The sequence below is a fragment of the Thunnus albacares genome, chromosome 3 (genome assembly GCF_914725855.1).
Source record: "Thunnus albacares chromosome 3, fThuAlb1.1, whole genome shotgun sequence".
In the NCBI taxonomy this organism is placed as follows: domain Eukaryota; kingdom Metazoa; phylum Chordata; class Actinopteri; order Scombriformes; family Scombridae; genus Thunnus; species Thunnus albacares.
This window is the reverse complement of record NC_058108.1, coordinates 36909044-37168117: the sequence shown is the minus strand read 5'-3', so window position 1 is coordinate 37168117 and position 259074 is coordinate 36909044. Positions and strand designations below refer to the sequence as shown.

At 39.4% G+C, this 259074-nt stretch overlaps 12 protein-coding genes and 2 long non-coding RNA genes across 22 annotated transcripts; 8 read left to right on the top strand and 6 right to left on the bottom strand.

The window, feature by feature from the left end:
* The first annotated feature begins 1801 nt into the window (after positions 1-1801).
* Positions 1802-4790, top strand: LOC122975403 (SH3 and multiple ankyrin repeat domains protein 2-like). Its single transcript, XM_044343833.1, has 3 exons — positions 1802-1908; positions 2769-3030; positions 4576-4790. The coding sequence occupies exon 2, from the start codon at positions 2786-2788 to the stop codon at positions 3008-3010; it is 225 nt and encodes a 74-aa protein (XP_044199768.1). The 5' UTR covers positions 1802-1908; positions 2769-2785; the 3' UTR covers positions 3011-3030; positions 4576-4790.
* A 5813-nt stretch (positions 4791-10603) lies between these two features.
* Positions 10604-33710, top strand: LOC122975439. Of its 3 annotated transcripts, XR_006400667.1 has the most exons (5): positions 10615-10900; positions 15351-15464; positions 25325-25444; positions 25530-25658; positions 33623-33710. It is a non-coding gene; the product is annotated as an uncharacterized LOC122975439 (long non-coding RNA). The 3 variants fall into 3 exon arrangements; XR_006400671.1 differs by having other exon boundaries at positions 10604-10900; positions 15311-15464; positions 25325-25658; XR_006400660.1 differs by having other exon boundaries at positions 10609-10900; positions 25325-25658.
* LOC122975129 (protein jagged-1a-like) lies at positions 29255-62903 on the bottom strand. 2 transcript variants are annotated; one of them, XM_044343367.1, is made up of 26 exons: positions 62124-62903; positions 60370-60672; positions 50947-51004; positions 47493-47750; positions 47044-47104; positions 46684-46814; positions 46107-46226; positions 45897-46010; positions 45689-45802; positions 44441-44554; positions 44000-44046; positions 41974-42147; positions 39878-40028; positions 38705-38869; positions 38460-38573; positions 38218-38331; positions 37978-38091; positions 37779-37895; positions 36744-36771; positions 36077-36162; positions 34387-34500; positions 33613-33722; positions 32403-32633; positions 32142-32273; positions 31380-31530; positions 29255-31191 (listed from the first exon to the last, which is right to left on the bottom strand). In XM_044343367.1, exons 1-26 carry the CDS (start codon positions 62208-62210, stop codon positions 30662-30664), a joined length of 3738 nt encoding a protein of 1245 aa, XP_044199302.1. In that variant the 5' UTR covers positions 62211-62903; the 3' UTR covers positions 29255-30661. The 2 variants fall into 2 exon arrangements, with proteins under 2 accessions (XP_044199302.1, XP_044199313.1); XM_044343378.1 differs by having other exon boundaries at positions 29255-31188.
* Positions 62904-73602: 10699 nt separating this feature from the next.
* On the bottom strand, positions 73603-81845 carry LOC122975457. The gene is made up of 3 exons (XR_006400676.1): positions 79984-81845; positions 74566-74692; positions 73603-74244 (listed from the first exon to the last, which is right to left on the bottom strand). It is a non-coding gene; the product is annotated as an uncharacterized LOC122975457 (long non-coding RNA).
* Positions 81846-105060: 23215 nt separating this feature from the next.
* LOC122975306 (E3 ubiquitin-protein ligase TRIM21-like) lies at positions 105061-121487 on the top strand. 5 transcript variants are annotated; one of them, XM_044343710.1, is made up of 2 exons: positions 105061-105094; positions 111229-113061. In XM_044343710.1, exon 2 carries the CDS (start codon positions 111231-111233, stop codon positions 112872-112874), a length of 1644 nt encoding a protein of 547 aa, XP_044199645.1. In that variant the 5' UTR covers positions 105061-105094; positions 111229-111230; the 3' UTR covers positions 112875-113061. The 5 variants fall into 5 exon arrangements, 4 of the variants coding, with proteins under 4 accessions (XP_044199645.1, XP_044199626.1, XP_044199616.1 ...); XM_044343691.1 differs by having other exon boundaries at positions 111222-113061; XM_044343681.1 differs by lacking the exon at positions 105061-105094 and adding an exon at positions 110320-110348 and having other exon boundaries at positions 111222-113061.
* LOC122976707 (zinc finger protein RFP-like) lies at positions 105959-107858 on the top strand. Its single transcript, XM_044345350.1, has one exon. It carries the CDS (start codon positions 105959-105961, stop codon positions 107750-107752), a length of 1794 nt encoding a protein of 597 aa, XP_044201285.1. The 3' UTR covers positions 107753-107858.
* LOC122976702 (zinc-binding protein A33-like) lies at positions 117577-118522 on the top strand. Its single transcript, XM_044345337.1, has one exon. It carries the CDS (start codon positions 117577-117579, stop codon positions 118408-118410), a length of 834 nt encoding a protein of 277 aa, XP_044201272.1. The 3' UTR covers positions 118411-118522.
* Positions 121488-127072: 5585 nt separating the features above from the next.
* On the top strand, positions 127073-129040 carry LOC122975327 (E3 ubiquitin-protein ligase TRIM21-like). Its single transcript, XM_044343719.1, has one exon. It carries the CDS (start codon positions 127373-127375, stop codon positions 129014-129016), a length of 1644 nt encoding a protein of 547 aa, XP_044199654.1. The 5' UTR covers positions 127073-127372; the 3' UTR covers positions 129017-129040.
* Positions 129041-132571: 3531 nt separating this feature from the next.
* On the top strand, positions 132572-134239 carry LOC122978724 (E3 ubiquitin-protein ligase TRIM21-like). Its single transcript, XM_044345653.1, has one exon. The coding sequence runs from the start codon at positions 132572-132574 to the stop codon at positions 134213-134215; it is 1644 nt and encodes a 547-aa protein (XP_044201588.1). The 3' UTR covers positions 134216-134239.
* A 2810-nt stretch (positions 134240-137049) lies between these two features.
* On the bottom strand, positions 137050-143070 carry rrp36 (ribosomal RNA processing 36). 2 transcript variants are annotated; one of them, XM_044343249.1, is made up of 9 exons: positions 142939-143069; positions 141532-141794; positions 141369-141474; positions 139499-139634; positions 139347-139413; positions 139148-139252; positions 138989-139066; positions 138770-138887; positions 137050-137951 (listed from the first exon to the last, which is right to left on the bottom strand). In XM_044343249.1, exons 2-9 carry the CDS (start codon positions 141787-141789, stop codon positions 137800-137802), a joined length of 1020 nt encoding a protein of 339 aa, XP_044199184.1. In that variant the 5' UTR covers positions 141790-141794; positions 142939-143069; the 3' UTR covers positions 137050-137799. The 2 variants fall into 2 exon arrangements, with proteins under 2 accessions (XP_044199184.1, XP_044199175.1); XM_044343240.1 differs by having other exon boundaries at positions 141369-141794; positions 142939-143070.
* Positions 143071-147342: 4272 nt separating this feature from the next.
* On the top strand, positions 147343-181199 carry LOC122975052 (apoptosis-stimulating of p53 protein 2-like). Its single transcript, XM_044343229.1, has 18 exons — positions 147343-147809; positions 162353-162500; positions 162623-162736; positions 164602-164678; positions 164973-165074; positions 166188-166368; positions 167633-167835; positions 169457-169621; positions 169711-169930; positions 170497-170619; positions 171076-171182; positions 172158-172560; positions 173649-174418; positions 175274-175411; positions 175766-175899; positions 177085-177251; positions 178456-178655; positions 179965-181199. Exons 1-18 carry the CDS (start codon positions 147801-147803, stop codon positions 180004-180006), a joined length of 3303 nt encoding a protein of 1100 aa, XP_044199164.1. The 5' UTR covers positions 147343-147800; the 3' UTR covers positions 180007-181199.
* Positions 181200-182400: 1201 nt separating this feature from the next.
* Positions 182401-196707, bottom strand: gtpbp2b (GTP binding protein 2b). Its single transcript, XM_044343217.1, has 12 exons — positions 196346-196707; positions 194251-194277; positions 193713-193897; positions 193151-193262; positions 192250-192447; positions 191992-192166; positions 189704-189923; positions 189029-189164; positions 187808-187866; positions 186382-186553; positions 186125-186289; positions 182401-185158 (listed from the first exon to the last, which is right to left on the bottom strand). Exons 1-12 carry the CDS (start codon positions 196532-196534, stop codon positions 184958-184960), a joined length of 1839 nt encoding a protein of 612 aa, XP_044199152.1. The 5' UTR covers positions 196535-196707; the 3' UTR covers positions 182401-184957.
* Positions 196708-199029: 2322 nt separating this feature from the next.
* LOC122977806 (E3 ubiquitin-protein ligase TRIM39-like) lies at positions 199030-221349 on the bottom strand. The gene is made up of 4 exons (XM_044345567.1): positions 221265-221349; positions 215099-215381; positions 214445-214497; positions 199030-200155 (listed from the first exon to the last, which is right to left on the bottom strand). The coding sequence occupies exons 2-4, from the start codon at positions 215373-215375 to the stop codon at positions 199103-199105; spliced, it is 1383 nt and encodes a 460-aa protein (XP_044201502.1). The 5' UTR covers positions 215376-215381; positions 221265-221349; the 3' UTR covers positions 199030-199102.
* A 23862-nt stretch (positions 221350-245211) lies between these two features.
* On the bottom strand, positions 245212-258632 carry LOC122975026 (E3 ubiquitin-protein ligase TRIM21-like). Its single transcript, XM_044343184.1, has 2 exons — positions 257553-258632; positions 245212-246219 (listed from the first exon to the last, which is right to left on the bottom strand). Exons 1-2 carry the CDS (start codon positions 258630-258632, stop codon positions 245647-245649), a joined length of 1653 nt encoding a protein of 550 aa, XP_044199119.1. The 3' UTR covers positions 245212-245646.
* Between the last annotated feature and the right edge of the window lie 442 nt (positions 258633-259074).

The following is a 259074-nucleotide window of genomic DNA, read 5'->3' as shown; positions in this document are numbered from 1 at the left end:
TGTGACCCCGACTACACACTGCTTTTTGTAAGACGTCAAAAGACAAAAAGGTTGGAAACCACTGGTTTCATCTTTAACAATGTGTTGTATTTTAAAAGCTTGTTATATTATCCATTGTGTCAAATCTTCATCTGAAAAGTAACTAAAGCTGTCAAATAAATGTAGTGGAGTGGAAGTATAAAGTAGTATCACATGGAAATACTCAAGTCAAGTACAAGTACCTCAAAATAGTACTAGCGGAGAATGAGTTAACATGAGCCACTTTTTACATTTGATGATTTTACTGCAAAATGAAAGTGTATTTGTTTCAAATAATAGTTACTATATATATTTCAGGTTGTTGTGTACCCATGGAAATTAAAACAAGTTGTCTAACTATTATGGTTTTAGAACAATGATCCATCAAATGAATGTTAGTCCTATGGAACAATTTGCCCCAAGGTAGGGGTAAAATGAGCATGGGGATGGGGTAAATAGTGCTACCGTTAAATACTGATATAAAAATTACACAAAATCAAACAAATTAATTATAAAATTAAAAATAATTTTGAACTTTATTAATACCATCAATTTATCAAAGGCAACACTTAACATCAACAAAACACCAAATGAGGGAATATCTTTTTGAAGAACGGTGTTCATCCCTTCAGAAGAGTTCTGAGACTGTAGAATCAATAACAAAGAGCACTGAAGCTGTTCTGGTGGTCCAACACCTTATGTTGACATGTTTTTTCCTTTAATTTGTCACCCGTCTGTATGTACAGCATATTTGTTTGTGGCTTAAACTTAACATTAGTCAACAATTAGGTATTTATTCATCACCTCTGTAACACTTGTAACAGGGATCAAACATGAACAGGGTCTCTAGTCTCTAGAATATCAGAAAATTGAACCTTTGACTCAACTTGCTCCAACATCACTGGCACGTTTTACCCCACAACGTCCATTTTGACAAAACTGTTTCGCACAGTGATCAGCTCAGATCCACAGTTATGCTGAGTTTATGACCTTGTTTTGTGGCTCAAACTGACATGAATTAACATGTAATAATCTCCAAAATGTATCTTTTTTAATTAAGATACAAGACTGATAACTTTAGTAACATGATGAATTCACTTGGCATGACAAAAATCTTTTTTTTGCTCTGGTTTGCTGACTTCTTTCTCCATATGCTTGAGTCCAAGATGGATTTAGTAATATGAACAATACTTTCTTAATTTGTGGTCACATGATAACTTTTGTTTATGGTTACCTTGATAAAAGGGGTAGCTCATTTTACCCACTGGCTATGTTTACCCCGTTCTCCCCTACAGTATAAATGTAATGAGTGACTTTCCACCATTGCCCAACTGTATGGAAGTGCAACACTAAATAACATCAAAACATAACATTAAAACAATCAAGTCGCAGCCTAGAAGCATGGATGTATTATACAATTTATTATAAAAAAACATATAAGTTATTACTACCATATTATAATAATTATAATTATACTTATATAACATTATAATTGTAATAATAATAATAATTATTATTATTATAAATCAATGCCTAGAAGGCAAAATTTTGGGCTATCCCCTAATGGTCTTTAGTCATGTGACCGATGTAGGCTCCGACATTGTTGCCTGGCTACAAAACATTTTATAAAACCACCGACGCCTTTTTAGGATTTGTTTTAATCGATCTTTTTGTAAAATAGATCTTTTATAGCAATTATTCTCGTGTTTCATATTTTATGACATACTATTAGAGCTGCTGTTTTGAGCCTGAACGCTGCTGATAATTGTGATCAGGCTCCTGTTCGGACAGCTGGATCCCGGCTCCGGACCTCGGACATCACGGTCGGCGCATGCGCATAAAGAACAGCTGGTTGGTGAAGGTGAGAGCGGTGCAGTTATATCACCACAGGTTAGTTTAACAGTTTAACTTTTGTTTGATTTGATTTGTCCTTCATGTCACTGTTAGCTTTGTTAGCAGGTTAGCTAACTGTCTGCTGTATGTGTTGTTAAACGTGATCGTTTATTCAGCTTTTCTTTGTGTTGCAGCTTTATTAAATGACACGATATAGCCAGCTGATTAATGCTGCTTTCATTAAGTTACTTTCTCCTTTCTGTCTTACAGGCTGTAAGGAGAAAGTGTTTTTTTTATTTGGATATTATGTAACGCATCTCTAGTCAAGTGTAGTCTTAAAGCTGCGTGGAAGAAAGAAAAGTATTAAAAAACTTAAAGGACAGGTTCACAATTTTATATGTGTGTCTATAAACCAGCAGTCAGGTGTCCATAGTAACAGTGAAAGAGGTTTTCCTCGCTGTAATCATTCCTCCTGTTCATACTGGATATTAAAAGATCCTTCAAATGTGCTTTCAATGGAAGTGATGGAGGCCAAAATCCACAGTGTGTCCACACAGTCATTTAAAAGTCTCTGTGAAGCTTATATGAGGCTGTAAAGTTGAAAGATATCTACTTGATTTGACTCATTTGGATGATGAAGCTTCATATTTTCTCATTGTCATAAGTGTGTTTCTGATCTGTGTGTTTACAAACAAAATGTCCTTTGGAATAATAATAAATTAGTATTAATCTGAGGGACCAAATGACACAGTAGAATCAAGAAAACTGTCTTTGTGTGTGAAGAACTGAACATCACTCGTCCCAGGATATCCCCTCTTTTAGTATCTTAAATAGCGTTTATTCTCTAACTAATAAATCAAACTAAATCAGATTTTTGTGTCTATTCAACCATCCGTCCTCCTTCTGTTATTTCCCAGCTCTGTGCCTGTCAGTCATGGGCCTGCGTGAGGTCTGGAGGAACTACAAAGTCCTGATTGTGATGGGCACGAGTCTGGGACTGATCCACTGGGGCTGGTACAATCTGAAGTCAAACCCGCTGCTGCATAAATCCAGAGACGACTACATTCCTGAGCCGGGCATCGTCGCTTACGTTTCTCCTCCTGCAGCTCCTCCTCCTCCTCCTCCTCCTGCTGCTGCTGCTGCCGCCAAGAGCAAGTAACCCAGAACCCAGTAACCCAGGTATGAAACCCACGTCTCCTGGAGCGCCTGCTGCTGGTCCACTAAGAGCTCGGTCGTAATCTGTCTGCGACTGTATGATATCATTTTGCCAGATTGTGTGATGAATGTGTGGTGAAGCAGAGACGCGTCATCAGCTCGTCACCAGATGTTTCTAAAATGCAGCTTCTCAAGGTTTTCACATTTTTTGGGGGTTTTTTTGGCTACAGCTCCAGAACCAGTGCAATAATTTACCAACTACTGGTACAGAACTGGATCTGTACCAGTAGTCCACAGGCTGTTGGTCTGGACTGGTTTTCCTTGCTGATAGTAGCTTGTTTTATTGGTATTAAATGGGTTTCCAGAATGTATTGCTGGACCTCTTGTAGTCCACTAACCGGACATTTTTTACTGTCACGTCGAGCATTTTAGTGCCGTTAAACTGGACATTTTTACCACATTTTAACCCAAACTATGGAAAGGATTGGTGCTTCACCTTCAAGCGAAAATGTTCATCCATTTTAAAACTATTTGAATGTGATTATGTGATCTTGTTCAATCAATACCAATGTGCATGCTTATTAATTCCATATCAATAATAAAGTGACTGTTGATGTGGAAGAATCTGTACCAACAGCTACTTCTTGGTGTTTGTGAAATATCAGAACAGCCGGTGAATTCTGTTATTTCATGTTGTATTCTAAACTGGTTGGTTGTAGCAGCGGTCATGTTGTGAGAATTTCGTCTTATATCAAAGCTAAAAAAAAAAAAAAAGCTCCAAATTGACCGTCAGTGGATGTTTTTCACCCAGTAAAAGTATATATAGGTATAAAGACTGGGAGTAAAACTAAAACGGAAATAATTCAACTTAACGTTAAAGTAACTTTACAAGTACCTCAAATCTGCAGTGAAGTACTGTACTTGAGTAGCTTTATGTAGTTACTTTACGCCACTTGTATAAGAAGGTTAACAGTTATTTCTTTGAGAACCAAAGATTTCAACACAATTGTTAATCTCAAACAGTCCGAACTGACAGCCTGAAGAGACGACAGCTGTGATGTTGAGCTGCAGTTCCTCTAATGGCCACTAGATGCTGCTCAAAGACAGTTTTCACTGTATTAAAGTTGGAGGGAAAACTTTCTCTTCTTCTCTCTACAAATATTAAGTCTCTGCAGGTTTCTTGTTAAACTTTGAATGTGTCTTTAGATGATGATTATTAAAGGATTTGCTCCCAAATGACAAAGACACATATTTTCTCCAGTGGTTTCCTACAGAAGCACGTTAATAAAAGACAAAATAAAACTGGAGACATTTTGTTGTTGCAACTTCTGTATCCTGTAATTTTGACTTTACTTCATCATTATAAAATTCTATCTCTTAAATCTGTGATCTCTATGTTGTAATTATCTCATAATTATGTCTCCAGGCTGGTGAATGCAGTGAGAGCACTTCTTTTATCTGCAGATAGTTCTGGTTTCATTTGCTGTAGTTTTATTTACATCCGTCTCTGAGGAAGTAAAAGTTAAAGTGTGTATAAATCCGGTTTTCGTCTCTTCTTCCCGCCTGCAGACGTGTCAGGATGAAGCATCAGAGTTGGCTCAGGAGGAACTGGATGTGGGCGGCCGGCGGGGCCTTCGTCACCGTCCACGTGGCCACGTGGCTGATGCAGAGAGCCATGAGGAGCGCCGTTCGCTCCGAGACGGCGCTCAAACAGAAACCAGCCGAGGACTGACCTTCATTATTCATCACGTGGGTTTTTCTTTACTGTTGGAAGGACAGAAAAACAGTGACGGACTGTGAACGACACAGCGACTCGTTAACATTCACAGATACAGGATCCACCGACCGCTGCGTCCTCGTGATGCTGACAGAGAAAATTAAAATGTGAACGACATAACTGCAGTAAAAAAAAAGCTGCTTTGTTGGACGGTTGTTGTGTTTTCACCTTTTTAATTTACTGGACGTTTTAGTCAACACACTGAGTTGAGATGTGCCGACATCATATTTTCACGCTGCGATTATGGCTGGTAAAAATATCACAGTAAGCAGTAACATCACAATAATAATCAGTGTTTCCTGAAACTGTACTATTAGTGCTAAAATATATTTAAAGTTACTTCACACCGTCTGTATGTTGCAGCTTCGTTGGACAGTTTAAATGCAGTTCAGTGTCTCATAGATTCCTCACATCCACTTTCCTGATGAAATTGATTTCTGGAATTGATTACTTTGGATTAATCTGCTGAGTGTCAACAGTTAAAGTCATATTTTAAAAGGCAGCGACATTAATAAACACACACAGACGCTCGGCTCTTACAGGCCAGTTGTGACGAAACAACATCAACCTGCTGATGAAGGAATGTGTTGGTGATATTGATCCCGTCAGAATGTTGTTTAGTAGAAACAGTAAACTGGCATCTCTATTATCAGAATATCAATTAATAAACCAAAAGTCAAAGGTATCAATCAGTGAAACCAGAACATGTTCAGTTTGAAACTCTTGATGAGAAATTATTTTGATCAATAAAACAAAAATTCTTTGATGTAGCTGTGAAGTTTTTTTGCCAAAATGTCGCTCATGTGTGTCTCAGTAGAAACAGTTTTAACAGTTTAACAGATAAATATTTAGATATTCTATATTTTTCTTCTCATCATAAAACCAGATGTGCCGACTGTGTTTGTTCATCTCTCAATACTTCAGACTTCTATCTGTTAAATATGTGTTAACATGTTAGTCTTTAACACCTCAGAACATATTTATAAAAGTAAACTGTTTATAGGAAGATGTTGTGTTTTTGTTTTCAATAGTAAGTTAAAAGATATTCAAGGAAATTTTAATAGATGCAACATAAAAATTCGTACAAAATTGTAAAGTAAAAGATACATTATTGAGCAAATTTCAGATTCCTAAAAACGTTTTAGGACGATATTATATTTAGTTTATTATGTGTATTTTTCAGGGAAACAGATGTAACTACTAACTGATTTCCATCTGCAGTTCTGACACAAAACACTAATACAAATAACAATCAATACAAAACAAGTTGAAAGATTCCACACAGACCCGAACAAACCCTCCTCTGCCCAACACTTCATCACATAAACAATCAATGACGCAGGACAAAATATAAAAGTATATAAACTACTAGTCCTCTAGTAGACTGATTACATCATCAAACAGTTAATGAAGCTCTTCTGTTTGCTTTTAAACCAGTGCAGTGACGTAAAGGAAGGAAAAAGTCAGTAGAGGTCAATGTGTGGAAAAACTCTTCAGCGACCTTTTGAACTGTTGAACAGTCTCCTGGTTTAAAGGAGCTCTTACATCAGCGAGACCCTCTTTAAATACACTTCCTGTTTCTGCACTGTGAGGTCAGGGTGAGAAGATGAAGATGTTCAGGTTTGTTATCAGAAGTAGCAAAATCGATATTAATCTTCTGGAAGTTGGTGATGGAGCTGAAAAAAGCTCAAACGACTGGGCTGAAACTCGTGTGAGATCTGTGGAGGTTGAGAGAGGAACGAAAAACATGTTTCCATCTCTGAACACTCAGAAATCCACCATGAAATCCAGCGTGTAACTTTGTTTTCTACAGATCAGATTACAGGAAGATTTTCTGTTGAAGGTCCAGCAGAACTTTCTTATTGGCATCAGGAAGTGACAACAGTGGAAGAAGCGTTCAGACCCTTTACTGCAGTAAAAGTACCGATACAGCAATATAGAAATACTCCATTACAAGTAAATGTACTACAATAAAAGTACATAAGTACTATGAGCTTGATGTAGTTAAAGTATTGCAGTAAAAGTACATAAGTATTATGAGCTTGATGTAGTTAAAGTATTGCAGTAAAAGTACATAAGTATTATGAGCTTGATGTAGTTAAAGTATTGCAGTAAAAGTACATAAGTATTATGAGTTTGATGTAGTTAAAGTATTGCAGTAAAAGTACATAAGTATTATGAGCTTGATGTAGTTAAAGTATTGCAGTAAAAGTACATAAGTATTATGAACTTGATGTAGGTAAAGTATTGCAGTAAAAGTAGTGGTTTGGTCCCTCTGACTGATATATTATTATATATGACATCATTAGATTATTAATAGTGAAGCATCAGTGTTAGAGCAGCATGTTACTGTTGTAGCTGCTGGAGGTGGAGCTAGTTTACACTACTTTATATACAGTTAGCTAGTTTAGTCCAGTGGTTCCCAACCTAGGGGTCGGGCCCCTCCAAAGTGTCAGCAGATAAATCTGAGGGGTGGTGAGATGATTAATGGGAGAGGAAAGAAGAAAAAACAAAGTTGTGATACACAAATCTGTTTTCAGTTTTTGGACTTTTTCTCTAATCTTTGATTTTTGCTGAAATATTGGATCATTTGAACATTTATTGAAATGAAAGCATGTGAGAAGTTTAGAGGGAAAAATCACTATTTGGTGGAGCTGTTAACAACTCATAGACATGTGAAATGTGACCCCGACTACACACTGCTTTTTGTAAGACGTCAAAAGACAAAAAGGTTGGAAACCACTGGTTTCATCTTTAACAATGTGTTGTATTTTAAAAGCTTGTTATATTATCCATTGTGTCAAATCTTCATCTGAAAAGTAACTAAAGCTGTCAAATAAATGTAGTGGAGTAGAAAGTACAATATTTCCCTCTGAAATGTAGAAAGTAGCATCACATGGAAATACTCAAGTAAAGTACAAGTACCTCAAAACTGGACTTAAGAACAATACTTGTACTTGTAAATGTACTTAGTCACTTTCCACCACTAGAAACTGAAAACTGAGTTTGTCTCATGACTTCAAGAAAAAAATCACACATTAATGAAGATATAAAACTGTTCTGAGCTGCTGATCCTGCTCTATGACGAGGTGTCTTTGAGTCAGATGCTCCCAGTTCAGCTGCTGAGTCCAGACTGACCCTGAACATCCTCAGATGAGACCAAACTAACAGTATGTTCATGTACAAGTTCATCCTTCTGTTGGCTTCTCTGAGTGGCCGACTGAAGTGATTTAACCACTGAAGCTCTCTGTTTGGAGAGTCCCTGCAGTGTTTTGGCTGCAGTTGATGTAGTTGCAGTGATCTGATCTTCCTGTAGAGGGAGCAGTCTGCTTTGTTTCACTCATCACTGAGAAACCAAAGATCTCAAACATTTCTGCTGTCCTGTGAACAGTTACATTCATGTGGTGCCTTCAAAAAGAAAACTCATATCTTTACCAAATAAATAAGTCTTGTTTTCAGACCAACAGACTTTATTTATTTGTGTTACCAGATGAATTTTGGAACATCAAGAGAAGTTTAGAGAAAGAGAATGACACTGTGTGTTGTCGCTATGCTGCCTGCATATAACTGGTGTCTTTCTATCTTTGTGAGCACATTTCTGCTGGTCCTCACAGCTTCAAAGGGCTGGTTCAGTGTTTCTAGTGTGTCTTGAACCAGCAGTCAGGTGTCCATATGAACAGTGAAAGAGGTTTTCCTCGCTGTAATCATTCCTCCTGTTCATACTGGATATTAAAAGATCCTTCAAATGTGCTTTCAATGGAAGTGATGGAGGCCAAAATCAACAGGCCCTGCTACAGTGGTCAGTGGGTGTCTGCTCCAAGAATCAGCATGCCACGTTTGACTGATCTGGATAGGGCCCGTGCGATAGGGCAACTTCAAGCTGGTGTTCCGCAAAACCAAGTTGCGGCATTATTTGGAGTGAGCCCTAGTACCATCTCCAAAGTAAAGGCCAAGTTCCATATAACGGGGGATGTCAGAGACAAGCCGTGAAGTGGGCGTCCCAAGAAGACGACACCCCAAGAGGACCATTTCCTCACCCTGTCAGTACTTAGGTACCGTAGGCTGTCTTCTACAGATTTGCAGTCAAGGTTTGCAGGACGATATGGCCGACAGCTCTCTGCCCAGACAATCTGGAACAGACTGGTTTCATAGAGCTGCCAGGAGGCCTGCCATGACTGCCCTAAACCATCAGGTCTGTTGCGTTGGTGTCGGCAACACGTGTACTGGAACCTGAACATGTGGAGGAACATTATGTTCAGCGATGAGTCCAGATTCTGCTTACGGCAGTTGGATTGTAGGGTCAAAGTGTGGAGAAGACGCGGAGAACGCTATGCTGATTGCTGCACCGATAGAGTAACATCTTTTGGTGGAGGCAGTGTGATGGTGTGGGGCGTCATCTCCCTCACTGGAAAAACGAGGCTTGTCATCATTGGAGGCAATCTCAATGCAGAGAGATATTGAGATGAGATTCTGCAACCAGTGGCAATCCCATATCTCCAGTCTGGGACCAAACTCTATCCTCCAAGATGACAACGCTCGCCCCCACAGAGCGGGGTTTATCAGAGACCACCTCCAGAATTTGGGAGTGGAGAGGATGGAACGGCCTGCCAGCAGTCCTGACCTCAACCCCATTGAACACTTGTGGGATCAGCTTGGGCGTGCTGTTCGTGCCAGAGTGACCAACACAACCATGTTGGCTGACTTGCGACAAATGCTGGTTGAAGAATGGGATGGGGATCCCACAGCAGTGTGTGACCAGGCTGGTGACCAGCATGAGGAGGAGGTGCCAGGCTGTTGTGGCTGTGTATGGTTCTTCCACACACTACTGAGGCTCCTGTTTGTTCAATTAATAACTTATTAAATTGCCAACATGTCTTGTTTCCTCAATCTTCAATCATCCAATCCACCAAACACCAAACAAGAGTCAATGGCAGAATAAGCTGTTTGGCATTGGCAGAGAAGATTTGGCAAATTTTTCATGGGCGCAACCCACATACTCAGCTCTGCTGCTCATCCCACAAATGCATGTTCCTTACAAATGTGGCACCATTTAAAAGGGAAATAAACAGGCTTTCCAACGGTATAATATTTATTGCCAAGAAGCATCGTTACAACAAAGAAATAATCTACCAAACACAAATTTCCTTACTTTTTGTGCTACGTTTACATGACACAACAACACAATAATCAAAAAACAAACAAAAGAAACAAAAAAGAATGGACAGCCAGACACGATCAACAGAAAAATGATTGTCTGTGAAGTAACAGTCAGTGATCGCATAACTGAAAATATGTAATTTATTAAACAAAACATTTTCAAATAAGTCAAATGAAGATAATATGATGAGAATAAATATTTACAAGTAAATTATTCCAATCAGGAGTTTCAGCTTTTTTAGCAACTTCCTTAGAAAGAAAGAGAATCTGATCAAAGCATCTTAGTGAGTAACATGAAGTATAAAGAACAAAAAATTAAACGTCTGAATGAATGTCTTCATCAAATTGCACCATAATCCATCTGAAAGTTGTGCAGACTTTTAACTTTGAACCACACATGTCAACCTCATGGTGGCGCTGGAGGAAAAGTCAAACATTACCGGAGTCTGTAGGATTCATCCAGCGGGGAACATGAATGTCTGATGCACATTTTTGGCCAAACCATCAAGTAGATGTTGATATTTCACACGATAACTGATAACTTTGACCTGCTGGTGGCGCTACATGAAAATTCATCAGGAGACCAACGTGATCACAGTTCACCCTGTTGCACCAAATTTCATGGCAATCCATCTGATAGTTGAAATATTTCAGTCTGAACGAAAATGGTCGACTGACAAACATCCATTGAGCCGCACTGCTAGCGTGACTAAAATAAGTTGACATCACAATAAAAACACTTAAAAGTTGCTCAAACTTTTCTTTATCTGACTTATTCTCCAAATCAATTAATTAACAAGGCTCAATAATCACTCTGCAGATTGTGTCGGCTGGTTTTCGCTGAATCCGAATTTAATTACTTATTCTCATTTACAGGTGTCCAGAGAGATAATTAAAGCCATTGATCATCCTCACGCCTGCAGACGTGTGCTAACCACCAGCTAATGCTAATCTCCTTGTGTGAGTAACAGCCACATATGTGATTTATTTCATGTTTCCTGTTTTGCTCATGTTGCTCTGGACCAACGAATGAATGTAATGTGATCTAACACAAGAACCCTGCAGCATGTTTACCTCTGAACCTTTGAGAAGGTTAAAGTCAGAGAAAAGCTGATTCAGCTCTGTGATAATATTTAAACATGCAGTTTGTGGCGTTTTATTGGATTTCTTTAGGCTGCAAGTGTTCCTGTTATTTCGTCTATTTGCATACAGTATAATAAACCAAAATGTTTGATGACTTTGCACAAATATTAACCAAGAACCATTCCTGGACATTTATAGGATTTAAGAGTAAAACCACATGAAGGCCTCAAAGCATTATGAGCAGTTACAGAACCAGTCAAAAGTTTGGACGCGCTTTCTCATTCGGGGAAAACGTGTCCAAACTTTTGACTGTTACTGTTTGTGATCACATACAGATGTGGCTTTAAAAGGTGACGCAATGGGTTCACTTAAAAAATGAACGAATAACAATATTTGAACTGAAACATAATTTGAGTCAGTAAAGTGATTTTCTAATTTTCAGCTCCAACAGCTGGAAAAATGGATGTAACAAACATTTATTTTGTCTCCATTTGATTAGTAGATTAATTAGATGACAGAGAAAATCAATTGCAAACTATTTTGACAAATGCTTAATATCAAAAAGCCTCTCAAATGAATATAATATAAATGAATTGAATGTCTTTGTGTGGACAAAACAAGACATTTGACTAATCGATAATGAAAATAATCGTTAGTTGTAGCCTGAATCTCCATGACAACATGTTTCCAAACCAGCCTGCGGATTCAAACTACCAACTCTTTGCTCACAAACTCTTCTTTGAGATACTTCACAAACATTACAGTGATATATTGACCCTTTCCCTGAAGGGTCAGTTCACCCAAATTACAAAAAAAAACAAGACATTAAACAAAGAAACAAACACATTTGTTCCATATTTTTCTTTTTCTGGGTTGTCAGATTTTTGCCTCCAGCCTGTTACCATGGAGGTGAATGAAATGTGTGTTTTCAGCACCATTAATTCTGGATAATCCACAGAAACTGTCTCTTCTATTGATGAATCAGGAGCTGATTTGAAGTGAAGACTTTTCCTCTGCAGTGACAGCAGAGATGTTTGTGTTGATCACAGTGAACAGATGAAGTTCGTCTGTGTGAAATGTTGAAATCCTTCAGTATTAATATATCAGTGAAATTGTGAAAAAAAAATAAGATGAACATGGCTTCTGTCTGACCTCCACAGTCTGGATGTGAAAGTGTTTTTGTGGAGTCGCTCATGAAACAGCAGGAATTACTTTCAGTCATCAAACTCCTGATTTCTGTCTGCAATCAGAAGAAATGAGTCACTTCATGCAAAAATCTCAAACATGTGCTCCGTCTTTAGCGGCTCCTGGTCTGGTCCTTTTGTCTGCGCGACGCTCAGAATGAAACATGAAGATTTAATGTAGATTTCATGGAGCAGAGACTCGTGGTGTCAGTTTGTTGTTGGAGCAGCTGAAGTTTAAACATTTAGTTTGTAGATTAGAGCCTTTATTTTATTGATATTTGATGACTACATATAACTGCCTCTACAGGATCTCCTGGACAGTTTTCCAAGTAAAAAGGCTTAAAAATTGATCACTTTGAATTGAACACTGGTTGTCTACTTCCACCTACAACCTGGATTCATCTAGTAGTTCCAGTGAAAACTGTTAACAGTGTGTTTTATGTTTGATACAGAGACACTGACAGCTGTTCTCACCTTGTATTTGAGTCGAGGCAGAAATCTCCAAACATGCACAAATAAAACCAAAACGACCTGCCTGGATAGAAACCACCGGAGGCAAGAGAGGAAACATGTCTTTGTAGTTTGTGTGAACTGACCCTTTAACTTGCAGATCTCAGCATCCTCTCTGGGTGTTTTCAGGCTACATGAGAAACATCCAGCTCAGATTTCACAGAAACTCCCCAAACTGTCCGACTGTTCCTGGCCGTTCTCCGCCTGCTCGCTCTCTGGTGGTGTTGAATTTAGATAAAGAACATGTGCTAGTTTCCGCCGACATCAATCATCCCCACAGCGCTGATAATCTCTCTGCTGCAGGCCTGCAAGAGGTCAGAGGTCAAGGACATTAAGATACTGCTAATCACTTCAATCTGGGACCAGATTCTTTTGGATAGTTTGACCTTTTATGGATTTCTTTGCTGACTGAGTGTTTAGACAGATTGTTCAGGCCTGCTGAAGTGCCTTTAAGCAAATGGCTCTCCCATTCAGAATCACAAACCACAGGAAATAAAAACTAGCGAGAGATGCCTCATGTTTTCTCTTTTTCTCTCTCAAACTTTTTGAGTGCTGTTAAAGTGTCAGTTCACCCAGAATACAAAAAGTATATTCATTTATATGTTCTCCCCTTCTTGTAGCTGGGGAATCTCCTCATGCAGATAGTTTTAGTTTTGTCTGTTTATCTTTCTCCAAACTTCTGACTTCAACAACAAAACATAATAAGTGAACCGAATTTCATTTGTGTTGCTGAAAAATTTGAAGAACAAAAACATAAAACACAACAAAATTGATCAAAATGATTCAAAATGTTGCACTTATAAGTTGTGAATGTTGTCCGTGCTAGCTTCAGGGATGGCAACGTCAGTTAGTCATCTTTGGCGCCTCGCTGAGGAGGCTTCGACCTGTTTAAAGGACCAGTGTGTAAGATTTAGTGGCATCTAGTGGTGAGGCTGCAGATTGCAACCAACTGAATACCACCTCCTCCTCCCCTTCCAAGTGTGAAGGAGAACCTACAGTGATAGTGAAATGTGAAAGCTCCTCTCTAGAGTCAGTGTTTGGTTTGTCTGTTCTGGGCTACTGTAGAAACATGACGGTGCAACATGGCGGGCTCCATGGAAGAGGACTTGCTCCCTATGTAGATATAAAGGCTCATACTAAGGTAACAAAAAACACAACAGCTCTTATTTTCATGGGATTATACACTAATTACATATACTATAAACATACTCATGAATATTATATTCCATTTCTGCCAAGTCCGCTCTGTTAGATGCCACTAAATTCTACACACTGCACCTTTAATGTCCATGTCTATTACAGACCAGATCCTTTAATTTCCTCATGGTTAAAATGCCGTCAAGAATCATGAGTTTAATTACTGAAGAGGAGCACAGAGACTATTTCATTCCCCACCTCCCCCTGAGACGCCCATCCTGTTTAGATTAGATTCACTAATCCAATCGACTGATCAAAACAAACACTTTACAATGAGCAAGATGTAGTTTGGATTTAAAGGATCATTCTGGTGATTTTCTATGTTCTTCTTGGCAACAAATCTCATGTTTGGGTCCAAACCAACAATGAACTGATCTACTGACAAGTATTGTGTGTGTATCAAAGCTGATATATCTGATTAAAAACACATCGGTGAGTCACACCGCTGCACTGGGTCACATGTTCCTTCATCATGAAGAGTTTGGTCACGTTAGTTTGTTTAGAAACGGCTCCAAAGACTAATAACAGCATCACGTTTTCAGTCTCCGGAGAGTAGTTCTGTGTAAGGCAGACGCTACTGAGCATGTGCAGGAAAGCAGTTCTGTTTACAGCTTCACTAGCTTGTTGCACTGCAGATCACAACCTCTGGACTTTGTACTACATTGTAAATTTATCAAAGAACTTCAGTACAAAGTTGTTGGTTTGAGTCTGATCATGAGATTTGTCCTTCATAATGATGATAATAATACATTTTATTTATAGAGTGCTTTTCAAGACACTCAAAGATGTTTTACTCAACAAGTGAAAAAAGGTCATAAACTAAAAACAACAAACTAAAACCACTCAATGCTTTGATGCTCAGTTACTGGAGCCAAAAACGTGCTAATTTGGGCGAAGCACCTCAGCTGACTATGATAGGCTGAGACACCTGTCAATCAAGTAAACAAGCTTCTTTCAGCCTCATCATTGGCTACTGAGAACAAAATGTGAAGTGAAAGACTTTAAGTGTTTCAGTCAGCAGTGCAGATGTTTTTGAGAGCAGCATCTAGTGGCCGCTAGAGGAACTGCAGCTTTCATGTTGGTTTCATTACTCAGCTAAACCTGGTTCCACTGTCCTGAGGGGGGAGGAAGACGAAGATGAAGGCTTTCTCTGTCCTCTACATCAGCTGGTGGATTTTCCTCTTTAACAGAAAATCATTTTTATAATCCCGCTTCTCTCTCTTGTTGTGGTTTTTTATTGGATCTGCTTTTTCTCGGCTTTGTTTGAATTCTTTTCCCTTTCATTGGGTTTGTTTGAGCTGTTTAGATTTTTATCGGCTCTGGTTGGATGGTTTCTCTGCCCTTTTTTTAAAATTCCTTTCCTGCTCTTTCCTCTGATTGTTTTACCTCCCCGCAGAATAACTGAGCCTCAGCTGGATCAGTGTTTTGTTTTTTAGGTTTTGGGTGGAGGATGATGGGAAGTGGACAGCCACAGCTCCCGGGCCTTTTCCCAGGACGAAGAATCACCGGGTTGTTCTTTCTCTGAGAAGCCAGCAGCAGTCTGCTCGGGGGTAACAGCCTCTATATTTGATTTAATGTCTAAACATTAAGAATTAGGTCAACAGTAAAACCAGCTTTGACCAATGAGCGTCTGTTTTGGTTACAAGTTAGAATAAGATTTACTTTTATGATGCTAAAAATGACCTTCCATCAGTTTCCCTGCAGAATTATCTTATTCTTATCAGAGTAGAAAAGGCTTTTAAGCTTGAAGATCAAGGTTAACAAAAAATAAATAAAGCACAAACTGATAAATTATCTTCACAAAGATAGAGGACACTTTATCTAGTCTAGATATTTTAGAGTAGAGGAGAGAAACTAGAGCAGACTTCTAAGAATTAGACTAAAGTTAGATTTAAAGGACGAGTTCACAATTTTTAAGTCTGTCTTAAACCATTAGTCAGGAGCCCAAATGAACATTAAAGCTGTTTTTCTTGCTGTAATCATTCCTCCTGTTCATACTGACCATTAGAAGATCCCTTCATAATGACCTTACAATGGCAGTGATGGGGGACAAAATCCACAGTCCTCCTTCTGTGCAAAAATGGATTTAAAAGTTGATCTGAAGCTAATATGAAGCTTCAGCGTCCAGAGTCCTTCTTTTATGTTACTATACTTCCACCTGCAGCTCAACAGGGAAACACTGTCCGAGGAAACACAAAGAGGGAATTTGATGCTAGAAAGTCTGTAAATGTGTCAGATATCCACTTGATATGACTAACTCAGACTGCTGAAGCTGAATAGAAGCTTCACATCAACTTATTCGCCTTTTAAGGACGACTTCTCAGATGGTTTTGTGTAACAAACTATTTGGTGCGTCAGATAACGAAAAATTCAGACCTGAGTCACTCGGAGGCAAAAAAAGATGATTTTTTTTATTTTTGTGATTTGGGTCACTGCATCATGTAATGTGAACTTAGCATTTGGCTCATTTATCAAGTGACTTACTGCTACTTAAGAGCATCTCTCAAGTGATCACATGAAGGAAAAGGAAGGATATAGACTGAAAAAATAAATCCTTACAGTTTATTCAGAGGTTTGTTTTTCTGCAACTTTATAATTTTTTTAAGCTTAATTTTATTTCTGTGAAACATTTAAATCTCTGGAAATAATTAATATGTAAAATGAACAACAATCTACTAAATTTAAAATGTAAATAGGGAGCTGCAATAATTAATGGATTAGTCAAGAAAATTAATTTTGATGTTTGACTATTTTGATAATTAATTCATTGTTTATGTAATTTTTTAAGCAAAAATGCCAAAATCATTCTGGTTTCAGCTTCTCAAATGCTTTTCTTTATCACGTATGATAATAAACTGAATATATTTGGGTTTAAGCTGCTGGTCGGATAAAACACAACTTTTGAAGGTGTCACCTTAGATTTTGGAAATTATAATGTTAATTTTTTCAAAGTTTTTGATTGATAATGACAATAATTGTTAGCCTTATATAAATAGAGATGAAATAACAGGAAATGGGTTCAAATGGAGGCTAAACTGCACTGCGAGACGTTCTGCTGTTGGTAGATGAGGAACGTTTAAGGAGAATTTAGTTCCACGCTGAGTAGTGATTGATAATCAGATCAATTGTTGTTTGTTTGATAAACATAATTGAAAAAAGAAAAAGTGGTGCAACATCCTATCAAATAACAATAATATGACTAAAACGACTATTGTTAATGATGCTGCTTCAGTAATGTATTATTGATCCTGATCAATGATATTTAGTCCAATCATCACTGATCTACTCTGAACCAGCTGAACAAACCTCTCTGACATTTAACAGCATTTAAACTAAAAAACTAGCTTGAAAATTTGTTTTTATTCTTAAATTTGTGAGTAAAAGTGAAGATTTTTACTTTTATCTTTCACTTAAGTCCAAAATTTTACTTTTAGCAGTTTTAATAAATTAAATTATAAATATGAGTTCTGGTCAGTGGTTCTTAAATTGTTTCTGTCATGTTTCCCATAAAGGGTTTTCATATCAAATTCCAAAGTGCTGCATTATTTTCATTCATATTCATTTACATGTGCAGTAGAGAGTGAGTATCTCCTAAAAATTACATTTATATCCCAATTATACTAATATGCAGCTGGAAATCCATCTGGATTATGTGGCTTAAATAAAATACATAAATAAACATATAAAATATACAGTCAAAAATGAAAAGTTTCCTGAATTAAGATTCAAAGATCTGATCAACAAACAAGTAAACAAGTCTATGAATCTTAACAAGCATTCGATGACAGCTTTCAACACTTTTTGACACTCGATGCTACATTTACTTTTTAGTCAGAATTTTAAGAAGTGTTACGTTTCAATATCCAGCTCTACTGAGCACAGACCAAAAGATTGTTAAATATTTCTTATTATTTTCTTAGCAGTGGTCCTCTAAGTCTACTGTAAATGTATCTGAATTTGTTCCAAAAACAACAACAAAAAAACCCTCTGAATTTGAAATCTGATAGAGAGGTCATCACTTTTATATTGTCAATAACTCAAACTTGTCATCTCATAATATTGAATGTTTGATATGAATTTAAAAAATATATTTCTCAGCGCAGCTTTATCCATAAGATCCGGGAAGAAAATGTGAACAAATGAGAGATTTAAAAGACACGGCTGGTTATTGTGATGCCGACCAAACTGAGTTTATTACCGACCCTTCAGCCCTGAGAAAAGTCCTGATCCACTTCAGATCAGCGGCAGTAATTGGTCCCACATTGCTGAGAGAGTAAACATGCCGTATAGATCAGAGCATGCTTGCCAGTTTGTCTAATTCAATATCGATCGGCTGGTTTAGTCTCTCAGAGAGGAGGAGGAGGAGGAGGAGGAGGAGGAGGATGAGGAGGAGGAGGGTGCGGTTGTTTTAGTCAGGAGGAGACACAGCAGTTATTATCCTGCTGTTTAAAACCAGCTTTTCAACCATTTCAGTTCTTCACTCTGTTCCTGGAAAAGTTCTTTTCTTTACCTTTTCCTGCAGCTGACTCTTTGATTGGTGACTAGCTTGCTAGCTAACAAGTTAGCTTGCTAGGTTAGCAGTTACCCCCCTGCTTCCTGTCTTTGCACTAAGCCAGGCTAAACATTGTATCAGACCACTCACTGTACTGGACGCATAGTGTAAATCCATCTTCCATATCTGACAAACAATTGTGTTTTCCATAATTTTATACAATAATAAGTAGGCAAGTAGTAATTCAATGTCTTTTGATTGTGGCAGATGATGGACCATTTAGTTTCACTGGGATTCGACCATGTGGCCTGTTGGTCATGAGGCAGTTTGCAGAATATATCTCTTGGTGTTTGGAGTGGAAAAGTTGGAGTAGTTCATCCATATTTGAAGCATTGTGTTGCTCTGGTTCTTCAGCAGGACATGTAGATGATGGAAAGATTGTGCAGAACTGACCTGCTGACCTTTTGGTTTCGAGGCATCTTGCAAACCACCAGACCACCCTGCTAACTGCCTGACCCCGTGTTTAGCTTGTAATGCTAATTTCCATATTCTGACTTTGATCCCGACTTCACCGTAACCATTTCACTTCCCTTTTTTAGCCACAACTAATTCATAAAACCCCAGTTCGTTCCGCCAAAACGCTGCTAATGCTCTTGGTGTCAAACTCATTTACGTTTCTGCTGGGAGGACGGTGGTATATTGTGCATACTGTGGTTTGGCGGCCCGCTGCGTGTTCTCCCACATGGCTTTCTTCCAGGTTTAGGATCCCTGAGGCTGGTGAGCAACACCGCAGATGTTTACCCCAAAACCAAAGCAGAGAAACTGCATCCTAAGCAGTACTTTTCCTGTCAACGCTACCTACTGCTCCGTTTAGGAACAGCGAGCCAGGCCGAGCTCAGAGCGGCAGATTCGCATCTTTGTTAGAAGAAGAAACAGACCACCCAAACTGGGCCGAGCCGATTCAAGTCATAGTCGGTTCAGAAATGCCACCAAATCACTGGCAGCAGACAGTTTAACAATGAGTCACTTTAGCTGGCAAAGTTTTAATTGTTTTGTTCTTCATCATGTGGCTTTGGAGATGCACAGGCTTGAAAATCCAGCCATTATGTTATGAGTCAGAGTGGAAACAAACACTCAGGTCGACATACAGCAGCATGTGGTAGTCATTACGCACTCCGAACACTATTGCAAAACACACATACACTTATACACACACTGTGGGATTTATGGAGAATTTAAGGTATGTACGACAGTCTCTGCTGTGGGTTCAGATTTAGAGTTTGGACAAGATGATTTGGCTTCACGTCTGCTGGAATTAAACTGTTGGCCTGTGCTGATACATGATTTTAGATTATTAGGAATTTAATTAATCCTCAAAGGAGAAACTCAATCTTTGCTGCAACAAAAACCTGAATGTAGATATCAATAGAGACAGTGGAAATATTGCTTTGATTAGTACTGAAGATTAAACAGATAATAATGAGACCAGAAACAGTTGGACAGGACAAATAGGCTAAAGGAAAGGTCAGAGGTCATTCAGACATCAATGACTTTTATTTAACGTTAATGTTTCTTATGGCTTCATTCAGACATGACAGGACATTTACGGAAAGAGACGATGCTCGTGTGATATTTGGCACCTGGTACACAAGGTGGATTTTAAAACTTATTTTGCTGTTGAAGTTTTAATTAATGAGCACTGTGAGCATGTTTATAGCATTCAGTTCAGATTTGTTCAGAGTGATACAGAAACGTTTCTGGTCTGACCTCATAAGATTGCAGTCATGACATAAAAGTGATCTGGGTGCTTATTTAGACATGAGACCAACATGTTATATAGACATGAGATTAGTGCAAAGGGGTTCAGGTCTGTAAGGGGCTTTATACAGATGTTACTGTCCTGATGGATCCTGTTGACTTGAATAGATTCTACTGATGTTCACAAAGATTCTGTATTCTCAAAAACAGGCAGAATGTAAGAGGGTGTATTATCTGGAAAAAATAGGCACTATATGTAGAGTTATCCAACCAACGACTGAATCACCCAATCAGCTCAACCAACTAACTCAACCAACCAACCTAACCAACATACTCAACCAACCAATCCAGCTTAACCAACCAACTCATCAACTAACTCAACCCACAAACTCAACCAACCAACCAACCAACCAACCCAACTCAACCAACCGACCCACCAACCAATCCAACTCAACCAACCGACCCACCAACTAACTCAACCCACAAACTCAACCAACCAACCAACCAACCAACCCAACTCAACCAACCGACCCACCAACCAACCCAACTCAACCAACCGACCCACCAACTAACTCAACCCACAAACTCAACCAACCAACCAACCAACCAACCAACCAACCAACCAACCCAACTCAACCAACCGACCCACCAACCAACCCAACTCAACCAACCGACCCACCAACTAACTCAACGCACAAACTCAACCAACCAACCAACCAACCAACCCAACTCAACCAACCAATCCAGCTTAACCAACCAACTCATCAACTAACTCAACCCACAAACTCAACCAACCAACCAACCAACCAACCAACTCAACCAACCGACCCACCAACTAACTCAACGCACAAACTCAATCAACCAACCAACCAACCCAACCAAAATTTCCCAAAATGTCAAACTGTTCCTTCAAGCTTCTGTTCCACTTCAGTGAAGTTTCTGTGAAGAGCATAACTGGGGCATGAGGTTTCTGTTTTCTTTCTGCCTGATGTGTTGCAGTCAGTGTGCGATAAGTGTGTTTGATGCAGTGATACAAAGTCTGCGTCCCACCCAGAAACCTGCAGCAGCAGGTAGGAACATCAGCACACCTGCAGCTGGGAAACAACTCTGGAAAAATATCAACACAACACTTTTCCCAGCAACTGTGTGTGGTGAAAACAGTGCCTAGAGGAAGTTTGTATGTGTGTGGAGGAAGGTGTAAATTAATGTTGACATCAAACGATATCCAAGCATCCCTTTGTCTCTGCAGATGGGCAGAGTTCCTGACAAACACTGAGTCACAATTCATTCAGCCAGGTGTGTGTGTGTGTGTGTGTGTGTGTGTGTGTGTGTGTGTGTGTGTGTGTGTGTGTGTTTACAAAAACTACACACCAGGGCGGTGTGTGGTGAAACACAAAAAAGTGAAATACTTCAGAGTTGTTTATTTAGAGGAAGTTCTAAAGGACTAAAGTTAAAAAATGAAATTGTAACCACATTATAACTGCTAGCTGACAACCTTCCGTTTGCGGCGGCCTCTCCTAGTTCCGACTATGCAGGGAAATATGTCTATGATCGTCAGTTTGCTGCAAGAAATACTGGCTGGGAGCTAAATCAGCTGAGCGATCCTGGTCTGCTGCACCCAGTGGACTCAAAGGAGACAACGGCCTCGCCTGGAGCTGCAGTGTGACAGGACGTGGAAGCTGGGCAAGTACAGAGGAGTGCAAGCTAGGCTAACTGCTAACCCATACAAACGGGCTGTTCCAACATTCATGCTGCATAATGTTTTCTGGACAGCAAAATGGATTATTATTTATTATTTCACTCCCCCATCAGTGCTGGACACTCGTTGACATGCAAGAGCTGTTTACATCGAACTGAGACATGAACTTTCTTTATCCTTTCTGTTGTTGTTGCACCGCTGTGGGCTGGAGGAACAGCCATTGTTAGCTTCAATCACTTGTGCAACTTCGTGCAACTTTGTGAATTGTTAAATCGGTGAGGCACTCGTTTACTGGCTCTGGGACTGGGCAGGGGATTTTTAAATTTTTTTCTCCTTTATAGCTACTTATTGTTCTTCCAGTCCTGTCTAGTACATTAGGCATAGCGGGGCTTGTCTATCCTGTACTTTTGTCTTATTTGTTTCTGTTTTTTGGCTCCACCTGCAGCCCTTTTCCTTTGCTGCTCACCTCAGTTATTTGTCCATTTTGTGAGTTTTGTTGTCTGTTTGGTAGTTAAGTTTGTAATCTGTAGTTGTTAGTTTATGTCTTATGATTGTTAAGATTTGATCTATTTGTTTACAATGTGATCCATGTTTCACTTATGTTACCTTGAGTTATGTGCACTATCTTGTCCCTTCTAGTTGAATGTAACCAGCTGGTGTCGGAGTGCTGCTGCATTGTTTAGTCGGTTTTGAATTACATTGATCATGTTGGTCATGTATCGCTTACTGTTTGATTGCAGCTCTGTGCAGCACTTTCTGCACTAGTGCACTACTGCTTTGTCTAGAGAACCAAGCATTTAGTGATTTCTTTTAATGCATTGTGTGATTGCAGTGGTATGCAGCACTTTTTTGCACTAGTGCACTACTGCATTGTCTCGTCAGTGAGGTATGTTTTTGTCCATTTATTGTATTGTGGTGTATTGCTTGATTGCAGCTCCGTGTAGCACTTTTGCCCAAGACAAAATTCCTTTGGGACATTAAAGTTGATCTCACCTCAACTCCACCTCCAACTCCAAATGCTTGCCTCACTACACTGGCGTTATGTTGCTTCCCTTAGCCTTAGACCTTTTCTGGCTCGTAACACAGCTACTCTGGAGTGCGACATGTTTCAAGCTTGGCGCTCTTCCTCCAGCCAAGAGTCACAGTAACATGGAGCCAGCGTCTCCTGTGGACATGATGGGATATGTGACAGAACATCTAATCCGATACACTTTTTGTCAGAAAACTTTCTTAACTGTAACATTGCAGTCACCTAAAAACTTGTTCAGCGTTTAGTTGTAATAAAACACCCATCAATGAGTCGGATTATCAGTTTTACTGGTGAGTACATTTTGTTTTAATGGTTTTAGGCCTGTTTTTTGCTAGCAAAAATTAGCATTAGCATTATCACCGTTAACCATAGATTGTAAATGCACTGTGCTAACCAAGCTAGCAGCTAGGCTATGGTCAGCTCAACCCTCTCGTCCAAATATGGTCATTTCTGGCTCCAAAAATCAAACATGGCGACGGCCAAATCCAAGATGGTGATGGTCAAATTGCTACACTCGAGGCTTCAAAACGGCAGTTCACAAACCAATGGGTGACGTCACGGTGACTACGTCCGTATTTTTTACAGTCTATGGTACTGCATTTAAAGGATGAGGAGTAATTTCACTCAAACATTTAAGCACCGTTTTACCGCCACTCCATTTCCAATGACAGTGTGTGGAGAAAAATGCTTTTTGGCCAGTGTGTATCATGTGACAAATCCAGAAGTTGTAATTACACAGTTTGGCTACTATGTCAGTTTGATGACATCGTGTGTATTATTTGAAGTTTTTCAATAGCAATGACTGTATAACACCATATACAATAGTCTTGGTACTGTTACAAAACTAGTTTTTTTTTAAACCTCCCAGTGAGAAATATAAACATGTTCATCTGCAAAAGTCTGCAGAAGAAGCTGAAAAGTTGTCAAATGTTAAATGTTCTCTAAACACAAGCAGCTGTACCAGATTAGTACCCAAAAATGATCTAAAATTGATATAATAAGACGTCCCAGTCTGAGCAGGAAGAGGAAACTAAAACCAAACTGCTGCACTGAGCAGAAATAAGTGTTTAGGAAGAAGTTTTGCCATTAACTTCTAACTTCATCCACTCTGGAACTTTTTTGCTCAGAGAACAAACTTCTTTGTGCAAACTTTTGTTTTCTTTTTCTTTTCTCAGTTTGCAGATTTGATTGTGAGAAATTGAGTCAAGATGTCGGGACGTTTTAGAGAAAGACAGCGGACAGACGGAGCTGAGAGAACAAGAGAAGGACAATAAAACATGTCAGGAATCATGACGCGAATGAATCACTGTTGTTTCATTTACTCCTCTCGGTTCAGCCTGAGGGAGCTGACGTCAGTCCCCTTTCTCCTCGCTGTCTCCAGACTCCTGCAGTTCCCACAATTGTCTGTGCACGAGCTGAGTCATACTGCACACACACACACACACACACACACTCTCCAACCACACCCCTTACAGAGCAATTTGTGAAAACACTCAGTTCTTAAATTACAAAAGCCATAACAACCAGAAAGCAGTTGAACTTTGAATCGATTCTCTCGGGGTTGAAACCTTAACAGCTCCACATCTGTTCACATTATTAGTGTAGTCGGTCACAGCGGGCATTGAACCCCAAACCCGCTGGAAGTGTTAGCAGTGCCTTGCTCCACAGAGGGTCTGCAGCATTAAATCCAACTTTCAAACTCGAATATCTCAGTTGACATGAAGCTGGTGCCAATGTCTTTATAAAGGCAGACTCGAGTTTCTCAGAGGGATCAGTGGAAGGTTCTGGAGGCGGCGAGCGGCGTTGGTGATCCTAACGATCACGTTAGCTCCGCTTTGCCAACAAGCTTTTGAAGCAGCCACAGTACAGAGGTTCACATTTCATTACTCGGACCATTTAAAACACCAAAAAGACTAAGGGACACTGGGTTGTCTTTGGTGACTGTGTGTGTGTGTGTGGTACAGACACCACAGTAAAGACAGTTAGGTTTAACCATTATGGTTTTGGAGTGCCAAAAGCTACTGATAGTGGGTGTTTTGTGCCAGATTCTAACATTGAACCAGAGTCTTTTTTTTATGATTTAGCTCATTAACTACAAATCACATGTATTTTACATTATTTATGATTTTCAGATGTGTTTTTCTGAGCTTCCAGGGAGCTATTGGTTTACTTTAAGATCCCCTCCACACACGTTTTAAGATATATAAAAAAAGACGGCTTTGAATAATGATGTGTGCCTAACATGTTTTTTTTTTCCCATAAAAAAAAAAGTTTCTAAAGTTTTCCAGCAGGACACAAGATGTTTCCTCCTTCACTGTAAAGTCTCAGTGTTTGAGCTCTGGAGGCTTCAAGTTTCTGCATCACACTTGTGTCAGTTGCGTACTGGACCACGACTGGCTCCAAACTAGTTGTGATGTCATAAATCCTGCAGGTACGTCCAGATGTTAACGTGAGATTTAAACTTTCGTCCCTCAGCAGATGAATGTGAAAACAAACTCTGCACAGAGAAGAAGAACAACGTCGAACTGAAAGGAACAAGAAGAAGAACCAGGTTTTTGATTGGAGGGGAACTTTTAACTTCACCTTGAAAATCAGCTTGCAGAGACTTTGAACTAATCGTATTTTTTTCCATCCAGCTAGCAGTCAGGCTTGAGGACGGTGATGTCAGCAGAGCGAGACATGTCGACGGCTACTGTCCAGATTTCTATGAAATTCTCTGAGGATGCTAATGAATCTGATGACCCCCGACATTTCCTCTACTACTGGTAAGTCTCTTAAGAACAGCTAAACTACCAGTATGTTGCTTTCATGCTGTGATGGTGGAAGAACTATTAAGACCTTTTACTTAAGTAACAGTATCAATACCACAGTATGAGAATACTCCTTTACAAGTGATGCATTCAAAATCTTACTTAAGTAAAAGTACAGAAATGCAAAATGGCTCCACTTAGTGTTATATTTATTATATAGACATAGATACACAGCGTCTGTAGAAAGTATTAACTTTATTGTTTTATAACATTGAATCAAAGTAGATTTGAATTTTCTGACACTGATCAACAGAAAGATACTTTATACATCAAAGTGAAAGCAGATCTCTACAGAGTTTTATTTGTAAAATCCACATCTGAAAAGTAGAAGTGGAAATACTAATAAAGTACAAGTACCTCCAAAGTGTACTTAAGTACAGTAATTGAGTAAATGTCATATTATCGGATGTAATAAATGAGAATTTGGTTTCAAATGTCAAGTTGTTTTTGGATCTGGATGCTGCTTGACTAATGACTGTCATTGAACCTTTTATCTCAGTGTGTCACTTGTTTTTATAAGCAAAGATTAATGTACAACATACTCAGGGAGCAGCCTTCTCATTGGTTAGTTTGATAAACATCACCAGTTGCAGATTATATAAACTGTAATTAATAAACATTACAGTTGTAAGTAACTTGCGGGGGAGAGGAGGCCAGAATTAAACTTCTCTGTTGTTTAGTACAGAAGCCAGTCGGTGTCTCTACTTGTTTGTTATACAAAAAGGTCAAAGAGGTCAGACATCATGGGAGTAACTCGGAGCATGAAAACACTCACAGGCCACAAAGAGATTCAGATTCAACTGATTGGCTCCGTCTGTCTCATAAAACTCTGCTCGTATCCACACAGAGAGACTCTGTGCTTATCAGCCTTTTGATTTGGATTCCCATCAGCCTCTGTTTGAAAATCAGCAAGTTTGAATAACTACAGAAAAATGCACATAAACACCACCTTCCCCTCTGACTCGACCACACTGCAGCAGCCTGTTTGGCTCCTTCTCGTTTTGTTTGTTATGTTCATGTTCGGGTATCGGGGCTGGGATTCCTGCAGGAAAAGCATTTATGCAAAATGCCCATGTTGTTTATTTGTAAGGGGTTGGTCGGTTTTTGCTGTGTACAGGCCTTTTTATAAACGCTCTCACATGTCTGAGGAGGATAGAGGAGAGAGGGCAGAGGATGGCTGGGAAAACAGAAACAAAGTGACTTCTGTTTGCTGCCCACGATAAAATGCCCTCATTAGTCGAAATGTCTGGGTCAAAAGAGCAACAAACCCGAGCCTTTTGCCCACATTGACCAAACGTATGTCCGAGCCAAATTAAAGAAAAGACTCTTTTCTTTTCTGTAGGGGGGCCATTTGAGTGGGAGGACGTTTAATGACCCCGTCCAAGTACTGTCTCTAGCCGACAGACACCAGCTGTGTTATTACAGTAACACTGAGAGGGTGGATAACGTTTTATGCATTATCAAACACTCTTTTTCAATTAATTGAATCAGAATCCTAGTATTTCGTGTTAGCCTGACACCATCCTAGGATATCTACAGTATATACTATCTTATATATCAAGGTATTATTATATATCTTGATTAGTAAGAGATTGTAAGCAAAACCTCAAAGTGGAAAGCATGAAATTAAATAAAAAAATATAGCCGCAACTGGCAATTTGTGGGTTCCAACAGAAGAAAGCAGCTTAATCATCAAAACTTTTTAAAAAACGATCGAGTTTCAGGCTTCACAAAGGTGAGCAAAGTCACTTCAGCTGGTTTAATTCTGTTAAAGGAAGGAGTGAGACCAATCACACTCTTGTTTCATCATCAGAAAGCCTGCAGCGTTTCAATAATTGCGCACTCAAAGATCCGCCATTCGTCCCCCCTTCATCAGACAGGCCTCGCCAACTTACACAGATCAATATGACACCTCAGGTTTTGGTTAATACTCCAGAGCATGCACACCGGTTTTGGTGAAATTCTGTCCACTGGGTTTTCAGATACACATTTGTGGCTGGACTCAACATGCTTTGGTAGACCTGTTCCCAATCACAGACAAAAGTTACGTACCAAGATTTATGATGATTGAACAAATGGTTAATGAGTTATGGCCAATTATCTCTAAGCCCTGCCTTTTGTGAAGATATTTTGGTTGATGGCGGCCATGTTTTTCCACCGATCTTGCTCATTTAGGAGCAAAATTGGTTGAATGTTTATCTCAGACCCACAAGGCTTTATAGCAAATTTGGTGTCGATTGAGTCAAAATCCAAAAAGTAGACGTCACATTACTGTTTTTCACATTAGACAAATTAGCAAAAAAAATCCGTCACAGCAGATTTTTATGGTCCGAGAGGTTTTTTAGTAAAACACACTGAGCTGGACCTACAGTGTGAGGGGCGGGGCCTCCTCAAAATTACATTTTTGGGGCCTTAATTACAGCGTCACCATCTGGCTAATTGGGCTCATATTTCTTGGGAAGCACACGCGTAGCTCATTCTAAAACTAATAATAACAATAATAATAATAATGAACCAGCACAAACACAGATATCTCCTAATAATTATATTTAAAAAAATATATATAAAAAAGAATCCTGTGAAAATGAATACGAAAAGTAAATGAAATCTATTAATGCTTTGCTTTCAACAGTCATATGTAACAAAAAAAATAACTTGACTAAAAACTCTGATGTTAGAAACAGTTTTGAGCTGCAGCCTCGTTAACGTTAACGACCTGAAACTGAGACGAATGACATAAAACAGTTGATTAAATACGCATCTCACACATGGATCTTATTTCATCTATATCTTATTGCTCCAAATACTCAAGATTCTGATTTAAAAAGTGAAACTGATCAAGTTCAATTACTGAGTTAATGTGAATGAAAGTTTGACATGACAGGATGTGATCAGCTGATTAGCCAATGATAAGATCAGCAAATCCAGTTATTTAATAAACCTGGAACAGATCCAAAACTAAACCAAACACCACGTAAGTTAAATATCAGCCGGTGGAGCTGTAGAATCAGTTCTCTTTGCAAACTAAGATAATTTATGTTGGTGCTAGCTGAAACCAAGTCACAATTAACGTCTAGCTAACGTTTTGGTAGTTTAGTCTTTATCCATGTAGCCTTAAAAATGCCAGTTTATTTCAACTTGATTTTCCATAAATGTGGCTGTTGCAGCCGTATGGATCATGCTAACTGTGGTGCTAACCTCTGCATCCAGGAGAATTCAACCTTTTCTTCCCTCATGGTCCCAGAGTCACTGAGCACCATTATGGGAAATACGTCAGGTTGAATTAAACTGGAATTTTCCTTTAAATTAACCATTTTTATTTCTGAACATTTCAAAGAAAGCACAAATCTTTAGTGATGATGTAGAATCAGATTTTGTGTTTATTATTGTGATTATTATTGATTATTATTATTGACTGTCTTACCTGATAGTTTAGAAAAAAGCAGAAACAAAACAAATTTCCTGTTGAGTCTGAGAAACATAAATGATCTTGTGCTTTTTCTGGAGGCAACATATTATCTGTTAGACTGTTCTTTATTGTCTCATAAAACTCTGCTCTCAATTGTGTTACAATTTAAATTTTGCAAAATTTAGTTTAGCAAACAGCTAGAGAATCAGCTGACCTTTCTATGATCACTGACTTCACATTTCAGCCACACTAACGTGCAGATAATGTGTCTGGATAAGCTAGTTAGTCACAACCATTTATTATTTATTATTCTGGGTTGCCATGTCGATTCATCGCGGCTGCTACGTTCCTTTGCAGTTCGTTTTAAATCAAAACAGTTGATGTTAAAAAAACGGAACAATGATTTAGATTCTGAAGTTGAACCTCCTGCACAATAACATGTTTTTAGGAAGTATAATTTAAATAATAATACAGTATTGACAGGAACAAACACAAAGACTTTTATTTCTCAAGGTCCAAAAAAACACTAAAGTGAAAATGTACGAAGGGAAGGGGGGGGGGGGGGGGGGGGGCAGTCTGAGGCAGTGACCTCGTCTAGGATCCCAGTGGCCTGAGGGTAGAAGCTCTTCCTGAGCCTCTCAGTGCTGGCCTGGTGTATCTGGTACCTTCTTCCCGACCGCAGCAGGAAGAAAAAAAAGGCTGTTGGTTTGTATAAAGACCCTGCAGCAGCACAATGAGCCTCTAACCCGCCATCACTCACCCCCCCCCCCCCCCCGCTCCCTTTCCATTTCCATGTGAAGTACTTTTACATCCTGGCAAACATACCGACAAAACTGCATCAAACGACAGACGATTGAACAAAACATTTAGTTGAGGCAAAAAAAATGCCCAGATCCAAAAACGGCTAAAAATAAAAACTATTCTTTCAAGAACACTTTTGGCATTTGACGAAAAATATATCAGAAAAACAATATTTCCATCAAGAAGTCGTGAGCTTACAAAGCTGCTGAACATTCAACTCTAAACAATACTCATAAATAAAAAAAGAAATATCTTAAGGCTCTTGATGATTAAGTTAATAAATCAAATATACACAATGATTAATTAAAAAATTATGTACACATCTGAACATTCGACGTGGACGATTCTTCATATCGGCAGCGACTGCTGACTCACTTAATTTTCTCCTTCCGAAAAAAAAACCCCCCAACAAAATAAATAATTTTTTTTTTTCCAAATTCGTCATTCAAATACAAAACTCATTGTTGAATGTGAGATAGTGATCGTGAGGCGTTTTAGGATGCAACGTAGCAACGCTCCTGTCCAGATTCTGTTGTTTTTTTTTTACGGTGTCCACAAAAATCGGAGATCCAGCCAACCGCAGTGGACCGTTCAGGCCAGTGTCAGTCAAAACATAAATTAAACAGCAAAAATCCATCTGGAAATTTCAGTTCTGTACAAAAAAGTAACATAAAAAAAAGACTAAAAAAAAATGACCAAAAACACCCCCAGCAGGTCACAAAAGTCCAGCCATCGTGAGCCCCGTTGGCTATACAATGTACTCCATCCTGTTTACGCTCTGCGAATGCAGTTGCCTGTTGTCCTGTTTACTAGTCCAGTGTGGGGGTCTGCCTGTCGTGTGGTGGTGGTGGGGGGGTCGGTCCTCCCGATCCACCAGCGAGTACGCCGGTGGTGCTCGGGGGAACCTGGCCTTCTGCAGCCTTTTGTCCACCTCCTCCTCCTCCGACAGGCTCCCCGTGTCTGACTTCCTGATCTTGGCGTTGACGGAGTTCTTGTCTTCGTAGAGGTGGTGATGGATGAGGAGGTGGTGCTGTGGGTTTTTCTCGATGGGGTTCTTGATGTGGTTGAGCTGCTCGCGGGCGGCGCTGACGACACTGTTGTGGAGGGCGTTGTTGTCCTCGGCCGTTGGGGCTGCCGCCGCCGCCGACGCCTGGGTGCTAACCCCTGTGTGGGCGCTCTGCTTTCGCCGCCGCCTGACGCACCACAGCAACATCGAAGCAACTGCCAAAGCCCAGATGATGATCACCGCGGAAACCAGCAGCGGCACGAGGTGGTCTGCTGAACAGAGCAGGAGAAGACGTCAGCGAATCACTCAAGACACATGATGAAACAACCATTTCTAAGCTCATGAACTAAAAGCCCGGCCTCTGAAAAGGCTAGTAAGTGGACCTTTGAGTTTAAAGAATAAACCTTCTCGCTGTGTGCTGCCCAGTGTTGATGTTCTCTCCGTATGCAGACACACTCACCATTGGGATTGAGGTTTTGTCGTCTCTGGATGCGAACCTCCGCGATGGCGCTGATGATGGAACTGTTGGCGCTCCTCTTACTGACCAGATCCATGATCCTGTCTGTGATTTCCTTGACGAAGGTCATGCCTCTCGGCTGGTCCTCCGTCGACTGGAATATTCAGCAGAAAAACAGCATTATGGTCCGTCTATCTGTGACATTTCAGTCTAAATAAATTCTCATTTCGGTACCCTCTAATCACTGATTCACAATGATTTTCCGTTTGCTCTGAACACTTTGGGGTCTGGTTGGTCTTTCCCAAGAATCTGGCAAACAGGATGTGTTTCATTTCTCTGGCTGCAGCCGCAGTGGTTTGAAACCATTCGTTAACTTCTCAAAACTTGAGGCTTTCTAGTTGTGGCAGCATTGTACCCCGCTGGTGCTCTTATCTCTTTACTTTTTAAAAAAAAACGTTTCCATTTTATAAATGAAATAAACTTTTTCCAGATCATAATGTCTTGACTTGATGGGAGTCAACTGAATGTGAACTTATTCTATCAGCTCCGTAATGATGACGGTCCTACATGTTCCTGTAGAGCAGCGGCTCCAAACCTTTCTGAGACCGCTTGTTAAAAGGTTTAATACAATCTGTTCTAACCTATATGTCATTTTACCTTCTGTCTGTTGTTTAGTTTAAAAAGTTTTTTGAAACCTAAAGGGTTAAAAACATTTGCTGGACTTGTTCTTGACTCTTGAAAATATTAAACTGTCACGTGACTTACGATGGATACGTGGATCTCGTTGTTGGCACTGAGCGACGGCTCACAGGTCATGGAGACGGAGGAGTCGGACGACAGGTTCTTGACGGCGTAGAGGCTCCTGAGTTCACGACACACCTGCTCCACCGTCACGCCCTGTAACACCAGCGGAGGAACAACATCAGCGACCACAACAGCGTGAGTAAAGGTAACCGCTACAGCTGCAAACAACACCTGGTGGGGAAGCAGAAGAAGAAGAAGAAGACCGAGCTCACTGAGACCAACCTTCGCCATGACGTCCTTGTTGAAGGTGAAGGTGACGTTGGCGCAGCTGCTCTCCGGATGACACCTGGCTGTGGGCGGGGCCCGGTGGGCGGGGCTCCAGCATTCGCCCTGGCTGGGACACGGCTTGACGAAGCAGCTCTCGTCCCGGACGGCGACGCAGGTCTGACCGGCCGGACACTCTGAGCTGCGAGTCTTACCGTGGAGGTTACAAGGTCTCGGTCCGCACCACAGCTGCCCGAGACGAGAGTCAGTGAAGGAGGTTAGATTGTTGAGATCATAAAACTTTTAAGTTTTCTACACTTTAAAACATTACAGCTGAGTATTATCCTGAAGATACTTTGTTCTGAGGCTAATATTGATGCAGAGTTTAAATATCTGATAATGATATATTTGCTGATAGTCATAATTTTACAAAAACACAAACATTTTTGATGAAGATCCTTTAAATGTGGTTATTTAAGAGTCGGGACTAAGATACGTAAAAATGTCAAGTCTGGACAAACTATGTAATCAAAGCTTTATTTCTGTGCTGTGATTTCTAATTAATTAATGATTAATAATTAATGTGATTATACAGTTTTTCTAGAAAAGGTGGAACATTGGCTTTAGATTACGTCCTGCAACGTTCACCTTAAATATTCCCATTTTACACTTTTGTTGTTGTTTTTTAAGTAACAGTGTGCACTGATACATACATGTAGGTACGAGGGAACAAGATGTGACGTTATGGAATAAGGTGATAATAATCTGGGACCTTAAAAATAACTAGAAAAAACCAAATGTTTACCTATTCTAATATTAATATAATATCTATTCAGCATGACCCACTGAGCAACAAAGCTGGATATTTTAGGGATGATGGGTAATGAGTTCTCGGTGATTCACTTCAAAATGACCATTTACTGCTTATTAACACCGGAGGGTACAGATGTAGATAGATATTGCCAAACTAGTTCCTTTTTCTTGGGGTACATTTGTGTTTTTACGTTAGTGTTGTCAGGAACATACTGTAGGTATGTAGCCTATATGTTATGTGTATGATGTAAAGTCGGCCTACGTCCCGACTCATGTACTTATTCCAAGACTTAACATCTTGTTCCTACATGTACGTACTGTAATGATACATCTTTATTAGTACAAAAAGTGACACTGCTGTGAATTGTGGGTAAATGTTATCTGCACACATGAATCCAGACTGAGTCTCTTCTACCTTTGTGCAGGAGATTCTCCCGTTCAGACAGCGGCAGCTGTTGCAGTCTTCGTCCCATCTGCTTCCATCCAGAGCGACGAGCCCGCCGACCACACAGGACCTCCCCGACACTGCAACGACATCAACACTCTGACTAACAGACGCCAGCTGACATCCTGACCTCATCTCCTGACCACTGATACAAATTAGAAGCTGAATTTTACAGAAATAAACATGAACTAATGTGACTGAGACTCTTCTTATAAGAAAGAAACTGCAACTAACTTTTCATTATCAATTAAAATCAAGAAAATAATGGATAGATTCATCGATAACTTGATGGTACAAAATGTTGATCAGTGTTTCTGCAAGTTCAAGACGACGTCCTCAAATATCTTGTTTTGTCCACAACTGACAGATCTTCAGTTTACTGTCACAGAGACTAAAGAAACCAGAAAATATTCACATTTCTGCTGTAAATGGTGAATTTTAGCAGTTTTTATAAAATATGACTCAAAATGAAGAATCAGTTATTAAAATAGTAGGCAATTAATTTCCTGTTGATCAACTAATTGATTATTAGTTGCAGCTCTATGAACATTTCATTCAAATATTTTGATTTTCTTCTTCTTTTGTTGAAATAAATAAAAATCTCAATTTTTGCTGCAGCCAAAGCAAATCAATGGCCCAATAACGTTCAGACCTGTGTTTGTTAAATGAACAGTGTCTCTCTGGGTGAAGTGAAGACTTGTTACAGTATATATACACCAGTATATAGACTGGTGCAGGTTTTACCTTCTTGGCAGCGAGCGCCGGTTCTTCCTGGCGGACAGACGCAGCGGTAACCGTTGATTTCATCCACGCAGGTGGAACCGAAGGCGCAGGGAGACGACTGGCACTCATTGATGTCTGCAGGAGAAGAGTGACAGTTGGGTGTTTGTCATTATTTTCCTTTCATAGAAACAGAACCATCCTCTGTAAATTAATTTGTCTTTAGTAACAAAGAGAAACCAGCTCGGCTTGTTATTCTGGTTTTCACACTGAAACTCAACATAGATAATTATACATGAAGAACAGCCAGAGACAAAAGTCAAAGTTCAAGTAGAAGTTGCAGCTAAAAATGGAGCCATCATATCAGAAATATATTTGGTGTTTTTCAAATTACTTCATATGGTCCAACTAATCAACTGGCAGATGTGTTACTGACGACTTGATGAGAGAAAATGTGACGTATGTGTCTGTTTTAAAATCTGTTGGAGTCAAACTTTTAACATAATTTTCACTTTTGAAATCCAACAAAAGTAATAATAAGGGCAGCAGCTAAAGATTATTTTCATTATCAATCAATGGTTGATAATAAAAGTCACAGTTTCTTAAAGCCTAATTTGATGTCTTCAAATAGCTTGTTCTGTCTAATCAGTGATGTAAAACCTAAACAATATTCAATTTATTATCTCATAAGACGAGAAGAATCTTCACATGTGAGAAGCTGAAGCTGGAAAATGTGACGCTTCTTTAAAGATTGAAAGTTGTTCTTCTTAAAGAAAGACGAAGAAAACTGTAGAACCAGGTACAGTTCTGTAACCTGTACTAATTATCATATCTGCACTCGTACCATCTCACTGTTGGAGCACGGCTAACGGTTTCCCCTTGCTTCCAGTCTTTGTGCTAAACTAGGCTAACGGTTTCCCTTTGCTTCCAGTCTCTGTGCTAAGCTAGGTTAACAGTTTCCCCTTGCTTCCAGTCTTTGTGCTAAGCTAGGCTAACAGTTTCCCCTTGCTTCCAGTCTTTGTGCTAAGCTAGGCTAACAGTTTCCCCTTGCTTCCAGTCTTTGTGCTATGCTAGGCTAACAGTTTCCTCTTGCTTCCAGTCTTTATGCTAAACTAGGCTAACAGTTTCCCCTTGCTTCAAGTCGGTTTCCCCTTGCTTCCAGTCTTTGTGCTAAGCTAGGCTAACAGTTTCCCCTTGCTTCCAGTCTTTATGCTAAGCTAGGCTAACAGTTTCCTCTTGCTTCCAGTCTTTGTGCTAAGCTAGGCTAACAGTTTCCCCTTCCTTCCAGTCTTTGTGCTAAGCTAGGCTAACAGTTTCCCCTTGCTTCCAGTCTTTGTGCTAAGCTAGGCTAAACACGTCCTGGACTTGTCTCTGTTCTGGACACACAGATATGAAATTAATCTGAAACATCTGACTCTGGAGAAAACAAAAGATTGTGCAATATCTGAGGTGTGATCGGCCGTGATCTCAGCTGCTGTGTTTTGTAAGAGATTTTTTAAGAAAACATCCATAAAGTCCTGCTTTCCTCTGAGTGCTGCGACACACGCTGACCTGTAGTAACATAAACCGAAGCCTGGCTGAAAGGCACTGAGGCAGAAGGACAGACTGAAGAGTAAAGTAGAGAAAAAGAAAAAGGCAGAAAATGAGAGCGAGGGGGAGATAAATAGAGAAACAGATGGAGAATAAGGTTGAGGGGTCAAAGGTTGACACTCACTGATCCTGCAGTCTGGACCGGCGAACCCCGGAGCACATTCACACCGATACCAGTTGTCTCCATCGACGCAGGTCCCGCTGTTATAACTGCAAGAAAAACACAACAGAGAGTGATTCTTTCTGTCTGAGTCAGCTGGAAAAAAAAGCTGTAAATCAGAATTCATCACAATTTCCCACAAGAAAAAGCGTCACTATAAATCAATAACCCCCGACCTTAACTGAGCTGGAACCCTCAGGCCTAACCCGAATCTTAATTATAGACAGAAAAACATCTACTTTTTCACATTTTTGTTTTTCAAAGATATGAATAATTTCTGACTCTGTGGGTTGGAGAGTAAAGACGGAGCCAAGCAGATAAAAACTGAAACTGGCAGCTGCTGTGTTGTTTTGTTCCCGTTTTGTTCCAGATTTGATTCGGTGAAAGAACAACCGATGAAGAGGAGGCCAAAGAGGAGAATATGGTGCAGAATATGACAGTTTATCACTTAAAACATCACAACTCCAAATGTTATGACATGCTGACACCTTGTGCTTCTAAAACCCTTTTGGATAATGTCAAAAATACTTTATTTTACTAAAGATAAAAAGACGTTTTTTGCTCATTTCTTGTGTCTCCCTGAACATCCAAAGCTCAGATACGTTTATGGGGATAAATCAGTTTGACTCACCAGGGTTGAGGACTGCAGTCGTTGGCATCTGAAAATAAAGGAAACAAAGCGTCAGTGTGTTCATGACTCCAACTAAAGTGTCCAATAGTTACAAAGTCCTCTTATGTCACAGAATACCTTTAAACTAATATGTATTTTCAGCTGAAATTGCCTCCTAATATGCTAACGTTAGTAAAAAGCTAAATGTTAACTTGTTATTCTAAAATACAAAATGTTATATATAATATGTCAGCATTACAGTTGCAATGATTAACTGATTAATCGCCAACTATATTGATAATTAATCGTTTTGAGTCATTTTCTAAGAAAAAAAAAACGTCCAAATTCTCTGATTTCAGCTTCTCAGATGTGAATATTTTCTGGTTTCTTAAATCTCTGTGACAGTAAACTGAATATTTTTGGGTTGTGGACAAAAACAAGACATTTGAAGACGTCATGTTGGGATTTGGGAAAGAGTGATTGGCAAGTTATAGAACCAATCAAACCTTTAATCTATTAACTGAGAAAATAATCAACAGATTAAAGCATATTTCCAAGTCTGTCAAAATGATGTTTGGTGAATTAAGGGTGGTGTGTGATGTAAATATCTGCACATTAACATACAGGAAACAGTTTTTAATCAAAAGTAAGAGTTTTCTGTTTGCCTTTTATTAAATTCTAGGCTTTTTACTCATATCTCACACTGTTTTATGTCTTATTTTAGCTTCTATTTAAATGTGTCTTTTCATAATGTTTCCTAAACCTGCAGTGCAGAACTCTAACATATAAATGAACGTCTGTTACATTCAATCCAAACAATCACTGCCAGATATCTGTTAGCGTATAATGACAAAGACAGTGGAAGGAGACGGAAACAAAAAGTAACAACGTGGAAAAAAACTTTTTACATTTCATGAGGCCATTAAGTTTGTAATAAATCCAACTATATAAATCTAAGAAATGATTTACTAGATGAAAACCAACTGTTAATAATCCAGAACGGACTCTGAGTGTCTGTTTAACGAGATCTACAGTAAATGTGCTGCAGTGACTCACTGTGGCTGCAGGTGGCGCCCTCCCAGCCATCCTTACAGACGCAGCTGAAGGAGTCTCCGTTCACCACGCAGGTTCCTCCGTTCTCGCAGGGACTCGGCAGACAGCTGCTGTTCTTTGCTGAAGACACAAACACGACTGTTAGAAGAAGAAACAGAAACGTCTTCGTATGACCGACGTGTTTTGTGTTTTTATCACTGACCGATGTTACAGGTGGTTCCCTCCCAGCCTGCAGGGCACAGACACTTGAAGGTGTCTCCTTCGTCGTAGCAGGTTCCTCCGTTGTTACAGGTCTCCTCGTCGCACTGACTCTCTCCTGGAAGTAAAAAAATAAAACTTCAGTGAGTTGAAACTACGGCAGAGAGTCACAGAACTCATCTGAGACACACAGACGACCAAAACACTGAGCAGACAATCACACACATGTATGGGCGGGGCTTACTTGAGTGACAGGTCTTTCCCTTCCAGTCGTTGTTACATTCGCAGTAAAAGTCGTTGACCAGATCTCGACAGACGCCTCGATTCTGACAGGGAGCAGAGCTGCAGTCGTCGATGTCTGAACGACAACAAGACAACAAAAAACCATTAAAACACCTCAAACATGGCCGCCGTGCACCGTTCAAACTGCTGAGGAAGAAGAGTGAAGGAGGAAGAAGAGGAGGAGGAGGAGGAGGAGGAGCTCACTGTTCTGGCAGGTGGGGCCGTTCCAGCCTTCAGCACAGATACACTGATACTGACTGACTTTATCAATACAGGTTCCTCCGTTCAGACAGGGGGCGCTCTCACAGTCATTGATATCTGGAAAGCGGAAAGAGACAAAGACAAATCGTCAATTATGATGCAAACACACATAAAAAACAAGTTTATATTACTTACATTTTATTATAAATGTGTTTTTATATTTAAAATAAAACACTGTTCAAACTCACTCTCGTGACAGTAGGTGCCGGTGAATCCTTCCTCACACTCGCAGCTGAACTGTCCGCCGGCGTGGCTCCGGCACCGCCCGTGGGGGCCGCACACGTTGGACGAAATCAAACGCACCCCACCAGGAGTGCTATTAGACGCCACCGCCACCGTGCAGCTGTCAATCACTGGAGGGAGAATCGGTTTTAAGAAAGAACAGAGTGAGTCTTTGTACAACTTTGACTTCTGTGATCATTAATTTGATTTGATTTATTGAACAGGACAGTGTGCGGTATTAAGCATAAACGATGCACTGCACTGGAGTTAGCTTGAAGCTAATTTGCATCCGTTAGCCGTTAAACTTAGAATAAGAAAGGAAGCTTTAGAATGGCAGCAATAATCGAAAAATCACTATTTACAGATATTTCTACAGACTTCAGATTTCTAGACTTAAATTAATTTTCCAGACCAGCGTGAAATAGCTTTGTTAGCATTAGCCTCGGCTATTACATCCCGCAAATATTTCAGGATTCTTGACACTTTATTTTACGGGTCTATTTTGCTGAATATTTCCTGGAAAGAGCTTTATAATGTGCTATTAATTATGGGGAAATAAAGTCAATTAGACAGAGACGATCCATTTAAACCCAAGAAAATATTAATTCACTATTTGTTTATTATTGCAAACTTTACCCTCCATACACAGCACCAGTCAAAAGTTTGGACACGACGACTCATTCAAGGGTTTTTCTTTATTTTTACTAGTTTCTACATAGTAGAACAATACTGAAAACTATAAAATAACATATTGAATCATGTAGTAAAAAAAAACAAACCAAAATATGTTTCATATTTTAGATTCTTCCAAACTTTCGACTGGTTGAACTGGATACTTGCCGGTAGACATATTGCACATTTTTGCAGCTGGTTGAGTGCAGTAAAAAAGACTCTAGAAGCAAATAAATTATTAATGCTTGTATAAATATATAATTGTAGTGGAGCAATTGAACACTGTAGTTAGTACCAAATTACAAAGACCTTTCCAAGAATCTTCCCAATAATTTACAGTCACATTTCAGATCCTTTCTAGGAAATTATGGAAACTATGACCATAAAATATCAGTGTTGCAAATTTTTCTGTCAATAAACCATTTGAGCGGTTAGACATGACGTTAAAACATGAGATGGATGTGAACCTTTGCAGGGCGTGGTGCGGCAGTGGTCCTTCAGGCGCGAGCAGTTCCTGCCCTCGTAGTCTTCGGGACATTTACAGACGTAGTCAGCCGCCAGGTTGAAACACTGGCCGCCGTTTTGACACGGGCCGTGGAGGCAGTAATCGATATCCAGCTGTAATGTGGTGGACGGAGGGAGAGAAAACAATTTCACAACAGTGAAAAATGATACACATGTACAACCAAGCGGCAACCTCTGGGGCTGAAAAATGAAGCCAAAAACTGCAGTTCCTTGAATGGACACTTGAGGCTCCAAAAGCGAGTCAATCCTCATAGACCTCCATGTTAAAATGTCCAACTTTACAGCAGAAATAAACATGTTTACAGCCTGGTACAAACAACGGTTTTGGTCTCTGTAGCTAATTTCCTCTTTCATGACAACTGTACGGGGGGTGAATTTTTTTCATCCGTTTAAATTTTATTAAGCCATAAAGTTCTGCATAATGAAGGACATGGCTGCTTTGAGTGACAGGTCCACCAGCCGCTAGGTGGCTTGTTTCAGCCATTAGGGCCGCCTCTTTGCCCATTTTTGATTGGCTGGGAGTTACGCAGCGCAACGCACTGCCAAGATGGCGACGGCCGGAGCGGCTCACTTTGAGCTTCAAAACCGCTCTTCAGAAACCAACGAGTGACGTCACGGTAACGACGTCCATATTTTCATACAGTCTATGGTTCAGACTCATTATCCTTGTTAGCTTAGCACAGTAAAACCTGCTTCATCTATTCTTCTGTGTTGAGATGTTAGCAGGAATGTAACACCTGCACAGGCTGTTTGGCACAATAGTGATTGTTGCTCCATTTTTATATGAAACTGTCTCCATGGTAACCAGTTACAGATCAGCAACCGACCTTTCAGAGGATAAAAGTTAACAGAAACCGAATCCAGTGTTGATCCAGATAGAAACGGTGAAAAGCTTATAAATGAATATGTATCTTTAACACGCTCAGTATATAATATCTCTTATTTAAAAGGCAAATCTATCTCAGAACATGAAGTGAGGATGATGAACCAGCTGAACTAAATAAAAGAGGAAAACTGTGAAGAAGAAGAAGAAGAAAAAAAAGGAGCTAAACTGTGAAACATGGAGAGTTTAATCAGGCCGCTGCGTCTAGCAACACATCTCACATCAACACATTAAATTATAAGTGACTGATTTTTAGACGTGGTAAATGTTTCCAGTTCAAGTCATTATTTCTGTCATGTTCAGATGTTTGTCGACAGCTTCTGGACGACAACTTTAAGTGAAAAGTGCTTGTTAGAGTTTTGACATATTTTCCACACCACCTATTTAACTTTTCAAATCTGGAAGTTCACTATTCCCCCCCCCTCTCCTTTTTCCCAGTTTATGGATGCAGGTCAAATCTGCGAAACAAAAGTTACCAAAACCAGATGGAAAAGTGTCGCCAGCTGCCAGATGTTTGTGTGTATGTGGTCAGTTAATACTGTTAATACTACGTCCTATTCAAAGTTTTACATTCCTAGCTGGTAGCTCGTAAATGAAAGGGGGGGGATTTTCTTCAGACTTCATGAAATAGCCTTTATTTCTGCTTTCAAATGTAAAAATGATTGTGAAATGTAAAAATATTCATTTCTACTTGAATTAGCACAGTTCAGGACATGTTGCACTACCCTGCTGTGCTTCAAGTATATTCAGAATAACTTTGACTGAACCACTGTTACATTATTATTAGACTGTTATGTATATAAGACTTTTATTGTGGCAAATCTGCACACTTCACTCTGTTTTTGTTTGCACATATGAACCTGTACATTCAGTATGCACCTTTATTATTCAATATTTACTCTATTTTTGTATGTAACTGCTTTTAAACCTCTTAATCTGTGCTGTTCCATCTCCTTTTTTACTGCAAAGTAAGAATTTCCTGACATAGTTTGACCTGCTGCTCTTTGACCTGAACTGAACGTAAATATTAACGATCACTGGTCTTTAAACTGGTGGTTTTGAGGTGAAGCTGGAGGTCAGATTGTGGAAAAACCACAGTTCCCGTTTCTGTTTACCAGATTGGGAAAAAGTGGCCGTTGCTTAGCGACTGCTCACCTGACAGCGTCGTCCAGAGAAACCAGGTGGACACAAGCAGTGGAAGCCGTTGACCTCGTCATGGCAACGGCCGCCGTTGAGGCACGGCCCGCTGGTGCACTCGTCCACGTCTTTCTCACAGTGTTCGCCGCCGAAACCCGGAGCGCACACACATTTATAACTGTTGACCAGGTCCTGAGTGGAGGGAGAAGATGACGTCTTTACTATTTATTAAAAGGATCATAATATTACTTCTGTATGTTAATTTTCAAAGAGAAATGATCTGAAATCAAGTCTGGAGGGCAGAACCGACAGCTAGCAAGAGCAGAAAATATCCAGTAGTGCTAATTTAGCACAACAACAGAAAACAAAAGTCTATAATTTCATCTACACGCTCATTTTTAAGACTGACAGTGTTTTCTCTTCACACAGGATGTTTTAAATGTTTAACAAGTAAAATGTGCGAAGCTCTGAGCTGTTAATTGTAGAAAAATATTAAAAAACAATGTTAGCATCAAGCTAATGAGAAAAATTTTGTTGTTAGCAACCACGCTAACAGCTAGTATCATTTCCTCTTTATTGTGTGTTTGCAAGTTCTGCAATCATGACAGAAGTAAAAGAACTAATACAGCAATGTAAAAATACTCCAATACAAGTAAAAATCCTGCATGAAGAATCCTACTACAGTAAAAGTACATAAGTATTATGAGCTTGATGTAGTTAAAGTATTGCAGTAAAAGTACATAAGTATTATGAGCTTGATGTAGTTAAAGTATTGCAGTAAAAGTACATAAGTATTATGAGCTTGATGTAGTTAAAGTATTGCAGTAAAAGTACATAAGTATTATGAGCTTGATGTAGTTAAAGTATTGCAGTAAAAGTAGTGGTTTGGTTCCTCTGACTGATATATTATTATATATGACATCATTAGATTATTAATAGTGAAGCATCAGTGTTAGAGCAGCATGTTACTGTTGTAGCTGCTGGAGGTGGAGCTAGTTTACACTACTTTATATACAGTTAGCTAGTTTAGTCCAGTGGTTCCCAACCTAGGGGTCGGGGCCCTCCAAAGGGTCAGCAGATAAATCTGAGGGGTGGTGAGATGATTAATGGGAGAGGAAAGAAGAAAAAACAAAGTTCTGATACACAAATCTGTTTTCAGTTTTCCGACTTTTTCTCTAATCTTTGATTTTTGCTGAAATATTGGATCATTTGAACATTTATTGAAATGAAAGCATGTGAGAAGTTTAGAGGGAAAAATCACTATTTGGTGGAGCTGTTAACAACTCATAGACATGTGAAATGTGACCCCGACTACACACTGCTTTTTGTAAGACGTCAAAAGCCAAAAAGGTTGGAAACCACTGGTTTCATCTTTAACAATGTGTTGTATTTTAAAAACTTGTTATATTATCCATTGTGTCAAATCTTCATCTGAAGCATCAAATATGAAGACGTCAGCTTTTCTCTGTTATTACGACTGTTAGTTTTTTTGCAGAACTCAGCAGCATCATTCATGGAGGTCAGAATACTTCAACTTTTCAGGCTTTTTCGGGGATGAAATCATCCCACAACCAGCGTTAAATGATCCATATAGAAGCAAAGTTACAGCGTCTATGGTTTGTTGTTTTCAGCTACTTTCACTGTGATTTATGTAAATGTTTTGTGATGACATTGAACCATAAATCCTGCAAAATCAAACAGTACAGTCTGCTCCGTCTCTCTACAATACACTGATACTGCTGCTGCTGCTGCTAATGAAATATAATCTGCTTCGTATCAGTAAACAAAAAAGGCCATTGTGAGAAGAAGAATGGCAGAAAAAAAAAAATGCAATCAGCATTTGAAAAGAATCAGGACAGACTGTTTATTTTCTGTAGAGCAATGAGAACGTTTTGAGTAATCTGATCTGCTGTTGTCATGGAGACCACACACACACACACACACACTGCTCAGCATTTTCTGTTTATAGCTCATTGGGGGTAAAAAGTGAGAGTGTGTTGCAGAAAGAAAATGTGTAAATCAACCAAAACTCAAACTGACTCACCTTGCATGTGGCTCCGTTCTGACACTGACCTCGACAGTCGTTAATATCTGCAGGAATAATTTTACAAGTTTAAAAAAATGAGCTTGTTTGAAAAGATTTCAGTCACAGCAGAAACACAGAAAAAAAAGACTAGTTTTCCTTCAGATAAGCTGTTGGACGTCAGCAGAAACCTTCACATGATCGTGGGGGTTTGGAGATAAAACTACCCGCTGGTTTCTTCATCTCTCTACTTCTTTTCCAAATGTTAGAGGTCATTTTCATACTGCCCTGCTTCCCTGTTGAGCTGCAGTAGAAGTATATTTCACTTTACATCTTCTCTGTTTTGGAGCAAAAACCTCCAAACTAAGTGTTTCATATACAAATAAAGATAATTGTTATTGCTGCTGGTCTCCTCCTGTTTACACAGATTATTATTGTTCTGTTGGGAGCGTCGGTACTCACTGCTGTCGCAGTTCTGGCCCGTCCAACCCGGGAGGCACTCGCAGAAGTATCCTCCAATCAGATTGCGGCAGGAGTTGGCGTTGACGCAGGGGTTTTCTGCACACTCGTTGGCGTCTGAGATGAAACAATAAACAAACAGAATAAAAACAGATTAGAGGGAGGGAACACGGCGGGCGTCCTGCAGACAGCAGGGGTTTCTGCTGTCTGCTGGTCCTGATTCACAGCTGCGACTTTTAAACTCTTTTATTGATTCGACTTCGTTCCGTTCATCAATTACAGAAGTCTATAAAACGTAGGAAAACAATGAAAATGGTTGTAACTTGTCTGAAACCCACAGATGTGTAGTTTATTATAAAAGGCCACTTATTTAATGAGTAATGAATAATATTTAAAAGTAATAATAATAATAATAATATGTAATATTTAAATGTTTTCTTTTAGTCCAAAACCCAAAGATATTCAGTTTACTGTCATGTGTGACAAAGAAATGCATTAATAATCACATTCAAGGAGCTGAAAACAGAAAATTTGGAGCATATTTATTTAAAAAAGGATAAAATAAGGATATATAATAAATAATAAACAAGGATTTTTATCAAAATAGTTGCAGATTTTCTGTCGATCGATTATTCAATTAATTAACTAATCACCACCACCAGTTTTCTATGTCCTGAAGTTGACAAACCAGTTTTACCACAACAGGACGCTTCATTAGCTTCCATTGTTTAACCCGTCAATGAACAACCAACACAAGTGCACAGAGGTCAAAGGTCAGCAGGCTGACAACAGACGGAACAAATATCATTCCTGAGTCACTGTGGACGATCCAACATAAACAGTGTAGTCGGGTTAAACTCGAAAGTCCTCGGCAGCTCGGTGGCGGAGGCGTCTCAGATTATTCATCAGTGGAAAACGGGCTCCTGGCAGACCGAACCCAACCAGCCACAGTCGAAGGTTGAGGAGCATGTGGCCGGTGGTCGGCGGTGGATTAGCGCTGCGGCGAGACGTTCCGGGGCGCTAAGCCTCCAAACCACAACCATTCCCTCCTGGGATGATCCTGGAGATTAGGAAAAAACCTCAGCAGTCCCAGCGAGAAGCAGGCGGACGACCAAGTTTTATATAAAACTTGAGATCCATTGATGGCAAATCCCCACGAAGGAATACATGAATCATAGGTTCCCTAAACAGCCTCCCAACCCTCTCCGATGTTACATTCCCCAACAACAAACAATGGAGAGAAACACTGACCGATGAGGCAGGTCTTTCCGGTCCACTGAGGAGGACAGGTGCACTTGAATCCGTTGATCAGGTCCTGGCAGGTTCCTCCGTGACTGCAGGGGTTCACCAGACACTCGTCCACATCTAGAGACAAACAGAAGATTCATTAGAAACATGAAGCTCCGCAGAGGCTCAGATAATAAAAAAAAAAGATGGAAGGGTGTAAAAGACGTCTCACTGATGGAGCAGGACGGTCCGGTCCATCCGGCGGCGCAGCGACACTCAAACCCCTGACTGGTTTCCACACAGCTGCCTCCGTTCAAGCAGGGGTCGGACAGACAGGCGTGGTCAGCTGACACACAGAGAACAATAACGGTGGAAAACTTACAGTGAAGATTCAGATTGATTTGGTTTATTAAATGAGGGTTTTATTAAGTGACGTTCTCACCTCTCTGACAGTTGACGCCGGAGAAGCCGTCGGGACAGGAGCAGTGGTATTTATCGGGTCCCGTGTTGCTGCAGGTTCCTCCGTTCAAACATGGCTGACGCGTCCTGCACGTGTTCAAATCTGCAGGAACAACAAAAAAAAAAGCTTAATAATCAGGCAGCTAATAAAACAATAATAACATCAATAATCAGTCATCAAGGCTTTTCATGTATAAATAATAATAATAAATAAACACATTTCCCGCCAGAACTTCAACCTTCATTCTTCAACCGCGAACGTCTTCCTACCAAAATAAGAGTTTCTATCTTAAAACTCTCCAATTAAAAACTTACAAAGGTGAAAAGCAAACATTCATAGAAAAGTTCCCCATCATCATCATCATCATCATCATCATCATCTTCTACTTTTATCTTAGCCATCTTAATGACATTTTGTCTGATCTTCACAGCTTCAACAGGCTGTTTAAAGGTTAAGACTTGGTTTAAGGTAGAATCAGGTTTAGGTTTGGATATAGTTGGAGTGTCAGGGTTAGTGTGTGTGTGTGTGTGTGTGTGTGTGTGTGTGTGTGTGTGTGTACCTTTGTCACACAGCTGTCCTCCATAGTTGGTGTCGCAGAGACACTGCCAGGGCTCCACACAGCTGCCGTGAACACAGCCGGGATGAGGGATGCACTGATCACAGTACTCACCCTGCCAGCCATACAGACACCTGACACACACACACACACACACACACACACACACACACATTTATTTTAGTATACTAATCATAAAAATACTGTCAACATGAGTAGATTCTGACTTGTGGGGAGTGAAATGAATCTGGTTAAATAAAAAGTCTCCTTATCTCTACTGTTACTGTCAAATAAAGGCAAAAAGCTAAACATGTGTGTTGCTTGTGTGTGTGTGTGTGTGTGTGTGTGTGTGTTGGTTCTTACTTGCACTCTCCAGGAACTTTACAGGATCCATGTTCAGTGCTGCAGCCCTGCCTGCAGATCGCTGCAGACACACACAGATTTATGATAGAAATGAAGAAGAAATCTATTAAAAACATGAAGAGGATGCTCTCACAGCTGTGAAACCAGCAGTCAGGTGTCCATATGAACAGTGAAGAGGTTTAATTATTCCTCCTGTTCATACTGGATATGACAAGATATGAAGTATAGTAACAAAAAGAGGAACTTTGCCACTAAAAAGACTGTAAGGTTGAAAGATATCTACTTGATTTGACTCATTTGGATGCTTGAAGCTTCATATTAGCTTCAGATAAACTTTGAAATACATTTTTGCACAGAAGGAGGACAGCAGCCTGTCCTTTCATATGATTTAATGACTATAAAAACAGTTTTAGTTGCCATTAGTCCCAGTATGTCAGTAAATCTCTCACCAGTGTTGCAGTCTGGACCGGACCAGCCCTCCAGGCACGTTTTGTTGCCGTTGTGGTCGCACTCGTAGTGTCCGAAGAAGTCGTCTCGCGGGCGGCAGAACTTGTTGCAGCCGAAGCCGTAGTAGTGCTCGTCACAGCTGAGACGGACCTGGAAGTGGAACTGAGCCACGGGGCCGTTGTGCTTCAGGCTCTGCCACTGCCGGCTCGGGTTGATCATCCCCGAGTGGACGGCTTTCTCGATCACCGCCCCGCCGACGCCTGCGGACACACCGGGTCAGGTCAGTTCAGTCAGCTGATCTGATCTGATTGTTGGAGGTTTATGTGTCTGCAGACACGATTCAGCCCTAAAACAACTATTATAACATCATCTACATGACTTCAGGGAAACATTTTAATCATATTTTGTCTCACAGTTGACAGTCTGTAATTATAATATTGTAAAAAGACGCTACCATATTAACCAAAACAGTAATCTATCAGTAAATAAATGACTGTAGAGTTTGTTCTGTTGTTATGGAAACAACAATAATCCGTTTCCTCATAATGTGTTTAATTTGTTAGATTGATTTACCTTCATATTTTATATTTATCTGTTTTATTCTCTGGTTGAAGAAGCCATCGTGTGTCTCGCTCTTCAGATTTATATATGTAACATAACATACTCAGTTAGCATGTCATGTTTAAGTGTGTGATGTTAATTTAGCATGTTAGCATGTCAGCATTTCACATTTACATTTTGTCATTTGGCTTTTATTTTCTCAATGAACCAGTTGGTCTTTAAAACGTCAGAAAGTAGTAAAAAAAAAAAACTAAACACAGACGTCTTCAAACTGCTTGTTTTGTTCAACTGAGAGTCCAAAACCACCAAATGATTCAGTTTATTATCATGAAGAAAACATTGACATATGAGGAGCTGGAATCAGTTCATCTTTGGAACTTTTGAATAAAACATGACAAACAATCAATCAAGAAATAATTACAGCTGCTGTAAGATCAGAGCTGTCAGACGGAGGCTGTCTGCTGTAATATTCCAGAGCAGTTTGAAAATGCTGAGCCGCTCTGTGGTATTTCACCAGCGGGGTGGAAAGTGTGGTCGGGCTGAGGTGACGGCGTCTGTTTAACCGACACTCAGCTGGACTGAAATCGCTGAAAAAAAGAAACTCAGCGTGAATTTAAAAAAAAAAACCCTCAGAGCAGGTAGCACCATCGGCCTGGGAGCAAACTGTGATGCTTCACATCATGACGGGAAGTTTAAAAAAAGGTGCTAAAAATGGCACCGAGGCAGCAGATTTGAAAAATAGTTAACCTCAAAAGAAGCTGGATCTGTTCCTTCAAGGATATTTGAGCAAATATTCAAAGCTGGCACTTCATCGATGAATACCGTCGGAGCCGTCGAGTCAACGTCTGCAAACTGAACTCTCTCCCCAAACTCACCTGTGACCTTCCTGCCATCAAAACTCACCTTTTAAAACTGGTTTTAATATCTGAGTTGATGTTTTTAACACTTGTGTTGAGTTTTTCTGGATCCTTTTTACTTATTTAATGTGTACAGAGTTTATTGAAAAGCGCTTTATAAATAAAATGTATTATTATTGCTATTATTGTTATCATCATTATCACCGTCGTCATTGTTGTTATTATTATTATTATCATTAGACTGAAGGAAAAGCTGTCAGTGTTTGGACTTTTGTTACTGCAGTAAGAATATATTCATGAGAGCAAAGAGTCAAAGGTCAAGACGCTGTGAGAGGCTGAGACACCTGCCAATCAAACAATACGGCATCGACAGCTGCAACTAACGATTATTTTCATTAGATTAATCTGTAGATTATTTTCTCGATTAATCGATTAGTTGTTTGGTCCATAAACTGTCAGAAAATTGTGAAAAATGTGGATCAGTGTTTCAACAATAATCCGCAAAACTGAGATTTGTTCATGTTTTTCTAACATTCACTTCAATACAGTCACAGTTGTCTTGACACCATCTAGTGGCCGTTAGAGGAACTGCAGCAGAGAAACATCAGCACTGGATTTAACATCTATAATTAACTGTACAGTCAGTAATGATGATGATGATGATGATGATGATGATGATGATGATGATGATCGCAGATTTGGCTTCATCAAATAGTTGAACTCCTGCAACACTGACACAGTTTGTGTAGAGCAGCTGCTGTGTACCCTGAACACATCATCACACAGCAGTTTCTAATGCAAAAATACACTTTTTATATATTTAAAAAAAAATTTACAAAACAAAATTCATTGTAATTTTGTCTCTTTTCTGCGTGTTCAGGTCCAAAGCAGCTATTTAACAAAACATAAAAATCTCAGTTTATAACATCCAACAGAGCTCATCTGCGCCTTTTTCATACATGGATACAAAAATGTATTATGATTTCATGTGTGATGACGCAGATTTCATATGAAGAAGACTTTTATTTAAAGAATTACAATATAATTAAATGAAGCTTTAACTGTGTGTTTACTGAGGTCAGTCTCAAAGGTGGTGTAAAATAATAATAATAATAATAATAATAATAATAATAATAATAATAATAATATTCTCTCTGAGCAGTAACAGATTAAAGCAGGTGTTCCTCAACAGGCCACGTGTTCGGGGCCACTTGGCCTGTTGACGCTAAACTGAGAGGGTCAATATTTGTTCTGTCCTCATTTGGCTCGACGGCAGTTTCAGCTTCGACCTTTTAGCTGTTTGAACTGTCTGAACAAACCCTCAAAATCTCACATGTACGAAAGCTTAACGTAGCTTTTAACCGGCAGGAGGAGGCGCATTTCTGGTTTCATGTTTGGACTCAAACTGGAACCCAACAGCCTGAACTGTAGTCCACTTCACACCGGGCCTATAATGGTTCCCTGTGGGACGCCAAATACAGCACCGAGCCAACACTCTCTCTCTCGCTCCGACCGCCTCGTTGACCGCCGGGTGATAAACAGAAGCCTCTCTCTCTCTCTCTCTCTCTCTCTCTCTGTCTCTCTGTCTGCACACAACGTCTTTACAACCAGTTTTCTGAATGAGACTCATCCAGAGCGTGTAAACAGCCTGCTGTCAGAGGAGGAACTGATTTTATCACTGCAATAAACAAAAGTCCAGCAGTTTAAAAGTCTTTACATGTCTTTATTAATAATTGTTTAGTCTCTAAAAGGTTCAATATGTCTTTGAACTGGACGGCAGGAACGGACAGTTTCATAATATGTTAACTTTTCATGCTGAACATCAAATAAAAAAACCTCCCAGATTTGACCTTCATCATACAGATAACAGAAAGATTCAGCCTTCGAACCAACAAACTGGAGCAGATCAGTCGTTTTCACACAGAGCTCTCAGGTCAAAGGTCATGTTAGTTAGTCAGCAGGAGAGGAAACTAAACAGAGCAGGATGAATGATGATGATGATGATGATGATGATGATGATGATGATGATGGTACTCACCGCCGGAGGACGAGTCGTTGTTAAAGTCCAAAGCTTCCACGATCAACGTGTACGACCTCTGCACAGAGAAGGAGGATGAGGGAATTAATCAATAACAGTTATATAATAATAATAATAATAATAATAATAATAACAGTTATATACTACTACTACTACTACTACTACTACTAATAATAATAATAATATAAAAGATGAATCATTTCATAAAGTGAAAATATTAAAACTGCTTTCATTTGTTTGAGGTTTTATTAAACTGACGTCATATTAATCAATCAAACTGAAGACGTCACTTTAAAAAACAAAAGCATGATTAACTTAAGGATGCAAATACATCTAATAAATACCAATAATCAATAAATATGAAAACATTTCTTTAATTTGTTGGTAGAAAGTTAAAATTCTTTCTTATTCCGCAACAAATGAAAACGTTCAATATAAAAAATTACAAATGTGAGGTTAAACATCATGACATCACATTCAGCTCAAATATTCAACTAATCACAGATTTATTCACTCAGTCCTTTGATAAATGTGTCATTTATAATAAAAACTATTTCAGCATAAAAAAAAAGTTTGAAGTATTTATGATTTTATCTTATATGAGTTCAAACAGATCAAAGGAACTTTTAGACGCATCGCTGGAAACAAACTCGGTTTCTGTCTCTTTTTCCATTTCATCTGGTTTTAGTGTTTGTACAAGAGTGTGTGTGTGTGTGTGTGTATGTGTGTGTGTTAGAGTCCCATTATTGTGTCTCTCTTTGTCTCTCTTAAAGCCACTGTCGCTCTCACCGCTATCGAATAACACACAGACCAGAGCCAGAGTGTGTGTGTGTGTGTGTGTGTGTGTGTGTGTGTGTGTGTGTGTGTGTGGTTTGTGGTCTCTCTCTCTCTCTCTCTCTCTCTCTCTCTCTCTCTCTCTCTCTCTGTCTCTGTAGTGACACTCGCTTTCCAACATTCATACCATTCAAACTCTGAGCTCAACGTCAACAAAACTCCAAAAATCAGAGCAAGGAAACACACACAGGCTGCAGAGTGTGTGTTTGTGTGTTTGTGTGTGTGTGTGTGTGTGTGTGTGTGTGTGTGTGTGTGTGTGTGTGTGTGTGTGTGTACAGTGAGGGCTGTCTGAGGTTACAGACTTGATTTTACGGTGAAGGTTTGAGGCTACAGAATGTATTATGTCAGTGTGTTTCCATCCACCTGGTTTTATGAGCATTTTCAATTTGTCCTGAGTTTAAACTCCACAGTCTGATCTTAACAGTGACACTAAGTGCATTTCCTGGCAGAACTGAAGACAAAACCAAATAATGAAAATGTTTGTTTTTGGAGTCAGATCAGTATTTTCTGACAGAATTATCACTCATAACCTGTAACCACAACATTATTGGTAGGATGATGTTTGCAATATATGATGTGTTTTGACAGCAGCTATAATCAACTCCACAGTCTGATCTGTACAGTAACAGTGTTGGTTGTGGTTCGTAGTGATGAACCTACAGAGAATCATCAGAGACTCTGCAGCTCCTCTCGGCTTTACGGAGCTTTATAGTGAGTTTCAGCTCATTGTTTATCTGTCCGGCTGCAACTTTACTGTTCTGGTTCACTCTCAGTGTCTCATAGCGTCGTTTTAGGCCAAACAAGCAAACAGACACAGTTAGCTGTAGACTAGCTGGTGAACATAGTGGAGCATTTAGCAGCTAAAGAGCCAGATATTTCCCTCAGGAGTTGGTAGAGAGTAAAAACAGAGCTAAAAGAGAGTGAATATTGGACTCACATTCATCAAATGAATGATAATGTTGCTCCGTAACTGCTGGATGTGGAAATAAAAGCAATTGTTTGCTAACAAGTTCAACATATCAGCTTAAAGCTGATGATGTGTTGTGTTCTACTATTCTGTTTTTACAACCGAAGCACATCTGCAATCAGTTATGACACGTGAGTGAAGGTCTATGAAGATCATATCCAGGTCGTATCAGATTCTTCAAAACAAAACTTGAATGTGAAAAATTCAGTTTTCTAATGTTTTGAATGCAAGTTGGCGTTTTTGCGCGGCCTGAACCTGTGTGGTCTTACATCATCGCGTCCACATCTATCAGACCCTGCTGACGTTTCTGGCGTAGATCCGCAGCAGCTAGATCAACTCTCAACGCTACCGACGCTGTGGATGTGAAACCACAGTGGGTCCATGTAGTGAACAGATTAGTGGTTAACTCGGGCTTACAGAGCAGCTGACAGGAGTACTGGACCAAAATGAGCCATAACAAACATCACACAGGGGAGTAATCCATGTTTTCTATGTTTCCTGAGTCCTCTGAAGATGGAAATATCCAGTATGGAGGGTTTATACACCGACAGATGAGAGGCGGCTCTATAACCTGCCTCATATCTTCAGTGTTTAAATCAGAGCTGAAGTCAGAATATAGTTTAGTTTGGAACAAGCTGCTGGTCTTAAAAACATGGCAAGACAGGAAGTTACCATATCTGAGACGAACCTGCTCTCAACTAGAGCTGCAACAATTAGTTGATTAGAGTCATTTTTAAGCAAAAATGCTCAAATATTTGTTGTTTTCAGCTTCTCAAACTTACTAACAAGCATTCTTTACTATTTTCTAACATTTTACAGAGAAAGTGATTAAATCCAGAAAATAATTAGCAGATTAATTGAAAATAGTGATGTGCAGAGAGTCCAGTATTTGTATTTGTATTTGTATCTGTATTTGTTGAGGCAGCAAAATTATTTGTATTTGTCTAAAAGTGGAAAGAGGCTTAAAAATCCTGTTTTTGTTTTTATGACACTTTTAATTTTAGAAAATTAAAGTGTTACAGTAAGTGTTCATGAATAAACTACCTTATGAAGGAGGTCCCCACATCTGGTCTCGACCTGGAGTCTCCCAGATCATAGAGGACTGCGCTAACTACTGAGATAAAACTTTACTCATCACCTCATTGCAGACAGACCTCTACCTATTTATACACCCATAACACACAGACAGCACAGCCTGTAACATGTAGAAGAACTTCAAAGGTGATTCTTGCTTTGCACTTTTCATTTATTGCCTATTTTTTACAACCTAACTCTGTGGAAAGGAGAAGAGGAACAACAGGTTATGGAGAGTCCCTTGGGACTGAGATAATGATGTAACCAACCTCCAAACTGGTATTTAACATGTTATTTGTGCTTTGCTGAATAATGTACTTGTATTCGGGCACACCCCTAACTGAAAATAATGGTTTGTCGCAGCTACTCGTTCAGTCTCTAAACAGATTTAAATTTCTTTTGTCACATAAACAGAACATAAACTGCTGTGTTTGTGTTTCTGTGCATTAGGTTCAGCATCATTTAGACTAATCCTGACTGACTGATAATAAACCTCCAAGAGTTCAGAAGAGACCAGAATCAGGACTGGAATCAGAAGTCTTGTTTACTAAAAGAGAGACGCTTTTAAACTGGTCGTGTATCCTGAATTGGCTCTGAAGTGGATTCAGGTCCAAAAAGCGGCTACGAACCTCTACAGAAAGATGCTTCTGGATGCTGCTTACTGAATTCTGGACCTGCTGAGCCTCCGTCTACAGCAGCAAGGATCACAGCTGATCACACCTGCAGCATGTATGATGTCACAGTCACACCTGTTGCTGTTAATGCAGGTGCAAACTAAGACGGAGTCAGGTGTCATTATTCAGGAGGAAACGGGGTCATAATGTCCGACAATCAGCTGATGTTCAGACATCTGAACATCTGGGTTTTTTTTGCTTTTAACATATTTTTATTTGTTCTACAGACATAAATCAGAGCAAGGATTCGATAAGAACCAGAACCAGAATCAAAGTCAACACCAAACTCTTCCCAAGACCAGCGCGTCATGTCTCCAGTGTTCCACTGAGCAGTTTACCTCAACGCCACATAACTGTCACTAACGCAGAACGAGCTAACGTGCCGAATCCGCTGACTGTAAAAAAAAAAAAAAAAAAAACCCTCTGAACGATTCTTGCAACACGCTTGCGTCACCGTCTCTGGCTGAAACACGATCTGGGTGTCGCACCGATGCGTCCTGAGCTGCGAGGAAAAATAAACGTGTTGTCACAGTGGGTGGCACCGACAAAAACGTTTCAGCAGCTAATTAGATTTTCAGACGAGAGCAGGAATGAAAAAACCTGTCGGCTGCCAACAAGCCTCTGACTGCCTCTTGCCAAAACATCTACAAGCAGGCCGCTGGTGATTTCCCATCACTCCCAGTCCCTTTGATTGTTTGATTGAGGAGGTGGAACTGCTTTCTCTGGCTGCAGCCTCGCTGTGGGAAAATAGTTTGTGAGCAGGCAGAAACCAGGCGACATGTGGAGGCAGGTCCGGGCAGGCAGGCAGGCGGGAGGAGGAGGAGGAGGAGGAGGAGGAGGAGGAACTCACTCACACTGTTTCTCTTCTGTTTACTGGTTTATCAGCTGCTGACAACATCATGAGGAAAAGATGCAAAGTTCATTTATTTGTTTGGTACAAGATGATCCAAACAATTACTGTCAAAATAGTTGAATAATCCACAAACTCTGATGTACGGGACTATAATTCTAGCACCATATCATCACAGTTACCCTGGTTACCCTGGTTACCCTGGTTACCAATGCTCATGTGGTGTCACTGCCGTCATTATTAATAAAATATGAACCATTATTTAAACGATATCGTGCCTCCTCTCATCTCTGTGTCGGTCGGCTTTGAGTGAAGCTGTTCACAACGACTATAAACATATTTGATTTGTGACGTATTCGGGCTGCATGTTGTAAGAACCGGTTCTGATCAACTATAAATCATCATTAACAGACGTCAGCAGGCGTCCTGACTCCCTGCAGGGAACAGAGGGTTTGTTCACTATGTTATGTAATATAGTTACAATGAACTGTTGTTGGATATTAACATTTTTTAAAATAAAAAGGATCCAAATATTCTTTTCTTTCCTTTTTTTTTCTGCTGTACTGAAATCGTACGAACTGTGAACCCAAACCCAGTGTACGGTTACACTTCATCACTGGTTCTCAAAGTGACTGACGATCATCTTCAGCGTCAATTAATCTGCTTATTATTCTCTCATCTATAAAGACAGAACTCAAGAGCTGCAGGAAGCATCTTCATGTCTTGTTTTGTCTGATCAACATGTCATTTATGACAAAGAAAAGCTTCAAATCCTCAAATATTTGACATTTGAAATGATCAATCGATTATCAAAATAGTTGCAGGTTAATTTTCTGATCAATTAGGAAACCTGTAAGATCCATTCATCATAAGTTGACAGTATGGCGGGAAGGAAAGCAGCGGGTCGACCGGTGGATCCACATCTGGACATCTGGAGTTCTGACGTCCCAGCAGGCCGTTCTGTTCCCTCTCATCCCATAATTCACTGGGGCAGTTATCAGCTGGAAAAATGCCGACATGCTTCGCTCCACCTCGTCTCCCTCCTCGCTCTTTAAAATCTTAAAGATGGCCCCCAGACGTGTTTTTAAGACATAAAAATACTCTACTTTGAATCATGATTTGTGTCTGTTGTGGATTTTCACAACAAAACGTTCCATCGACTAGTTCAAAGTTATTCAAACGTCGTCTCCTCCTTCATTAAAAATCTCTGTGAATCTGTAAATATTGTTAATTCCTAAAGTTTTCCTGCTGGACACCAGATGTCTCCTGCTTCACTGGAAAGTCAGTGTTTGAGCTCTGGAGGCTTCAAGCTTCCACAGTTACATACTGGACCCTGATTGGCTCTGAACTAGCTGTGATGTCATAAATCCTGCAGGTACGTCCAGGTGTTGAAACTTTTCCTCCTTCAGCAGATGAATGAAAACAAACTCTGAACAGAGAAGAAGAACAAACATCATGGAGTCAAACCTGTGATGAACAGAAGACGACAGAGGAGGCGGTTGGACGGACCAATCTGTGGCCTCCATCATCCTTTGGTTTGACGTTCAAGATCTCGCTAATTAAATTAAGGCTGCAACTAATCATTACTTTCATTCATCCATTAATAGTTTGGTCTATAAAACATCAGAAAACAGTGAAAAATGTCTTTAACAATAACAGAGCACAAGATGAGTCCTTCAAATGTCTTCTTTCCTCCAGTGTACACCCCAAAATAACTATAACTTAAGACCAATAAGAGCATTTAAGAAGCTGGAACCATCATATGTTTGCAGCTCTACTCTAAATGTTAATGATTATTCAGTATTTGCTGGTTTTGTGTTCATTTTGGCAGCTTCTGGCCTCCGTACACAGAAGCTAAGGGGTTAATTAACGAGCAGATAAAGTTGTAAGTTTGCCTGAAAACTACTTCTAGAGACACTAGCAGCAGCAGGACTGTAAGGACCACGTCAGCTGACTGAAATCTCTCAACAGCTATTGGACGGTCGGTTCATGTGTTCATCTTCCTCTCAGGATGAATCGTTTCTTCTTGATACTTGAACCTTCCATAGATGAGACGAAAATGTCTATAGAGATCTTTTAACTTTTCACACAAGAACTGATCCGGACTGAAAACAGGAAGTGTGACAAACTCTCAGAAAACACACACAATTCTGTTTATATTAATTATTTAAAGTTGAATAATGTATTCCTGGTGGCTCATTTGTTTTTATTTACCAAAAAACTTCATTTCAGACTCTAAGCAGTCATCCATCCAGCAGCCTTTCAGTGTGTGTGTGTGTGTGTGTGTGTGTGTGTTTTCGGGGTGGTCTGAATAAGACAACATCATCTGTTCCAACACAAACCGCAGCAGAGCAGAAAACCACCGACACACATCAAAACCTTACAAATATCTTCCAACTGCAACCCCGCTGGTGACGGAGCCAGAGAACGCTCGTCACCTTTTTACTGCCGAAGGCTGAACCACCTTCGCTCCAGGTGTGGACACGGTGACCTCATCGCTGACCCCGCCCACCCCCCAGCAGCGTCCCATGAGCCCCCCCCCCCCCCCGGCTTCCTGTAGAAAACCTGCTAATATAAACCACCAGACGGAGACGGAGGGAGGAAAAGATGGAACAAATACGACGACAGTGACCTGAAAAAAGACTTTAAAGCTCTGTGAGTGAGTCACATGTAAAAACTACTGAAAAACACTAAAGAGGAGGAGGAGGAGGAGGAGGAGGAGGAGGAGGAGGGTGGAGGTGAACGGCGGAGTCTCGGCTGAGCTCCTGCCGGTTTGGCAGGACTTTACACACCCAGTGAACGACCGTCTCAGTTCTAATAAACACGACTGACGCACACATAGAGGCTGTTTTGGTTGCTGCTGCCAGTTTAGACAAAAAAAAAAAAAAAAAAAAAAGAAGGGAACAACAACAACAACAGAAACCTCATCCTGCCCCGACGACCATGACGGCTTCATTTAACACGCCAGTTACCAGGGTCAACAACAGTAGGGAATGTCCTGCAGCCGGCGGAGCAGCGACGCCAACAACAGCCCTTTATCCTCCCGCCACGCTGGAGAGACAACTATGACAACAACAACAACCGAAGAAGAAGGAAGAAGACGACAACAATCATCTGCCCGCCGGCGTTTGTCCTCCTCCTCCGAGGAAAAACCACAAACCTCAGCTGTGTCTGCCGGGACCCACAGAGAGTCAACACTGACACCAGATATAGTCATGAAGAGACGCTCCACTCGGACCCAGAATATCGATACACAAAGAATCATTAAAGTCCAAGAACACACATCGACTGCACGACACACACACACCAAAGAAACCAATAAAACCAATAAATAGTTAATAAATCCAAATATGTAAAGGTTTAAAGTGTGTGAATTAAATCTTATAGAATATGATACTAGAGGGGTTTTTTTGAGGAACATTAGTGATGTCTTAAAAATATTTGTCACTCCACTTATTATTCTTTGTCGCTTGTCTCACTTGGATTTGGGAGATAATCATACTCACAGTTTTGGACCTACAGCTCCCATAATGCTTTGGGGGATGTATTTTGGGGGGATGTAAGCAGGAAGTATAACGTTGAGGATGATTCTCTGGATGTTCTGCAGTTATAAGAAGCGTCTTTTGTCTGTGATTTTCGAGCAGATTTATGGAGGTTCATTCAGGAAGCAGATTAAGAGATGATGATGATGATGATTATCTTCAGGAAGTCTGAGTCACACTGAGTCTATAAAACGTGTATCGTGTGTGTGTGTGTGTGTGTGTGTGTGTGTGTGTGTGTTCTCCTGGAGAGGAAGCTCACAGTTTGAAAACCTCTTTGAACCTCCATATACAACCACCTGATGACATATAGCTCATGTGATGACATCAAAATCATCTCCATGGCAACTGAGTCAAACCACCAGCCGTGTTTTGCTGCCTCTTTGCAAGTCAAAGGTTTAGTTTTCATTTAAAAGGACCAGTTCCCAGTGTTCCCAGTGTTCCCAGTGTGTTAAACCAGCAGTCAGGTATCTGTAATTATCCCTCCTGTTCATACTGGATATTAAAAGATCCTTCAAATGTGCTTTCAATGCATTTAAAAGTCTGTGTGAAGCTTCTATTCAGCTTCAGTCTGAGTTAGTCATATCAAGTGGATATCTGACACATTTACAGTCTGTGTGTTTCCTCGGACAGTGTTTCCCTGTTGAGCTGCAACCCAGTCGCCAGAAGAAAACGTCGGAATGTTTCTGCAAACCACAGAAACGTTGAATATATACGTTTCAACACGTGAAATACGCAGCATATCAACATTTCTACCCGTTGAATAATGATGTTTTATGGTGTGACAACGCTGTGGTTAAGGTCTGGTTAGGTTTAGGCACAAAGACCATGTGGTTAGGGTTAGAGAAAGATCATGGTTTGGGTTAAAAAAATGTCTCGCTAAAAACATCCACTTTTGTCGGTTGAAACAGGAAGCGGACATTGGTTTCGGTGTCAGTTTCAAAGTGGTCTTGAACCGTGCTCTCTGCTGCCCCTCCTCCTATATAGATCACATGTGAACTACGTCACTTTAGAAATGTTGAGATGCTGTATTTCATGTGTTGAAACGTACAGCGCCGACGTTTTATTCTGGCGACCAGGCTGTTGAGCTGCAGTGGAAGTAAAGTAACAAAAAGAGGAACTTTGGCACTAAAAAGACTGTAACGTTGAAAGATATCTACTTGATTTGACTCATTTGGACGCTGAAGCTTCATATTAGCTTCAGACTGTGGATTTTGTCCTCCATCACTTCCATTGTAAGGTCATTATGAAGGGATCTTCTAATGGTCAGTATGAACAGGAGGAATGATTACAGCTTTAATGTTCATTTGAGCTCCTGAATGTTGGTTTAAGACACAGTTGAACAGTTGTGAAGTCGTCCTTTAAGCTAATTGTGGATTTACTTGAACTCTGTTGGATCTAAATCTTTCATCCAGGATTTGAACATGTGGTTTGTGACACAACAAGCACCAAAAAAACTTCCATCGTCTAAACTTCTGGACTCACCGGCCACGCGAAGCTGAACGGCAGCACGATCCTGGCTTTGTCGCTCTTGGCGTTGCGTAAAGAAAAGGTATTCCCACCGAGCACGGGCGTGGAGGCGGTGCCGAAGCTGCAGGGCCCGGCCGAGGACACCTTCAGCTGGTACTCCTTCAGACAGACGCGGAAGTAGGTGTCGCATTCGTCCGTCGTGCAGCGCCGATCCGTCGCGTCCCGGGATCCGTCGCAGCAGGCGCCGCTCTGCAGCTGCCCGTTAACGTTCTGCATCGACAAAATCTGAAACTCAAAGTGTCCTGAAGCTGAAGAAACCTGCAGAGAAGAACAACAGTTCAACAGTTACTGGAGGACGTTGAAGCCAAACTTCCTCTTGAAGAAGCTTTAGAGTTCCACATGTTGGTTGTTGCAGCTCCTCGTTGAAGCTTTTAGCATCATTTAGAATGAAGTAACAAAGCAACTAACGATTATTCTCATTATCATTCAACCTGCAGATTGTTTTCTGGTCTTTAAAACACCAGAGAACTCGTCACAATCTGCTAGATCTCAAGGTGACATCATTAAATGTCTTTTATTCTGAAAGTCTGCTATAATGTATAACAAGGACAGGGAATCCTCACATTGGAGAACTTAAAACGATCAATAGTTTGTCTTTAATTGCTTGAAAAGTAACTTGATAATTGTTCACATCATGTATCAAACATCATCTGGTTGCAGCATCTCATGTGAGGATTTGCTGAAGATCTTTGGACACTTGAGAATCTACGTTGGACAAACAACAACAAACAAGTACGTCATTGAAAAAAAAGGATCAACAGATGAATCGTTGCAGCAACGGATGAAAAAGGTCAACATCTTCACCTGGAAGTGAAAGTTCAATGTTATCAGGTGAAAAACTGCTGCAGATTTTGACGAATATGTTTGGTGTCACAGAGTTCAGCTGCTGCAGAGTCAGTGTTCACACACACACACACACACAGCAGGAAACAGCCTGAATCCATCATGTTCGGGACACTTTTACTTTACGACTTCATCGCTCCCTGAAGCAACATCAGACTCACAGAAAAAAAAAACTGCCAGAAAAACTCTTTAAATTCAACAAAACTGGAATAATTCTGACACATGCATCAACAATTAAAGTCCCGACCACAGTTTGCTCTCATGTGATCCAAAACCTGACCAACATTACGGAACCAGAATCTCATTAAAATGTTTTAATAATGTACACAGGTCTTAAAAATAAACTCATTTTTTAACATGAGAGCAGACTGAGGAGTTTTAGTAACATTTGGTTTGAAAAGTAGAAAATTCAGTAAGTTTAAAGCCCTTAAAGTCGTTTATTCACGTAAAAGTTCAAATGTAAAGGATTGTGTTGGTTTAGAGCAAAACTTTCTCAAACTTAGTAGAAATCCAAAGCAAGTTCATCACTTTACATGAATTTAGGACATTAAAAGAACTTCATTCAACCGTTTTATCTCTTGAAAGTTGTTTTTTTTTCAAGGCATATTTCACCATAATATGAATAATTCAATATTTTAAACTTTAAAATGACAAGTTTCAGTTCACTTCTGCAACTTGACACAACTTTACTTCAACTTTAAAGCAGGTAAATGCAGATTAATGAGCTGTCAGCGGGAGGAAGCTGCATATTCTTTATCCAGAACATGAAAGAAAGATTTATTACATGTTTCTGTCTCTTCCTCCACAACTCAAACTAATCCAGCCAAAACCTGAATGACACAAACATCGGCGGGAGTCTGGTGTACCTTGATGCGGGCGGAGAGCAGCAGGAGCTGCAGGCTGAAGGCAGCGGGGAGGAGGAGGAGGAGGACGGGGCTCCGGGTGAGGGTCATACCGGCGGCGGGCTGCTGCCTGGCGGCTCTCGGGGGTTCACTGGAAGTCGGTGCGACCCTCCGCTCCGGGTTTATACTCCTCCGGATGGGACATGCACAAGCTTTTCTTTCCAAAAAAAAAAAAAAAAAGATCCCCACAAAGTCCTGACAGTAAAGACGACGTCCTGCCTCCTTCCTGCACGGAAACCTTTTGTCTGCTATTGTCCTGATTCTCTTTATTATCGTCTCCGCTGAACACGGTCTGGAGCCCGACTGGCTGCAGCTGGAGCCCGGACAGCACTTCAGCGGCCCCGCAGGAGGCTGGGTAATATCCACCGACAGACCCCGCCCACTGATTAATATTCATGAGGTCGGTTTGTTTACAGTGAGTTCACAGGGAGGTGGAGAAGTGCCTTCACACATGGAGGCTAAAAACCCCCAAAACTGACATGAGAGGACTTTAACGTCTGAATGATAATTATACAAACAGACGAAGAAGAAGAAGAAGAAGAAGAAGAAGAAGAAGAAGAAGAAGTCTTACAGGAGTTTACCGTTCAAATAAATATTCAAATGTTTTGCTTCTTTCCCCAATTTTTCTGTAATTTTTCAGTTATGTTGCGGCTTCTTCTTGTATGGTGGCTCTGAAATGTCAAACAACATTCCCCTGAAATGAAAAGAAAAGAAAAAATCCACAAAATCCATAATGTATGGAGTCCCGGAGGTCCCAAATGATTATATATATATATATATATATATATATATATATATATATATATATATTTTTTTTTTTTTTTTTTTTTTTTAAATATTTTAAATTCATTTTTTTTTATAAAATTGGATTATGTTATGCAGAAGCAGATAATTACAAGATCTTTTCTTGTAATTATGAGATAAGGACTCCATTTTGCACTTTGTTTTTTGTGCGTTTGAGATTTTAAAACAATCGTCTTTCAGGACTTCAGGAGCTCTGTAATAACAACTTAACCAACAATATATAACACAAGTTATTGAGATAAAAAAAAGCAAAAAAACAACATCTCATTTTTGAGATGTTTTTGGGCCTCTTAAAAAAAAACACACACACGCAATTAAAATACAATAAAATCGTTGTTTAGTTAATCATTTTCAGATGGTTTATTTTCTGTTTAGTTAATTAATTATGTGAAGAGTTCTGTTTACACTATATGATCAAAAGTATTTATTTTTCTGAGATAAGGAAATAATTGCAACGTTCTGTTTTCTTTCATCAACAACAACAACAAAAAATCAAAAATAAAATAAAGCACTCTTGTGTAACAAGTCATCCACAGATTCCTGCAGCTGCTGTCAAAATAACCACCTGATGATGATGATGATGATGATTCTTTATCTTCTTCCTCTTCCTTTGCCATTTCATGAAATCTTTCACATCACTTTTATAAATACATTTTATTCAGATTTTTCTTTATTCATATTTATGTTTTAGTTTGATGTTTTTTTTCTTGTTATGTTTCTCATTCTGGACTCTGTTGGACTTTATTTCTGCCTCTTATAACGTTTAACCTGAGAGATAGCTGAGCTACATAGAATATTTATATTTTTAAATATTTTATTTCACATCATTTTCTTTTCATGTATTATTTGAGAGGACATAAAGAGAGCACTGTGGAGAGAATGAGACCAAAAATATAGAAAATATTGAACAAAGTTGAAGTGGGAACATACATACAAAATATATTTTAAAACCTACCAGCATCAACAAAAACACATCAAACTGTATAATGTGTGATATGAAATTATAAGAGCTTCTGTAAATTTAAAGCAAAATATGTGGATGTGTGAAACGTGGGTGAGTGGAGGAATGAAAGGAGGCGGTGTGGGAGGGGGGGGCGGGGGGGGGGGGGGGGGGGGGGGGGGGGGGGGGTGCTGGGAGGAGGGGGAGGTGGCTGATGTTTCTTCATGAAATAGAGCCTGAGCGACAGAACAAAGGTGGCCTCCTCTTTATTCTCAAATTAGAGCAGCTGGGCCCTTTTTCCCCTCAAGGAGCCCCATGAATAGATTATTGGACTGCTGTCACTGAAAAAGATACAAAACACCACCCAAACCCCGCCTCCCTCACCCCCACCCCCCACCCTAAACACCAGCCCCAACCCCCCCCCCCCCCCCCCCCACCACCCCCCAACCCCTCCACCCCCCCGCTGCTGTGATCAGACCAGCATGAGACTGACCCCCCCGAAAACACAAGGACCAGACCTGAACCAGGTTTGAGGTTCACAATTGGTTCTATGAACATCAATATTCCCAACAAGTCCTATAAATTAAACAAGCAGATACGGGGTTTGATCATGTGACTCCAGAACGACACATAGGAGCGTTTTCTAACCTGGAGCCTCTATCAGCAGTAATCAGCGGGACCACGGGCGATTCTAGGATCAGACCTTTAGGGGGGCTCAACCCCTAATGAGAATGTGACATACATACATACAGCACTTTGCAACAGTGTTCAACGGCCCTGATAACAATTCATATATTATTATTTTTACATATATGATATTTCAATTTACAACAATAATCCCTTTAATGAATTACTAGTAACATGAGTTTTACACCACAAAATATCCAACCCCTTTCACTCTGGTAAACCTCAATTCAATTACGTACACAATGTTACCTTTAGACGCAACCTAATTAGTTGGGTCGTTTATTGTAGCGTCTGATAATAATGGTTCAGAATGCACAGTCACAGATTTCAATATAATGCACCTGTTTTAGAGACGACTCTCGGTCAGTTAATGAAACCTGAGGCAAAGACTCAGTCATGATGACCAGAACTTTCCAAAGTAAATGTTCAAGTTATAGCAAAGCAGATATGAGGAGAAATGTACAAAACATTGTTTCAGTCTCTGAACTACATGAGGACAGTTCATCATATCTATCAAGCAATGAAAGAAGAATCATACAATACAGATATTGTTAAATCAGGCCATCCCTCCAATCTGTGCACCTGGGCAAGAAGCAAACAGGTAAGAGATAACAATCTGAGACCAAAAACAACTTTGAAGAAGTTCAGTGGCTGCAGTAAGAGAAACAGTGCATAAGTCACATTTTCTGTTCCAATGCTTCAACTGTCCATAAATGTTCTGTAAATATACAATAAAGCTCAATTCTATCAGAATAACAAACATTCTGACTACTTTAACTAAATAATAAAGTGCATCTGTTGGCTCGTTAGCTGACAAGTGTGCAAGCAGACTAACTCAGAGAGCTAACATTAACCAATAATCTCTGAGCTAGCTAGCTTGCTAGCAAACATCGTCATGCTCACACCATGGAACTATAACCAGAGACGCTCTAAGTCTTAAAGCGACTTTCCTATAACTATGAGTCACATAAACAACATTAACTAACTTTAAAAGCACCAGAAAAATGACATTCATGCAAGCAAGCTAGCTCAGAGATGATTTCTAACATTATCCGTTAGCTAGCTAGCTTGTGAGCACACTAATAAAGTTAACGTCTGAAACTACCGCCAGTTAACATTATGGCTCATTCTGAATCGTCAGTGTCAACTGCACAGTAATAACAACCAATTTGACTCAATGTTCTCCGTCTGAACATTCAGCAATCAATATACTTAAAATATGTATGTAAAATATAATAAATAGGTAGAATTAAACATTTTTGTGAGTCCCAGTTGACACACAATCACACACAAAAGCAGAGCCAGAAACACCCATATGTGTCATGTGAAAACCATCTGAATGTGGTGCAACACGTAGAGGAGCTGTTCGTTTTCTATGGGATGTAAATGAAGAATCTCTCAAAGCATTGTGGGATAGATAACAGCAATGAAGGTGAGGGGTCGAAAGCAAGTCCTCAGGAACAGCGCCGGGCTTTGAAGCCAATTTGACATAGCAACCAAACCGTGTAATTATGACGTCACGTGATGCTATTGGGGCCCAAAAAGACTTTTTCCCATAGACTTACACTGTGAAAGAGACATCTGTAAATCAACAGATACATTTTTTTGAGAGTCACAACCCCTGTGAAATGATTAATTTCACTATCAGAATTTGATCCATTCGCTCGGATCACATTTCGAAAGTCTAGAGGAGCCACATGGTTGAATCATTTCATCCCCTTTCAAGTTAGCCGGAGGGCTAACCCGGAAGTTAGCCGTCTCGGCCAGCAGAAGTCTCTAGTGAGCATGCTTCATGGGCGCATGCAGCCCATAGAGTGTACCTGTATGTTTTCACACAGGTAATTTCTTTACAGCAGGAACGGTTTTTTTTTGGCTTCATGTGCCACTGAGCAACTTTCATAGGAATGAATGGGGCACCACCTCCAACGCTGTATCAAGTTCTCTTTAAACATCCATGTTACAACCCTACACGTGCTATTTCTTCTACGTCCTACCTTTGGCTACAACATTCGAGTAAATTTTATTAGGCTGATTTTGGTCTGACTGCAGCTTACTGGTTTGAAGCATGATGAACACCATCAATATACCTAAAATATGTATGTAAAATATCATAAATAGGTAGAATTTGTTGTGAGTCCCAGTGAAAGTGCCCATATGTGAAGATCCACTGAATGTGGTGCAGCGCATAGAGGAGCTGTTCATTTATTATGGGACATAAATGAAGAATCTCTGAAAACATTGTGGGATAGATAGCAGCAATAAAAGTGAGGGGTCAAAAGTTGAAAACTGTAACTTTATGCAAATGAAAGTGAAGTTTGCCTGGAAGCTCCGTACAAGTTTGCCAAAAACTGACTTGCTGTGCTTCGTACAAAATCATGTTAATTGTTGGTGAAAGTCGTAGCTCATTAGCACAAACTTTGCTAATGAGCTATTAGCTAGCTTGCACACTGACACACCCACAGCGATAGTAGTACAGTAGTAGAAGTAAAGTCACCACCACTGAAGCTAAAGACTTCAAGAGAATATGAAGACAACAAGAAGAACCTGTATCTTTGTGTTACTCAGTGACACCAGCCAGGTTTCCATCCAAATGTAGTACAAATTTTGACCAGATATCAAGTAAATCTACAAAAGAAAATGTAGTGAATGTTTGTTTCCATCCACTCCTGTTTTGTGAATATTAGGAGTTTTTGTTGTTTCCAGTCCATTTTAATGTCCATAATTAAAATACAGATAAAAAAAAAAACAAGTAGATGGAAACACCCCTAATATTTGCTTTGAACGACATTCAACCTGCAGGTGTGAGGCCAAGTTGTGCCAATTGTGGCTGAATGCTGACACACTCACTTATCTTCCAGCACTAGTTGAACAAATACGTGCTGCTGCTGGCCCATATTTACCAGATTTGGCAGCCATGAATTGGGATTTTGTGGGTTTGTACCTGGCTGAGAAACAGCTTGTTAGCAGCCACCTTTAGACCAGAGTTGCACCCAGAATCTAACCAGTTAGACGCTTTCAGGAGGGAAAGTGATTGATACTCAGATTTTGGGTGGAGGTTGAATCTTCCAGTAATGACTGACTAAGAATTCCTGTAGGCTCTTAAGTGTAAAACCACCTGTTAGCCTCCCAGTTATCTGTCACTGTTACACTCCTTTCCCACTGTACACCGCTCATATAACCCAGATCTGATAACATTATGAATACACACTGTTCAATGTTGTGAATCATAAAATTTGACTCAGAGCACTGCTGTCTAACTCATTCACACGGGAACTTTTTACTTGATATGTTCATCAGCAACTGTTTTCATATCAGGGTACTTTACAACTCTGGTCGCATTTTGCCCATAATTTATATCAGTAATAATATCATTGGACATTGGATCTGTGAACACCATTGTTTTAATGAGGCTGCGTTAACTGTGGATAACGAAAGCTAACTGCTAAGCTAGGCTAAGCTAGAAGCTAAATAAACAGGACAGCAACAGAGGCTACCAACTAATGCCAATGTTGGGCTAAGCACAGAATAACAACATGAATGAATAAAGAGGTTTATAAACTGAAAATGGCCATTGGCGTCATAGAAAGTGGACCTTTCATTATTCTGTTCCCAGGGACAAGTTATAACTTTAGTGTTTTCTTCTGTCATAATACAGACTCACTGGAGTTAATACTGTTGTAACCTTTGACCCTGAACCTATTGATACTTGTTGGTAATGCAGTTAATGAAGTAAATATCACCCTGCTGTCTCCTTCTCCATGTGTTTCTGTGTAACAGAGTAATTGTAGTGTAAAAATGAGAACCAGCGTCCTGTGAATGAATAACCAGCTCTGCTCTGTGTGAAAACTTCCCACGCTTTCTGCTTTCCTCTGTCTCTGACCTCGAGGTCAACGGAGTGGGGAGAGAGCGAGCGTTTCGAAACAAACGCCTGCCGCTGAAACCTCAAAACAACCACAAAGGTTCATCAGCGGCCAGCAGCTCGGCCCTGCTGCTTCCCCAGAGTGACTCATCTGTTTTATCCGCAGCAAGCTGCAGGCAGGAAACAAGCTACTACAAAATATCTGACTGTATATTTCACTTTTTGTCAACAAATCACATGTGCAGACTCAAACCAACAACGAATTGATCGACTACCCAGTATTGTCTGTAATATATCTTCTTCCTCTGTGCCATGGAGCTCCATTGTTGTCCAAAAACTACTGACAATCCCACACAAAGTCCTGCTGCCAGAATACTCACTAGAGATTCATCCGCTATTGAAAATAGTCCCCAACAAATGCATTATTCCCTCCTGTTTGTTAAAAACTACAATGGCCAGCTGTTTTAAGGAAAAAACTGGTTACAGAAATTAATTTGAACCAACAACTTAAAAATGAAGACTAAAAAACAGGAAAACATTAAATATAAACAATATAATACAATACAACAGATTGCTTTGTGTGTGATGTTAATCAGAAAGAAGTAAATATTTACTTATTTAACTGGGATAATGCATATTACATTTATTGTAGCAGATATAGTTAAAGGCTCATTTCACAGTGAAACATCAGTATTAGAGTCTAATTTAGCACACTAGCTCATAAACAGGTAATAACTCAATCCAATTCAATTTTATTTATATAGCGCCAAATCATAACAGAAGTCATCTCAGGGCTCTTTTCACATAGAGCAGGTCTAGACAGAACTCTTTAACAGTTTTACAAAGACCCAACATTCCTCCATGAGCAGCAGCAAGGAAAAACTCCCCTTTAACAGGAAGACACCTCAAGCAGAACCGGACTCTCGGTGGACGCCATCTGCCTTGACTGGTAGGGTTGAGAGAAAAAGAAGGAGGGAGAGAGACACAGAGAAGCATAATAACAACAATAATAGAGATATGACTAATAATAATAATAACAACAACAGCAACAGAGGTGAAGGTGGGTCCTGTGGGTGTCCTGCCTGGACACCCACAGGACCATCCCCTCAGACTCTGGATTTGGAAGGAGACAGGAGCTCAGTGCATCATGGGAAATCCCCCAGCAGTCTCGGCCTATAGCAGCATAACTAAGGGCTGATCCAAGTTTTAAGCCTACTCTTAAACATAGAGAGGGTGTCTGCCCCCCGGACTGAATCTGGAAGATGGTTCCACAGGAGAGGAGCCTGATAGCTGAAGGCTCTGCCTCCCATTCTACTTTTAAAGACTGTAGGGACCACCAGTAAGCTGCATTCTGGGAGCGCAGTGTTCTAGTGGGATAATACGGTACTATGAGATCTTCAAGATATGATGGTGCCTGACCATTAAGGGCTTTGTAAGTTAGGAGAAGGATTTTAAATTCTATTCTAGATTTTACAGGAAGCCAATGTAGCGAAGCTAAAATGGGAGAAATGTGGTCTCTTTTTCTAGTTTTAGTCAGAACACGTGCAGCTGCATTCTGGACCAGCTGGAGAGTCTTTAGAGACTTGTTAGGGCAGCCTGATAATAAGGAATTGCAATAATCCAGCCTAGAAGTAACAAATGTGTGGACTAGTTTTTCTGCATCTTTTTGGGACAGGATGTGCCTGATTTTTGTGATATTACGTAAGTGAAAAAAGGCAGTCCTTGAGATTTGATTTATGTGGGAGTTAAAGAACATATCCTAATCAAAGATAACTCCCAGATTCCTTACGGTGGTGCTGGAGGCCAGGGTAATGCCATCCAGAGTAGCTATATCATTAGATAATGTGTTTCTAAGGTGTTTAGGGCCAAACACAATAACTTCAGTTTTATCTGAGTTTAGTAGCAGGAAATTGCAGGTCATCCAGGTCTTTATGTCGTTAAGGCATGCTTGGAGTTTAGTTAACTGATTGGTTTCATCTGGCTTCATTGATAAATATAATTGGGTGTCATCTGCATAACAATAAAAATGTGTGTTTCCAAATAATATTACCTAAAGGAAGCATATACAAGGTGAATAGAATTGGTCCAAGTACAGAACCTTGTGGAACTCCATGTCTAACTTTTGCCTTCATGGAGGATTCATCATTAACATGTACAAACTGAAATCGGTCTGATAAATAGGATTTAAACCAGCTTAATGCAGTTCCTTTAATGCCAATTAAATGTTCCAGTCTCTGTAATAGGATGTGATGGTCAATTGTGTCGAATTCGACACTGAGATCTAACAAGACAAGCACAAAGAGAAGTCCTTTGTCTGATGCAGTTAGGAGGTCATTAGTAACTTTCACCAGTGCTGTCTCTGACACAGACTGAATCTATGAGACGGTCCTCCTGTTAAAAACAACCACATGTTTCTCAAACCTTAACAAAGTGATAATTTTAACCCAAACCATGAGCTTTCCCTAAACTTAACCAGACCTTAACCACAGTGTTGTCACATCATAAAACATCATTATTGTTTAACAGTGATGTGTGACGGTTTTGGAAAGCACAGACAGAATGATGTCGTCCTGCAGACTACTGCCGATAGCGGCTGCAGATTAGGAAACACTCCTATGTATCATTCTGGAGTCATATGGTCAAACCACGTATCTGCTTGTTTCATTTGTAGGACTTGTTGGCATCTATCTGCATGGAAAGATTCAACTAGGAGGTATAAATTTTAGTCCATTAACTTCCAGGCATTTCATGGCTTTATGATGTAAACAATTTTTGCTCCACAGCTGTTGCTTAATATTTTTCCTGAATTGTGAAACATGTAATATAACAGCTTCATTTACTGCAGGACATTTCAACATCATTACACTCAGCAGCTCACAAATCTGCATCATGTTCACCGTATGCAGAAACAAACATGTTTTTTAATTCCTGGGTACTGAACCTTTTCAAAAGGATTTCAAAAAGCACAAAAAACAAACTCCCTCTCCCCCAACATAACGTCCAGCAACAACAGAAATGCGACTGCAGAAAGTTTCAGGTGTTGAAAGTTGGAATCAAATACCATCCTTCTTGTTATCCGATCAGATAAGCAGCGATATAAATCAGGAAATCAGGAATCTAATCTAATCTAATCAGGAATTTAAAAGACATTTTGTCTCAGAAATGTTCTTGTATGGCTGCTTTGTTTAATGGAAAAAAAGTCTCTTAGACAAATATGTTTTTATTCCTCCAACAAAAGGTCTTGAAGGTCTTGTGCTGGTGTATAAACTCGTCTCATATTGGGACCATTATCTAAAAATATCAAACCAAAGCTGTAATCCTGATGTGACTTGACAACAACAACAGTGGAAACTTCTTCTCCTGCAGACTGAAGCATCTCTTCCTCTCTGCCCTCTGTTTACTGACAGATGCCTTACTGTCCAGAGTTTGTTTGAGGGAAATGTAATTAGATGAAGCTACTCTTTGCTTTGTGAAATGAAGCAGCTCTGTAAATAGCAGCAGCCTTCACTTGATTTACTGATGTTAATGTGACATGAGTTCAAACCCAGTCTGAGCTTTAAAATAAAAAAGACTTTGTCACCTGCTTCAGGGCGACACAGTGAAGATTCCTGTGAATAAAGGCTGCTCTATTCACATTAAATCCACATTAAAGTCTCAACATTGGAGAGATAGAGAATGTTTTTGCTGGAAACGATCAATTAATTATCAAAATAGTTGCCAATTATATTTCTGTCAATCAACTCAACATTTCAGTTCTACACGATATTGTAAAAGTGGAATTTCAGCCAGGAAACATAACGCTAGCACCAAGCTAACAGACCAGCGGGGTGGCTGCTCATGATTGGCCTCGTGTAGGCAGATCATGTGATCTATAGCGGCCCCCCGGTCGGCGCTTAGAATGACACATGAGGATTTAATGGAGAATTCTGGATTCATCTGTATTCACCATCAACACACAACACGCTAACACCCAGAACTAGCTAATGCACAATAGCATGTGTCACAGGTGTGTGAACGAGGCGATATGAGGAGGAAACAGGTATCAGGTCACAAATACAGCTAGAAGATAATCAGCAGTGAAAGTAACTAAGTACATTTACTCAAGTACTGTATTTAAGTACAGTTTTGAGGTACTTGTACTTTACTTGAGTATTTCCATGTGATGCTACTTTCTACATTTCAGAGGGAAATATTGTACTTTCTACTCCACTACATTTATTTGACAGCTTTAGTTACTTTTCAGATGAAGATTTGACACAATGGATAATATAACAAGCTTTTAAAATACAACACATTGTTAAAGATGAAACCAGTGGTTTCCAACCTTTTTGTCTTTTGACGTCTTACAAAAAGCAGTGTGTAGTCGGGGTCACATTTCACATGTCTATGAGTTGTTAACAGCTCCACCAAATAGTGATTTTTCCCTCTAAACTTCTCACATGCTTTCATTTCAATAAATGTTCAAATGATCCAATATTTCAGCAAAAATCAAAGATTAGAGAAAAAGTCCAAAAACTGAAAACAGATTTGTGTATCAGAACTTTGGTTTTTCTTCTTTCCTCTCCCATTAATCATCTCACCACCCCTCAGATTTATCTGCTGACCCTTTGGAGGGGCCCGACCCCTAGGTTGGGAACCACTGGACTAAACTAGCTAACTGTATATAAAGTAGTGTAAACTAGCTCCACCTCCAGCAGCTACAACAGTAACATGCTGCTCTAACACTGATGCTTCACTATTAATAATCTAATGATGTCATATATAATAATATATCAGTCAGAGGGACCAAACCACTACTTTTACTGCAATACTTTAACTACATCAAGCTCATAATACTTATGTACTTTTACTGCAATACTTTAACTACATCAAGCTCATAATACTTATGTACTTTTACTGCAATACTTTAACTACATCAAGCTCATAATACTTATGTACTTTTACTGCAATACTTTAACTACATCAAGCTCATAATACTTATGTACTTTTACTGCAATACTTTAACTACATCAAGCTCATAATACTTATGTACTTTTACTGCAATACTTTAACTACATCAAGCTCATAATACTTATGTACTTTTACTGTAGTAGGGTTTTTCATGTAGGACTTTTACTTGTAATGAAGTATTTTTATGTTGCTGTATTGGTACTTTTACTTCAGTAAAGCATCTGAGTACTTCTTCCACCACTATAATCAGGAAGAGGTAACCGGATGTCTAGACTGCAAAGGCATGCTGCACCATTGACAATCTGACAAGGACCAGTATGTCAACTACTGGGACTGATGAGGTAATGGGGAGTGGTAACAGGTGAGCAGGTGGGTGTGGAAACCAGGTAAAAACAGTCTGGGAGCATCTAGTGCTCAGGTGGAGAAAGACGAAACCATGGGCAGAGTGTTGGGACTGAAAGCAGAGACGGAGGCAGAACGGACAAAGGAAAGTGAAGAATCAGGAATCGTGACGAGCTGTGAGAGGTTTAAATTGTCATAGAAAGTTTGTGTCAGATTGATGTTCATACATGTAGGCGGTCTGACAATGGATTTATTTTTTTTATGATGTTTTGAATTATACCTCAGAAAGCCTGAAAATAACCATGACTGGAGTTTTTGGAGGTCACAAGTTTCTTTGTTCAGTGGAAACTGGCTGCAGGCCTGCAGAAAGATGACAGATCTTCATCTTCCTCTGGTTCAGTTTATAACAATGTTGTTGTTTTGGGTTTTTATTTTCCTGCTGTGGTTTGTGTTGGTTGCCGTTTTCTTTTCTCATCGGCTTCCATGAATCATTCTACGGTGGCCTGCAGGGGACAGTGGGCACATTCAGTTTTTTTGACAACTCAGCACAAGCAGTCTTCATTAGCTGTGGTCTTTTAAAACTTTAAATCATTTTTAAGCCATTTTTTAATGGTGCAGTTTAAATTTTTCATCTTTTACTGGAGATTTCTTTATTTCTACTTGACATAAAGATTTATGTATGAGGCGAGTGGTAAACAAATATATATCTTGATATGGTGAACCTGGAAAGATGTCTTGTGTAAACTGCCATTAGCAGTACACAAAGAGTGTGTGTGTGTGTAAAAAACTGCCCCCCCCCCCCCCCCCCCCCCCCCCCGCCTCACCAGCACTTTCAGATCAGCTGATGTTGACTCTCGCGGTTTGATGCAGTCGCATCAGGAATTTTCTCAGCGTGCGGTGTGGAAAACTTGGCGAAGCTCCATCATCAGTTCTTGTTCATTTTCACGCCTTCTGCAAAAGAAACTCACACAGGTTGAGAGCTGTGCTCGGACATATTTAGGCCAAGAGTATCTGTGTCAGCACGCAGCAGGAGGCCTCAACTCAGAGAAACTCTTTTCTTCTTGTCCTTCTTTTCAAAACTCCATGTTGACTCTGATCATTTTAACTTCTGGGTCACTCTAATTCAGTGACTATGGTGGCTCTTTTTGTTTACAAATTCAAAAGCTAATTACTGCTCTGATTCACACCTCTGACTGGCTTCTTCTTCATACTATTGGTATTTGTAGTATTCTCAGCTGTCACATCATGCCAAAACATGATTTCTCAGAAACAAAGATGATATGATATGATGGCCACAACTTAAACCTGTAGGATTGTCAGATTATCCAGGAGAGTCTTTGTGTCTTTGCTCAGTAACATTAAGGAGATTGTTTAAAGAAAAAAATGAAATTGGACTTAAAAAAATAGGGAAAAACACTTCACAACACTATGGCTGTTTTAAAACTTTTATGTTCCTAAAGTTAACAGCCAACATCTTTATCCAGACATATTTAAACCGATCTATCAAAGAAGACATATGCTGCACATTTCCAGCTCTATATTTATATTCTGGGGCTCTACTGGAATATCTTTGCATGATTTCCAATAAAAAACTCCTTATTTATCTTATACTGGTCCTTTATGCAGCCCCTCAGTTCAGCCTCTGTCTGAAACAGGCCGTTTTAGCTCCTGTCTCTTTAAGGCCCGCCTCCTGATGAGCCCACTCTGTTCTGATTGGTCAGCTTCAGGAAGCTTCCTCCGGCTCCGGAGGCTACGTAAACAAACTATAGTAGCAGGATTTCACTTCTTCTTCTCCTTCTTTACTCCAAATGTCAACTTCTCAAATCCATCCGTACATGTTGGAGCTGAACAACACATGGAAACACCTTAGCAACCACCTTAGCAACAAAGCTGTTTGTTGGCATTTGCGAACAATCTGACATCGTCATGAGGAGAAAGCAAACAAAAAGCCAGAGCAGCTGAAGCTGAAGTTCACCTCAAGTTTTGTGACATTGATCATGTTTAACATTCAACATCATAACAGGATATAAATAATAGAAAATCACAAAAAAGATGTCCCCTTGCTCGGTTCGGGACGTCTCTACCAGAAACCTGAGTTCAGCGTCCAGCAGCTGCACTTCCAGCTTTATATTCAACTGTCTGTGTTATTGGGTGGGAAGCCAGTGAGGGATCATGTCCTTGTATTTTAATGTCTGTCCTCTTAGACTCTTTCACTGCTTTGATTCATTTGGGGGGGAAACAGAGTTTCCACCACTAAGTTATCCGCCTGTAGCAATAACTGGTCCTAAACCCTTTGACCTGACTCTGACTGAATCTTACATCTAAAAAATAACAGCACACAATGAACACAAATAATTGCCCAATCTGTACATTATGCACTCAGAATACCACAGGTTCTTTCTTTGCTTTGTTCTGGAGTCCCTCTGTGCTTTGCTTTGGCTGCAAGTAAACTTATTATTATGCAATCTGACTGGGAAGACAAACCCCACGTTCCCCAGAGGTGCCGTGGTTAAATTAAAGTGCTGAACTGAATGTAACAGCGGGAAGAAGACCAGTTTGGTCGGCTAAACTCACAGCTGCCGAGAGCTCAAACCAAACATAGAAAGCTTTGAATTAAAGCTATAATATGTATCAATTCCACATTAAAATGTCTAAACGGCCAGACCACCAGTGTTATATATTTTGTTGAGTGGTGTACTTACGTTATCCCAAATGTTTCCAGCAATTTTCAAACCCAGAGAAATCTGTAATTTTAATCCGTAATGGTCCGTTTCATTTGGTCGCCTGTCAGTGGTGTCATACGCCCTCTACCAAAGAGTAAACACACACAAGATGCATACGTTGGCGTTGTGTTTGTCTGCCACAATAGTGTCTACCAAAGAGTATACGCATACAAGATAATACGTGTTATGGTTGTCTGCCAGAAAATGTCATAAATCAACTTTTATGCAGTTTTAAGTCGCATTTTTACATAAACTTTTTTAGATTTTGGTCATTTTTAACCATTTTGAATTATTATTATATTATTTTTAGAGCTGCAACGATTATTAGTTGATCGTCGATCAATCGTTTAATCAGTGAATGCCAATTTTTTTTTACAATTTTTTAAAAACATTTTATTAACTAAATGATTAGCCAATTAAAACACACTTCTACTGTGTGTGTCCAGTGCAGAGATAGAGCCAGGTTAGCTTTAGCTTAGCATAAAGACTGCAAGCAGGGGGAAACTGCTAGCTTAGTTTCATCAAAAAAGAAAAAAAAATCACCTTCCAAGAATCCCAGTTCTGTTTGTTATACATGTTCTATCTTGTTTATTGAACAGATGTATAAACAGAAATGTTAAGATAGGAGACACTGTGGTTTTAGCAGTAGTTAGCGTTGGACGTATTTGTGGACCAACAACTGCAGCATCTCTAAAGTCCTGACCTCATAGTGGAGTGACTGGTTTGATCTCTGTCAGCTAAACCAGCAGACTACAGGATGCAGCTAGCTTGTTAGCTAATAAGATGCCATGTTTTTTCTATTTTGATGGAGCTAGGCTAGAAGTTTCCTTCTTACAGTCTTTGTGCTAAGCTAGGCTAAAAATGTCCTGGACTTATCTTATTATTTTTTCTATAGATAATGTAAGTGATTACAGTTTGGATCAACATGTGAAACTCTCCTGGTTAAATCATCAAAACAAAAGATGAACAGCTGTTAGAAAATATCTGGTTCTTTAGTAAAAAGTCAAAGCTACAAGACTGAGGACATAAAGAGTTCAAGGTAGAAGTTAACTACAACTCCCAAGGTGCAATTCAGCAAGAAACACCCAATCATTGAGGTTAAAATTTGGTCATGTGCATCGCTAACGCAGAAGCTAAGGATAACAATGTTGAGAAAACTGATTTTACAACTTCAGCAATGAAGCGTTTTGAATTCATTGCGCTCTGATTCACACCTCTGACTGGCTTCGTCTCCATAGCAACGGCGGATGAGGCTCATGGGTATTGTAGTATTCTGAACTGTCTGCCAAAATCACAGACAAAACATGAAAGTGTTGTAAACTGGTGTCAGAATATAAACCTTTAGGATCGTTACATTATCCAGGAGAGTCGTGAGTTCTTATGTTCAGTAACATCAATGAGATCATTTAAATAAATATTTGAAATGTGAATATAGAAGTCATGCTTCACAACTGTACTGACTCTAAATAAGACAACAAACAATTTCAAAAAACTGTTGGGAGTGACAGTTCGCATTTCAAAGACGTTTAAAATTAATCTGAATATAAACGCTTCTCAGGAATTCGGCGATTTGGACGTGATTCTCTAATAACGTCTGACAGGCGTAAATGGAATGAACAATAATGTCCTGAAGGAGTTTCAGGTGCGGACGTGACTGACAGGAGACGTGACCTGAGATTACCTCTGTCATCACAGAGGAAACGACAAACTGAAGGAAATGGAAGAATTTATTCTTCAAACACATGCTGGAGATAAATTCATCAAACTGTCTGTAAGGTTCCTACAGGCAACACACAACCACACACACACACACACCTTCCTGACTCCTCCAGTACGCTGAAGACGACTGGAGGGGTAAAAATGTTAACTTAATAAGAGAGGAGAATCAACCTTCTGTCCTCACTAAGGATGCGTATCCTTCCCAGAATTCACCGCTGCTGCAGACACAAGCCCTCTCTCTATGTCGCTGTTCCCACCGTCAGGAATCACATGATGGATGACTGCGTGGGAACTGCAGAGCTGCAGACACACTAACACAGGAACAACCTTATCACTACAGAGTCAGGCTCAGTGTTTGTAGCTGCTGCTGTGGTGCCCTTCAGCAAGGCAGCTCACCATTACAACCTCACAGGGAAACGTCTACTCTCTATGATAAAATTTGTGTCTTTTTAGAGGTGGGGAGACTTTTATTTTCTGTTTAAAGCACCTTGTTTAATCTCATCTTGTGTATTTCTACTGCAGTTAGTGGTTTCCTACGTTTCCCAGGATGCCTTGTGGAAACCCTCAGAGAAGAGATGTGAACTCATCACATGTGGAGTTCTGAAAAGCTTCAGGCGACCGCAGGCTGAATCTCTATGGATCATCAGGACATTTTTCATCCTCACCAGCTGAAGAAAACAGACCGTGACTCCCAACATTTTACCTTTGGCACCGGATTATGATTTAACTTTAGTCTTTTTATGAGAATGTGCATTTGTTTCAATAAAAATGTAGTCATTAAAATTTGATTTTAGTTACTTTTAAACAAAAACTCAAGACATTTTAGTGACATTTTAAATTTTTATGTAATTTAAAGAGGACATATTCTGCACATCTCCAGCTCTATATTTATATTCTGGGGCTCTACTGGAATATCTTTGCATGATTTATAGTAAAAACTCCTTATTTATCTTCTACTGGTCCTTTATGCAGCCCCTCAGTTCAGCCTCTGTCTGAAACAGGACGTTTTAGCTCCTGTCTCTTTAAGGCCCGCCTCCTGATGAGCCCACTCTGTTCTGATTGGTCAGCTTTCAGGAAGCTTCCTCCTCCGGCTCCGGAGGCTACGTAAACAAACTATAGTAGCAGGATTTCACTTCTTTTTCTCCTTCTTTACTCCAAATGTCAACTTCTCAAATCCATCCGTACATGTTGGAGCTGAACAACACATGGAAACACCTTAGCAACCACCTTAGTGACCACCTTAGCAACCACCTTAGCAACCAAGGCCACAGAATGAACGGCTGTTTATGGGCATGTGCGATGAGCCGACGTCAGCTCGTAAGCAAGGTAGGAAAAAAACATCACAAATGAAGTGTTCAGAGCACGTCGAAGCCCTGACTTTTGACTTGCAGGCAGCATTTCTACATATGGTGACCTAAAGTTTTGGAACTTTGACCATGTTTAACATCCAACATCAAAACAAGATATAAATACCAGAAAAAGCATTGTGACGCTACAGCTGTTGCCATCTTTGTTGAGTACAGTTACCATTACTGAAAGAGACAGAACATTACTGGATGAAGATGCTTCTTATGAACCGCAGAGCAACAGGTCAAACAGCACAAGCATTATTTACACTCTGTTGTCTCATCTGGGTGTTTTATTTTTTAGACTATCTATGTAGACTATGGTCATGGTAATGGACTACATTTATATAGAATCTTTCTAATCTTCCAATCACTCAAAGTGCTTTACATTACATGCCACATTCACCCATTTATTCATATACTGATGGCAGAGGCTGCCATGAAAGGTACCAACCTGCTCATCAGCAATTTGGGGTCCATTTTGGGGTTCTGGCAAGTTGCCCATCAACCAGCGGACTGGAGGAGCCGGGGATCGAACCGCCTGTCTTCCAGTTAGTGGACAACCCGCTCTACCTCAGAGCTTCAGTCGCCTCTGTCTATCTTGAAACTTTGGCTGAGTTCATGCCAGCTTCTAAACCAACTACTCGCCTACTTGACCCTTTACCAGTAGTACTTTTCTGGGACCTACAATGCTAGATATTGTTAATTTATGACTTACGACTGGTATTGTCCCCAGAAGCATTAGGATGGTTGTGGTTAAACCTCTATTTAAGAAACTGCACCTCAATCCAGGGTCTCTTAATAACTATCGACTGGTCTCTAATCTTCCATTCTTTTCTAAAGTACTAGAGAAAGTTGTGTCTCAACAACTTTCGACTCATATAAAAGAAAATCATCTATAAGAACCTGAATTTAAAAAAAAAAAAAACAATATCTTGACAATTTCTTTAAGATTATATCACCACTCTAACTGTTGTATGATGTTATGTTGGTGTGTTGTTATTTAGCTAATGTTTCATGTGTATTCAAGGTACATTTCGCTTGATTTGTATGTTAATCCAATATGCAAGTTACAACAATGTTATGTTAGATTTATAACAGACTGGAGCTTCTTCTTGCATATGTGATTGATGTTAGTAACAGACTTATGTTAGTAAGTTAGCAAAACTGTGGTAATACCCTAACTAAATTAACTCTGAGCCTGTTAGCTAACGTTATGTAACGTTATCCACAGTTGATCTGGCGGACAGCAGGGCACCAGACAAATGGGATTACAGCCCAGGCGTTGATTGTACATGATATTCCCGTAACACTAGCTATTATTAGCCCTGTCAATCGTCCTAAAGCAGCCGAAATAAAAGGAAGAGAGACGGATTGAAGACTATTATTTTGTTAGCAGTATTTATTTATCCTAAACTCAATATTTTCAAGGGCCACTTGCAACTTTTTAAAAGAATTTGCCATGGAGAGCATTTTAATTGGACTCACCATGAGCTGTAAAGTATGCTCTTTGGAGATCAACAGCAAATAGACGAATGCGCACATTTAGAAAAATCAGTCAGTATTCTGTGAAGAGTGTTCTTACATTTGGTAGAAGCATTTCTCCATCAAAGGTCATATGATGTAGATATGTTGGGTTTTAGTGTGCTTCTCCATAGACTTCAATAGAACCAGCACCAAGCAGAGCATTAGAACGTTGGTATTATGATGTAATGGTCCTTCAGTCTTTTATAGTTTCCTTGAGAGCAAAGAGGATGTGGGTAACATGATCTGTCATAGATGTGATTGATTGCCTGAAGAGGAGTGACAATGACGACAGCAGAGCCTTTCTGAAAGTTCAGAGGCACACAAAAAAGGCGGAGCGCTCTCTCCTCATTGGGAACCATCGAAAAAAGACGCCGGCGCTCAGAAAGAAACGCGATGTAGACACAAACTCTAAGCTGGCTAAATACATAAACACATCTTTCTATCTCCGTTTTAACCCTCCATCCAGGCTAAAACAGTGTATTTTCTTCCATGAGAAAGCTTTTCCTTAACATCCTTCAGAGTGTGTAAATGTGAAAACGTCGGCTTGGCGTTGTCGTGTGTTCAGGGAAAACAGAGCTTTGTAGAAACGCTGTCATATCGCTGACTAAACAGATAGTGGCAGTAGTGTGACGTTTCATTGGAAGAGGAAGAAGAAGAAACAACAGGTTCATCTCAATTCCCTTAAATTACATCCATGTTTCCCTCACTTGCATCCTTGTGTCTTAGTCGCTCCTACTGAGGATGCATGAAGAGACGCAAGGAAACCAAGCGAGGAAACGAGGAAGTATGTTATCATGTGACGTGACGTCTGTTTCTGATCACAGCTGATCAGCTGTCAGTCGGCTTGAACAGCTGTAGAGACTTTTGAGTTTGTAGTTTGTGTCTCCACACACATGCTGACACTAATAAAGCTGCACAGCTGTTACCTGTTCAACAAACACCTGCACATGAATAAAAACCTGCATTCTGTATTTATACTGCGTCCTGCTCAGAGGCTCATCAACTTCTACTGGTCAAATGTGTTTATATTATTTATGAATTGTCTGTATTTATTGATATTCTGATTTTGAATTAATTATTGAATAAGCCAGAATATGATCAGGGTGTCTTTTGAACACTGGAAATGATTTATTAGGCTAAACGTTTCAGAGAAAAATAAACTGATGTAACTCATATCAAACCCGACACTCAGGAAGATGTAAAATATAAATGTGTTTAAAATGTTTCTTGCTGACAGACAGACTAATTTGATCCATCCAACAGTTAATGGGGGAAATAACAGATCATGAAAAGACAAAACTTTATGATTCTGTTATTGATCAGACCTTCTATTAACAGATGTTTAACTAGATGGTGAAACAGATCCGTCCAATCATCTGCAGCGTCCAATCAATAACTGATATCCAATAAGGAGCGTCGAGTGTCGGCTGGTAAAAGACTTCCATGAAGGCTGCGCTCATGTATCACTCACATAAGCGCTTTGGGACAGCCTTCAAGATGGCGGACAGAGCGACTTCCGGGTCAAGGAGCGAGGAAAGATCAAATAACTACTGACGATGACAACAACGGCGGACGGCTACTTGATTAGCTTGTTCAGATTTAACGTAGCTATTTACCACCTTTCTCCGCTCAAACTTGTAATCTGCTGCAGTAAACAGAAACAGTACACCGTTTCTTCTTCACTGGTTTTCTGTGGCTGACTTGCCTAACTGTCCTCTGCACATGCCCAGTAGGAGGATCAGCTGTTTTAATGTGGACGAAGGTCGTTTTTGCATGAAAACATTTTAGAATTTGGTGGTTTCATGTAGACGTAGTCTGAGCGTGAGCAGACACTCAGCATGCTGTAGGATTATAACTTGAAACCAAATCTCCCATCTGATCCACCTGCACCTCCTCTGAGGTACAACTGCTTGTTCACAACTTAATGCGTCTGAGCTAAAACAGCTTCAAAGCATCAAAGTCACTCTGTGAACCATCAGCTCTGGTGGTATTAGAAACATTTCACAGAAATACAAACATCAACGGGTTTCCTGTTTTCCACAGACAGCAGCATGAACAAGCTGCTGGATCGTCTGCAGCGACTTCTGCTAATTACCAGCAGATGTTTGGCTCCTGAAATCTGCATACACACACACACACACACACACACACACACACACACACAGACTTACTAATGTGTGTCACAGACAATCACTTAACATGCAACTGTGTTCACATCCAGGAAAAAAAAAACCCCAGAGGGAAACATCCGTTTTGTAAATGTCAGAGAGAAGCAGAGCTGCTTACTTGTGAAACAGAATAAAAATGTTTTTTTTTTTATACCTGCTAGTGCAACGTTAGCTTAGATGCCTTTTCACCTACAAAGTCTTCACATGGTTGCATAGTTTGTATAAATACTAAAATGCTAAATATGTTAAAGATGGAAATAAACACTTGTGAGGAAAAACAAATGACCTTTGTCCCGTGCTGCATAAAATTTAACTGTAAATTTACAGATTCACAAAGTCTCAGTGGACCAAACTCGTGATGAATTCAACGTCTAAATCATCCAATTTACGCTGTTCAGTTTCCAGGCGCCGACACTGGGCCCAAAGCTGGGCCGAGTGGTGGTTAATTAGAGCTGACTCTAAGATTTAATTAGCATTTCCAGGTCGTTTTAGTAGAGAACCCTGTCCACAGAGAAACACATGAACAACATAAAAGGACTCAATCTCTTCTTCTTCATCTTATCAGCTGGCAAACCATCAAATTTCATCACAGCTAACATGTCTCAACGAGTAGGAGAGACGACCGGCTGACCGAGTAATTATCTTATAGTCGCAACACCATCTGACAAAATCAACATAAATGCAGGTTAACTTCATTAACTGTGCTAGGACACCAATGTTTTTCTCGTGGTTTTGTCGTGATCAGGAAGACCTCATGTTAACAGAAATATGGAGTCTCAAATGTCCTTTTTTAGAGATCCGCTTGAACCTTTTCATGAAAGAAACACCATAGAGTCGTCAGACTGGATGCTATCGTCTTACTGCCGTTTAGCTTTACACATTAAGCCACAAGACAGTTATTTAGACTGAAAACATTTTTTTTATTTTAGGCAGACAAAAGTTTTTAATTTTAATGATTTTCAAAGACCTTCTGCTGTGTTTCTGACACATCGGTTATGTCATTTTAGTTTGTTGTTTCAAAATAAGAGTGGAGTGGAGGATGTGCTGTATGATCGGCCATATTGTTGTTAGTTAGATGACAGAAACTTGTCTAACTGACAGCTACAGACAGCTGAGTTTCAGTCTGTAATTCAAAAATGTCATTGGTCTCATTTATATTTTTCTGTTTCCGTTGTCAGACAACGGAACAAGTATAAAATAGTGATTTAATATTAACCAGCAGTCAAATCAATATTATATAATCACAACGTCATCTGACAAAGAGGAAGTTTGAAGCTTGTTTTGTTCACATTGAGGCCACACAGCCGCGACCCTCGCTGATCCTCATGTCATCGTTTAGTGAGAGTTTTGTTTCCCCGCATAAACACAGCGTTTAAAGATTTACACACTCTGGAAACCGTTTCAGAAAAGCTCAATTCTGGCAACAAAAAAAAAAAAAAATGCAGATTTAGTCCAGATAGAAGGCTGAAACGGAGAGAAAAAGATGTCATTACAAAAGTTAGAATATAAACTCACATCAAACATTCAACCAAATTCATCTCAGCTCATATTTGGTCCTCGGGAGCACAGATCCAGATCAGCTGCTGGTTACATGAAGTCTCCATTAATCTGTAAATATAACTTAAAGTCACAGTTAAATTGATTAAAAGCAAAAATAATCACAAGATGTTTCCGTAATGTAAATAATCATTAAAGCCCTAATCTGTTGTTTTAGTTTATGGGAACATAATGTATAAATATATAAATATGTTGGTGTGTCACAGAGTGAAAAGACGATGTTTTAAAGAAACTGCAGGATTTGAGTCAAAAATCACAATTTAGCTGTTAAGCCAACACCCTAAAAACACACACACACATACAGACACACACACACACACACAAATACACACACACACACACACACACACACACACACACAGCTGTTTCCTGGTTGGCCTGGTTTAGGGAGTCAATGAGTCAAATTTCTAACACATTACACGACGCTGTGAGTACATTTACATGTACGACTCTCAGCTCAGACCGAGAGAGAGAAAAAGACAAAAGACCGCCGGCTTCTTGTCCTGAAAAATCCTCAGTCAGGAGGCCGCGTTAGGATGCAAAATATTTTGTGGGTATCATTTTTCCGTTTTGGACAAATTCTCTTGAGAAAAAATGTATGTGCGATGATTCACTCGGTGCATGAAAATAGTCTTTTTTTTGGCAGATGATTTTAAAAGCTCCTTCATGCTTCCCGATCAATAAAGAATTGTCTACGGAACAATAAGACACGCACAGTGGACTCTGGTTTCTGAAATATGCAAGGAAAGAAAAACAACAATCTGTGAATCGATAGCACGGCCACAATCTTCAAAACATTCCCAAAACTCGTAAAGCATTTTCCTGCAGTGGGCTGTATTTCATAGCTTACAAATCCACAACATAAATCTCATCTAAGCATACAGATTTTTTTTTTTTTTTTTTTTTTTTTTAAGTGAGCTGGCAGCCAAACAAAACTGTTAAAGGACAACTCTATCTCACACGACAGAAAGTTATTTTGCTGATTCCTGTGTTCATGAAGTTGATCACATTTTTTCCTTTTTTTTTTTGTTGCCCCACTAAAACAGAGAAGGGAAAAACGGGGGCATCCCTGGCTTGTAACGCAGCCAATCTCCAACTGTAATTGCAGGAGATCGCTGGGGGACTTTGTAGCAGCAGCAGCATTCCTGCATGATAGAAATGTATTACAGGGCTGAGACAAGGCCTGGGAGTAGAGCCAAAGGTTTTGGGTGGAGTGGTGGCGGCGGTGGTGAGGGAGGAGGAGGAGGAGGAGGGAGGAGGAGGGGGGGGAGGCTGGCAGTGATCCCAACAAAACCATTTAACATGTTCAGTCTCCTCAAACAGAGCCCAGAGCAATTCCCTCACATAACTTTATACAGCTGCATTACAGGCACAATGACAAAGCACTGCTGCAACACCACATATACAGCACGTTAACAGTATGTTTGCAAAGAATGAAGCATATATTATTTTCTCATCAGAGTTTAATGCATTTTTTCCCCAAAAATCATCATGCAATGTGATTTTAAAGCATTCCAAAGGCCCCCCCCCCCCAAAAAAAAAAGTCATGCAGCTCAGGCAACACATTTGATGATCATGTCAGCTTTTATTTCTGAGGAAGGAAAAAAATTGCAACCGCAATATTGCAGCTCGTGGGTTTTTTTTTTTTTTTTTTTTTCCACGACAACAGCAAACAGAGTAATGACGGCGAGCTGGCATCTTAACGCTGATCCACGGAGAGGAGAATAGAGCCGTTATTGTCTGAAGAGACTTTAAATTATTCATCAGGCTGATCCTGGAGTCTGCAGAGACCCCCGCCCCATTCCTCAGCAGCTCGTAGCAGTTTAAGGCGAGTTGATTTTATATTGGTTATTTTATTGTATTGTATTATTGTAAAATTCGCCTTGCTTGTGATGGAAGCAAATGATGATGGTTGTTTGGTCAGTTTGGTCCAGAACAAGATGCTCTATTTTTGGACTGGATATTTTTGGATTTCTGTGAATTTTGCAGTGAATATTGATGGTTCCCAAAGGATGAAACAAGACCATCAAAACAAAATATAAATATCTAATGCTCAGATTATCCTGAAATTTACTGAGCACACACATTGATTGTAGCAGTGTCACTCAGAGTAAAAACAGTGATAAGACAGTAACCTGCAGCTGTGCACAAATGCAGTTTAAAGCTTGTGGGGGAAATTATTGTATGAATATGTATAAATGCTTGTGTGAACTTCTGAAAGGTTAAAAAATGCTTGGTGACAGTCATAGAAACCATGTTGTTCGTCTGAACAGTATGTTCCTGTGTGAAAGGGAAACAAAGAACATCTGTTCATGCTGAAGTTTATCCTTCCATGTCTGTATGGGTATAATCATGCATACAGTAGTCACAACAACTCCTAGAGGTCGGTGTTAAAGAGATAAAGGAGTGTTCACTTGTTCAGGGCTCACTCCTCTGCATCGAGTGTGAGTGAGCCGTGACAAATCTGTATTGAGAAATTGTTTCTTTCTTCATTGAAGTCAAGTGAAAGAGGTGAATCGCCACGGCGATATCGGAGCTCGTCCAGGATGCAAATCTCATTCCTTCATCTGTTTTCAAACAGGTCAAATCTGCACAGCTGGTGAAAGGACTGCAAGTCACCTAAGACCTAGAAAGTCTACCTCCCAGGGTGAGAAGAGACTGCTATAAGACATATAAGGATTATAGATAACGGTTTGAATGAAACAGCATCTGAAAATGAGGATACAGTACTGAAGACTATGAGAGACGTCTGAAAGGTAAAAGACATTACATCAGGGGTGACGAACGTTAACAAAGGAATGACTGAATAATGTCTGATTGAGTGATTAAGAGCTCAGACTGAAATCAAAGGGTGAGTTCGCTTGGGTCGTGCCTGATAAAATAAGTAAAGGTCAAAGTAAAGAGTTTCCTAAGTTCTCAGGATGTGTGAAAATAATGAGTCATAAACATGGAGCAGAGACTTGTAGGCTGTTACAGTTGTGGATTAAATACTGGTGGTTCCTTGAAAACAGCAGTTTCAGTTTGGGTCAAATTGAGAAATTACAAAAAAGACTTGAAGAATGTGACTGTAAAAAAGGGAAAAAGAAAGTGTGGGTGGATTGGAAAGCAGTTTTCTGTGGAAAAATGAGGCCGAATATAGAGACAGACAGCGAAAACAAGAAAGACAGCCTAAAACACAAAAATAAGGGGGGAAAAGGTTGGGGAGGGGGACTGATCAATGTCCCCAGTTTTCTCTCCAGAAAGACTTGGACCTCCTCTCGATACCCAGCCGTCCATCAAGGGCCAGAATCCAGGTCCGCTTCCAGACCAGTCACCACAACCAGATGCAGGCCAGCCAGACACACGTCCAGACCGGTGTGGCGGGGTTCGAGATGACCTGGACTGGATAGCGATGGGAGAGTCATCAGCCAGTTCTTCAGCCCTCATGGCCACCTCCCTCATATTCTACACAGTCAGCCCATGAAACTCTGTCAAAACAAGCAAAAGCAGGCCCCAAACACACCAGAGGCAGAGAAAGAGGAGAAAGGATTGAGGTCTCCAACCTTAGAGAAGACAGTGGAGAAATAATGTATGTCTACCGCCCCTTGGACATGCGAAGAAATGGCCCGATCATCCTGCGCCAAATCATTAAACAATACAAGACTATACTATCCATGCTAGAAAAATACAGACAACAGCAGCAGCAACAGCCACTCGGAACGAAGAAAATTAACTAAGAGACTCAAAATGGCCCAGTTACCATGTGCCATGAATGGAAGAAATGGCGGTGGACCATGTCAACAACAATACCCACTGAAACCAGAAGCCACTAAGGGAATCACACCAGTGTTCAATAGTTTACTATCAGCAAGAGTGACTGTGCCATGTTCTGACTCACCTGTCAGAAGCTCTGTTATACCGCTCAAAAAGGTTCGACCGGAGGGTCTGAGTTGAAAAACTGACGCAGTGACCCTGCTGAAATATTTAGCAGCACAAGGTGACAGGGCTAACCTGTCTAAATTGCAGTTTGTATTACCTACAGTGACATTCCTTGGGCATGAGATCTCAGAGGGCAAATCCCTGAGCCCTAAAAGAGTGGAGGCTATCCTAAAAATTCCAAAGCCAAAAACTAAACGTTAATTGATATCATTTTTAGGCATGACGGGCTACTGTAGACAGTGGATCTGTGATTATGTCTCACTGGAAGTTCGACTCATGGCCACGGCCTCAAACCAACTGACCCAGTGACTTGGACCCCAGACTCAGAAACAGCATTCAGCATTGTTGCTTTAATTAGCAGAGGTGCACACACAGAGACCTCTCCACCATCACAAACCAACTTCCATGTATTTTGCTTCTTTTACTTCTCTAGTATTTCGCATCTATAACATAATCTACTGAAATGTCCATCAGAATAGGCTTCAGCTATTAATGTGACTCAGGCAACATGTTAGATTAATGTCTTAATTTTACATTAATGTCGTTCAGGTGTCACTAAATGTATCCAGGATGTGACTGATGTTCTGTTGCCATCGGCTGGCGGCGCGTCAGATTCTTTGACTTTATTAACTACCTGCAGCATCACACAGCAGCAGAAACAATAAGTGTGTCTTTAAATTGAGAGAGTGATGTGCACACTTACTCATGTGGCACAGCAGCGGTAACTTCATTAACACCAGATCGGTCAGGATCTGAGAGTAATTAATGTTCTGTGTTCTGCTACACATCTACACCATTGACTGGATATAAAGAGGTCGGCTGTTACACACAGATTTCTGATCCTGAGCTCCATCAGAGCTGTCAGGACATTTTTATTTTAAGTAGCTAAGGGTCCAAGATAAGCTTAAAACCCCATCCCCTCTTAGTCCCCTCCAACCCCTCTCATTGAAGTCAATTGCAAGAAGTGAGTTGCCATGACAACATATCAACTTATCAAAATATCTTCAACATATTTTGACTTTGTACTGATGTTCATTGAGAAATTTAATGTAGTACAAATTCAAGAGGCTGTGATATGTAGCACAACAAGCTAGTGAAGCTCTGTAAACTATGGTGCATGTGCAGTGGCAGGTGGAGCCGTTATGGAAACCACTGTCTCCAGGAACAAAGGAACATGTCACCCAGTGCAGCGGTGTGGCTCATTGATGTGTTTTTAATGGTTTCTGGAACAACGAAGGTCTACAGCTCAGAAGAATCAGATATATCAGGCTTTGATACACACACAATACTTGTTAGTAGATCAGTTCATTGTTAGTTTTGTTCCAAACATGAGATTTGTTGACAAGAAGAAAAATATAGAAAATCAACAGTCAAATCCTTTAAGATAACAGGATGGGTCAGATGTAATTATCCAGATACAGATCATGTGTCTAGACGAGCAAGACGCAGGACCAGGAGCTCAGTTTGCAAGAACGTTCTCTCAGTAACATAACGTTCTGCCACAAAACGATACAGAAGTGACCAACCAGTCGTCCTGCAGGTGTCAAAATGCATTCTGAGAAATGTAAGATCCATATAATATACAGTCATACTCATAGGCAGTTGCAGGTAATACCCACATGCTGTACAGGTCTTCTGGGTTGTGGTGGATTTTTAGGACTCCTGATCATCTCTATGACATTAACATCAACCAGTTCTATTCAAGCCTTCACTTTTAGAGTCTTTATAGCAGCATAAAGCCATCCATCCTGAAAAGGTCGTGGATCCTCAGGAGACATCACGTCAGCGGACAGGAAGATGACTCGCTTTTACCCGTTTAGGCCAGAGTTTACCCAGGGGGATTCTGGGATAAACAGCAAGTCGATCCAGTTGAAGTGATTAGCAGGTTCTCGTCAGCGGCAGTAAGCTGGACTGTCTGAGTTTATTAGTGTCATTGCTTCATGTTCTCTTACTAAGTTCTGGACAAAATGTTGGTAACTACAAATTTCGTCATCTTCAAGACCGATATTTTGCTCTGACTGGTCCTTGTTGTTGGCGAGGTGCAGTGCACCTATGTAAAAGTACCAGCAATGTAAAAATACTCCATCACTGCAGTAAAAGTACATAAGTATTATGAGCTTGATGTAGTTAAAGTATTGCAGTAAAAGTACATAAGTATTATGAGCTTGATGTAGTTATAGTATTGCAGTAAAAGTACATAAGTATTATGAGCTTGATGTAGTTAAAGTATTGCAGTAAAAGTACATAAGTATTATGAGCTTGATGTAGTTAAAGTATTGCAGTAAAAGTACACAAGTATTATGAGCTTGATGTAGTTATAGTATTGCAGTAAAAGTACATAAGTATTATGAGCTTGATGTAGTTAAAGTATTGCAGTAAAAGTACATAAGTATTATGAGCTTGATGTAGTCAAAGTATTGCAGTAAAAGTACATAAGTATTATGAGCTTGATGTAGTTAAAGTATTGCAGTAAAAGTACATAAGTATTATGAGCTTGATGTAGTTAAAGTATTGCAGTAAAAGTAGTGGTTTGGTCCCTCTGACTGATATATTATTATATATGACATCATTAGATTATTAATAGTGAAGCATCAGTGTTAGAGCAGCATGTTACTGTTGTAGCTGCTGGAGGTGGAGCTAGTTTACACTACTTTATATACAGTTAGCTAGTTTAGTCCAGTGGTTCCCAACCTAGGGGTCGGGCCCCTCCAAAGGGTCAGCAGATAAATCTGAGGGGTGGTGAGATGATTAATGGGAGAGGAAAGAAGAAAAAACAAAGTTCTGATACACAAATCTGTTTTCAGTTTTTGGACTTTTTCTCTAATCTTTGATTTTTGCTGAAATATTGGATCATTTGAACATTTATTGAAATGAAAGCATGTGAGAAGTTTAGAGGGAAAAATCACTATTTGGTGGAGCTGTTAACAACTCATAGACATGTGAAATGTGACCCCGACTACACACTGCTTTTTGTAAGACGTCAAAAGACAAAAAGGTTGGAAACCACTGGTTTCATCTTTAACAATGGGTTGTATTTTAAAAGCTTGTTATATTATCCATTGTGTCAAATCTTCATCTGAAAAGTAACTAAAGCTGTCAAATAAATGTAGTGGAGTAGAAAGTACAATATTTCCCTCTGAAATGTAGAAAGTAGCATCACATGGAAATACTCAAGTAAAGTACAAGTACCTCAGAATAGTACTTAAGTGCAGTACTTGATTGAGTAGTAGTGGTTACTTTCCATCACTGCTCTTGAACCCATTTGAACCAACAGTAAAACCAAAACCTGTCTGCAATCACAGTTGAAGTTTTATTTTACAGCTCTACTTTACTTTAAAGAACCTGAAATATTTAGGCTGCATTTGTTTCAGAATGTTTACTCTGAAAAACAACAGACAACAGAAAAACATGATAAAAGCTGGAAAACTGAAAATGAAAGAGAAACAACACAGAGTCAACCTTTAAATGGATGTTTTACATTTTACATATTAACTGCTGAACTTCAGGTAACAGTTTTTATTTGAATTGAACCCCTCAGCTGTAACTCGTGCCGTCTGCTTGTCTCCTCTCCTGCTCGGCTTCACCGTGTCATTTCAGAGCAAAAACCCATAAAACCATGCAGCTGAAGTTTTCGGTCCTCCCATGATGCCCTGGGGGGAACAATCAGGAGCATAACGGACCGTGGGCTTCAAAGAGCTGCCAGCAGAACCAGCTATGTAATTACAAAGCTCTGCTGTTGTTAAAAGCCGTTTGATCGCTGCAGATACCTGACGGCAAATGAACGGAAAGTAGAGAAATCAGACTGCTGACTGTGCTGTTTCAGTCCAGGAGACAGATAACTTCTCTCTGATCCCCTTCAGTAAAACATGTGTCAATCATCTTCAGTCATTTTCTTCTTGTTGTCCTCCACATGATGAAATAAGACTACAGGGTCAACAGCCACACTCGCTGCATTACTGTGAGTGAAGGAAACACCAAAGTTATTATAATTCATCTTCTGGGGAACATGAATGAAATTGATCCATCCAATAGTTCTGAGATATTTCACTGAAAACCACAAATGATGAACCATATGGTGGCGCTAGAGGAAAAGTAAGGGGGATCACCAAAGTCGGCAGGATTCATCCTCTGCAGGCCATTAAGGTTGATTTCTCAAGATAAACCCAGACTGTGAACAGGTGAGTAAAAGATCAGCTGCTCGAGTGGAGAGCACGGCTAGCTGTGCTAATGCTAATGCTAATGCTAATGCTAGGTGAGAAGGAGAAGAGTCTGTCTGATGCATTACTGCAGAGAAATGTCACATGGACAACACTAACCTGTAACCATGGTAACCTGAAACAACAAAGATGGCCATGGCTGGAGCCTCAAAGTGCTTAGAGAACATAAAAATTAAAAATGCAACAAAAAGGGTCTATTTTGATTTGTGTATTTGTGACATTTTCAATGTGTAAAGACTATAAAACTAACAAAAATTTGACTAAAACTGACATACATTTCCGTCAAAACACTAAAATGAAATCAAATTCAGGATATTTCTCATAATTTGGAGTAAAATGATCTCCTGTTTGCTGTCTGCATGTTGTGTCAAGATGGATATTTGCATCGTCGTGACATCCGGCTCACCTGAACAGGGTCTGAGTGGATCAGGCAGACGGCATCACTTAATCTGAATGATGCTGACCACAGAGCAGCACTCTCCAGCCTGATGATAAAGGATCAGATGAACCTGTCATTGATTTCTGCAGGTCAAAGGTGACAGCTGTGGTGTGATGGAAGTCCATCAGAGGAGGCAGTTAATTATTAATAAGCTCCAGTCAGCTCACAGGCCTGTAAACTAACCTGTTTTTCTTCTGTTTAAATATACTTAATGAATGAAAATGTGTTCCAACCAGACTGATTTTCACTCCTGCAGCCTGCAGCCTGTAGGGAGCGCTAGCTGGACTTTACACTGTTAATCTAAAGAAGTTAAAACTGGAAAAAAAAATGTCACAAAATGTTAACAAAAGTGTAAAACTCAAGCTGTTCCCACAGTGATGAACATACACTCACAAACACACAGTGTTGTTCCGTGGCGTCTGGTATTGTGTTATCACTGCGCAGATATGGAGGTGCCAATGACTGACAAGTGGAAGTAAGAGGCAGCGGGAGGACAAACTCTTCTGTTAGATGTCATCATGTCACTGTGCTGCCAACAACCAGACAGCCAGACTCACCTCCACCGTCAGTGAGTCTGGAAAATTAGTTAATCTCTGAGTCACTGATATCAGTAAAGCCAAATCAAAGTTTGTAAAAACAGTGGTTCCAAAAATAAATCATATTAATGTTGTAATTTGTATTTTTTTTTTTTTTTTAACATTTTTTATCATGTCCCTGAAGGTCTCGTACCACTGCCCAGGTCACCAAACCAACCAGTTTTTACTCAATGGCAATGTCCAGACTGAAATATCTCACAACCTATTGGATGGATTACCATGAAATTTGGTTCATACATTCATGTTCCCACCGGGAATAATTGTAAAAACATTGAGCTCCTGAGTTTTTATGTAGCACCATCATCAGGTCAGGTTTTATTTTGTCCTATACTTTTAATTTCTGACCAATCTAATGACATTCCCATCAGCCTTAGCTGCACTTTGCGTTCAGTGCTAATTAGCAAATGTTAGCATGCTAACATGCTAAACCAACGGGGTGAACATGCTAAACATTAAAACTGCTAAACATCAACATGTTAGCATTATCATAGTAAGCATGTTTAGCCTCGCAGAGCTGCTGGCATGGCTGCAGACTCTTAAGGGGACATTTACAAAGGATTTGCAGCCATTTTTAGACACTAAACAGGGCACTAAAAGTTTTTCCTTATTTACCATGGACCACAACAAAGTGTTATGCCGGTAAAATGGAAGAAAAGCGGCACCACTGAAAATTGTGTGTTTGGGCTCCTTCAATATGTGTTTTAAGGCATTCCTGTTCAGAGGCACAAAATATGGGAGGAGGGAATGGAAATTCTTACAAATATCTGCTGCACCAGATTTATCACCGCAGACTTACCACTGCAGCAAGAAACTTCGTCTGAAATTTAACATCTGAGAAAAAGCAAAAATCTGCAGCATTGTTTTATCAGATACTCAGAGAGAAACAATAGCAGAGAGAAACATAGACAAACATCAGACCCACATCAGCTTTTACTTAGTAGCACTTCATGCAGATCAGATGAACTGCGGCTCATTTACATTTGTAGTCTTTGTAAATGCCCCACTAAAACAAAAAAAGGCAAATACTAGTTTGCATCTATTACATCTCTCCAGATGTGTTTGGTTTTGTGTTACGTTTTATATCTCTTTATTTATACAACAAATAATTGATCACAAAAAAAAATCACAATGGCAATGAAGCAAAAGTTTGCATCCCTTAAGGTAATTCGCAACAGGCTTAGTAAATATCACTTTTTGTCTTGTTTAATTGGTGCGTTTCAGTGATATTTCAACGTGTATTCAGGTTCTGCTTCATAATGAAATGTGGTTGTTCAACCACTGTTAAAACAACAGTTTGTGTCACTTGGATGTCTTAAAAAATTATCATTTCAACCAAATTTAGCCTAGTTTTACCCTGTTACGGTGGTTCACAGACTGTGGGGTGCAAGTGAAATGAATCTGATTCAAAACATGACATTTTTCAGCATCTAAAGGGGACCTGACAGAGAAATGTTAGTGAACTAGAGAATCAGTAGAAGTGTAAGTATAAACCACTTGGTCCCTGACAGCTGCTGAGTGTAGACGTGGTGTCTTCAGAGGAAACCTGCAGCAGCAGATTGTATCTGCAGTGTTAGACGTTCACTGCTGCACTGACTCACTCTCACCTCCACTCGACTCAGACGTCTACAGATAAGAAGAAGAAGAAGAGGGTTGTTTTTTTTTAAAAGCATCACATGGGAACGCAGCAGCAGACGACTGACTCAGGGGAGTAAAAACCTTCTTCTGGACTCATAAAACCCTATAATGAGTCTGTAGACCACAACCTCCCGCTGGTCTGTCTTATCACAGTGTTCAGCTGAGCCTTTTACGTCATGTCAGTTGGTTATGGCTCTCTATATGTCCAGTGGAACATATAATAGGTTTACACACAAAACTTATCAACATCAGTTAAAAAAAGTACAAGGTCCAGCTACATTTTCCAACGTCACTCTGCTCTATATGGTTTTTTCTCACACAGAGTTTCTTTCATCAGTCTAAGACTACTTATTTAAATTATTTTTATTAAAAATGTACTATATGTTTCCTCAAACTGTTATGAATATTTGCATCATCACTGTAAACCCAAACCAGACCTTCACACGGATACTACATACTTTGACACATCTGAAATATTTGTTTGATGAACAGCTAATGAAGCTTGTGTCAGCCTGTCCTCGGGACGTTTCTTAAGAAAAAATGTTTTCTTTTGCTGCTGTCTCAACAGTTTTAACCATTGAACTCTCCCGAGGAAGGAAGTCTGCAGATTTGATGGATGATTTCACTTGTCAAGAAGCATCATGTCTGTCTGTCAGAGGAAATGAGCAGCAGTTTCTGCTTAATTTCACCTGCAAGGCTGAACTATTCACCTGTGGTTGTCTCAGAGGACACCTGAGTCTCAACCACTTTGGTCCAGACTGAAATATGTGATATGAAAACCCCAAATCAATCCCAGTGACTTCAGTGACTTCAGTGATCCCTGTTGTGCCAAATTGAGTCTAACATTTCTGATTACCTGGTGGACTGACTTTTGTTAAAGACTTGCAAGCTCCAATGCTAATGTTGCTAGCAGTAGATTGCTGTGTTGCAGAGACTCAAACTGTGAGATTTTGTAACAAACCTGGTAGCTGTAACTGCAAGCTGATGTTTCACCAAGCAAATATTGTTCTTGTCGGGTTCAGTTTGAGGCCATTTTGTTATTGTACAGTTCTTGGAAATTCAGAAATACCAGTAATTAGTGTTTCGTCCATCTTTCTGTTCAAATAGTGAGTCAACAGCGAGTGGCTGTGCCCAAAAAGGTCAGTGCAACTCAGGTCAAAGTTCAACAAACTGGCAATATTGTTGCATCCCACTCTGCTCAGAGCATCACTTACATCCAGGCAGAGCCTTTGCAACACACCACATACACAATAATGGAGGAAATGAATAGAAACGTCGCTAATGTGAATACACCTTTACTCTTGGTTTTAAATTTCAGATTAAGGAACTTTGATCCTTGGTACATTCCTGCCAAGCTAGCACTTGACACACCAGAAAGAACAGCAGTGAAGTTCATGGTTCTAAAAGCTTGTTGATGTTCTGATCATTTGTAGGGCTAGTTAGTGAACCACTGTAGCTGGCAAGCTAACAGCTAACTGAAACAGCTAACATGCTACCTCTAGTCAGTCAACTGCTGTCTGAGCTAAGTAGTTTGCTAACTGTCACTTAAAAAACTAGCCAACTGTCGACAATGAAAACTATTGACTCCAGTCTCATAAGTTAATAAAAGTAGATGGTGGCATACGACCCTCAAAGGTCAGCACTGTCAAGACGGCTTGTTATTGGTCAACAGTGTATATTTGCATGTCAAAGTTCATGAAAGTTGAACTTACTTACTTTGCTCTTCACAGATTCCACTGAAACTGATTTCGCTGTTAAATTCTGTTGTTTTAACGGTGTGAAAGGACCACTGAAAGCATGAAAGGTCGTACTGTAGCGCGAGTAAAAATGAGATAAAAAATAAGAAATGCAAACTGGTTTTAAACATGATCTCTGTATAGCAGTAAAACGCTGCACCAGCAGCTGTAACACTGAATATTCAGCTGAGCTTTGGGATTTGGCTGCTGAAAACAACTAAATTCACATGAATGTTTTTCACATCAGTGTTTTCCTCCTGTTTGTCATCTGTGTTTCATTTTGCAGTATTATCTGTCACTGCAGTGTTTTTAACCTCTTGGATGTTGGGGTGTCCTAAAAGCTGCGTCAATGGATTTTTGGCTGGTAGAAGGCAGAAAAACATCAAATCAAACTAACAGATGCATAACCACCACATTTCACCAACTTATTAAGTTATTACTGCTAACATAGTGGTAAATAGCTGCCTGTTTACACATCCATCACATTGGAGTGGTGTTTGTGTCCACCTGGTGAATGTAAGTCCAATATTCACTCCCCCTTCACCGGCTAGTTGCTAACTTTGTGTGTCTGCTGTTAACTGCTGGAAAAAGACAGTAAATGTGCCATAAAACCAAAACTAGGAGTTACAAGAAGCTAAAAAGATCTGTAGAGCTGCAGAGCTGGTGCTAATTCAGCAAATTAGTTCACCTCAACCAAAAGATGTTTGCTTACATGTCATCTTTATGAGCTGGAGTATTGCCTTAATTAAATTAACGTGTAAGTATTTTTGGGACGTGTAAACATACTCAGTTATTCCTCTAAGCAGCAGGGAGATTAAATAAAGGTCGACTGTCTGGGAAACTTCATCAGCTGCAGAGTTTCGCTTAGAGCTTCGACTTTCCAGATGCACATAAAGGACAAAATTTATGACAACTGGAGGGAGACAAGGGGCTTCCCGTGACTCTGTAAACGTCCAGTAATGTCTTTTACACTGAATTCTGCCAAAACAGAACATTTACTTACATGTAATAATGACACACCCTGTTTCCACTTCACATACAGTGTAAAATGCTGTTAGACAGATCGGAGTGAGGAAAGTGTGATGCTGATAAGGCGGCAAAAGAGATGAATTATTTGCTCTGTTGACGCGCTGCTGTGGTTAGAATCCCACAGTGACATGAATGTGGCGCCCAGCGATTAGAGCAAGGGACTAACGCTGCCAGAGGTCAGGAAGTTCATTCCCACTCAGACCAATCAGGCTAAACTTTCACTCACACTGCTGTAAGACACTTTAGAGGAAACCTCCACCTAAATGGCTGATGTTTACGCCAGTTTGTAGCTGGAGAGTAACTCATCCTCTGTCGAAACCTCCTCCCTCCCTGCTACCCGCTGGACCGGACACATCTGCATCTGAAGGGTTTACAGTCTGTTTTATGAACTGTAGAAAGCCCGTCCAAAAACTCTTGAGTTTTACTTTCAGCCTGTAGAAAAGCCACCATGACAAACATTTAAATCTCACTTTGGAGTTATTAGACAGAGACAGACTTCTTGTGGACGGTCTGGTTTCATGAACACAGACTCTGACTGTGGCTTAGATCTGATTACAGTAATAGTCAGACTTCACATACTGTAGATGTCACACAAAGCTGTCTACTTCTTGACTATGTTAAAGGACAGTTTCACGATTTTTCAAGTATCTCTAAAAACAACAGTCAGGAGCCCAAATGAACACTGAAACAATCATTCCTCCTGTTCATACTGACCATTAGAAGATCCCTTCATAATGCACTTACGATGGAAGTGATGGGGGACAAAATCCACAGTCCTCCCTCTGTGCAAAAATGTATTTAAAAGTTCATCTGAAGCTAAAGTGAGGTGCCAGCCATCCAAATTAGTCAAATCAAGTGGATAGTGGAGAGTTAGAGTAATTTAATTTTGTGTTTCCCTAAATAGTGTTTCCTTGTTGAGCAGCAGTGGAAGGATAGAAACAAAAAGAGGGACATTACTAATGAAAAGGCTGTAACTCTGGCAGATATCCACTTGAACTAACTAACTGAAGCCTCACATAAACTTCATAAAAACATTTGAATAGATTTGTGCACAAAATGTGGACTCACAGTGAGCAAAACCTGTTTCAGTGCTCACATGTGCCTGACTAAAAACAGACAGAAAAATTGTGAAACTGTCCTTTAGGACTAATTTGCCATGAATTCTGCGTAAATTGAGGCTTTTTCAAACTAAGAGCATGGCTGACTGAGCATTGACATTAAACTGTCAGCTTCTGGAAGAATTCAAGATTTATAAGGACACTTTATGGGACAATTTAGTGAGGAATTTTTATTTGTATCTGTATTTGATGAGGCAGCAAAATTATTTGTATTTGTATTCGAATAAAAGAGGAATGAGGCTTAAAAATCCTGTTTTTATTTTTGTCATGCTTTTAATTTTAGAATATTAAAGTGTGAATAAAATAAAGTGATGATGATTTGGTTTTTGCTCTCTCTGACAGCAGAAAGTCCCAGTAGACATTACACTCAATGTAACCACCAACACTGTAATTAATGAAAGACGACCTGAGCGACAGTGACGACTGCTGAGAAACCATCTCTTTCTCAGCTACATGTGTTTTTTTATTTTTTTTTATTTTAACACTTTTCTCAGTGAAGTCTATTTAGCAGCTTCTCTCTTTGTTTTACACGACGTGTTGTGGCGCGAGCAAGACGCTCAAATGAGGTTTCAGCGCTCTAACGAAGCGTCTGGACTGTTTCTCGCTCGTTTATGGAGTCGTGAACAATTATGGCTACAAGAAGCAATCCATAAAAACGCTTATAGAGCTTTAATACGATGTGTTAAAGTCTTTTCCCAGGACCCAGTGTGTGTGTGTGTGTGTGTTTTGAGCCTTTTGTCTAAAGTAAACAGTTAAAAATAAAAGATTTTGGACATTTTCATTGGAGACAGGAAGACGACATCACCCCCTCGTGACCCCAATGCCATCTGGTACTGGCTTCTTCTTCTTCTTCCCCTTCCTTCTCTTCAGCAAATATTATGTATGTATGTATGTGCATCATTTTTTACACATTTACCCAAATTTCAGCCTGACAGAAATGTATCCAGACCTTCAGGGTGTGAAATTAAACCAGTACTGGTTATTCTCGGGGGGGGCCAAGAATTCCCTTAACGGCCCCTTGGAGTCCCCAGAGTCCCCTGATCCTAAACACATCAAGAACACCCCGCCTTGACTGTTAAACCTGCTAAACAAATACATATAAACATTTATTTAGATGAAAGATCTTAAGTTATAGTCCGTGGTTTCTATCTGTTTCTGGAGGTTTCAGCCTCATTTCACAGTCTTCCTCAGCAGACAGAGTTTGCTCAGATGTATTTAAGTTTATTTCAGGGCAATTAAAGCAACACTGAACACATGATCCAACTGTAAAGTCACTTAGCAACCCTGCAGCCACTGAGGAGTGTTATTTTGGAATCACTATCAGTCTTTCAGTCTTTATTTAGCATTTTTAGCATTGTGCATTACATTATGTAACACGATGAAACAGGTTCTTAACAAACATATGCTTTTCATAACCTATTTAACTGAAATGGTATAAAAACAAGGGTAAACAGGTAAACACACATCTTTTTTTTTCATCATCACTTTTTTTTCCTGCTGATGAAGATCATGAGATATGATCAAAAGCTGCAGAACAGCCACTAAATGGACCTTGTGGTGGTCAAGAATTAACTTTTGAGCTTAATTTGAAAGTAAACACTGATGAGAAAAAATGCTCAGAAAAAAATTTGAACATCTACAATTCCATGACGACTGCTCATGAAGCTCATGTGATATGATCGAAAGCTCCAGAACAGCTACTAAATGGACCTTGCATTGGGATTCTCAGTCTTTTTTTTTTAAAGCTTTTTCAATGGCCTGCTGTCCTTTGTCACTTCTGAGATTCAGGTTTTGAAACTTCAATGGTTTCATAAAAAAAAAATCTTTAAAGATAATATTTATTGTTCAGATTTTATATGTTTTTATTCAGATTCAGGTTCTGTGGTTCCACACAGCACCACTACACTGTAAAATAATCTCATCAGGTCAATTTTCTCTGTAATTGCATCCTTAAAGTCTGCAGTAAAAAAAAAGTATTTCAATCTGTTTCTAAAGTTATTTTGAGTAAGTTTCTATGAATCAATTTTATTTCTCTTTCTAGTGCAGAAACCCGTTTTATTCTTTACTTTTCTTGGACATTAATTTTGAGAAAATTCTTTAAAAAACTTCAGATGGAAACAAGTAAAAATAATCTTACTGTTTTAAATTGTTAAGACTCAATTATAGACAAAATTGTTACGTTTTCATTAAATTGTGCAAGTTTCAAGTGAACTTCTGAGACTTCTGCAAAATAAATTGTGTTTCCTTCGACCACCTTTATGTGAATATGTTTGAGGGAATGTGATAAGACTTTTTTATCAGTTTCTATTGTTTTTATCATGCAGCAAGTCAGAGTGGATGTCTGTAAGTGGCAGCAGGACGTGAATGTTTCATCTACAGCAGCAGAATAAAAAGAAAAACATTAAAACTAAATTAATAAAAACTCTGAACTAAGCTAAAAGATTTAAAGATTATTTGTTTGGGATGGACACGCTTCCAATCTGTTGATGGCATGTTGTTCTTGTTCCTGAGGAGTTTTAAGTTGAGAAGCGTCTGAATGTGATGTGATGTGACACTGACGTGTATTTTTCCGATCTGACATTTTTTTCCACCTTAGTGATATTTTGTTTTATTTTGTCTTTTATTTCTGATGTTTCCATTCAGGTTTTTTAATGTGAAAATTGAAAATGTGCATAAAAGTAGTCTGATGGATGCTTTTACAGGATGTTTTCTTGCAGTGTTTTGGTATCAGTGCTGCGGCTCGCTGCTTAGTCTCAGATTAAACCTGTTAAATTCATATCAGCTCCGGCTCACGCGGCACTAATGGGGATTAAACCTGCAGCTTTTCATCACCAGCGACACCATTGACACCGTTGGCATTTAGTCTGTTGTCACAGTTCGTGCATGCAGACCTCCTCTGGCCTGCATGTGCCTGACTGACTGCCTCTTCATTCAACCCTGCTCTAATTAATTGTAACACTGCAGTGAAAAGGCAGCTCATGAGCTGCAGAACAATGGCCGACAAATAGATCAGGGAGCTCGTTCACGCTGCCAGCAGCCGCCGCCTTCAGCGGCTCGCTGCCAGCTGCAACAGCAGTCAGCTTTTCAACCATCAGCTTAGCTCTTATGAAGTGTTGAAGGAGTCTGAGTGCCATCAATCTGCATTGTTTCCCCTCCTTCTTCCCAAAGAAAACAGTCACTAAAGTCTCATTTGTTGCCACTTCTCCATGGCGGGCGTGGCGTTGGATGGAGCCCTTGTGTGGATAAAGGGATTATGAGGGCTTAATTGAGTGTGCTAATTGGTGGGACAGTGAATGTGGCTGAATGGAGGTGAGGGGCAGATGTGGTGTGAAACCCCTGGCTCTTTCTAAAGAATACAAATCAGCAGCAGAGGGATCCATTCTCTGCTCTCTATAACACTCTATTATCCCTTTCACAGGGCGAACAGGGGGCTGAGCGGACAGATGGTTTCCACGCTGAGAGCTGTATGGAGGCCATCACGGCACCTTTTCTTTGGCTCCGATTCACCGTGGTACGATGGGCTTTTTATTGGCTATTCATGATGCACAGGGTCTAAGTGGAAACAATGGCTCACTGAGCGGCCATGAATCGGAATGAGAGCCGAGGTTTTAGTTCGGTGCCGGTGAAGCGTCCGTTACGCTTTGACGGCGAAGAGAAAGGAGGATGAGAACCGAGGAGGGGCGTGTTCACCTGGAGAGGAGGAGGAGGAGGCGAAGAGTCGACGCACCGTCTGTCGACGGCCATTTCAAGTCAAGAACAATGACATCCTTCATCTAAAACACCCTCCTAACGATAAAATCCACCCTGTGTGAACAACAACCACACTTTCACCCGGGAGATAGAACTTGATGAAGTTCGTGTCTGCCTGTTGATATGTTTTCAAGTTCTTGTTCCTGTTGAAGTTCTTGTCTGCAGAGCTTCCAAAGACCTGAAATGTTTCTTTTTATCTTAGCAGTCAGCGATAACTTTGTAAAAGTATTCTCACTTCTTTTAAGGACGGGTTCAAATGTGTCTTAACAGTCAGGAGCCCAAATGAACAGTGAAACCTGTTTTTCTTGCTGTAATCATTCATACTGACCATTAGAAGATCCCTTCATAATGACCTTACAATGGAAGTGATGGAGGACAAAATCCACAGTCCTCCTTCTGTGCAAAAATGGATTTAAAAGTTTATCTGAAGCTAATATGAAGCTTCAGCGTCCAAATGAGTCAAATCAAGTAGATATCTTTCAACGTTACAGTCTTTTTAGTGCCAAAGTTCCTCTTTTTGTTACTATACTTCCACCTGCAGCTCAACAGGGAAACACTGTCCGAGGAAACACAAAGAGGGAATTTAATGCTGTTTGTATACCATTACTCTTTCAATATTGTTGCCACTTTTAGTTGAGATGATTAGGTTATCTCAATTAATATTTTTGGCTCTCGTGAAAAACATAAATTTGGTTTTGTCTGCGTTTAAGACTAACTTATGGATATTAAGTGCAACTTCTAAATCCATAAAACAGTGTTGAAGAGATACTACAGCAGACTGTGCAGTATTCGCAGTGCAATACAAAATGGTATCATCAGCATAAAGATGATTATATCCAGTTACAGCAGAAACAATACCATTTATATAAAGTGTAAACAGAACAGGACCAAGGACTGAGCCTTGCGGGACACTTTTGCAACTTGAACAAATTCACATTTAATGGATCTTATTGTTACAAACTGCTGTCTGTCTGTGAGATAACTCTGGAACCAATTACATGCAACTTCATCAAAACCAATATTACTAATTTTCTTGCTGTAACTTGAATTTTCCCCCGAATGAACAATTAAGTCTGATCTAATAAAAGGTTTCTGTTACTGCAATAAAAGTTTCTTAAACACGGAAGATCGTTACAGTCATCAAGATTTACTAAAACAGGTTGAGGATTCAAACCATCCAACTCCTGCTAACAAACACTTTTTAATTCTTTAAATGTTCCAAACCTCAGATTGACAGCAGAGCTGCTGACATGACGTTAGCTCTGTGGCTAACAGGGTTCACACTACAACTCCCAAACTCCCAAAGGACAGTGCTGGCAGTGTGAAGCATCACTCAGTACAGAGATGATAGATTCTACATTTATCCCTGTCAGGACTGTGGTGGTTCACCACAAAACAATCTGAACTGATTGGCTTTACAGCAAAGGAACAAATAAGGTAGAACATGAAGCAAAATATAGAAATTATATCTGAATGAGATAAAATAAAATGATCCTTTGGTTGTTGTCAACTGTCTTTCACCTCATTTTGTGAAGTAAACTGGAAACTCAGTTCAAGATAAAGAGAAAAATAAGTTAATAGTTTCATGAAAACTGGCTGCCTGTCAGGTACACTATCATCTTTGCTCCATGATATTTCATAATAATGCAGTAAATCAGAAGGAGGAAACAAACTCACAGTCAGAGCTGCAGTAAGAGGAGGAGCAACACTGGAAAGATAAGAGAGCTGCAACGTCACTCTGCAGAAATGAAACTATAAGTTTATCAGAGTGACAGCAGAGCTGCAGTCGAGTCTCTCCACTTCTGTCCAAATAAAAATTAAACTGAGTTCATCAAGTCTTTCTCAACAACACAGCAGAGTCTCTGCCAAACACTGGTGAGTACAACTGATCATATTTAATGTTTCAACAACCAGCTTTAACACAGCAGACAGGAAGTTCCACTCTTTTCATTTCATACTGACACTTGTGAAATTAGTGACAATATAACTAAAGATGTTTTTACACAGATTCAGTGAAACAACTTTAATTGTTTTTTTAAACAGTCTCTCTGTGTCAGTTCTCAGGACTTTTGTAACTTGTAACTGAATCTCTGTGGTTTGGAGTTCAGCTTCACTCCAACCTTCCTGGTCTTATTACTATTTACTGATCACTTCCTACAGACACACTGCATTCTATTTCCTATGGCAGTTTCACATTAAAAGCTTTCTACCAACAAGCAGCAGCTTTTATTGTGAAGCAGCTGCAGGTAATAAAAGGTGTTTGTCACCAAGTTAGCAGAGCTTTGTTAGCAGTGCTATTCTTAATAACAGTTGGTCTACACAACAAGATATGGACATATTCTGTGTTATGTTGTCAGTGCTTCATTTTAAAGATTGTATGGAAGAATAGTACAAGCAGAAACAGCCACAATGAGCTGTTAGATAAAGAGCTGCAGATGACAGTCTCTTACTGTGTTTGTGTAAACCAGCTCACATAAAACACGTCATCAAAGTAAACAACAACTTTAAACTCACCATGCAGCCTTGTGGATAACTGTTTGAGCTGCCAGCACGACTTCAATGATCACGGTTGCTCACGACTCCGTTCACATGTTCCCAACCCGATCAATAACAGAAATATAATTCAATATTAATTCACCTAATATCACATGTTATACTTAATACAACAGTAATTATCTTTATTTCTTTTTGAACAAATAATTGAAATTGTCTTTTGTTTTTCACACTCAGTGTGTAGATATGTCTGCTGCCAGCTGTCTGCGATCTGAAGATCAGTTTCTGTGCTCCATCTGTCTGGATGTGTTCACTGATCCAGTCAGCACACCATGTGGACACAACTTCTGCAAAAACTGCATCACTGAACACTGGAACAGTAATGTCCAGTACATGTGTCCCATCTGTAAAGAGGTTTTCTACACAAGACCTAAGTTGAGGGTGAATACTTTCATCTCTGAGATGGTTTCTCAGTTCAGACAGGAAGCTCAACAGAAAGCCAGCAGCAGCAGCTCAGAGCAACAAGCTGCCAAACCAGGAGAAGTTCCCTGTGACGTCTGTACTGGAACCAAACTGAAGGCCCTGAAGTCCTGTCTGGTGTGTCTGACCTCCTACTGTGAGACTCATCTGGAGCCTCATCTGACAGCTTCACGTCTGAAAAGACATCAGCTGATGGACCCTGTGGAGAACCTGGAAGACAGGATGTGTATGAAGCACAATAAACCTCTGGAGCTGTTCTGTAAGACCGACCAGACATGTGTCTGCGTGCTCTGCTCTGTTTTAGACCACAAGACACATGAGTTTGTTCCTCTGAAAGAAGAATATGAAGGAAAGACGGCAGAGCTGGGGAAGACAGAGGCTGAAATTCAGCAGATGATCCAGAAGAGACAACTGAAGATTCAAGAGATCAAACACTCAGTCGACCTCAGTAAGGAAGATGCAGACAGAGAGAAAGCAGAAGGTGTTCAGGTCTTCACCGCTCTGAAGGAGTCTGTTGAGAGAAGCCTGAATGAGCTCATTGAGACGATTGAAGAGAAGCAAAGAACGACAGAGAAACAGGCTGAAGACTTCATCAAAGAGCTGGAACAGGAAATCTCTGAGCTGATGAAGAGAAGCTCTGAGGTGAAGCAGCTCTCACGCTCTGAAGACCACCTCCACCTCCTCCAAAACTTCCTGTCCCTGAAAGCTGCTCCACCCACCAAAGACTGGACAGAGGTCAGCGTCCGTCCACCATCATATGAGGGGACTGTGGTGAGAACTGTGACTCAGCTGGAGGAGACGCTCAGTAAAGAGATGAAGAAGCTGTTTGATGAGGCTGAGCTGAAGAGAGGAAGCTCTGAGGTGGAAAAGCTCTCAAGCTCTAAAGAAAGGCTCCACCTGTTCCAAAACGAGGAGACTGTGGTGAGAGCTGTGGCTCAGGCAGAGAAGCTCAGTAAAGAGATGAAGAAGCTGCTCGCTGAGGCTGAGCTGAAGAGGGTCCAGCAGTATGCAGTGGATGTGACTCTTGATCCTGATACAGCACATCCTCATCTCATCCTGTCTGATGATGAGAAACAAGTAAACTGTAGTGATGTGAAGAAGAATCTCCCAGACAACCCAAAGAGATTTTCTGATTGTTGCTGTGTTTTAGGAAAGCAGAGTTTCTCTTCAAGCAGATTTTACTTTGAGGTTCAGGTTAAAGGGAAGACTAAATGGGATTTAGGAGTGGCCAGAGAGTCCATCAACAGGAAGGGAAAAATCACACTGAGACCTCAGGATGGTTACTGGACTATATGTTTGAGAAATGGAAATGAGCACAGTGCTTGTGCTGGCCCTCCAGTCTGTCTCTCTCTGAAGTCTCAGCCTCAGAAGGTGGGGGTGTTTGTGGATTATGAGGAGGGTCTGGTCTCCTTTTATGACATAGATGCTGCAGTTCTTATCTACTCCTTTACTGGCTGCTCCTTCACTGAGAAACTATACCCATACTTCAATCCTGGTCCTAATGATGGTGGTAAAAACTCCGCCCCTCTGATCATCTGTCCTGTCAATCAAACTGAGTAGAGTAATCACCTGTTTTATGTCATAAATGTGTCTTTGTTTTTGAAGAGAGTAAAGATACAAACACATTCTGGTTTATTATGAGAAAAAACACAAGCTAGGATTTTTATCTAAAATTAAATCTCTATTTAAACATCTGATCAAATTCACAGAACTTTAGTTTCATTTCTAGTCAAAAACACGAAGTTTCCAAAAAGACAAAACTTTCAGTTTGAAGTGAAACCACAGAAAACAAAGTGTGAATATTTCACAGTGTCATAAAGCTTCATTGTAGAGTTCGGCTGAGACCATGACTCCACAGAATATGTGGAAACTCAGAAACTCAGTAGTCTAACTCAGACTGCTGAAGCTGAATAGAAGCTTCACATCAACTTTTAAATGACTGTGTGGACACACTGTGGATTTTGGCCTCCATCACTTCCATTGAAAGCACATTTGAAGGATCTTTTAATATCCAGTATGAACAGGAGGAATGATTACAGCGAGGAAAACCTCTTTCACTGTTACTATGGACACCTGACTGTTGGTTTAAGACACACTTGAAAAATGATGAACCTGTCCTTGTGAATAATAACATTTTTGTATTAATCGTCTATTCTCATTTATATGAATAAGTCAATCCAATTAACAACAATTGTAATAATAAGGAAACTTGCAGCTCTTTTAGCTCCACACACACCAACCGTCCGTTAAAAGCAGCAACACTGAAGAGTCTTTTATAACAGCAGCGACACAAAAGAGAAGGTGGAGGGTGATGGGGGGGGGATGGGTGAGGTTGAATGGGGTGTATTAGCTCATGAATATAAGGCCCTGTATTATTGCTGCCCCCCCCCCCCCCTTATAAAAGTATTCTCACTTCTTTTAAGGACGGGTTCAAATGTGTCTTAAAACAACAGTCAGGAGCCCAAATGAACAGTGAAACATGTTTTTCTTGCTGTAATCATTCCTCCTGTTCATACTGACCATTAGAAGATCCCTTCATAATGACCTTACAATGGAAGTGATGGGGGACAAAATCCACAGTCCTCCTTCTGTGCAAAAATGGATTTAAAAGTTTATCTGAAGCTAATATGAAGCTTCAGCGACCAAATGAGTCAAATCAAGTAGATATCTTTCAACGTTAGTCTTTTTAGTGCCAAAGTTCCTCTTTTTGTTACTATACTTCCACCGCAGCTCAACAGGGAAACACTGTCCGAGGAAACACAAAGAGGGAATTTAATGCTGTTTGTATACCATGACTCTTTCAATATTGTCGCCACTTTTAGTTGAGATGATTAGGTTATCCCAATTAATATTTTTGGCTCTCGTGAAAAACATAAATTTGGTTTTGTCTGCGTTTAAGACTAACTTATGGATATTAAGTGCAACTTCTAAATCCATAAAACAGTGTTGAAGAGATACTACAGCAGACTGTGCAGTATTCGCAGTGCAATACAAAATGGTATCATCAGCGTAAAGATGAATATTATATACAGTTACAGCAGAAACAATACCATTTATATAAAGTGTAAACAGAACAGGACCAAGGACTGAGCCTTGCGGGACACCTTTTGCAACCTGAACAAATTCACATTTAATGGATCTTATTGTTACAAACTGCTGTCTGTCCGTGAGATAACTCTGGAACCAATTACATGCAACTTCATCAAAACCAATATTACTAATTTTCTTGCTGTAACTTGAATTTTCCCCCCCAATGAACAATTAAGTCTGATCTAATAAAAGGTTTCTGTTACTGCAATAAAAGTTTCTTAAACAGGGAAGATCATTACAGTCATCAAGATTTACTAAAACAGGTTGAGGATTCAAACCATCCAACTCCTGCTAACAAACACTTTTTAATTCTTTAAATGTTCCAAACCTCAGATTGACAGCAGAGCTGCTGACATGACGTTAGCTCTGTGGCTAACAGGGTTCACACTACAACTCCCAAAGGACAGTGCTGGCAGTGTGAAGCATCACTCAGTACAGAGATGATAGATTCTACATTTATCCCTGTCAGGACTGTGGTGGTTCACCACAAAACAGTCTGAACTAATCGGCTTTACAGCAAAGAAACAAATAAGGTAGAACATGAAGCAAAATATAGAAATCGTATCTGCATGAGATAAAATAAAATGATCCTTTGGTTGTTGTCGACTGTCTTTCACCTCATTTTGTGAAGTAAACTGGAAACTGTTTGTAGAAGTTAGAAAATGTGTTTTTGAAATAACTGTTGATTTAACATCAACGTTGACCAGACGACATTTGTTGAACTCGATTTAAGATTAAGACAAAAATAAGTTAATAGTTTCATGAAAACTTCAGCAATAAAAACTGGCCGTCTGTTATTTACAGTATCACCTTTGCTCCATGATATTTCACAATAATGCTGTAAGTCAGAAAGAGGAAACAAACTCACAGTCAGAGCTGCAGTAAGAGGAGGAGCAACACCGGAAAGAGAAGAAAGCTGCAATGTCACTCTGCAGAAATGACACTATAAGTTTGTCAGAGTGACAGCAGAGCTGCAGTCGAGTCTCTCCACTTCTGTCCAAATAAAAATTAAACTGAGTTCATCAAGTCTTTCTCAACGACACAGCAGAGTCTCTGCCAAACACTGGTGAGTACAACTGATCATATTTAATGTTTCAACAACCAGCTTTAACACAGCAGACAGGAAGTTCCACTCTTTTCATTTCATACTGACACTTGTGAAATTAGTGACAATATAACTAAAGATGTTTTTACACAGATTCAGTGAAACAACTTTAATTGTTTTTTAAACAGTCTCTCTGTGTCAGTTCTCAGGACTTTTGTAACTTGTAACTGAATCTCTGTGGTTTGGAGTTCAGCTTCACTCCAACCTTCCTGGTCTTATTACTATTTACTGATCACTTCCTACAGACACACTGCATTCTATTTCCTGTGGCAGTTTCACATTAAAAGCTTTCTACCAACAAGCAGCAGATTTTATTGTGAAGCAGCTGGAGGCAATAAAAGGTGTTTGTCACCAAGTTAGCAGAGCTTTGTTAGCAGTGCTATTCTTCAATAACAGTTGGTCTACACAACAAGATATGGACATATTCTGTGTTATGTTGTCAGTGCTTCATTTTAAAGATTGTATGGAAGAATAGTACAAGCAGAAACAGCCACAATGAGCTGTTAGATAAAGAGCTGCAGATGACAGTCTCTTACTGTGTTTGTGTAAACCAGCTCACATAAAACACGTCATCAAAGTAAACAACAACTTTAAACTCACCATGCAGCCTTGTGGATAACTGTTTGAGCTGCCAGCACGACTTCAATGATCACAGTTGCTCACGACTCCGTTCACGTGTTCCCATCCCGATCAATAACAGAAATATAATTCAATATTACTTAACCTAATATCACATGTTATACTTAATACAACAGTAATTATCTTTATTTCTTTTTGAACAAATAATTGAAATTTAATTTTAAACAAATTGTGTCTTTTGTTTTTCACACTCAGTGTGTAGATATGTCTACTGCCAGCTGTCTGCGATCTGAAGATCAGTTTCTGTGCTCCATCTGTCTGGATGTGTTCACTGATCCAGTCACCACATCATGTGGACACAACTTCTGCAAAAACTGCATCAATGAACACTGGAACAGTAATGACCAGTACCTGTGTCCCATCTGTAAAAAGGTTTTCTACACAAGACCTGAGCTTCACATCAACACTTTCATCTCTGAGATGGTTTCTCAGTTCAGACAGGAAGCTCAACAGAAAGCCAGCAGCAGCAGCTCAGAGCAACAAGCTGCCAAACCAGGAGAAGTTCCCTGTGACGTCTGTACTGGAACCAAACTGAAGGCCCTGAAGTCCTGTCTGGTGTGTCTGACCTCCTACTGTGAGACTCACCTGGAGCCTCATCTGACAGTTTCAGGTCTGAAAAGACATCAGCTGATGGACCCTGTGGAGAACCTGGAAGACAGGATGTGTATGAAGCACGATAAACCTCTGGAGCTGTTCTGTAAGACCGACCAGACATGTGTCTGCATGCTCTGCTCTGTTTTAGACCACAAGACACATGAGTTTGTTCCTCTGAAAGAAGAATATGAAGGAAAGAAGGCAGAACTGGGGAAGACAGAGGCTGAAATTCAGCAGATGATCCGGAAGAGACAACTGAAGATTCAAGAGATCAAACACTCAGTTGACCTCAGTAAGGAAGATGCAAACAGAGAGAAAGCAGAAGGTGTTCAGGTCTTCATCACTCTGATGGAGTCTGTTGAGGGAAGCCTGAATGAGCTCATTGAGACGATTGAAGAGAAGCAAAGAACGACAGAGAAACAGGCTGAAGACTTCATCAAAGAGCTGGAACAGGAAATCTCTGATCTGATGAAGAGAAGCTCTGAGGTGGAGAAGCTCTCACACTCTGAAGACCACCTCCACCTCCTCCAAAACTTCCCGTCCCTGAAAGCTGCTCCATCCACCAAAGACTGGACAGAGGTCAGCGTCTGTCCACCATCATATGAGGGGACTGTGGTGAGAGCTGTGACTCAGCTGGAGGAGACGCTCAGTAAAGAGATGAAGAAGCTGTTTGAGGCTGAGCTGAAGAGGGTCCAGCAGTATGCAGTGGATGTGACTCTTGATCCTGATACAGCACATCCTGATCTCATCCTGTCTGATGATGAGAAACAAGTAAATGATAGTGATGTGGAGAAGAATCTCCCAGACAACCCAAAGAGATTTTCTCATTGTATTAGTGTTTTAGGAAAGCAGAGTTTCTCTTCAGGCAGATTTTACTTTGAGGTTCAGGTTAAAAGGAAGACTGACTGGGATTTAGGAGTGACCAGAGAGTCCATCAACAGGAAGGGAAAAATCACACTGAGACCTCAGAATGGTTACTGGACTATATGGTTGAGAAATGGAAATGAGTACAAAGCTTGTGCTGGTCCTTCAGTCCGTCTCTCTCTGAAGTCTCAGCTTCAGAAGGTGGGGGTGTTTGTGGATTATGAGGAGGGTCTGGTCTCCTTTTATGACGTAGATGCTGCAGCTCTTATCTACTCCTTTACTGGCTGCTCCTTCACTGACAAACTCTACCCATACTTCGGTCCTGGTCCTAATGATGGTGGTAAAAACTCCACCCCTCTGATCATCTGTCCTGTCAATCAAACTGAGTAGAGTAATCACCTGTTTTATGTCATAAATGTGTCTTTGTTTTTGAAGAGAGTAAATATACAAACACATTCTTGTTTATTATGAGAAAAAACACAAACTAGGATTTCTATCTAAAATTAAATCTCTATTTAAACATCTGATCAAATCCACAGAACTTTAGTTTCATTTCTAGTCAAAAACACAAAGTTTCCAAAAAGACAAAACTTTCAGTTTGAAGTGAAACCACAGAAAACAAAGTGTGAATATTTCACAGTGTCATAAAGCTTCATTGTAGAGTTCGGCTGAGACCATGACTCCACAGAATATGTGTCAATATTTTACAGGCTGTAATAAGTGCTGAAACACTTAATGACAGAACAACAGAAATGAATTGATTGATTGATGATCATTTAAATTATTTGTCAGACAAACATTCTCAGGCTCCATCTTTTTAAATGTGAGGTTTTGCTGCTACTCTCTGCTCTATATGATGGTAACTGGAATATTTTTGGGTTTTGGACTGTTGGTCAGACAAAATATTCAAAGACACCTTGAACTCTTAGAAACTGTGATGAATATTTTCACTATTTTCTGACATTTTATAGAGTAAATAATGATTCAAAAACAGGTTAAAAAAAGTTAATTGTTAATGAAAATAATCATTAGTTGCAGCTCTACAGTTGATTAATAGAATATGTGTATAAAGGATTTTCTTATTTTGTCTGAGGTTTGTTTAGTTTCTGTCCACTTTGGCTGATTTGTTTGTTTTAATACTGAATAGATTGATTATGATTTAAAGAAATCTGTAAATATGTGATTGTAAAAACCTGTAAACTAAACTATGTCTGTAGTTTTAATGTAAAGCTTTAAAAACATGGCCTGAGTAAGCAGTGACTTGTTGAACACCAAACACAAAAAATAAAAGCTGGTTTACAGAGAAGCTGTGTTTGTGTTTCTGTTACAGTTCATTAACAATCACAAATGTTTTTCTGCTTTCTTTACCAAACACTTATTAGTCTACATATGCAGCTTTGTATCATCATGTTTCAATATTTTCTCTCTGCACTGATTATTGTTTTTTACTTAATTGACCTACAATCTATTGAGAGGTTTGCTTTCTACTGAAGTAAATTATCCAAATGTTTTTATTGTTGCACATTGTTAAACTTTACGCCAACTGTACAGTAACCAATATTTCATTTAGAAGAGATTCAATGATAAATTCTGTAAACTCATTCTGTACAAATAGAACAAACTACTATCAGCACTGAAAACCAGTCTGGACCAACAGCCTGTGGACTCCTGTTCCATGTCAATAGTCAGTAAATTATTGAGCTGAACAGAGGGAGGTTGAGACTCTCGGGGACCATGAGACGGAACAGAGTTTTTTAGGCACCCCTCCCACCAACCCATAATTTCCCCGGTGGCCCAGTTAACTTGTGGGCAGTGCTGGGATAACCAAGGGAACCCCAAAATGAGTGGGTGTAATGGGGAGCTATAGAGGTGGAAACTTAGCTGTTCAGTGTGTCCCTTAGCTGTGAGGACTTGAAGGGGCTCAGTGCAGTTAGTGACTCTATATAATAACCTCCCATCCAAAGCGCTGGCTTCTAAGGGTTTAAGACGAAACAGTTAATTTACGTCTTTAAGCAAGTTTCCAGTCCATAAAACTCTCATCAGCACTAGAGTCTGTCAACACCTTGAGTCTTTCAGAGAAAACAGGGGAAATTATCTCTACATCAGTCAAAGATCGTGGCTTATAGTTAGGAGAGATTGTTTGGCTCACCAGCGCCCTCCTCTTCACCGGCGAGCCCGGTCTTTTAATGGACAGGAACTCAGAAAGTGGCCAAGCTGACCACAATAAATACACCGCCCCTCCTGTAGGCGTCGCTGCCATTTCTTCAGGGACAGTCTGGTGCGTCCCAACTGCATGGGTTCCTCCTACCCACCAGAGGGCATTGCTGCCACTGGAGAAGGTGATCGACGCGGCGAGGAACGTTGGATAGGAGGCCCCCTCCAGGAGGGAGAGGAAAAGGACAGACGGGCCCTCTCCTTTTCTCGTTCTCTCAGATGGTTGTCAATCTTAAAAGCCAAAGCGATAAAGGAATCCGGGTCAGAGGGGCGCTCCAGGGAAACCAGCTGGTCCTTAATGGCCTCGGCTAGTCCATGGTGGAAGACATCGAGCAGGGAGGGGGCAGTCCACCCACAGTCAGCTGACAGGGTGTGAAACTCGATGGCGTAGTCCGCTACCTGGTGTTTACCTTGGCGTAAGTCCATGAGAGCCCGGGCGACTGTCTGTCCGTGAGATAACTCTGGAACCAATTACATGCAACTTCATCAAAACCAATATTACTAATTTTCTTGCTGTAACTTGAATTTCCCCCCCAATGAACAATTAAGTCTGATCTAATAAAAGCTTTCTGTTACTGCAATAAAAGTTTCTTAAACAGGGAAGATCATTACAGTCATCAAGATTTACTAAAACAGGTTGAGGATTCAAACCACCCAACTCCTGCTAACAAACACTTTTTCACACTACAACTCCCAAACTCCCAAAGGACAGTGCTGGCAGTGTGAAGCATCACTCAGTACAGAGATGATAGATTCTACATTTATCCCTGTCAGGACTGTGGTGGTTCACCACAAAACAGTCTCAACTAATCGGCTTTACAGAAAAGGAATAAATAAGGTAGAACATGAAGCAAAATATAGAAATCGTATCTGCATGAGATAAAATAAAATGATCCTTTGGTTGTTGTCAACCGTCTTTCACCTCATTTTATGAAGTAAACTGGAAACTGTTTGTAGAAGTTAAAAAATGTGTTTTTGAAATAACTGTTGATTTAACATCAACGTTGACCAGACGACATTTGTTGAACTCAATTTAAGATTAAGAGAAAAATAAGTTAATAGTTTCATGAAAACTTCAGCAATAAAAACTGGCCGTCTGTTATTTACAGTATCACCTTTGCTCCATGATATTTCACAATAATGCTGTAAGTCAGAAAGAGGAAACAAACTCACAGTCAGAGCTGCAGTAAGAGGAGGAGCAACACCGGAAAGAGAAGAAAGCTGCAATGTCACTCTGCAGAAATGACACTATAAATTTGTCAGAGTGACAGCAGAGCTGCAGTCGAGTCTCTCCACTTCTGTCCAAATAAAAATTAAACTGAGTTCATCAAGTCTTTCTCAACAACACAGCAGAGTCTCTGCCAAACACTGGTGAGTACAACTGATCATATTTAATGTTTCAACAACCAGCTTTAACACAGCAGACAGGAAGTTCCACTCTTTTCATTTCATACTGACACTTGTGAAATTAGTGACAATATAACTAAAGATGTTTTTACACAGATTCAGTGAAACAACTTTAATTGTTTTTTAAACAGTCTCTCTGTGTCAGTTCTCAGGACTTTTGTAACTTGTAACTGAATCTCTGTGGTTTGGAGTTCAGCTTCACTCCAACCTTCCTGGTCTTATTACTATTTACTGATCACTTCCTACAGACACACTGCATTCTATTTCCTGTAGCTGTTTCACATTAAAAGCTTTCTACCAACAAGCAGCAGCTTTTATTGTGAAGCAGCTGGAGGCAATAAAAGGTGTTTGTCACCAAGTTAGCAGAGCTTTGTTAGCAGTGCTATTCTTCAATAACAGTTGGTCTACACAACAAGATATGGACATATTCTGTGTTATGTTGTCAGTGGTTCATTTTAAAGATTGTATGGAAGAATAGTACAAGCAGAAACAGCCACAATGAGCTGTTAGATAAAGAGCTGCAGATGACAGTCTCTTACTGTGTTTGTGTAAAGCAGCTCACATAAAACACGTCATCAAAGTAAACAACAACTTTAAACTCACCATGCAGCCTTGTGGATAACTGTTTGAGCTGCCAGCACGACTTCAATGATCACGGTTGCTCACGACTCCGTTCACGTGTTCCCATCCCGATCAATAACAGAAATATAATTCAATATTACTTTACCTAATATCACGTTATACTTAATACAACAATAATTATCTTTATTTCTTTTTGAACAAATAATTGAAATTTAATTTTAATTCAATTGTGTCTTTTGTTTTTCACACTCAGTGTGTAGATATGTCTGCTGCCAGCTGTCTGCGATCTGAAGATCAGTTTCTGTGCTCCATCTGTCTGGATGTGTTCACTGATCCAGTCACCACATCATGTGGACACAACTTCTGCAAAAACTGCATCAATGAACACTGGAACAGTAATGACCAGTACCTGTGTCCCATCTGTAAAAAGGTTTTCTACACAAGACCTGAGCTTCACATCAACACTTTCATCTCTGAGATGGTTTTTCAGTTCAGACAGGAAGCTCAACAGAAAGCCAGCAGCAGCAGCTCAGAGCAACAAGCTGCCAAACCAGGAGAAGTTCCCTGTGACGTCTGTACTGGAACCAAACTGAAGGCCCTGAAGTCCTGTCTGGTGTGTCTGACCTCCTACTGTGAGACTCACCTGGAGCCTCATCTGACAACTTCACGTCTGAAAAGACATCAGCTGATGGATCCTGTGGAGAACCTGGAAGACAGGACGTGTATGAAGCACAATAAACCTCTGGAGCTGTTCTGTAAGACCGACCAGACATGTGTCTGCTTGCTCTGCTCTGTTTTAGACCACAAGACACATGAGTTTGTTCCTCTGAAAGAAGAATATGAAGGAAAGAAGGCAGAGCTGGGGAAGACAGAGGCTGAAATTCAGCAGATGATCCAGAAGAGACGACTGAAGATTCAAGAGATCAAACACTCAGTTGACCTCAGTAAGAAAGATGCAAACAGAGAGAAAGCAGAAGGTCTTCAGGTCTTCATCACTCTGATGGAGTCTGTTGAGAGAAGCCTGAATGAGCTCATTGAGACGATTGAAGAGAAGCAAAGAACGACAGAGAAACAGGCCGAAGACTTGAGAACTGTGACTCAGCTGGAGGAGACGCTCAGTAAAGAGATGAAGAAGCTGTTTGAGGCTGAGCTGAAGAGGGTCCAGCAGTATGCAGTGGATGTGACTCTTGATCCTGATACAGCACATCCTGATCTCATCCTGTCTGATGATGAGAAACAAGTAAATGATAGTGATGTGGAGAAGGATCTCCCAGACAACCCAAAGAGATTTTCTCATTGTATTAGTGTTTTAGGAAAGCAGAGTTTCTCTTCAGGCAGATTTTACTTTGAGGTTCAGGTTAAAGGGAAGACTGACTGGGCTTTAGGAGTGGCCAGAGAGTCCATCAACAGGAAGGGAGAAATCACACTGAGACCTCAGGATGGTTACTGGACTATATGGTTGAGAAATGGAAATGAGTACAAAGCTTGTGCTGGTCCTTCAGTCCGTCTCTCTCTGAAGTCTCGGCTTCAGAAGGTGGGGGTGTTTGTGGATTATGAGGAGGGTCTGGTCTCCTTTTATGACGTAGATGCTGCAGCTCTTATCTACTCCTTTACTGGCTGCTCCTTCACTGAGAAACTCTACCCATACTTCGGTCCTGGTCCTAATGATGGTGGTAAAAACTCCACCCCTCTGATCATCTGTCCTGTCAATCAAACTGAGTAATCACCTGTTTTATGTCATAAATGTGTCTTTGTTTTTGAAGAGAGTAAATATACAAACACATTCTTGTTTATTATGAGAAAAAACACAAACTAGGATTTCTATCTAAAATTAAATCTCCATTTAAACATCTGATCAAATCCACAGAACTTTAGTTTCATTTCTAGTCAGAAACACAAAGTTTCCAAAAAGACAAAACTTTCAGTTTGAAGTGAAACCACAGAAAACAAAGTGTGAATATTTCACAGTGTCATAAAGCTTCATTGTAGAGTTCGGCTGAGACCATGACTCCACAGAATATGTGGAAACTCAGAAACTCAGTAGTCTAACTCAGACTGCTGAAGCTGAATAGAAGCTTCACATCAACTTTTAAATGACTGTGTGGACACACTGTGGATTTTGGCCTCCATCACTTCCATTGAAAGCACATTTGAAGGATCTTTTAATATCCAGTATGAACAGGAGGAATGATTACAGTGAGGAAAACCTCTTTCACTGTTACTATGGACACCTGACTGTTGGTTTAACACACACCTGAAAAATGATGAACCTGTCCTTGTGAATAATAACATTTTTGTATTAATCGTCTATTCTCATTTATATGAATAAGTCAATCCAATTAACAACAATTGTAATAATAAGGAAACTTGCAGCTCTTTTAGCTCCACACACACCAACCGTCTGTTAAAAGCAGCAACACTGAAGAGTCTTTTATAACAGCAGCGACACAAAAGAGAAGGTGGAGGGTGATGGGGGGGGGGATGGGTGAGGTTGAATGGCGTGTATTAGCTCATGAATATAAGGCCCTGTATTATTGCTGCCCCCCCCCCCCCTCCATGTGATGGCCCCCACCTTGTCCTCTATTGTCCTGCTGTGGGGACTCTGATGGGATGAATGCCACCTGTCAGACAGCAGAGAAAACAGGATTGAGCCGCCGTGGAGGAAAGTATTAAGCGTTGTGTTCTCGTTATACACCGCTAATTGACTTTTAGGGACCCCGGGGGGCCTCAGGATGAGAGAGAGAAACAGAAAGAAAGACTTCTTCTCTGCTTTAAGCTAAAAAACTTGTGAGATCAACCGGTTTGGACAGATTTTCTGCTGATTCTCTGTACCATGTAGTGTTTTTTTTCCCTCCTGTTTTTGTTTTTATATTTAAATACACATATTTATAAGAAGTAGATTTGCTTTAACTTGTTTTCAGCTGAATTAAAGTATCTTCACTCTGTTTCCTAGTTTATATTTGACTACATTGCTAAAATGAGACGTAACGCTGCTGAGTTACGTCTCCGTCATCGTCACATAATGAGAAAATGTTGTTAATTAACGTATTCGGCAAGTTGCAAATATGTTGTTACTCAGTCGGTTTCCATCTGCCCTTTTTTATAAGCTTTTTAATTATATATAAAGAAAGAAGGAGAGTGGAAACGCTGGAAGTTTGAAAAAAAATATCGCAAAAGAAATTGTCTGCTTGATTGAGAAGTTGATGTATCGATAAAAGCAAAATGTGATGGAAACAGATTTAGTGAAGAGGATGATCCTCCTGGATGATCCACTATGGATTACTCGTTTGGACAGATGCACTTTGTGCCTGGTCCCAGCAGAAGAAGAAGAAATACGCCACCTAGCTGCCATATATATCTATACAAACAGTTTATAGACATGACAAAAACAGGCTGCAGTGAATATGAAGTTGCAAAAGTTAAAAGCACAACACCTGAATATTCCATGTAAAAATATACTTATTTGGTTGCAGTTATGTAGTTATATCGTCTAATCATGGTGTGGGTGACGAGCTATTTAATCTTTTTGGAATATCAACTTTCCTGTTTTTAAATTACACATGAAGGCGCTGAAAAGCCTGATGTCCGAGTTTTCCTTCAACACGTAAACGCAGCATTCATTCGTCTCACAACTTCACATGAACGTTACAGAAACAAATGTTATCAGATCTGTGAACGTGACGTTGAATATATACATATAAAATATATAAAGTACTTAAATTGTTTTGCATTTGTTCAAGTCATTTGTGGATTGGATGATGAATTTGTAAATGTATTTGTTGATCATATAAAATGCATTTGTCACCATTATTGAGACTAATTTCTCTACGTACCAGAACCTTTGAAGTGTCGTCACTGAGATGAGCTGAAACTGCAGTGAAGTCAGTGGACGAGTCTGTTTAGCATTAAATTCCCTCTTTGTTTCCTGTTGAGCTGCAGGTGGAAGTTTAGTAACAAAAAGAGGAACTTTGGCACTAAAAAGACTGTAACGTTGAAAGATATCTACTTGATTTGACTCACTGTCTCAGTCTCAGAGAGAGAATGTTGGTTTAAGACACACTTATGTGAACTCGTCCTTTAAAACACAGCTGCAGCAGGTAAAACTGATTTCGATGTTTCACGTAACAAACACTGACGATGATGAAATGTCCCCAGAACATAAATCATTAGTGTCTCGTCCTCTGAAGTGTGTTGAGCTGCTTGTATCTTCTGTCCTGCAGCTCCCTCTGCTGTCTGATCTACCACACTGCAGGTCTGTAGAGCTTTAAGTAGTTTCACACTGTAAATGTGACTAAATTCATCTCAGAGCAGTCGGTATTAATTAAAAACCTGCTGTTGATGGACTCGACAATATTAAGAGTAATCGTGAATGGTGGTGAAACAGCTGCAGGAACCAACCATTTTGTGAAGTAAACTGGAAACTCAGTTCAAGATAAAGAGAAAAAGAAGTTAATAGTTTCATGAAAACTTCAGCAAAAACAACTGGCTGCCTGTAAATAATCTTGTAAATCAGAGGGAGGAAACAAACACACAAACAGAGCTGCAGTAAGAGGAACAATAACACTGGAAAGACAAGAGAGCTGCTACTGTCAATCTCTAGAACTGAAACTAAAAGCATTTCATTTCATCTTTTTAAATGTGAGGTTTTGCTGCTACTCTCTGCTCTATATGATGGTAACTGGAATATTTTTGGGTTTTGGACTGTTGGTCAGACAAAACATTCAAAGACACCTTGAACTCTTAGAAACTGTGATGAATATTTTCACTATTTTCTGACATTTTATAGAGTAAATAATGATTCAAAAACAGGTTAAAACAAGGTTAATTGTTAATGAAAATAATCATTAGTTGCAGCTCTACAGTTGATTAATAGAATATATGTATAATGTGTATAAAGGATTTTCTTATTTTGTCTGAGGTTTGTTTAGTTTCTGTCCACTTTGGCTGATTTGTTTGTTTTAATACTGAATAGATTGATTATGATTTAAAGAAATCTGTAAATATGTGATTGTAAAAACCTGTAAACTAAACTATGTCTGTAGTTTTAATGTAAAGCTTTAAAAACATGGCCTGAGTAAGCAGTGACTTGTTGAACACCAAACACAAAAAATAAAAGCTGGTTTACAGAGAAGCTGTGTTTGTGTTTCTGTTACAGTTCATTAACAATCACAAATGTTTTTCTGCTTTCTTTACCAAACACTTATTAGTCTACATATGCAGCTTTGTATCATCATGTTTCAATATTTTCTCTCTGCACTGATTATTGTTTTTTACTTAATTGACCTACAATCTATTGAGAGGTTTGCTTTCTACTGAAGTAAATTATCCAAATGTTTTTATTGTTGCACATTGTTAAACTTTACGCCAACTGTACAGTAACCAATATTTCATTTAGAAGAGATTCAATGATAAATTCTGTAAACTCATTCTGTACAAATAGAACAAACTACTATCAGCACTGAAAACCAGTCTGGACCAACAGCCTGTGGACTCCTGTTCCATGTCAATAGTCAGTAAATTATTGAGCTGAACAGAGGGAGGTTGAGACTCTCGGGGACCATGAGACGGAACAGAGTTTTTTAGGCACCCCTCCCACCAACCCATAATTTCCCCGGTGGCCCAGTTAACTTGTGGGCAGTGCTGGGATAACCAAGGGAACCCCAAAATGAGTGGGTGTAATGGGGAGCTATAGAGGTGGAAACTTAGCTGTTCAGTGTGTCCCTTAGCTGTGAGGACTTGAAGGGGCTCAGTGCAGTTAGTGACTCTATATAATAACCTCCCATCCAAAGCGCTGGCTTCTAAGGGTTTAAGACGAAACAGTTAATTTAAGTCTTTTAGCAAGTTTCCAGTCCATAAAACTCTCATCAGCACTAGAGTCTATCAACACCTTGAGTCTTTCAAAGAAAACAGGGGAAATTATCTCTACATCAGTCAAAGATCATGGCTTATAGTTAGGAGAGATTGTTTGGCTCACCAGCGCCCTCCTCTTCACCGGCGAGCCCGGTCTTTTAATGGACAGGAACTCAGAAAGTGGCCAAGCTGACCACAATAAATACACCGCCCCTCCTGTAGGCGTCGCTGCTGCTCCTCCAGGGACAATCTGGTGCTTCCCAACTGCATGGGTTCCTCCTGCCCACCAGAGGGCGTTGCTGCCACTGGAGAAGGTGATCGACGCGGCGAGGAACGTTGGATAGGAGGCCCCCTCCAGGAGGGAGAGGAAAAGGACAGACGGGCCCTCTCCTTTTCTCGTTCTCTCAGATGGTTGTCAATCTTAAAAGCCAAAGCGATAAAGGAATCCGGGTCAGAGGGGCGTTCCAGAGAAACCAGCTGGTCCTTAATAGCATCGGCTAGTCCATGGTGGAAGACATCGAGCAGGGAGGGGGCAGTCCACCCACAGTCAGCTGACAGGGTGTGAAACTCGATGGCATAGTCCGCTACCTGGCGTTTACCTTGGCGAAAGTCCATGAGAGCCCAGGCGGCATCCGGACCTTGAGTCAAGTGGTCAAAAACCTTGGACAGGGTGGACATGAAGAGGTCCAGAGCCCACTCTGCCGTAGCCCATGCCTCTGTAGGCGACTCTGGAGCGGTCTGAGGGGAATGCCGCGGGCTGCAGCTCAAAGTGGAGTCCATATTGTACCAGAAAGGCCTGGCAATTGTTCTCGTTCCCCGAAAAGCGCTCTGGACTGGACAGAGGGAGAGCTACTGAGGAGGACACCGTCACAGGAGAGGGAGGAGGAGAAGTACCGGCCGGCGAAGAAGAAGCTGACGAGACAGGGACTGGAGAGCTGAGTTTACCCAGGAGCTGCTGCATCTGATCGGTTAGCGTACTCACTTGGTTAGATAGTGAGGTGTGAAGCCCCTCGTAACGGGAGTTGAGTTCCCGGAGGCCTTGGCACACCGAACTCAGCTGCTCCTCATGCTGACTGAGACGCACGTCCTGAGAGCGCAGAGCGGCTTCTAGTGTGGTTGAGTCGGCTGGGTCCATGGTGTGGCCAGTTCGTACTGACACGGTTGTCTGGTACACCAGGGCTACAGTTCCAAAAACAAAGTCTTTTAATAGCAGGTTCGGTACACGGACAGGCAGTCAGCGAAGGCAACAAGACCAAAAGGGCTAGGCAGAGGCAGAGTAAAAAAAACAGATCCAGGGTCAAAAAACACTAGAGACTATAATAGAGAGAATAATGCTGGAACGCTTGCGACAAAGGGCAAAGATGAACTGGCACAGGGAGCAGGGATCACACAGACTAAATACACAAGAGGAGTGAAGGTAATGAGACACAGGTGGAGGATACTAGGGGATGATGAAGAGGACAGGAGCGGGTAACACACAAGGGCAGGAAGTGGATCTGAAATGAGAGCAGAGTTAGCAACCAAAATAAAACAGGAACTGCAGAACTAAATGGGGAAGAAAAAACAAAACATAACCTAAAGACAGGATGAGTCATGACAACATGACTAACTCAGACTGCTGAAGCTGAATAGAAGCTTCACATCAACTTTTAAATGACTGTGTGGACACACTGTGGATTTTCGCCTCCATCACTTCCATCGAAAACACATTTGAAGGATCTTTTAATATCCAGTATGAACAGGAGGAATGATTACAGCGAGGAAAACCTCTTTCACTGTTCATATGGACACCTGACTACTGGTTTAACACACTCCTGAAAAATGATGAGCCGTCCTTTAAAGGTTCATTAAATGTTGTGAGTTGCACAAACTGACAACCAGCAGAATTTTGACTGTTCGGCTCTTCTTGAAAAACACAATCATGAAACATCAAGTTTCTATTTTAAAGTGGCAGAAAGAAGAGAAACTAATGGACGATGAAGTAGCTGAAGGATTTTACAACCTGCAAAATCAGTTTTCATCTGAATATTAACATTAGCATTGGCTTAATAACTTTTTGTATATTGTAACCCCTTAAGTATGGAAGCCCTTGAATGACAATACTGAAAAGAAATTGTTTTTGATTTGATTTTAGTTCGTGTGCTCTTGTCTGACAAAAGACTAAACTGCATTTCATTTTTAATTTTAGGTTGTTGTTTTGGCTTTTTTTTAAAAATTATAAATTCACATAATAAAATGTTTAGTTTAAAAAAACAAAGGTTCTGTAGTTTTGTCTGTCTGTATGTGAATAATAACATTTTTGTATTAATCGTCTATTCTCATTTATATGAATAAGTCAATCCAATTAACAATTGTAATAATAAGGAAACTTGCAGCTCTTTTAGCTCCACACACACCAACCGTCCGTTAAAAGCAGCAACACTGAAGAGTCTTTTATAACAGCAGCGACACAAAAGAGAAGGTGGAGGGTGATGGGGGGGATGGGTGAGGTTGAATGGGGTGTATTAGCTCATGAATATAAGGCCCTGTATTATTGCTGCCCCCCCCCTTATAAAAGTATTCTCACTTCTTTTAAGGACGGGTTCAAATGTGTCTTAAAACAACAGTCAGGAGCCCAAATGAACAGTGAAACCTGTTTTTCTTGCTGTAATCATTCCTCCTGTTCATACTGACCATTAGAAGATCCCTTCATAATGACCTTACAATGGAAGTGATGGGGGACAAAATCCACAGTCCTCCTTCTGTGCAAAAATGGATTTCAAAGTTTATCTGAAGCTAATATGAAGCTTCAGCGTCCAAATGAGTCAAATCAAGTAGATATCTTTCAATGTTAGTCTTTTTAGTGCCAAAGTTCCTCTTTTTGTTACTATACTTCCACCTGCAGCTCAACAGGGAAACACTGTCCGAGGAAACACAAAGAGGGAATTTAATGCTGTTTGTATACCATTACTCTTTCAATATTGTTGCCACTTTTAGTTTAGATGATTAGGTTATCCCAATTAATATTTTTGGCTCTCGTGAAAAACATAAATTTGGTTTTGTCTGCATTTAAGACTAACTTATGGATATTAAGTGCAACTTCTAAATCCATAAAACAGTGTTGAAGAGATACTACAGCAGACTGTGCAGTATTCGCAGTGCAATACAAAATGGTATCATCAGCGTAAAGATGATTATATCCAGTTACAGCAGCAACAAAACCATTTATATAAAGTGTAAACAGAACAGGACCAAGGACTGAGCCTTGCGGGACACCTTTTGCAACCTGAACAAATTCACATGTAATGGATCTTATTGTTACAAACTGCTGTCTGTCCGTGAGATAACTCTGGAACCAATTACATGCAACTTCATCAAAACCAATATTACTAATTTTCTTGCTGTAGCTTGAATTTTCCCCCCAATGAACAATTAAGTCTGATCTAATAAAAGGTTTCTGTTACTGCAATAAAAGTTTCTTAAACAGGGAAGATCATTACAGTCATCAAGATTTACTAAAACAGGTTGAGGATTCAAACCATCCAACTCCTGCTAACAAACACTTTTTAATTCTTTAAATGTTCCAAACCTCAGATTGACAGCAGAGCTGCTGACATGACATTAGCTCTGTGGCTAACAGGGTTCACATTACAACTCCCAAACTCCCAAAGGACAGTGCTGGCAGTGTGAAGCATCACTCAGTACAGAGATGATAGATTCTACATTTATCCCTGTCAGGACTGTGGTGGTTCACCACAAAACAGTCTCAACTAATCGGCTTTACAGCAAAGGAATAAATAAGGTAGAACATGAAGGAAAAATATAGAAATCGTATCTGCATGAGATAAAATAAAATCATCCTTTATTTGTTGTCAACCGTCTTTCACCTCATTTTGTGAAGTAAACTGGAAACTCAGTTCAAGATAAAGAGAAAAAGAAGTTAATAGTTTCATGAAAACTTCAGCAAAAACAACTGGCTGCCTGTAATTAATCTTGTAAATCAAAAGGAGGAAACAAACTCACAATCAGAGCTGCAGTAAGAGGAGGAGCAACACTGGAAAGACAATAGAGCTGCAACGTCACTCTGCAGAACTGAAACTATAAGTGTGTCAGAGCGACAGCAGAGCTGCAGTCGAGTCTCTCCACTTCTGTCCAAATAAAAATTAAACTGAGTTCATCAAGTCTTTCTCAACAACACAGCAGAGTCTCTGCCAAACACTGGTGAGTACAACTGATCATATTTAATGTTTCAACAACCAGCTTTAACACAGCAGACAGGAAGTTCCACTCTTTTCATTTCATACTGACACTTGTGAAATTAGTGACAATATAACTAAAGATGTTTTTACACAGATTCAGTGAAACAACTTTAATTGTTTTTGAAACAGTCTCTCTGTGTCAGTTCTCAGGACTTTTGTAACTTGTAACTGAATCTCTGTGGTTTGGAGTTCAGCTTCACTCCAACCTTCCTGGTCGTATTACTATTTACTGATAACTTCCTACAGACACACTGCATTCTTAGATAAAGAGCTGCAGATGACAGTCTCTTACTGTGTTTGTGTAAACCAGCTCACATAAAACACATCATCAAAGTAAACAACAACTTTAAACTCACCATGCAGCCTTGTGGATAACTGTTTGAGCTGCCAGCACGACTTCAATGATCACGGTTGCTCACGACTCCATTCACGTGTTCCCATCCCGATCAATAACAGAAATATAATTCAATATTACTTTACCTAATATCACGTTATACTTAATACAACAATAATTATCCTTATTTCTTTTTGAACAAATAATTGAAATTTAATTTTAATTCAATTGTGTCTTTTGTTTTTCACACTCAGTGTGTAGATATGTCTGCTGCCAGCTGTCTGCTATCTGAAGATCAGTTTCTGTGCTCCATCTGTCTGGATGTGTTCACTGATCCAGTCACCACACCATGTGGACACAACTTCTGCAAAAACTGCATCACTGAACACTGGAACAGTAATGACCAGTACTCGTGTCCGATGTGTAAAGAGGTTTTCTACACAAGACCTAAGTTGAAGGTGAATACTTTCATCTCTGAGATGGTTTCTCAGTTCAGACAAGAAGCTCAACAGAAAGCCAGCAGCAGCAGCTCAGAGCAACAAGCTGCCAAACCAGGAGAAGTTCCCTGTGACGTCTGTACTGGAACCAAACTGAAGGCCCTGAAGTCCTGTCTGGTGTGTCTGACCTCCTACTGTGAGACTCACCTGGAGCCTCATCTGACAGCTTCACGTCTGAAAAGACATCAGCTGATGGACCCTGTGGAGAACCTGGAAGACAGGATGTGTATGAAGCACGATAAACCTCTGGAGCTGTTCTGTAAGACCGACCAGACATGTGTCTGCATGCTCTGCTCTGTTTTAGACCACAAGACACATGAGTTTGTTCCTCTGAAAGAAGAATATGAAGGAAAGAAGGCAGAGCTGGGGAAGACAGAGGCTGAAATTCAGCAGATGATCCAGAAGAGACGACTGAAGATTCAAGAGATCAAACACTCAGTTGACCTCAGTAAGAGAGATGCAAACAGAGAGAAAGCAGAAGGTGTTCAGGTCTTCACCGCTCTGATGAAGTCTGTTGAGAGAAGCCTGAATGAGCTCATTGAGACGATTGAAGAGAAGCAAAGAACGACAGAGAAACAGGCTGAAGACTTCATCAAAGAGCTGGAACAGGAAATCTCTGAGCTGATGAAGAGAAGCTCTGAGGTGAAGCAGCTCTCACGCTCTGAAGACCACCTCCACCTCCTCCAAAACTTCCCGTCCCTGAAAGCTGCTCCACCCACCAAAGACTGGACAGAGGTCAGCGTCCGTCCACCATCATATGAGGGGACTGTGGTGAGAGCTGTGGCTCAGCTGGAGGAGACGCTCAGTAAAGAGATGAAGAAGCTGGTTGAGGCTGAGCTGAAGAGGGTCCAGCAGTATGCAGTGGATGTGACTCTTGATCCTGATACAGCACATCCTGATCTCATCCTGTCTGATGATGAGAAACAAGTAAATGATAGTGATGTGGAGAAGAATCTCCCAGACAACCCAAAGAGATTTTCTCATTGTCCTGGTGTTTTAGGAAAGCAGAGTTTCTCTTCAGGCAGATTTTACTTTGAGGTTCAGGTTAAAAGGAAGACTGACTGGGATTTAGGAGTGACCAGAGAGTCCATCAACAGGAAGGGAAAAATCACACTGAGACCTCAGAATGGTTACTGGACTATATGGTTGAGAAATGGAAATGAGTACAAAGCTTGTGCTGGTCCTTCAGTCCGTCTCTCTCTGAAGTCTCAGCTTCAGAAGGTGGGGGTGTTCGTGGATTATGAGGAGGGTCTGGTCTCCTTTTATGACGTAGATGCTGCAGCTCTTATCTACTCCTTTACTGGCTGCTCCTTCACTGAGAAACTCAACCCATACTTCAGTCCTGGTCCTAATGATGGTGGTAAAAACTCCGCCCCTCTGATCATCTGTCCTGTCAATCAAACTGAGTAGAGTAATCACCTGTTTTATGTCATAAATGTGTCAAACTAGGATTTCTATTTAAAATTAAATCTCTATTTAAACATCTGATCAAATCCACAGAACTTTAGTTTCATTTCTAGTCAAAAACACAAAGTTTCCAAAAAGACAAAACTTTCAGTTTGAAGTGAAACCACAGAAAACAAAGTGTGAATATTTCACAGTGTCATAAAGCTTCATTGTAGAGTTCAGCTGAGACCATGACTCCACAGAATATGTGTCAGTATGTTACAGGCTGTAAGTGCTGAAACACTTAATGACAGAACAACAGAAATTAATTGATTGATTGATGATCATTTAAATTATTTGTCAGACAAACATTCTCAGGCTCCATCTTTTTAAATGTGAGGTTTTGCTGCTACTCTCTGCTCTATATGATGGTAACTGGAATATTTTTGGGTTTTGGACTGTTGGTCAGACAAAACATTCAAAGACACCTTGAACTCTTAGAAACTGTGATGAATATTTTCACTATTTTCTGACATTTTATAAAGTAAATAATGATTCAAAAACAGGTTAAAATAAGGTTAATTGTTAATGAAAATCATTAGTTGCAGCTCTACAGTTGATTAACAGAATATATGTATAATGTGTATAAAGGATTTTCTTATTTTGTCTGAGGTTTGTTTAGTTTCTGTCCACTTTGGCTGATTTGTTTGTTTGAATACTGAATAGATTGATTATGATTTAAAGAAGTCTGTAAATATGTGATTGTAAAAACCTGTAAACTAAACTATGTCTGTAGTTTTAATGTAAAGCTTTAAAAACATGGCCTGAGTAAGCAGTGACTTGTTGAACACCAAACACAAAAAATAAAAGCTGGTTTACAGAGAAGCTGTGTTTGTGTTTCTGTTACAGTTCATTAACAATCACAAATGTTTTTCTGCTTTCTTTACCAAACACTTATTAGTCTACATATGCAGCTTTGTATCATCATGTTTCAATATTTTCTCTCTGCACTGATTATTGTTTTTTACTTAATTGACCTACAATCTATTGAGAGGTTGGTTTTCTACTGAAGTAAATTATCCAAATGTTTTTATTGTTGCACATTGTTAAACTTTACACCATCTGTACAGTAACAAATATTTCATTTAAAAGAGATTCAATGATAAATTCAGTAAACTCATTCTGTACAAATAGAACAAACTACTATCAGCACTGAAAACCAGTCTGGACCAACAGCCTGTGGACTCCTGTTCCATGTCAATAGTCAGGAAATTATTGAGCTGAACAGAGGGAGGTTGAGACTCTCGGGGACCATGAGACGGAACAGAGTTTTTTAGGCACCCCTCTCACCAACCCATAATTTCCCCGGTGGCCCAGTTAACTTTATAACTTTATAACTATAACTTGGGGAGCTATAGAGGTGGAAACTTAGCTGTTCAGTGTGTCCCTTAGCTGTGAGGACTTGAAGGGGCTCAGTGCAGTTAGTGACTTAGGTTATCCCAATTAATATTTTTGGCTCTCGTGAAAAACATAAATTTGGTTTTGTCTGCGTTTAAGACTAACTTATGGATATTAAGTGCAACTTCTAAATCCATAAATCAGTGTTGAAGAGATACTACAGCAGACTGTGCAGTATTCGCAGTGCAATACAAAATGGTATCATCAGCGTAAAGATGAATATTATATACAGTTACAGCAGAAACAATACCATTTATATAAAGTGTAAACAGAACAGGACCAAGGACTGAGCCTTGCGGGACACCTTTTGCAACTTGAACAAATTCACATGTAATGGATCTTATTGTTACAAACTGCTGTCTGTCCGTGAGATAACTCTGGAACCAATTACATGCAACTTCATCAAAACCAATATTACTAATTTTCTTGCTGTAGCTTGAATTTTCCCCCCAATGAACAATTAAGTCTGATCTAATAAAAGGTTTCTGTTACTGCAATAAAAGTCTCTTAAACAGGGAAGATCATTACAGTCATCAAGATTTACTGAAACAGGTTGAACTCCATCCAACTCCTGCTAACAAACACTTTTTAATTCTTTAAATGTTCCAAACCTCAGATTGACAGCAGAGCTGCTGACATGACGTTAGCTCTGTGGCTAACAGGGTTCACACTACAACTCCCAAACTCCCAAAGGACAGTGCTGGCAGTGTGAAGCATCACTCAGTACAGAGATGATAGATTCTACATTTATCCCTGTCAGGACTGTGGTGGTTCACCACAAAACAGTCTCAACTAATCGGCTTTACAGCAAAGGAACAAATAAGGTAGAACATGAAGCAAAATACAGAAATCGTATCTGAATGAGATAAAATAAAATGATCCTTTGGTTGTTGTCAAAAGTCTTTCACCTCATTTTGTGAAGTAAACTGGAAACTCAGTTCAAGATAAAGAGAAAAAGAAGTTAATAGTTTCATGAAAACTTCAGCAAAAACAACTGGCTGCCTGTAATTAATCTTGTAAATCAAAAGGAGGAAACAAACTCACAATCAGAGCTGCAGTAAGAGGAGGAGCAACACTGGAAAGACAATAGAGCTGCAACGTCACTCTGCAGAACTGAAACTATAAGTGTGTCAGAGCGACAGCAGAGCTGCAGTCGAGTCTCTCCACTTCTGTCCAAATAAAAATTAAACTGAGTTCATCAAGTCTTTCTCAACAACACAGCAGAGTCTCTGCCAAACACTGGTGAGTACAACTGATCATATTTAATGTTTCAACAACCAGCTTTAACACAGCAGACAGGAAGTTCCACTCTTTTCATTTCATACTGACACTTGTGAAATTAGTGACAATATAACTAAAGATGTTTTTACACAGATTCAGTGAAACAACTTTAATTGTTTTTGAAACAGTCTCTCTGTGTCAGTTCTCAGGACTTTTGTAACTTGTAACTGAATTTCTGTGGTTTGGAGTTCAGCTTCACTCCAACCTTCCTGGTCTTATTACTATTTACTGATCACTTCCTACAGACACACTGCATTCTATTTCCTGTAGCTGTTTCACATTAAAAGCGTTCTACCAACAAGCAGCAGCTTTTATTGTGAAGCAGCTGCAGGTAATAAAAGGTGTTTGTCACCAAGTTAGCAGAGCTTTGTTAGCAGTGCTATTCTTCAATAACAGTTGGTCTACACAACAAGATCTGGACATATTCTGTGTTATGTTGTCAGTGGTTCATTTTAAAGATTGTATGGAAGAATAGTACAAGCAGAAACAGCCACAATGAGCTGTTAGATAAAGAGCTGCAGATGACAGTCTCTTACTGTGTTTGTGTAAACCAGCTCACATAAAACACGTCATCAAAGTAAACAACAACTTTAAACTCACCATGCAGCCTTGTGGATAACTGTTTGAGCTGCCAGCACGACTTCAATGATCACGGTTGCTCACGACTCCGTTCACGTGTTCCCATCCCGATCAATAACAGAAATATTCAAAATTACTTTACCTAATATCACATGTTATACTTATTACAACAGTAATTATCTTTATTTCTTTTTGAACAAATAATTGAAATTGAATTTTAAACAAATTGTTTATTTTGTTTTTCACACTCAGTGTGTAGATATGTCTGCTGCCAGCTGTCTGCGATCTGAAGATCAGTTTCTGTGCTCCATCTGTCTGGATGTGTTCACTGATCCAGTCAGCACACCATGTGGACACAACTTCTGCAAAAACTGCATCACTCAACACTGGAACAGTAATGACCAGTACTCGTGTCCGATGTGTAAAGAGGTTTTCTACACAAGACCTAAGTTGAAGGTGAATACTTTCATCTCTGAGATGGTTTCTCAGTTCAGACTGGAAGCTCAACAGAAAGCCAGCAGCAGCAGCTCAGAGCAACAAGCTGCCAAACCAGGAGAAGTTCCCTGTGACGTCTGTACTGGAACCAAACTGAAGGCCCTGAAGTCCTGTCTGGTGTGTCTGACCTCCTACTGTGAGACTCACCTGGAGCCTCATCTGACAGTTTCACGTCTGAAAAGACATCAGCTGATGGACCCTGTGGAGAACCTGGAAGACAGGACGTGTATGAAGCACGATAAACCTCTGGAGCTGTTCTGTAAGACCGACCAGACATGTGTCTGCATGCTCTGCTCTGTTTTAGACCACAAGACACATGAGTTTGTTCCTCTGAAAGAAGAATATGAAGGAAAGAAGGCAGAGCTGGGGAAGACAGAGGCTGAAATTCAGCAGATGATCCAGAAGAGACGACTGAAGATTCAAAAGATCAAACGGTCAGTTGACTTCAGTAAGGAAGATGCAAACACAGAGATAGCAGAAGGTGTTCAGGTCTTCACCGCTCTGATGAAGTCTGTTGAGAGAAGCCTGAATGAGCTCATTGAGACGATTGAAGAGAAGCAAAGAACGACAGAGAAACAGGCTGAAGACTTCATCAAAGAGCTGGAACAGGAAATCTCTGAGCTGATGAAGAGAAGCTCTGAGGTGAAGCAGCTCTCACACTCTGAAGACCACCTCCACCTCCTCCAAAACTTCCCGTCCCTGAAAGCTGCTCCACCCACCAAAGACTGGACAGAGGTCAGCGTCCGTCCACTATCATATGAGGGGACTGTGGTGAGAGCTGTGACTCAGCTGGAGGAGACGCTCAGTAAAGAGATGAAGAAGCTGGTTGAGGCTGAGCTGAAGAGGGTCCAGCAGTATGCAGTGGATGTGACTCTTGATCCTGATACAGCACATCCTGATCTCATCCTGTCTGATGATGAGAAACAAGTAAATGATAGTGATGTGGAGAAGGATCTCCCAGACAACCCAAAGAGATTTTCTCATTGTCCTGGTGTTTTAGGAAAGCAGAGTTTCTCTTCAGGCAGATTTTACTTTGAGGTTCAGGTTAAAAGGAAGACTGACTGGGATTTAGGAGTGACCAGAGAGTCCATCAACAGGAAGGGAAAAATCACACTGAGACCTCAGAATGGTTATTGGACTATATGGTTGAGAAATGGAAATGAGTACAAAGCTTGTGCTGGTCCTTCAGTCCGTCTCTCTCTGAAGTCTCAGCCTCAGAAGGTGGGGGTGTTTGTGGATTATGAGGAGGGTCTGGTCTCCTTTTATAACGTAGATGCTGCAGCTCTTATCTACTCCTTTACTGGCTGCTCCTTCACTGAGAAACTCAACCCATACTTCAGTCCTGGTCCTAATGATGGTGGTAAAAACTCCGCCCCTCTGATCATCTGTCCTGTCAATCAAACTGAGTAGAGTAATCACCTGTTTTATGTCATAAATGTGTCAAACTAGGATTTCTATTTAAAATTAAATCTCTATTTAAACATCTGATCAAATCCACAGAACTTTAGTTTCATTTCTAGTCAAAAACACAAAGTTTCCAAAAAGACAAAACTTTCAGTTTGAAGTGAAACCACAGAAAACAAAGTGTGAATATTTCACAGTGTCATAAAGCTTCATTGTAGAGTTCAGCTGAGACCATGACTCCACAGAATATGTGGAAACTCAGAAACTCAGTAGTCTAACTCAGACTGCTGAAGCTGAATAGAAGCTTCACATCAACTTTTAAATGACTGTGTGGACACACTGTGGATTTTGGCCTCCATCACTTCCATTGAAAACACATTTGAAGGATCTTTTAATATCCAGTATGAACAGGAGGAATGATTACAGCGAGGAAAACCTCTTTCACTGTTACTATGGACACCTGACTGCTGGTTTAAGACACACCTGAAAAATGATGAACCTGTCCTTGTGAATAATAACATTTTTGTATTAATCGTCTATTCTCATTTATATGAATAAGTCAATCCAATTAACAATTGTAATAATAAGGAAACTTGCAGCTCTTTTAGCTCCACACACACCAACCGTCCGTTAAAAGCAGCAACACTGAAGAGTCTTTTATAACAGCAGCGACACAAAAGAGAAGGTGGAGGGTGATGTGGAGGGGGGGTGAGGTTGAATGGGGTGTATTAGCTCATGAATATAAGGCCCTGTATTATTGCTGCCCCCCCCTCCCCCCCCCTCCTCCATGTGATGGCCCCCACCTTGTCCTCTATTGTCCTGCTGTGGGGACTCTGATGGGATGAATGCCACCTGTCAGACAGCAGAGAAAACAGGATTGAGCCGCCGTGGAGGAAAGTATTAAGCGTTGTGTTCTCGTTATACACCGCTAATTGACTTTTAGGGACCCCGGGGGGCCTCAGGATGAGAGAGAGAAACAGAAAGAAAGACTTCTTCTCTGCTTTAAGCTAAAAAACTTGTGAGATCAACCGGTTTGGACAGATTTTCTGCTGATTCTCTGTACCATGTAGTGTTTTTTTCCCTCTTGTTTTTGTTTTTATACTTAAATACATATATTTATAAGAAGTAGATTTGCTTTAACTTGTTTTCAGCTGAATTAAAGTATCTTCACTCTGTTTCCTAGTTTATATTTGACTACATTGCTAAAAAAACGTAACGCTGCTGAGTTACGTCTCCGTCATCGTCACATAATGAGAAAATGTTGTTAATTAACGTATTTGGCAAGTTGCAAATATGTCGTTACTCAGTCGGTTTCCATCTGCCCTTTTTTTTATAAGCTTTTTAATTATATTTAAAGAAAGAAGGAAACGCTGGAAGTTTGAAAAAAAATATCACAAAAGAAATTGCCTGCTTAATTGAGAAGTTGATGCATCGATAAAAGCAAAATGTGATGGAAACAGATTTAGTGAAGAGGATGATCCTCCTGGATGATCCACTATGGATTACTCGTTCGGACAGATGCACTTTGTGCCTGGTCCCAGCAGAAGAAGAAGAAATACGCCACCTAGCTGCCATATATCTATACAAACAGTTTATAGACGTGACAAAAACAGGCTGCAGTGAATATGAAGTTTGAATACTCCATGTAAAAATACTTATTTGGTCGCAGTTATGTAGTTATATCATCTAATCATAGTGTGGGTGACGAGCTATTTAATCTTTTTGGAATGAATGCGCTGAAAAGCCTGATGTCCGAGTTTTCCTTCAGCACGTAAACGCAGCATTCATTTGTCTCACAACTTCACGTGAACGTTACAGAAACAAATGTTATCAGATCTGTGAACGTGACGTTGAATATATACATATAAAATATATAAAGTACTTAAATTGTTTTGCATTTGTTCAAGTCATTTGTGGATTGGATGATGAATTTGTAGATGTATTTGTTGATCATATAAAATGCATTTGTCACCATTATTGAGACTAATTTCTCTTCGAACCAGAACCTTTGAAGTGTCACTGAGATGAGCTGAAACTGCAGTGAAGTCAGTGGACGAGTCTTTTTAGCATCAAATTCCCTCTTTGTGTTTCCTCGGACAGTGTTTCCCTGTTGAGCTGCAGGTGGAAGTATAGTAACAAAAAGAGGGACTTTGACACTAAAAAGACGTAACGTTGAAAGATATCTACTTGATTTGACTCACTGTCTCAGTCTCAGAGAGAGAATGTTGGTTGAAGACACACTTATGTGAACTCGTCCTTTAAAACACAGCTGCAGCAGATAAAACTGATTTAGATGTTTCACGTAACAAACACTGACGATGATGAAATGTCCCCAGAACATAAATCACTAGTGTCTCGTTGTCCTCTGAAGTGTGTTGAGCTGCTTGTATCTTCTGTCCTGCAGCTCCCTCTGCTGTCTGATCTACCACACTGCAGGTCTGTATTAATTAAAAACCTGCTGTTGATGGACTCGACAATATTAAGAGTAATCGTGAATGGTGGTGAAACAGCTGCAGGAACCAACAGAAAACAATAAAATAACCTTAAAATTTTTGAAAGAACATTTTTTTAATTGACTTTAATTCTGGAGTCACAGTGTGATTGCATCATTTCCTGCTAGTATAAAACAATGTAGTTTGTTGGTTTCATGAAGATTAGTATTATATACTGAATTAGATTAATATGCAGGATGAATTCTGGGTAAATATTTTGTATTGTACCTCGTGTGTAACAGTGTTCAAACACTTAAAACAGGTTGGAAACATCAGGAAAACTTTAGAAATGAACAATATTTGCATATTTATAGATTCAGGATTTTTCAGTGAAGGACAAAGAGGAGATGATGTTTGAAGGTTTTCACGTAATTGAGCTTTTTTTTTTTTTTTTTTTTTAATAGGAACAAAAAACATATTAGAGACATTTTCCAAGCAGAGTGTTTGTTCTGTATCTTTAAAAACACGACTGACTGGAAAAGCTTGAGGAAGAAACGTTATGAGGACGTTTTACAGGGAAACATTCAGTGACGGAGAAGCAGAAGAAGAATATAAAAACAAACATGTTATCTACAGTTCAGAGTTGGACAGCAACACAGAGACGCCGTTTACATCCGTATTAGATGAACAGTTCGACTCGTAGCTGATTTTATAAAGTCCTCCAACTTTACATCTCCAACATTTCTCTACATGATAAACACTCAGTGATGTTTGAGAAACACCGTCTCAAACACCCTTCCAACCATCTGGATGAAAACAGAGAGTTTAAACCGCTTTCTGAGGCTCGGACTCGGTGGCAGCTGCTGTTTATCTGGACAGAAAGACGTCGTTACACAGTTTGAAGCAGAGACTGGAAAACTCTCACTGACGGTGTGTTCACTGACACCCTTTCACCAGGAGCGCTCAGACGTCGGAGCGTCCCTGAATGCACCACACATTTTGCAATAAAACATATTTAAACTTTTGACAATAATATAAAGTTGATTCAGTTCTTCATCCATCAGGACCATCAGTCTGTCCGTTACTTCCCTTACACGCGGCGCCCTGCAGCTTCTTCTTCACGTGTTTTTTTTTTTTTTTTTTTGGTCATTGAACGCCTCACGCAGTCTTCTTCTGCTGCATCTGCTTCGGCAGCTTCCTGCGGTCTTTGCCGGCGTTCCTCTTCCTCTTCTTGCTCAGGAAGTTCTCCAGCTTGCCGCTCTTCTTCAGCTCCTCGTATCTCTCAGCCAGCTGCAGCTTCTTCTTCTCCGCTGGAAAAAAAACCCCAAAAAACAGATGATTTTAGTTTAGAAACTCAACAAGTCGTCTGATCAAAGAATCACAAAGATGAAGTTGTTTTTTTCATATTTACAGAATTTTTATAACCTTTTAAAAAGTTTTTATTTTCAACCAACAACTTTTAAGGATTAGCATTTTACCTTCCTCCCTGCCTTCATTGTCTTCCTGTTTTATCACATATTTAAACATATTTAAACATATTTAAACATTAATATTTAAACATGGTTTCGCTGCTTTCTTTTTCTTTTTTCATCATCTATATTTACTTGTAAAGCGTTTTGAGTCACACAAACAGGATATTAAAACACTTTCTAACACATTTCTCTCAGATTTTTATCTTTTAATCAAATGTTTTGTAATATTGTTCATTTCATTAATTAAACTTTATTTAATCAGGTTGTCTGAGTGCAGATAGCACGTAGTTCATTACAGTGTCTGTATATTTAAAGTAGGTTTGTAACTAACAGAATAGATCTTTATCGTCCACCGGGGGGCGACAACACATTTTGAGTTTCCAGAGAGACTCTACGGCGCCTCCTGGAGCTCAAAGGCTCAGACTGGCAGCTTTCTGCCAGGAGACACTTCCTTCCTCGTCCTTTCTGTAAAGAGCTGAATCAAGACCGACTATTCTGCAACCATTAGAACCATCCTGAACGTTTATTCAAGCGATCAGGTGTCCCAGACAGGAAGTTAAAGTTCTCCTGGATGTTTCCAGATCTTGTTTCATACAGATAATTAATTATCTCTTGATGAATCTGATCAGTTATTCTATGAACGTGTGTCGTCTTACATTTCTTGAGGAAGAACGGTCGTTCGCCCTGATTGGCTCGCTCTCTCTGCTGCCTCTTGAACTGCAGCTCTCTCTCTCTCTGCTGCTCTCGGCTCTTCCTCGCTCGCTCCTGGTTCTCCTGCACAGAGAGAGAGAGAGAGAAGTTCACACACGTTTAAAAAAACCGGACGCCGCCCGCCGTCATCGGACCGCACACAGGAAGCCCCGGAGGAGACTCACCATCCTCTTCAGCAGGAACTGCAGCTTCTCCTTCCTCTGGCTGCTCGTCTTCGTCTTCTTCAGCTTCTTCTGGACGATCTGCAGACGAAACAGGAAGTGAAGTTAACGTCCTGACTGATGGAAGCACCTCTACACCAGCAGCAGATGACGTTCTCTCACCTCTTTCTCTCTGTCTTTAATGTCATTGATGAATTTATACGTCTTCTCAAAGATCTCAGCCTTGTATTCTCCCGACAGGTCGTCAAATCGAGGATCTCTCAGCGTCTACGGCACAAAAAAAACAGAAACATGTGAGAAAACGTCTGATTTTTCTTCTCATAAACACACAAGTTCAGCTCTGCAGGTTTGCTTCACTCACTGGTTTCCTGACTGGGACGACCTGACGCAGGAACGGCGCCGGTTTCTTGGATGAAATCTCCATCGGCCTGAAAACAAAGACGCAGAACGTAAGAACACGCGTGACGTCAGTGTTGAAGGTTCAGCAGCTGAGCGAGCGGAAACGCTGCTCACCTGTTCTTGTTCAGTCGCTTCTTCTTGCTGCTCTGGTGACTCTTGCCGTCGTTGCCGTAGGCGACCTCGTTGTAAACTTTGGTTCCGACTTTGTTCTGCAGCTTCATGATGTCCTCAAAGGACATGTTGGACAGTTCTGACACAACAGAGAGTCGATAAGTTTAATTTACATGAAAACACTCATAAAACATAAATATGAATCAATTCATCATTTTAAGTCATTTTTTAAAGAAAAAAAGTAAAAATTCTCTGATTCCAGCTTCTTAAATGTGAATATTTTCTGGTCTCTTTAGTTTTTATGACAATAAACTGAAGATCTTTGAGTTTTTGATGACGTCATGTTGAGCTTTAAGAAACACTGATCGACATGTTTCATCATTTAATGACATTTTATAAACCAAATGACTAATCGATTAATCGAGAAAATGATTCACAGATGAATCAATAATTAAAATAATCGTTAGTTGCAGCTCTAGTAGATCAATAAACAGAAAATTAACAAACTGTAGCTGATTATTGAATAATCGTTTCAGTCATTTTTTTAAAGCAAAAATATCAAATATTTGCAGGTTTCAGTTTCTCAAATGCAAACAAACATTTCCACTATTATTTATATTCATAAAGAAAATAAACTGCAGATTAATTGATAGAGAATAATCGTTAGTCACAGTCATCGATCAAATGTTAGTTTAACAGCAGTTTTCTTCACATCAGCTGCTACGATAGTTTATCTCATTAAATCTCAGCCGTCAGTGGATCAGAAAGCTTTACAGATGTTAGCTTTGATCAGAGCTACGCTAGCTGTTCCCCTTTGTTTACAGGCTTTGTGCTAAGCTAAGCTAAGCTAAGCTAAACTAAACTAAGCTAAGCTAAACTAAACTAAACTAAGCTAAGCTAAGCTAAGCTAAGCTAAGCTAAGCTAAACTAAACTAAGCTAAGCTAAGCTAAGCTAAACTAAACTAAGCTAAACTAAGCTAAACTAAGCTAAACTAAACTAAAATAAGCTAAGCTAAACTAAACTAAACTAAACTAAGCTAAACTAAGCTAAACTAAACTAAGCTAAGCTAAACTAAGCTAAACTAAGCTAAACTAAACTAAGCTAAACTAAACTAAGCTAAGCTAAGCTAAGCTAAACTAAACTAAGCTAAACTAAGCTAAACTAAACTAAAATAAGCTAAGCTAAACTAAACTAAACTAAACTAAGCTAAACTAAGCTAAACTAAACTAAGCTAAGCTAAGCTAAACTAAGCTAAACTAAGCTAAGCTAAACTAAACTAAGCTAAGCTAAACTAAACTAAACTAAGCTAAACTAAATTAAGCTAAGCTAAGCTAAGCTAAGCTAAGCTAAGCTGCTTCATGGTGACTGTATAGACCTGCTATCAGTCTTCTCATGTTTTACAAACTGTTCTTTTAAAATAAGGTGAAGAAGTGAAAGAATGACGTTCACACTGATGTTTTCTGTTTATTCAACTTAAAATATTTAATTTACCGTCAAAAATCATCACATATGAGAAGCTGAAATCAGAAATATTTGACTTCTTCTTTGAAAAACGACTGAAACGATTATTTGATTATCAGAGTAGCTGCAGATTGATTTTCTGTCGATAAACTAATAGATTAATCGTTTCTCTACTTGAAACTGTAGATGAATTGATTATATTGACGTCAATATAAACCAGATCTGATCAGAACATTTGATCTATTGATATGAACTGTAAACAATAAAAATAAAGTTTATGATTTAAATAACTGAAAGAACATTTATATTATTAGTAGATGTTAATATTCAAAGATAAATTATTATTTATATAATATCAGTTATTGATGTTTTTAAGTTATTATCTGTATTAATATCAGCAGATAAACTCACCGTTCTTAATGTCTTCTCTGGTTTGGATCTCACTGCTACCACCAACATCCTCTGGCTCTTCATCATTATCATCATCATCATCATCATCATCATCCTCCTCCTCCTCCTCATCAGAGGCTTCACTGTCTCTGTCCTCTTCTTCATCCCCTTCATCCCCTTCAACCTCCTCCTCCTCCTCCTCCTCCTCCTCCTCCTCCTCCTCCTCCTCTTCTTCAACATCAGACCCTTCCTCCTCGCCACTGAATTCCTCCTCTTCCTCTTCTTGGCAGTACTGCTCTCCTTCCTCACTCATTCCTCCTCCTCTCTTGGTGAGCAGTGTGAAGTTCTTCTCCACATCGGAGTCTTCATCATCGCTGCTGCTCGCCATGTTTTTCTTCTCTGTGACCGCCGGCGCCCGTCGCTGCTTCTGTCTCCCCGTCATGACGACTGACGAAGAGAAGAACAGATGAAATGTTAGATGATGAAGGTTCAGGACGGAGGAAGAAACATTTCTGACGTGACGCTGAAAACACAAAACCTTTAAAATCCAACACGCTGTTGTGATGTAACTTCCTGTCATTAACAGCAGCGCTGCAGGCGGAGGTACTGATTGAGTTTTACCATGTGATGCTACTTTATACTTCCACTTACAAAAAGCAGTGTGTAGTCGGGGTCACATTTCACATGTCTATGAGTTGTTAACAGCTCCACCAAATAGTGATTTTTCCCTCTAAACTTCTCACATGCTTTCATTTCAATAAATGTTCAAATGATCCAATATTTCAGCAAAAATCAAAGATTAGAGAAAAAGTCCAAAAAACTGAAAACAGATTTGTGTATCAGAACTTTGTTTTTTCTTCTTTCCTCTCCCATTAATCATCTCACCACCCCTCAGATTTATCTGCTGACCCTTTGGAGGGGCCCGACCCCTAGGTTGGGAACCACTGGACTAAACTAGCTAACTGTATATAAAGTAGTGTAAACTAGCTCCACCTCCAGCAGCTACAACAGTAACATGCTGCTCTAACACTGATGCTTCACTATTAATAATCTAATGATGTCATATATAATAATATATCAGTCAGAGGGACCAAACCACTACTTTTACTGCAATACTTTAACTACATCAAGCTCATAATACTTATGTACTTTTACTGCAATACTTTAACTACATCAAGCTCATAATACTTGTGTACTTTTACTGCAATACTTAAACTAACTTCCGCTTGTAAACAGTAACAGTGAGTAGAAGGTGGATCAATAACAAACAGCTGGAGGATTCAGAGCCGCTGCTTATGTACTTTTACTGCAATACTTTAACTACAGAGCCGGAAACTCGCCACCAAACCAGACAGTCAGTAGTTCATCGAGGCGGCGGTTGAGTGTAAATTAAAGTTATTAGTTATCAATAAGACAAACTCTTGGATTCTGCCTGCGTGGTTTTTTGTTGGTGAATCATTTTCATGTCGAAATAACTGTTAGATGTTACAGATGAAAGGAATCTCTCTGTTAGTGTGTTTACTGGTTTCACTGGTGAACCAGAAGCTGTTTAACAGGCAGATTTACGACACAAACACACATTGAGACTCACCGACTCACTGCTGGCAGCGCAGATCCAGTAAAAGCGTCTATTTCTTCATATAAAGTCCAGTGTTGCTGAGCTCCATTATCCACGTGTGTGTGCGTGAAGGCTGCACGTGACACTCCAAACATAAAACACACTTCCGGGTTCAAATTAAAAGTATCATCTTATTTTTTCCATGTTTTCCACAAGCTGCTTCCGGTGTTTATTTGTCTTTATTCGTTTATTAGTCATGTTTCTACTACAGCTGGTTAGTTGTTAAATTATTTACCAACTCTTTTGATAATCAATTAATCACTTTGAGTCTTTTTTTCCAGGAAAAAATGTCCAAATTCTCTGATTCCAGCATCTTAAATATGAATATTTTCTGCTTTCTTTAGTCTCTATGACAGTAAACTGAATATTTTTATGTTATGGACAAAACAAGACATTTGATGACGTCACTTCGGGAAACGCTGATCAACATTTTTCACCATTTTCTGACATTTTATGGATTGATTGAAAAAACGATCAACAGATTAATCGATAATGAAAATAATCATTAGTTGTAGCTCTAGTTTCTACCACGATAGTTTATTTTTTTTACGCTGTCATTTTGTAGAAACTGTAAACACTGCCTACTTCCTGTCTCGCAGCTTTTACTTCCTCTGTGGGAGAAACTCAGTCATGCGCAGTGCTGCTCTCTGCTGGCCAGACAGCTCATCAACGATCAATCTGTTTTTAAGCGAAACATTAAATTTATCCCATAATCACCTCCTTCAGTAAATGTATTTCTGTGTCCAGTGTGTTATTTAATCATTTTACTGCAGAACTTCCTCATATTACTGCTTTACTTTGTTTACTGTAACTGTTTTTACTCCTTAATTGACAATAAAGCTGAAAACATAAATGAACCGTACAGGAAGTTAAGAAAGTCTTTAAATGTGTCCTTAATGAATGAGAAAACTTTATTTATATTATTTATTTTATTTTCAGCTCTGAAATAAATAAAGTGTGTTGATATTATTTTGAAAAACAAGCATCTGTTCATACTGTTCAACTGTGTCTTTCTACTGTATGTTCTACAGTACTTAACCAATACAGGAGGCTGATACTGATATTGATAAGGTATTAGAAAATCTGACAATATGACATATTGATCAATATTGATTTTCTTTACTCAACTCAACATTGATAAGATTCCCTAGATTTTTTTTTTTTTAACAAATGTGACATTTCTGTACTTTTTTCTGTTTTTTTTTTAAAAAGAACATTTCTTGTCATGTATCAGCCGTCATATACACAGATACCAACATATACAGTATCTATAATGAGCTCCTATTGGCTGATATATCAGATGAGACAAAACAAACCATGAAGAAGAAAGACGTCATTGAGCAGTGATGCAGTTAAAGGTGCAGTCCAACCAGTTTCCAGTCTGTTATTATCTAAAGTGTTCTAACATTCAACACTGTGTCAGAGTCTGTAAAAAACCATTCATCCCATTAGTTAAACTGGTCATTAATGGACACGCCAAGACTGTTTTACATCCCATGTACCTGCACTTTACTTTGAAAATTGATCTTGAATTAATTTTGAATTATTTAAAGCAATTTAATCCTTTCTTTTTCATGAAGTTGCATCTAATACAGTGTGAGATGTGTTTTACTTACTGTTTTAGTAACTTATAACGTGGATGATGTTGATGTTGATCATCGTGCTGCAAGCTGAAGGTGAGTTTCTGCTGTTGTGCAACGAAGCTGAACAATAAAGTTGTTTTTGATTTTGATTTAATCCTGCATCCATACCAAGTACATCCAGCTGCAGCACAAACATGCAGCATCAATGGGGGGCTGGTTAGGGTCAGGGGTCAGGGGGTCGGGGGTCAGGGGTCAGGGGTCGGGGGGCGGTCATCAGGTCTCATAAACATCTTTAACCTGTTGGACCAGAACACTTTAGTTCTCCAGGTGGAAGTCCAACAGAAATAGTTTACTGATGTCATTTATTTATGAAACAACAACAACAGAACTTTCACAGATGAAGCTGCTGCTGTTTATTGTGTGAATAACTGATAAAGTCTGTAGAATCATTATTAGACAAATGAGATTAAAATAAACTGAAACTTACAAATGATGAACATAACATTTCCCCTCAGACACAACCTGAAACACTGTTAGAAACCTGTTTTATTCTTAAATGAATTAAAAGAAATAAACTAAACGTACAGACTTGTGTCGTTAGTGAACGGCTCTCCAGTGATAAATCTGGATGAAACTGGATCACGGTTGATCTTCGTGTTGTTCACAGCAACTGTCTGTAAGTCTGTAATCATCTGGAAACATCAGCTTTAATGTTGATAGTAAATATCCAAAGGTTTTTGTCCTTTAAGGCTTTGAAACTGTATTTATTTTGCCACAAGTTTCACTAAATACAGAATTATTTGGTGTTAATCTTTGAAACTAAACCTGTTCAGTAGTAGAACATATACAACATATACATACATCTGTGATATCATATAGATTTGTCTCCTGTCCATGTTTATGGCATCTTTAATGTATCTGATGTTATATCTCACTTATTTATTGTTATATTCATTTTTTATGATTTTTGCCTCAGTGTGATGAAGTACTTTGATTTAATTTAATTCATTATTTTCCAGAAAATGTAGCTAATACATCATGATATTCTGTGTATCAACATCTCAATTTATACTGACACACATGTGACAGAGAGAGAATTATATTCATATTTCATTCTCTTACTCATTAATAATATTAAAAACACGTCACAGATTCAGCGCAGGTTTGTTGGAGGTCGACACACACACGCGCGCGCGCGCACACACACACACACACACACACACACACACACACACACACACACACGCACGCATTAACGGCAGAGGAGGAGGAGTTTATTCCCGTTGCCAGGAGACCAGGTGAAGTCAAGTTGCTGATATTAAAACCGGACGATGAATAAATCGTCCTTCACAATAAAAGCTGTGGTGGCCAACAGTAAAACCAAACTGCAACTTTCAGCAAAGAAAAGTCTGGTTATGAAATGAATGTTGTCACATAAGACAATGTCTCGTGCATATTTGACTACTGTAGCTGAGTAATTTGATTTTATGCAAAGGGTGGTAAACAGTTTTTGGGGGAAATTAAACTGTAGAAACATAAAACCCTAAAATATTAATGTTAAGATTAATCTGACTAGTAAAATGTTTCCTGGAATAAAGTGACCTTCAAGGTTACAATAACCGTTAAACTCCTTCATGATTAAGTCAGATTAAAGAATATGTTGACACTAAGTCCTCCTGTCTGTCCGTACTGTTTACTAAGAAATTCTGTCTTTCAGGATGTTTTAGAGATGCTGACTGACACTCGACGCCACTCATGTGGGATCTGTTTACAGACCGTATGGACAACAGGAACCACACAGCAGTTTTTCTAAGTACATACAGGCATGAGAGCTGTATTTTAAGACACTTTAAGACTAAACATTTACTTTAAGGGAGATTTGAGCAGCCTGTCTCCTATAACTTGAAAATAAGTGAAAAATGAGACGTAAATTTACTTTTTTCTGATCAGATATTTCTGAATTGGGATCATTATTTTGTTGCTTTTAACAGCGTTTAATTTAGAAGAAGTTCTTGTGTTTTTGTGACATTAAAGACACTGATTTTTGTTACAGTGACAAACTGCATCCTTAAATCCTCAAATGTCGTCCTTTCTCCCTACAACTCAAGTTTGTTTTAGATAACGATAGAACTTGGTTCTCATTTACTGTTATATTTAAATATGTTTGTGATCATATTGTGTTATTTTTTATATGGAGGGCTTAGACAGGTGTGAGATATTATTATAAAAATGATCAAACTTTCTGACTCTTTCACAATCCTGTTAATTATTTTCAATAGAAATTATGTGGGACAAAAACATGTGACTACGTTTTTTGGTTCATTTCCTATTTGATTGATTATTGATATAATAAATCACACACTGTCTGTCGCTCAGAATTTTACAATCATAATCTTCTTTGAAGTCGCTTCTGAAAACTTTTATCATGAGGATTTTCTTATAATCTTTATTTATTTATATATTTCTAAATGTTGTATATGTGGGAATGTGTGTGTGTTTGTTTACTCTGTCATGTCTGTCCTGTAAAGCACTTTGTAATTACTGATTTTGATAAGTGTTATACACAATAAATAAGCTTCTTTTTGTTTGATTTTTATTATCATCTAGGCTATTCATCTGTTTTCTATGTCATATAAATTATATATTTCTTTATTTATTTACAATTTATATTTATTACGGAAAATCGGTTTAAATTGTTGAACAAATCTGAGATGTGGGTGATGATGGCAGTTTGGAATCAGCTACTTTAGTCCTACAAACGACGCTGTTATTCTGAAAAGCCGCACCGGAAGCGCTGTAGCTCTCCCGTACCGTGCCTCTGCCGGTCACCGGTCTGCGCTGATTGAACGGTCGTGATCCAAACACACGTACAGTCAGACTGATGCTCAGCAGGGAGCCGCCGCAGCTCCGCCCGCCGCGCTTTGTTTTCTGCTCACACCTTCAAAAACCTGCAGCGGCTTTATGGTTAAAAGCTGCTTCCTGCCGCCTCGTGCTCAGCAGCTCTGAACATATAAATCATCTTTTATTCTCTCCGGAGGGATCAGACAGATAGAAGAAAGGGCCTGCTGGTTCACTGCAACAGGTCGAGGAGGAGCTGAAATATAAGATATAAATCAGATGTGAAAGAAGCGAAGAAGAAGAAGAAGAAGAAGAATAGCCAGACGGACTGCAGAGAGGAAGAGGAGGATGATGGTTTGATGGTTTGATGGTTTCAGCTGCAGTCTGGATGCGACAGAGCGGAGAAGTGCCAACATGATGCCGGTGAGTTCAACACTTCATTTACTATTTGTCTCCATAGAAACAGACAGCTTCCTCTCAGCTTTCATTCTTATTCTTCTATCAACACAATCCGGTAAATTTACACGTTAAAGCTCCTGGAAAAAGAATCTTTACCGGGTAAAATATCTGATTATGATCGTGAATAGACCAGGTTCTGCCCTTCTAATGATGATATGAAGTTTCTATCATTTAAAGGGCAAGTTCACCGTTTTTTTTAAGTGTGTATTAAAACAACACGCAGACTGAAACTGGTTTTACTCGCTATAATTGTTCCTGTTGTTCATACTGACCATTAAATGATCCGTTGTTAATGGTCTTTCATTAAGATGGTGGAATAAATCCACAGCCCTCCTTCCTGTTAATGATTATTCTCATTATTGATTCATCTGCCGATTATTGTCTCGATTAATCAGTAAGTCGTTTGGTCTATTGAAAGGCTAGAGATGGTGAAAAATGCACATCACTGTTTCCCAAAGTCCCAAAGATATTTAGTTTATTATCATAAAACCAGAAAATATTCACATTAGAGAAGCTGGAATCAGAGATATATTTTGTTTGTTCTTAAAGAAAATGACTCAAAACGATTAATCGATTATTAAAACAGTCGCTGTTTAATTCTCTGTAGTTCAGAAGTTTATCTGCAGTTAAAATTCAGCTTCAGCTTTTCAAACGAGTCAAATCAAGTGTTTGTCTTCTACAGTTGCAGCTTGTTTTTAGTCTTTTGTTGCTGTTACAGAAGATTTCTACTATATTTGATTAATAATTAATACGGCTGAAGTTTCATATTAGCTTTTAATTAACTTTTAAATACATTTTTGTACAAACTGAGGACTGATGTTAACTGATGGATATGAATATCAAAACAAGTTAGACTCTGATACGAGGCTTCAGCAGTCTGAGTTATTCATATTGAACAGATGTCTTCTAAAGTTTCAGTCTTCAGTAACACAAAGAAGGAAGTTTGAACTAAACAGACTGTAACTTTGGATAAAATCTACTTGGTTTGTTTAAGGTTCTTTAAATGTGTGTAAAGACTTTTAATAGCAGCGCTGAAACAGTTACATGTTTAATCACACGTTTCCTGAAGTAAACACATCATGACGGTCTGATCCAATAAAAAGTTAAAAGGATGATGAACTTTACTCACAGGATCAGACGACGCTCTGAGATCAGCACTAATAATAGAACTATTGTACCATTGTCTTCACCGTGAACGGAGGTTTATAAGGAAAGAAAGAGTTTTGACCTTTTCATCCAGACTGCAGCGGCTCCTGAAGCCCCGTTTCACTGCGTCTCAACACTTTGACATTTTAAGTTTAGTTTAGCAGCCGGATTTAAGACAATAGTCTGTAGTGTTAGAAAGGAAGTAACAGTTAGTTTCAATATCAATCAATATGTTGATTATTTTCTCCATTAATGGATTCATTGTTTCATCTGTAAAATGTCAGAAAATAGAGAAAAATGCACGTTGTGATTTATTAAAGCTCGAGACGACGATTTCAAATGTTGCTTTTTGTCTGATCAACAGTCCAAAATCTAAAGATATTCAGTTTACTGTCACATATGAGACAGAAAAGCTTCAAATTCTCACAGTTGAGAAGCTGCAACGACTGAATATTTGGTATTTTTGCCTTAAAAAAACTACTAAAGTGGATCTATTATCTATACTCTTTTAACTCTTTGACTCTGAACTGTCAGTTTTGCTTCCATGGTTACAATCTGTGACACCAATCATGTCTAATAATCAGTGGTTTGTTAATAACGTTGTGGAGGGAGTAATAAGAGTAATAAGAAGAGTTTTTACAGGAGCAGAAACTAGTTGGAAACATTCAGCAGTGAAGAGGAAGAAACTCTCCTGCGTCGGACTGTTAGTTTGCAGAAGTTTTGCCACATGAACAAGTTTCAGTCTCTCAGTTCTGCTCCGACGTTCAGTCTGAACAGAAATCTTTTGTTTTGTTCTTTGCTGAAGTGTTTCAGTAAAACTTCCTTGAAACTGTAGAATTAGACATCAAACATTTTCTGCTGGAGTGAACGGAGCTGAATGTTTTGGGATGGTTGCGTCAGCCATGTTTTTTTTTTTTTAGTTTAGTTTAGTTAATTTACCCAGAATTCATAGCAAAGTATTCCCACTAAAGACATGTTAGAACTGGATGGTTTTGTGTTGATGTGACGTCTGTTTGTTGGATCTGAGCTGCAGTCAGTCGGGTCCTGATCTGGTCGATGATTATTTTCCCCTTTATGATTGTCTTAATGAAGCTGGGTTGGGTTTGTGTGATTGTTCTCACCAGTTTAACCATCTTACTGGACCAGAAACAGCTTTTTTATGAAGCGAAACTTTCACAGTGCAGCTTTATGAAAACAGTAAAAACTTGTTTCACTTTTTAAATACTTCAAGCTTCCATTTATTCATCCATAAAATCAGTGGAAACCACACCGACCCTTACAAAGACAAACAGCAGTAACTACAGAAACATTTCTGTTCTTCACAAGAGTAAAAACACCAGTTTGACACTAATTTGATCTGAAACCATAATGAGTTCTGGTGAAGACCGACTGGAAGCAAACAAATCATGCAACAAGGCCTCCGGAGATGTTTACATCACAATAATAACACGTTTTTATCCTGCATTTCTTAGCAAACATTGTGTAAATAACCAACTCACCGCTCTCTCTGACAGTTTGTGCTACTTTGTTCCAAGTCGCATTTCTTCTGTCATCTGGAGAAAAGTTGAATAAAAACAGAAACTATTACAACAATCTTCCCAGAGCTTCCTAAACCTCTAAACCAAGCTACAGTTTCACTCCATCATCACCTCCAGGCAACGTCCGCCAGTCCTGCGTTGCTCAGAATCCCATAATGCCTTGTGGAGCAACTCACTCGTGTCCCATAGAAGATGAATGAGGGTGAACTTTGTCTTTAATCAGGATGAATCTGGAGTTTAAATATGATACTAAAATAAAATATATAAGTAAAACAAACATGGCTGCCGGTTCACTGAGAGCTTTATTTGATGTGATGTTTCTGTCGATAGTTCAGCATCATGTTGTGTTGCAGCTGACTGTAACATCACCTACTGTAGGCTGTAATATTCTCCTCTAATATCTCTGACTGTCACATGACCGCCTCTCATATCAGTGATGTAGCGCTTTGCTATGTTTTTTTAGCATCTAACTTCATGTCAAAGCGTCTCTTTATTTTGAGGTTACAGCAGAACATGTCGCCTTATATGTGACGTTTTAGGAGCATCAATGATGCTGAAATCTCAGGAACCTTCATGAACAGGTGACGTTCACCAGGCTGAAAGCAGAGATTCACTTCAAGTTTGTGACATTTAGATAGTTTGTTAAATCCGACCTTGGCCCGTGTGTTTGATGTATGGTGGTTTATCTTTTTACCTTTTCATCATGAGTAAAATGATCAACAGGAGCAGCATCTGATGGAGGAGGAAGGTCTGTTTAGAGGAAACTGAAGCACAGAAAGGAGGAAGTGAGCTGAACTTCTCTCAGCAGCATCATTGTTGTTATTCACACAGTAAAATCTACCTTCCACATAATGACTAACATTCAACTGCTTTGAGAGTGTGTGTTTGACTGAAGGTGAACTGCTGTGTGTGTGTGTGTGTGTGTGTGTGTGTGTGTGTGTGTGTGTGCGTGTGTGTGTGTGTCCTTCAGTTGAAAACACTTAAATGATCTCTAAGTGTTTCATACAGGCCTCCTCTCAAACACACACCCTGATCATTGTCCTCATCATCTTCCAGGCAGGGCTCAGTGGAGCTCGCCGTGCTGCTTGGTAACTGTTGCCACAGTGACCAGAAACACACACACACACACACACACACGCTGTTCAAGGTCATATGGGAACAGTATTATTTTAGTATTCTTGAGCCGATGAGGAACTAAAGCGGGGAAGTTGTAACCTTCCTGTTCATTTGTAGTATCGGCCTGATGTTGACCATAAAATCAGATATCTTTTTCCAGCATTGATCGTGTTTCACTCGGACCGTTTTCACAGCCAGCAGCACTGTAGGGCTGTAATGTTCATTACAGTAACTGTACTGTAATGTTAATTCTCTCTTTGCCGCCACGTATGAAGGGCAGAAGATGTTATTTTGCTCTGGAAAACGTTAAAGAGGATGTTGAGGAAGCAGGTCAGTGAGCAGGTGTACATGCAAAAATTTCCAGCTCTATATTTATATTCTGGGGCTCTACTGGAATATCTTTGCATGATTTCCAGTTAAAAACTCCTTATTTATCTTCTACTGGTCCTTTATGCAGCCCCTCAGTTCAGCCTCTGTCTGAAACAGGCTGTTTTAGCTCCTGTCTCTTTAAGGCCCCGCCTCCTGATGAGCCCACTCTGTTCTGATTGGTCAGCTTCAGGAAGCTTCCTCCGGCTCCGGAGGCTACGTAAACAAACTATAGTAGCAGGATTTCACTTCTTTTTCTCCTTCTTTACTCCAAATGTCAACTTCTCAAATCCATCCGTACATGTTGGACACATGGAAACACCTTAGCAACCACCTTAGCAACCAAGGCTACAGAATGGACATGTAAGCAAGGTAGAAAAAAACATTGCAAACAAAGCGTTCAGAGCAGGTTGAAGCCCTGACCTGCGACTTGCAGGCAGCATTTCTACAAACATTCACCTCAAGTTTTAGAACTTTGACCATGTTTAACATCCGACGTCACAACAGGATATAAATGACAGAAAACCACAAAAGCAGAATATGTCTCCCTTACCAAAATATATCAGCAAAACAGAGGCAAATATGAACTCTGGGAAATTCAACAGAGATAACTCAAACACCGTCCGTCTACTCTGGTAACCACAGGATGAGCTGAACCAGTACAAAGCTTTAAAGCATTTAGAACTACATTGATTCGAGGATTTCTTTGTTACTGCAGACACAACGTACGTACACACACATACAGCCATGAATGCACCAAATTTAACAGAATGTAATTTACTACAAAACAGTTTTCCATGGAGCCCTCCTGGGGTCACATGGTGGGAGGAAAAAACTTGATGTGTAAATCCGTGTGCACAGATTTCTGCCCTCGGATTCACAATCTGTGCACACGGATTACATTTTGTTAAATCATATTGTTAAATCTGCAGATAAATCGAGATAAAATTGAACTTACTGGGTAAATGTGATCACCGCTGTCCATGCGAGGCAGGTCCATCCACTGAAGAACAGAAGAGGACATGTAATCCATGTGTATGGATTGTGTGGATCTGAGGGAACAGTTTAGAAATCTGTTAGCACAGATTTATACATCGAGTTTATTTTCTACCATGTGACCCCAGGAGGGCTCCGTAGTTTTCTCCTTCCTAAAACAAAAACTTGACAGTCTGTCAGAGTGCCAGGTTTGCAATTTTTCAAGTGTGTCTTAAACCAACAGTCAGGAGCTCAAATGAACATTTAAGCTGTTTTTCTTGCTGTAATCATTCCTCCTGTTCATACTGACCATTAGAAGATCCCTTCATAATGACCTTACAATGGAAGTCCCAAAATCCACAGTCCTCCTTCTGTGTAAAAAATGTATTTCAAAGTTTATCTGAAGCTAATATGAAGCTTCAGCGTCCAAATGAGTCAAATCAAGTAGATATCTTTCAACGTTACAGTCTTTTTAGTGCCAAAGTTCCTCTTTTTGTTACTATACTTCCACCTGCAGCTCAACAGGGAAACACTGTCCGAGGAAACACAAAGAGGGAATTTGATGCTAAAAAGACTGTAAATGTGTCAGATATCCACTTGATATGACTAACTCAGACTGATGAAGCTGAATAGAAGCTTCACACAGACTTTTAAATGACTGTGTGGACACACTGTGGATTTTGGCCTCCATCACTTCCATTGAAAGCACATTTGAAGGGGATCTGATAGATAGATTGATAGATAGATTGATATGTACAGTTCAGTTCAGCATATCAAGTAGCCCGACAGACAGAAAGTACAATGATTGATGTACCAAGTCCAGTCTGAGTTCAGTCCAGAGCACACAGAGAGATTAATATCCAGTATGAACAGGAGGAATGATTACAGCGAGGAAAACCTCTTTCACTGCTCATATGAACACTGTAAACCTGCCAGAACACACTGTGTGTATCCTTGAGGTCTAACAAAAATATTGAACACATTTCCCTCCTCAGAAAACATTTTCAAAGCCACATTTTTAAGTATTTTAAATCCTGCATTGTTGTCCAGTCACTGCCTGGTGCTGGTGTAGAGTATAGGAACATGCTAACTTTAACCTCGTTAGTGTAATGTGGTAACAATGATGGGAATATGTCCATCAGGTTTATAGGTATGTTTTAGTCTTTATCGGCTGCTGGTTATTTGTTTTTATTGGTGACGTCAGAGCTTCAGAAGCCAACTGATAACTCAGCTGTTAGTGACTATAATCACCGATACGCTACACCAGTCATCTGCTGCTTGGAAAAATGAAAAATATGCGATTTTAAAAACAGCTGGCAGCCAATCAGAGAATGTTTCTGGCTTTTCAGCATCCTGAGTTGTTGATGTTGTTGTTGTTGTTGGTGGTGGTGGTAGTATCCTGAACAGCAGGCAGGGTTTAGGGCTCTGTGTGTGTGTGTGTGTGTGTGTGTGTGTGTGTGTGTGTCTTGTTAATCCAATATTGTTGCGTCACATGATGCTGTCGGCCATATGGCTCCAGCCGTCCACGCCGCCTACAAAACATTTGGGATGTGACCTGCAGCGTGCCAGCTGCCACCACGTTTCCCCCGAGCAGAAATAGAGCAAAACTGAAATCATGCATCTTACCGGCACAGAATATTTGAGTTCATTCAGTTTTAGTTCTGGAGCTTCTTCTTTTTTTTTTCCTCAAATCATTTTTCCCTCATGTGCCTGATTTTCTATTTCAGTCCACTCATGTAGATCTGAATTCTGATTGGACAACAGCTTCTCTGCTGTTTACTCTTAAATTAAAGCTGCCATATGTTTTGAGAGTCTAAAAGGGGATTTTTGTAGAAATCATCAGAGCTGCAAAGATAAGAAATTGATCAATTAGTTGATCAACTGAAAGATAATCTGCAGCTGTTTTTGATAATCAAATAATTATTTCAGTCATTTTTATAAGTGAAAATGTCCTTAAAAGTGATGATTTAATGCTTAAGATAGTAAACTTTTGGAGCTTTGATCGGACAAAACAAGACGTCATCTTGGTGTTTAAGAAATTACATTTTTCTCACATTTCAAATGATTAGTCAATCAATCAAGAAAATAATCGGCAGATTAATTGATGATGAAAATAATCATCAGTTGCTGCCCTAGAAATCATATATCATGAAAGTTCTTCTCAAAACTGCCATAAACTTCTTCACAGACTTTAAAACAGAACTAGAAATGGTTCAATATTCTGAAGTAAATGTTTGTGCTTCTCTTGTTTTGTCCAAAATCCAAAGATTCAGTTTTACTTTCATGTATGAAACAGAAAAGCTTCAAATCCTCAAATTTAAGAAGCTGCAGCCAGGAAATATTTGGCATTTCTGCTTAAAAACACAAAGACTAAAAATGATTAGTTGATTAAGATAGTTGCTGATTAGTTTCCCATTGATCACCTAATCGATTAATCTACTAGGCAAGGCACATTTCAACAAGAAGGCAATTCAAAGTGCTTTACATAGAGTAAAAAAGGCATCAAGATAGAATATAAAAGCAACACAAGTTATCATAAAAAGACAGAATAAGACAGATAAAACAGGAGAATAAAAGTTACAGTGTCGTGCGTGATATTAAACAAACAGAAAAGTCTTCAGCTGTGATTTAAAAGAACTGAGAGTTGCAGCAGACCTGCAGTTTTCTGGGAGTTTGTTCAGATATGTGGAGCATAAAAACTGAACGCTGCTTCTCCATATCCAGACCTGATCCAGACCTGATCCAGACACTTACAGTAGTCGAGTCTACTGAAGATAAATGCAGGACAAGTGTTTCCAAATCCTGCTGAGACACAAGTCCTTTAATTCTTGATATATTCTTCAGGTGATAGTAGGCTGACTTTGTAATTGTCTTAATGTGGCTGTTGAAATTCAGGTCTGAGTCCATGACGACACCAAGATTTCTGGCTTGATTTGTAGTTTTTAATATTGTTGATTGAAGCTGAGTGCTGACTTTTAATCGTTCTTCCTTGGCTCAAAAAACAATTACTTCAGTTTTGTCTTTGTTTAATTGAAGAAAATTCTGGCTCATCCAATCGTTGATTTGTTCAATGCACTTACGCAGTGCTTGTATTGGACCAGAGTCCCCTGGTGATACGGTTATGTAAATCTGTGTGTCGTCTGCATAATTATGGTAACATAATTTGTTGTTTTCCATAATCTGAACCAGTGGGAGCATGTAGATGTTGAACAGAAGAGGCCCCAGAATGGAGCCTTGAGGAACTCCGCAGGTCATTTTTGTCTGCTCAGATGTGTAATTAACTATTAGTCATAAAGTAATACCTGTCCTTTAAGTTTTTGTTATTATTATATTTTTATCTTTTTTATTTATTTCTTTTAGTCCTTGCTAGACGCGACATAGAACTGAACCAACATCTCAAAACGTCATGAGGATCAGATTTACATCAACAAAATCACTTTTTAGATTCTTTTTCTCTTTGTTTTTGTGTTTCATGTTTTTATTGTAAAGGACTTTGTAGCTGTGTTTTGAAAAGTGCTACAGTATATATTATTATTATTATTATTATTATTAGTAGTAGTAGTATTATTTATTGCAGGATTGTTGCATTCAACTGCAGGAGTTTTAACAAAAAGGACCTAATAAACTTAACAATGAAACAGCAGATGTTAATTAAAAGGCTCCTGCCCAAAAGAAGCATCTCATAACAGAAGAAGAGTTTTTGTTGATAAAGTTCGACACACAGATGTTCTTTTGTCTCATTTGTGTAGAATCAGAGGAAGTCGACCTGTCGATGTGAACATGTCGGTCTGTTACAGCCGATGATGTCTCAGTGGTTGACTGCGCAGCGACAGGATTAGGAGACGACTTCGTGTCGATGAGTCTTCATTGTTCTGAAGAAGCTGCTGACGTCTTTCAGACAGTCGATGGATCATTAGTTTCCTCCTTCACAGCGGTGGGGGGTTGTGGGTGGTGGTATTAAAGCTGCGTGATGCTGCGCTAATTCCTGGCTGGATTAAGAGCTGCAGCCTCAGGAGTTTAATGAGGCCTCAGCCTGTTGACAGACAGACAGGCGGACAGACAGACAGACAGACAGACAGACAGACAGGTGTACTCTGCTGCTCTGTCAGTTTTATTGCAGCTTCCTGTTGTTAGTTTTCACTGTCAGCATCATGGTGTTTATGGCAGTATGCCAGCGACTCAGCCCTTCAGCCTCTGCATATGTTGGAGAAAAGATTATCGTTAAGCTAAACTTAAAGGCCTCGTGAAATGAAAAATACATTTTCCCAGTTTTAATCCTGCGTCCCCCGTATTAATAGTTCATTTATCTCTTGTTTTATGCCAAATATATGTCACAAAATCAGTATTTTTATGTCTTTTCTCTTCCTGTAAAACGGTTTCAAATGTTTGATGACTCATCCTGCACTCAGGGGTGTTTACAAAAGTTCATCCAATCAAATGTGACTTTGTGCGAGTTGCAGCCAAACCGCACGTCATTGTTTGTGTGTCGTAGAGGCTAACAGAGCGATGAGGGGAGCCGAGCGTCGACCTCCTGATCTAACAGCAGGTGAAGGAGGTGTGTGTGGAGCCCGGCCCACATTTTAGTGGTCCAATCAAATGCGATGATTTGATTTAAAATAGCTCATGTAATTGTACACCGCTCAAATATTCGGTTTCACTGGGAAAGACGTCGCAGTACAGAAGCTAAAGACGCTCTAACTTCTGTTTCATGGAGCCTTTAAAGGGCCACTCCACCTACAGATTAAAAAATAATGATCAAAATAAAAGCAACTATTCTGACTTTGCTGGATACTAAAACTCCCATATTGCAGCTGGATGGTGTCTTATATGTTTGTATCTCCAAGCCCAAGTTGAGATGACCCTGATGACATCACATCACTATGACATCATCAGGGTTATTTTCTCCACTGAAGACGCCGTGCAGCTGTTTTCACAGGCTGAGTGAAGCTCGACGGACGGTCGCTCAGAGCCGGTTGTTAGGATGTGTTGTCTGTTTATAGTCGTTCCAGACGGCTTCACTCAAAGGTGACCGTCACAGAGAGGGGAGGGGGGCGGGGCCAGACGTGATATCATTAAAATATGGAGATAATGGTGCATATTTTCAGACAGTCTGTCCTGGAAGGCAATCATAATGTTACACTCTGTTGTTCACATGAAAAGTTACAGAAATAGTGGATGAAAAAGAAGAGCTGGAGAGAAAAGAGATTTACTCAAGTACAGTTTTGAGGTACTTGTACTTTACTTGAGTATTTCCATGTGATGCTACTTTCTACATTTCAGAGGGAAATATTGTACTTTCTACTCCACTACATTTATTTGACAGCTTTAGTTACTTTTCAGATGAAGATTTGACACAATGGATAATATAACAAGCTTTTAAAATACAACACATTGTTAAAGATGAAACCAGTGGTTTCCAACCTTTTTGTCTTTTGACGTCTTACAAAAAGCAGTGTGTAGTCGGGGTCACATTTCACATGTCTATGAGTTGTTAACAGCTCCACCAAATAGTGATTTTTCCCTCTAAACTTCTCACATGCTTTCATTTCAATAAATGTTCAAATGATCCAATATTTCAGCAAAAATCAAAGATTAGAGAAAAAGTCCAAAAACTGAAAACAGATTTGTGTATCAGAACTTTGTTTTTTCTTCTTTCCTCTCCCATTAATCATCTCACCACCCCTCAGATTTATCTGCTGACCCTTTGGAGGGGCCCCGACCCCTAGGTTGGGAACCACTGGACTAAACTAGCTAACTGTATATAAAGTAGTGTAAACTAGCTCCACCTCCAGCAGCTACAACAGTAACATGCTGCTCTAACACTGATGCTTCACTATTAATAATCTAATGATGTCATATATAATAATATATCAGTCAGAGGGACCAAACCACTACTTTTACTGCAATACTTTAACTACATCAAGCTCATAATACTTATGTACTTTTACTGCAATACTTTAACTACATCAAGCTCATAATACTTATGTACTTTTACTGCAATACTTTAACTACATCAAGCTCATAATACTTATGTACTTTTACTGCAGTAAAGGATCTGAGTTCCTCCACTGCTGCTCCTTTCTCATCTTCACACAGCTGAACAAACACTGTATGAAGTGAGTGTGAATGTCAGCTTATCTGTTTCAGAAAGTTACAGAAACGGCTGCAGTTCATCTAAATTTGATCTAAACACAATCTGCAAAGACGGAGGGTCAACAGGTCCTGTGATGCTCTGACAGTTTCCTACTTCACTGAGTATAAACACACACCTTCAGTCTTTATTCAGGACATTTTTAGGGTCCGTAACCTGCCCTTCTGACGACAGGAGGTCTCACTCCCCCTCCCTATTGTCGTCCTGAGGGACAGACGGCCTCACCTTCCCGGGCTCTGATTGGCTCCGGTGTTTCCTGGCCGACCTGCATTTGGTGAGTGACGGCGGTGACCCACTTCATGTGCATGAACCTGAACGAAGACGGCACTGCTCCAGTTTTCCTTGTGAGCTGAATGTAGGACAGCAGGCCGGGCCAGACGGCTGCTTCTCCCCGAGACCAACTCATCTCTCTCACTTAGCTTCAGCCTCTGATTATCTGATCTAAAAGATTTATTTTGATTTTCTGTTGACAAGAACTTTGGGGTGGTTACTTTAGCTGACAGCATGACAAATCTCGCATGAGTCACGTCTGCAGACGAGCTAAACGACGCCCTTTTTTGGATGAGACACTTTGTTTCCATTCGCTGCAGTCGAACAGCTCGCTGTGGCTGACTGGTAACCTTTTAGTTTGAATGTGAACCAGGACAGAGCTGACAAAGTGAATATAACTTTTTCCAGACTAATTAGGACTTAAAAAGAGAAACATTTACAGTCTGACTGGCAGTCCCTCCTGGTGTTTGACCTGCTGTTTAAAAACTGGCAGCAGGAAGCTTTTGATGAACTCGTTCCAAAAACCCAAAGAGCAAATTCTCTCTGCCAGACTCACACTTTATCTGTCCAGTCTGAGTGAGAGATTTTATATAACCACGAATCAGATCCAATTTCATACAACTGTTATGGATCCCAGGTCACCAGACTCCCTCTGACGACACCGAGAAGAACATTTCTGAAATTTTACAAGTATTTTATTTATTCAGTCGTCTGTTCAATTATGTTTTCTGCAGGTTTCATTTGAATGAAGCAGTTTTTAAAATGAAACTCAACTGTAGCTATAATAACTGTAACATCTGTTTAGATTAAATAGCTGCTTCCAGGAAACCTCCAAGGACTTTATTAGGAAATTTCAGAATAAAGCGTTAACATTTTGTTTCCTAATATTAAGGTCTAAATGAATCTATATAAATATAGTTTGTTAAAAGAAGTTAAATTTAAATCTAAAAAATGTCAACTGTAAATCACTTTGGATAAAAGTTAAATATAAAAAACAGACATTTAGCTCAAAACACAGCTGTGCTTCCGTCAATATGTCAATGTGTTGTATTTTAAAAGCTTGTTATATTATCCATTGTGTCAAATCTTCATCTGAAAAGTAACTAAAGCTGTCAAATAAATGTAGTGGAGTAGAAAGTACAATATTTCCCTCTGGAATGTAGAAAGTAGCATCACATGGAAATACTCAAGTAAAGTACAAGTACCTCAAAACTGTACTTAAATACAGTAACTTGAGTAAATGTACTTAGTTACTTTCTACCACTGATGCACAGTGATGAAAAGAAAATATAACTGTTTTAGTATTTTGGGTGGACACAGCTGAGAGTCAGAATGAAGACAGAAGAGTCTAAACCATGACAAACCTGCTTGTCTTGTTCTTCATCATGTAACTACTTTTTAAAATCTTTTTTTCTGCCATAAAGAAGCAGTGTGACTTGATTTTTGTGTGAATCAAATTCCGTTTCTCTGGTATTTATGTACCTGTGCATCAGAGGAACATCTGCATGTAAATGATGCTGCAGTCGGTCTCACCCTGTGAGACGAAAAAACCACCAGAAAGGTCGAAAGGAGGCGGCTCGTTTTTCAGATTCAAGCCGAGAGGGGAAAAAGTGAAGCCAGAGAGCAGACGAGAGCTGAAGAGGGACAGCGGAGAAACCAGCTCAGGACTGTCAGGTCCAAGGTTCAGATCCTGTAGAGCAGCAGGAGGAGCCGAGGAGCATCGACACCACCTTCCTCAGGATAAATAAAGACGCTGAACGCTGCCTGCCTGCCTGCGGGTTGGCGGGCTGTGGGAGGCGATCTGGCTCTGGGCCTGACGGCAGCAGATACCCTGCTGGAGTAACAGATGGCCCAATGCATCATGGGAGTTATGTCCACAAATATCTATTATGGTCTTAAATAGCACAGGAAGCTGCAATAAAGGTGGAAGAGGCAGGTTTGTTACATACTGGTGTACCAGCTCAATCTGTTACAGGAACATTAACTGTCCACTAGTTTCCATCAGAAACAAGCTGTGAACTCAACTCTGACACATCATCATCTTTTAAGTTGATGTGTTGAACTTGTTAGCAAACAGTTGTTTATTTCCATATCAAGCAGTTACGGAGCAACATTATCATTCGTGTGGTGAATGTGAGTCCAATATTCACTCTCTTTTAGCTTTGTTTCTGAACTCCTGAGGGAAATATCTGGCTCTTTAGCTGCTAAATGCTCCACTATGTTCACCAGCTAGTCTACAGCTAACTGTGTCTGTTTGATGCTGAGCAGGTAGTGTACAGCGGCTTTTTACAGCTTTTTCTCTGAAAACGACGCTATGAGATGCTGAGAGTGAACCAGAACAGTAAAGTTGCAGCCGGACAGATAAACAATGAGCTGAAACTCACTATAAAGCTCCGTAAAGCCGAGAGGAGCTGCAGAGTCACTGATAATTCTCTGTAGGTTCATCACTACAAGACACAACCAACAGTGTTACTGTATAGATCAGACTGTGGAGTTGATTATAGCTGCTGTCAAAACACATCATATATTGCAAACATCATCCTACCAATAATACTGTGGTTAAAGGTTATGAGTGATAATTCTGTCAGAAAATACTGATCTGACTCCAAAAACAAACATTTTCATTATTTGGTTTTGTCTTATTGTGTTTGTTCAGTTCTGCACGCTGCCAGGAAATGCACTTTGCTTCATTAGTGAGTCTAAATATTGGATTTAGACTATAAATTACCCACCATGTGTTTGTTTTTAAAAATTGTGGCATGATTTTACCCCCAAATTCCCAGAGAACACACTGAGGACGTGACCTCAGTGTTGTCAGCAGCAGCTACAGTCCTGATCTCAGTGTTGGAAACAGTCCAACAGTCACCGGACGTTGCAGGAACCTGGATGCCTGATAGAACTCCACCCACGTTGTTTATGATGTTCCTGCTGTGTTTTTTTTCTAGATGTTCCTCACTGTGTACCTCAGCAACAACGACCAGCACTTCAATGAGGTTCCCATCACGCCGGAGACGCTGTGCAGAGACGTTGTGGATCTCTGCAAGGAGCCCGGCGAGGCCGACTGCTACCTGGCGGAGACGTGGAGAGGCTCCGGTCAGTTCCCAAAAAACCCCTCAAATCAAAAAACTTTTTTTTAGGACTGTTATCTTGAGATCACAATTTAATCATCTGATTTTCTCGAAACAACAGAAACTGTTTGTTTTTAAACCAATCAGAGCGCGTTGTCGGGGAAGGGGAGCGGATCCTGGAGGTGTTGCAGCGATGGGGGCAGCAGAGAGGGGAGGTTCGGTACCTCCTGCGTCACCAGAGAGCTCCGGGACGAGAGTCCGGTAAGAAACACACACACACGAGCGAAACACCTGCTGCCATCACAGAGTTTATTACAACTTTATTATAAATAAAGAGTGTGTGTGTGCTGACCGCTGGGAAGCCAGTGAGGGATCATGTCCTTGTTGCTGCAGTAGTGAGTTGGACTGATGTGAATCTGCACATTTCAAAGAGGGAGCCTCTGAAAAAGTAATGTCTAACTGTAAAAGTAATCAGTTTCTCTTTGAGAAACAATGGAGCGACTTTATTGATGACAGAGTGTCGTGATCCCATCGGGGTCACCTGCTCTAGAGGCGTTTGGTTTGCTTGGATTTATATTTATCTTGCATATGTATGTTTATGTACAGTATGTCTGTACATACAGACACGTATTGATCTCTATAGGTTTATACTCTTTACCTTAGTGCATGTAATATAAGTAATATTGCCATTAGTTGTATTATTCTTTGAAGACTTTCAGGTGAAGGAACGCAGGAAAACATATGTTATATATTCTTTGTTGTATTGTATTTCATTATCTATTAATCTGACTATTATTTTCTCAATTAGTCAATCTATGAAATATCAGAAAATAGTGAAAAAAATATTTAAATTGCATGTTTTATCCAATCAAGAGGCCCAAATGTTCAGATATTCAGTTGACTATCATAGAATAAATGTGTATATATATATATATATGTGTGTGTGTGTGTGTGTTTCAATAATTACTTAAACAATTAATTAATTATCAAAATGTTCGCCAAATCTGTCGATGAACAAACTTTATTCAAAAATTACAAATGTCTCGTCGGCCAGTGTATTCTGCATTATTTCATGTCATATTCTGATTGGTTGGTTTGACTTAACAGTCACATTGTGAGAATTTGGTCTTAAATTTCTGACTCTGTCAGTTTGACTCAGGATGTTTTCTGTCAGTCAGATCTCGGACGCTGTTCTGGATTGATGACTAAAGATTTCACCACGTTTCTCTCACGATTGTCAACTTTCGTCTCAGGCAGAACAAAAGAGAGTTTCAGTGAGAAGTCCAGAAGGCCACATTATGTATTATGTAAAATTAAACCCAATAAAATTAATCAGTGTTTTATTTTGCAGGTCTAGAGAGGAAATATATCAAAGCCACATCTTATAGAAAACTGCTTCACTCAAGTACTTTGAGATTTAGTAGAAACTGCACTTCTTATTAAGTGCAGTTTCTACTAAACTTTGTCTTATTAAACTTTGCTGAGGTTGTTGCTGCTTTTCAGAAGTGGGATCATCATGTAAAGGAAGATGATAAACATGTACAAGAAAGTCTGTGAAAATGAGTATAAATACTTGAATTACACGTCTGCTGAGTATTCACAGTAATCCAGTTGTTTTAGTGCACGTGGAGGTGCAGATCACCAGCAGGATCTGCTGCACAGTAACAGAGGAGCTTCAGTGTGTAACTACAGTAGATGACAAACTGTAATCAGCTTATGACTGAAGGGAGTGGAGGAGTGTGCAGCTGCCGGGCTCTGTGGGGGTTTTCAGGGGGAATTGTCATTTGTGTGTGTTTTTTTTTCTGTCCTAAAAACCAGGAAATCTCCCCCGAGGATTTCCTGAGCTGATAAACAATCCACGTCGTACGGTTTAACTCTGTCGGATCATTTTTTACTGATCTTAAAACCACTACAGAAAAAAACCATGACTTTAAAGTCGCCTCTGGTCAGGTTTTTTTTTTTGCAGATTGACGTGTATGCAGAGTTTTTTTTTACATTCATCTACTGAAGGAGGAAAGTTTCTCTGAGCTCACCTTATATCTCAGTTTAAGGATTTGTGTAATATCGACCCACTTTGGTGTCCAAAGAAAAATTAGCATCGAAACTAAGTGTGTTTTCTTGTGCAGGTGGATCCAGAGCTGCAGATCACATGATGAAGAGGAACCAGGTGAAGACTTCTGTGGAGAGGTGTCTGGAGAACGGGGTGAGAAACTGCTGGATGAGTTTGTTAGTCATATAGTTTCAGATGGATGCAGGTCCAGTTTAGCCTAGCTTAGCACGAAGACTGTTAGCAGGAGGAAACTGCTAGCTTAGCTTCATAAAAACAGCTCCAACAACTCGTCTATTGAACATGTGTAGAAACAGAAATGTAAAAAGGACACATTGTGGTTTTATCACTTCACAAATACCACGTTAGATCTTCTGTTATATTCTATGAGGACAGAGTCCTGTGTGAGTGTCCATGTGAAGGTGAACTCTGACTCTGTGTGTGTTGCAGGTCTCAGCTTCTCACCTGGACGTGACTCTGAACGAGCTGCAGGATCTGGCAGCGCGACAGCAGCAGCAGATCAACGCCCAGCAGCAGCTGCTGGCCTCCAAGGTACAACTACTGATACTGATACTGATGTTTGGAGTCTTAACTCAGTCACATCTCAACACACAGACATGAAACATATCGATGTCTTTCAGTGTGACTTACACCTCCAGAGGATTTCATCATCTCTGACGTCCATCGCCAATAAACATCCATGAATCCATCTTAGATATCAGAGAAAAAGAGGCTGCAGAACTCGCTGTGGTTTTCTTCAGTATCACAGTGATCAGTGATAGTTGTCTGTACATCAGGAGCTGCTAACAGCTGATTCACAGGACGTTTAATGGAGACTATTTGTGTGAACGACTTCTATCATTTTCACACAAAAGTCAAACGTCACACTGAGCCGGAAAAATAAAAGTAAACAAATGAAATATATCAACAAAGTATCGTCAAGTAACAATTACTGGATCACCTGATCCTCGTGCACTACTGCACTCTGTCTAGTCTGTATTATAGCATATTAGCCTTACATATTGCACAATCCATGTTCATAAACGCTGCTACAGTTTTCAACCTTGCACACTATATTCTTTATATTATATTTAAATATGTTTTTAAAACCTTTATCTTAAGTTTAAACACCTCTTGTATTTAAAATACCTTTTCACCAAATCCCAGGAAACACAACTCCATGTCTTCATATGTAGCATTTGAAACTGATAAGTATAAATATAACTGTGCTGAGACGACAATAAAGGTCCTTGAATCCTTGAAGTATCTCGTCCTGCGGAAAAAAACTCAGAGATCCGCTTTAAAACACGAGGACGTCGCTCCGGACAGGATTTAATAAGAGGAGGAGCAGCGAGTTCACTGATAAACAGACGCCCGTTGCAGCTGTAATTGTTTCTGGGTGGAAAATGAGCCACATACAGAGAGAGACTGGATTAAAATGACTGAACAGCAGGTGATCATCACACCTCCTCTCCACACACAAATCCACTCTGAACGAGGCTTAATTCTGCTTTCATTCCCACTTTCTGCACACACCTTTCACGCTGCTTCCACTAGCGCTAGCTTAGTTTGTTTTAAGCAGCCTTTAGGGTCTCGCTGTGGGCGGGCTCTACCTGGCCAGGTGTGACCGGCGGCTGCTGAGTGTTTTTTGCTGGCTGTTTGCAGGAGCAGCGTCTGCGGTATCTGAAGCTGCAGGATCAGCGGCAGCATCAGCAGCAGGAGGCGTCTGAACAGGAGCGACTGCGGCAGCTCAGAGAGAACGCTCACAACCAGGAGGCCAAACTGAGGCGAGTCCGGGCCCTCAGGGGCCAGGTGGAGCAGAAACGCCTCAGCAACAGCAAACTAGGTGAGCGTGTGGTCGAGGTCGGGGTGGAAGGAAAATAATAATGGATTAATAACATATATGAGGATGTCAAGCAGCTTCCAGGTGACCTGCCCTATTCTGCCTCTGATTGGCTTACCTTGATATTCTTACCTGAACTCACTCCTCATGCCTAAAGCTAACCAACCCAAGCAACCAAGGCAACAAGTACTAACCAATCAGAGGCAGAATAAGGCGGGTCTTGCCAAAAAAAGCAGCAGGAACAATAATAAAAACAGATATGACCTGAGCCACGTGACCTCCATCACCATGGAAACCAGGGGAGAGGACAGACTACACATAGACAGGGGGGGGAACTCACATCACAACGTTCACACACTCAGGTGTCAAAGACGTGTGTTTCTCTGTGATGTGTTCAAGGACCACTTTGAAATCAGAGATAAAGTGGCTCCTCATAACTTGAGATCTTTGCTTCATAATCATCAAGTTCTGAACTTTTTCTCCAGTAAAAGTTTTTCGTAGCTACATCCATGATCTGTGTGTTGTTATCAAACAGAATGACGTCACTATTGATCCTTTGCTGGCTGATACAGAACAATTACAAGCAGTAAATCAATCAGAGTGATCAAATCAATGAAAATGTCGCTTTGGCTTCGATCGATACATGTTTTGACATCACTAAGGCTCAGAATGTCCCATCAACATGGATCTCATCTCCCTGGAACTCTGACAATCTCCTCTAAACATTTAGATATGCAGATTTAGGCTGAACTGAAAACTTCTGACATAAAAACAAAAAAATGCAAAACCTCAATTTGAATTTTTAGTTTTTTTCCCCATAAAAAGTCTCCCAGATTATGTATAGTTATACTCACATACAAAATTATAGCATTCCTGAATAGCCTCAGTCCCAGTGAAAACAATATATGGCTGCCTGGAGGACACATATAGTGACTCTGCAATATGCAATAAAATGAGCATCAAGGGTTAAACTGTCTCATCTGTAACAGCAGGACGTAAACATCAGTGTTTCTGTCCAGTCAACACTAAATATTCTGCAGCCATGTGTGATGACAGAGCTGTGTGGACCAGATCAGATCAGATCAGATTAGATTAAATAGATTTGACCCTGATTCAGGCTCATCATTATGGAAATTACAGGATTACTGTTGCGTTCCCACTAACTGTGGAACAAAATGCTGAATCAAGTTCAAGTCTCTGCACAGTGTTCACTGTGCTCTTCTGTAAATATACGTGTACGTGTGAAATATGTGTGTTTGTGTGTCAGTGGAGGAGATCGAGCAGATGACCGGCCTGTTCCAGCAGAAGCAGAGGGAGCTGCTGGTCGCCGTGGCGAGGGTGGAGGAGCTGAGCGACCAGCTGGAGGCGCTGAGGAGCAACAGACTGGAGCCTCCTCTTCCTCTACCTCTACCTCACCTCCACAACACCTCCTCCACGGTGGAGCTGGAGCGCCTCTATAAAGAGCTGCAGGTGAGACAGTGGTCGATGATGCAATGAGGACCTCCAAAATGGCCTCCTGACCTGCAGGTCCTTTGTGGGTTATTCTGCAGTAGAAGAAATTCTGCGTACAGTACAGTTGACCAACACCGACTTCACAATGCTTTCATTTAAAGCGGCTATAATCTATATTTCTATAACTCCACAGTCTGATCTATACAGTGAGTAACGTGTTGGTTGTGTCTCGTAGTGATGAACCTACAGAGAATTATCAGAGACTCTGCAACTCCTCTCGGAGCTTTATAGTGAGTTTCAGCTCATTGTTTATCTGTCCGGCTGCAACTTTACTGTTCTGGTTCACTCTCAGCGTCTCATAGCGTCGTTTTCAGAGAAAAAGCCGTAAAACGCCGCTGTAGTTAGCTGTAGACTAGCTGGTGAACATAGTGGAGCATTTAGCAACTAAAGAACCAGATATTTCCCTCAGGAGTTGGTAGAGAGCAAAAACAAGAACTAAAAGAGAGTGAATGTTGGACTTACATTCACCAGGTGGACAGAAACACGACTGGGAAGTACTTTAACACAATGCTTATCACCACCAGATAAATCTCTCTGTATTTGACAGTATATGGAGTTTAATCATGTGGCTCTTCTAGATTTTCCAAATGTTATCGGACCGAATGGATCAAATTCTGACAGTGAAACAAGTCATTTTGTGGGGGTTGTGTGATGTTCAAAACAATTCATCCACCGTTTTACAGCCGCAACAGTAGCGACAGAGTAGGCTGTGGCGGAGTATATGAAGTGAGCATGTGCCGACAGTGCTTTTGTAATTTCTCTCACTGCTAGAAGGGGGAGACAAATGTCCTGCTCTCTGGCTTAAAAAAGCTGATATAATTACAAATTTTACACCAAATTGTCACTGGTTTTGCTTCATACTTTCATACTTTGGCCGGTATGACCATGGAACAGGTGTTAAATTGCATTCTATGTGGAATTAAAAAGGTTGTAAAAAGTCTTGATTTGACTTGGGGAACCTGCAGAAACCCTGTATTTGCTGTGTGGGTAACTTATTGTGAGGTTAGCGACTGAGCTATCACTTGCTAACTGGCTTAGATAGCTGTTGTAGCAGGCTAGTGCTACAATGTTCCTAGCTAGCTACAGTAGTGCTTGAGAATTTGTTTTTTGAGTCTCTGTCCACTAATACTTGATTGTCTAGCCTCGCAACCTGTTTGGTTGTGGTGGGTGAAACAAAAGTTAAAGTTTTGGCTTCAACTCATTGAAAAAAGTTGGAAGTTTTAATTTATTCACTCTTTAGATTAATCCAGAAACTATTGTGCAGTGTTTTATTCCTAATTACAGCAACAAACAAATTACCCAGAAAACTGAACTTCTGTGTTTCTGACTGTTGAGGAAATATTTAAACTTTACTATCAGACTGTAAATTAGGAGGAACATTTATTACTGTACAATTTTGCAGTTGATCACCAGAAAAAGAGCAACTCTAGATCCACAAATCTCTGATGATGTAATGTCAGCTAGCTAACTATCTTACTAAACAGTAACAGGCTAGGTGAACAAGCTAACGTAGGCTTTGCAACATTAGCATCCTTTTTCCTTACCTGTCTTACACTAAACTTCATCCCTGACCTTTCAGCTGAGGAACAAGCTGAACCAGGATCAGAGCGCCAGGCTGCAGCAGCAGAGAGACGGCCTGAACAAGAGGAACCTGGAGGTGGCAGCGATGGACCGACGGCTGGCTGAGCTCCGACAGCGACTCTGGAAGAAGAAGGCCGCCCTGCAGCAGAAGGAGAACCTGCCGGTGAGGAAACTAATCAATCAGTGAAAGGTTGTCATTAACATCAACCAACTATTATTATAAACATCGACCAAAATCTCTGTTCCCTCCAGGTGGCGTCAGAGAGCGTGGCCCCTCAGCATGGCGTGGGCTCCAGAGTGGCGGCGGTGGGGCCGTATATACAGTCGTCCTCCACAACAAGCTCTCAGGGGCCCCCGGTTCCGGCCCGGCAGGAGGCTCTGGTGAAGCCGGCGTACCCGGACGGCACCGCCACCCTGCCGATGCCCGACTCGTCCCTGAAGCCGCCTCCCAGACCAGTCAAACCAGCCTCAGGTACGATTAGAAGTTAATACATTTATACATATATGTTTTTCTTTAAGCTGTAATTTATTTAAAGTCGCAACGATTAATTGATTCGTTGCTTAGATTAGCAACTTTTCACAATATGGAGATAAAGGTTGCAGTAACTGCACCAGAGCTGCAATGATTAGTTGATTTATTGATTAGTTGCCAAATATGATATCAATCGTTTACTATTTTGATAATTGATTGATCATTTGAATCATTTTTTAAAGTGCAAATTCTCTGATTCAGCTTCTTAAATGTGAATATTTTCTGGTTTCTTTAGAGTCTGAATATCTTTGTGTTGTTAACAAAATAAGACATTTGAGGTTTGAGGACATTTTTCATAATTTTCTTACATTTTATAGACCAAACAACTTATCGATTAATCAAGAAAATAATTGATAATGAAAATAAATGTTAGTTGCAGCCCTAAATTTATTAAATCTCAAACAAAACGTGTGACGCTCCGTCCTCTGTCTAGAGTGCTGAAGCATCATTCGGACTATCTACATCTACAACAGCTTATTGGATCTCTGTTTTTCTGCTGTTTACAGGTTTCAACACATCAAAAATAACCAAACTCTCTGACTGGAACAACTCATTCTCTGAATCCAGTGGAGGTTACAGCCACGCCTCCACCCTGCCGCGCATGTCCAGCCTCGGCTGCCGCAACTCAGGTCGGTTATGGACAAAACAACGGCAGAAGCTGCTCGTTTCTAGATATTGCATTAACAAGGAGGATCTATTTTAAAAACTCTCAATGTTGGTGTGTTCAAGGACACTTTAAAGGACAGGTTCACAATTTTTCAAGTGTGTCTTAAAACAACAGTCGGGTGTCCATATGAGCAGTGAAAGAGTTTTCCTCCTCCCTCTGCATTTAAAAGTCTCTGTGAAGCTTATATGAGGCTTCAGCAGTCTGAGTTTGTCATATCAAGTGGATTTCTGACACTTGTGAACCTTTCCTTTAACATCCCAGATGTGAGAACAGGGCTTCTAGAGAGCTCTGCAGTCATCAGTGAGTTTATAATATTTCATAAAAGGAAACTTTCCATCTGGCAGATGAAAACTCTGCCGGCTGTGTTCAGGAACGAGTAGAGTCGTGTGTGTCACCAGGATGATTTTCTCTCCTGCAGGTGGTGAGACCCTCACAGACCAGAAGGGGCTCTCTGGGTCCGACATCCCGCCCCCTGTCCCCTCACGGACCAATCACATCACTGAGAACCTGCTCAGGGACAATCAGGTACCTGTGGACTCTCATTCTTCACATTTACAAACGTCATGTTTAAAATATGTTTAAATAAAACATGTAAATGAGATCCTGTCATCACCTCTAGATCTGAGACTTTAGAGGGTTCGGGTTAGATTCTGTCCCCACAGCAACATAAAATTAAATAAGACAGTGACAGGCAGCATAGGCTGACAGCTGGAATATTTACTCATTAAAGTGGATGAATGTAAGGAACCTGGTCTATAAATGAAATGCTGCGTCATCTTTAATGTGCAACTTTCAGAGATCTCAAACACTTGAAACTGACTTTCCATTTGCTGATTAAGGCCTGAGACTGGAGTTCTCCCAAAAGACTTAAAGGCCAGATGTAGTCCAAAATGTTTGATCCTGCACTGGACGTCTGCATACAGACTGCACATGCTGCATGCAGACGTCCACACAAACACACACACAAGCATTTCATTTCCGTTTCAGATGCATTTATTTTTAAATGCATGGTGTACATGCACAGTATCCTGCTTTTTCAGCACAAACTCATCTTTAAGTCTAACTTATCATTTTCTTGATTTAACAAACTATAAAGATACCAGCAACTATAATGACACAGGCACAAATCTTTACTGATAATCAAACAAAATATTATTTTGACAGTTCAAGGTTGCAAAAAATATAGTTTCACTGTTCATACACATAATGTAAGACATAAAAGTATGATATAGTCCATTTAAATGTAAAGTGATTTGAACTCTTTTGTGTCATCCAGAGTTGAACTATTCAACTGTAAATCACTGAAAATATTAATAATTCAGTTTTAAAAATGTCTTTAGAAAAATATTTAATGGTTGACAGACTTTACACTAATATCTTGTATTAATAAAGTTATGTTACTATAAATACATGTAAATACATCCATAAAACTGTATATTCACAGTCGGGTTCAAATCTGCCTTCAGCATCATCACTGTATTTGCTCTGTGTGTCACTCAGGCTTCAGGTAAAGGTCTGGCCAAGATGGCGGGACCACCTCCAGTTCCCAGTAAGCCCAAACCGTTCTCCTCATCCGGCCCGCCAACCTTCTCCAAGCCCCCCTACAGCACCGGGACCTTCCCTGGGAAGGTGCGTCCGGTCGGGGGCCACCTCAGGGCTCCGGTGCCCCTCTCCAGCCACAGTCACACCCTCCCACTGCCAAACAAGCAGGAGAGCCCGCCGGCCGCCGCCGTGCGACCTTACACCCCCGACCACTCGGACGCCCCCCCACCGGTGCTGCAGAAGCCTCAGACTCTGGCGGCTTCATCTACGTCCATCTACTCCATGTACACGCAGCAGAGCACGCCGGGGAAGGGCTACCAAGCAGGCGGCCAGGGCACGCTGCCCCGCAGCCAGAACCGAGGTGACTACTGTTCATACTGCAAACACTCACAGTTACCACTCATGTACAATCTGAAGTACAACTTTTAGGTACTTTTACTTTACTTGAGTATTTACATTTTTGTTCTACTTTCTACTTTTTACTTTATTAATTTCAGAACTACAGTTTCATGGTTAACTGTAGTTACTCTTCAGATCATTATTTTATACATAACCAGCAGTAGAAGTTAACATTAAATCTGCCTTTATAACATTTAAAAAGCTGCTTACATGTGTAAGTCAATAAATATTAATAAGTATGAGTATTTCAATCATAAATATATGATAAATATATAACTAAATTAGGCCATTTTGTTTAATGAAGTCCTTTACTTTTGATACTTTAAGTACATTTTGCTTTCAAATACTTCTGTACTTTTACTTAACTACGATTATGAACGCAGGACTTTTACTTGTAATGTAGTATTTCTACATTGTGGTGTCTCTACTTTTACATAAAGTTATAATCTCAAAGATTTTCATTTAATCATCAGTCCGCTGATGAAAGCTCTTGCATTTGTAGTATTATGATTACTATGAACCAGATGTCAGTGGCAACTTTCCCGTCATGTATTCAAATCACAAGCGGCGCATTAGTGACGTGTTTTCCATTAGCCAGCGAGGGTAGGCGGAGCTAACGCAACAGACTCGCTTGTCAATACACTGCGTCATACAGCGTCATCGTTTGGATCTCTGGGAGTGAGGTCGAGTGACGTCCAAAACACACCTGCAATTACTGCTTATCGCCACAGGTGTCGCCAAAGAGAACGAAACTCGCTCTTCAAGATTGTTACTTTAAGTAAAAGGTCTCAGTGCGTCTTCAACCGCCGACGTTCTCATTGCTCGACTCACAACTAACAACTAACACAAAAAACTATATTTCACATTTAATTCTTTGAAAAGTGATTAATTTTACTTATTTTACAGTAAGACAACTCAAAACAAGATAACAGGTGAATTAAGGTTGTATTTGTAGGACTGACTGTTTAGTTCAGTTTTGAGTTGTACTGTGATGAAACAGATGTTGGTTTGTTGGCGTTGCCTCTGATGTCAGAGTCTCTGTCCCCCCAGTTTATGGGAAACCAGTCCTCCCAGCCAGCAGTGGGCAGCAGCCTGTCGGCTCAGACAGCACCGCCGTGAATTCTGGGTCTTGTGTGACGGACGGGAGCGAGTTTGACACCAGTTGCCTTGGTAACAGCGAAGGTGTCGGAGTGGAGACGTCAGACCGCGCCACCCCTCGACCGCTCAGCCCCACCAAGCTCCTCCCCTTCCTGTCCAACCCTCACAGGAACCCGAGCGACGCCGACCTGGAGGCCCTGCGCCGCCGGTTGCACCACGCCCCCCGGCCCCTGAAGAAACGCAGCTCCATCACGGAGCCTGAGGGGCCGGCGGGCCCAAACATCCAGAAGCTGCTCTACCAGAAGACCACTCTGGCTGCCATGGAAACCATCCCCATGGAGACGGTTGGTCCAGCGGGGGCGTACATCCAACCCGCAGCCACAGAGGACGTGATGGGCGGCTTGGACATCCACACCGCTGGACCTGGTTTCACCAAGCCGCTCGCTGAGAGTCCAGAGGAAATCCTGACTCCTCCCCCTCTGCCCCCCCGCTCACCCATCTCTGACCCCGCCTCCTGCCGCGTCCTGCCTCCCCCTCTTGAGGACAAGGAGGAAGAGGAGGAGGTGGTCTGTCCGGCCGCCTCGCTGCTGCAGGACCGCTTTGCAGAGGATTTCCCCCCCTACCCGCCCCCACCTTACCCCACCTGTGGGGAGGCGGAGCAAGGAGACGACGCCCTCAACCTGCAGCCGCCAGAGGTCACCGGACAGGTCACAGTGCCACCGGTGAGTGTCGACAGTCTAACAGTACACGGGGACAGTGATATATTGCTTTTTTGCAGCTTTATTTTTGTTGATATTTTCAGGCGAAGAGAACAAGTTCATACAGGAAACAAAATACTCTGGAGCTGCAGCGATTAGTCGATTAATCAATCAGTCAATTGACAGAAAATCAATTGTCAACTATTTTGATAATCAAATAATCATTTTAGTCATTTTTTTAAGCAAAAATGTCAAACATTTGCTGGTTGCAGCTTCTCAAATGTGAAGACGTTTGATGATGTCACCTTGAGCTCTAAAAAGTTACAACTAATATTTTTCATTAATTTCTGACAATTATAGACAAAATGATTAATTGATTAATAGGAAACTAATCCCATTACTTTTTTATGTATTGTTTTCTACAGCATTGGTCATAGTGAACTCTTAAGTATCCACACAGTTTGTTATTTCACATGATGAGGATCCCTTAAATTAGATTTTTTTTTAAAGAATTGTGACTAAGATATGTAGTGAACGGGACATTTTACAGTGTAAAAATAAACTTGTCGTTCTCTGGTGAACAATACATCAAACATTTCTTTGACATTTATCTACTCACACGTCTTGTCACATATTTGTTGACAAAAACACTAGTACTGATATATCTGCACCTGTAAATGTGTCTATTCGACAGTGAACACATATCACGCTCTAAACATTTAGCTGCTAAAATAGAAAAGTCCCATTTTAACCAGCCGCTGTGTCTGGAGGGTTAACACAGCTGCTCTCTGTCCAGATACAGTTTTTCTGACTTGTTCTGGTCGTACTCTAATGAAAGTTGTTCTTATTTCCTCTCTGCGTGTCTGTCCCATGTTTCAGGGTAAGAGGTCGATCCTCCGTAAAGCCGGCTCCGAGCGGATCGACCACAACATGCGGGTCAAGTTCAACCCTCTGGCCCTGCTACTGGACTCGTCCCTGGAGGGCGAGTACGACCTCGTCCAGAGGGTCATCTACGATGTGAGTCCCGCTGTCTGTTCCTCCAGGTGTAGACAACTCTGTACAGGGATGTCCCTGATAAATAAAACAACTACAGCTACTGTATTTGTGCTAAAATCTGGTACTATGTGAGCAATAAGTGATCTCCATGAAGTCCTGCATTCACAAGTTTATAACTTCCACTGAAAAATAGCACAAAACATGTAATGCCGAGGTTGTGTTTGGGGTGGGTGTGTCTACAGAGAACACTTGAGATGTTTTTAGTTAATATTTCATTTATTATTGTTTAGATTAAATATCAGAAATCAGCAGCTTCACTCCAGAATATATAAAAACCTGCCTCAGACTAACGTTGAACACATGTCCGTCCTGCAGGTGGATGATCCCAGCATGCCGAATGACGAGGGCATCACGGCGCTACACAACGCCGTCTGCGCTGGCCACACCGAGATTGTCAAGTTTCTGGTTCAGTTTGGCGTCAACGCCAACGCTGCTGACAGCGATGGCTGGTGAGTCTGAACCAACCAGCAGCTTCCACGTCTTGAGGCTGAAGTCCCTTAAAAGGCCACAGACAGCCGCTAGCTGCTCCAACGGACTCCCATTCAAAAAGCTTCAACTTCCCTCTAGAAATACTGAGTCAATGATTGGTTTCAACAAGTCATTCTGGTCTCCATCTCTAAATTCAGGCCCTCTACTAAGTGCGCTGGTGGTCATTTTGGAGATTATTGCTCCATTTAATAAGATTTGAAGACTGAGACAGAGACATGAATGAGCTGTGAATGTGTGTACCTAATGACCAATCTTTGATCCCCATTGTTTTTATTCTAAATGCTTTAACTTTACTATCTAAGTTTGATTTTGTTTTGTCAAAATAGAATTAACAACAGCAAATTCATTCCAGTGCATGATTATCTCTCTATTCATGATACTTCAGTTACAGTTTTTTAATATTACAGGTAGATTTAGATGCACATTGAGGAGCTGCTTGAAAAAATAGCTAATGATATAGCCAGTCACAGTTAATTTTCTTCAGATTTTTTAAAATCTTGTATGTATATAATTACATCATGATGTCATAGATATGCAAATTAGCATGTGACATCATCTAGCAACATCTAGCGACTTTTCCGGCAGGCTGTAGCTACTCTCCACTGAAAATAGTTGGCAACACTGGGTGTTCACAGTAAGCTAGCATTAGCTTGGGTCCGAGCTAGCGAGGCGTGTTTGATGGTGCCGACTATAAGCTGCAACTCACGGCTTCAAACAGGCCTCAATGAAAGCAACGGGTGACGTCATCTCCCTACGTCCATCTTTAAATACAGTCTGTGGTCAGAACCAGAACATCCGTCCAGTCCTGCCGACGTCATTGTCAGTTGACACAGATGCTGTGGTAACGGTTGCTGTACAGCTGCAAACATCTCATCCACGCTTGTTGCTATTTTCCCTTCACTGTTTTAATGAATGTAGCTTGGTAGCTAGCTCTGTAGGGAAATGACATCCACGTTGTTAATCCCTTCTACAAAGCTCTGATTAGTTGTTTCTCCACCTGAGAAAACAGCTGTCAGGGAGAAGAACACCAGACCTTTTTGAATCACTGAATGAATCTGAGAGGAGATGGTTCAGAGGTCTGGGACCAGGCTAGTGAGTCTCAACAAGCCTTACAAACCTTTTTCCCCTCTTCTCTTTGTCTCCAGGACTCCCCTCCACTGCGCCGCCTCCTGTAACAACGTTCAGGTTTGTAAGTTCCTGGTGGAGTCGGGGGCGGCCGTGTTCGCCACCACCTACAGCGACATGCAGACGGCTGCAGACAAGTGTGAGGAGATGGAGGACGGCTACGCCCAGTGCTCCCAGTTCCTCTATGGTGAGACACAACATAACTCAAAATGGATCTTCAACATGTTGACTGGAAACATTGAAGAGGTTCATGATGGGTTCAGGAGATGTTCTAAGGGTCTATGGGAAGGTTCCATGTTTCATGGTCATCAGAGGGTATTTTGGATCCCTGAGGGAGTTCAGGGGGTCCATGAGGCCTGATTGGATTTTGAGTTGTTAAGTTGTTTCAAGGAGTTAGAAGAGGTTTAATCAGTTCGGTGTAAGAGGGAATTTGGACTTTTTAAGTCCATGAGAAAGTTCTAGGGATGTGTGAGGTAGTTTCAGAGGCTTTTCAGAAGGGTCCATGATTCATTGAGGGGGTTTTGGGAACTATGTGGGAGTTTTAAGGTTAACTTGAGAAAGGTTCTAGGTTTACATGAGGAATTTTCGGGGATGTTTGAGGTGGTTAAATTGATTCTGGAAGTCATACTTGGGTTACAGATGAGGTAAGAAACAGAATTTTGGAAGATTTAGGGGGTTTCAGAGTCTATGGAGAAGTTTTAAGTCTGTGAGGAGGTTTCAGAGCTTTTTTGGAACACTTTGAGGGAGTTCTAGGGCAACATAAAGAAGTTTCAGGGATGTTTAAGATGGTGGATTTGGAATTTTTTTTTTATTGACACCCTGAGGGCCTTCCAGGGACCATTGTTGAGGTCCAAGTGGTCCCATTGAGGTTACAGGGGTCCACGGAGGGTTTTGAGGGGTCTCTGAGGGAGTTTCATGTGCAAGTTAAGTCTTTCACGACCCTTGACGAAATATTAATATTTTATATATTTGTATGTATATTATGTGTGTATATATATATTAGATATTTCTATTTCCTGTTTTGGAAGAAGGTCAGGAGCAGTGGAGGAAAAATCAAGGTTTCTTCTGTGGACACTTGTACTGTATATATGTAAATGAACTGTATATGACTGCAAGTTTAAATATGTGGGACTAGGTACATATGTGCTTAAACATGGATTTATTTTCATTCTTTTCTTATTAAAGTCATGAAAAAAGGCAAAAAAAACCAAAAACAAGAATAAGGCTAAGACCATCTATTCTAATCACAGATTATTGATCTCCTGCTACACTACCTCTTACAGTCGTGGTTTGATAAAAACATCAAACGCTTTATTACAGTTCTAAGTCTGAAGGTGATTTTGATTGTTGATGATCCAGTTGTAAATGGTTCCTCCTCTGTGTCCCGGCAGGCGTTCAGGAGAAGATGGGTGTGATGAACCGCGGTGTGGTCTACGCCCTCTGGGACTACGAGCCGCAGAGTGACGATGAGCTCGGTTTCATCGAGGGCGACTGCATGACGGTGTTGAGACGGGAGGACGAGGTGGAAACGGAGTGGTGGTGGGCGCGATGTGGCGACCACGAGGGCTACATCCCCCGCAACCTGCTGGGGGTGAGCTGACATCCAATCACAGTCCATCTTAACAACTGATTGATGTATTAACAGCTCAACAAATGTTTTTAGACTGAAGCCGCTGACAGTTGATGGTGGTCGTCCTCCCCATGTTTTAAATAGATACTACAGTACTTCCTTGTTTTATGAACGAAGTTGAAGCAGCTGCACTGTCTGTCTTTGACCAATCAGTGATGGTCCTCACTGGAAACCCCGCCCCTAAAGTTCCTGTACTCTGGAAAGTAATCCCCCCTCCCTCAATTATTACCAAATAACGTACTACCTTATAGGAACCTTCATATAAGTATACCGTTAGATTTCAGTACCTTTCTAGGAAATTACTGGGAAATTATGGGACTTGTAAAATAAACTTCCTCCCAGAAATGTTCAACTATTCAGTGTCTCCTGAAGATTTATGTTATCTAGAGCTGCAACGATTAGTCGATTAGTCAATCGGAAAAAATTAATCAGCAACTATTTTCATAACCGATGAATAATTTTGAAGCAAAAATGCCAAATATTTACTGGTTCCAGTTTCTCAAATATAATAAATTGCTGCATGTTTTTTTCAATCCAATCCAATCCACTTTATTTATATAGCACAATTTTAACAAACACAAGGTTTCCAAAGTGCAGCACAGCAAGATAAAAAACACAATAAATAGCACAACAGAACACAATAAAACAATGAAGAACACAATAGGATAAAAGTAATAAAATAAGATAAAATCAAATAAGATAAGATAAAATGAAATAAAATAGGATAAAAACAAAACAAATACAATAAAATAAAATAAAATAAATAAAGTGCACTGCTCACGCTATCAGATATGATAGTAAATGTTATGTTTTGGGGTTTTGAACTGCTGGTTGGATAGAACAATTAAAGGACATTACTGAGGGCTTTGTGAAGTTGTTTTCTTCTTTTTGACGTTTCATAGATAAATAATCTGCTGACTAATCAGTAATGAAAATAATCGTTAGTTGCAGCACTGATGTGATGTTTAAGGCAGGAAGCTTCTGAAAACACGTTTAGAGCTTCATCATACATTTATCACACAGTGTTCATACATGCAGACATCTAAACGTTTCATCTGATTAATGAAGGGAATAAATGAATAATAATAGAACCATCAACCCTGCCTCTGTTAGTCTGCTGCTGCTTCTTCCACTTGTTCTGAATCTGATTGAATCAGATTTAAAGCAGCTCTGAGGATCCTGTTACTCAACAGTCTTATATAAGAAGTTAGAGTATTTAATGTTATCTTGATGGTGTTTTAATGAAAAACTTTCCCTTTTTATTCCTCAGCTGTATCTGAGGATCAAGCCGCGGCAGAGGACCCTGGCTTAACCGACGGCTGACGAATCCTTCACAAGACCAAAACGTCCTGCGAGGACGAAACAAATGAAGCTCTGAACACGTCCAGCAGGAGCACAAAATGTTAGAGATTGTTGTTCAAAAAGAGACTGATGTACCTCTGGTTGTTTTTTTAGCCTCAGCACAAAGAATGTCACAGTGAAGTTTTGTTGATCCAAACTGCTGAAGAGGAGACAGAAACCGTAGTTTCAGCTTCTCCTTGTGGAAGAATTAACAAATGACCAGTTTACCGAAATGTATCAGCAAATATACGACTTTAACAGTTGCTATCGTTGGAAAAACATCCAACAGATGACTTTACTAAAACAAAATGTGAAATTCTTTTGGATTCATGTTGTAAGATTCTTTTTTTTTTTTTTTGGTATTTTGTCTTTTTGTTGATTAGCAGTTGAGATGAAGACAAGACAGGAAACAAAAGTCACAGACTGGAACAGAACAGCGGACATGACGGTTCATTACAGCATTGATTGTTTCCACCAAACGTAGCATCCAAAATACGTAAAAATATTGGATAAATCACATAATAGGGTTGCTGTACCAAATCTGGCAATTAGGAGACATTAAAACTCCAAGTTTATCTTAAAGTTTGAATCATCTGTGATGTTCTTGATTAAGTTTCCGTATTTTTTTCTGATCCCCAAAGTCTCAAAACAAGATATTTTTGTGTGCACAAGTTCATAACTTTTGTTAATGAGATGATAACTTGCGTACATAAGACAGAAAACCTTCTGAACAAGACAAACAGAATTATAACTTTTGTGAGCAAGATAATAATTTCCTGGGAACAAGATAATACAAACAAGATGAACAAGAGAACTTAGATAGAATCTGGTGAACAACAAACTGTAGTAACTTGTGCAAACAAAAGATCATTTTTCAGGACTTAAGTGGCTTCATAGTGCGTATAATTTTCCGATTCGTCCATCTTGGGGACTCAAACAGGCTGCCAGGTGTTCATGTTAATGATAATTTTGTTGAAAGGAAAAGCACTTGTTTTTATAAAGCATAAAGAGGATTTTTCAGTTTTTTTTTAGGTTACAAATGTTTCTTTTGTATTTATTTCAGTCATTTTTATTAATAAGTCCCTGTTCTGCTGCAGCACAAGAAGTTTGTGTCATTTTTAAAGTCAGTAACAGATTTTGTTTAATTTTTTCATCAAATTCTTTTAAAAAAAAAAGACAATCTACATCAGCAGATTTATCATTTAGTGAAAATTAAAAGTCTGAATCCAGTTTTGATCTGTTGAGTAGAAATGAAAGAGTTCATCCCAAAAATCCTAAAATATGGAGGCTCAGTGTTTCTTCAAACATGTGGGAAACATTTTCCTAAATAAAGACCTGAAATAAAGATAATCAAGACTCAATAAACTGTCTGTTAATCTCACTGTTTGTGTTCTTTCTTTCTGCTTCTGACGCAACAAGAGGATTTATGAATGATTGACACCATCTGTCAGTTTAATGAGCAACTTCAACATCCTGCGAAAAATAGCAATAATGTCAAATAACTATGGCTGTAGTCAACCGAAGAAAATCTTGGTCGACTGAAATCATACATAATCTTCAACTAATCGATTAGTCGCGGGTGGGTTTCTCTGTTCTGTATTTCTCTGTTTTGTGTCTTCAGGTTATGCTAACCCACTTTGGAGCTAACCTCCTTTACTTTTCCAGCATTTGGGGAAACAACAGACGTGACTTTTTAGCATTTATTAACTGACACACTGTAGTCTGTACTGTTCATTTACTGCCAGACTGACAATTTATTACTAACCTTTTCCTCTGCTCCGCTCGCATCCACCGTCACTTCTCTGTCCCTCGCTCTTTCCCGCTCGCTACGCAAACATACTCCTTAACGGAGCCGCGCGACCAGTGGTTTCCCAGGCAACGACAGAGGTTGACTCACGTACCGGAACAGCGCTGCACAGAGACTCCCAAACGCTGTCGATTTTCAAATGAATGGATATTCATTCAGATATCAAATAATAAAAAATATGTTTTTGGTCTGGCGGGAGTTCTTGTTGTGTTAAGATGGAGAAACACAGATTCAGTAAACGTTCAGTAAACGTTGAGTACAGTTAGACCCAGCAGTCTCCGTTAGGTTGGGCGAGTTCAAAGTTGTGAAAACAACGGGGGTGTTTTGAATACACCCCTGTTGTTTTCACAGGTAATTTGTTAGTCTGTCCCTCCCGCCGCAGGAAATAATGGATTAATCCTGGAAAGCTGTTGATGTAGCACTTTTCTCCTTATGAAAATAACACGGAGATTATTCGACCAATGAGAATTTAGTCGGACGAGAACATATCGACCAACTAATCGATCAGTCGACCAGCAGACTACAGCCCTAGAAATAACAGAGGCGAGATATTTCAGATCACTGTAACAGTTTATTTATTAACTAGAGGGACGGTCAGGAAAAACAAAATCCACTCTCATGTTTAAATGTGTCTCAGCGCTGCATCGACACACATGCAGAACCAGAAGACAAAGTGCAAAGTCGACAGTAACTCCATCCGAACAGTTAAGCAGTTTCAAATGCTACACAGGATCAATGGAAAGTACATTCAATATTTAGGTTTTCAATTGCACAGAACCTCAAAAAAAAAAAAAAAAAAAAAAAAACTTCATACATATACATATTTTCTATCTTGAAATGAGGATTAGAGGGTTTTTTTCTCTGCCAGTCAGTGAGCATGCAGGTTGTTTAGCTGGGAAAAGCTGTTTTATATGGTCACTAAACATGAACTGATCATTCAGAAAGAAACTGGAAACCCAAGATGCAAATATTTCAGTGTCAGTTGTTTGTAAAAATGCAGATTTTTCCTGCAGAATTTGACAGGTTTTATTAAGGGCTGAACAGACGGTGATGAATGTACAGTAAGGCTGTGATGTGAAGGGAAAACCTCGGCGTTTGGAGCGTTTCATCCTCCAGAACACATTTACATAATGAAACTTTTATCTTCCTCCAGTATTCCACCAATAGAAACCAGTTCAGAGAATCCATCAACCTCCAGAATGTGGTTCATATCATCTGTCGAAGTCGCTGCCAGACAGAAAATAAAGCAAACTGCAAAAACAAAGAGGGTGAAGAAGTCGACGTGTGATTGATTTAACAGGATTCAAACTGGATAAAGTGCAAAAGAACAGAGAAGAAGACGATGAGCTGCAGGATAAAAATCATTTCATGTTTCCACCGAATCCTAAAAAACCTCATCAGTCTAAACTCTTGTGGAATGTTTGCAGGTGTCAAGAATACTTTTCTTTTAAAAACTTGAACACACAGATAAGTAATTTATGCTCTCCAGTTAATAAATGAGTCATATATGATCTCCAATAAGTGACCCGAAACTTTAAAATTCATCCAAATGAACAGAGTTTGCTTCAAGTCATGAATTTGTATCGTTAGTTGAAGCTTTAATAAATTAATCTGCAACTACTCTGATGATCCAATAATCATTTCATTTAAAAGCAAAAATATCAAATATTTGCTGCTTGATTTGATGTTTCTGTGTTGAACAGTTGATCAGACAAAACGAGGCTCGTTATAAGAAATTATAACGAGCATTTACACTGTTTTCTGACATTAACAAGATTAACTGAGAGAATAAAACTGCAGATTAATTAACAATGAAAATAATCATTTGTTGATATATCATAAATATATCAGCCTGTCAGAATCAGTGACTGTCTTCATGTTAGCTGCAGAGATGCAGTTTTATGGTCCAAACACCTAATTCATTGATTGATCATGAAAACAATCGTTAGTTGCAGTCGTGAACATCATAACGTTCTCCAGTTTTGGACTCTTTGTCTCTTCAGTGTTGAGACAGTTTGTTCAGCGACGCTAACTCACGTCAAACTTCACCGAAGTTAAAGACTGAAGTTCACTTCACCTCCATGAATGTATCCACAGATCAGTAATTCATGCGCTAAAGTTAATATTTTGAGTTAATAGTTAAAGAATTAACATAATGTTACTCAAGCTGTTATCCTATAAAACATGTTTAACACATCATTGTGTGTTTAAGAGGTCAAATCTGACTTCTATAATGTTTTCTCTGTTCTGTATCATTGTAAACTAAATATATTTGGATTGTTGGACAAAACAACACATTTAAAGGCAGTTTGAATTCTGGGAAATTGTAAATAATAATAGTTGCAGCGTTAGCTTTCACTGCTGTATGAAAAACACTTTATTTCTTTAAAAAAACTACAACTCGGAGCTGATTTGAGAGCAAAAATTACTTGTTTGTGCACACAAATAAAAAAAAAAGACCCCTGACACCAAACTGGAGGGAAAATACTCAGCAGAGAATCTTTATGATGTGAAGTTGACGAGCTGAAACATGCGAAACCATCGTAACTGTTCTGTCCACTTCAAAAGAACATCCTCACATTCAGTTTCACGTCCAGTCTGAGCTTGTGGACGTGTTGGGAGATGAATCTTCAGCTCGCATCTCATCTCATCAGCAGTCGACACGTAAGCTCTTCAAAAGCGTTCCTCAGATATAATCCTGCCATCTTCTCATGACAGCGGCGCAGATAAAAAGGAGCCTCTTAAATCAATCTGTGGCACAACATCAGATTAAGCGTCCGGGCTTAAGTCCGCAGAGGTCAGCCGGCTTTAACTCCAGGACACAAACGAACGGCCCGGCGGGCGAGCAGCCGAGCAGCAGATTGAGCTGCAGGGAGGAGGAGGAAGAAGAAGAAGATGAGATGATGATGATGGACTCGTTTCCAGAAGAGTTTAGACTGTGACATCACAGCAGGAGCAGAACAGAACTATAGATCCGAGACGGGGAGGATTAATGCGCCGACATGTGGCGGGAGAGTTAACCCGTTAATCAGAGATGCATCGATGTGACGTCCGACTGGTCCGAGTTCTCACGGGAGCTCCTTCATCTGTCGCCGGAGGAGGACGAGGGAGGTCTTCAGAGCTCCTGCAGGTTCTGGTCGTGGTTCTGGTTCTGGTTCTGGTCGTGGTTCTGGGAGGTGGGCAGGAGGCGGGTGACGTGACCGATGCCCTTGGTGACGCCTTCCCTGAAGAGCAGCTTGGCGCCCAGTCGCAGGTACTCGGGATGTTTGATGAAGCGGAAGCGAACGACGGCTCTCTCGCCCGTTCGCAGCTCGTCCTGCAGCAGGAAGGACGAGGTCACATGACCACGTCACATTAATACAACATATATACACACTTCATACTTCATACTTCATACAGTCCCTCCAGGATTTCACTGAGGTTTTTTTTATTGAGGCCAAAAATCTTTGATTTTGCAGCAGCTTTTCTCAGAAATTGTGACAGTTTGTGATGTTTTTTATCTCTTTTTGTGGTAAAATTGTGAAGATTGATAACAACTCCTTGATCAACAAGATGCCAACTGTGTGTCTTTGACCCCTGCTGGTTTGACCTATTTGATCCTGTCCCCCCCCCTTACTACGCTGCCTTGATCCTGTATGCAGATGCCCTTCCTACCTTTCAGTTACCAGTTGTTTGATCTTATGGTTTAAAGTGTTTCCTTCTGCTCTGGTCAGTGAGCTATTAAAACGCTATTAAACCACTTCTACTGCAGCAAACTTTGAACAAGACTTGAGTGATTTTTCTTCAACAATTGGAAAATAAAAAAACTACTACCGATGAAGAATCATATGTATTTGGATAAAAAACATCCTTCATATCACAGAAACAACTAGAACTCAGTGAGAACCATGAACTCAAAGTTCTATAAAGAAAAGAAAATACTGCACATGACTTCCATTAATAAGCCTTTTAAAATCAATTATCACCAAATAAAATCAATAATACTATTCAAATAAATCAATTAACATAAAACTATAGTCAGCCAGGAGCTTTGCTGCAGCCACTGCGCTCACAGTGAATCTCTGATTCTCTGGTCGACCACGATGAGAAACTGTTTCCCTCCAATCTGCTGCATCATTTTCTTGGCAGGTGAGACGTGTCCGTCTTCCTGCACTGACATAAGTTACCACGACATGAATCATAAACCGTCTGGAAGTGGAAAACTTCAAGCTCTTTTAAATATTAAGAGAGATTTCTTGAACTTCCTGGAGGGACTGATTACATGACGCACACACACACTGACCTTCCCGTGAAGGCACTCCACGGTTGCCGTCTGCCGGACGTTGCCGACGTGAACGGTGACCTGTGACCCCCGGCGGAAGGTCTTGGCGTGGAAGAGAAGGACGATGGCGGCTTCGAACTCACAGCAGATGGTTGGATTCATCTTAGGACTCACCATCACCATCCCCTGCAACACACACACACACACATCAACAACACACACACATCAACACACACACCATCGTCTCATCACTGTCTTTAGGTAGCGTGACCTCTGACCTTGCGTAGCAGCGAGCGGTCAAAGCTCCCCAGAGCCAGCGTGGCGGCCTGTCCGGCTCTCAGCACCCTGCAGGCCGAGCGGTTCCTCTGGATGCTTCCAACCTTCAGACGCAGGAAACGACCCTCGTCTGTGGGACCGACCACCAGCCGCTCGCCCTCCCGACACACCCCGCTATAAACACACACACACACACACACACACACATCAACACAGAAACACATAAATACACATTATTACTGCAGTTTACTGCGCTTAAAGTCAGATCGATGAACCCTACAGAGAACTGGTCTGTTGGTTCTTTAGAGACAGTTTGAGTTTATTTAGAAGACAAATTAACATCAATAAAAAAGAAGCTGAAGTGAGAATCTGAGATCTGAACAGAAGCTTTGATATTTAAGAAAATAAAACATGTGATGTTATGAGATTAGAGCTGCAGCTGATGATTATTTATGATTACTATTGATTCATCTATCGATTATTTTCTCGTTCAGTTTCGTCCATTAAATGTCTGAAAATCAGTGTGTCCCCAAGTGACGTCATCAAATGTCTTGTTTTGTCCCAGTTTACTGTCACAGAGACTAAAGAAACCAGAAAATATTCAAGTGGCAACTAATCAATTTATCGTTGCAGCTCTATATGAGATAACGATGTCATTTCAAGAATAAAAGTCATAATGTTACAAAAATAGTCTTATTTTTTTTTTTGAGTAAATATTAAGTGAGATCTTTATGTAATATTACAACTTTTTTTCTCAGAAAATTAAGAGTTAATTCTGAAAATACTTCAACTTTATTCTGAAAATCTCAGATTGTTTCCTTTCTGACAGAAGTCCAAAATGTATCTGTTGTCTCTCAGGTAACAGATTATTTAGCACTTTTCTTTTTTAAAGTTATAATCTGGAAGATTTTCATATAAATAAACATCTGTTCAGTCACACAGGTGACTGAGTTTATGTCCCGTTGATGCAGCAGCAGCAGCAGCAGCAGCAGCAGCAGCAGCAGCAGCAGCAGCAGCAGCAGCAGCAGCAGCAGCGGGTCCACCTGAGAGGAGCTCTGACGTCACACAGGCGACACTGTTTGGATCTCTGCGAAGTGACGTCCAGAAACACACCTGTAATTACCGTTAATCGCCACAGGTGCCGCCAGAGAGAACGAAACAGAAACCTTCAACGCTGCTACTTTAACCTTCCAGCCTTCATCACACAGTCAGTCAGCTCTGAGAACTAAACACAGAACCGCTGGCGAACAAACTTGTTGAAAATGTTTCCCAAACTGCAAATACTTGACTTGAGATATCCTGTGTGATTGCTTACTACACTATGAGATAAGATGTAAACTACATTAAATACCAAACACTTTTAATGCTTTTCAGATTTGTTTAAGCATTAAGTAAATCTGTGGTTCTGATCTGTTGTGACGTTCTGACCTGTACAGAGTTCCTCCCACCACAGTCCCAACATCAGGAACCGAGTAGATCTCATCCACCTGCAAACACACACAGACGTGATGGAAAACAAGCAGATTATTAGTTATAGTTTCATTTTCAACGACTTAACCGATCATGATCATCATCATGTCTGCAAATGAAACACACAGTAAACTGAGAATTACAGTGTAAAATATAACTGACTGACATTTTATCAGCTGACAGCAGGTCAGTGTTCAGACTGCAGGAGATAAACATACAGAAGCATATTATGGGGTTTATGGTGGAATGAGTCAAAACACTGAACCAGCTGGAGACGCCAAACATGGCCGCCAGAGTGTTACAACATCACCTGAACACCTGGTAGGGGAAGGCTTGTGTGTGTATGTGTGTGCGTGCGTGTGTGTGCGTGTGTTTATGTGTGTGTGTGTGTGTGTGCATGTGTTTATGTATGTGTGTGTGTGTGTGTGTGTGTGCGTGCGTGTGTTTATGTGTGTGTGTGTGTGTGTGCGTGCGTGTGTGTATGTGTTTATGTGTGTGTGTGTGTGTATGTGTTTATGTGTGTGTGTGTGTGTATGTGTTTATGTGTGTGTGTGTGTGTGTGCGTGCGTTTATGTGTGTGCGTGCATGTGTTTATGTGTGTGTGCGTGTGTGTGCGTGCATGTGTTTATGTGTGTGTGTGCGTGCGTGTGTGTTTATGTGTGTGTGCGTGTGTTTATGTGTGCGTGCGTGTGTGTGCGTGTGTTTATGTGTGTGTGCGTGTGTTTATGTGTGCGTGTGTGTGCGTGCGTGTGTGTTTATGTGTGCGTGCGTGTGTGTGCGTGCGTGTGTTTATGTGTGTGCGTGCGTGTGTTTATGTGTGTGTGTGTGCGTGCGTGCGTGCGTGTGTGTTTATGTGTGCGTGCGTGTGTGTGCGTGCGTGTGTTTATGTGTGTGTGCGTGCGTGTGTTTATGTGTGTGTGTGTGTGTGTGTGTGTGTGTGTGTGTGTTGGGCGTGCGTGTGTGCGTGCGTGTGTTTATGTGTGTGTGTGTGTGTGTGTGTGTGTTGGGCGTGCGTGTGTGCGTGCGTGTGTTTATGTGTGTGTGTGTGTGTGTGTGTGTGTGTTGGGCGTGCGTGTGTGCGTGCGTGTGTTTATGTGTGTGTGTGTGTGTGTGTGTGTGTTGGGCGTGCGTGTGTGCGTGCGTGTGTTTATGTGTGTGTGTGTGTGTGTGTGTGTGTACCTGGAACTCAGTGAGCTGCTGCATCAGCTCTTCCTGCTCTTTGCTGTTGCTCAGTGGAGGAAGGATGTTGAGGAAAACCTTCAGGAGGTCCAGACTCTCTCCAGACACACTGGACAGGGTGAAGATGGGCGTGATGCTGCACACACACACACACACACACACACACACACACACACACACACACACACACACACACACACACACACACACACGCACAGGAAACTTCATTATACTGCCAGGTGTTTCTAATATTATGACCACACATTCTGACATGTCTCAGTAGGAGAAGCACAGATGTCATTAATGAAATGAACGATGCTGAATTATATCAATCTGCTTCAGTTTCAGGGTCCCAGTTTGTTCTGTCATGGTTTACTGGGACTGTTGAATAGAACAGACTCCTCATTAACGGTGTAAGTAACACCTTTAATTCTCCTGCTGTGAAACGCAACAACAACGACCATAAAAAACAAAAATGTTCCTATAAACAGATGCAGTGTGAACTGTAGTATTAACAGTAGTATTAGTAGTATATTAGTAGTATATTAGTAGTATTCTACCCACCATGCAGACTGTGTGAACTGTAGTATTAACAGTAGTATTAGTAGTATATTAGTAGTATATTAGTAGTATATTAGTAGTATATTAGTAGTATATTAGTAGTATTTTACCCACCATGCAGACTGTGTGAACTGCTGCGCGGCCGTCACGGCGTCGTCGGGACTCGACACCACCATGGGAACCTTGTTGCATCCCGGCTGCTTCAGGACTCGCTCCAGCTGTCGGACGGTTCGCTCCACGGTGCCGCGAGAACACAGGTCCACTTTACTGACCACGATGAAGATGGGAACTTTCAGCGCCATGGCCAGACCCAGGTGCTCCCGGGTCGTACCGGCTGGACGGAGGAGAAGAAGAACGCATGTTCATACATCCAAGATAAACACTTTATTATCTGACAGACTCCAGCAGTAAACGATACACTAAAAACATTCAGATTTGTTACATTTTTATGGTTTATTGTATCTTTTTTACTCTTTTCCTTCTTAAATCACAGCTCTTATCAATAGTATAGACAATTAGTTGATTAAACGATTAGTCGATTGAAAGAAAACTAATCAGCGACTACTTTGATAATCAATTCATCACTTGAGTCATTTTTTGAGCAAAACATATTAAACGTTCTTGTTCCAGCGTCTTACATGTGATGATTTGATACTTTTCTTTGTCATATTTGATAATAAACTGAACAAAAACTATTAATCAATCAATAAAAAAAACAATTGCAGATTAATCTGTAATAAAAGTAGTTATTAGTTTCCTCCTGCTGTCTTTAAAAACACATTCACAAACAAACAGGAGCCAGCAGCAGATGAATCCACGTTGTGTTGTGTGTTCACAGTAATCAGGCTTTCTCACACACACACACACACACACACACACACACACACACACACACACTCACACACACACACACACACACACACACACAGTAGTCGTTATAGATCACTTCATTGTTGGTTTGAGTTTGTTAAATAAATATAATATCTGAAGCTAAAATGTTATTTTTCTTTAATAAACATCATGTTTATCATCAACTAAACCTTCAGAACAACCAGCTGATCAACACTGACCTCTTCTGACCTCTAGTGGCGACTCGCAGGTGTTGTTAATATTTCACCTCCAGCAAAGAACTTTATATTAACGTTACTGCAAGAAATCTTTAGACCAAAAGCTACAGAGTCTGTGTGATTTCACTCACATGTCACATGATGCAAATATCTGTGAGGAGTGAAGTTATGATGTAACACTACTGTACTAGTCGATTCTTGCTAATGTGAGAAGAGATGATTCAGTTCAACAGTCAAGATTTTTCTTTATAAGATGATTTTTTGGCATTTTTGCTTTTGTTTGGGATCAGCGGGGGAGGAAGAGGAGGAAGAAGAGGAGGAAGAAGAGGAGGAGGAGGAGGAGGAGGAAGAGGAGGAAGAAGAGGAGGAGGAGGAGGAGGAGGAGGAGGTGATATATATGATATATGATATGAACTTTAACCATGAGGTCACCAGGACGATCCGTCACGCTGTGATTTCAACTGATACATTTACTGTTTCTATCTGAGAATAAACAGTCGTCTTATTATGATGCCAGAACATTTCATCAAGTTTAGTTTCTAAAGACACATTCTCATCATAACGACACTGTTCAATGTTTCTGCTTCCATTAGAAACTTCCGTCAGAAACTTTATTCAACATGACAGGAAATGATGTCATATATTCTTATATATAGTAGAGCTCGTTTGATCTGTAAAATGTCAGAAAAATGGTGAAATAATTTTGGAGAGATTCAGATTTTATCTCTTAAACACTTGACGACTCTTCAACATGTTTAAGAGGATAACAGATTGAGTGACGATATGCTCAAATGATTCACTTTATGGTATGAATTATTAGTTTATGGACACGTTCATGGAGATGAAGTGAATTCTAGTCTTTAATGCTAAAGAACAGAGGGACAAACTGGAGGAGGTCATCATATTTAAAGATGAAACTAACCATTATTTTTATGACCAATTGATCAGCTGATTATTTTCTTGATTAATCAATTAGTTGTTTGGTCAATAAAATGTCAATCGGTGTTTCTCAAAGTCCAAGAAACCAGAACATCTTCACTTTGAGAATCTGGAAGAAGAGAATATTTGTATTTTTTCTTCAATTATGAATAAAAAGAATGAACCGATTATTGAAATAGTTCGTTCTTGTTTTGAAATGTTAAGTGTGTCTATTTTATTATGTGTTGTAAATGTTAATATGTATATATATATATATTTATTTCATCCAGTGACACACATGTCACTGACGTGTTTTTAAGTTTCTGGACAACAACGGACTAATTCCAGATAAAAATATCGTCCAGCTGGATCAGCAGCCAAAATGCCGGCTGCTCTCTGCGTGCGGCTGCGGCTCACCGATGCCCGTGTTGGCGCTCACCACCAGCATGGCGAAGTCGGGGCAGTAGCTGGTGAGGCCGAAGATGGTGGTCTTCAGGTACTTGTGGTGTCCGGCCAGGTCGATGAAGGTGATCATCTTGGAGGAGCTCTCACAGATCTCCTCCGCTGTCCGAGACTCGCTGTAGTTCACCACCTGCACAAACACACGTCACACACCAGGAAATCCAAATTCTCATCAATTAAAAGAAAGAGTAAACTGGACACCGGTGCTCTCACCTCTCCTTTGCTGTTGAAGCCGAGGATCTCGAAGCTGATGCTGGAGGTTCGTCCCGTCTGGATCTCGTGCAGATGTCTGAAGAGGTTGAGACGCGCTCGTCCTCGGCCGTTGTCCAGCTCGCCCTGCGTCAGGACGCCCAGCAGGGTCGACTTCCCCGAGTCCACGTTCCCCAGCACCGCCACGCGCAGGTCCAGGAACTGCTCCGTGATGTCGTAGTTACGTTTTTCAAGTATGGAAAAAACAATAAGATGCTTGTGATAAAACTAGAAGTGTTTCAAATGAAGGTCAGTCTCAGAGTTTTATTGTGATTATTGTGGCCAAAAATCTTTCATTCGCTGTGTTTGATGTGCTTGTTTTGCAGTAAAATTGCAGGAATTGAGAAAAATTGCAAGCAAAGGAAACTAATTTTTACCAATGAAGAGTCACAGAAAGCATCCTGCACATCACAGAAACAGCCTTTACATCACGGCTATTTTAATGTGATTTCTGAACATGAGCTCAAAGTTCTATAGAAAAGTAAATACTGTACTTGAGTTCCATTTAAAAGCCTTTATTAATCAACTTTCAGCTCAACTAAAAATATAGTTTCATTTCCAAAGAGTACATTTTAATGTTTGAGGTGGATGATGTTCATCTCTGCTGTCTGAACATCAGCTTGTGTGTCTGTGACATCATTGTTTGTTATAAATCATAAGCATCTGTTGATTTGGACGTTTTATGTGGAAAAGTTAATTATTGTGATCACAAAATCATAATTTCCTGAAGGGACTGAAAGATCTGGTTCTGTCTGCAGTTCAGGTAGATATTTATTGTAAATCATGCTGTGATCTATAAACTCCATCCAGTCAGAAACATGCAGACCGAGTCCAGGATCCAGGAACCTGGAGGACAAGATCTCACCTGCTGGTCATCTGGAACCTTTCGAACGAGGACCTCTGCGATTTTTCTGGTGTTTCTGTCGGAGTCGTAGTCGACCTCCCTCTCTCTGAGGAGAGTGATGTCAGCTCCGACCCTGTCCACACACGGAGACACCAAACCTCATCAGACTAGCTGACACCACAGCGCTGATATAAAGGACCAAACCCGTCCTTTATTCATGTTTTAACCCCTTAAGTACAAACTGCATTTAGTTGCCGACCTTTCCCCCAAAAGATTCAAAGTGATTGTTTTTCAGCCCCACTTGCATCGATCTCATACTTGAGGTCACACTGATCAACTCATCAGCTTCATGTTTGGTCAGTTACCTTTTCATCATGTCAGTCATTTAAAGTGGAAGTTTGGAAACGTTTGAAGCAGCAAAGTTTACGTTCTAGGCTTGTGTCTGTAGTACTTTACAGCAGATGGCTTAAACATCGTAGGGTCCTTGAATGCATCACAGAGACGGAGCATTTTCTATTGCACTGAAATGATTTCACAGTTATTGAATAAACCTTTCAAACCTCATCAGACCAAGGTGACCTACTTCTCTGCCATCCTCTTTAAGGTCCTGAGCGAGGCCTTCATGTCGGCTTCGGTCAGGCCGACCAGCAGGCCGTTGTCTTCCACTCCGATCTGGTAGACGGCCTCGCCGCGACCCTCCTGCAGGCGCCACTTCAGCTGCGTGGCCAGATGTTCGAAGCGATACTGAGTGGGGTTGACCAGCTTCAGCTAGGACGACGGCAGAGAGGAAGACATGACGGTAACAGGAAGTTAAACATCCACACACCTTATTATCACGACGTCAGTTTCTCTGAATGTAAGAGCAACACTTTAATATAAGTCCCCCTGTTCACAGCAGCATTTATAACCGTTAACATGTTGGGCTTTAGGTAACAGTAATAATAACTAAGTTATCATTATCAAACCAGAAAAAAAGCAGAAATGTGTATTTGAGAGGCTTAAAAATTGATTAAAAACGTTGAATCAATGATCAGAATCATTGAAGATTCATTTTCTGTTGATCAACTAATCAATGAATCGACTAATTGTTGCAGCCCTGATGGGGATGAAGAGTTATTTACCTTATATTCAATGTTTCCTTCTTCAGCCTGGAAACAGACAGAGAGACAGAAGACAGATGAGGAAACATAAACACACAGACACCCCCGTCCACAGACTGCAGTCTAGTTTTGCTCTGTGGATGTTTTTCCTGGTTTGTGGCTCTTAGTTCAGATGAAGGGAAATGTTAATGATACAGATATTATAGACAACGGTGTGTTTCCAAATGTGACCATCTGCACAACTATCAACTGGTTTGGGTGTCCACATACTTTTGGCCGGTGAGATCTACTACAGGACACACAGCACAGTGTCTTCTCATCCAGAGTATCTTGACCTGACTGTCAGACATCTACATGGACACTTTATCTTGACTCTGTTCTTTCCTTTTTCTATTTTTTCTTCTCACAACATAAAGGGACAATTTGAAGAATATGTATCCAAACCTGTAATATTTCTCTTATTGATCGAACCGTTTCCATCACCGCCGTTATCATCGTTTTCAAAGGGAAACCATGAACCTTCACCACCAGCAGGTTGACTTTAAGAGTCCAGTATGACTGTTAATATGTTCTCTGTGTGTTTATAAATGTTTCTGCCTTTTAAAAACACAAAATCAACCAATGTCATCAGGAAAAATGAAAGTCTGACTGTGTGTGTAGAATCTAAGAGACGCTGAGTAAACTGTCTTCAACTCTGAACAGTATTTAACTGCAAAACTGCAATAAAACTGTATTCTACTCGAGTGTCAGCACTTTTATATGAAGGTGAGTAGGACTGAGTATCGATACCTTTAAGATATCAACTGAAATAACCCAGAACCAAACAGTATCGAAACTTCTCCATTCAAACGATACCTGCATTCACTCCGAGATCTAGAAACAAATGACTATTTGTATTGTTTTGCTCGCAGCCAATCACTGCAAGCGATTGGCTCATTACTGCAGAGCAGGTACAACTAATACAGTCTGTGGTGATGATACTTCATTGTACAGTTTTGTAGTCATTTCATAAATATTTCAATAATAACACTTTCAAAATGTATTTGTGTAAAAATCATTTGGATGAGGAGGAGTGATGACATTTTACCCAACTGAATGAATCATTAACATGATGAATGAAGGAGAAAAAAAAGTATAGAATTAAATACTATATTGGTATCACTCTAAGGGTACTGGTATTGGTGCTGGTATTGTCATTTTTTAAACAATACCCGCTGCACACTGTGCATTTCTAACATTAAATATTATCATAAATTAAGACTTCTTTGATAAAAACTGGGTTATTTTCTACAGAAATACTAGACTCTGACTGTTCTTACTTTTTAATTAGGCACACAGTTAATTATCTGTTTATACAACTGCTTCCCGTCTCTTATTACTGATTTCTTATTGAGTGTCAGCAGTAGCAGAAAGTGTTAAACTATTCTGAAAGATGTAAGCAAATAAAGGTAAAGCAAATATAAGGTGTTGATCATTATTGTGTATGAAATAATTATACCCTTTGTTTTTGTTTGTTTTGTTTTAGTTCAGCCTAAACCTGGTAGTGAAAGGGTGGCCTATTAGAATGTAAAAAGGGAAGGTTAATATATTTTGTTGTTTTCCTTTTAGTTTAATGCCTTATTGTTATTTATTTGTATCTGCATTCTTTTTGAAAAGTTATGTTATTAAGGACAGAAATAAATTACTACTACTAATGCCGAATTATTACTTGGTTATTGTTGTTTAAGAGGACATATTTAGTCTTCTTCTGTGGTGTTTGTATCTTTACCAACCAGGTGAGTTTGTTTAATTTGGCAGATATTTGAGTGCAGTTTGGCGAGATGTTTTCACCAGACTGGAGAGAAGCAGACACTGAGGCTTTGAGGTCCAATATGGAGTCTGACTCACAACAACAGTGTTTTAATGCCATGTTATTGGTGTTTTATTGGTTTGTTGTGAATAAACTGTAGCAGCAATTAGCCTGCGACAAGCTAATGTTAGCCGGCTAGTTCAGCGGGCTGACCTCCGTCCTTTAACGGGCTTCGCTATTGGTTTACCTCGGCGGGTAAACCAATAGCGAAGCCCGTTAAAGGACGGAGCACTGTTAGTTAATCCCCGGATAAAGCCCGGTAGCTACCTCCGGTGGTAAATACGGTGGCGGCGTTTTATTGTTCCTGTTGTTCTTTTTATTCCGTCTCCTCCTGCCTCGTTTCCCTCTTCTCGTTCGCGACTTTTTCGACGTTTTCCTCCCGTTGTTACCGGAGCCCTGCTGTCCGTGTCTGCTGTGTCCGGGCGACACTGCAGCACTTTCTGATAAATCCACCATGGAGCCTGAAGCGGGAGATCACCGGCAGCAAACTGAGCTAACGTTAATAAAATAACGTAATAATATTAATTATCTTTCTGACATCACATCTACCAGAACACACGGCCTGCCGGAGAGGAGACCTGCCGCGGAGGAGGATGCTCTCTCTCCTCAGCATCATCCACGCTGTCAACACTAGCACAATAAACACATTCAGTTTCCGGCTAAGAATAATTTCAAAATAATTTCAGCAGCAGTTTTGCCAAATAGAAAAGAGAATACAAGTTTCAAAGTAAAAGTACAGCAAGGCCTAAGAATCGTTTTCTCTGCAGATCTTCTCCAGACATGTTTTAACATTTATAAAATACTCTGCTCTTAATAACAGTTTGTGTCTGATATGGTTTTTTCCACAAAAAAAGTTCAGTTATCTTGATAAAATCCTTAAAATGACATCTGCTCCTCCTCCCTCATTACAAATCCAGAACCAATGAAAATGCAAATATATTTCATTTCAGAAGTTTAACTGCTGGACACAAGATATCTCTGAATTCACTGGAAAGTCACTATACATGAAAGTACATTAACATATCACTACTACAACGCTAATTGCAATAACAGAATAATAACTGAGTACTCACATTCTCATGAACTCACAGGAAAGAGTAAACCAGCAAACATTAACCAAGAGTCCAGAAACCGCAGCAATGAGTGAAATAATAATCCAGAAAACTGTTTATTCTTGTACACGGGTCTCTCTTGACAAAGACATCCTGATCTTAATGAAACTACCTGTTTAAATAAAGGATTTAAAAAACAAAACAAAATGAAACATTCTATTATAAAATCTTACACAAATTATTGGTCTTAAAGGGCAGGTTCACAATTTTTCAAGTGTGTCTTAAAACATCAGTCAGGTGTCCATATGAAAGAGGTTTTCCTCGCTGTAATCATTCCTCCTGTTCATACTGGATATTAAAAGATCCTTCAAATGTGCTTTCAATACATTTAAAAGTAGATGTGAAGCTTATATGAGGCTTCAGCAGTCTGAGTTAGTCATATCAAGTGGATATCTGACACATTTACAGTCTTTTTGGCATCAAATTCCCTCTTTGTGTTTCCTCGGACAGTGTTTCCCTGTTGAGCTGCAGGTGGAAGTATAGTAACAAAAAGAGGGACTTTGGCACTAAAAAGACTGTAATGTTGAAAGATATCTACTTGATTTGACTCATTTGGACGCTGAAGCTTCATATTAGCTTCAGATAAACTTTTAAATACATTTTTTGCACAGAAGGAGGACTGTGGATTTTGTCCTCCATCACTTCCATTATGAAGGGTTCTTCTAATGGTCAGTATGAACAGGAGGAATGATTATTATTAGAAGATATCCACTTCATTTGATTGACTCATATTACTTTCAGATAACCCTCACTTTACAATAAAAGCATATTATACATTTTTACAGCTGCATTGTTACATCAAACAGAAATATTTTTAAATGATCATTTCAGCTTGACAAATGTGGTATCTTTGGACACTTTGGGATCTCCACTTTAATTTAATGCAGCATGTTTTTATGTATTAGGGCTTTCAAAAATTATTAAAACGATTAATCAATTATCAAAATTGTTGCGGATTCATTTATTTGTGTAAATGTTCTTACTGTGAGGAACACAAACTACACAAGTCTGGTTTTACATTTACAATCATCACACTTTATAGAACAACATGTCAACATGTTTCAGTGATTCTTTGCTTCTCATTGATACTTACAGACAGCAGTTATGTTACATTTGATTGTAAAACCTCGTAAGCCCCTAAAAATGTCTAAGTAGCCTCAAAATTGTAAAGAGAACATATTTTCACCCTTTATAACAGAGACACATACTCTACTCTTCCTGTTCATGTTCAAACCTTGAAGCTAAATGACACACAGTGAAATATTCAACCTCAGGACATCATGACTGTTATGGCTGCATCATTACGTCTAATGAAATAAATCTTGATATATTTTACATCACTGTAGATACATTTCCCTAAAATTCAGTCTTGATACAGATTTGGTATCTTTGTAAACTTTGGGATGTTCACTAGATTTTAAAGCTCTGTTGGTTTGAACAGAGTTTCTCTTCACGTGTTTCTCATGATGGATCCATCACCACTGAAGAGATTAATGGATGAATATTGGGAGGATATTGAAGCAGTAAAAAGACAAGTAAAAGGTAAAAATCCATCAAAAAACAACAACAAATGATATAATAAATCATAAAGGAATGAACACATTAATTATATCTTGATTAAATCAGGTTTATACTGTATATTACCACTGAATATGTACATTTGTTAACATGAATGACAGTGAATCTTTTAAAAATGTATCAGTTAATCATTGTTTGGTATGTTTTCATGTCGCTAATCCTTTGCCATGTAAGTATTGACTACTGTGTTAGTACTGTAGTATACAGTAAATACTTCGTCTGGTGTATGTTTAGACAGTGGACTCAATATGTACATATTTATAATAATAAGTATTGATGTACATTACTGGCAATGCTTCATAGCTTAATAAATTGCTGATCATAAAAAAATAGTTTAGGCAGTTTGATTGACAGGACAGATGATCAGAGGGGCGGAGTTTTTACCACCATCATTAAGACCAGGATAGAAGTATGGGTAGAGTTTCTCAGTGAAGGAGCAGCCAGTAAAGGAGTAGATAAGAGCTGCAGCATCTACATCATAAAAGGAGACCAGACCCTCCTCATAATCCACAAACACCCCCACCTTCTGAGGCTGAGACTTCAGAGAGAGACGGACTGAAGGACCAGCACAAGCTATGTACTGATTTCCATTTCTCAACACTATAGTCCAGTAACCATCCTGAGGTCTCAGAGTGATCATTCCCTTCCTATTGATGGACTCTCTGGCCACTCCTAAAGTCCAGTCAGTCTTCCCTTTAACCTGAACCTCAAAGTAAAATCTGCCTGAAGAGAAACTCTGCTTTCCTAAAACACAGGAACAAAGAGAAAATCTCTCTGAGTTGTCTGGGAGATTCTTCTCCACATCACCATGATTTACTTGTTTCTCATCATCAGACAGGATGAGATGAGGATGTGCTGTATCAGGATCAAGAGTCACATCCACTGCATACTGCTGGACCCTCTTCAGCTCAGCCTCAAGCAGCTTCTTCATCTCTTTACTGAGCGTCTCCTCCAGCTGAGCCACAGCTTTCACCACAGTCCCCTCATATGATGGTGGACGGACGCTGACCTCTGTCCAGTCTTTGGTGGGTGGAGCAGCTTTCAGGGACGGGAAGTTTTGGAGGAGGTGGAGGTGGTCTTCAGAGCGTGAGAGCTGCTCCACCTCAGAGCTTCTCTTCATCAGATCAGAGATTTCCTGTTCCAGCTCTTTGATGAAGTCTTCAGCCTGTTTCTCTGTCGTTCTTTGCTTCTCTTCAATCGTCTCAATGAGCTCATTCAGGCTTCTCTCAACAGACTCCTTCAGAGCGATGAAGACCTGAACACCTTCTGCTTTCTCTCTGTTTGCATCTTCCTTACTGAGGTCAACTGAATGTTTGATCTCATCAATCTTCAGTCGTCTCTTCTGGATCATCTGCTGAATTTCAGCCTCTGTCTTCCCCAGCTCTGCCTTCTGTCTTTCATATTCTTCTTCCAGAGGAACAACATCATGTGTCTTGTGGTCAGAATAGGTGCAGAGCACGCAGACAATTTTCTGGTCGGTCTTACAGAACAGCTCCAGAGGTTTATTGTGCTTCATACACATCCTGTCTTCCAGGTTCTCCACAGGGTCCATCAGCTGATGTCTTTTGTCATGTGAAACTTTCACAGGAGGCTCCTGGTGAGTTGGAACTAACCAAATTATAACTAAAGAAAAAGGAACAGACATCACTTATTGGAGTGATATTACATGCTAACAACACAAATTAGAAACATATTTGGCCCTAAACAGACAGTATACTGTGACAGACGATCTAACCACAGTAACTGATAATAACCTGAGAAAGACATTGACGATGTTCAGACTGAGTGATCATAGTCTGGCAATAGAGAAGGCCAGACACAGGCAGACCTGGCTGTCCAGAGAGGACAGACTCTGCTTTCATTGTTATGAAGGAGCTGTAGAGACAGAATTACACTTTCTATCAGAAAACCAAAACTACAGAAATATTAGGGAGGAATTATTTCCAAAATTTGACAAAAAGTTGTCCCGACTTCCAAAGTCTGACAGAAAGGGAGAAATAAGCCCTGATTCTGGAGGAAAAGAAGAATGTGCAGTGTTGGCTGCTAAATATGTCACTTCCTGCCACAACAAGTAGGACATAGACATTTATAAATATACTTCTAATTAACATATTCTATTTACCACCGCCATCTCCTTTTGTTTTTTATGTTGTTATTTATAGACTAACAGCTGTCTTTTATTGTCCTTAATAATACGATTATTTTATGACCACTACATTAACACCATCATAATTTGTAATCATCATTTGTGCTTTGGAAATACAAGTCAAATGTCATGCCTATGGAAATGAATTGAATTGAGCCTCACAGGAGAAGAAAGCCGCCAGACACCCCAGAAACACCAGACAGGACTTCAGTTTGGTTCCAGTACAGACGTCACAGGGAACTTCTCCTGGTTTGGCAACTTGTTGCTCTGAGCTGCTGCTGCTGGCTTCCTGTCTGAACTGAGCAACAACCTCAGTGAGCAAAGTGTTGATGTGAAGCTCAGGTTTTGTGTTGAAAACTTCGTTACACATTGGACACAGGCACTGGTCATTACTGTTCCAATGTTTATTGATACAGTTTTTGCAGAAGTTGTGTCCACATGGTGTGGTGACTGGATCAGTGAACATATCCAGACAGATGGAGCACAGAAACTGATCTTCAGATCGCAGACAGCTGGCATCAGACATATCTACAAACAGAGAACAAAAGTGAAAATGTGAAAAAATATTTCAATTGCAGAAATATTCATTGTATGTTGAGTATTAACTTCTGTAGTTTAATTTCAGTTAACTTCACTTGAGTCACTTAAATCAGACTTGTCATTATTGGCGGGCCCCAAGTGGCCAAGCTTCTCCAGTCTGACTGCTTAAATGAAAGTACTAAGACTTAGAATCTAAAAGATTTTCAATGTAATGAATCTATATTATTTATGTCTCAGAGACTGAACTGGAAGAGGATCCTCTGTTTTCCCACAAAACAACAGCAGGTGATCAGCAGGCAGCATGAAGGAGAGAATGATTAAGCTGTTCTTTTCTGTTTTGTGCTTTAGTGCACAACAACTGATTTTTTTTTATCTCCAGTGAGTTTTAAAATAATAACTGACCACTCAGATCAGATCAAAATGACCAAGAAAATAAAAACTATCAGATGTAAAATGAATAGGACCTGAACCTTTGATGTAGATAACATGGATGTTTTTGTGGAGAGGAAGGAAAGAAAACTCAGCTGGTTTTAAGAAAGACAGCTCAATCTGTGTGTTTATGTTCATGGCTGGTTTAGTTGTGTAACAGAATGTCAGGCTTAACAAATAGATCAATAAATATCAGGTTGTGTATAATGTTATAACAATTTTCAGAGGTGCTTGGCAGCTGTCAGTCATAATTAAGTTTTATATGGTGCAGAACAATTCTGGCTTTGTATTGAAAATCTCTACAGCCAATTGCAGGGTGCAAAGTGAACATGACCCATACCAGAATGTTTTTAAGACATAAAGGATATGTCTGGTGATTTTTTTGTATTTTTCTTATCATCAACAAATCTCATGTTTGGATCCAAACCATCAATGAACTGATCTACTAACAAGTATTGTGTGTGTATCAAAGCCTGATATATCTTATTCCTCCGTTGTTGCTCCAGAAACTATTAAAAACACATCAGTGAGCCACACAGCTGCACTGGGTGACATGTTCCTTCATCATGAAGAGTTTGGTCATGTTAGTTTGTTTAGAAATGGATCCAAAGACTAATAACAGCGATCAGGTTTTCAGTCTCCAGAGAGTAGTTCTGTGTAAGGCAAACGCCACTGAGCATGTGCAGCTTTGAGCAGCTTTACCTTCCCTCTGACTGCTGTCGGTCAGAAGCTGAAAGGAGGAAAGTCTTCTGTTCTCTGAAGCCTCCTCATCATTATAAATATCATCTGACACAAAGAGAAACAGAGAGACATAATTTTGAAATTTAGTAACCCTGCATTGAAATAGCATGAGTCAGTGGAAAGTTCAGGAAGAGGATGAGTCTGAGAGGAGGAAGGTCCTCTGTTCTCTGAAGCCTCCTCATTGTCACTGACATCCACTGAGAGAGAGATAATTAACAATCAATAAAATATAATAATATGCAATTTAGCTATGACAATACTGTAACGGCATTTGTGTCAATAAAGCTGATTTTGAATTGATAATTACTATATCAGAGTGGAAGTGAAGACTTTTCCACTGACAGTGAAAGAAGAGATGTTTGTGTTAATCATGGCAGACAGATGAAGGTCGTCTGTGTGAATGTGGAAGTTCTTCAGTATTAAAACAAATAAATAACATGAACGTAGCGTTTCTGTCTGACCTCCACAGTCTGGATGTGACAGATGGCATCTTGTGTGAACAAGTTAATATCTTGTTTGTATAAGATTGTTGCAGTTTCTGTCTTCCTGTGACTGACCTTCTGGTCCTGAGCTGCTGTCTGATAAACTCTGCAGCAGATCATTCCTGTTGATCTTCTTTAAAAGCTTCTTGGTCACCTCCACAGCTCCAGGAAGTTGGTAGGTCTGCACCATCAGATCCACGGTGTCCCGTCTCTCTGCCTTCTCCAGCTGGGATGCTTTGATGGCTTGGTGGCCTTCCAGACATTCATCCTGTAGGAACCACTTGAATTCCTCAAATTCCTTCTCAATCAAATCCTCCAGAGTTTTCACCAGGTCCTCCTCCTTCATCATTTTCCCTGTAAACATGGCAGAATATTTTCAACATGAAGGACTTGCCATTTCCACAAACACTAGTCTACAGCCAGATTTTCGCTATTCCCTATTTTATTTTATTTTTTGACTTGAGTTAATAATTGTTGTCTTTTTCTGTCAGTGCTGCTCTACAGTATTAGCATAGCATGCTACCTGTGCTGTTAGATGTAAGTACAGTGAGAATTAAAGGACAGTAATAATGTTTATGACTCTATGATATTGTTTGAGGGGTAAAGGCTTGGTTCAGATTTATAAATTGGTTTTGGGGGTTGGGGTCAGAAATTTTAGTTGTTTGTTAATTTATTGTCAGAATTTTTTTTTCTATGTTTGTATTTTTATGGGTCAATAATAAAAATGTATTGCACATGTAATTTACAAACAGTACAGAAAATAATGACATGTTAAATCAGTTTAAAAATTAACACTGAAATCTAGTTGTTTCTGTGATATGCAATATGCTTTTCATCGAAGGAAGTCATTACATACACTATGACTCTTCATTGGTAGTATATTTTTTAAATTGCGTTATTTTAATTTGCTTGCAATATTTCCATATTTCTGCAATTTTACCACAAAGAAAGCATATAAAACAACACAAACTGTATTGCTGTATCTTTTTTTTTAGAAAATCTGCAGCAAAATCAAGCATTTTTGTAATGAATCACAAAAACATTGTAAAACCCTGAGGGAGTGATAATTGAAGCAGGTCGTTACCCTCAATAGTATCAATATAAACCTCTTTTTCTACACAGACCTGATCAGGACACAAGTGAGCTGCTGGGCTGATGAATAAGTTGAGTAAGTGGAATCGATATCTGGTGCTATATTATTTGTGCTTCTGCATTAAAACATTTTCACCTGTGTGAAACGGAAAAGAAAAGCTGGAGAGTCTGAAACAAATATGGTTGAAAATGTTTCAGTCCAGAGTAACGGTTGGTTTGAACTCTTCATGTCTGTCAACATTCGTTGATTGGTGTGATCACGGATCGCTTCTTTTGTGCCCTTATATGGAAAACTGTTTAGTGTGAGTTCATTGTGTATCATAAAGGATGTATTGACTCTACTGTAGGTTACAGTGATCAATTAAACTAAATATGAATGTGACACAACTTTGTGTACACATATCAGTTTAAAAATATTTTTCACCATTAATTATATAGTTATGTAAGTGATGAAGAAATGCACATGTAATGTCAACTCTTCCTCTACACCCTTATACAGTGAGTCTAGTTTAAACCATCCAACCAGGACCAATATTAGCTGCAGTTTTTATATATATATGTATGTACATATATATATGCCCCTCGATGTAGCTGGATAGCTCAGTGGTTAACACTGCTCACTTTGGCGCAGGGCGTGGAAACACATATCCAGTGTGGACCCTTAGGCAAGGTCCTTGATGCTGCTGGCCTACCTCAGTATAAGTGAACCCGCAAATTGAAGAGTTATACCGGCTCGGACGTTGCTCGTGTCAACAAGGTCGGCGTCAGGTGTTGGGGAACCAGGACACCCTGATGAGAAATGGGCTACTGGAACAAGACATAGAGGGAGCAGAGCAGAGAATAGGGATCTGTTGGAATGCTACTATACAAGTAACTCCCGATGAGAGGGGCTACATGTAGAGGTTGTGCTTCGAAACCCAACATCTAAGCTGACAAAGAAACAACTACTAGCTCAGTGTTCCAACATCCGCAAACGCCAACTGCTATCACAACTAGAGATTGGTGAGGTACAACGAACATGCTACGGCAAGGGGGAGCCAGGACGACAGATCAGAGGGGAGATATCATCATCCTCCCCACACTCCGAGATTGGGTACCAAGCCCCAACAAGCCCTTACAACCTTAACACAAGGGCATCTGACCTAAGAATGTAAACCCAAGTACCCTCTGAAAGTCTGCTAGAGGATGTGAATGCAGCGCTACGTACTATCCCTACTAAGACCGTAACTGAGACCAATCAGCTGATATACACCACAGCAACAGTGATCCTAGAGATGCTTGGCCACAAGATGAACACCATAAGCCACAAAGAGCATTACCCCCCATGGAGAAGGAGGCTGGAGGCCAAGATCAAGGCAACACGGAGAGAAGTTAGTCAACTCTCAGAGCTACAGAAAGGTTTGGGGACAAAAGGACTGTGATACCTAGGGAGTACAACAAGCTGTCTATACCTGAGGCACTGGAGACTGCCAAACAAAGGCTCACAGCTCTGGCTACCCACCTGAAGAGATACACAGGAGAAGCAGAAGCCAGGAGTAAATAGGATGTTCTCCACCGAACCATCCAAATTGTACTCTCAGTGGCAAGGTAATAACACAAGAACAGATCCTCCCAGGGCTGAGAATGAACAATACTGGAAGAGCATATGGGAAAAGGAGGCATCACATAACACCAATGCTCAGTGGCTAGTGGATCTAAGAGCAGACCACAGCAATCTCCCAGAACAAGATTCAGTGACCATTACAATGGCAGACATCCAAGAATGAGTGTCAGGTATGAAGAACTGGACAACCCTAACCCTAACCCTAAGACAGATAAAACAAGAGAATAAAAGTTACTTTGCAGTATAAAATATTAGCCCTCATATTTGGTTTAATAAAAGGCAATGGCAAACAGAAAAGTCTTCAGCTGTGATTCAAAAGAACTGAGAGTTGCAGCAGACCTGCAGTTTTCTGGGAGTTTGTTCAGATATGTGGAGCATAAAAACTGAACGCTGCTTCTCCATGTTTAGTTTTTACTCTGGAGACAGAAAGCAGACCTGATCCAGACCACCTGAGAGATCTGGATGGTTCATAATGTAGCAGCAGATCAGAGATGTATTTCGGCCCTAAACCATTCAGAGCTTTATAAACCAACAGCAGTATTTCAAAATCAATTATTTGACAGACAGGAAGATCTGAGAACTGAGAACTGTAAAGATCTGAGAACTGAAGTTATATGATCCACTTTCTTGGTCTTAGTGAGGACTCGAGCAGCAGCGTCTGAATCAGCTGCAGCTGTCTGATCAATTCTTTAGGGAGACCTGTGAAGACAGCATTTCAGTAGTCAAGTCTACTGAAGATAAATTCATGGACAAGTTTTTCCAAATGAGACATAAGTCCTTTAATTCTTGATATATTCTTCAGGTGATAGTAGGCTGACTTTGTCATTGTCTTAATGTGGCTGTTGAAATTCAAGTCTGAGTCCATGACTACACCAAGATTTCTGACATGGTTTGTAGTTTTTAATATTGTCAATTGAAACTGAGTGCTGACTTTTAATCGTTCTTCCTCGGCTCCAAAAACAATTACTTCAGTTTTTTCTTTGTTTAATTGAAGAAAATTCTGGCAGTCGTTGATTTGTTCAATGCACTTACGCAGTGCTTGTATTGGACCATAGTCCCCTGGTGATATGGTTATGTAAATTTGTGTGTCATCCGCATAACTGTGGTAGCATATTTTGTTGTTTCCCATAATCTGAGCCAGTGGGAGCATGTAGATGTTGAACAGAAGAGGCCCCAGAATGGAGTCTTGGGGAACTCCGCATGTCATTTTTGTCCGCTCAGATGTGTGATTACCTATAGACACAAAGTAGTATCTGTCCTTTGAGTAGGATTCAAACCAGTTTAATACTGCGCCAAAAAGTTCCACCCAGTTTTCCAGTCTGTCTAGTAATATGTTGTGGTCGACCGTGTCAAGTGCGGCACTGAGATCCAGTAATACTAATACTATAATTCTGCCACTGTCAATGTTTAAGTGTATGTCATTGAAGACCTTAACAAGAGCAGTCTCAGTGCTGTGGTGTGGTCGAAATCCTGACTGGAAGACATCAAAACAGTTGTTTAGTACCATAAAGTTCTTCAGCTGTTGAAAAACAGCTTTTTCAATGATCTTGCTTAAAAATAAGAGGTTTGATGTGGGCCTATAGTTGCTCATTAGTGATGAGTCTAGATTGTTCTTTTTTTAAGAGTGGCTTGATGACGGCAGTTTTCAGGGCCTGTGGGAAGACACCCGAGAGAAGAGATGTGTTGACAATCTGAAGAAGATCTGAGGCCATGCAGTTTGAAACAATTTTGAAAAAGCCTGTAGGCAGAATATCAAGGCAGCAGGAAGAGGATTTCAGATGTTATGGTTGATCGGATGGAGTGCGAGAACGGGTCATGCATTTGATGGATTGGGTGTCAGAATTGAAGACAATATCAAAAATATTACATTTGTGGACAGACTGATGAATGATTCATAAAGTTGCTGATAAATATCAAGTATGACTGCAAGAATGATGCCAGGCATCATCAAGGCGGAAACAAAACTTGAAAATAGAAAAATATTAAGAATCTTTAAGAGACAACACCCATCTTACATGGAAAAATGTTTTATTTACAAAAGTTGTAGGATAAGATAAGAGATAAGATTAGCCCCTATTATCTCCCTTTGGAGGAATTGGTCTCAAGCATTCAAGAGAAAACAGGTGACATAGCAGCACACAGCCTCTCTACATACACACAATATATCAATATACATGTACAATCAAACTACAGTTAACATGCAGTATCACACACAGATCCATACACACCAGAACACACACACCAAAAATACTACAGAATTCTCTACACTAAAATATTGCACAGATGCCCTACATCAAGATCCTGCACATTACCCCCAATAAGATCCATAATGCCCCCCCAACACACACATACACACACACACACACACACACACACATACACACACACACACACACACATACACACACACACACACACACACACATACACACACACTAACTGATCACTACTTACAAAATGTAAATTTCAGTCCAACATGTAAGAATATCTCTTAGGATCAGAGGGAAACAACACAATCCTCTACAGCTCTACTGTACAGGTGGTGTTCTTCCTGTCTGGTATTTGGGATTTGAGTTTAACAGACAGGTTACCAAACTATGTCGTGATGCCATAATGAATAATAGATTCAATGGCTGCTCTGTAGAACAATAACATAATTCTTTTATCCACCCCATGGACCCTGAGCCTTTGCAGAAAATACAGACGCTCACTGATTCATGAACAAACCTACTCCACTTGATGAGCCATTTGTAACTTAGAATACCTACGTACTTGTATGTTGTTACCTGCTCAACTCTCTCCTCGTGGATTAAAACTGGACTGTGATCACCAACATTGATTATTCATTGTATGATTACTGATATATAAAGTTAAGCAATTTTGATTTGCACAGAACTGAAACATCTTTTTGATAAGACTCATTATGAAATGAAAATCATGAATTTTTCTTTCTGAGTAAAGGTTTGTGTTAAAATCTGCTGAAACACAGTAAATGTTTTCTTCTGTACTCACCAGTGTTGTTGAGAAAGATCTTTGAACTCAGGTTAAGTTTCCTGAAGACAGAAACACAGAGACGTGTCTCGACTGCAGCTTCGTGTCACTCTGACAAACTTTCAGTTTAATCTGAAGAGTCTGACGTTGAACCTGTCCTGTATTTCTAGTTCTGCCTTATCTTGTACTCCAGCTCGATTGTTTAGATGTGATAATATTTGGCACAAATTAATCTCAAGGTAGATGTGTTTCTACTTCTGTCTTCTTTTCTTCATAGTTAGTCTGTAGCAGCTAATTGATCACTACTTACGAAATGATTTCAGTCCCACATGTAAGAATATATCTTAAGATCAGAGGGAAACAACAGCGCCTTTACAGTCCTCTACAGCTCTGCAGCTAAATTACTGTCAGTTACTGTCAAAAACACATTACTGTCCAAAGTTCAGCTCACTGTTTGTTCTGTAATATTTTAACTTTTCATGTAACTCTTTTAATTTCTTCCTTCTTGTAGTTATAAATTAGATCAGGAGGTTGAGAGGTGTGTAACAAACTGTCCTCCCTCTCTTATGTGCTTTTATGCTGACCTCACATACAACTTCCTGAAACCTCAGTGACTTTTAGACAAAGAAGATAAAACACTTCCACAAACAGTTAAGAGTAGTTTCATTCACTACTAAATGTGTTTTCATTCACTTTACAGCATCTGTTTTAGTCTTTTAGCTAGATTACATATTGTGTGTTTTTTGCTCTCTTTGATACTTTAAGTACATTTAATCAAATTACATATGGTGTATTTTTACCTTTTATCTTCTTTTAAATAAATGCTTTTGGAATACACGCTTTCTATTTAATGTTGCTCGAGAGTTAATACTGCCAACCTCTGCTCTCCAAAATCCTTCAACCTCTACTAGCTATTGATATGGTTATTTGGGTTGTATGAAAATTAATTATTAATCATAGTTCCAAATTGATATCTTAGTATAGTTAATGGGACTGAATCAATCCATTGGCTGCCTTTTCCCTGTCTTCCAGGGTGGTGCCCCAAGGTTGGACTTAATTTCATGTAAATTTAATCTAAATGCCCTACATAAATGGTGCATGATCACTACAGTACAGTGTTCATTGTTTTACATTGAGACAAATTTTTAAGCCTGACGTACACACAGTGTGTTTTAACCTTGTACCTGACAAACTCATCAGAAGACACATTATGTCCTATTTACAGCACTGAATATAATAACATGTGTAATGACTCTTCTGTAGGTTACAGTGACCTATTAAACTAAATATAAATGTAATAAAACTTTGTGTACATATATCAATTTAAATAAATATTTTTCATAATTAATTATCTTAAGGCCATAATCAATTATTAGAAAAAAACACCCTTCAGTATTATTAAATGTTTATATTTTTATAACAATAACTTAATCCAGCCTAATAATATATAGAGAAGCCTGTGAAAGTCTGACATGGACACCACTGATTTTAATTAAAAAATAAATGAATAAATCTGTTTTTGACTGGTTAATGTGAAAGCAGAGAGGCTGGTTGTTGACCTACAGTATGCAAACGGAGTTACTGTACATGTTATGTTTTAGACTTTTTAACAGGACACCATCAAAACCCTAATTTACTCTGTAACCATGAGACCAGTTTATTGTTTATTGTTAAGAGGATCCATATTAGCTGACGTGGTTGCTAGTCTTCCTGGGGTCTAACCAGTCACACTTTTTTTTTAATCAAGCATTGTTTATTCAGGAAATTTCATGGAAATCAAGATTTTTCTTGCAAGCAAGACATGAGAACAGGTTACATATACACAGGAGAATCACAATAAAACGGTTCATTCACATCATAATCACAAAACAATCATCACACACACTCAGACACACACCTTCAAACAATCAGAAACATCCTGAAGAATAGCAGCTACTAAAACTTTAAGTCCCTCAGAAGAACAAATGGTTCTAACTTTAAGCGGTGTTCCAGTTCCTTCCAGTGGTGAGGTGTTAGTGGAAACCAGTCTGCTCCAGTTCAGAGTTTGTATGAGGAACTTTTAAAGTCAACCTGCACTGTGATCTGGTGTCATGGTTATCAGCTCTGAGCTCAACTAAAGATGTTAAATAACTCTGCAGTTTATACCAAGGCCCTATGACTGAAGACATGGATCTGCTGGTTATGACCTCTGACCTTTTCATATAACTCACAGTGATGAGTGCGATAACTGTCTGCTGTAATGAACCTAATGACACTGTGGTAGGAAACATCTAGAGTTTTCAGTGGCAGCAGCAGCAGCGTACAGGATATCTCCATAATCCAGTGTGGTTTGGGAGGTTTTGTTTCCTCCTTCAGGTTTGGACATGATTATAGTTACATAACTCTGGCACAAATGAGTTTAATCAACAGGGAAACATTTCACTTCTGTTATCTTCTTTTTTCAGCAGTGTTATTTTATTGCAGTTCACAGAACAGTTTTCACAAAAACAGATCAGGTCCTCTGCAGCTCGGTCCTCTGTCAGTCCAAAGTTCAGCTCACTGTTTGTCCTGTAATGTTTCAACCTTTTCATGCTGAATCATATAAGGAAGTTGAGAGGTGTGTGCATTCTGTCTCTGCCTTTAACCAACTGTCCTCTCTGATGTGTGCTGTTATACTGACCTCTGCTGGACACAGAGGGGGAAACACATACAACTTGTCCAAACCTCAGTGACCTTAAGAGGAATAATAATAATAAAACAACTGATAATAAAATAAAACACCTCCCCAAACAGTTTCTTCTTCTGCACATGATTTAACTGCAGTGATACTGTATAGCAGAGTAGTTTCATTCACCACAAAATGTCTTTTCATTCACTTTACAGCATCTGTTTTAGTCTCTGACATACATCAACATTTTCTGTCTTTTAGGAATGAAGTTGAGGACTCAATGCTGGACTAAGTCACATGTTTAAAACAACCTGTCACGAACTTGTTAGAAAACCTTTTAAACCAAAGTTATCTGGTAATTAATGTATTCAAACACAGACCAGCCATTCAAAGTGCTTTACATGAAACATCAAAAATAAAATAATGAGAATCAAAACACAAAAACATCAAAAGTAAAATAGTAGAAAATGTGAAAGAATATAATCAATACAGATTTTGAAAAACAAGTTGATCAATTACAATTCAATATAATGAAATCATATTTTTGAGTTAGCAACAACTCTCACAGGATTTTACAAATATTTCTTACAACATTTCAACTCTAGCAAATAAAAATAAAAATAATAAAAATAAAATTAATAATATAGAATGATATGAAAACAGGCTGGAGCTGAATATTATTTCACCAACAGGATGTGTTCATTTTCAGGTGTTTTTAGCATAAAGAGCTGCTATTTGACAGCTGACACAAAACGATATTTAAAGATTATTTTACAGTCAGAAAAGAAGTCTGCTGAGATGTGATGTTGCTTCATTACTTGAGTCAATAGTTTCTTTCTTCTGTCATGTTAAGAAACAAACATCCAGATGTCTTTCTCAGAGTGTTGCTGCATCCTCCTGCAGCTCAGACAACCAAGGTGGATAACCAATCAAGAGGCTGGATCTAAAGACAAGACTGAGCAAAAAACACACAACAAGACGCTTCTTTTTAAAAGTTTAATGAAGCTTGAATTGTTGGATTATCAACAATTTCTACATGATGTAGAAATGTATTAATACATCAGCATGTTAGTATACTTCAAATAAAATATGTTAATTTCACTTGAGTAGACCATTCTCTCTCATTTACCAAATAAATATCTGTATTCATTTGTTGTGAAGGAACATGGTTGTTTACTGATACTGACCCTGTTCAGCTGTAAAATGGTTTAATGACTCACATCAAAATGTGTCTGTTATCATAATTAAAGGTGAAAAAAGTCACTATCACTATTAATATTGATAGAGATCAATAGAATTATACCCACAGCCAAGTAACTTACAAACCAAACTTAAAACTTAAAGACACTAAAATAATTGTATATCAGTACAATTGCATCCATAGACCAGTAATTTACATACTAACAGTAATATTAACTTATCTCTACATCACTAAGTATAACAGATACCAGTAAACATCTATTTTCACTTTAATAACTCCATCCTTTATAACAGAGACACATACTCTACTCTCTATGTTCATGTTCTAACCTTGAAGCTAAATGACACACAGTGAAATATTCAACCGCAGGACATCATGACTGTTATGGCTGCATCATTACATCTAATGAAAAAAAAAGTCTTGATATATTTTACATCACTGTAGATTAATTTCCATAATCAGGGATGAAGAGTTTAATGAATCAATAGTTTGGGGAAATTGAAGCAGTAAAAAGAGACAAGTAAAGGGTAAAAACAGAAAAAATCACAACATAAAACAATGCTATAATAAATCATAAAGGAATGGAAGGAAGGAATCATATTAATCATATCCTGATTAAATCAAGTTCATATGGTACATTAACATTGAATATGTAAATCTTTAACTGGTAAGAATACTTCCTCTATATATTTACATAGTGGGTGTGAAATGCAAAGATTAACTGATTAAGTTTATGAATTGTTGAAACTGCTTAATAAGTTGTTGATCATTAAAAAATAGATCAGGCAGTTTGATTGACAGGACAGATGATCAGAGGGGCGGAGTTTTTACCACCATCATTAGAACAGGGACTGAAGAATGGGTAGAGTTTCTCAGTGAAGGAGCAGCCAGTAAAGGAGTAGATAAGAGCTGCAGCATCTACGTCATAAAAGGAGACCAGACCCTCCTCATAATCCACAAACACCCCCACCTTCTGAGGCTGAGACTGCAGAGAGAGACTGACTGAAGGGTCATTACAAGCACTGTACTCATTTCCATTTTTCAGCACTATAGTCCAGTAACCATCCTGAGGTCTCAGTGTGATTTTTCCCTTCCTGTTGATGGACTCTCTGACCACTCCTAAATCCCATTCAGTCTTCCCTTTAACCTGAACCTCAAAGTAAAATCTGCCTGAAGAGAAACTCTGCTTTCCTAAAACATCAGCATAACACCTAAATCTCTCTGGGTTGTCTGGGAGATTCTTCCACACGTCACCGTAATTTACTTGTTTCCCATCATCAGACAGGATGAGCCAGGAATTTGCTGTGTCAGGATCAAGAGTCACATCCACTGCATACTGCTGGACCCTCTTCAGCTCAGCCTGAGCGAGCAGCTTCTTCATCTCTTTACTGAGCTTCCCCAGCTGAGTCACAGTCCCCTCATATGATGGACGAACGCTGACCTTTGTCCAGTCCTTGGTGGGTGGAGCAGCTTTCAGGGACGGGAAGTTTTGGAGGAGCTGGAGGTGGTCTTCAGAGCGTGAGAGCTGCTTCACCTCAGAGCTTCTCTTCATCAGCTCAGAGATTTCCTGTTTCAGCTCTTTGATGAAGTCTTCAGCCTGTTTCTCTGTCGTTGTTTGCTTCTCTTCAATCGTCTCAATGAGCTCATTCAGGCTTCTCTCAACAGACTCCCTCAGAGCGATGAAGACCTGAACTCCTTCTGCTATCTCTCTGTCTGCAGCTTCCTTACTGAGGTCGACTGAGTGTTTGATCTGTTGAATCTTCAGTCGTCTCTTCTGGATCATCTGCTGAATTTCAGCCTCTGCCTTCTTTCCTTCATATTCTTCTTTCAGAGGAACAAACTCATGTGTCTTGTGGTCTAAAATAGAGCAGAGCACGCAGACACATGTCTAGTCAGTCTTACAGAACAGCTCCAGAGGTTTATTGTGCACAACAAACTATTTTTTTTTTTTATCTCCAGTGAGTTTTAAAATAATAAATGACCACTCAAACTGATAGAGAAAGTCCTTTTTAAAAAATTGAGACATAAAAGTAATGAACAGAAAACCAAAATGACCAAGAAAAAAAAACTGTCACATGTAAAATGAATAGGACCTGAACCTTGGATTTAGATAACATGGATGTTTTTGCACAGAGGAAGGAAAGAAAACTCTTCTGGTTTAAAGAAAGACAGCTCAGTCTGTGTGTTTATGTTCATGGCTGCTTTAGTTGTGTAACAGAATGTCAGGCTTAACAAATAGATCAATAAATATCAGGTTGTGTATAATGTTATAACAATTTTCAGAGGTGCTTGTGGAGGGTTAATGTGGAAGTTCTTCAGTATTAAAACAAATAAATAACATGAACGTAACATGCTGTCTGACCTCCACAGTCTGGATGTGACAGATGGCATTTTGTGTGAACAAGTTAATATCTTGTTTGCATAAGATTGTTGCAGTTTCTGTCTTCCTGTGACTGACCTTCTGGTCCTGAGCTGCTGTCTGATAAACTCTGCAGCAGATCATTCCTGTTGATCTTCTTTAAAAGCTTCTTGGTCACCTTCGCAGCTCCAGGAAGTTGGTAGGTCTGCACCATCAGATCCACAGTGTCCCGTCTCTCTGCCTTCTCCAGCCGGGATGCTTTGATGGCTTGATGGTCTTCCAGGATATCAGGCTGCTCCAAAAACCATTTGAATTTCTTGAATTCCTCGTCTTTCAAATCCTCCAGAGTGTTCAACAGGTCCTCCTTCGTCTTCATTTCTCCCTGTTAAAATCACAGAATATTTTCAACATGAAGGACTTGCCATCTCCACAAACACTAGTCCACAGCCCGATTTGTAGTAAGGATCAGAGACTTAAACACAATGTGTTTAAGTCTCTGCCTGCTTCCCTTTTGGATTCTGCTGACTGCTGACTTGTTCCCAACCTCTGCCTTCAATCAAAAACTTTTTAAACTTTTTATTTGTCTTGTTGCTGAGTCTTGCTCTTGAGTCCAAACATCACCTACCAGAAACATTGGAAAATCATAAATGTAGCATATGTATTGCATTGTATCTGTGCTGTAAGATGTAAGTACAATGAGAATTAAAGGTGCAAGCAGCAATGAATGGGTCTTTGCGACTCCGCGCACGTCAGGCTGCGGCGCAATCGAAGGGCTTCTGTCACGGACATGTAGATGTCTTCAGGCACAGGCTGTTTTTTGAGACAGGGCAAGAAGGAGATAAACATCACTTCCTTTGTTCACTGTTTTGCCTGCTGCTGGGGCTGCTTTACTGAAATTTCGTAGGGGGCGCTATTCAGCCAGTTTGCATCACTGATGGAATATTGTCATGTAGACGTGTTCAGGCCGGGACTCTTATTAAACATGTAAAGTCTGGTGCAGACTGGAGCATTTACAATAAAGTTATAGCAACTTCCTCTGTCATGGCAAAACATCAAATCTCAACAGTGTGAGAATTTTCTGCAGGATGAGACATGAGACAAGTTTTGGGCCCATTCACTTGAATTTTAATTAGTAAATTGAAAACTCTTGATGAGTTTGTGTGTAAAACAAATTAATTTCCTAATTTTCATCAAGTCTATTTTTAGAAAAGTAAAGACTTTTGACCCACATGACCTGGTCAAAGTTTGATTGACATGTGTACTGTCAGGTGTGTAGAGACAATAAGTAACTGCAGCTGGACACAGAAAAATACTCATATATTTGAATTGAGAGTGTGAGTGAACCGCTAGGTGCTCGGGCCCTAATAAAGGAAAAACTGCAGTACAGAGCTACAAATTTTAGTTTTGATGGTATTTTTCTGCAGCACTTTATCACTAAACTGTCACCCTCACTCTAGGTCATCCCCACTACTGAATTATACATATAAGACCTATAATTATTGTAAAATAAATGGCAATAACACCAAACTTCATACAAAGTTTGTATATAATGTACTGTATGTATATAGATCTTTCTGCTGTATCCTAGAAAAATGAGCTGCATTCAACTCCCACACCCACCCAAGATCTCTTCCTCTCCATCCCCCTCATGGGAGGTAACAGCTGTGGTGTCCCCCCAAGTCACATGACATGGGCAGGTGGGAGAAACCTATGTGGGACATTCAACCCCCCCTGGCATACTGTATGATATAAGTTTGAGGAAGTTTGTCAGATTGTTTGATGAATATGTGATGAATAATAAATGGAAGATAACACACAGTATGACAATCTGACATGTCAGATAGGTTGGTTTGCTTGAATGAGGTAAATCACTCTCTAAAACAGTGAAGAGACAGAAATGTATTTAATACTCACAGAGAAACAACAGCTGACTTTTTCCTGACTGAACTCTTGTTAATGGTAGATTCTCCTACAGACTGAGAGAACTGAATCTGTGGAGTCTTTATGAGCCAGTGAGCAGAGCTGAGAGACACAACATGAAGAGTGACAAACAGGAACTAAACCTTCACATTTCCTCATGCAAGAGAGAAATGATGTGATTGTTTAAAAGTAGATCAGTATGTTGTGTCACTACACCCAGGAAATCTCATCTGCCCAATGAACACATCCTGTTACTGCAACGGACACACAGACTGTTGCAACATATTAAAAAAGCACAGAGAAACTGCATCATATCAGGATGGAGACAAATATCTTAAAACAACATAAAACCAAATCTGACACCACCAGAAAGAAGATATGATTTCTTTTATTCAGGTGAACTGCCGCTAAACTGATTAAAACTTAAAACACTTTCATGATGAGCACATGCAAACACAAAGTATAAACTGAACAAATCTAAATGTAAGAGACAAACATCAAACATCCAGAGGGGCAAGGCAGGCAGGTCAAAACACAGGCAGCAAATAATACTGATAGTAAATTAGATTTTAATCACCTTTCAGGTAAAACAAGGACACAACATCCAGAAACAAGCAAAACAATAAAGACATGTGCCAAGCTGACAGACTCTTACCCAAAAAGACAGAGTGCTGTAATAAAATCAAGAGCTGCTTCAACAAGTGTTAGTTTAGGGATGTGAACACTTATGCAACCAACACAAGTTGGGGGGTTTGTTTAATTTACAAAAACAGTTTACATGTATATTGACATTGTATGTTGTTGTCCATTAGTTGTTTCTATATGATTGTATCTATTTTTTCACCCATGTACTTGTACATAACAGTGATATGTTCAATTATCTTTGTTTGACCTGTTGTTCATGTGTATCTTCCTGAATATTTTAGTGTGTAAGTACACTGAGAGCCACTAGAAACTGGAATCAGAGTCCTTGTATGCATAAACATATTTGGAAAATAAAGCTGATTCTGATTCAGAGTACATACATACACCTTAGACCCTTACCACAAAAACATTGCAGATTGTAACTTCTAAAAAATCCTATTTTATCAGACCATTACTTTATAACTTTTGAATTTTTATTACTGGACTACACATCATTAGACAAAATGTCTTGACTAGATGTCTATCTGATAGTGCTGTAGCTAAATTTGAGGAAGCGACTCCTTTCTAACTGAATTCAATGCCATGTATCAATACTACAGAGGACTCTTATGCTAACTTAAGTCCCCAAATTGATAATCTTGTTGATAGTGCCACAGGCTCATTGCAACTGACACTGAACTCTATTGCCCCTTTAAAAAAGAAGATAAAACATAAGAGGTTAGCTCTGTTGTATAACTTCTGCAAATTAAAGCAAACATCACTAAATTTGAAAGGATTTGGCGTTCCACCAAACTAGAAGAATTCTGTTAGTCTGGCAGAATAGTCTTAAAACATACAGGAAGGCCCTCTGTCATACCAGAGCCGCCTCTTACTCATCATTAATAGAGGAGAATAAAAACAGCCCTAGGTTCCTTTTCAAACAAAGAGTCATAACTCTATTGATCCATGTATTCCTATAGCTCTCAGTAATAACGACTTTATGAGCTTCTTTAATGATAAAATTCTAACTAATAGAGACGAAAATTAACCACCTCCTGCCCTCAACAGGCACCGTTTTCTCCCCAAACACAGGCACCTTAGTAACAGCTGTAAATCCTGACATATATTTAGACTGTTTTTCTGCAGTCGACTCTCCTGAGCTAACTTCAACTTCGATTTGTTCATCTAAACCATCAACCTGTCTCTTAGACCCCATCCCAACTAGGCTGCTTAAGTACCACAGTCCTTTAAAGTAGCTGTAATTAAACCTCTTCTTAAAAAGTCTAATCTTGATTCATGCATTTTAGCCAATTATAGACCTATATCTAACCCTCCATTTCTCTCTAAGATCCTTGAGAAAGCAGTCTCTAATCAGTTATGTGACTTTCTACATAACAATAGTTTATTTGATGATTTTCAGTCAGGATTTAGAGGCATCATAGCACAGAGACAGCACTGGTGAATGTCACAAATGACCTCCTAACTGCATCGGACAAAGGATTTGTCTCTATACTTGTCCTGTTAGATCTTAGTGCCGCATTTGACACCATGGACCATCACATCTTATTGCAGAGACTGGAACATTTAATTGGCATTAGAGGAACTTCATTAAGCTGGTTTAAGTCCTATTTATCAGACCGATTTCAGTTTGTACATGTTAATGATGAATCCTCCGTGAAGGCAAAAGTTAGACACGGAGTTCCACAAGGTTCTGTACTTGGACCAATTCTATTCACCTTGTATATGCTTCCTTTAGGTAATATTATTAGGAAACACTCCATAAATTTTCATTGTTATGCAGATGATACCCAATTATATTTATCAATGAAGCCAGATGAAACCAATCAGTTAAACAAACTCCAAGCATGCCTTGTGTTTGGCCCTAAACACCTTAGAAACACATTATCTAATGATATAGCTACTCTTCACTTACGTAATATCACAAAAATCAGGCACATCCTGTCCCAAAAAGATGCAGAAAAACTAGTCCACACATTTGTTACTTCTAGGCTGGATTATTGCAATTCCTTATTATCAGGCTGCTCTAACAAGTCTCTAAAGACTCTCCAGCTGGTCCAGAATTCAGCTGCACGTGTTCTGACTAAAACTAGAAAAAGAGATCACATTTCTCCCATTTTAGCTTCACTGCATTGGCTTCCTGTAAAATCCAGAACAGAATTTAAAATACTTCTCTTCACCTACAAAGCCATTAATGGTCAGACACCATCATATCTTAAAGAGCTCATAGTTCCCATTACTGGAGCTCCACTGAATCTCGGTCCTGTCTGTCAGCTGAGCATGCCAGCTGCAGTCGGACACGTTCAGTAACAGGTCCAGTTAATGTAACTCCAAGATTTAATATTTTAAAGCAAGATTTTTTACCAGCTGATAACCGCAGGAACAGACAGCCAGAGAGCTGAAGAGCTGCAGGGTGAGGTGCGAGGAGGATTTCTATTATTTTTGTGACTTTCAGCTCTGACTTCTGGCTTGTTTAAGTGTCGTTGCGCTGTTTGTCTCCCTTTCACTATTGTTATTATATGTCACTGAGCAACTCCTACCCTCCTGCCTCTCCCAGCCCCCCTCTCAGCCCCTTGCCCACTTTTTAGCATTTTTCAGAATTATGCAGAGTTAGGCTCAGACCTAGAGGTGACGTTAAACTTTATTATAATTATTAATTATTTCTGATAGCCACCTTCTGATAGCTGACGTTATAATAAATTTGCTCTGGCGATGGGTCTGACTTATATTTTTTTGACAATTGTGAGTTTGAAATGAAAAGTGTAACTTCCTGTTTGAGAAAAACTGTGAGTTTTGTGGTAATGCTGGTTGTTGAAACACAGTAGCCTAAATATACACACAGAACAACAGAAACAATTATGTCGACTGCGTCTCCTCTGTGTTTCTGACAAACTTTCAGTTTCATTTTGAGGAATGTGCCGTTGAAGCTTCCTCTTTGCAGCGTTGCTCCACCTCTTACTGCAGCTTGTTTGTGAGGTTTTGTTTCCTCCTTCAGGTTTTGACATGATTAAAGTCACATCTATCTGGCACAGAATGAGTTTAATCCTTAGAGAGACATTTTAATGAAGTTTAGTCTAAATTCAATCAAGCTATTATTCATTCATTCATTCATGTTATTCCCCCCTCTCTCTCCTCCGCTTCTCCTGCTCTTGTATCAGCTGATTAGAGGCCTTAACTCTATTCAACTTAGTTTATCCAGTTAGATTCCACCACAATCTCATGTCTTAGCTGTCAAACTTTAAATCTGTTCTTCTCTCTGTTGCTGTCAACTTTCATTTCAGTGCGAATCATTGCGAACCTCCTCCACTCCATTCACCTCCACTTCATCATGTCAGCACCAGGTCTGAGATGATGTTAGCCTAATAATAATATTATTAATGATCCAACAGGTGCAGCAGCCCTTCACAACAAGAACTACACACTAATTTATCAATTTATGCCTCAATTTTCTTCATCAGTGTCTGAATATAATGGAGATATTGTTCTTGATGAATAATGAATATATTTTAGCCTTAAAAGAAATGTGTCCAAAGTCAAATGTCATTATAATACATTTCCTCTAGCAATGGGCCTGATTTAGCCTATGTTTATTTGTCAATTGTGAGTTAAAAATGAAAAGTGTAACTTCCTGTCTTAGAAGAACTGTAACTTTTGTGTTAATGCTGGTTGTTGAAACACAGTAAATAATATCAGCTGTACTCACCAGTGTTTGAGTCACTTGTTGAGGAAGAACTGAAGAACTCGGTTTAATTTTTATTCAGACAGATAAAGAGACGTGTCGACTGCAGCTCCTCTGTGTTTATGAAACTTTCAGTTTAATTAGAGGTATGTGATGCTGAAGCTTCCTCTTTGCGGTGTTGCTCCACTTCTTACTGCATCTTGTGAGGTTTTATTTCCTCCTTCAGGTTTAGACATAGTTTGATCATAGTCACAAACATCTGGCACACGATGAGTTTAATTTTAGGGAGACATTTTACTTCTTTTGCCTTCTTTTTCAGCAGTGTTTCTTTCTTTCTTTATATGGTACTTTTCAAGAGCAGAGAGGTCACAAAGTGCTTCACAGAGGAAATAAATCATAAACATACAGACATAAAACACAATAAAAAAAAAACAGAATGAATAGAAATCTGAAAAAAGGCAAGTCTGAACAAATGGGTCTTGAGCTGCTTTTTAAAGGCGTCCACAGTCTCCACAGATCTTAAATCTAATGGGAGCGAGCTCCGACATTTAGGAGCCACAGTCTCCTTTAGTTTTAATCCTCGTTTTAGGAACAACCAGCAAACCCTGATCAGAAGACTGTAGAGACCTGCTGGTGACACAAGGCTGCAGTAGATCTCTAATGTAGGCAGGTGTCTGACCATGCAGAGATCTATGGGTGATCACAAGTACCTTGCTGACCTCTGCTGGACACAGGGGGGAAACACATACAACTTGTGCAAACCTCAGTGACTTATACTGATGAGGATGTTCTAGTAAAGGAGATTGTGAATTGAATAAACATGTGGTCAGACAGATGTAGGGGGGGTGATAGTCAGAGAGTATTACCTGCTTTGTGTGTGGGACAGAAGTGACAGGAAGTCAGCTGCTTGGGTTTTGTCAGTATGGATATTCACAATCAGTGGTTGTCATCATCAGGAATGGCTGAGAGTAACATGTCTAGTTCGACTACAAAGTTTCCCAGTTGATATCCTGGTGGGAGGTATATGACAACCACAAGTGACTACTCCCTAAATGTCTGACAGATTAGTAAACACTTGGATAAATTCTGTTTTGTGTACAGCCAATTGGCAATTCCATAGGCCAAGAGTTAAGGAGGAGTGAGTAGAGGAGGCTTTTCTGAGTGAATGGACGTTCTCAGGGTTGGATTGTCTGTGACAGATGTGATTTTTTGGAAAGCCTTGGATGACAGGGATGTCTTTGTAGCACATGGTGAGTGAGGCTACGTGAATAGATAGTAGAAAAGGAATGACCAGGCGGTGTCCTTGATCAGTGGACTCACACAGGTCTTCACCCAAGTCGGTCTTAACACAATGAGAGCTGATGCTTCCACTGATGCTATATCACAGCTTGTGTGTTTAAGTACCAGGAAGTATCACAGCTGAACCCATCAGATTTTCACAGCAAGGCAACAATAGAGGATGTGACCTGCGTCAGCTGACCCACCAGTTGAAACTCAGAGAGTGAAACCAGGAAGTGCTCTGCTCCAACGAAGCCTGACAAAACTCAAACAGCAAATCTGAAACAAACTCAAAAACAAAGTTTCAAAAACACCAACCAACTGCTATCTCCTGTGTTCTAGATCAGAGCTTGATATATTGCCATGAATTAGGGAACATAAACATGTGCACACATACACTTATGCAACACATGTAAAATGATTGTAATGTGGTGTAAATATTGTAATATTTGTATGTTCATGTCACATTTATGAGAATGTCACTATTTATGATGTGCTCAACTTAACTAATATACTTTTGGTAATGATGTGATGATATGTTATCACCATTTTTAAGTAGAAAAGTTTAAACAAAGACAAATCCTATATGCACCACATTTGTGTCAAACCTGTTACAATGTGTTTTGCATTGTCTCTGACAAATAAATAAATAAAGAAATAAATTTGAGAGGAAGACACTGATAGCAAAATAAAACACTTCCACAAACAGTTTCTTCTTCAGCACATGATTTAACTGCAGTGATACTGTATAGCAGAGTAGTTTCATTCACCACAAAATGTCTTTTCATTCACTTTACAGCATCTGTTTTAGTCTCTGACATACATCAACATTTTCTGTCTTTAAGGAATGAAGCTGAGGACTCAATGCTGGACTAAGTCACATGTTTAAAACAACCTGTCATGAACTTGTCAGAAAACCTTTTTATAATTAATGTTGTCTGGTAATTATGGTATTTAAACACAGACCAGCCATCCAACGTGCTTTACATAAAACATCAAAATTAAAATAATGAGAGAATAAAGTAAAATAGTAGACTTTGAAATTTTATAAATATTATAATCAATGTAGATTTTAAAAACAGTTAATCAATTCCAATTCAATACAACTGAATCATATTTTTTTTTAAATAAAATAATGAGAGAACCGACAGAATCAGACTGTTTCCCAAAAAGTGTTTGAAAAGACATAGAAAATGTTATTATTAGCAGCCATGTACTGCGTTGCGTGTTTGATTGATTTAAATTAGTATTAGCAGCACAAACGTGTGCATGAGCTAATTTTGACAAGTAGAAAAAAATATGATTAGGAAAAAAACCTATTCAGTAATAACTATAAGTATAACATTACAGGTTGTGTTTGTGTGTTTAGTGGTGAAATGTGAATGTCCAGTAATGTGTCACATGATATGATGATGATTTGGATAATGATCAGTAGAAATCACATTGATGTAGTCTATAAACTAATTTAGTGTAAATAAACATTTTATGAATGTTTACAGGATATGATGACTGATTATTAAGTATGTAGAATATAATTGTGTTTATTGATGTGACCCATATTTTTTCCAGACAACATTAGAAGGAGAAATATTTCTACATGAACATTGTAAAAACTCCTTCTATGTGTTTGCATGTGTTCATTTTCAGGTGTTTTTAGCATAAAGAGCTGCTATTTGACAGCTGATACAAAACGATATTTAAAGATTATTTTACAGTCAGAAAAGAAGTCTGCTGAGATGTGATGTTGCTCCATTACTTGAGTCAATAGTTTCTTTCTTCTTTCATGTTAAGAAACAAACATCCAGATGTCTTTCTCAGAGTGTTGCTGCATCCTCCTGCAGCTCAGACAACCAAGGTGGATAACCAATCAAGAGGCTGGATCTAAAGACAAGACTGAGCAAAAAACACACAACAAGACTCTTCTTTTTAAAAGTTTAATGAAGCTTGAATTGTTGGATTATCAACAATTTCTACATGATATAGAAATATATAATAATATAATACATCAGCATGTTAGTATACTTCAAATAAAATATGTTAATTTCACTTGAGTAGACCATTCTCTCTCATTTACCAAATAAATATCTGTATTCATTTGTTGTGAAGGAACATGGTTGTTTACTGATACTGACCCTGTTCAGTTGTAAAATGGTTTAGTGACTCAGCTTCTGTATGTTATTAAAATGTGTCTGTTATCATAATTAAAGGTGAAAAAAGTCACTATCACTATTAATATTGATAGAGATCAATAGAATTATACTCACAGCCAAGTAACTTACAAACCAAGTCAGTAAATCTTGTACACTAAAATAATTGTATATCAGTACAATTGCATCCATAGACCAGTAATTTACACACTAACAGTAATATTAACTTATCACTACATCACTGAGTATAACAGATACCAGTAAACATCTATTTTCACTTTAATAACTCCATCCTTTATAACAGAGACACATACTCTACTCTTTCTGTTCATGTTCTAATTATAATTTAATAAGTATATACTGCACATTATTGGTAATGCTTCATTACTTAATAAATTGCTGATCATAAAAAATAGATCAGGCAGTTTGATTGACAGGAGAGATGATCAGAGGGGCGGAGTTTTTACCACCATAATTAGGACCAGGATTGAAGTATGGGTAGAGTTTCTCAGTGAAGGAGCAGCCAGTAAAGGAGTAGATAAGAGCTGCAGCATCTACATCATAAAAGGAGACCAGACCCTCCTCATAATCCACAAACACCCCCACCTTCTGAGGCTGAGACTTCAGAGAGAGACAGACTGAAGGGCCAGCACAAGCTATGTACTCATTTCCATTTGTCAACACTATAGTCCAGTAACCATTCTGAGGTTTCAGTGTGATTTCTCCCTTCCTGTTGATGGACTCTCTGGCCACTCCTAAAGCCCATTCAGTCTTCTCTTTAACCTGAACCTCAAAGTAAAATCTGCCTGAAAACAAACTCTGCTTTCCTAAAACACAAGGACCGGGAGAAAATCTCTCTGGGTTGTCTGGGAGATTCTTCCTCTTATCACCATGATTTACTTGTTTCTCATCATCAGACAGGATGAGATTAGGATTTGCTGTATCAGGATCAAGAGTCACATCCACTGCATACTGCTGGACCCTCTTCAGCTCAGCCTCAGTTTCCTCATATGATGGATGGATGCTGACCTCGGATGTGCAGTTTTGGTTCTTCCAAGTGTCTTTAACCAAAGAAAAACCAAAGAAAAAGAAAGAGACATCACTTATTGGAATGATATTACAAGCTAACAAATTAGTAACATATTTGGCTCTAAACAGACAGTATACTGTGGCAGACGATCTAACCACAGTAACTGATAATAACCTGAGAAAGACGTTGACAATGTTCAGACTGAGTGATCATAGTCTGGCAATAGAGAAGGTCAGACACAGGCAGACCTGGCTGTCCAGAGAGGACAGACTCTGCTGTCATTGTTATGAGGGAGCTGTAGAGACAGAATTACACTTTCTATCAGAAAACCAAAACTACAGAAATATTAGGGAGGAATTATTTCCAAAATTTGAAAAAGAAATTGCCCCGACATCCAAAGTCTGACAGAAAGGGAGAAATCAGGGCCGGCTCAAGGCAGAGGCCATATAGGCGGTCACATAGGGCACCACCTGGTCTGGTGGGTGCTGGTTGCCCTCAAAGGAAAAAATAAATTAAATTAAATAAAAAACAGATAAATAAAAATTCGCCAGTGGACGCCCCTCCTCATTTTCTGCCTTGGGATAAAATATGAACAAATACACAAACCCCCTGTTCCTCACAATTTTCCATCTGCTCTGCACCTGCACTGTGTGCACTGAAACAGGGATGATGCATTACAGACAAAGTCTGCGATGAGATGTTAAGAAGCAGATATTCACATTTTATTTCATAATGAAAAGGTTCAAACCTTCAGGTGCACAAGGAAGAAAATGTACAAAAGAGGAGGAGGAAAAGAAAACCCAATATAGAGGTATGTCGTCTTATGTTAACATTTAAAAAGCCGTTTTGTGTGTAACATCAGAAGTTTAATCTATAGCAGCTAGCTAGCTAAGTAGCAATAAAGCTAATGCTAGATAATGATGCTACAATAGCTGCTGGACTCAGATAATGTTACAGATTGAAGGATAAGAGACTGAATGGCAGTCAGTAGCAGCTATCTGGGTAACTGCTCCTTCCTACAGCATAAGGCACTGAAATTTCACTGACCAATATCAGTGATAATGACTAACACTATATCCATAAACACATAGATTTCTGCACTGAGTTGCACCAGCTATGTGTAAACTGGCATGAGCCACGTGGTATCTTAGCACATTGTAGTAAACTGGATCAATAGTGAAATATCATATCAATAAATTAGGTCTCTACTGGATTACTGTGTTGTAAAATGGCAGCAATCAATGAGAAAATGATGCTGTGTGGCAGAAAAACTGCTGTTTTACCATCAGTGAGTTATGTGACATGTTATGATTTACATTTACCAAGGCATAAATCACAACTTATTGATAATTTATGTTATAACTAAGTTTGAACTTACACACAGCTGGTGCAACAGGCTGCAGCACTTATTTGTCTGCTCTGCAGCTACATGTGTTTGGTTTAAAAAGACTAATATCTACTCTATAACTGTCCAGATGCTCTCAGGAAACATCTGCAGAAGCCTCCAGCTGCTGGAGATGTTACATCTGATCTCCCATCTCCACCACTTTCTGAAGCAGGTCAGTTCAGCCAGTTATATGTGGTCTGTGTAATTGATCATACACTGCTATGTTCTCATTATTATTATTATTATTGAATGTTACAGTTACACATTGTTACTAATTCAATGTAGGTCTTAGTCAAATTAACTAAAGTTTATTTGTATAGTACTACTTCATATGCAGTAGAATGACACAAAGGACTTAGTGCAACAGTGGGGATAACAGTCTGGATGTTCTGTATGTTTGAATACAGCTGCAGGTCAAACAACATCTAACATCATATCAAACACTCGAGCTACCTGCAGTGAAACACAGCCTGCAGCAGGTGAGTTCTGTTCATTGTATGTTACAGCTGCAATAATATAACTAATGTCAATATGGTCAAATCCAGACACACTTTACTATAATCCTATCAAATATTCACAGTCAGTTATGAACATACATAACTCATCCTGGGCATGTGGAATGTTTTGTCCATTTGTCCACAAATGGATGGTAGGGAATCTTTAACCATTTTCTAACCCTTCGCAGTGACAGAAAGCCATTGGAACTGCAGATTGCACACAAACATTTCATTTCTTTCATTTTCATTAATTTCATTTTTTTTTTCATTTTTGTTATCTATTATGAAATGGTTTCTTACATATTTACATTATCATGGCAACAAAATAAGATATATTGAATCATAAATATAATTTCTGTAATAATAAAGGGAACATAGCTAATTTAAATACTAATCAATATTAGACTGCAATCATCTATATTTATTCAAGTTGTCTACAGGACACATTAAAGCTAGAAAAACATATTTCCATTTAAATTAATTAAACCCGGATTCTTGACCTTTTTTCACTCATGTAATTGAACAATTCTGGTCAACCGTTATCTATAATTAATGCTTCAGATGTGTTTATTGCCTGATGTGTTGTAATTTATGAATCATTGTGTGTCCCTACTAAAGGATTAATAAACTATATTTGCATGTGTGTTTAGATTTGCCTGCAGGTGAAAGAACAACATACATAACATCCACTATTACTACTCTACAGCCTGCAGACTGCACCACAATGGCTAGAGAGAAATAACTCCTGACTCTGGAAGAAAAGAAGAATGTGCAGTGTTGGCTGCTAAATATGTCACTTCCTGCCACAACAGGAAGAACATAGACATTTATAAATATACTTCTAATTAACATATTCTACTTACCACCGCCATCTCCTTTTGTTTCTTTATGTTGTTATTTATAGACTAATGGCTGTCTTGTATTATCCTTAATCTATTGTTATATTAATTCCTTAACATTGCCTTTTGTAATCCTAATTTGTGCTTTGGCAACACATGTCAAATGTCATGCTATTGAATTGAATTGAACCTCACAGCAGATGATGGCCAGAAACACCGGAAACACCAGGAACACCAGACAGAACTTCAGGGCATTCATTTTGGTTCCAGTACAGACGTCACAGGGAACTTCTGGTTTGGCAGCTTGTTGCACTGAGCTGCTGCTGCTGGTTTTCTGTTAAGCTTGCTATCTGCACCTCAGAGTGTTCAACCGATCCTCCTCTGTCTTCGTTTATTCCTGTTAAAATCACAGAATATTTTCAACATGAAGGACTTTCCATTTCCACAAACACTAGTCCACAGCCATGATCACTGTGTTTAAGTCTCTGATCCTGCCTGCTTTGGATTCTGTTAACTGCCGACTTGTCATTAACCTCTGCCTTCAATCAAAAACTAATTAGAGACCGAGCCTAAAAGGCAGAGGACTACTGTTAAACAGTAGTGAGGACCCTATTGTTTTTCATGTGTTTGTTTGTTTGTTTGTTTGTTTGTTTCTTTCTTTCTTTCTTTCTTTCTTTCTTTCTTTCTTTCTTTCTTTCTTTCATTATTATTACGCCACTTAAACCCTAAATTTGACCCCCTAAACATGCTCAAAAACTCACCGAATTTGGCACACACATCAGGTCTGGTAATTTGATAAAATGTAAAAATTAACCCCCAAAGTGCTCTCTAGTGCCATCTATGTTACTAAAATGGCCGCCACGGCCCGTAAGAATGTCGTAGAGAGATCAAACCAAAACTCAATTATTCGTCTCATCAAGATCTACAAATCATATACTGACACCCCTGACCTAAATCCAACAGGAAGTCCGCAATAAGCCTTTCAAAATAAGACTTTGCCCCAATTTTGTCCCCCGAACAAATGCTATCTCCTCCGAGGGTGTTAATGGTATCGGCTTCAAACTTTGATTGGTGACTTATGACACTATGCTGAAAAAAAGTTGTTAAAAACTTTGTAATAACTCGAACGGTTTGGATTTTATAAGCCCTGAAAGTTGCAGTGCCATCGCACCTTACAATGTAAACCAATGTAGAGGCAATCTATGGGCATGAACTTTGTGTCAAACTGAGGCTTCTGACGTCTAAACTATAAGTCTGACCATTTTCAAACCTGTATCAATGGATTTGCAATGAAATTTCCTACCAAAAAATATGATTTTTACTGTAAGCTTTGGCCAAAGTAGTGGGATTTATGAGGATATTTCACAAGAAGTGTACTCTAAAATCCTCCTCTCCAACTGCTCCTGGTGATGTCACTCCCTCAGTGCTATGAAACATTCCGCAGTACACACTCATTATAAAACCACAGGAGGAGCAAGAAAAGACTTTAAAACTCACACTCTAATATCTCAAATAGAATAAAAGATAGAAAAAACATGTAAATTCAAGATTTGTAGGTCAAAGTCTCGTGACTCATGTAAAGTTCAAATGAAGTTTGTATCTAAAACACCTGACAGTACACATGTCAATCAAACTTTGACCTGGTCATGTGGGTTAAAAGTCTTTCCTTTTCTAAAAATAGACTTGATGAAAATTAGGAAAATAATTTGTTTTACACACAAACTCATCAAAAGTTTTCAATTTACTAATTGAAATACAAGTGAATGGGCCCAAAACTTGCATAATTTTGATGACACAAGTGTGACCAAGACAGACATGTCTCACCCTGCAGAAAATTCTCATCCTGTCAATCAATCATTTTGTCAATCATTTTGTATTTCTTTTTGTATTTTTGCCATTAAAAATAATCAAATATATTGCAGAAAATAATGATTCACATGTGAAATCAAGGTGTGAAGAAGCCACAGAGAGCTGATAACTTTCTTTCTGGTGTCTCAGCAGAGTTAATGACATTAATATTAAAGGACTCAACATCCACCACGACATGTCAGATAGGTTGGTTAGCTTGAATAAGGTCGACCACTCTCTAAAACAGTAAAGAGAAAGAAATGTTTTTAATACTCACAGAGAAACAACAACTGAAGTCTTGTTGATTGAAGATTCTCCTGCAGACTGAGAGAACTGAATCTGTGGAGTCTTTATGAGCCAGTGAGCAGAGCTGAGAAACACAACAGGAAGAGTGATGAAGACCTCAAACAGGAACTAAACCTTCACATTTCCTCATCCAAGAGAGAAAGAACATGACTGTTTAAAAATAGACCAACACGTATTGTTGCTTCAGCCATAATATGTGGACGTGACTTTGACATGGTAAAGTCAAATTCATCTCATCTGTCCAATGACCACATCCTGTTACTGCAGCTGACACACAGACTGCTGCAACACTTTAAAACAACACAGAGAAACTGCATCGTATCAGGATGGAGACAAATATCTCAAAACAACATAAAACCAAATCTGACACCACTAGAAAGAAGATATGATTTCTTTTATTTAGTTGAACTGCCGCTAAACTGATTAAAACTTAAAACACTTTCATGATGAGCACATGCAAACACAAAGTATAAACTGAACAAATCTAAATGTAAGAGACAAACATCAAATATCCAGAGGGGCAAGGCAGGCAGGTCAAAACACAGGCAGCAAATAATACTTATGGTAAATTAGATTTTAATCACCTTTCAGGTAAAACAAGGACACAACATCCAGAAACAAGCAAAACAATAAAGAAATGTGCCAAGCTGACAGACTCTTACCCAAAAAGACAGAGTGCTGTAATAAAATCAAGAGCTGCTTCAACAAGTGTTAGTTTAGGGGTGTGAACACTTATGCAACCAACACAAGTTGGGGGGTTTGTTTATTTAGGGACCGAGCCCAAAAGGCAGAGGACTAGTGTAAAACACTAGTCCTCGCTTAAGGCGGACTCTATTGTTTTTCGTGTGTTTGTTTCTTTCTTTCTTTATTATTACGCCACTTAAACCCTAAATTTGACCCACTAAACATGCCCAAAAACTCACCAAATTTGGGACACACATCGGGTCTGGTAAAAAAATTGATAAAATGTAAAAATTAACCCCCAAAGTGCCAAAATGTGCTCTCTAGCGCCACCTATGTAACTAAAATGGCAGCCACAGCCCGTAGGAATGTCGTAGAGAGATCAAACCAAAACTCAATTATTCGTCTCATCAAGATCTACAAATCATATGCGACACCCCTGACCTAAATCCAACAGGAAGTCCGCAATTAGCCTTTCAAAGTAAGACTTTGCTTCGATTTTGGACCCTGAACAAATGCTATCTCCTCTGAGGGTGTTAATGGTATCGGCTTCAAACGTTAATAGGTGACTTATGACACTGTGCTGAAAAAAAGCTGTTAAAAACTTTGTAATAACTCGAACGGTTTGGATTTTATAAGCCCTGAAAGTTGCAGTGCCACATTACACCTCACAATGTAAACCAATGGGGAGGCAATCTAAGGGCATGGACTTTGTGTCAAACAGATGCTTCTGATGTCTAAACTATAAGTCTGACCACTTTCAAACCTGTATCAATGGAATTGCAACAAAATTTCCTACTAAAATATGATTTTTAAGTCATGGGATTTATGAAGATATTTCACAAAAAGCGTATTCTAAAATCCTCCTCTCCAACTGCTCCTGGTGATGTCACTCCCTCAGTGCTGTGAATCATTCCGCAATACACACTCATTATAAAATCACAGGAGGAGCAAGAAAAGACTTTAAAACTCACACTCTAATATCTCAAAAACAATAAAAGATAAAAAAAACACATGTAAATTCAAGATTTGTAGGTCAAAGTCTTGTGACTCATTTAAAGTTCAAATGAAGTTTGTATCTAAAACTATGTGGAAGCAGTAAATGTTCAAAAAGGTGTGGGTTCACTCACACTCTCCATTCAAATATATGAGTATTTTTCTGTGTCCAGCTGCAGTTACTTATTGCCTCTCCACACCTGACAGTACACATGTCAATCAAACATTCAAAATAAAAGCACACCACACTTATAAGAAATACCCCTCATTTTTAAAAAGCAAATGATCTGATCCCGACGGGCCAGAGTGTGAGGTCCCGATCAACGCTGCTTGCAGCTTTAATTTTGTTTTGTTTTACCATTACAATATTTATTTCAGCTCTCCTTGCACTCTTTCACACCTTTGCACTATTTGTATCTTGTTAATTTACAAAAACAGTTTACATGTGTATTGACATTGTATGTTGTTGTCCATTAGTTGTTTCTATATGTTTGTATCTATTTTTTCACCCGTGTGCTTGTACACAACAGTGATATGTTCAATTATCTTTGTTTGACCTGTTTTCAATGTGTATCTTCCTGAATATTTTAGTGTGTAAGTACACTGAGAGCCATTAGAAACTGGAATCAGAGTCCTTGAACGCATAAACACATTTGTCCAATAAAGCTGATTTATACATACATCTTAGATTCTTACCACAAAAAGAGCACACAAAACATTGCAGATTGTAACTTCCACAAATTCCTATTTTTTCAGACCATTACGTAATAACTGTTGAATTCTTATTACTGGATTACACACCACCAGACAAGGATGTCTTCACTAGTCTATCTGATAGTGCTGTAGCTAAATTTAAGGAAGTGATTCCTTTCAAACTGAATTCAACGCCATGTCTCAATACTACAGAGAACTCTTATGCTAAAAAAATGTAAAACTTGCATAAAGATAATGATCCAACGGGTGCAGCAGGTAAAGTTGTTGGAATATAATGGAGATATTGTTGTTGATAGATAATCAATATATTTAAGCTTTAAAAGAAACATGCCCAAAATCAGATGACGTTACAATAAATTTCCTCTGATGACGGGTCTGACTTAGCCTACATGTATTTGAAAATTGTGTGTGAAATGAAAAGTGTAACTTCTTGTTTGAGAAGAACTGTGAGTTTTGTGGTAAAGCTGGTTGTTGAAACAGTAAACACACACGTAGAAAACAGAGACAGTTGTGTGGTCTGCAGCTCCTCTGTGTCTCTGACAAACTTTTAGTTTCATTTAGAGGAATGTGGTGTTGAAGCTCTTCTCTTTGCTGCGTTGCTCCACCTCTTACTGCAGCTTGTTGTGAGGTTTTCTTTCTTCCTTCAGGTTTAGACATGATCATAGTCACATACATCTGGCACAGAATGAGTTTAATCTTTAGGGAGACATTTTACTTCTTTTATCTTCTTTTTCAGCAGTGTTAGTTTATCAGAGAACACTGTTCACAAAAAGGTCAGTCCTACAATATATACTTTGGGATGACAAAGAAGTACATAAGTAATTTTATTTACATATCACTGTTCAAGAACAGAGACGTCACAAAGTATTTCACAGAGGAAATAAAGCATAAACATACAGACATAAAACACAAAATAAATAGAAAATAATGGTAACACAGGGCTGCAGTAGATCTCTAATGTAGGCAGGTGTCTGACCATGCAGAGAGCTATAGGTGATCACAAGAACTTTGCTGACCTCTGCTGGACACAGGGGGTAAACACATACAACTTGTGCAAACCTCAGTGACTTTCATGCACTTGTGCACGCACACATGCAAATAGACATGTACACACAGATAGAGGAACAGAGACACATAGATAAACATTCATGCATACTCATAAAGACTATGCGCATGCACATGGACACACACACCTATAAACATTTTGCACATACAGATACAATTTACAATTTACAGTTTCACTTAGCAGACACTTTTATCCGAAGCAATGTACATCTGAGAGCTGATACAACACGAGTAAGAATCTAGTCAGGAGAGAACAATACCATGAAGTGCCATAAAGCTAAGTTCAAGTCTGAAAGAATGTAGGTGCCAACAAGTAGCACACAGAGACAATGCATAGAGTGGATGGAAACAGATTTTGAGGTGATGATAACAACATTTTACTGGAGTTGACGACAACTACACTAGTTACTTTAAGTGCAACAAAACTGTTGCAAGTAAAAAGCCAATAAGTCAAACCACCTGTTCAACAAGCACAACACTGGTATGTTTTACACAACCACAGCACGCTGGTTAAGGTACCACGACACATAACCCACAGGGAAACTGAGAAATATCCATTTGATTTGTGTCACTATGAAATCGGGAGATTAATGGAAATTAGAGAGAAATTACCAATTGGGAGCACAACAGGAGAAAGGGTTAAAAAAAAAAGGGTAAAGGGTTACTATAATGTGAAACAAATAAAATAGCAGCAAAGTCTTGAACTAGAGAATGTTTGGAATTTTTGCCTAAAAAAATATTTAAACGAATAATCATTTATCAGAATAGTTGCAGATTGATTTTCTAGCAATCAATAAATCGACTAATCTATATGATGTATTTCCTTTTTATTTAAAGTAAATTCTGGTTCTGACCCCATTTTCCACCAAGTGGAGGTGAAAACTGGGATAATCTAGATTTTACAAAGACTTTCTGCCTCACCTGACTGTCACTTTAGACACGGAACCACTACAACACAGCTTAGACAAGCTTAAAGGTAATGTCCATGTTACTACTACCAAGTGCATATGTGAGACTTTCATTGTATTCTTCAGTGCAGCGAGAATCAAAAACCACATAGTTCTCACCTTCATTGGATTTGTATTGAGGCAGAAAACTCAGAGACAGTGATTTCACTCACAACTTGGGAGGCTGAATACCAACATAATTTATAGAATAAAATATGTGTTTTCATGATTTGGGTGAATTTAAAGTGTCCTTAGTGTATCTAGTGTGTGTGCACTAACTCTGCCTGATGCACTCTTGTACTTGCCTACAGATTCACTGCTTGCAGCTTGCAGCTTCATCTTTAAAATGAAATGTATATATGTATATAATATATATTTTGCTTCACTCATCATCATCAAAGAGGAAAACAGTACATTTCTGTGTTCTGATCAGTAACAAACCCAACTGAAAACACCAAAACTGTTTCCATATAATTATATTTATTTGTGTAAATGTTCTTACTGTGAGGAACACAAACTACACAAGTCTGGTTTTACATTTACAATCATCACACTTTATAGAACAACATGTCAACATGTTTCAGTGATTCTTTGCTTCTCATTGATACTTACAGACAGCAGTTATGTTATATTTGATTGTAAAACCTCTTAAACCCCTGAAAATGTCTAAGTAGCCTCAAAATAACATAACATATTTTCACCCTTTGTAACAGAGACACATACTCTACTCTTTCTGTTCATGTTCAAACCTTGAAGCTAAATGACACACAGTGAAATATTCAACCTCAGGATATCATGACTGTTATGGCTGCATCATTACATCTGATGAAAATAAATCTTGATATATTGTTCATCACTGTAGATACAGTAAAAAAAATAAAATAAAATTCAGTCTTGATCTCTGTTGGTTTGAACAGAGGTTTTCTTCACATATGTTGTGAAGAAGTTAATGAATGAATAGTGGGGAGAGTAAAGGAAGCAGTAAAAAGACAAGTAAAAGGTTAAAATCCAACTTGCATAAAAAACAAATGCTATAATAAATCATTAAGGAATGACCACATTAATTATATCCTGATTAAATCAGGTTTATACTGTATATTACCACTGAATATATACATTTGTTACCATGAATGACAGTGAATCTTTTAATGTAAAATATTAGTTCAAATTGTTTGGTGTGTTTTTATGTCTCTAATCCATTGCCATGTAAGTATTGACTGCTGTGTCAGTATTGCAGTACAAATACTTTTTCTGGTGTTTATTTACACGGTGGAATCAAAATGTACAGATTCATTTAAAAATGTATATACTGGACATTATTGGCAATGCTTCACTGCTTAATGACATGTTGATCATAAAAAATAGATCAGGCAGTTTGATTGACAGGAGAGATGATCAGAGGGGCAGAGTTTTTACCACCATCATTAGAACAGGGACAGAAGTATGGGTAGAGTTTCTCAGTGAAGGAGCAGCCAGTAAAGGAGCAGATAAGAGCTGCAGCATCTACATCATAAAAGGAGACCAGACCCTCCTCATAATCCACAAACACCCCCACCTTCTGAAGCTGAGACTTCAGAGAGAGACTGACTGGAGGGTTATTACAAGCTCTATACTCGTTTCCTTTTCTCATCACTATAGTCCAGTAACCATCCTGAGGTCTCAGAGTGATTTGTCCCTTCCTGTTGATGGACTCTCTGGCCACTCCTAAATTCCATTCAGTCTTCTCTTTAACCTGAACCTCAAAGTAAAATCTGCCTGAAGAGAAACTCTGCTTTCCTAAAACACTAACACAAGGAGAAAATCTCTCTGGGTTGTCTGGAAGATTCTTCTCCACATCACCATGATTTACTTGTTTCTCATCATCAGACAGGATGAGCCAGGGATTTGCTGTATCAGGATCAAGAGTCACATCCACTGCATACTGCTGGACCCTCTTCAGCTCAGCCTCAGTTTCCTCATATGATGGATGGATGCTGACCTCGGATGTGCAGTTTTGGTTCTTCCAAGTGTCTTTAACCAAAGAAAAACCGAAGAAAAAGAAAAAGATATCACTTATTGGAGTGATATTACACACTAACAATACAAATTAGTAACATATTTGGCCCTAAACAGACAGTATACTGTGGCAGACGATGTAACTACAGTAACTGATAATAACCTGAGAAAGACGTTGACAATGTTCAGACTGAGTGATCATAGACTGGCAATAGAGAAGGTCAGACACAGACAGACCTGGCTGTCCAGAGAGGACAGACTCTGCTTTCATTGTTATGAGGGAGCTGTAGAGACAGAATTACACTTTCTATCAGAAAACCAAAACTACAGAAATATTAGGGAGAAATTCTTTCTAAAATTTGACAAAAAGTTGTCCCGACTTCCAAAGTCTGACAGAAAGGGAGAAATAAGCCCTGATTCTGGAGGAAAAGAAGAATGTGCAGTGTTGGCTGCTAAATATGTCACTTCTTGCCACAACAAGTAGGACATAGACATTTATAAATATACTTCTAATTAACATATTCTACTTACCACCACCATCTCCTTTTGTTTCTTTATGTTGTTATTTATTGAATAATTGCTGTCTTGTATTATCCTTAATATTAACATCTTTATATTATTATAATTAGATTAACACTTGCATTGTTTTTTCTTGCATTGTCACATTGAAACTGTAAAAAAAAAAATATATATATATATATATATATATATATATATATAGTATAGCAGCTGGATTGCTCAGTGGTTAACACTGCTGACTTCGGCGCAGGAGGTTCGAATCCCGGCCAGGGCGGGGTACCACATATCCAGTGTGGACCCTTAAGCAAGGTCCTTGATGCTGCTGGCCTACCTCAGTATGAGTGAAACCGCAAATTTGAGAGTCATACCGGCTCGGACGTCGTCAACAAGGTCCGTGTCAGGTGTTGGGGAACCAGGACACCCTGATGAGAAATGGGCTACTGGGACAAGACATAGATGGAGCAGAGCAGAGGATAGGGATCTGTTGGAATGCTACTATACAAGTAACCCCGATGAGAGAGGCTACATGCTGAGGTTGTGGGATATATGGATGCTTCGAAACCCAACATCTATGCTTACAAAGAAACAACTACTAGCACAGTGTTCCAACATCCGCAAATGACAACTGCTATCACAACTAGAGATTGATGACGTACAACAAACATGCTACAGCAAGGGGGAGCCTGGACGACAGGTCAGAGGGGAGATACTATACAGGACTCAACAGGACACAAGGAGCCTTCATCAAGAACTCAATGGGGCTGTGGAAAACAACTCTGGAGGCCAACTCAAAGCCAATTGCACAAGTTAACATCAAGTGCGGTATATACCAAGGTGATGCACGATCCCCACTGCTGTTCTGCATAGGCCTGAACCCCCTCAGCCAGATCATCTCAAAGAGTGGCTACGGATACCGGTTCCAAAGTGGAACAACCATCAGTCACCTCCTCAACATGGATGACATCAAACTGTATGCCAGGAATGAGCGAGACATTGACTCACTGATCCACCCCACCAGGATCTACAGCAACGACATCAGAATGTCATTCAGACTAGATAAGTGTGGTCGGATGGTGTCAAAGAGAGGGAAGATGATCAGGACCGAGGGGGTCGAGCTACCAGAAGGCAACATTGCAGATGTTCAGGACAGCTACAAATACCTTGGGATCCCGCAGGCAAATGGGGACCTTAAGGAGGCCGCAAGGAAGTCAGCCACAGCCAAATACCTACACAGAGTAAGGCAGGTCCTGAAAAGTCAGCTGAATGGGAAGAACAAGATACGACCCACTGCCAGTCATCAGATACCCCACTGGTATAATAAGCTGGCCAAAGGAGGAGATAAAGGCCACTGATATGAAGACAAGAAAGCTCCTCACAATGTATGGAGGGTTTCATCCCAAGTCCAGCACCCTGAGACTGTACACTAAGTGGAACGAGGGAGGCCGAGGACTGGTGAGCGTCAGAGCCACTGTCCAGGACGAAACAACCAACATCAGGAAGATGGGCCCCAAAGATGAACTGCTAAGTGAATACCTCAGGCAGCAAAATCCCGATGATGCAGAGGAGGAGGAGGAACCATTATGGAGGGACAAGCCCCAACATGGTATGTACCACCAACAGATAGAAGAAGTGGCTGATATCAAGAAATCCTACCAGTGGCTGGAAAAGGCTGGACTGAAGGACAGCACAGAAGCACTGATCATGGCAGCACAAGAACAGGCACTCAGTACAAGATCAATAGAGGCGAGGATCTACCACACCAGACAGGACCCCAGGTGCAGGCTGTGCAAAGATGCTCCTGAGACAGTTCAGCACATAATAGCAGGGTGTAAGATGCAGGCAGGAACAGCATACATGGAACACTATAACCAAGTGGCTGGCATAGTGTACAGGAACATCTGCACTGAGTATGGGTTGGAGGTCCCAAGGTCACAATGGAAGACACCTCCTAAGGTGGTTGAGAATGACCAAGCCAAGATCCTGTGGGACTTCCAGATCCAGACTGACAAGCTGGTGATGGCTAACCAACCGGACATCGTGTTGATTGACAAACAACAGGAGAAGGCAGTGGTGATAGATGTAGCAATCCCAAGTGACAGCAACATCAAAAAGAAGGAACACGAGAAGATCGAAAAATTCTAAGGGCTAAAAGAGGAGCTAGAAAAGATGTGGGGAGTGAAGGCAACAGTGGTGCCAGTGGTAATTGGAGCACTGGGGGCTGTGACCCACAAACTGGGAGAGTGACTCCAGCAGATTCCGGGTACAACATCTGAGGTCTCTGTCCAGAAGAGCGCAGTCCTAGGAACAGCTAAGATACTGCACAGAACCCTCAAACTCCCAGGCCTCTGGTAGAGGACCCAAGCTCGAGGAAGACACACCACCACCCCCCTATGGGAGGGGGGTGAGAGGGAGATTTTTTTTTTGTATATATATGTATATAATTTTTCATTTATTTATTTCATTATCTATCGTTATATTCATTCCTTAACATTGTCTTTTGTAATCCTAATTTGTGCTTTGGCAACACATGTCAAATGTCATGCTATTGAACTGAATTGAACCTCACAGCAGATGGCCAGAAACACCAGATACACCAGACACTTCAGGGCCTTCATTCTGGTTCCAGTACAGACATCACAGGGAACTTCTGGTTGGGCAGCTTGTTGATTTGAGCTGCTGCTGTTGGTTTTCTGTTGACTTTCCTGTCTGCACCTCATAGTGTTCTCCCCCATCATCATTTCTCTCTGTTAAAATCACAGAATATTTTCAACATGAAGGACTTTCCATTTCCACAAACACTAGCCCACAGCCAGATTTCTGCCTCCATGGTCATTGTGTTTAAGTCTCTGATCCTGCCTGCTTCTCTTTTGGATTCTGCTGACTGACGACTTGTTATCAACCTCTGCCTTCAATCAAAAACTCCTTTTAAACTTTTATCTTATCTGCTCTGTTGCTGAGTCTTGCTTTTGAGTCCAAACATCACCTACCAGAAACATTAGAAAATTATAAATGTATTGCATGTTATCTGTGCTGTAAGAGGTAAGATGTAGTGAGAATTAAAGGACAGTAATAATGTTTATGACTGATATTGTTTGAGGGTTAAAGGCTTGGTTCAGATTTGTAAATTGGTTTTGGAGCCTAGGGTTAGAAATGTTAGTTGTTTGTTAATTAATTATCAGAATTCTGTATTTTCTGTTTGTATTTTTTTCATTAAAAAAATGTATTGCACAAAATAATGATTCACATGTGAAATCAAGGTGTGAAGAAGCCAGAGAGCTGACAACTTTCTGTTAATGCCTTAATTCAACAAGACTAATAAAAGCCTTTAGATTGTGCAACAACATCAGTTGTGTAAGTTTATTGTGTCACACTGTGTCAGACTGTATGATATCAGTTTAAGGATGTTTGTCAGATTGATGAATGTGTGGTGAATCAGAAATGGAAGATAACATACAGTATGACAGTCCTGTTTACGTCATAAAAAAGTTCAGGAAAATTTGCAAAAATTAAATTTGGAGATTCCATATTTTTGTAAAAATAAAGTCTTCCTGATTATGACAAAACCACAAGAAAGAGAGAGACAGTCGACTAGCAGACGCTTCTGTCTCAGCAGAGTTAATAACATTAATATTAAAGGACTCAACATCCACCACAACATGTCAGATAGGTTGGTTTGCTTGAATGAGGTTGATCACTCTCTAAAACAGTAAAGAGACAGAAATGTTTTTAATACTCACAGAGAAACAACAACTGAAGTCTTATTGATTGAAGATTCTCCTGCAGACTCAGAGAACTGAATCTGTGGAGTCTTTATGAGCCGGTGAGCAGAGCTGAGAGACACAACATGAAGAGTGATGAAGACCTCAAACGGAAACTAAACCTTCACATTTACTCATCTGAGAGAGAAAGAACGTGACTGTTTAAAAATAGACCAACATGTATTTTCGCTTCAGCCATGATATGTGGACTTGACTTTAACATGTTAAAGTCAAATTCATCTCATCTCTCCAATGACCACATCCTGTTACTGCAGCTGACACACAGACTGCTGCAACACTTTAAAACAACACAGAGAAACTGCATCATATCAGGATGGAGACAAATATCTCAAAACAACATAAAACCAAATCTGACACCACCAGAAAGAAGATATGATTTCTTTTATTCAGGTGAACTGCCGCTAAACTGATTAAAACTTAAAACACTTTCATGATGAGCACATGCAAACACAAAGTATAAACTGAACAAATCTAAATGTAAGAGACAAACATTAAACATCCAGAGGGGAAAGTCAGGCAGGTCAAAACACAGGTAGCAAATAATAATCATAGTAAATTAGATTTTAATCACCTTTCAGGTAAAACAAGGACACAACATCCAGAAACAAGCAAAACAATAAAGAAGGTGCAGCAGCCCCTCACAACAAGAACTAATGAACTCATTTATGCCTCAACTTTCTTCATCAGTGTTGTTGGATGAATAATCAATATATTTCAATTTTAAAAGAAACATGCCCAAAATCAGATGATGGTGCAATAAATTTCCTCTGATGACGGGTCTGACTTAGCCTTCATGTATTTTAAAATTGTGAGTGTGAAATGAAAAGTGTAACTTCCTGTTTGAGAAGAACAGTGAGTTTTGTGGTAAAGCTGGTTGTTGAAACACAGTAAACACACACGTAGAAAACAGAGACAGTTGTGTGGTCTGCAGCTCCTCTGTGTCTCTGACAAACTTTTAGTTTCATTTAGAGGAATGTGGTGTTGAAGCTCTTCTCTTTGCTGCGTTGCTCCACCTCTTACTGCAGCTTGTTGTGAGGTTTTGTTTTCTCTTTCAGGTTTAGACATAATTAAAGTTACATACATCTGGAACAGAATGAGTTTAATCTTTATGGAGACATTTTAATTAAGTTTAGTGTAAGTACAATAAGACTATCTATTATTCATTCATTCATCTTATTCTCCTCTCTCTCCCACTTCAGCTGATGAGGGGTGTTCACTCTTTTAGTGAATCCAATCATCTTTTATCAGCCAATCATTTCTTAGCTGTCAAACTTTAAATCTCTTCTTCTCTCTGTTTCTGTCAATTGTCATTTCAGCGTGAATCGTCGTGACCCTCCACCACCCCATAACCTCCACTTCATCACGTCTGCACCAGGTCTGTGATCACTAGAAGCCTGCTCCTCCTCTCATCACCCAGATCTCAGCATTCCCTTTATTCATCACCACCACCAGTGTCTGGACTCCATTGAGGTGTCCTACTCGACTCTCAGTTTCCATTATAAATAAGATGACATCATGAGAGAGCTATAGGTCATCACAAGAACTTTGAATTAAATGCTGACCTCTGCTGGACACAGGGGGGAAACACATACAACTTGTGCAGACCTCAGTGACTTATACTGATGAGGATGTTCTGATAAGGAGGTTGTGAATTGAACAAAGAGATAGTCAGCACATGTAAAATGATTGTAATGTGGTGTAAATATTGTAATTTCTGTATGTTTATGTCACATTTATGAGAATGTCACTATTTATGATGTCCTCAATTTAACTAATATACTTTTGGTAATGATGTGATGATATGTTATCACCATTTTTAAGTAGAAAAGTTTAAACAAAGACAAATCCTATATGCACCACATTTGTGTCAAACCTGTTACAATGTGTTTTGCATTGTCTCTGACAAATAAATAAATAAATAAATAAATAAATTTGAGAGGAAGACTCTGATAGCAAAATAAAACACTTCTACAAACAGTTTCTTCTTCTGCACATGATTTAACTGCAGTGATACTGTATAGCAGAGTAGTTTCATTCACCACAAAATGTCTTTTCATTCACTTTACAGCATCTGTTTTAGTCTCTGACATACATCAACATTTTCTGTCTTTAAGGAATGAAGTTGAGGACTCAATGCTGGACTAAGTCACATGTTAAAAACAACCTGTCATGAACTTGTCAGAAAACCTTTTTATAATTAATGTTGTCTGGTAATTATGGTATTTAAACACAGACCAGCCATCCAAAGTGCTTTACATAAAACATCAAAAATAAAATAATGAGAATAAAGTAAAATAGTAGACTTTGAAATTTTATAAATATTATAATCAATGTAGATTTTAAAAACAGTTAATCAATTCCAACTCAATACAACTGAATCATATTTTTTTAAAAAAATAAAATAATGAGAGAACCGACAGAATCAGACTGTTTCCCAAAAAGTGTTTGAAAAGACATAGAAAATGTTATTATTAGCAGCCATGTACTGCATCGCGTGTTTGATTGATTTAAATTAGTATTAGCAGCACAAACGTCTAATTTTGACAAGTAGAAAAAAATATGATTAGGAAAAAAACCTATTCAGTAATAACTATAAGTATAACATTACAGGTTGTGTTTTGTGTGTTTAGTGGTGAAATGGGAATGTCCAGTCATGTGTCACATGATATGATGATGATTTGGATAATGATCAGTAGAAATCACATTGATGTAGTCTATAAACTAATTTAGTGTAAATAAACATTTTATGAATGTTTACAGGATATGATGACTGATTATTAAGTATGTAGAATATAATTGTGTTTATTGATGTGACCCATATTTTTTCCAGACAACATTAGAAGGAGAAATATTTCTACATGAACATTGTAAAAACTCCTTCTATGTGTTTGCATGTGTTCATTTTCAGGTGTTTTTAGCATAAAGAGCTGCTATTTGACAGCTGATACAAAACAATATTTAAAGATTATTTTACAGTCAGAAAAGAAGTCTGCTGAGATGTGATGTTGCTTCATTACTTGAGTCAATAGTTTCTTTCTTCTTTCATGTTAAGAAACAAACATCCAGATGTCTTTCTCAGAGTGTTGCTGCATCCTCCTGCAGCTCAGACAACCAAGGTGGATAACCAATCAAGAGGCTGGATCTAAAGACAAGACTGAGCAAAAAACACACAACAAGACTCTTCTTTTTAAAAGTTTAATACAGCTTGAATTGTTGGATTATCAATAATTTCTACATGATATAGAAATGTATTAATACATCAGCATGTTAGTGAACTTCAAATAAAATATGTTAATTTCACTTGAGTAGACCATTCTCTCTCATTTACCAAATAAATATCTGTATTCATTTGTTGTGAAGGAACATGGTTGTTTACTGATACTGACCCTGTTCAGCTGTAAAATGGTTTAGTGACTCAGCTTCTGTATGTTATTAAAATGTGTCTGTTATCATAATTAAAGGTGAAAAAAGTCACTATCACTATTAATATTGATAGAGATCAATAGAATTATACTCACAGCCAAGTAACTTACAAACCAAACTTAAAACTTAAAGACACTAAAATAATTGTATATCAGTACAATTGCATCCATAGACCAGTAATTTACATTCTAACAGTAATATTAACTTATCACTACATCACTGAGTATAACAGATACCAGTAAACATCTATTTTCACTTTAATAACTCCATCCTTTATAACAGAGACACATACTCTACTCTTTCTGTTCATGTTCAAACCTTGAAGCTAAATGACACACAGTGAAATATTCAACCTCAGGACATCATGACTGTTATGGCTGCATCATTACATCTAATGAAATAAATTTTTATATATTTTACGTCACTGTAGATACATTTCCCTAACATTCAGTCTTGATACAGATTTGGTATCTTTGTAAACTTTGGGATGTTCACTAGATCTTAAAGCTCTGTTGGTTTGAACAGAGTTTCTCTTCACATGTGTTTCTCATGATGGATCCATCACCACTGAAGAGATTAATGAATGAATATTGGGAGGATGTTGAAGCAGTAAAAAGACAAATAAAAGGTAAAAATCCAACATACATAAAAAACAAATGATATAATAAATCATAAAGGAATGACCACATTAATTATATCCTGATTAAATCAGGTTTATATTGTATATTACCACTGAATATGTATAATTTATAATATGAATGACAGTGAATCTTTTAAAAATGTATCAATTCATCGTTGTTTGATGTGTTTTTATGTCTCTAATCCATTGCCATGTAAGTATTGACTGCTGTGTCAGTATTGCAGTATAAATACTTTTTCTGGTGTTTATTTACATGGTGGACTCAAATGTACAGATTGAATTCACAAGTATATACTGGACATTATTGGTAATGCTTCACTGCTTAATAAATTTCTGATTGACAGGACAGATGATCAGAGGGGCGGAGTTTTTACCACCATAATTAGGGCGGGGACTGAAGTATGGGTAGAGTTTCTCAGTGAAGGAGCAGCCAGTAAAGGAGTAGATAAGAGCTGCAGCATCTACGTCATAAAAGGAGACCAGACCCTCCTCATAATCCACAAACACCCCCACCTTCTGAGGCTGAGACTTCAGAGAGAGACGAACTGGAGGGTCATTACAAGCACTGTACTCATTTCCATTTCTCAACGCTATAGTCCAGTAACCATTCAGAGGACTCAGTATGATGTCTCCCTTCCTGTTGATCGACTCTCTGGCCACTCCTAAATCCCAGTCAGTCTTCCCTTTAACTTGAACCTCAAAGTAAAATCTGCCTGAAGAGAAACTCTGCTTTCCTAAAACATTAGCACAAAACGAAAATCTCTCTGGGTTGTCTGGAAGATTCTTCTTCACATCACCATGATTTACTTGTTTTCCATCATCAGACAGGATGAGTTTAGGATGTGCTGTATCAGGATCAAGAGTCACATCCACTGCATACTGCTGGACCTCAGCCACAGTGAAGTGTTGGTTCAGTGAAGTGTCTTTAACCAAAGAAAAACCAAAGAAAAAGAAACAGACATCACTTATTGGAATGATATTACATGCTAACAAATTAGTAATATATTTGGCCCTAAACAGACAGTATACTGTGGCAGACGATGTAACCACAGTAACTGATAATAACCTGAGAAAGACGTTGACAATGTTCAGACTGAGTGATCATAGTCTGGCAATAGAGAAGGTCAGACACAGGCAGACCTGGCTGTCCAGAGAGGACAGACTCTGCTTTCATTGTTATGAAGGAGCTGTAGAGACAGAATTACACTTTCTATCAGAAAACCAAAACTACAGAAATATTAGGGAGGAATTATTTCCAAAATTTGACAAAAAGTTGCCCCAACTTCCAAAGTCTGACAGAAAGGGAGAAATAAGCCCTGATTCTGGAGGAAAAGAAGAATGTGCAGTGTTGCTAAATATGTCACTTCCTGCCACAACAAGTACAAGGACATAGACATTTATAAATATACTTCTAATTAACATATTCTACTTACCACTGCCATCTCCTTTTATTTCTTTATGTTGTTATTTATTGAATAATTGCTGTCTTGTATTATCCTTAATATTAACATCTTTATATTATTATAATTAGATTATAATTAGAACACCTGCATTGTTTTTTTCTTGCATTGTCACATTGAAGCTCTACCAATACTGACTTAATTATATAATATATATATGTATATCATTTTTCATTTATTTATTTCATTATCTATTGTCACTCATTCCTTAACATTGTTATTTGTTATCCTAATTTGTGCTTTGGCAACACATGTCAAATGTCTTGCTATTGAATTAAATTGAGCCTCACAGCAGATGATGGTCAGAGACACCGGAAACACCAGACAGAACTTCAGGGCCGTCATTCTGGTTCCAGTACAGACATCACGTGAAACTTCTGGTTTGGCAGCTTGTTGCATTGAGCTGGTGCTGCTGGCTTCCTGTTAAGCTTGCGATCTGCACCTCAGAGTGTTCAACCGATCCTCCTCTGTCTTTGTTTATTCCTGTTAAAATCACAGAATATTTTCAACATGAAGGACTTTCCATTTCCACAAACACTAGTCCACAGCCATGATCACTGTGTTTAAGTCTCTGATCCTGCCTGCTTTGGATTCTGCTAACTGCCGACTTGTTATCAACCTCTGCCTTCAATCAAAAACTAATTAGGGACCAAGCCCAAAAGGCAGAGGACTACTGTTAAACAGTAGTGAGGACCCTATTGCTTTTCATGTGTTTGTTTGTTTGTTTGTTTGTTAGGGCCTGAGCCCAAAGGGCGAAGACCCTGTTTGTTTATTTCTTATTATTCTTTCTTTATTAATACACCACTTCAACCCTAAACATGCTCAAAAACTCACCAAATTTGGCACGCACATCAGGTCTGGTAAAAAAATTGATAAAATGTAAAAAAAAAGTGCCAAAATGTGCTCGAGAGCGCCACCTATGTATCTAAAATGGCTGTCGTAGAGAGATCGAACCAAAACTCAATTATTTGTCTCATCAAGACCTACAAATCACATGCTGACACCCCTGACCTAAATCCAACAGGAAGTCCGCAGTGTGCTCATCAAAGTACGACTTTGTGCCAATTTTGGACCTTGAATAAACGCTATCTCCTCCTAGGGCCTTAATGGTATTGGCTTCAAACTTTAATACATGACTTATGACACTGTGCTGAACAAAAGTTATTAAAAACTTTGTAACAACTCGAACGGTTTAGATCTAGTAAGCCCTGAAAGTTGCAGTCCCACATCATCCTTACAATGTAAACCAATGGGGAGGCAATCTATGGGCATGAACTTTGTGTCAAACAGAGGCTTCTGACGTCTAAACTATAAGTCTGACCACTTTCAAACCTGTATCAATGGATTTGCAATGAAATTCCTACAAAAAAATATGATTTTTAATGTAAGATTTGGCCAAAATCATGGGATTTATGAAGATATTTCACAAAAAGCGTACTCTAAAATCCTCCTCTCCAACTGCTCCTGGTGATGTCACTCCCTCAGTGCTGTGAAACATTCCGCAATACACACTCATTATAAAATCACAGGAGGAGCAAGAAAAGACTTTAAAACTCACACTCTAATATCTCAAAAACAATAAAAGATAGAAAAAACATGTAAATTCAAGATTTGTAGGTCAAGGTCTCGTGACTCATTTAAAGTTCAAATGAAGTTTGTATCTAAAACTATGCGGAAGCAGTAAATGTTCAAAAAGGTGTGGGTTCACTCACACTCTCCATTCAAATATATGAGTATTTTTCTGTGTCCAGCTGCAGTTACTTATTGTCTCTACACACCTGACAGTACACATGTCAATCAAACTTTGACCAGGTCATGTGGGTTAAAAGTCTTTCCTTTTCTAAAAATAGACTTGATGAAAATTAGGAAAATAATTTATTTTACACACAAACTCATCAATAGTTTTCAATTTACTGATTGAAATTCAAGTGAATGGGCCCAAAACTTGCATAATTTTGATGACACAAGTGTGAGCAAGACAGACATGTCTCACCCTGCAGAAAATTCTCATCCTGTCAATCAATCATTTTGTCAATCACTTTGTATTTCTGTTTGTATTTTTGCCATTAAAAAATAATCAAATGTATTGCAGAAAATAATGATTCACATGTGAAATAAAGGTGTGAAGAGGCCACAGAGAGCTGATAACTTTCTTTCTGGTGTCTCAGCAGAGTTAATGACATTAATACTAAAGGACTCAACACTCCACCACGACATGTCAGATAGGTTGGTTAGCTTGAATAAGGTCGACCACTCTCTAAAACAGTAAAGAGAAAGAAATGTTTTTAATACTCACAGAGAAACAACAACTGAAGTCTTGTTGATTGTAGATTCTCCTGCAGACTGAGAGAACTGAATCTGTGGAGTCTTTATGAGCCGGTGAGCAGAGCTGAGAAACACAACAGGAAGAGTGATGAAGACCTCAAACAGGAAATAAACCTTCACATTTACTCATCTGAGAGAGAAAGAACATGACTGTTAAAAAATAGACCAACATGTATTGTTGCTTCAGCCATAATATGTGAACGTGACTTTGACATGGTAAAGTCAAAGTCATCTCATCTCTCCAATGACCACATCCTGTTACTGCAGCTGACACACAGACTGCTGCAACACTTTAAAACAACACAGAGAAACTGCATCATATCAGGATGGAGACAAATATCTCAAAACAACATAAAACCAAATCTGACACCACTAGAAAGAAGATATGATTTCTTTTATTTAGTTGAACTGCCGCTAAACTGATTAAAACTTAAAACACTTTCATGATGAGCACATGCAAACACAAAGTATAAACTGAACAAATCTAAATGTAAGAGACAAACATCAAATATCCAGAGGGGCAAGGCAGGCAGGTCAAAACACAGGCAGCAAATAATACTTATAGTAAATTAGATTTTAATCACCTTTCAGGTAAAACAAGGACACAACATCCAGAAACAAGCAAAACAATAAAGAAATGTGCCAAGCTGACAGACTCTTACCCAAAAAGACAGAGTGTTGTAATAAAATCAAGAGCTGCTTCAACAAGTGTTAGTTTAGGGATGTGAACACTTATGAAACCAACACCAGTTGGGGGGTTTGTTTATTTAGGGACCGAGCCCAAAAGGCAGAGGACTAGTGTAAAACAGTAGTCCTCACCTAAGGCTGAGGACCCTATTTTTTTCGTGTGTTTGTTTGTTTCTTTCTTTATTATTATGCCACTTAAACCCTAAATTTGACCCACTAAACATGCCCAAAAACTCGGGCAAAAATTTGGGACACACATCGGGTCTGGTAAAAAATTTGATAAAATGTAAAAATTAACCCCCAAAGTGCCAAAATGTGCTCTCTAGCGCCATCTATGTAACTAAAATGGCAGCCACAGCCCATAGGAATGTCATGGAGAGATCAAACAAAAACTCAATTATTCGTCTCATCAAGATCTACAAATTATACAATGACACCCCTGACCTAAATCCAACAAGAAGTCCGCAATTAGCCTTTCAATGTAAGACTTTGCTTCGATTTTGGACCCTGAACAAATGCTATCTCCTCCGAGGGCGTTAACGGTATCGGCTTCAAACTTTAATACATGACTTATGACACTGTGCTGAAAAAAAGTTGTTAAAAACTTTGTAATAACTCAAACGGTTTGGATTTTATAAGCCCTGAAAGTTGGAGTGCCATATCACACCTTACAATGTAAACCAATGGGGAGGCAATCTAAGGGCATGGACTTTGTGCAAACAGATGCTTCTGACGTCTAAACTATAAGTCTGACCACTTTCAAACCTATATCAATGGAATCACAACAAAATTTCCTACTAAAATATGATTTTTAAGTCATGGGATTTATGAAGATATTTCACAAAAAGCGTACTCTAAAATCCTCCTCTCCAACTGCTCCTGGTGATGTCACTCCCTCAGTGCTGTGAATCATTCCGCAATACACACTCATTATAAAATCACAGGAGGAGCAAGAAAAGACTTTAAAACTCACACTCTAATATCTCAAAAACAATAAAAGATAGAAAAAACATGTAAATTCAAGATTTGTAGGTCAAAGTCTTGTGACTCATTTAAAGTTCAAATGAAGTTTGTATCTAAAACTATGTGGAAGCAGTAAATGTTCAAAAAAGTGTGGGTTCGCTCACACTCTCCATTCAAATATATGAGTATTTTTCTGTGTCCAGCTGCAGTTACTTATTGTCTCTACACACCTGACAGTACACATGTCAATAAAACTTTCAAAATAAAAGCACACCACACTTACAAGAAATACCCCTCATTTTTAAAAAGCAAAATGATCTGATCCCGACGAGCCAGAGTGCGAGGTCCCGACCAACGCTGCTTGCAGCTTTAATTTTGTTTTGTTTTACCATTACAATATTTATTTCAGCTCTCCTTGCACTCTTTCACATCTTTGCACTATTTGTATCTTGTTAATTTACAAAAACAGTTTACATGTATATTGACATTGTATGTTGTTGTCCATTAGTTGTTTCTATATGTTTGTATCTATTTTTTCACCCGTGTGCTTGTACACAACAGTGATATGTTCAATTATCTTTGTTTGACCTGTTTTCAATGTGTATCTTCCTGAATATTTTAGTGTGTAAGTATACTGAGAGCCATTAGAAACTGGAATCAGAGTCCTTGAACGCATAAACATATTTGTCCAATAAAGCTGATTTATACATACATCTTAGATTCTTACCACAAAAAGAGCACACAAAACATTGCAGATTGTAACTTCCACAAATTCCTATTTTTTCAGACCATTACTTAATAACTGTTGAATTCTTATTACTGGATTACACACCACTAGACAAGGATGTCTTCACTAGTCTATCTGATAGTGCTGTAGCTAAATTTAAGGAAGTGATTCCTTTCAAACTGAATTCAACGCCATGTCTCAATACTACAGAGAACTCTTATGCTAAAAAAATGTAAAACTTGCATAAAGATAATGATCCAACGGGTGCAGCAGGTAAAGTTGTTGGAATATAATGGAGATATTGTTGTTGATAGATAATCAATATATTTAAGCTTTAAAAGAAACATGCCCAAAATCAGATGATGTTACAATAAATTTCCTCTGATGACGGGTCTGACTTAGCCTACATGTATTTGAAAATTGTAAGTGTGAAATGAAAAGTGTAACTTCTTGTTTGAGAAGAACGGTGAGTTTTGTGGTAAAGCTGGTTGTTGAAACAGTAAACACACATGTAGAAAACAGAGACAGTTGTGTGGTCTGCAGCTCCTCTGTGTCTCTGACAAACTTTTAGTTTCATTTAGAGGAATGTGGTGTTGAAGCTCTTCTCTTTGCTGCGTTGCTCCACCTCTTACTGCAGCTTGTTGTGAGGTTTTCTTTCTTCCTTCAGGTTTAGACATGATCATAGTCACATACATCTGGCACAGAATGAGTTTAATCTTTAGGGAGACATTTTACTTCTTTTATCTTCTTTTTCAGCAGTGTTAGTTTATCAGAGAACACTGTTCACAAAAAGGTCAGTCCTACATGTAAGAATATACTTTGGGATGACAAAGAAGTACATAAGTAATTTTATTTATATATCACCGTTCAAGAACAGAGACGTCACAAAGTGTTTCACAGAGGAAATAAAGCATAAACATACAGACATAAAACACAATAAAAAAAACAGAATAAATAGAAAATAATGGTGACACAGGACTGCAGTAGATCTCTCATGTAGGCAGGTGTCTGACCATGCACAGAGCTATAGGTGATCACAAGAACTTTGAATTGAATGCTGACCTCTGCTGGACACAGGGGGGAAACACATACAACTTGTGCAAACCTCAGTGACTTTCATGCACTTGTGCACGCACACATGCACATAGACATGTACACACAGATAGAGGAACAGAGACACATAGATAAACATTCATGCATACTCATAAAGACTATGTGCATGCACACGGACACACACACCTATAAACATTCTGCACATACGATTTACAATTTACAGCTTCACTTAGCAGACATTTTTATCCAAAGCAATGTACATCTGAGAGCTGATACAACATGAGTAAGAATCTAGTCAGGAGAGAACAACACCATTAAGTGCCATAAAGCTAAGTTCAAGTCTGATAGGATTTTATTCTTACAAAGTTGAGTAAGCAGCAGAAACCTAACTGAAATCAATATTTGCTGTGAGCAGCTTTGCCTTTAAAACAGCAGCAGTTCTCCTCAGTTCACTTTAACACAGTTTTTCATGGTAACAAACAAATTTAAATAAAAAATAACTAAAAATTTTTTTTAAAAAGTTGCATTGAATAATATGAAAACAGGTTGGAGCCAAATATTATTTATTTATTGAATAGTATATGTTATGTCACCAACAGAATTAGAAGGAGAAATATTCCTCCCTGAACACTATGAAAACTCCTTATATGTGTTTGCATGTGTTCATTTTCAGTTTCACTTGAGTCAATAGTTTCTTTCTTCTTTCATGTTAAGAAACAAACATCCAGATGTCTTTCTCAGAGTGTTGCTGCATCCTCCTGCAGCTCAGACAACCAAGGTGGATAACCAATCAAGAGGCTGGATCTAAAGACAAGACTGAGCAAAAAACACACAACAAGACGCTTATTTTTAAAAGTTTAATAACGCTTGAATTGTTGAGTTATCAACAATTTCTACATGATATAGAAATGTATTAATACATCAGCATGTTAGTATACTTCAAATAAAATATGTTAATTTCACTTGAGTAGACCATTCTCTCTCATTTTACAGCTGAACAGGGTCAGTATCAGTAAACAACCATGTTTCTTCACAACAAATGAATACAGATATTTATTTGGTAAAATGGTTTAGTGACTCAGCTTCTGTATGTTATTAAAATGTGTCTGTTATCATAATTAAAGGTGAAAAAAGACACCATCACTAATGGCATTGATAGAGATAAATAGAATTACATCCATAGCCAAGTAACTTACAAACCAAGTCAGTAAATCTTGGACACTAAAATAATTGTATATCAGTACAATTGCATCCATAGACCAGTAATTTACATTCTAACAGTAATATTAACTTATCACTACATCACTGAGTATAACAGATACCAGTAAACATCTATTTTCACTTTAATAACTCCATCCTTTATAACAGAGACACATACTCTACTCTTTCTGTTCATGTTCAAACCTTGAAGCTAAATGACACACAGTGAAATATTCAACCTCAGGACATCATAACTGTTATGGTTGCATCATTACATCTAATGAAAAAAAGTCTTGATATATTTTACATCACTGTAGATTCATTTGCACAAGATTCAGACTTGATACAGATTTGGTAACTAACTAAAACTTTGGGATGTTCACGAGATTTTAAAGCTCTGTTGGTTTGAGCAGAGTTTCTCTTTGGGCTGCTCGATTATGGCAAAAATCATAATCATGTTTATTTTGGTCAATATTGAGATCATGGTTATTTAACATGATTACTCATTGACTTTGGACATATGCATTTATTGAACAGCAGATTTCCTTGAACTTTAAATATAATTCAACTGAAAAACATATCTAAGTACATGTTTAAAAAAAGAGATAAATAAATAAAATTAATCATATATAAATATATATTAATTTAAATAAATAATACAAAAATAGTACATAAATATGAATTATATCAAAATAAATAGGATCAACTATGTTGTAGTGCAGTTCCACAACCTACAGAAAATTACTAAAAATATATTCAATATATAAAAATTATAAATAAAAATAAATTAGACCAAAATAAATTAGATCCAATATGTTATAGTGCACTGCTATAACCTACTGATAACTCCTAACGTTTGATAATGTTGAAAGTAAAGTTAGTCTTTGCTGTCGGCTTCCTGATTCATTTTAAAAAGAGCGAGAGAAAGCAGCGCTGGTTGAGCGAGCTAGAGAGTGAATGAAGAGAGGGAGTGGCGATAGCGAGAACAAAGCAAGTGAACGAGAGATAGAAAATGTTATTATCTGATTGTTTCATGGCAAACAAAGTGAAATGTACCCCTCTCATCCTCAACTGCTCCTAAATCGATACTAGAGCACTTCCTTGTTCTGAGATTGACGAGACAAAATGAGAGCATCATTGCGAATCGGAAACAATAATCGATTTATATCTGATCAATCGCACAACCCTAGTTTCTCTTCACATGTGTTTCCCATGATGGATCCATCACATTACAATGTACATTAACTATGTACATTTGTTAACATGAAGGACAGTGAATCTTTTAAACATGCATCAGTTTAAATCGTTTGTTTTTATGTCTCTAATCCATTGCCATGTAAGTATTGACTGCTGTGTCAGTATTCTAGTATAAATACTTTTGGCCAAATCCACAAAAGGATTGCGCTGCTTTTGCGGCGGCTAAACTGGTGCAAATGAGACAAAAAGATAACGTGTAATTCACAACGCACCCGCAAAGCAGCCTGGTCGCCAGAATAAAACGTTGGCATTGTACGTTTCTGCAAACCACAGAGACGTTGAATATCTACGTTTCAACACGTGAAATACGTATCATATCAACATTTCTACAAACGTATCATATCAACATTTCTACAAACGTATCATATCAACATTTCTACCCGTTGAATAATGATGTGTTATGGTGACAACGCTGTGGTTAAGGTCTGGTTAGGTTTAGGCACAAAGACCACTTGGTTAGGGTTAGGGAAAGATCATGGTTTGGGTTAAAATAAAAATAAAAAATAAATTAAAAATGGCCGATGTCTCACTAAAACAAAGCCGGTTTTCTGGCCAGAAAAAGGGCTGCAAATGTCCTGATGTCTCGCTAAAAACACCCGCTTTTGTCGGTTGAAACGGGAAGCGGACATTGGTTGTCCAACTTGCTGCCAACAAACGTACTAACCATCCACCTGCCCCTCCTCCTCCTATATAAGAAAGATCAACTCATATCACGCATGTGAACTAAGTCACTTTAGAAATGTTGAGATAATACGTTTTGTTGACATTTTGATATGATACCTATTGTTGAAATGTTACAGCCTGGTCACCAGAATAAAACGTTGGCATTGTACGTTTCTGCAAACAGAAACGTTGAATATCTACATTCGAACACGTGAAATACGAAGCGTATTAACATTTCTATAAAACATATCATATCAATATTTCTACAAAATGTAGCATATTAACATTTCAACAATACGTATCATATCAAAATATCAACAAAAGGTATTTCTACAAAACGTATGATGTCAACATTTTAACAAAACGTATGATGTCAACATTTTAACAAAACGCATCATCTCAACATTTCTAAAGTGACGTAGTTCACATGCCATCTATATGAGCTAATCTTTCCTATTAAGAGGAGGAGGGGTCGGTGGATAATGCAGCAACTTGGAAATCAGCAGAGAGTACGGTTCGAGACCTCCTCGAAACCAATGTCCACCTCCCGTTTCAACCGACAGAAGCGGGTGTTTTTAGCGAGACATCGGCTGTTTTTTTTTTTTAATTTTTAATTTAACCCAAACCATGATCTTTCCCTAATCCCATGATCCGTGTGCCTAAACCTAACCAGACCTTAACCACAGCGTTGTCACACCATAAAACATCATTATTCAACAGGTAGAAATGGTAATATGCTGCGTTTGTAGAAATGTTGATATGATACGTATTACACGCGTTGAAATGTATATATTCAATGTTTCTGTGGTTTGCAGAAACCTTCAATGTCAACGTTTTCTTCTGGCGACTGGGTTGCTAATTTCACTCCGCTTGTCTCCAGTGTGTGGGTGCGCGCACAGCTGTGCACACCGTGCCTGTCTCTGTTTGTATAAGATGTTTATCTCCTGAGTGCTGACTCATGATAATAATGAATATGATGTTAATTTAGACATGGAGCAGGATGTGTTTTGGTTGTAGAGCGGATGTTTGTTGTTCGCTATTGTTTCATCTGTACATTTGTGTAAATAGGTTTGGCCTGTTGCGCAAAATAGTTTGTGAATAGGATCTTGACACAGGGCAGATTGCGGGTGCAAATATTACACAGTTCATGGTGCTATTAGTGGGCGCAATGCATTCTTAGTGGATTTGGCCTTTTGTTTGGTGTATACTTACACAGTAGACTCAAAATGTCCAGATTGATTGATACTGTACATTATTGGCAATGCTTCATGGCCTAACAGATTGCAGATCATAAAAAAATAGTTTAGGCAGTTTGATTGACAGGACAGATGATCAGAGGGGCGGAGTTTTTACCATCATCATTAATACATTGAAGTATGATTGATGAAGTGATTGAAGTATGGGTAGAGTTTCTCTGTGAAGGAGCAGCCAGTAAAGGAGCAGATAAGAGCTGCAGTATCTACGTCATAAAAGGAGACCAGACCCTCCTCATAATCCACAAACACCCCCACCTTCTGAGGCTGAGACTTCAGAGAGAGACGGACTGGAGGCCCAGCAAGAGCCTTGTACTCATTTCCATTTCTCAAACATATAATCCAGAAACCACTACGAGGGGTCAGCATGATTTGTCCCTTCCTCTTGATCGACTCTCTGGCCACTCCTAAATCCCAGTCAGGCTTCTCTTTAACCTGAACCTCAAAGTAAAATCTGCCTGAAGAGAAACTCTGCTTTCCTAAAACACTTACATAACGTGTAAATCTCTTTGGGCTGTCTGGGAGATTCTTCACCACATCACCATATTTCACTTGTTTCTCATCATCAGACAGGATGACTTTAGGATGTGCTGTATCGGGATCAAGAGTCACATCCACTGCATACTGCTGGACCCTCTTCAGCTCAGCCTCAAACAGCTTCTTCATCTCTTTACTGAGCGTCTCCTCCACCTGAGCCACAGCTCTCACCACAGTCCCCTCATATGATGGTGGACGGACGCTGACCTCTGTCCAGTCCTTGGTGGGTGGAGCAGCTTTCAGGGACGGGAAGTTTTGGAGGAGGTGGAGGTGGTCTTCAGAATGTGAAAGCTGCTCCACCTCAGAGCTTCTCTTCATCAGCTCAGAGATTTCCTGTTCCAGCTCTTTGATGAAGTCTTCGGCCTGTTTCTCTGTCGTTCTTTGCTTCTCTTCAATCGTCTCAATGAGCTCATTCAGGCTTCTCTCAACAGACTTCATCAGAGCAATGAAGACCTGAACACCTTCTGCTTTCTCTCTGTCTGCATCTTCCTCACTGAGGTCAACCGAGTGTTTGATCTCTTGAATCTTCAGTCGTCTCTTCTGGATCATCTGCTGAATTTCAGCCTCTGTCTTCCCCAGCTCTGCCTTCTTTCCTTCATATTCTTCTTTCAGAGGAACAAACTCATGTGTCTTGTGGTCTAAAACAGAGCAGAGCATGCAGACACATGTCTGGTCGGTCTTACAGAACAGCTCCAGAGGTTTATCGTGCTTCATACACATCCTGTCTTCCAGGTTCTCCACAGGGTCCATCAGCTGATGTCTTTTCAGACGAGAAGCTGTCAGATGAGGCTCCAGGTGAGTCTCACAGTAGGAGGTCAGACACACCAGACAGGACTTCAGGGCCTTCAGTTTGGTTCCAGTACAGACGTCACAGGGAACTTCTCCTGGTTTGGCAGCTTGTTGCTCTGAGCTGCTGCTGCTGGCTTTCTGTTGAGCTTCCTGTCTGAACTGAGAAACAACCTCACTAAGCAAAGTATTGATGTGAAGTTCAGGTTTTGTGTGGAAAACAGTTTTACACATGGGACACAGGTACTGGTCATTAATATTCCAGTTTTCAATGATGCAGTTTTTGCAGAAGTTGTGTCCACATGGTGTGCTGACTGGATCAGTGAACACATCCAGACAGATGGAGCACAGAAACTGATCTTCGGATCGCAGACAGCTGGCAGCAGACATACCTACACACTGAGAACAAAAGTGAAAACGTGAAAAATGCTAAATAGAGAAGCTAAGAGGAGTGGCTAAATGACTCAGCAAATCTGTTAGCTAATAGAGAAAGGAAATGTAAATGAGAAGGGGAGTTGTACTTTTAAATTCCTGATTGAAAGCTGTTTCATTAATTATTGAATAGTTAGCCTAATAATCATTTAAACAATAACATGTGAAAATGGACAGTAGACATTTGTTAAACAAGAAAAAAATTTGGAACAAATATTAAAACTTGCATATGCTAAAGATAATGATCCACCAGGTGCAGCAGCCCCTCACAACAAGAGCAGATGAACTGAGATATAAATTTTCTTCATCAGTGTAGTTGGAATATGATTGAGATATTGTTCTTGAAGAATAATTAATATATTTCAACTTTAAAACAGATGTGCCAATAGTCAGATGAGAG

Excerpts from the sequence above, each read along its gene's own strand:
- LOC122975403 (XM_044343833.1), top strand. The coding sequence starts at position 2,786 with ATGGGCCTGCGTGAGGTCTGGAGGAACTACAAAGTCCTGATTGTGATG.
- LOC122975129 (XM_044343367.1), bottom strand. The coding sequence starts at position 62,210 with ATGACCCTCACCCGGAGCCCCGTCCTCCTCCTCCTCCTCCCCGCTGCC. Across the intron at positions 38,092-38,217 it reads GGGAAAGACCTGTCACTCAA|GAGAGAGTCAGTGCGACGAG; the intron begins GTAAGCCCCGCC and ends TTTTACTTCCAG. Across the intron at positions 31,192-31,379 it reads ACAAAACCTCAATCCCAATG|CAGACCACCTCGTGCCGCTG; the intron begins GTGAGTGTGTCT and ends TGCTCTGTTCAG.
- LOC122976707 (XM_044345350.1), top strand. The coding sequence starts at position 105,959 with ATGTCTGCTGCCAGCTGTCTGCGATCTGAAGATCAGTTTCTGTGCTCC.
- LOC122975306 (XM_044343710.1), top strand. The coding sequence starts at position 111,231 with ATGTCTACTGCCAGCTGTCTGCGATCTGAAGATCAGTTTCTGTGCTCC.
- LOC122976702 (XM_044345337.1), top strand. The coding sequence starts at position 117,577 with ATGATCCAGAAGAGACGACTGAAGATTCAAGAGATCAAACACTCAGTT.
- LOC122975327 (XM_044343719.1), top strand. The coding sequence starts at position 127,373 with ATGTCTGCTGCCAGCTGTCTGCTATCTGAAGATCAGTTTCTGTGCTCC.
- LOC122978724 (XM_044345653.1), top strand. The coding sequence starts at position 132,572 with ATGTCTGCTGCCAGCTGTCTGCGATCTGAAGATCAGTTTCTGTGCTCC.
- rrp36 (XM_044343240.1), bottom strand. The coding sequence starts at position 141,789 with ATGACGGGGAGACAGAAGCAGCGACGGGCGCCGGCGGTCACAGAGAAG. Across the intron at positions 139,414-139,498 it reads AAGCGACTGAACAAGAACAG|GCCGATGGAGATTTCATCCA; the intron begins GTGAGCAGCGTT and ends CTTTGTTTTCAG. Across the intron at positions 139,253-139,346 it reads TCGTCCCAGTCAGGAAACCA|ACGCTGAGAGATCCTCGATT; the intron begins GTGAGTGAAGCA and ends TTTGTGCCGTAG.
- LOC122975052 (XM_044343229.1), top strand. Across the intron at positions 162,501-162,622 it reads GGAGACGTGGAGAGGCTCCG|AGCGCGTTGTCGGGGAAGGG; the intron begins GTCAGTTCCCAA and ends TAAACCAATCAG. Across the intron at positions 169,622-169,710 it reads AGCAGAAGGAGAACCTGCCG|GTGGCGTCAGAGAGCGTGGC; the intron begins GTGAGGAAACTA and ends TGTTCCCTCCAG.
- gtpbp2b (XM_044343217.1), bottom strand. The coding sequence starts at position 196,534 with ATGGTGGATTTATCAGAAAGTGCTGCAGTGTCGCCCGGACACAGCAGA. Across the intron at positions 187,867-189,028 it reads AGCAGCTCACTGAGTTCCAG|GTGGATGAGATCTACTCGGT; the intron begins GTACACACACAC and ends GTGTGTTTGCAG. Across the intron at positions 186,290-186,381 it reads ACCGCTCGCTGCTACGCAAG|GGGATGGTGATGGTGAGTCC; the intron begins GTCAGAGGTCAC and ends TGTGTGTTGCAG.
- LOC122977806 (XM_044345567.1), bottom strand. The coding sequence starts at position 215,375 with ATGAAGACGAAGGAGGACCTGTTGAACACTCTGGAGGATTTGAAAGAC. Across the intron at positions 214,498-215,098 it reads CAGCAGCTCAGGACCAGAAG|ACCACAAGACACATGAGTTT; the intron begins GTCAGTCACAGG and ends GCTCTATTTTAG. Across the intron at positions 200,156-214,444 it reads AAGAATATGAAGGAAAGAAG|GCAGAGCTGGGGAAGACAGA; the intron begins GCAGAGGCTGAA and ends GAAAGACAGAAG.
- LOC122975026 (XM_044343184.1), bottom strand. The coding sequence starts at position 258,632 with ATGTCTGCTGCCAGCTGTCTGCGATCCGAAGATCAGTTTCTGTGCTCC. Across the intron at positions 246,220-257,552 it reads TTGAGGCTGAGCTGAAGAGG|GTCCAGCAGTATGCAGTGGA; the intron begins GTCCAGCAGTAT and ends ACTGTGGCTGAG.